The 261,655-nt window shown below is 42.8% G+C and overlaps 10 protein-coding genes across 32 annotated transcripts; 5 read left to right on the top strand and 5 right to left on the bottom strand.

The window, feature by feature from the left end:
- The first annotated feature begins 7,496 nt into the window (after positions 1-7,496).
- Positions 7,497-21,935, top strand: LOC124030015 (peptidyl-prolyl cis-trans isomerase-like 1). Of its 5 annotated transcripts, none has more exons than XM_046341544.1 (5): positions 19,047-19,443; positions 19,578-19,638; positions 19,839-19,993; positions 20,133-20,201; positions 20,303-21,935. In XM_046341544.1, the coding sequence occupies exons 2-5, from the start codon at positions 19,583-19,585 to the stop codon at positions 20,521-20,523; spliced, it is 501 nt and encodes a 166-aa protein (XP_046197500.1). In that variant the 5' UTR covers positions 19,047-19,443; positions 19,578-19,582; the 3' UTR covers positions 20,524-21,935. The 5 variants fall into 5 exon arrangements, with proteins under 5 accessions (XP_046197514.1, XP_046197500.1, XP_046197508.1 ...); XM_046341552.1 differs by having other exon boundaries at positions 19,578-19,648; XM_046341558.1 differs by lacking the exons at positions 19,047-19,443; positions 19,578-19,638 and adding an exon at positions 7,497-7,770.
- A 23,606-nt stretch (positions 21,936-45,541) lies between these two features.
- On the bottom strand, positions 45,542-67,918 carry LOC124029974 (sodium- and chloride-dependent GABA transporter 2-like). Of its 6 annotated transcripts, none has more exons than XM_046341504.1 (14): positions 67,660-67,918; positions 65,830-65,964; positions 57,134-57,274; positions 55,507-55,597; positions 55,142-55,274; positions 54,765-54,899; positions 54,401-54,504; positions 53,788-53,912; positions 53,253-53,365; positions 53,019-53,156; positions 48,117-48,219; positions 46,442-46,542; positions 46,140-46,310; positions 45,542-45,877 (listed from the first exon to the last, which is right to left on the bottom strand). In XM_046341504.1, the coding sequence occupies exons 1-14, from the start codon at positions 67,844-67,846 to the stop codon at positions 45,758-45,760; spliced, it is 1,797 nt and encodes a 598-aa protein (XP_046197460.1). In that variant the 5' UTR covers positions 67,847-67,918; the 3' UTR covers positions 45,542-45,757. The 6 variants fall into 6 exon arrangements, with proteins under 6 accessions (XP_046197460.1, XP_046197466.1, XP_046197488.1 ...); XM_046341510.1 differs by having other exon boundaries at positions 46,140-46,283; XM_046341532.1 differs by lacking the exons at positions 65,830-65,964; positions 67,660-67,918 and adding an exon at positions 58,100-58,358.
- Positions 67,919-87,603: 19,685 nt separating this feature from the next.
- Positions 87,604-129,538, bottom strand: LOC124029948 (sodium- and chloride-dependent GABA transporter 2-like). 3 transcript variants are annotated; one of them, XM_046341487.1, is made up of 16 exons: positions 129,433-129,529; positions 129,219-129,322; positions 128,433-128,629; positions 124,158-124,292; positions 120,545-120,685; positions 109,088-109,175; positions 108,040-108,172; positions 101,209-101,343; positions 100,847-100,950; positions 100,073-100,197; positions 99,733-99,845; positions 99,347-99,484; positions 98,812-98,914; positions 89,444-89,544; positions 89,084-89,254; positions 87,604-88,731 (listed from the first exon to the last, which is right to left on the bottom strand). In XM_046341487.1, exons 2-16 carry the CDS (start codon positions 129,308-129,310, stop codon positions 88,585-88,587), a joined length of 1,923 nt encoding a protein of 640 aa, XP_046197443.1. In that variant the 5' UTR covers positions 129,311-129,322; positions 129,433-129,529; the 3' UTR covers positions 87,604-88,584. The 3 variants fall into 3 exon arrangements, with proteins under 3 accessions (XP_046197443.1, XP_046197445.1, XP_046197451.1); XM_046341489.1 differs by lacking the exon at positions 124,158-124,292 and having other exon boundaries at positions 129,433-129,538; XM_046341495.1 differs by lacking the exons at positions 129,219-129,322; positions 129,433-129,529 and adding an exon at positions 128,785-128,979.
- A 7,119-nt stretch (positions 129,539-136,657) lies between these two features.
- On the bottom strand, positions 136,658-186,000 carry LOC124029929 (fibroblast growth factor receptor substrate 2-like). 2 transcript variants are annotated; one of them, XM_046341482.1, is made up of 7 exons: positions 185,787-186,000; positions 184,487-184,611; positions 182,993-183,080; positions 176,178-176,364; positions 174,793-174,954; positions 142,645-142,769; positions 136,658-142,458 (listed from the first exon to the last, which is right to left on the bottom strand). In XM_046341482.1, the coding sequence occupies exons 3-7, from the start codon at positions 183,056-183,058 to the stop codon at positions 141,085-141,087; spliced, it is 1,914 nt and encodes a 637-aa protein (XP_046197438.1). In that variant the 5' UTR covers positions 183,059-183,080; positions 184,487-184,611; positions 185,787-186,000; the 3' UTR covers positions 136,658-141,084. The 2 variants fall into 2 exon arrangements, with proteins under 2 accessions (XP_046197438.1, XP_046197432.1); XM_046341476.1 differs by lacking the exons at positions 182,993-183,080; positions 184,487-184,611; positions 185,787-186,000 and having other exon boundaries at positions 176,178-176,596.
- Positions 186,001-192,812: 6,812 nt separating this feature from the next.
- LOC124016654 (translocator protein-like) lies at positions 192,813-198,969 on the top strand. The gene is made up of 4 exons (XM_046332197.1): positions 192,813-192,828; positions 197,266-197,443; positions 198,424-198,562; positions 198,790-198,969. The coding sequence occupies exons 1-4, from the start codon at positions 192,813-192,815 to the stop codon at positions 198,967-198,969; spliced, it is 513 nt and encodes a 170-aa protein (XP_046188153.1).
- Positions 198,970-201,737: 2,768 nt separating this feature from the next.
- LOC124029901 (ubiquinol-cytochrome-c reductase complex assembly factor 2-like) lies at positions 201,738-211,715 on the bottom strand. 2 transcript variants are annotated; one of them, XM_046341459.1, is made up of 4 exons: positions 211,334-211,704; positions 210,741-210,815; positions 206,872-206,941; positions 201,738-201,969 (listed from the first exon to the last, which is right to left on the bottom strand). In XM_046341459.1, the coding sequence occupies exons 1-4, from the start codon at positions 211,469-211,471 to the stop codon at positions 201,860-201,862; spliced, it is 393 nt and encodes a 130-aa protein (XP_046197415.1). In that variant the 5' UTR covers positions 211,472-211,704; the 3' UTR covers positions 201,738-201,859. The 2 variants fall into 2 exon arrangements, with proteins under 2 accessions (XP_046197415.1, XP_046197419.1); XM_046341463.1 differs by lacking the exon at positions 210,741-210,815 and having other exon boundaries at positions 211,334-211,715.
- Positions 211,571-212,935, top strand: LOC124029919 (mitochondrial import receptor subunit TOM6 homolog). Its single transcript, XM_046341470.1, has 3 exons — positions 211,571-211,914; positions 212,291-212,415; positions 212,578-212,935. The coding sequence occupies exons 1-2, from the start codon at positions 211,811-211,813 to the stop codon at positions 212,385-212,387; spliced, it is 201 nt and encodes a 66-aa protein (XP_046197426.1). The 5' UTR covers positions 211,571-211,810; the 3' UTR covers positions 212,388-212,415; positions 212,578-212,935.
- A 1,421-nt stretch (positions 212,936-214,356) lies between these two features.
- Positions 214,357-216,614, top strand: lg03h1orf74 (linkage group 03 C1orf74 homolog). Of its 2 annotated transcripts, none has more exons than XM_046341449.1 (2): positions 214,357-214,460; positions 214,769-216,614. In XM_046341449.1, exon 2 carries the CDS (start codon positions 214,778-214,780, stop codon positions 215,582-215,584), a length of 807 nt encoding a protein of 268 aa, XP_046197405.1. In that variant the 5' UTR covers positions 214,357-214,460; positions 214,769-214,777; the 3' UTR covers positions 215,585-216,614. The 2 variants fall into 2 exon arrangements, with proteins under 2 accessions (XP_046197405.1, XP_046197401.1); XM_046341445.1 differs by having other exon boundaries at positions 214,447-214,456.
- A 5,733-nt stretch (positions 216,615-222,347) lies between these two features.
- sfi1 (SFI1 centrin binding protein) lies at positions 222,348-239,110 on the bottom strand. 6 transcript variants are annotated; one of them, XM_046341437.1, is made up of 30 exons: positions 238,807-239,110; positions 238,646-238,691; positions 237,736-237,807; positions 237,251-237,361; positions 234,152-234,246; positions 233,898-234,015; positions 233,576-233,678; positions 232,615-232,771; positions 232,207-232,368; positions 231,994-232,064; positions 231,584-231,676; positions 231,348-231,445; positions 231,138-231,204; positions 230,924-231,054; positions 228,055-228,136; positions 227,760-227,938; positions 227,183-227,258; positions 226,989-227,084; positions 226,711-226,787; positions 226,496-226,598; positions 226,290-226,386; positions 225,977-226,137; positions 225,794-225,868; positions 225,437-225,511; positions 224,846-225,022; positions 224,511-224,737; positions 223,994-224,294; positions 223,702-223,907; positions 223,524-223,626; positions 222,348-222,929 (listed from the first exon to the last, which is right to left on the bottom strand). In XM_046341437.1, the coding sequence occupies exons 3-30, from the start codon at positions 237,774-237,776 to the stop codon at positions 222,744-222,746; spliced, it is 3,468 nt and encodes a 1,155-aa protein (XP_046197393.1). In that variant the 5' UTR covers positions 237,777-237,807; positions 238,646-238,691; positions 238,807-239,110; the 3' UTR covers positions 222,348-222,743. The 6 variants fall into 6 exon arrangements, with proteins under 6 accessions (XP_046197393.1, XP_046197370.1, XP_046197389.1 ...); XM_046341414.1 differs by having other exon boundaries at positions 238,646-239,110; XM_046341433.1 differs by having other exon boundaries at positions 223,702-223,829; positions 238,646-239,110.
- Positions 239,111-242,289: 3,179 nt separating this feature from the next.
- Positions 242,290-261,099, top strand: LOC124029805 (eukaryotic translation initiation factor 4E transporter-like). 4 transcript variants are annotated; one of them, XM_046341394.1, is made up of 19 exons: positions 242,290-242,725; positions 243,705-243,856; positions 243,945-244,018; positions 244,141-244,268; positions 244,488-244,753; positions 245,018-245,210; positions 245,519-245,682; positions 246,280-246,418; positions 246,787-246,966; positions 247,169-247,500; positions 249,173-249,253; positions 249,419-249,620; positions 249,793-249,899; positions 257,596-257,735; positions 257,878-257,986; positions 258,297-258,423; positions 258,693-259,034; positions 259,510-259,686; positions 259,896-261,099. In XM_046341394.1, exons 2-19 carry the CDS (start codon positions 243,764-243,766, stop codon positions 260,123-260,125), a joined length of 3,084 nt encoding a protein of 1,027 aa, XP_046197350.1. In that variant the 5' UTR covers positions 242,290-242,725; positions 243,705-243,763; the 3' UTR covers positions 260,126-261,099. The 4 variants fall into 4 exon arrangements, with proteins under 4 accessions (XP_046197350.1, XP_046197343.1, XP_046197363.1 ...); XM_046341387.1 differs by having other exon boundaries at positions 242,291-242,725; positions 245,516-245,682; XM_046341407.1 differs by having other exon boundaries at positions 242,292-242,725; positions 257,905-257,986.
- The last annotated feature ends 556 nt before the right edge of the window (positions 261,100-261,655 follow it).

Here is a 261,655-nt window from a genome sequence, read left to right as displayed (position 1 = left end):
TCAGCTCACCTGTCGCGTTTTCCTCTTGCATCTTTTCCCGTATCTTCGCCACCAGTCCGCTCCTGTGTCCACACATCGCAGGTGCTCCGTCGGTTGTCAAACCCACGAGTTTTTCCCAAGGCAGCTCCATCTCATTTACACATCTTGACACCTCTTCATACAAATCATGCCCCGTAGTTGTGCCATGCATAGGACGTAAAGCCAAAAACTCCTCTGTCACGCTTAGGCTGGAGTCCACTCCGCGGATGAAAATTGACAACTGGGCAATGTCAGAAATGTCGGTGCTCTCATCCACAGCCAAGGAATATGCAATGAAATCTTTTCCCTTTTTCACAAGCTGCTCTTTTAGATTGATGGACAACTGGTCTACTCTCTCGGCAATGGTGTTTCTGCTCAGACTCACATTTAAAAAGAGTTGCCTTTTTTCTGGGCAAACTTCGTCACAAACTTTAAACATGCAGTTTTTGATGAAATCCCTCCGATTTAGCGATCTCTTCTGCCAAAATAAAACTGGCCTTGACAGCAGCCTGGCCTTGTGATTGGGCTTTTTTGAACAGAGCCTGTCGAGGTTTGAGGCCTCGTTTTAATTCCTCTGCCTTTTGTAGCCTTTGTTCCATGTCCATATTCTTGTTTTTGTCCGCGTGTTTCGTTTCATAATGTCGTCTCAGATTATACTCTTTCAGTACCGCCACACTTTCTCCACACAGAAGACACACAGGTTTTCCAGCTACCTCCGTGAACAAATACTCCGACTCCCACCTTGTTTGAAACCCCCCGGTTCTCAGTGTCCACCTTCCGTTTTGCCATTTTTGATGGGTATCTGAAAGTTAATTTTACTGTGATGCTGACAACTGCTGTGCCAATAAATATTGAAATGAAGCAGCCTACTGCTCGGTGAGTCACCGTTGCATTGTGGGAAATGTAGTATTGGTGCGTGTAAAAGATCTGCGGGCTGCCGGCTTGCTGCGGTCTGCGGGCCGGTTCTAATAATAAATCAAGATCATCCCAGGGGCCGTAAAAAACCTTCTCACACATCCGGCCCGCGGGCCTTGACTCTGACATATGTGCTCTAGAGCCTTAAAATGTTAATCAGCATGTTTATTTCAGTGTATCAGTCATTTGAGGTATCAATGTTTTTCACATACCATCTAACCTTAAGTCAAGCCAATGAAGGCATGAACACCACCCCAAATGGCCTTGCTATATCAGAGGCCCTTTGTTGACTGCTGAATACAAATCTACTAGGTCCAGTAGAACCTACTGCTATTTCAGTCAGTGGTGGTTAAAAATGACTTTCACTGCATGAAGAGTCCTTTTCCTAAAAGTGTCCTTTCTGGTTGTGAGCTTAGTGTTGCTAGCTGTAGGTTATTAGCTACTGTCCATCTCATGAATTACATTGCACTGTACTAGACCGAAGCAGTGGTAAGGCATCTGTCAAGGCTAGAAGAACTACTGAATGTCAGACGACGTATTGACAGTCAAAACCCAATATGTATAATACTGAATGTTGTAGGTCCTCTATTCTTGTCATTGACATTGGATACATTTTTTCAAAAGATACCGACAGGGATTTCAAGTCATCCAATTGACATGAGATCCCCTATTAATCCTGTCAATGGAACATCCCTTTAACTTGGTGCAAATAGTCTCGTACATGGGTTGAGAATGCAAACTAGTAATTTACTGTATCTTGTATCAAGTATATTGACTAAATGTTGGGTCTCCAAAGTGGTTAGCTACCTTTAGAATTCTAGTCAAACTTGAATTGAAATGTTGTAGTAACTTTCAAACTTTGCACAGATGACACAGGAGTGGCTAGACTAGCTAGCGGAAACGCAGGGGAACTTAGTTGAAAAGTTACAGAACAAGGGTTAGTTATAAATTAACAAAAGTATGTGGACACCCCTAAAAAAAAGTGGATCCGGCTATTGCAACCACACCCATTTCTGATGGGTGTATAAATTAGACCACACAGCCATAGACAAACATTAGCTGTGGAATGGCCTTACTGAAGAGCTCAGTGACTTAACGTGACAGTCATACGATGCCACCTTTCCAACAAGTCAGGTTGTAAAATTTCTTCCCTGGTCAACTGTAGGTGCTGTTATTGTGAAGTGGAAACTTATAGGAGCAACAACAGCTCAGACGCAAAGTGGTAGGCCACACAAGCTCAAGTGCTCAAGTGCGTAGCGAGTGAAAATCTGTCCTCTGTTGCAACACTCACTACCAAGTTCCAAACTGCCTCTGGAAGCAACATCAGAACAAAAACAGTTCAGGAGCTTCATGAAATGAGTTTCCATGGCCAAGCAGCCGCACACAACGCTAAGATCACCATGCGCAATGCCAAGCATTGGCTGGAGTAGCGTAAAGCTCGCCGCCATTGGACTCTGGAGCAGTGGAAACGCGTTCCCTGGAGTGATGAATCATGCTTCACCAACTGGCAGTCCGACAGATGAATCTTGGTTTGGCGGATGTCGGGAGAACGGTACCTGCCCAAATGTATAGTACCAACTAAAGTTTGGTGGTGGAGGAATAATGATCTGAGGCCGTTTCATGGTTCAGGCACCTCAGTTCTAGTGAAGGGAAATCTTAAAAAGGTACAGCATCCAATTACTTTCTAGACGATTCGGTGCTTCAAACTTTGTGGAAACAACTTTTTCAGCGTGACAATTCCCCAGTGCACAAAGCAAGGTCCATACAGAAATGCTTTGTTGAGATAGGTGTAAGAACTTGACTGGCCTGCCCAGAGCCCTGACCTCAACCCCCTCGGGATGAATTGGAACACCAACTGCTAGCCAGGCCTAATCGCCCAACATAAGCGCCTGTCCTAATGCTCGTGACTGAGTGGAAGCAAATCCCACAATGTTCCAAAAGACCAACTCAATATTAATGCCCACAATTTTGGAATGAGATGTTCAACAAGCAGATGTCCACATACTTTTAGTTCTCTTTGGAAAGGTCGAAGAACAACTCAAAGCGCTGTCTTCAAAACCTGAAAACACACCTTGCGCTTCAGTTGTGAAAAGCACCTGCAGATCCAGGCTTTAATTTTGTCATAACAATGGTAATTTTCTTACATAACATATACATGTTGTTAGTCACTTACCTTTGAATTAAACTAGATGTCAAGGTGAGAGGAAGGGCAGTCTTTCCTGGGTAATACCGGCAAGTTGTACGTTAAGTTGGTGGAGTGGAGAAAAATACTTCCACTCTGTCTTTTTCTGTGTTTTGCTCTTATTCTTCTCTGGAATCATCAACCAGAGCTCTCCACCCCGCCCTCTATAGTTTAGGAGTAGGGCCTACATGTCATGGGTTTGTGCTTTGATGCACTGAGAGTAAACTCATAAATAAAATGAAACTAGTAAATAGATACTGTATCTGGGCTGACATAACATGTCATCTTCAGTACAGATAGTTATTTGGCCTATACCCCAGTATACTTTGAGCCTTTGCCTCCATTAAATTGAGCACAAAGTCAGATTGCCAGTATTCCAATTCTCCCACAGGACAACTACATCTGCTAATCTCCCTGTTCCCCCAAACCCTTTTACTCACTCCATCTTCTTGAAACCCACATCTCCCCCTTTCTTTTTTCTGACAATGTGTAACCTTTGTGATTTTACTCTCATACCCTCAATCTTCCTCTCTCCATTCTAGAGAAAATCTTCTACTATAATATGAAATGTATAGGCAAACAATCTTTAAGAAATAGAAACAATATTGAAAGAAAATGGAGGAAAGAAAGCTACTGTTCCCCACCCAACTCCAGAAACCTAATGAGATTTGTTTTTCCTCCCCAATGTAATCCCATAAAATTAGTACTAGGCCCTCTATCAGTGGAGGCTGTGGGAGGAGCTATAGGAGGATGGGCTCATTTTAATGGCTGGAATGGAATTAACGGAACGGAGTCCAACATGTGGTTTACACATGTTTGATGTGTTACCGTTCCACTAATTCCATTCCAGCCATTACAATAAGCCTGTCCTCCTATATCTCCTCCCACCAGCCTCCTGTGATCTATATGTGTAACCCCTGGTGGTATGCAGGCCTACTGTATGTTGCTCAATACATCGTTAACTCTGGTTGCTGTGTGAGTGTATACTGTACGTGTGTGTACGTGTAAATTTTTCACGCAGGCTCCCTGCCTGTGGCCCAATATCTTACAGCTGGCAGGCACAGCATTCTGTTTACTCTATACTGTAATCTGTGACTTTTATTTATTTATTTATTTATTTTTATTTCACCTTTATTTAACCAGGTAGGTTGAGAACAAGTTCTCATTTACAATTGCGACCTGGCCAAGATAAAGCAAAGCAGTTCGACAGATATAACGACACAGAGTTACACATGGAGTAAAACAAACATACAGTCAATAATACAGTATAAACAAGTCTATATACAATGTGAGCAAATGAGGTGAGATAAGGGAGGTAAAGGCAAAAAAGGCCATGGTGGCAAAGTAAATACAATATAGCAAGTAAAACACTGGAATGGTAGTTTTGCAATGGAAGAATGTGCAAAGTAGAAATAAAAATAATGGGGTGCAAAGGAGCAAAATAAATAAATAAATGAAATACAGTTGGGAAAGAGGTAGTTGATTGGGCTAAATTATAGGTGGGCTATGTACAGGTGCAGTAATCTGTGAGCTGCTCTGACAGTTGGTGCTTAAAGCTAGTGAGGGAGATAAGTGTTTCCAGTTTCAGAGATTTTTGTAGTTCGTTCCAGTCATTGGCAGCAGAGAACTGGAAGGAGAGGCGGCCAAAGAAAGAATTGGTTTTGGGGGTGACTAGAGAGATATACCTGCTGGAGCGTGTGCTACAGGTGGGAGATGCTATGGTGACCAGCGAGCTGAGATAAGGGGGGACTTTACCTAGCAGGGTCTTGTAGATGACATGGAGCCAGTGGGTTTGGCGACGAGTATGAAGCGAGGGCCAGCCAACGAGAGCGTACAGGTCGCAATGGTGGGTAGTATATGGGGCTTTGGTGACAAAACGGATTGCACTGTGATAGACTGCATCCAATTTTTTTATGAGCTGAACAGCACCAGGAAGTTGTATATGGTCTTGCCAGTCAACATGGCTTTTTACTACATCCACTTTTATGCAATATCTTATAGTTTATCAAAGACTAAATGTGTTGTTGGTCAAATGTAAATGGACTAAAATACTTTGTATTTGTCTGTATGAGAATGATGAAACCACATCACATCAGGGATAAACGTACAGTACCTTCAGGGCGGTGTGTTTGCGTGCCTTGGTACCCATGGTAACGCCATTGTAACAGGATTCCCTGAGCTGAGCTCACCATCCCCACAGGGTCTGTCTGTTCCCCCTTTCCCCCTCTGTCTGTCTGTGTACCAGTAGCTGCATCATACCCACAACCCCTACTCCACCTGTAGCTGGAACATGACATCTGCCTCTGGGTGTTGTTCTTTATGTAGCCTATTGTGTATGAATGCAGATAGGTACCTGAATATCTGAGTGAGGTTACAGGATTGACAATGTTTGACAAGTAGTTTGTGGTTTAACCACTGTGCAATCAATGCAAGGCAGATGTCCTGAGTAGGAAGTTGAATCAGCCAGTTAATTGGCTTGTTTGGTTGCTGCTTTGCTTCCCAGATTCACCTGGTCCCATGGGGTTCTAGTCATTTGAACCCCCTGTACTGCCCCACCTGGTGCACAAACACCTGGGGCCCAATTACCTGAGAATGCAAGTCAGAGCACAGCCTTGTTGCTGGGGTGCATGTGTCCTCTGAGGATTACCCCATGCCCACTCACACCAATTGGAAGATTTCACAGTCTTTGTCCGCTATTATACAATGGACTGGAGTTCAATATTAGATCTAATTAAATATTTGAATATACAGTATATTGATTGAATAGTTAATCCCCCCCCCAAAAAACTGTGATATTAGTTACTAGTTTAATGGCTGGTTCTGTATTGCATATTCATGGTTTTAGGTGAGGTGAGATTAGCTGTGTGTCATAGAACGTGATCAACTGATTTTCATTTGCGTTGGTAAATGCTATCCCTTGACTTTGGCACCCTGTAAAAACACTTTAAATTGACAAAAACATGACAAATAATACATGTTCTGTTTCATTGAACTGTTATTTAATAAGAAAACATATGTAAGTCCTTTACGCTACAGAACATATATTTGTATGTATTGTCAAAACTCCTGGGTGCTAGCAAATTGGCTTGTCTCATTGGTGATGTGCAGATGTCAGAGGAGGCTGGTTAGAGGAGCTATAGGAGGACAGGCTTATGTTAAGGCTTGAATGGAATCAATAGAACCAAGTCAAATGCGTTTTTTCCATGTGTTTGATGTGTTCGGTACCGTTCCATTACAATAAGCCTGTCCTCCTATAGCTCATCTCACCAGCCTCCTCTGGTAGAGGTGTAGTGACATGTTTTGGTGATTTAGAGATATCTATCTATTATTTTGAATACTAGACAGTAAACACAACTATTTAATAAAACAAAAAAATGCATACTAGTATAATGTGTGACCCTCAGTTTTATGTCATTGGTGTTACAGCCTTGATTACAAAGATATACAATGACCTTGAGCATAATTTCAAGTGGCAAAATGTTATCGGGGGAGGAATCTATTTTAAACAAAATGATTCTCTAATAACACCCTTTTAGTATGTCCTATATTATTAGTTGATTTAGAATGGGAAGATGTACCCAAATACATTTAAATTAAATAAAAACTAGAAAACGTAAATCATTGTTTTCCCCAAAATGCCATGCCCAAATGCCACCATAATTCAAGAACGCCCCATAAACTTCCAGCTGGGGTTAAAGGTGTGTACTTAAAAGTAAAGCTGGCCTGGCGGTCATTTCAGGACCACCATGTCTATTACTTCATGGGCATTTGTCAGTTTCACCTGCAGTATTTACAGCAGTGTTCATATACCCCTTTTCCTGGGGTGCAGGCTTTTGTTTCAGCCCAGTACTAGTTCAGCACACCTGAGTTTAACAAATCAACTAATCATCAAGCCCTTGATCAGTTGAGTGAGGTACTGTATGTTAGTACAGCCTTAGCAAATATGTACAGTTACTGCTTTTGAGAATATGTATAGTTTAGAGAGATGCATGTATAGTAGACTGACCAAGAATGTACTTTTACTTCAAGCTTTTACTAATACTTATACCTTTTACTGTGTTACACTCCATTAGGAGTTACATTATTATGTTATTTTGTATATCAATGCACTTTGTTAATTCATTTTACTCTTTAACACAAGCTCAGGTCAGGGGGGAAAGGTGTGTTTCAGACAAGGAAGAGAAGCCCTGCCGGGGTAGGGCGTGGTTCTCGACTGCAAAGCTGATGTCATACATGCACGAAAACACATACCCTAGTGAACTCTCGGTAGGCTGGACCGACGAATCACAGCAAAGGAGATGCACGCACCTGCTAGGTGCTTGGTGAAAGGTGATTGGTTACACCACAGAGAGACATTGGGGTAGGGCTGGTAGGTGTACATGTAAACCAAAACCTTTACAAACTCAGACTCTTCACATTAAGAGCTTGTTCAGGTAACATCACCACTACTCCGGAGTCCCTCAACAATGGACATCACCTCTACCTCTGGTGTCTGCCTTTCTGCCTTCCTTTGACATACTGATTAACTGATCTCCTGAATCTCGGAGGCCTCTCTGCCTTTTGAATCTGACCCAGGCATGCAAGAAATCATTCGTCCTTCAGCAAGAGGAGGAAAGAGGGAAGAGGAAGAAAAGCCTCTCTAGCAACAAGACCCGGTAACACAATAGTATCTCTTGTTATGGCTTCTGGCTCTCTGGCTACTACAAGGAAGGATAGGGTAACTTGTAATTATAAAACCAAAGTTTTTAAACAGTACTATCTTTGTACTGAGTTTTCTTAATTACTATAACCCGGTTTTTACACAAGGGACTTTTTGAAATACTTTATAAAATCACTATCACAGAATATTATTTTAATGGCAGTATGCTGATATTTTCCTGTTTTACTTCAGTATTTATCTGTAATATGATTTTTCAAATGAAAAATAAGTCAAGATTTGAAGGGTGTTTGACAGAGATGGCAACAGATAAGAGACACCTGTCATCACTGAGGAAAGCCTCTCTCCAGAGCTTGTGCTCTTAACAGAGGAGAATGGTGGTACAAAACAGGAAAAAATCTATCCTTTGACTAGACAAACCAGTTAGGGCACATAGGTCTAAACAGAAAGAGTCTTGTCAAAAGTTTCTAAATTCTACTATGTGCAGGATAAGCAAAGTATGCTGGTCTCGTGGATGAATTGACTTTATGTTGTTGTTGATATGCTGTAAGGAGACAGTTTCTCTATTCAATTATTTTGTATTCTACACAGACAATTGTTAGGCTCCAGATTTAAAGGGGGGGAAAGGTGGAGAGTGAAAGGGCCTCTTCTTTTCAGTATAATAGATGTAACTGGCATGCTTGTCTTCTCTAATAATAACTTCAAAAGGGTCTAGTCAGGCTTGTTCTTACTTGTTTTTAACTGGTATGATTAGAGATGAGACTAAATAAGAGTTTTCCCCCTCCTCATGCAAGTTCTGTAAGTCCATAGACGTACATTAAGTTGCGTAGTTATTGGCCTAAACTAAAGTAAGAATTCGCTGCTCAATCCGAATCTCTGGTTTTATAATTGTTGGTTTATAAAGAACAGTTGCAGTCTTGCCTTGTTTGTGCTATTCCATTACTTGCATAGGCCAGCAGTTACTTACTTAAATGTAAGCAACAATGGATAATGGATACAATAGGAAAATGCAGTAAAACTGTAGCTGATGCTACTGTATACACAACTCACACCAGTTATCTACAGGTGGTGATAATGTCATTTTCTCAAGAGGTCATTGTTGCTAGGGCTTTTTAGAATGTCTTCCTGCGAGAATAATATGGGGAGTTGTCTTTTTCTTCTACAAATCCCATCTTTTATAACATTATCTGCTCTTCTTGCTCAGTTTGCGGTGCTTGCAGTATTATTACTAAACTTGGACTTGAATTAATCAGTAACCCAATGGTGGCCAAATAATTGAATGGCCAAATAATTGATACATTTTGTGATGTGGCAATGTGCCTCGCCTCAAATATATGTGTTGAAAGTGTATACAAGTTTAATGGCCTTCACAGGTGAGAGGTCAGGTAGTGGATTGCATGGATTGGTTTTGTGTGGTTAAGACCATGCAGCCATTTTGTCTGAATGACTAAGCAACTGGTTGAGTCCTTTGTTTAATTTCTGTTTGTTCACGCATGCTACGCGCTTAGGGTTGGCGGTGACCATGCAGATGCTGAATTACCCATTTGCCTTTAAAGCAAAGTAGATTTTTGCATCTATATGCATACAACTGGACATGATGTAAAGTCATTACTATACTTGTGTCACTTGAAATGTATCAATATACTATAACTGCAATTTAGAGTTTAATTAGATTATTCAAGAAAACAGGTCTTTATTGTTCAAAGGTCATGTAAAACCTATTGTAAAGGTTTACTCCGGAGTATTGAAAACATCATGTTTCATAAAAGGAGAATAAAATGTCACATCTTCCTTAGCCCCAAAAATGGATTAGAGACTAGACTAGGGATGAGCATCAGATTATTATCTGATAGATGCCAAATATATAGATTTCTTGTATATCAATTGCTTCCTTATTTAACTGTTCTTTCAGCCTTCTAAAATATAATTTCTCTCTTTTCTCTCCCTCTCTCCTTTTCTCCCTTGGAGGGCCTCTAGTGCTGTTCTGTCTACTGAAATGCTGCCTGGCTGAAGACTAGGAGGGAGCAGGGCATGTCTGTGGGTTTTGCCTTTCATGGGGTCTTGAATGACCAGAGAGAGACTGGATGTGGCTCTCTCTCGGGCTCCAGGGGGAAATTTGAGATATTTCCCCTCTCTTTTCTCCCTCTACAACTCCTCACTTTTTTCTTTTTACATTTTTCCTTTACTGCTCTATTCACAATGGTAAGATTACAGGTGTTGCTGTTTGATTTCCTTCTCAGTCCCCTCCCTTTTTAACCTCCTACATACTCCCCCTCCCTCTTTTGTCCCACATTTTTACCTTCGCCCACCGCCATACAACCTTTCCCGCTCTCGCAACCCACTAATCCCATGACATTTGCATCAAGTAATGTTTGATTTGCTTGTTTCAGAGAAAAACCTTTTCTTTAAGTTTGTTCTGACAACAATGGAGGCTATATATTTTGAACATGAAGAAAGAATTCAAACAGGATTTTACTTGTAGCCTACAATGAATTAAATCAAATCTCTACTACTGAAAGTAATGTGGATACTTTACATAAAAGGACTAATGTAATCAGACAATATGTATTTGGTGAAATAACACAAGACCAATTTTGAAATGCTGCAATGGTGCAGGAACAGTGTGAATTGTGCACAGTGCATACAGTTTGTACGTAGGATGTTATTTAACGTATAATGTTTTCCGAGAAGTGTCATTGAGGGCATTCAATGTTGGTGGCAGTTTGCCAATGTGGCAATGATAAGGTGATCTTGAGGCATATTAGTCAAGACATGGGACTAATCATCTTCTGAAATTCCTGCCATTGTGGTACTCTAGAATACTACATTACCTGTGTAATACAGTAGCGTTTTGTTACAGCTGCGGCCTGACTTTGCGAGGGCCCAGTGGCCTACCATACCTTGTTTTAGCTAACAGCGCAGGTGCATAACTTCAAGGAATCTTTGTAAAACCACAGCCTCTTAAATTATAGTTTATGTTCTTGGATCATAAAAAAGCCCAGTTGTGATGTGTTTGGATAATTATTAACAATGACTTAGCCTACTGATGTGGTTGCAAAATTATATAATAAAAACATCAAAGAAATCCGACAGGGTTTGATAAACACAGCAGTGCTTTTCTGGATCCACCTGTATGGTAGCTTCCTCTATTTACACTGTCCGCATCTGTGCTGCTCTTGTAAATGAAATATTGATATTTGGATGGCCATCTCCATCTTACGAGGTAGTTTTGGATGTTATAACTCCCTCTAATACTGCCTGGTAATGATGATGATGACCCTCTGCAGGCATCATAGACAAAAACACATAACACAGAAACACAATCCCACGTAGCACTGTATGTTCTTAGCCCTTGATACTGGGTAGTAATATCTTATGAGTTTCTGATAGGTTTGAATAGTATTCTAAGGGTTGTGTAGACGTAGATATGCTCTGAGGTTGGATATAGTTAGTTATGTGCTTTTGGTGACCTTCCCTTTCTTTGGCTTCCAAAGCACGTCTTACCTGACAGTGCTGGGCTGTACACAGGTGTTCTAACACTGTCTGGTAATGATGTCCCCTGAAAGCCCCTCAAACAACCACACCATCTCAACAACCAATATAGGTGCAATGGCACTGTCGCATACCTGAAGCAGGATGTGTTCACAGTTAAATAGTTTTTTACTGTTTGGAAATTGTTTTCAGTCAACTCTATGTTTTAGAGAGAGACCCTCTATGTCTGTTGGCATTGCAAATTTCTCAGGTGTAGACCCGAAGTCACGTGAACTCCAGTTCAAAGTTCAGAACATGGAAAGATGGAGACTGTAGTAGGGTAGTCTTTTTTAAAGGACTACATATGTGAATAAGACGATGATGGAACAACTGGCTGAAGGAAGCATCCAGCACAGGTGACACCAGACTTTAAAGGCTGACAGAGATAGTCCCATAGGAAAAGAGGATGAGGTAAAAGTCCTAAACGTCGTCTGTGGTGAGCACCTTCCGCCTAACCCCCCATTTGTGAAAAGTAGTTCCTCCCTGCCTCCTGCCCTTTGTGTAGATTTTCCACCCCACCCAGTAGTTAAAGAATACCAGTGAAATGACTGTTGCAGTAAGAGCCACTTCCTCTTCCCCTCCCCCAGTCAGAGCTGAATCTGGGCCTTTGTTGGCTCGTGATTGGTCCAGCGGCCCTACTGTACCTGCGTGGCATATTGTGCAGCTGACACCTGAGATCTGTGTGAGAAAAATAAACACAACTACCTCTATGGCTCTCCTGCTCTCACTTTCTCTTTATTTCTCTCTCTCTCCTCTTCTCCAGTGAAATCCGGTGGCATTAGCTGAATCTGATTATTGCATTTAAACTAAAATGAGAGGTTGATTCACTATCGTTGAAGTTGTTTTTTTCATTACTCTCAACCAGTTATAACTATCAACCTATTGCCCTATTCCACACCATTATGATTGTCAAGGTAAAACAAAGGTATACAAAGAAACGGAGTTCTCTAACTGTGTGTTCTGTAACAAGAGGTTGGCTGTACAATTGAGTGGAAAGCGGACACAAAAGCATTAAGTGATGGAGGTGTTTGTCAAGGGTTGTTCATCTGAGTTCTGGTTTAACAACACACAATAATTTAATCACAGCTTTGTGTACTCATTCTGAACTCTGAAATTGTAATGTCATCATTTATTTGCATGTCCCGTTAAAGATCAAATAATTGAAAGATTGTGTAATATTGCCTTATGACAAAGAATCTGCTCCAGTTATAAATGTCTTACTATAATTGTAGAAATTACCATTACCTCCAATACATTTTTTAAAACTTTTCACCACTGGTGTGTTGCTATTAGCTATTCCAATTCTCCAACTTATTTCTGTCTTCTTTCTTCACAGCTTGTCTGTCAACAAGCTGCTGTAGCTACAAAGACCCTGGCTCCTTTCCTCTGATGCTCCTACCTAGACCTTATAATTGTTGTCTTACCAGACAAGTTTAGATCTAGCTACTCTGTCTAATACTGTCTGGTAATGCCGTCCATTACAAGGTATCTCATCGCTCTTCTTCTGTCAGTTTCTTGGAAAATCTGTACAAATCAACTGGTATCCGGTCATGTGATGTCTTTTTCCCTCAATGGCTTTTTCCATAACTGGCATGTAAGGTTTAATTGCAGGTCAAATAAAAATTGTCTTGAATTATGTCATTGTATGCAATATCCCTAGTCAAAAACATCCTGTAGGACCCCCCCCCCAAAAAAAATAATAATATCCAATTAGAATCCCAAAGAAAATTCAATAAGATTTTGGAAGCTTTCCTATAGGATAGGATTTTATCCCATGGGATAGTACCGAGTACCTAGGACAGAATCCTACAGGAGTCCAATAGGACTGGTTCCAAAATCTGATAGGATTTTCTTTTGGCTTCTATTATTGACTAGGGTAACTTGTTATTTTATAGTTGTTGTTTTTTCCAGGACAGATGTAAGTACAGATATGGAGACAGATATAGAGAAGGGTAAAGTGGATAGTCGGATAGTCAGATAGTCGGCCGAGCCAGGGCTCGAATCCCCATCTAGGAGGAGGCATATGTGGTCCGGATTTGGGAGTTTAGACCGCTACACCAGACTCCAGCACACTGATAAGATTTTTCTGTTAGATTCTTGTATATAAAATCCTATTCAATAGAGTCCAAAAGGACTGGTTCCAAAATCTGACAGGATTTTCATATTCATAATTAGATCCTTGTATTGGAATCCTATCGGATGAAACACTATACGCTATAGTTAACTTGGCTGCTTAACACATGGAGCACCCGTGAACAGTGGACACGTAAACTATAATAACATCATAAGCAACCAATATTGAACTGCCTCCTTTTCCACTTGAGATGCCGACCCTATAGTGGGGAACCGCCGGCAATGTCAAGATAGGGGAAATGGGGAGGGAGCACCTTCTAAGGATGGAGGGAGGGTAGGGGTGACAGCTCTGGGGGGGAAGGAGGCAGGGGAGGAGTTACAATCCTGGTAGGGAGGGAGGGAGGGAGGGAGGGAGGGAGGGAGGGAGGGAGGGAGGGAGGGAGGGAGGGAGGGAGGGAGGGAGGGAGGGAGGGAGGGAGGGAGGGAGGGAGGGAGGGAGGGAGGGAGGGAGGGGGGGTAGGTACAATCCTGAATGGAAGGAGTTTGGCGGGTGTCATTATCTTTAGGTTTTTATTTTCCTCTCCCTATCCCAACAGAAAGAGGGTAAACGGAACATTCTCTATTTGGAAGCATAGCTGACTATTATACTGTATATTAAATTAAGAATGTTCATATCTTTTACTGTGTTACTGTCCCTAAAAATGTATTTTCATTTTACTTTTTTTGCATATATGCAATGTAAATATGCTGTACATTCTAAGGGGAAAATCCCCCAAAATCTTGTGTTATTGTAAAATTATATTTAGTATTGTATATAATGTTGTAATGTCTTCTAATTCAAAAGACAATAAGTTGCATGAATAAGAATCAAATCAAATAACTCAAGTGAGTGTTTTGTTGAAAAATGTGTACTGTACTGGTGGTCAAACTTCATTGTGGTGGTGAATAAAACCTGTTGTTTCCAATGAAATCAAATATTGTAATTAATGTTGTTGTATTGTACTGGAACAAATGACAACAAACTTTAATATAATGGGTTCAATTAAGAAAAGTTCTGATTTAAGACGTATCAAAATCCTATAGGATCCAATAGGATTCCAGTAGGATTCTGATAGAGCTGACACAACATCCTATAGTGTTGTGAAAATCTTATAGGATTTTATTGGAAAAATCACTAATTTTGTAAGATTTTTTGACTAGGGATGCCTTGAATAGTTATTTGTCTTACAGTGTTTTGTTGATTATGTTAATGGTCTTCAACACAGTATTTTTGTGTGTTTTTCGTTATCATATGAATCATTATAAATTGCATACAGTGTAGTTTTGTACAACTATTAAAATTCAAAATCACTATATTAACATGCAAACATATTTCTTACAGTGAAATCGATAAATTCAATCATTACTCACTTTAAAGGTCAATTGCAGCTGTTTTTTAAAATATCTATATCAAATCATTTCTGGCTAACAATTAAGTACCTTAATGTGATTGTTTTCAATTAAAATTGTAAAAAAATAAACAAACATTGCTCCTTAGCAAAGAGTAATTACTCAAGCAAGAATTTTGCTTGGACTATCTGGGAGTGGTGAGGGGAAAACTGAGAACTAGCTGTTATTGGCACAGAGATTTGGAACTCTCTTTCTTATTGATTTATTGACTAATTTAAACCCTGGTGATGTCACCGGGAGGCCAAAACTCCCTCCCCACCAAAACAGACAAAAATTGCAGGTGGTCTTTTCTAATAGCTCTTACACTAAAAGGGCATTATCATAATTTTCACAATTTCCCAGTATTATTCTAACCTGTGGAAATATACACTTGGTGGACAGTTAATTAGGTACACTCATCTAGTACCGGGTCGGACCCCCCTGGTCAGCAACAATGTTCAGATACGCTTTGGCATTCAAACGTGTCTCAATTGGTATCAAGTGACCAATTGGCGACAGCGTAGCCTAGTGGTTAGAAGGTTGGACTCGCAGATGTTATTGTAAGTGTAGCGAAATGCTTGTGCTTCTAGTTATGACAGTGCAGTAATATCTAACAGTAATATAACAATTCCACAACAACTATCTAATACACACAAATCTAAATGATGGAATAATAATATATACATATAAATATATGGATGAGCGATGACCGAGCCGCATAGGCAAGATGCAATAGATGGTATAAAAACAGTATATACAGTGAGGGAAAAAAGTATTTGATCCCCTGCTGATTTTGTACGTATCCACTGACAAAGAAATGATCAGTCTATAATTTGAATGGTAGGTTTATTTGAACAGTGAGAGACAGAATAACAACAACAAAAATCCAGAAAAAAAACGCATGTTAAAAATGTTATAAATTGATTTGCATTTTAATGAGTGAAATAAGTATTTGACCCCTCTGCAAAACATGACTTAGTACTTGGTGGCAAAACACTTGTTGGCAATCACAGAGGTCAGACGTTTCTTGTAGTTGGCCACGAGGTTTGCACACAATGGAGGCATTTTATCCAACTCCTCTTTGCAGATCTTCTCCAAGTCATTAAGGTTTTGTGGCTGACGTTTGGCAACTCGAACCTTCAGCTCCCGCCACAGATTTTCTATGGGATTAAGGTCTGGAGACTGGCTAGGCCTCTCCAGGACCTTAATGTGCTTCTTCTTGAGCCACTCCTTTGTTGCCTTGGCCGTGTGTTTTGGGTCATTGTCATGCTGGAATACCCATCCACGACCCATTTCCAATGCCCTGGCTGAGGGAAGGAGGTTCTCACCCAAGATTTGACGGTACATGGCCCCGTCCAATGTCCCCTTGATGTGGTGCAGTTGTCCTGTCCCCTTAGCAGAAAAACACCCCCAAAGCATAATGTTTCCACCTCCATGTTTGACGGTGGGGATGGTGTTCTTGGGGTCAAAGGCAGCATTCCTCCTCCTTCAAACATGGCGAGTTGATGCCAAAGAGCTCCATTTTGGTCTCATCTGACCACAACACTTTCACACAGTTGTCCTCTGAATTCAGATGTTCATTGGCAAACTTCAGACGGGCATGTACAGTGGGGGGAACAAGTATTTGATACACTGCCGATTTTGCAGGTTTTCCTACTTACAAAGCATGTAGAGGTCTGTAATTTTTTATCATAGGTACACTTCAACTGTGAGAGACGGAGTCTAAAACAAAAATCCAGAAAATAACATTATATGATTTTTAAGTAATTAATTTGCATTTTATTGCATGACACCTACCAACCAGTAAGAATTCCGGCTCTCACAGACCTGTTAGTTCTTCTTTAAGAAGCCCTCCTGTTCTTCACTCATTACCTGTATTAACTGCAGATCTTGTGAGATCTTGCATGGAGCCCCAGGCCGAGGCAGATTGACAGTTCTTTTGTGTTTCTACCATTTGCTAATAATCGTACCAACTGTTATCACCTTCTCAGCAAGCTGCTTGGCGATGGTCTTGTAGCCAATTCCAGCCTTGTGTAGGTCTACAATCTTGTCCCTGACATCCTTGGAGAGCTCTTTGGTCTTGGCCATGGTCGAGAGTTTGAAATCTGATTGATTGATTGCTTCTGTGGACAGGTGTCTTTTATATAGGTAACAAACTGAGATTAGGAGCACTCCCTTTAAGAGTGTGCTCCTAATCTCAGGTCGTTACCTGTATAAAATACACCTGGGAGCCAGAAATCTTTCTGATTGAGAAGGGGTCAAATACTTATTTCCCTCATTACAATACAAATCAATTTATAATGTTTTTGACGTGCGTTTTTCTGTTTTTTTTTGTTGTTATTCTGTCTCTCACTGTTCAAATAAACCTACCATTAAAATTATAGACAGATCATTTCTTTGTCAGTGGGCAAACGTACAAAATCAGCAAATACTTTTTTCCCTCACTGTACATATGAGATGAGTAATGCAAGATATGTAAACATTATTAAAGTGACTAGTGATACATTTATTAAAGTGGGTAGTGATTTCAAGTCTGTATATAGGCAGCAGCTTCTCTGTGCTAGTGATGGCTGTTAAACAGTCCGATGACCTTGAGATAGAAGCTGTTTTTCACTCTCTGGGTCTCAGCTTTGATGCACCTGTTCTGACCTTGCGTTCTGGATGGTAGCGGGGTGAACAAGAAGCAGCTCGGGTGGTTGTTGTCCTTGATTTTTTTGGCCTTCCTGTGACATCGGGTGCTGTAGGTGTCCTGGAGGGCAGGTAGTTTGCCCTCGGTGATGCGTTGTGCAGACCGCACCACCCTTTGGCAGTAATGGGCGGTGAGTTTTCCGTACCAGGCTGTGATAAAGCCCGACCAGATGCTCTCAATTGTGCATCTGTAAACGTTTGTCAGGGTTTTAGGTGACAAGCCAAATTTCTTCAGCCTCCTGAGGTTGAAGAGGCGCTGTTGTGCATTTTTCACCACACTGTATGTGTGTGCGGACCATTTCAGTTTGTCCGTGATGTGTACACCCAGGAACTTAAAACTTTCCACCTTCTCCACTGCTGTCCACCGATGTGGATAGGGGAGTGCTCCCTCTGCTGTTTCCTGAAGTTTACGATCATCTCCTTTTTTTGGGGACGTTGATTGATAGGTTGTTTTCCTGACACCACACTCCGGGTGTCCTCACCTCCTCCCTGTAGGCTGTCTCATCGTTGTTGGTAATCAAGCCCACGACTGTTGTGTCGTCTGTTAACTTGATGTTTGAGTTGGAGACGTGCATGGCCACGCAGTCATGGGTGAACAGGGAGTACAGGAGAACGCTGAGCACGCACCCTTGTGGGGCCCCAGTGTTGAGGATCAGTGAGGTGGAGATCTTGTTTCCTACTTTCACCACCTGGTTTGGCAGCCCGTCAGGATGTCCAGGATCCAATTGCACAGGGCAGGGTCGAGACCCAGGGGCTCAAGCTTAATGATGAGCTTGGAGGGTACTATGGTGTTAAATGCTGAGCTGTAGTCAATGAACAGCATTCTTACATAGGTATTCCTCTTGTCCAGATGAGATAGGAAAGTGTGCAGTGTGATGGTGATTGCATTGTCTGTGGACCTATTGGGGCGGTATGCAAATTGAAGTTGGTCTAGGGTGGCAGGTAAGGTGGAGGGGATATCATAGTGATTGCAGTGGAGCGGTTCCTGGGGCCGAAAGATTACATGCAATATTACATGCAATATTAGCACAAGTCCCTCCCACTTAGATCCTAGAGCCTGAGAAGGGAGATATGGAGAACTGCTTTGCTTTATCTTGGCCAGGTCTCAGTTGTAAATGAGAACTTGTTCTCAACTGGCCTACCTGGATAAATAAAGTGAAATAAAAATACAATTTAAAAAAAGAAGGGGCCTCCCAGGTGACGCAGTGGTCTAGGGAACTGCATTGCAGTACTAGCTGTGCCACCAGAGACTCTGGGTTCGCAGCTGGCTGCGACTGGGAGGTCCGTGGGGTGACGCACAATTGGCCTAGCGTCATCCGGGTTAGGGAGGGTTTGGCCGGTAGGGATATCTTTGTCTCATCGCGCACTAGCAACTCCTGTGGCGGGCCAGGCGCAGTGCACACCAACCAAGGTCGCCAGGTGCACAGTGTTTCCTCTGACACATTGGTGCAGCTGGCTTCCGGGTTGGATGCGCACTGTGTTAAGAAGCAGTGTGGCTTGGTTGGGTTGTGTTTCGGAGGATGCATGACTTTTGACCTTCATCTCTCCCAAGCCCGTACGGGAGTTGTAGCGATGAGACAAGATAGTAACTACTAATAATTCGATACTACGAAATTGGGGAGAAAAAGGGGGTAAAATTCACAAACAAACATATTTTTTTTTAAAGAAGGAAGAAGTTTTTTGTCAATGTACTATTTTTTATTAGGGTGTATTAAGTATTAAGTTAGTTTCAATATTACGTATTAATTAATTAATATATTTTATTTTGGTTTCAAACCGTCCAGTTGGTGGCGGCAATACACCTTTTTGAATGTAGTCCGCCATAAAACCCACAGAAGAAGAAGAAAGCGAAAACGGAAAAAACCGAAAACGACAAAGAAGAAGAAGAAAACGAAGAAGAAGAAAACGAAGAAGAAGAAAACGAAGAAGGAAAGTAAATAACAATGTGCAGGTTTGTAATTTCCTGCACATGCGGAGGTTACTTCTGCTTTCTACCACAGTAGCCGCAATACAGTTTTCATTGATACATCGCAAAATATTTGGCTACTTTGCAGATTCAGTACATTTATTTATACATTTGTTTAGTCATCATGTCGGGAATACCACCAGATACCTGGCAGCCACCCACAGTGAGCCTGGAGACAACGTAAGCACCGGTAGCTAACTAGCTAACGTTAGCTATTGTTTTGAATGAATGAGCAACTAGCTTGGAGTTATTCAAATGCTTGCTATTCAATTACGTTTAACCAATACCAAATGCTATGTATTGCTGTCCATTGGTTAATTTAATATCACATGGAAAAGGAATGCTCTTAGCTTAATTTCGTGTCCGCGCTTATGTTCCAGAATGGGTACAATTGTAGTGGAACTGTACTGGAGACATGCTCCCAAAACGTGCAAAAACTTTGCTGAGTTGGCCAGGAGAGGTTACTACAACAACACCAAGTTTCATCGAATTATCAAGGACTTCATGGTGCAGGGAGGAGACCCCACAGGAACAGGTGAGACAGATAAACACAAATACAGATGGTTGGGAAATTCTTTAGAATGTTTTGTTAAATATTGTTCCACTACCAGGGGGGTGTTCAGCAGGACACAACGTTTTGAAATGTTCAGATATAAATGTTATGTTGCTTATAGGTCGTGGTGGTGCCTCCATATTTGGCAAACAGTTTGAAGATGAACTAAACCCTGACTTGAAATTCACAGGTAACTATACAATTTATAAACAGGAGAAAACATGTCATAGTAACAAAACGTTGTATTTTTATGTCTCTACTGCTTTCTTATGGCGCCATCTCCCTCCCTAGGTGCAGGGATCTTAGCAATGGCCAATGCAGGACCAGACACCAACGGAAGCCAGTTCTTCCTGACCCTGGGGCCTACTCAGTGGTTGGATGGAAAGCACAGTATCTTTGGGAGGGTGTGTCAAGGTATATCAGTTGTCAACCGCGTCGGCATGGTTGAGACGAACTCACAAGACCGACCTGCCGATGACATAAAAATCCTCAGGACAACTGTACCCAACTGATACTCATTCATACAACCAGCAACTACTTTCTTGTACAGTCATTTTGTCATGATTTATGCCTTGGATTAATTTTGTTATTCTCAAATCAATAATGTAGCCTAACCATTGTGGACATTATCACTAAAATGATTGAGTGACATGGTAGAAATGACACACTTGAGAATATGCCTGATGTTTATCTAATGATTGCAGATAAATCTCAACCTGAAACTTGAACAGACTACCACTGGGGGGAGACAAACAACAGAACATACAGTAATGTTGGTCTTTTTCATAAGACATGATATTTATAAAAAAATATTTAAAAAGCCTACGCTGTTGTGGACACAATGTTTTTGTTATAATGTTTGGTAATCTCCCTATAGTTTGAGGCGAACTTGATTAACCCTAACACCTACTCTTAGCAGGTGCCGGGAAGTCATAAACCCTGCCAATTTCTCACCTTAGAATGTGATTTTAAACCTAACCTTAACCATACTGCTAACCTTATGCCTAACCTTAACCTTATGTTGTAGCCAGTTAGCTTGGCTGCTAGCGGGGTCACCGTAAGTAGTGATACCTACTGAAAACAACTTTTTGTTCATGGCACAGAATTTTCATTTAACTGTTGTCTTCCATTAGAACTTTTCCTTTAGAACTTTTTATTCTTCGTTTACAGGTTGGCTTGTTAAATTGTTGCTTGGTGAGTGTGAGCAGTTCCTCTTGTACTGTTGAGGTCTCTTTGCTTGATGTAGGCTTCCAAGCCTCCTAGCTGTGGTTGGTTGCTTTCTTTTCAAACCTGGCAGCCATTTGACCAGTTAGGCCATGGTAAGACTCCCAGATGTGTTCTGGTAGTGCACACACAAACTTGATGGCAGCTCCACTGAGACAAAAATGCAGCCTGTCTACTTTGTCTGCCTCAGTCGACCACACCTTGGCCAGCCTCTCAAATGGAAGGATAAAGGAGTTCAAGCCTGCCACATCGTATGTGGCAAGCTTTGCCTGAGGTGCTGTCTCAATGGTGAGCTTCTGGCAGCAGGACTGTAAGGGGCTGTGCTTGATCCATTAGGGTGGTGAGTAGCTGTGAGGCCATCGGTCTGCCAATTGTTCACATGATTTGGGATGGAACGGGGGTTGGCGTATTAAGCCATTGCTTTTGGCAGAGAGTAGCCATTTCCAGCGGCGATGAATGGTGGGCAATGTTGCTGATGCGTGACTGTGGCTGATTATGTTTGTACATGGACGTGGACCAGCCAGACTAGACATCTGCCTGGTAACCCTGGTGTCCTGTATAGCCTGGGTCCAGAGAGTTCACCGGTGGGCATATGGGTCCTAAGTAGATGTCGACCAATTAATCGGAATGGCCGATTTTAATTAGGGCCGATTTCAAGTTGTCATAACAATCTGTTATTAAATGTTATTTTGGACACCGATTTGACTTCTTTTTTTTGCACTTTTTATTTAACTAGGAAAGTTAGTTAAGAACACATTCTTATTTTCAATGACGGCCTAACTGCCTCGTTCAGGGGCAGAATGACAGATTTTTACCTTGTCAGCTCGGGGGATTCAATCTTGCAACCTTACAGTTAACTAGTGCAACGCTCTAACCACCTGATTACATTGCACTCCACAAGGAGCCTGCCTGTTACGTGAATGCAGTAGAAGCCAAGGTAAGTTGCTAGCTAGCATTAAACTTATCTTATAAAAAACAATTATTCATAATCACTAGCTAACTACACATGGTTGATATTACTAGTTTATCTAGCTTGTCCTGCGTTGCATATAATCAACGCGGTGCATATCGTTGCTCCAATGTGTACCTAACCATAGGCATTGATGCTTTTCTTGAAATCAATACACAGAAGGCATTGATGCTTTTCTTGAAATCAATACACAGAAGTATATATTTCTAAACCTGCATATTTAGCTAAAATAAATCCAGGTCAGCAGACAATATTAACCAGGTGAAATTGTCATTTCTCTTGCATTCATTGCACGCAGAGTCAGTGTATATGCAACAGTTTGGGCCGCCTAATTTGCCAGAATTTTACGTAATTATGACATAACATTGAAGGTTGTGAAATGTAACAAGATTATTTAGACTTATGGATTCCACCCGTTAGATAAAATACGGAACGGTTCCATATTCCGTATTTCACTGAAAGAATAAACGTCTTGTTTTCGAGATGATAGTTTCTGGATTCGACCATATTAATGACCTAAGGCTAGTATTTCTGTGTGTTATTATGGTATAACTAAGTCTATGATTTGATAGAGCAGTCTGACTGAGCGATGGTAGGCACCAGTAGGCTCGTAAGCATTAATTCAAAACGCACTTTTGTGCGTTTTGCCAGCAGCTCTGCTGTTTAAGACTTCTAACCTATCAACTCCTGAGATTAGGCTGATGTAACTGATGTGAAATGGCTAGCTAGTTAGCGGGTGCGCGCTAATAGCGTTTCAAACGTCACTCGCTCTGAGACTTGGAATAGTTATTCCCCTTGCTCTGCGAGGATGGCTGTTGTCGTTGTGTTCCCGATTCGAGCCCAGGTAGGAGCGAGGAGAGGGACGGAAGCTATACTGTTACACTAGCAATACTAAAGTGCCTATAAGAACATCCAATAGTCAAAGGTTAATGAAATACAAATGGTATAGAGAGAAATAGTCCTATAATTCCTATAATAACTAAAACCTAAAACTTCTTACCTGGGAATATTGAAGACTCATGTTAAAAGGAACCACCAGCTTTCATATGTTCTCATGTTCGGAGCAAGGAACTTAAACGTTCGCTTTCTTACATGGCACATATTGCACTTTTACTTTCTTCTCCAATACTTTGTTTTTGCATTATTTAAACAAAATTGAACATGTTTCATTATTTATTTGAGGCTAAATTGAATTTTTTTGGTCCTTCAATAATCGGTATCGGCGTTGAAAAATCATAATCGGTTGACCTCTAGTCCTAAGCCATTGTATTGTTCTATGGACGAATGTGATGTAACTACCATCACATTGGACCAGTGTGATGGTAGCGTGGCGTCGAGGAGCTGAATCCATGTTGACGGGGGGGCAATGCAAATAGTCTGGGTTGCCATTTCATTAGGTGTTCAGGAGTCTTATGGCTTAGGGGGTAGAAGCTATTTAAAAGCCTCTTGGACCTAGACTTTCCGCTCCGGTACCGCTTGCCGTGCAGTAGCAGAGAGAACAGTCTATGACTAGGGTGGCTGGAGTCTTTGACAATTTGTAGGACCTTCCTCTGACACCGCCTGGTATAGAGGTCCTGGATGGCAGGAAGCTTGGCCCTAGTGATATTGGCCCTTGCTTGGCCCTTGCTTCTCACCAACTGCACCATGCAGCCATCACCTTAATTGTGGGATGCACTATTTGTCAACCTATCATTAGGGTGACTGAAACAGGAACCAACTTTTCTCCAATTCTAAAGCTACAGGGGATACAAATTAAAATTCATATTTAAAACCTCTCGCTAATCAATGAATTGTACACGTTACGTTTCCAGTGTGTGATATGGGGGCACAAAAAGGCTTATTTCGACATTTTATACAAACAAACTTGTATTAACAATAGCAGCTATGTTGACACTGACATGTTGATCTTGCTGTGGGAAAACCACTACAGTGTCTGACTTTCGGCTGTTGCAGATGCACCTCCCCAAACATTTACTCGCAGACTTTTGTCGTGCTATCCAGGATCCTTGGGATGTCCCTACCCTAAATCTTGCCTAACCTTAACCCCTTACCTTAACCATTTTACATTTAAACTTCATCTCCTTTGATTGGGAAGCATTACCTTAACCATTTAAAATGTCAACTTTAATGGGGTAGGAAAGTCCCAAGGATACCAGGTAGCACGGACACGCAGAGAACCCTCCTGGTGCAAAACATTTACTTCCTGATTTCATCAGTGACGTATGGAACCTTGCTATTGGGGATCCTTAAGGTGTCCCTACCCCACTGAAGTAAAAATGGTTAAGGTAATGCTTCCCATCTGAAAGAGTTTGCATATATAACTATTTGTGGTCTTTGGCAAGGGTTATTTCGGCTGTTTGTGTGCACTTTTTGTTTCTTCTTGAGGCAAGATGAAGTTCAGTAGCCAAGGTCTATGCCCCTTTCCCAATGATTGGTCAACAGTAGGGATTCCTCAATGAAGTGTTTGTTGTAAGTGGCCAGGGTTCTGGGATAAAAGCATGGTTTCGACTGCTCCTACAGTTTTGCTTCGAAACTGCAGTTTAACTGATGCCTGGCACATTAAGACAATTTCCATATTTGAAAATTCCAAAAAATAGATTTGTCATTACCTTTGTGAACTAAACATCCATTGAATTATTCAAATAATTGTTGCTGAGGCTTTTTTTTCTTCCATCACTCACAGCCGACGATATTGGGCTTGTTTGAATGGTAAGGCTGAAGCAACCGACTGCAGACGAATGTCGAGTTGTGAAGTCGGGGAGGTGCATCTCCACAGCCAAAAGTTGGACACCGATGTGGTTTTCCAACAGAAAGGCTCAGTGCAACATAAGTGTTGCCATTGTTTATAAACCTTTTTTTGTGTTTACTTTTACCCCTTCTCCCCAATGTTGTGGTATCCAATTGGTAGTTAGTCTTGTCTTGTCGCTGCAACTCCAGAACGGACTCGGGAGAGGCGAAGGTTGAGAGCCGTGCGTCCTCCGAAACACAACCCAGCCAAGCCGCATTGCTTCTTGACACAATGCCCGCTTAACCCGGAAGCCAGCCGCACCAATGTGTCGGAGGAAACACTGTACACCTGGCGACCGTGTCAGCCCGGGCCGCCACAGGAGTCGTAGAGCTCGATGGGACAAGAACATCCCTGCTGGCAAAACCCTCCCCTAACCCGGACGATGCTGGGCCAGTTGTGCACAACCCCATGGGTCTCCCGTCAGAGTCTGAACTCGAACCAGGATCTCTAGTGGCACTGCGCTACTCAGGAGGCCAAAACCATTTTATTTTTAAGATTGAAATAAACATGTCTCCAACCCACATATCAAACACTCACAAACTGTAAATATACTGTATGTTTATACATTGTACTATCAATTGGGGAGAGCGAGCCTCAAATATCACATTAATTTGTGCATATCCACTGTATACATCTGAATCACGGCAAAGTTGCTTCCTGTTTCAGTCATGACTTTGGTCCCATTTCTGTGTCAAACAAAAACACAAATGATTGGTTGACAAATGGTGCCTCTCAAAATGCAGGTGAAGGTCATGACCTTTGACCACATGGTTGTTGTAAAGTTCATGCAGTCAAGATGTAGGTGTGTGTCGGATGATATTTATACCCAGAATCCAACACATTTCGCAAGGTGGTGACCGACTATGGTATCCGACTTTACAAAAGTGATCCTCTCGAACGCTCCCATTAACATTTCATATTCATCCAATGGGTGCGTTTGAGTGGTAATTCGAAAGTAGCTGATTGTAGACCGAAGTCGGGAGGTACATATGCACCAACAGCAAGTCACACGACTTCTGTTGTTTCTAGGATACGCAACAATGGCAGACATGGCATTCGCCTTGGTTATTGCCGATGAAGTGGATGATATCAAAATTCCACTTCTACACAAAGCTGAACATGATCAACATGATCCAAGGAATTAATATCCTGATAAGGAAATTAGATTCCAGGCCAAACTCTTTCCAACAGTCACAAGGCTTGTTTTGTATTTGTTGCTGGTTTTGACCAAATATAACCAGGTAGTGAACGTGTAGGCTCCTAGAATGAGAACATATGTGTTTTTGCAGCATATGGCATATGCCTGTTTGCCATTAATTCATGTCCTCATTATTATTTGTGATTGCAACATGGATTTGTAACAGATGTGATTAAATGGAGTCCACAAATATTCTTACTGTATGGTAATTGATTGCATTTTGTCCGCATCACTCCACATTACTACAGCCTGCAGTGTATTTCTTGAAACTTTGTTACATTTGTCAGTAAGCATGTAAATAACAGAATTTGATTCGATCACAAGAAGGACAAAACACTCACTGTACAGAAAAGGATTAGACTATACATGTACATCAGTTCACATAAGTTACTGTGTAAACAGTATGCCAAGCAGTCATGCACTTGGTATTGACCCCCCGACTGGTGTTGTGGGTACTTGTTCATTAAGGGACGGTTTCCTGGACACAGATTAAGCCTCTAAAAGTGCCAGTGTAGAAATCCCCTACAATATGTATTAAATTGTATTCACACTTAAGACAATCAACCAATTTGAATTTGTTTGGTGATAATATTACAGACAAGACAAATTGTAGGCTATATGGGACATAAAATTACAGTAACATCTAGATCAGCAGGAGGCAACCCTGTTCTAGGAGTGCCTCAGGTACTGCAGGATTTTGTTTCACCTCGGCACCACACCTGACCAACTGAGCTAATTGATCAGTTCAGTGATCGCCTAAATTCAACACACCTGGTCTTCCAGGCCAGTTAAATAAAAAACATGAAATACCTGCGGTACTCCGGGACCAGGGTTGCCTACACCTGATCTAGATAAATACATTAGCTATATTATTGCACATAGGATATTTCATTTATTTATGTTAGAAATCTGGATCACATATGTAAATTACATTGTAAGGATTTAAGGATAAAAATGCATTAAGCTCTAAATCACATGTCAAACTCATTCCATAGAGGGCCGAGTGTCTGCGGGTTTTCACTCTACCCTTGATGAATTAAGGTCACTAATTAGTAAGGAACTCCTCTCACCTGGTTGTCTAGGTCTTAATTGAAAGGAAAAACCTGCAGACACTCCATCCTCTGTGGAATGAGTTTGACACTTCTGCTCTAAATAGTCAACCGCCCAATACAGTAAACATGCATCGATAATAACCAGTGATAGGTAGCGACATCAACCATTTAGTGCCTTTTGCCTAGTTAAATAAAGGTAAAAAATAAATAAAACATTTGCTTCCCAAAAAACTGAAGAAGGTTGTCTTGCACAATGCTTTGGATCTGACTTCAAGTTGCAGTTGGTAAGGAGCAACTGCAGAAATGTCCAGTCGACTGAAGTCGAAAGTTCATGACCTTCATCACATGGTTGTTGTAAATGGCATGCAAGTCGACAACTTTTATACCCATAATACAACACACTTTTAAAAGGCGACCCGAAAGATGGCTGCCAGTGTGGCCATGAGGTGGGGGTAAGATGGAAAGAAAAGAGAAAAGTGGAACAAGTAAATATGGAATGGGGGAATGCACAAGCCTTCTGGAAGATCTATTGAAGGAGAAGATGAGGGACAGGAAAAAAAGGAGAAAAGTGGAACATGTTTTGAGTGAATATGGAATGGTGGATTACACAGAATTTGTGGAAGAACTACAGAAGGTAACTGAACGTGGTGACAGTGAGGATGAAATATCTGCAGTGGCAGGTGTGGTGAAGACTGCCGAGTTTGAGCCTCGTCCCGATGGTGATGAAGAGGATTTTGGCCCAGTGGGAGTGGCGTTTTTGGAGAGAATGGATCCTTTCCTTTTGGCTGATCCATATATGGTGTCAGGTTGGGTAGAGAAGAGGTTTGAAGTGCAATTGTGTAGGTTTTATGCGATTCTGCCACATCTCATGACTGGGGGCAAGAACTATGACTTGCTTTCCTCTCTGGAGCTGGGCACCATTTGAAAGGAGTGATAACTGGAGTGGCGTTAAGTGTTGAGGATCAACTGAAGTTGAAGATTCCAGGTGTCTGTGACGTCCCGCCGTTTGGAACGACGCAGACCCGTTGGAGAGTGTGGTGAAACAGAGAAGACTGTCTGTACTACTGAGTTTTGATGCTAAAGTGATAAAGTCAAGTTAGGATGTGTCATTTATCCTGTGACAGCTTTTGTCCCGAATCAATAAAAATGTTTTAGGTGTCAAGCTTATGGTCATGTGGCTGCAGTGTGTTGGAGGGAGATTCCTAGATGTGAGAAGTGTGCAGGAGGACATGAGACAAAGCAATATCTTGTATCGGTGGGATAAGTTGTGTGTGTGTCTGTAAACTGTAAACCCATGGTGCTGGAGATCAGAGGTGTTCGGTGAGAGAAAGGCAGGTTGAGGTTGCCAGGATCAGAATAGTGCAGAAGGTGTCGTATGCTGAGGCAGTGAAGAGAACAGTAGAAGAAGATGGGCCCAGGGTGAGGGATCCTAAGACATCCTTTGGTAAGGTTGTTTTTTTGGAGTTCATGGCCATGGTTGTCAATTGTAACGCAGGAATGGAACGTACAGTAAATCAAAGAGAATAGATGTTGTGGTGGCAGCTGCAGAGAAGTACTTGGGTGTGCGAGATTTTACTGCAGAATAGTTATAAGATGTTTTGAATGATAGTGTCCCATCCTCAAAGGCTGCTGGCCTGGAGTATGGTCAGATAGGGCCAAAGTAGTGGAATAGTGGTGAGGTTTTAAAGTCTATTGATGAACTTGTGGGTCAATCTAAGGAACATAATACAAAAATCCATCAGGTTAAACTAGAGATGGGCTGCGTCTCCATCCACCGCATCCGCCTATGTCGGCCTTCCGCATCTGCGGCGGAAGGTGGCCGAGCTACAGCGGTTTGTCAGACCATGAGACATCCTGAAAACCGGTCTTCTCATGAAAACGTCTGTAGCGTCTGAACGATTTGGCCTATAAACTAATTTCACCACTCTCACGAAGACAATGGTGTTCTCTGGGACTTATCTGAAGGTAACCCATACAAATGAATGGAAGTACTTTTGTGCCAACAAAAATAAGGGGTTAAATGTGTCCAAATAAACAAATATTTCCTGAGCTATTTCCTTATATCTCCTAGATATAGGTCAGACACTTCAAAACACACATTCCTCGATTCTCCAGACCTTTGCCTCAGTCCCAATCTGTTTGCACTATCATGCCAGCTCCTTGTCACTGAGTGACAAGGAGCTGGCATGATGGTACAAACAGACTGGGACTGAGGCAAAGGTCTGGAGAAGCGAGGATTGTGTGTGAGAATGTTTGTCTTTGCATGTTGTGGCTAGAACAGAACAGTGGAACATATATCTTTTCTTCTATGTCATACCATCTTGCCCCTCAGGGAAAATATTTCAGGTAAGGTAAATAATGTCTACTCCCCAACAGTCACAGCACTGATTTATTTGACTAAACTAACCTCTATTATGTTAGAGAAGACGTGAGAAAAGATTAAAAGGCATGTATCTTACATCATCGTCAGGATGTAAAGAATTAAGATATGACCATCTTAACATTTTTCTCAAAAGGGGGTCGGATCAAATAGGATTACACATTTAATTTTCCATGGTGTGTGTGTGTGTGTGTGTGTGTGTGTGTGTGTGTGTGTGTGTGTGTGTGTGTGTGTGTGTGTGTGTGTGTGTGTGTGTGTGTGTGTGTGTGTGTGTGTGTGTGTGTGTGTGTGTGTGTGTGTGTGTGTGTGTGTGTGTGTGTGTGTGTCTGTGTGTGTGTGTGTGTGTGTGTGCATCAAAGTTATTATAGTAAACGAAAACTGAAACTAAAATAAAAACTTAAATTAGAAAAACTATTTAGTAGCCTGAAATAAAAATTGAAAACATTTGCAAAAACTAAAACTGTACTGAAACTATTATTTTACTGCAAAACGAACTAAAATAAAATAAAAACAATCATACTATTAAAAAAAATGTTTTAACTTCTAATGGTTTCAAGCTTTTTATTCTATTGGGGTTTTCAAGCTTCTGAATCTGGTGGGTAAATGCTGCCAGTTGATGCCGGTGTTTGAAATGGGTAAATAGGCCTCGTTTGTGCATCAGGGAAGCATTCCAAGGGCAATCACCAAGCGTGACAGGGCCAAGCTAGAGCAGCTTGTGAAGTCACAGGAGCCATTTGCGATCCACACCGACCTACTTTAAACTGATAGCCAGTCGCTGTCTGATGTGGTGCCGTGCTTTCTCAACCTTTAGGCATACTTGCAGTCAATTACTGTTGCCAAATAGTTGGCACAGGTCCTCCACAAGTCACTGCATGAGTGCTTTGCATGCATACTGAATCCTCTGGAAGTCAACTTTGATCCAATCCCTCCAGCAACTTGCCAGATGGCACTTCGCTCAACAGAGATGGAGCCACTGATGAGGGAAGCGTCTTTTGAAGAGTCTTTTGTACTTCAACAAATTAGAGAGTACAGTCTTGCAGGACCCCAGGAAGATACTAGCACAATGAATCCAGCAAGCATCTCAAACATAGTGCTTCAGAAATATAGCTTCCTCACATAGAAAATTGTGTCTGAGGTCACTGTCCAGCCAGAGGGTCAACCTGGCAGGGCGTTAAAATGCTCTATGTGAGCTGCAGAAATACGTTCAAGAGGTCAAATGGGGCATGTTTACAGAGTCACCTCTTCAGTTTTGGCTGGCAAGGAGCTGGCAAGCTGGTTGGCTGTAAACTAAGATATTTGTTGTATTTTATGTTTTTGATGTTGTTGCAGATGTTTTTATTAACCCTATTTGAAGGGGGTTAGTCAGGGAATATTCAGAGGTGGAAACTTTCCATGGGAATTAACAGGAATATATGCAAATGAATATTACTACCATTTAAAAGTAGATGTTTTTTGCATTGGATAAATTTACCATATCATATGGAGACAGAAACAGAAACCTTTTACCTGATCATAAGTAGACATAATTGTAAATGATTAAATCCTTCAAATAGAAAAAAATAACAATTTAGTTACGAATCAAACTTTAAATTAGTTAACTCTTCATATGGGATGATTTCACAGAACAACAAAAGACAAGGAATATTGAATGATCTCCAATGATCCATCGCATCTCCCAAAAGCTTTTTCAACATACATCTGTAAAATTATAGTCTAGAAACTAAAGCTTTGGTTGTCTGCCTTCCAGGCTTCTACCTGGACCCCCTCAATGTCCGCCAATTTTTCAACCCTTGTAATGGTCAACCTGTTGCATGCTATGGTGTACGTGTGTGTTCCCAAACCAGGACCAGTTGCACTCTGAGGCGGCTGATGTTGGTGGGATTTGGAGGATGATGGAGGCAACAGAGGAAAGAGCCTCAGATTCACAAAGTCCCTTCAACCAGGTGGCTGATGAGATATGTCGGCACGACTGCCATATTGCATCTCCATTCCAAAGCCCTTGCTTGGAAGTGAACTTTGCCAGACTGCCAAGAACCTTTCCCTCATCCAGGCCAAGGTGGCGAGACACAGTAGTGATGACACCATAGGCCCTGTTGATCTCTGCACCAGACGGGATGCTCTTGCCAGCATACTTGGGGTCCCACATGTATGCTGCGGCGTGTATGGGCTTCAGGCAGAAGTCTTCACACTTTTTGATGTATTTCAGACCAGTAGTTCTCTCTGCTTGGAGCAACAGTGAAGTGGGCAGGGCAGTACCGATTTATTCTCTTACAGAGTCTGAACATCAGCAGAGTCTGCAGAGTCTGAACATCATGGCATTGTCTCCCTCAATCCGTGCAATGGCTACGACTATAGGTTTCAGGAGTTTCAGGCTGCTTCCCACTCTTTCTCCCAAAATGGGAGGGTAGGTAGCCTAGTGGTTAGAGTGTTGAACTTGTAACCAAATGGTTGCAAGATTGAATCCCCGAGCTGACAAGGTAAAAATCTGTCGTTCTGCCCCATCATTGTAAATAAGAATTTGTTCTTAACTGACTTGCCTAGTTAAATAAAGGTAAAGAAAAAAATATCTATATATCTATATATATAGAGAGAGAGATAATCCAGGAGGATCCGCTTGATAGGGCTGTCCATATCGGCAGACTGTGATATGGCCCTTTCTTGGAGAGACTCCTTCCCCTCCAAGAGACCGTCAAACATGATGACAACACCACCCTGACGGGTGTTGCTGGGCAGCTTCAATGTGGTGCTCTTGTTCTTCTCACTTTGCTTGGTGAGGTAGATTGCAGCTATAACTTGATGACCCTTCACATACCTAACCATTTCCTTGGCTCTCTTGTAGAGTGTATCCATTGTTTTCAGTGCCATGATGTCCTTGAGGAGCAGATTCAATACATGAGCAGCACAGCCAATGGGTGTGATGTGAGGGTAGGACTCCTCCACTTTAGACCAAGCAGCCTTCATGTTCGCAGCATTGTCTGTCACCAGTGCAAATACGTTCTGTGGTCCAAGGTCATTGATGACTGCCTTCAGCTCATCTGCAATGTAGAGACTGGTGTGTCTGTTGTCCCTTGTGTCTGTGCTCTTGTAGAATACTGGTTTAGGGGTGACGATGATGTAGTTAATTATTCCTTGCCCACGAACATTCGAACACCCATCAGAGATGATTGCAATACAGTCTGCTGTCTCTATGATTTGCTTGACCTTCACTTGAACTCTGTTGAACTCTGCATCCAGCAAATGAGTAGACAAAGCATCTCTGGTTGGAGGGGTGTATGCTGGGCGAAGAACATTCTGAAATCTCTTCCAATACACATTGCCTGTGAGCATCAGAGATGAACCTGTTGCATACACAGCTCGAGCAAGACATTCATCAGCATTTCTCTGACTACGTTCCTCCATTGAGTCAAAAAAAACGTTGCAATTGATAAGGTGTCTGATTCTTCATTTTCACCTCGAATAGAAGTAGAGGGACTTTTGTCATAGGTTGCTTGTTGTGAGTGCTGAGGGAGCATGTAGTCCTTGGCTCAGACAGTGCAGTAGTGTGGGCTCAATAGCATCTCATTAGTGTGCAAGATCTTGAGAATCAGCTGTACATGTGATGGACGAATACACGGTGCATGCAGAGGGTTGCAATTCCATTGAATTGGGGATAGTTTAACCAAAATATGCCACAAGACCTGCCTTATGTGCATCCCACAAAAAAGGTTCACTGTTATAAGCTAACTTTTTTGATGAATTTAAGCAAAAGTCCCAAAACTTCCCATGGAAAATGTATAGAAAAATTCAGGAAATTCACTGGAAAGTTTCCAACCCTTTGTAACCCTGGTCAGGGATACATGTGTAATATTACGTGTGCCATGACTTCATTTGTTGTATTTTCTTTCTGTCAGATAAATGGAAAGGAACTTGATTCTTCCTACATCTACCACTGACATTTAAAAAAGCATTGGATTAGTGTAAACATGGGTAAGAGTTTTTTATAAATAGTATATTTATTGCACCAGTCTAGGCACTTATTCTTTAATCCAAGTCACATTAGGATTGATTTATAAATTAAACCTAACCAAACCTATTGGCCAAATGTCTGTGTTAGCATGGGCAGTGCCATTGAGGACTTTTGCCATTTTGATTTAGTCAACTTGGTTGTTTTGCACTCTTCGCGACTGTTGATGTGTGTGGACCATGATAATTCCTTAGTGATATGGACACAGAGGAACTTGAAACTCTTGACCTGTTCCACAACAACCCTGTCGATGTGGATGGGGACGTGCTTAGCCCTCTGTTTCCAATAGTCCACGATCAGCTCCTTTGTCTTGCTGACGTTGAGGTAGAGGCTGTTGTCCTGGCACTACACTGCCAGGTCTCTGACCTCCTACCTGTAGGCTGTCTCATCGTCGTCAGTGATCGGCCTACCATCGTCACTAACTTAATGATGTTGTTGGAGTCGTGCGTAGCCACACAGTTGTGGGTGAACATGGAGTACAGGAGGGGACGAAGCACGAACCCCTGAGGGGCCCATGTGTTGAGGGTCAGCGTTGCGGATGTGTTGTTGCCTACCCCCACCCCCTGGAAGTGGCCCGTCAGTAAGTCAAGAACACCTAGCTTCACCGTCTAAGTTAACTAGCTAGTTAACTAGCAGGCTAGACTGTTGGTTTATAAAAGCCAAAGAAAGCTTAACTCGGTTTTATGAACTCCTCATGCATTTAAATGGATAGACAAATAGACTGCTAATTTAGCCCTGTAGCCAGGCTAATGTTACTAGCTAAATAACAGGTATTGTATACATGTTAAACTTGCCCAAGACAGTCTACAGAATTTTCAATTTAAACAAATTCAGCCAATTTATTCATTACTAAATGTACTGTAGCTAACATTTGATGGTTAATCCAGAGATTCTTAACTTTGCCTTGATTCGGCAGTCTCATCCAAATCACCATGGCCCTGATGAGTGACGTGAAGCTTGAGACAGGCATTTGTAGTTCCGTATGATAGCCACATTAGCAGCTAATTAGCATTTCATTTGGGGGAATAAATACTGGCGAATATATTGATTAAAGTCACATTGTCTGAGAGAGATTTAGACAGTTATCAAAATTTCACACCAGGGTAACCCTACACGAAACATTAATGTAAAAAATAATGAAAAAATAATGAAAAATTAATGATGTAATAATGATTGGAACCATTTCCATGCTTGACCGCTAGGTATTATGACTATAGCCAATTTTCACTTTGTGACTGTGGTAACTAGTGGAAACTGTTAGCATGATCACAACTTCAACTACTACTCACCGGCTCCCGCTGTTCATTGCATAGCATGGCAAAGTGCCAAACTTGCATGCCAATTTGGCAAAGGGCCAAATTCACAGAACTGTTTTGTAACATCTAAAAGGTTGCTGACACAACCTTTGAAATCTGCCAATTGAGGAGGATTTTATGGATCCTATATTTCTCCATAGTCTCGTGTTCCAACCTGGACTCGTAAATCCGGAACATTCCAAGTAGTATGATATGTTACGTTTTGTATGGCATGTATTAATTTGTGGATTTCCATCATCCATTTCGCATGATATGTTACAAATTACAAGTCATCCAATATGTTACGAATTTGCTAAATGTTTGATATGTTACAAATTCCAATTTGTTGTGACTAACGTTAGCTAGGGGGCTAACATTAGCTAGGCTAGGAGTTAAGGTTAGAGTTAGGTTACAGGGTTAAGGGAAGGGTCAGCCAACAAGCCAAGTAGTTGCAACGTAGCTAGAAAGTAGTAAGTAGTTGCAAGTTGTTAATTAGCTAAAATTGTCCGTGATGAGATTGGAACATGCAACCTTTGGGTTGCTAGACGTTCGTGTTTTTGCCTTATGTAACCTTCTGTCTTACGTAACCATACCAAATGTAATATATCATACTAATTTGAGTGTCCAGTATTTACGTTTACTGTGTTACGCTTAGTCTAGGAGAGCAGGCTGCATTTTCACAACTTGGTTAAACACATTATTTTCAACTATCATTTTTAGCATCCAATTTGTAACCAAATTTGAATCAGTTACAATAAGGAAGTAATATCCAAGAAAAGATCACTGCCATATCTGTAACATTGTAAGTAATCATGATGAATCTGAAGAAGAGTTTCTCTGTGAGCAAGCAAATATTTAAATAACTGAATTAAGTGTTGACAGGCTTTGGGACAGAGTAGAAAGAAGAAGTTGGAAGTTATTTTTTACATCCTTCAGTCGATTTTACATGACTTAATCAGGCCAGGAAATTAAACATAACTGCTTTCACAAAAAACATCACTTAACATTTTCATGGGGCTGTACTACACAGATTCAACATTAAACACAAATCCATGTCTCAGTCAAATAACCGTCATATCCTTCCATATTTGTGGCCCCTCACGGTTTTCCCTGACAATACTGTTTTCTGTAACCTTAGCTGTTCTCCCTGACATTAGCTGTTCTCTGAGAGATATAGCAGTGCAGCACTGTTTACACCAAACTCACTCAGCTGAGAAAAGTGTTGTCTTCATCTTTCCAGTTGACCCAACTAATTTTTTTTGTTTAAATCCACCAGACCAGAAAATATAAAGCATTTCCCTTTGTCCTCAAGCAGAGGGCTGGATCAAATCAAATCAAATCAAATTTTATTTGTCACATACACATGGTTAGCAGATGTTAATGCGAGTGTAGCGAAATGCTTGTGCTTCTAGTTCCGACAATGCAGTGATAACCAACAAGTAATCTAACTAACAATTCCAAAACTACTGTCTTATACACAGTGTAAGGGGATAAGGAACATGTACATAAGGATATATGAATGAGTGATGGTACAGAGCAGCATACAGTAGATGGTATCGAGTACAGTATATACATATGAGATGAGTGTGTAGACAAAGTAAACAAAGTGGCATAGTTAAAGTGGCTAGTGATACATGTGTTACATAAGGATGCAGTCGATGATGTAGAGTACAGTATATACATATGCATATGAGATGAATAATGTAGGGTAAGTAACATTATATAAGGTAGCATTGTTTAAAGTGGCTAGTGATATATTTACATCATTTCCCATCAATTCCCATTATTAAAATGGCTGGAGTTGGGTCAGTGTCAATGACAGTGTGTTGGCAGCAGCCACTCAGTGTTAGTGGTGGCTGTTTAACAGTCTGATGGCCTTGAGATAGAAGCTGTTTTTCAGTCTCTCGGTCCCAGCTTTGATGCACCTGTACTGACCTCGCCTTCTGGATGATAGCGGGGTGAACAGGCAGTGGTTCGGGTGGTTGATGTCCTTGATGATCTTTATGGCCTTCCTGTAACAACGGGTGGTGTAGGTGTCCTGGAGGGCAGGTAGTTTGCCCCCGGTGATGCGTTGTGCAGTCCTCACTACCCTCTGGAGAGCCTTACGGTTGAGGGCGGAGCAGTTGCCGTACCAGGCGGTGATACAGCCCGCCAGGATGCTCTCGATTGTGCATCTGTAGAAGTTTGTGAGTGCTTTTGGTGACAAGCCGAATTTCTTCAGCCTCCTGAGGTTGAATAGGCGCTGCTGCGCCTTCTTCACGACGCTGTCAGTGTGAGTGGACCAATTCAGTTTGTCTGTGATGTGTATGCCGAGGAACTTAAAACTAGCTACCCTCTCCACTACTGTTCCATCGATGTGGATAGGGGGTGTTCCCTCTGCTGTTTCCTGAAGTCCACAATCATCTCCTTAGTTTTGTTGACGTTGAGTGTGAGGTTATTTTCCTGACACCACACTCTGAGGGCCCTCACCTCCTCCCTGTAGGCCGTCTCGTCGTTGTTGGTAATCAAGCCTACCACTGTTGTGTCGTCCGCAAACTTGATGATTGAGTTGGAGGCGTGCGTGGCCACGCAGTCGTGGGTGAACAGGGAGTACAGGAGAGGGCTCAGAACGCACCCTTGTGGGGCCCCCGTGTTGAGGATCAGCGGGGAGGAGATGTTGTTGCCTACCCTCACCACCTGGGGGCGGCCCGTCAGGAAGTCCAGTACCCAGTTGCACAGGGCGGGGTCGAGACCCAGGGTCTCGAGCTTGATGACGAGCTTGGAGGGTACTATGGTGTTGAATGCCGAGCTGTAGTCGATGAACAGCATTCTCACATAGGTATTCCTCTTGTCCAGGTGGGTTAGGGCAGTGTGCAGTGTGGTTGAGATTGCATCGTCTGTGGACCTATTTGGGCGGTAAGCAAATTGGAGTGGGTCTAGGGTGTCAGGTAGGGTGGAGGTGATATGGTCCTTGACTAGTCTCTCAAAGCACTTCATGATGACGGAAGTGAGTGCTACGGGGCGGTAGTCGTTTAGCTCAGTTACCTTAGCTTTCTTGGGAACAGGAACAATGGTGGCCCTCTTGAAGCATGTGGGAACAGCAGACTGGTATAGGGATTGATTGAATATGTCCGTAAACACACCGGCCAGCTGGTCTGCGCATGCTCTGAGGGCGCGGCTGGGGATGCCGTCTGGGCCTGCAGCCTTGCGAGGGTTAACACGTTTAAATGTCTTACTCACCTCAGCTGCAGTGAAGGAGAGACCGCATGTTTCCGTTGCAGGCCGTGTCAGTGGCACTGTATTGTCCTCAAAGCGGGCAAAAAGTTATTTAATCTGCCTGGGAGCAAGACATCCTGGTCCGTGACTGGGCTGGATTTCATCTTGTAGTCCGTGATTGACTGTAGACCCTGCCACATGCCTCTTGTGTCTGAGCCATTGAATTGAGATTCCACTTTGTCTCTGTACTGACGCTTAGCTTGTTTAATAGCCTTACGGAGGGAATAGCTGCACTGTTTGTATTCAGTCATGTTGCCAGACACCTTGCCCTGATTAAAAGCAGTGGTTCGCGCTTTCAGTTTCACGCGAATGCTGCCATCAATCCACGGTTTCTGGTTAGGGAATGTTTTTATCGTTGCTATGGGAACGACATCTTCGACGCACGTTCTAATGAACTCGCACACCGAATCAGCGTATTCGTCAATATTCCCATCTGACGCAATACGAAACATGTCCCAGTCCACGTGATGGAAGCAGTCTTGGAGTGTAGAGTCAGCTTGGTCTGACCAGCGTTGGACAGACCTCAGCGTGGGAGCCTCTTGTTTTAATTTCTGCCTGTAGGCAGGGATCAGCAAAATGGAGTCGTGGTCAGCTTTCCCGAAAGGGGGGCGGGGCAGGGCCTTATATGCGTCGCGGAAGTTAGAGTAACAATGATCCAAGGTTTTACCACCCCTGGTTGCGCAATCGATATGCTGATAAAATTTAGGGAGTCTTGTTTTCAGATTGGCTTTGTTAAAATCCCCAGCTACAATGATCTTGCCGATCAAGGTTGGGGTATGACAGCCTACCCAGGCCAAACCCTAATGACGCAGGGCCAATTGTGTGCCACCTTATGGGAATCCCAATCACGGACGGTTGTGATACAGCCTGGAATCAAACCAGGGTCTGTAGTGATGCCTCTAGCACTGAAATACAGTGCCTTAGACCGCTGCGCCACTCGGGAGCCCAAAATTCAGGAAGCAAACTGAAATTAAAAAGCTTAAAAGAAGAAGCTATGTATGTTAAACGTTTTTACATTTTTGGATTCTCAATTCAAGTCACATCATGAATTGAGAGTCTTCAATTTGAATTGACCCCAACCCTGGTCTGTGTCACATATTGTGGGCTATATGATACATAGGCCTATATACCACCAGTAAGGAGTAACGATGAACAGTATTTTGTTTTAAAGTGTTTTATTACATAAAGGTTAATGCAAATCATAAAAAGAGTATTAGTTAAAATAGTACATTTCCACATTGATAGTAGATACGACATACACTGAGTGTACAAAACATTAGGAACACCTGCTCTTTCCATGCAGACTGACCAGGTGAATCCAGGCCAGTGATGTCACCTGTTAAATTGACTTCAATCAGTGTAGATGAAGGGGAAGAGACAGATTAAAGAAGGATTTTTATGCCTTGAGACAATTGAGACATGGATTGTAGGTGTGCCATTCAGATGGTGAATTGAATGAAATACGAAGTATCAAATCAAGCTATTTATACAGCACATTTCAGACATAGAACGCAAAGTGCTTCACAGGACAAAAATTCAAACTATGAAAATAAAAACTTAAATATTTAGTACACAAACATGAGGATAAAAAAAAATAAGAAAAATAAAAACTGAATGACTTAAAAGACATTTACATTTAAGTCATTTAGCAGACGCTCTTATCCAGAGCGACTTACAAATTGGTGCATTCACCTTATGACATCCAGTGGAACAGTCACTTTACAATAGTGCATCTAAATCTTAAAGGGGGGGAGAAGGATTACTTATCCTATCCTAGGTATTCCTTAAAGAGGTGGGGTTTCAGGTGTCTCCGGAAGGTGGTGATTGACTCCGCTGTCCTGGCGTCGTGAGGGAGTTTGTTCCACCATTGGGGGGCCAGAGCAGCGAACAGTTTTGACTGGGCTGAGCGGGAACTGTACTTCCTCAGTGGTAGGGAGGCGAGCAGGCCAGAGGTGGATGAACGCAGTGCCCTTGTTTGGGTTTAGGGCCTGATCAGAGCCTGGAGGTACTGAGGTGCCGTTCCCCTCACAGCTCCGTAGGCAAGCACCATGGTCTTGTAGCGGATGCGAGCTTCAACTGGAAGCCAGTGGAGAGAGCGGAGGAGCGGGGTGACGTGAGAGAACTTGGGAAGGTTGAACACCAGACGGGCTGCGGCGTTCTGGATGAGTTGTAGGGGTTTAGTGGCACAGGCAGGGAGCCCAGCCAACAGCGAGTTGCAGTAATCCAGACGGGAGATGACAAGTGCCTGGATTAGGACCTGCGCCGCTTCCTGTGTGAGACAGGGTCGTACTCTGCGGATGTTGTAGAGCATGAACCTACAGGAACGGGCCACCGCCTTGATGTCAGTTGAGAACGACAGGGTGTTGTCCAGGATCACGCCAAGGTTCTTAGCGCTCTGGGAGGAGGACACAATGGAGTTGTCAACCGTGATGGCGAGATCATGGAACGGGCAGTCCTTCCCCGGGAGGAAGAGCAGCTCCGTCTTGCCGAGGTTCAGCTTGAGGTGGTGATCCGTCATCCACACTGATATGTCTGCCAGACATGCAGAGATGCGATTCGCCACCTGGTCATCAGAAGGGGGAAAGGAGAAGATTAATTGTGTGTCGTCTGCATAACAATGATAGGAGAGACCATGTGAGGTTATGACAGAGCCAAGTGACTTGGTGTATAGCGAGAATAGGAGAGGGCCTAGAACAGAGCCCTGGGGGACACCAGTGGTGAGAGCGCGTGGTGAGGAGACAGATTCTCGCCACGCCACCTGGTAGGAGCAACCTGTCAGGTAGGACGCAATCCAAGCGTGGGCCGCGCCGGAGATGCCCAACTCGGAGAGGGTGGAGAGATCTGATGGTTCACAGTATCGAAGGCAGCCGATAGGTCTAGAAGGATGAGAGCAGAGGAGAGAGAGTTAGCTTTAGCAGTGCGGAGCGCCTCCGTGATACAGAGAAGAGCAGTCTCAGTTGAATGACTAGATAGCGGGAGAGCTGGCCAAGGACGGCACGTTCAAGAGTTTTGGAGAGAAAAGAAAGAAGGGATACTGGTCTGTAGGTGTTGACATCGGAGGGATCGAGTGTAGGTTTTTTCAGAAGGGGTGCAACTCTCGCTCTCTTGAAGACGGAAGGGACGTAGCCAGCGGTCAGGGATGAGTTGATGAGCGAGGTGAGGTAAGGGAGAAGGTCTCCGGAGATGGTCTGGAGAAGAGAGGAGGGGATAGGGTCAAGCAGGCAGGTTGTTGGGCGGCCGGCCGTCACAAGACGCGAGATTTCATCTGGAGAGAGAGGGGAGAAAGAGGTCAGAGCATAGTGTAGGGCAGTGTGAGCAGAACCAGCGGTGTCGTTTGACTTAGCAAACGAGGATCGAATGTCGTCGACCTTCTTTTCAAAATGGTTGACGAAGTCATCTGCAGAGAGGGAGGAGGGGGAGGAGGATTCAGGAGGGAGGAGAAGGTGGCAAAGAGCTTCCTAGGGTTAGAGGCGGATGCTTGGAACTTAGAGTGGTAGAAAGTGGCTTTAGCAGCAGAGACAGAGGAGGAAAATGTAGAGAGGAGGGAGTGAAAGGATGCCAGGTCCGCAGGGAGGCGAGTTTTCCTCCATTTCCGCTCGGCTGCCCGGAGCCCTGTTCTGTGAGCTCGCAATGAGTCGTCGAGCCACGGAGCGGGAGGGGAGGACCGAGCCGGCCTGGAGGATAGGGGACATAGAGAGTCAAAGGATGCAGAAAGGGAGGAGAGGAGGGTCGAGGAGGCAGAATCAGGAGATAGGTTGGAGAAGGTTTGAGCAGAGGGAAGAGATGATAGGATGGAAGAGGAGAGAGTAGCGGGGGAGAGAGAGCGAAGGTTGGGACAGCGCGATACCATCCGAGTAGGGGCAGTGTGGGAGGTGTTGGATGAGAGCGAGAGGGAAAAGGATACAAGGTAGTGGTCGGAGACTTGGAGGGGAGTTGCAATGAGGTTAGTGGAAGAACAGCATCTAGTAAAGATGAGGTCGAGCGTATTGCCTGCCTTGTGAGTAGAGGGGGAAGGTGAGAAGGTGAGGTCAAAAGAGGAGAGGAGTGGAAAGAAGGAGGCAGAGAGGAATGAGTCAAAGGTAGACGTGGGGAGGTTAAAGTCGCCCAGAACTGTGAGAGGTGAGCCGTCCTCAGGAAAGGAGCTTATCAAGGCATCAAGCTCATTGATGAACTCTCCGAGGGAACCTGGAGGGCGATAAATGATAAGGATGTTAAGCTTGTAAGGGCTGGTAACTGTGACAGCATGGAATTCAAAGGAGGCGATAGACAGATGGGTAAGGGGAGAAAGAGAGAATGACCACTTTCTGGGTGGAGAGCATACAGTCTGCCAGAGAACCTAAGGAAAAGCAAAGCTAAAATGATGTGTTTAAAGATCTCTTTTAAATATGTCCACAGTTTTGGCGCCCCTCAGGTTCTCTGGCAGACTGTATGCTCTCCACCCAGTCTTGGTCAGTACCCGTGCTGCAGCGTTCTGTATGTTCCACAGTTGACCAATGGCTTTCTTGGGTAGACCAGACAGAGGAGCATTACAGTATTCAAGCCTGCTTGTAATAAAAGCATGGATGAGTCTCTCTGTATCAGCCTGAAATAGAAAAAGCCACACTGTGGCAATGTTCCTCAGGTGGTAAAAAGTGATTTGTCACATTTCTAATGACTGGAAATTGAGTTCAGAATCTAAAACGACACCTTCGTTTTTCATCTGGTGTTTTGTCTTTATTGCCCGTGAATTCAAATGTGAGGTCAGATTCTCTCTCTGTGCTTTGGCTCCAACAATAAGTACCTCGGTCTTGTATTGATTTAGCTGGAGGAAGTTGTGAGCCATCCAAGTATTTAAATCACTAATACAGTCTAATAATTTATCCGTGGAGCTAAAATCCTCCAGGTGACACAGGAATATAAAGTTGTGTATCGTCTGTGTAGTAATTCGAATCAATGCTGTGCTTTCTGATACCGCTGGAAAGGGTTAACATATATAAACTGAACAGTACCAGACCGAAAATCGAAGATTGTGGAATGCCACATGTAATATATATTTGCTCTGAGTTATGGTCACCAAGGGTGACAAAAAAATAAATAGGTCCTAAACCAATTTAGAAATGGACTGGAGAGGCCAACCCACCTCGCCTGTCTGTCCAGGACATCAGGATGGACAACAGTGTCGAATGCAGCTCTTAAATCCAAGAGTACAAGGACAGTGAGCTGTTTGGCATCCGTGTTGGCTCTAAGCTCATTTACCACTTTAACTAAGGCGGTGCGGTCTCTGTGCTGTGGTGGGCATGAAAACCAGATTGGAGTTTTTCAAAAATACTGTTGGCACTTTAAAAAAATAATTTAGCTGTTTGAAAACCCATTTCTCCTGAATTTTAGATTGGAGATTGGCTGATAATTGTTAAGAGCTGACGATTCTAGATTACTTTCCTCCTTCAGAAGGGGTTTCACCATAACAGTTTTTAGTGTATTAGGGAAAGTGCCTGTGAACATGTTAATCACTTGATTAACAATAGCTTGCACTTCTTCAGATATGTAATTAAAAACTGTTTTGAAGGTGGTGGGGATAGGATTGAGAAGGCAGGTAGAAGGCTTAAATTGTGATATCACTTTCTTGAGCATGTCAGTGTCAACCAGAGAAAATACATACGTAGTGCCTTTGCATGGTAGGCCTGAGCACATACACTTCTCATCAGGTCTTGCTTGACTGATACCCAGCCTAATGTTTTCTCTCTGAAATATGCCACAAACTCATCACATTTAGATGTGGAGTTCACATAGATTTGCGGGTATGGTAGTAGGTGCCAGGCACACAGGTTTGAGTGTGTCAAGAACTGCAACGCTGCTGGGTTTTTCACACTCAGCAGTTTTCCTTGTGTATCAAGAATGGTAAACCATACAAAGGACATCCAGCCAACTTAACAACTGTAGGAAGCATTGGAGTCAACATGGGCCAGCATTCCTGTGGAACGCTTTCAACACCTTGTAAAGTCCACGCCCCAAAAGCTTGCACCTGTTCTTAGGGCAAAAGGGGTGCAACTCAATATTAGGAAGGTGTTCCTAATGTTTTGTACACTGTATATACACAATGTCCAAGGTGTACTTGTTGACTTTCTAAAAAATACATACAAATCTTCCACAGCAGAGTATTTTATCGCGAGACCAACAGTTTACCAAGATAGGTTGTGTCTACACTTGACTTCTATCAGAATACGAAGATAGCATTGAAAAGATGGGTTTAGACGCACAAAAGTCGCTTTGTGGTCTGATTGTGTTCAGATGTGTCTGACCACTTTAGGTGGTCAGGGATGCATTGTCTACGGATTTCTCCTCAGTCTAGACACAATAAGGCTACCGAAAGCACATACAGTGGGCAGCGTCATCAGCACTCCTCCCACAAGTCTCCATAAAACTTGCGTTTTGGGAGAGGCACCTTTTCATTATAACGTTGGAGGAAATAAGTTCCTAGAATGAGGAACGTGTTTGCTGGACTCATAAATGGTAGCCAGCTAGCTAATATTTAGAAATCCTTGTTTTATGTTAGGCTAGTGTTATGCTAACCTGTTTTCAATCCCTTTAGCGTTGCTTGCTAGCTACAGAGGTTAGCTGGCTAGTTAGCTACTGCCATCAGTGGTTATTCTTGACATATTTAGCCTATTCCACCATTTGTAGAATGCATACTGGCATTTGAATACAGCGTGGGAAAAGGGAATCTGGACACGGTAGACAACTAAAATGTAGGTGTATGTAGCTGCATGAACTGTCAAGTCTAGACACGGCCATAAAGACATCAGAAATGGCTTTGGAGTTTACCAGTAGACTGCAATGCATTATCTTTTCGTGACCTTGTGCACAGGGGTTTATTACACTAGTTTATAATTCGATCCGAGGCTGGTCATTTTGGTTCTTCAAATAAGAATAGTTAATTACAAAGAGTTCATTAAACGTGTACATGACACTGCAACAAAATTTACCCATGGGGACAATAAAGTCATTAAAGTACAGGGTGTAATGTTCATTTCCCCGGTAAAATAAAAAGGTAAACGTCAATGTCTTGGATTGATTACCTATTGTATACAGAGTGTATACATACAGATTAAGCCTAGACTTGGACTAAAAAGCATGCTCAATGAAGATTCACCATTGAAAGTGCTTTTTAGCATAGGATGAGGCTTAGTCTGGGAAACTGGTCAAAAATGTTTAGGTGTTCTAGGTATATCTTATTTATGAATGGTCTACAACTAATTATTTGAATCATATAAGAAACATATTTTGCTATGATTTTACACATTATGCTACAAACGTTCAGTTAATACAAAATACAAAAATATGAACTATACTGCAATCCAAACACAATACCAATACCTCAAGCACAACTCTGACCAGCTTCAACTGTATTAAACCCACAAAAACCAAAACTCTTACTAAAAAAGTTACAAAAATAGAGTATAATAGAATATAAAGGGATGGTTTCCCAGACACAGATTAAGCCTACACCTGGACTAAAAAGCATGGTAAATAATATTTGGTCCAGGACTAGGCTTAATCTCGGTCTGGGAAACCAGCCCGAAAAGTAATAGCAGAACAGTCAGTCTATAGATTATTGTTGTAGGTCTTCTCATCTTCAGTAACACGGTCCAGAGCATAGAGACCTGCCATCTCCTTCTTCATCATAGGAAGGTCATCTGCTGGCCGACAGACTGTCTGGAGGCGCTGGGGAAGCAAAGAGGTCTCAATATAAGTATAATCAATTTGCTGCAAAGTTATTCTTCAAAATCTCAGAATAGCTCAGAAACTGTATGCTAGAGTTAAAAGGCCCAAATGAAAGGTCCCAGCATTTCTGACCAGATTTATTTTATTTTATTTAGCCTTTTTAATTTAAAAACTTGTTTGTACCTCAATTTAACTTACTTGATGCAATCATTCATACTTTTAAATGTCCAAGGAAAACGTTCCATCATATAATGCCACTGACCTGCCAGAAAGTCCCTTTGGCCTGGTACAGTTTGTAGACCATGGTGATGGGGATGAGAGAGAGGGAGGACATAGCCAGGATCCAGCCGAGCCCATAGGCCCACCACGGGTACACATAGGTGTTGTTGAACTTCAGAGGGCTGTACTTCAGCAGCGAGAATACAAAGGTTACCTTGAAGAGATTTTTTTTTTTACAGCAATGTTGTTTCATTATTTCTTGACACTATTTAAATGGACAGCACAAAATATTGGATGCATAACTGTTGTTAAAGAATGATAAAAATGCACTGGTCTTAAACTCACGGTGCCAATAGTTGGAGTAATGTAGAGCCAACAGTACTTCAGCAGGGAGGAGGGCCTGTAGCCAATCATATCCTCAATGTTGTCACAGAAGCGTTCAGCACCTCGGACAGAGACAGTTATGTGACAAAATACTCATGAACAGTCCCTTTAAGGATTTTCAATTACTTTGTATCACTTTTTGCCCATTACAATAACATCACATTGATCAGAAATACAGTGTAGACATTAATGTTGTAAATGACTATTGTAGCTGGAAACGGCAGATTTTTATGGAATATCTACATATGCGTACAGTGGCCCATTATCAGCAACCATCACTCCTGTGTTCCAATGGCACGTTGTGTTAGCTAATCCAAGTTTAGCATTTTAAAAGCCTAATTGATCATTAGAAAGCCCTTTGGCAATTATGTTAGCACAGCTGAAACTGTTGTTATGATTAAAGAAGCAATAAAACTGGCCTTCTTTAGACTAGTTGAGTATCTGGAGCATCACAATTTGTGGGTTCAATTACAGGCTCAAAATGGCCAGAAACAAAGAACTTTCTGCTGAAACTCATCAGTCTTATCTTGCTCTGAGAAATGAAGGCAATTCCATGCTAGAAATTGCCAAGAAACTGAAGATCTCGTACAACGCTGTGTCAGCGCAAACTGTCTCTAACCAGAATAGAAAAGAGTGGGAGGCCCCCGTGCAAAACTGAGCAAGAGGACAAGTACATTAGAGTGTCTAGTTTGAGAAACAGACACCTCACAAGTCCTCAACACATCAGTCTCAATGTCAACAGTGAAGAGGTGACTCCGCGATGCTGGCCTTCTAGGCAGAGTTACAAAGAAAAAGCCATATGTCAGACTGGCCAATAAAAATAAAAGATGGACAAAAAAAACACAAACACTGGACAGAGGAAGATTGGAAAAAAAGTGTTATGGACAGTCGAATCTAAGTTTGAGGTGTTCGGATCACAAAGAAGATTATTCATGAGACGCAGATTTTTTTTTAAAGATGCTGGAGTAGTGCTTGACGCCATCTGTCAAGCATGGTGGAGACAATGTGATGGTCTGGGTGTGCTTTGGTGGTGGTGGTAAAGTGGTAGATTTGTACAGAGTAAAAGGGATCTTGAAAAAGGAGGCTATCACTCCATTTTGCAAAGCCATGCTATAACCTGTGGACGGCGCTTAGTTTGGGGCCAATTTCCTCTTACAACAGAATAATGACCCAAAGCACAGCTCCAAACTATGCACAAACTATTTATGGAAGAAGCAGTCAACTGGTATTCTGTCTATAATGGAGGGGCCAGCATAGTCACCTACTATTGAGCTGTTGTGGGAGCAGCTTGACCATATGGTACGTAAAAAGTGCCCATCAAGCCAATCCAACTTGTGGGAGGTGGTAATCTCTTCAGATTACCTCAACAAATTGACAACTAGAATGCCAAAGATCTGCAAGGCTATAATTGCTGCAAATTGAGGATTTTTTGATGAAAGCAAAGCTTGAAGGACACAATTATTATTTCAATTAAAAATCATTATTTATAACCTTGTCAACACCTTCACTATATTTCCTATTCATTTTGCAATGTTGTATGTTTTCATGGAAAACAAGGACATTTCCAAGTGACGCCAAACTTTTGAACAGTAGTGTATGTTTTCCCATGATTACATAGTGTAATGTCTATTCTTACCATATATCCATCCAATACTGAGTGACTGGCATATGGAGAGGAGCAGCAGAGTGGCACCACTGCACACATAATGATCAAACAGCTGGATGATGTAGAGGCCACCCTGTGAGAAAATACAACTTTAATATAAAGTCAAATCAATGTTTACGAATGTAGTTATTGTAATAACCAACCATAAATGCCTTGGATCAAAGTAGCTGAGTAAACTACACTGCATCCATACAGTGCATTCGGAAAGTATTCAGACCCCTTGACTTTTTCCACATTTTGTTACGTTACAGCTCTATTCTAAAAATTGATTTAAAAAAATGTTACTCAATACTTTGTTGAAGCACCTTTGGCAGCAATTACAGCCTTGAGACTTCTCGGTATGACGCCATAAGCTTGGCATTACAGCTATTTTCAGGTCTCTCCAGAGATGTTCAATCAGGTTCAAATACAGGCACTGGCTGGACCACTTAAGGACATTCAGAGACTTGTCCCAAAGCCACTCCTGCTTGGCAGTGTACTTAGGGTCGTTGTCCTCTTGAAAGGTGAACCCTCGCCCCAATCTGAGGTCCTGAGCACACTGGAGTAGGTTATGATTAAGGATATCTCTGTACTTTGCTCCGTTCATCTTTCCCTCGATCCTGATTAGTCTCCCAGTCCCTGCTGCTGAAAAACATCATGCTGACAGTGCCACCACCATGCTTCGCGGTAGGGATGCTATCAGGTTTCCTCCACACTTGGCATTCAGGCTAAAGAGTTCAACCTTGGTTTCATCAGCCCAAAGAATCTTGTTTCTCATGGTCTGAGAGTCTTTAGGTGCCTTTTGGCAAACTCCAAGCAGGCTGTCATGTGCCTTTTATTGAGGAGTGGCTCTACCATAAAGGCCTGATTGGTGGAGTGCTGCAGAGATGGTTGTCCTTCTGGAAGGTTTCCTCATCTCTACAGGAGGAACTCTGGAGCTCTGTCAGAGTGACCATCGGGTTCTTGGTCACCTCCCTGACCAAGGCCCTTCTCCCCCGATTGCTCAGTTTTCCCAGGCGGCCAGCTCTAGGAAGAGTCTTGGTGGTACTTCTTCCATTTAGGAATGATGGAGGCCATGGTGTTCTTGGGGACCTTCAATGCTACAGACATTTTTTGGTACCCTTCCCCAGATTTGTGCCTCGACACAATCCTTTCTCGGAGTACAGACAATTCCTTGCTCATGGCACTGTCAACTGTGGGACCTTATATAGACAGGTGTGCGCCTTTCCAAATCATGTCCAATCAATTGAATTTACCACAGTTGGCCTCCAATCAAGTTGTAGAAACATCTCAAGGATGATCAATGAAAACAGGATTATTTTAAATTAAATTTTTTATTACACATTTATTTAACCAGGTAGGCTAGTTTAGAACAAGTTCTCATTTACAACTGCGACCTGGTCAAGAAAAAGCAAAGCCGTTCGACACATATAACTACACAGAGTTAAAAATGGAGTAAAACAAACATACAGTCAATAATACAGTAGAAAAATAAGTCTATATACAATGTGAGCAATTGAGGTGAGATAAGGGAGGTAAAGGCAATAAATAGGCCATAGTGGGGAAGTAAATACAATATAGCAAGTAAAACACTGGAATGGTAGATTTGACAGTAAATGAGCGTGCAAAGTAGAAATACTGGGGTGCAAAGTAAATAAATACAGTAGGGGAAGCAGTAGTTGTTTGGGCTATTTATTGATGGGCTATGTACAGGTGCAGTGATCTGTGAGCTGCTTCCAGTTTCAGAGATTTTTGTAGTTCGTTCCAGTCAGTCTTCCAGCAGAGAACTGGAAGGAGAGGCGGCCAAAAGAGGAATTGGCTTTGGGGGTGACAAGTGAGATATACTGTACCAGCTGGAACGCGTGCTACAGGTGGCTGCTGCTATGGTGACGAGCAGGCTGAGATAAGGGGGGATTTTACCTAGCAGGGTCTTGTAGATGACCTGGAGCCAGTGGGTTTGGCGACGAGTATGAAGCAAGGGCCAGCCAACGAGCGTACAGGTCGCAGTGGTGGGTAGTATATGGGGCTTTGGTGACAAAACAGATGGCATTGTGATAAACTGCATCCAATTTGTTGAGTAGGGTGATGGAGGCTATTTTGGAAATGACGTCGCCAAAGTCGAGGATCGGTAAGATGGTCAGTTTTACGAGGGTATGTTTGGCAGCATGAGTGAAGGATGCTTTGTTGCGAAATAGAAAGCCAATTCTAGATGTAACTTTGGATTGGAGATGTTTTATGTGAGTTTGGAAGGAGAGTTTACAGTCTAACCAGACACCTACAGTGCCTTGCGAAAGTATTCGGCCCCCTTGAACTTTGCAACCTTTTGCCACATTTCAGGCTTCAAACATAAAGATATAAAACTGTATTTTTTTGTGAAGAATCAACAAGTGGGACACAATCATGAAGTGGAATGACATTTATTGGATATTTCCAACTTTTTAAACAAATCAAAAACTGAAAAATTGGGCGTGCAAAATTATTCAGCCCCTTTACTTTCAGTGCAGCAAACTCTCTCCAGAAGTTCAGTGAGGATCTCTGAATGATCCAATGTTGACCGAAATGACTAATGATGATAAATACAATCCACCTGTGTGTAATCAAGTCTCCGTATAAATGCACCTGCACTGTGATAGTCTCAGAGGTTCGTTAAAAGCGCAGAGAGCATCATGAAGAACAAGGGACACACCAGGCAGGTCCGAGATACTGTTGTGAAGAAGTTTAAAGCCAGATTTGGATACAAAAAGATTACCCAAGCTTTAAACATCCCAAGGAGCACTGTGCAAGCGATAATATTGAAATGGAAGGAGTATCAGACCACTGCAAATCTACCAAGACCTGGCCATCCCTCTAAACTTTCAGCTCATACAAGGAGAAGACTGATCAGAGATGCAGCCAAGAGGCCCATGATCACTCTGGATGAACTGCAGATATCTACAGCTGAGGTGGGAGACTCTGTCCATAGGACAACAATCAGTCGTATATTGCACAAATCTGGCCTTTATGGAAGAGTGGCAAGAAGAAAGCCATTTCTTAAAGATATCCATAAAAAGTGTTGTTTAAAGTTTGCCACAAGCCACCTGGGAGACACACCAAACATGTGGAAGAAGGTGCTCTGGTCAGATGAAAAAAATTGAACTTTTTGACAACAATGCATAACGTTATGTTTGGCGTAAAAGCACCACAGCTCATCACCCTGAACACACCATCCCCACTGTCAAACATGGTGGTGGCAGCATCATGGTTTGGGCCTGCTTTTCTCCAGCAGGGACAGGGAAGATGGTTAAAATTGATGGGAAGATGGATGGAGCCAAATACAGGACCATTCTGGAAGAAAACCTGATGGAGTCTGCAAAAGACCTGAGACTGGGACGGAGATTTGTCTTCCAACAAGACAATGATCCAAAACATAAAGCAAAATCTACAATGGAATGGTTCAAAAATAAACATATCCAGGTGTTAGAATGGCCAAGTCAAAGTCCAGACCTGAATCCAATCGAGAATCTGTGGAAAGAACTGAAAACTGCTGTTCACGAATGCTCTCCATCCAACCTCACTGAGCTCGAGCTGTTTTGCAAGGAGGAATGGGAAAGAATTTCAGTCTCTCGATGTGCAAAACTGATAGAGACATACCCCAAGCGACTTACAGCTGTAATCGCAGCAAAAGGTGGCGCTACAAAGTATTAACTTAAGGGGGCTGAATAATTTTGCACGCCCAATTTTTCAGTTTTTGATTTGTTAAAAAAGTTTGAAATATCCAATAAATGTCGTTCCACTTCATGATTGTGTCCCACTTGTTGTTGATTCTTCACAAAAAAATACAGTTTTATATCTTTATGTTTGAAGCCTGAAATGTGGCAAAAGGTCACAAAGTTCAAGGAGGCCGAATACTTTCGCAAGGCACTGTAGGTATTTGTAGTTGTCCACATATTCAGAACTGTCCAGAGTAGTGATGCCGGACAGGCTGGCAGGTGCAGGCAGCGATCGGTTGAAGAGCATGCATTTAGTTTTACTTGTATTTACGAGCAGTTGGAGGCCACGGAAGGAGAGTAGTATGGCATTGAAGCTCATCTGGAGGGTTGTTAACACAGTGTCTAAAGAAGGGCCAGAAGTATACAGAATGGTGTCGTCTGCGTAGAGGTGGATCAGAGACTCACCAGCAGCAAGAGCGACATCATTGATGTATACAGGGAAGAGAGTCGACCCAAGAATTGAACCCTGTGGCACCCCCATAGAGACTTCTAGAGGCCCTGACAACAGGCCCTCCGATTTGACACACTGAACTCTGTCGGAGAAGTAGTTGGTGAACCAGGCGAGGCAATCATTTGAGAATCCAAGGCTGTTGAGTCTGCCGATGAGGATGTGGTGATTGAGTCGAAAGCCTTGGCCAGGTCAATGAATACGGTTGCACAGTATTGTTTCTTATCGATGGCGGGTAATATATTGTTTAGAACCTTGAGAGTGGCTGAGGTGCACCCATGACCAGCTCTGAAACCATGGCGGAGAAGGTATGGGATGCACCTGAGCTCAATTTTGAGTCTCATAGCAAAGGGTCTGAATACTTATACCCAGGCCCACCCATGGCTGCTCCCCTGCCTAGTCATGTGAAATCCATAGATAAGGGCCTAATGAATTCATTTAAATTGACAGATTGTCTTCTATGAACTAACTTAGTTAAATCTTTGAAATTGTTGCATGTTGCGTTTATATTTTTGCTCAGTATATTTTATGATTTAGTTTTGAAAAAGTGCTGCTTAGATCCAACCTTTTATTGCCATTCTTTTGAAGTTATTTCACTTACCTCACTATAACACTTTACAATTCATGTTCCTGATATTAAGTTTTCAGTTTTAGAGAACCACCTCTACCTGTGGTCATACAGCAACAACCTCTCACCTCTGTGATCATGATGAGACCGACCAGGTAGCAGCAGCAGCAGATGAGCAGCAGCAGAAGCTCCCTCCGGTAGCCCTTTCTGATGAGGTTGGGATAGAAGTCCGTTACCGAGGTCATAAGGCTCTCAAGGGCGACAAACTGGGGGAAATGAGAGAGAGGGCAAGGTACATAGGAGGGAAAGGTAAAGGGAAGGACACAACAGGGACAGGATACCCAGGTGTGTTGAGCTCTAACCTGGTTATCTACTCCCAACAGGATGATCATGGTGAAGAAGCAGACAGCCCAGAACTGAGGGCAGGGGAGCAGGGACACTGCCTGAGGGTACACTATGAATACCAGGCCAGGACCTTCAGCAGCACAACAATGAAAAAATTACAGAATATTTGTACCCAAATGCAATCTGAGTGAATTAATTTAACGAGACATTTAGTTATGCATGTCAAAAATGTAGATTTCATGAGCTGAGACAGTGCTTCTACCAGACAAGGTATAGATGCAGGCAAAATGAAGTTCAGAAGAAAGGTGAAGTAGGCACAGATCTCACTAACTAAAGCAGATGGGCCAGCTCTCTCTGATGATTAAAGTGCAGGCTGAGGACAGGATAGAAAATCAGATACTGTTTGTCTTGAACATCATTTTTCTATCTTCGCATCTCGCTCTCTCAGCCATCCACAATGCTGAGCAATTATGTTGTCAGACAGTACTTGGGGTGATCAGTAGGATAATAGGGAGTCATAACATTGTAGATTGATGTCCTTTAAAGACTCACCTGACTCAGCAACCACAGAGATGTCCACACCCTGTTCTCCAGCCATATAACCCAGTATGGAGAAAATGGCAAAACCAGACACAAAGCTGGTCCCACTGTTCAACAAGCACAGGTAGAAGGAATCTCTGCAAGGTACAAAACAAGTTTAACGTATAAAGACAGCTTCCTCTTTCACATACACTGTTGGCAAGGGTCTAATAAGATTTAAATACATGTTATTAATGTTCAGGGCGATTGAGGTAATGTGTCATGAATCCTCCTGGCATAGGTGAATAAGCAAACTGTTATTATATGCTCTGAGATCTTGACCTGCAGTGTTTGCCAGATGAAACCCTGAAGGCAGCTTCCTGTTGAAACGTTATTAAGTGATAAAAAGTCATGTGTCAGAGCCATGAGAGTATGTGGTTTTTCTTTTCCATGCATTCTACTTCTCCAGCCTGCACCTCACCTAACCAGATGTGCTTTTTCCTGTCTCCAGACTGACTAACTGAAGAGATCCTGTGACCATAGATCCTCCTGGTACTGCTAAATAAGCAAACTATGTGAGATCTTCAATGTGCCAAATTATTACCTCCAATTTTGAATCAAACCCACACACTAGTTGAAGCCTCACTTGTAGCAGTTGTTGTTGTATTTGTTGTAGCTTCCAAGAGAGGTCAGGTAGCCCAGGCATATGGCGTAAGAATAGAATATCTGGGTTCCTGCATCCATCCAAACCTTATTAACAAACAAACAGACAAAGAAGAGGTAAACTAAAGGCATAAACTGAACATGTTTAAGTAGCACAAGGGAAATGTATATCAGTAAGAAGCGAGACTAAACAAGGATTTAGAGGGCCGGTTTCCTGGACACCAATGAAGCATACTCCTGGACTAAGGATGTTCAATGGAAATACTCAATTTGAAGTGTTTTTTTGTTGTCGTCCAGGACTAGTCTTTATCTGTGTCTGGGAAAATTGTCCATACTACAGATAATACCTGTGGATCAGCTAGGCGTGTGATATTGGGATACAAGTAGTAGAATATGCCATCTTTAGCTTGTGGAAGGGTCACTCCTCGGACAAATAGCACCGCTAGCATTACATAGGGGAAGGTGGCCGTGAAGTAGGCTGCCTATGAATTAGTATTACAGGATTAGTAGAACACAGAAAACACAATATAGCCAAGCATTCCCGGCATCACCATACCAACTATGGGCCCATAATTGCACCAAATAACTTTAAAGCGACATCAAATAGCTGTCCCTCTGTTTATTTTATGTTTGTTTTGTTACCTCTGAATTCAAGATTGATTGAGATTGGATGATGCATAATTATGAAACTACTGTCTTGACTAATATATGAAATCAAAACCACCTTCCCTGTAGACCTAACTCCTTTCCAGATACAGAAGTAGCAGATGGCCCAGGACAGCAGAAGACACAGAGCCAGCTCCCATCTAATGCCTCCCAATGACTCAATTCCATCTGACATTCTCAGCACTCGCCGGCTGTAAGGAGAAATAGTTGACACAGCAATACATTTGATCACCAAAATAAAATATATTGTACGTAAATGTATTGTAGTCTATTGTATGCTTATAAGAATCATTTCATAATTCCAATAGTTCCTATTAAGAAATAGGACAATAGTGTCTGATTCATTTATAAATTGAGGAGTCAAGAATCTAATCACGAATGATGCAGTGGGGTTAAAAACATAGCATTTATAAATAGACTTACTGCCAAAACTCCACAACGGAAGATGACACATTCAGGAGTGGAACAGTCCAATTGGTGCTGGCATTCTTGGTGCCAAATGTCACACAAAAATCTGAAATACATTCAAGTCTAGTTAAAACAGGTTATAAAGTCGACAGCTTCAAGTGGATATGCAACCTAATAGACAGATCCTCTTAATGTAATTGACTCAAAAGCAATATGAACCCTTAAAATGTTAAACACTATTTCTTTCAATCTGAGAAAATGTTTTAAAGAGGTCCGATGACAAGGTAAACACTTTCAAATCAAATCTAAGTTTATTTGTCACACGCCCTGAATACAACAGGTGTAGACCTTACAGTGAAAGGCTTACTTACAGGCTCTAAACAATGGTGCGAAAAAAAGAAAGAAAAAATGTGTGTGTGTGTGTGTGTGTGTGTGTGTGTGTGTGTAGGTAACTAAAGAAATAAAACAAAAAGACATTTGAAAAAAGAGTAGCAAGGCTATATACAGACACCTTTTAGTGAGGCTTATTGAGGTAGTGTGTACGTGTAGGTATCGTTAAAGTGACTATGCATATATGATGAACAGAGAGTAGCGGAAGCGTAAAAAGAGGGGTTGGCGAGACACAATGCAGATAGCCTGGTTAACCAATGTGCGGATGCACTGGTTGGTCAGGTCAATTTGTTTATAATTGACCTTTATTTTACTAGGCAAGTCAGTTAAGAACAAATTCTTATTTACAATGACAGCCTATGAACTGCCTTCAGGGGCAGAACGACAGATTTGTACCTTGTCAGCTCGGGGATTTGAACTTGCAACCTTCCGGTTACTAGTCCAACGCTCTAACCACTAGGCTACCCAGCCGCCATATGTACATGAATGTATAGTTAAAGTGACTATGCATATAAGATAAACAGAGCGTAGCAGCAACGTAAAAGAGGGGTTGAGGGGGGGGGCACACAATGCAAATCGTCCGGGTAACCATTTGGTTACCTGTTCAGGAGTCTTTTTGTGTGTGTGTGTGAGAGAGAGAGGGGGTAGAAGATACCAGACAGCTCTTCTCCCCCATTATTCTCACTGTCTTCAGTATTTGTGCAAACTGTCAGAAGACGTTCACGTGAACACAATGATTGCTCATCATCTCCCCTCACTGAACTACCATGGCTGCAAGCGGTTAGAATTTTTTGTTGTTGATAAGAGTCCAGTTGCTAGATCGAATCCCTGAGCTGACAAGGTAAAACTCTGTCTTTCTGTCCCTGAACAAGGCAGTTCATAGGCCGTCATTGTAAATAAGAATTTGTTCTCAACTGACTTGCCTAGTTAAATAAAGGTTCAATAAAAAAAGAGAAAATAACTAGGCTTCAGAGATAGTTGCTCCTATAAAGATTATCGCAACCCAGCAGCTTCGAATACACCGTTTGATAAAACTGCCACCAAGTCAGGGGATTTGGCCATTTGGGGACCTGTTACATTTGTGTTTTTAATTTCAAGAAATGATTAAATAGATATAGGCCATATAAAGTTGTGTTAAAAATCAGTCAGTGGGGACCCCTCAGCCAGCTGGGGTCTGTTTCAGTTGAAACTTATGCACATAGCAGTCCTCCTCTGCACCCAATTTCAGTCAAGTCAACAATATTGTAAATACCTGTGTTCCAAGCATTGTTGCAGTTAGCCCATGGCAGGTCAGCAGTGAAGGATGAGAACAGGTAGAGGAAAGCCCACACCAGAATCACTATGTAGGTACTACATCCATATATAGTGATCACCTGGGCGGCATAGCCCATTCCTGATGAAGACAAGCAAAACATAGCAAGAAACATGCTCATAAAAAACTAACACGATTTTTCAAATGACCTTCACTGCAGTTGATTCCCAATGACAGCAGCCCAAAGGCCTGTCCGGCACATAATTGAGTCTTGTCACCTTACTGTCCAAATGCATTGTGTGCAGCCGGCAAAACGTTCATATCCGTTGTAGACCGGTTAGCACCTAAAACATCAGGCGGCATAGGCTTCGATTTTCCGTAACTTTATTTCGGACATTCTAACAGGTTATAGTTATACACGTGTCGCGATCAATCAGTTAGCAGGTCGGATATTTCTGAGTTTCCTAGTTCCGACTTGCACTTGAACGCGGCCGTCAGCCAGGGCATTTTCGTCAGTTCGTGCACACATTTTTTTCTCTCGAGGCAAGCCAAAGCGTCGTCACTGGTTACCACAGACGAAGTCTAAACCACGCCCATTTCTAAAATGTATCTTCTTAAAATGTTATTTTAAACCTAACCTTAACCACACTGCTAACCTTATGCCTCACCTTAAATTAAGACCAAAAGGCGACTATTCCCCCAAAACGTGTGGCACCGATGAAGGGGCGTAGCTGAAGTCTACGCCCCTTCGTCGGTGATTGGTCAACAGAAGGGATTATTCAATGAAGTGTTTGTTGTCGTTTAGCGAGAAACGAGAGATACAGTATACTGCACCAAACACCTTAGTTAGATGTCAAATTGCGTGACAAATTGCGTGACTACACAATAAATCTGTCATTCATTTTTACGTTATGTAAAGGTTATACCACAATTGCTGAATAAAACAATATGAAATCACACATTTACCTGTAGAAATACATTTTTTCGCTGTTGATATTGATTTATATAAGCAAATTCATAGTTTCTCATCTTTTGGTTGCTAGACACTTGACCCAGTCGTTAATTCTTTATGATCCATACTAGCCATGCACGATAGCAATGTTCTTATCCCTTGCTTGCTGCTAACTAGCCAACGAGCAGCCAGAATACAGAATGAACTGGTAATTGTCATGTATTGTCTTATATTGTCTTGTCATTTTGCTTTCCCTTCTGTTCGTTTTCCCCCTGCTGGTCTTATTAGGTTCGTTCCCTTTTTTCTCTCTCCCTCCCTCTCTCTCTTCTCTCTATCGTTCCGTTCCTGCTCCCAGCTGTTCCTATTCCCCTACTCAATCATCTAGTCTTTTCACACCTGTTCCTTATCTTGCCCTCTGATTAGAGTCCCTATTTCTCCCCTTGTTTTCCGTTTCTGTCCTGTCGGATCCTTGTCTATTGTTCGCCGTGCTGTGTCTTTGTCTCGCCCTGTCGTGTCTTGTTTCCCTCAGATGCTGCGTGTGAGCAGGTGTCTGAGTCTGCTACGGTCGGTGCCTTCCCGAGGCAACCTACAGTTAATGGTCGAGTCTCCAGTCTGTCCTCGTCACTACGAGTGGAATTAAGTTTTTTATGTTTTGTTTTCTGCTCTGATTGTCCAGGAGTATTGCCTATTTCCTTTACTGGAATAAAGACTCTGTTTTCGCCAAGTCGCTTTTGGGTCCTCATTCACCTGCATAACAGAAGGATCCGACCAAGAATGGACCCAGCGACTATGGATTCTCTCTACTCTACTCTCGAGTTCCAGGGAGCGATGCTCGGCAGACACGAGCAGGAATTGTCTGCTGCTCGGCATGCCGTTGAGACCCTGGCCGCTCAGGTCTCCGACCTCTCAGGACAGTATCAGAGTCTTCGTCTCGTGCCACCAGCTACTTCCGGGTCTTCCGAGCCTCCGGAACCTAGGGTTAATAACCCACCATGTTATTCTGGGCAGCCCACTGAGTGCCGCTCCTTTCTCACCCAGTGTGATATAGTGTTCTCTCTCCAACCCAACACATACTCAAGAGAGAGAGCTCGGATTGCCTACGTCATATCACTCCTTACTGGTCAGGCTCGGCAGTGGGGCACAGCTATCTGGGAGGCAAGCGCTGAGTGTACTAACGATTATCTGAACTTTAAAGAGGAGATGATAAGGGTTTTTGATCGTTCAGTTTTTGGGAAAGAAGCTTCCTGGTCCCTGTCTTCCCTATGTCAAGGTAATCGATCCATAACAGATTACTCTATAGAGTTTCGCACTCTTGCTGCCTCCAGTAACTGGAACGAGCAGGCGTTGCTCGCTCGTTTTCTGGAGGGACTCCACGCTAAGGTTAAGGATGAGATTCTCTCTCGGGAGGTTCCATCCAGCGTGGATTCTTTGATTGAACTCGCTATTCGCATTGAACGACGGGTAGATCTCCGTCACCGAGCTCATAGAAGAGAGCTCGCATTAGCTGTGTCTCCCCTCTCTCCGACACTACCATCTTTCCCCACTGACTCTGGTGTTGAGCCCATGCAGCTGGGGGGTATTCGCATTTCGACTAAGGAGAGGGAACGGAGAATCACCAACCGCCTCTGTCTCTATTGCGGTTCCGCTGGTCATTTTGTCATTTCATGTCCAGTTAAAGGCCAGAGCTCATCAGTAAGCGGAGGGCGACTGATAAGCGCTACTAGACGGTCCTCTCCGTCAAGTACCTGTACTACCTTACCGGTCCATCTACGCTGGACCGGATTGGCAGCTTCCTGCAGTGCATTAATAGACTCTGGGGCGGAGGGTTGTTTTATGGACGAAGCCTGGGCTCGGGAACATGACATTCCTCTCAGACAGTTAGGGGAGCCCACGGTCATGTTCGCCTTGGATGGTAGTCCTCTCCCCAGTATATTATGTGAAACACTACCTTTAACCCTCACTGTATCTGGTAACCATAGTGAGACCATTTCTTTTTTGATTTTTTGTTCACCTTTACACCTGTTGTTTTGGGTCATCCCTGGCTAGTGTGTCACAATCCTTCTTTTGATTGGTCTAGTAATTCTATCCTTTCCTGGAACGTTTCTTGTCATGTGAAGTGTTTAATGTCTGATATTCCTCCTGTTTCTTCTGCTCCCTCTTCACAGGAGGAACCTGGTGATTTGACAGGAGTGCCGGAGGAATATCATGGTCTGCGCACGGTCTTCAGTCGGTCCAGAACCAACTCCCTTCCTCCTCACCGGTCGTATGATTGTTGTTCTGATCTCCTCAAGAAGCGTTTTGCATCCGCTCCTGTCCTTGTTGCACCTGACGTCACTAAACAGTTTATTGTCGAGGTTGACGCGTCGGGGGTGGGCGTGGGAGCCATTCTGTCCCAGCGCTCCGATACTGACGATGGGGTCCATCCTTGCGCGTATTTTTCTCATCGCCTGTCACCGTCGGAACGTAACTATGATGTGGCTAACCGCGAACTGCTCGCCATCCGTTTAGCCCTAGGCAAATGGCGACAGTGGTTGGAGGGGGCGACCGTTCCTTTTGTCGTTTGGACTGACCAAAGGAACCTTGAGTACATCCGTTCTGCCAAACGACTGAATGCGCGTCATGCTCGTTGGGCGTTGTTTTTCGCTCGTTTCGAGTTCGTTATTTCTTATTGCCCGGGTACTAAGAACACCAAGCCTCATGCTTTATCCCGTCTCTTTAGTTCTTCTGTGGCTTCTACCGATCCCGAGGGGATCCTTCCTGTTGGGCGTGTTGTCGGGTTGACTGTCTGGGGAATTGAGAGACAGGTTAAGCAAGCACTCACTCACACTCCGTCGCCGCACGCTTGTCCTAGTAACCTTCTTTTCGTTCCTGTTTCTACTCGTCTGGCTGTTCTTCAGTGGGCGCACTCTGCCAAGTTAGCTGGCCACCCCGGCGTTCGGGGTACGCTTGCTTCTATTCGCCAGCGGTTTTGGTGGCCTACTCTGGAGCGTGACACGCGCCGTTTCGTGGCTGCTTGTTCGGACTGCGCGCAGAATAAGTCTGGTAATTTTTTTTCTGCTTCTGCTCCTGGTCTTGCTGGGTCTCAGTCTGTTCCCCGCCACCGCATCTCTCCTGTTCTTGTTCCTGCCCTTGCTGTGTCTCAGTCTGTCCCTAGTTGTTACTCTCCTGGCCTGTTTGGTCCTGTTTGCTCTAAAGCTTTCAGTTCTCTACCCGTGTCTCATATTTTTTTTTTTTGAGTTGTACCCTAGTTTCCCTTTTTATCGTTTTCCGTTACGGTCCTGAGGAGAGGAGTTGGGTTCTTTCTCGGGACGTGCTGGACCGTTTGTGATCTATGATTTCCTCCGTTGCCGCCAGTGTTCCTCCTCGAGTGCGCCAGGAGGCGCTCGGTGAGTGGGGGGTACTGTCATGTATTGTCTTATATTGTCTTGTCATTTTGCTTTCCCTTCTGTTCGTTTTCCCCCTGCTGGTCTTATTAGGTTCGTTCCCTTTTTTCTCTCTCCCTCCCTCTCTCTCTTCTCTCTATCGTTCCGTTCCTGCTCCCAGCTGTTCCTATTCCCCTACTCAATCATCTAGTCTTTTCACACCTGTTCCTTATCTTGCCCTCTGATTAGAGTCCCTATTTCTCCCCTTGTTTTTCCGTTTCTGTCCTGTCGGATCCTTGTCTATTGTTTGCCGTGCTGTGTCTTTGTCTCGCCCTGTCGTGTCTTGTTTCCCTCAGATGCTGCGTGTGAGCAGGTGTCTGAGTCTGCTACGGTCGGTGCCTTCCCGAGGCAACCTACAGTTAATGGTCGAGTCTCCAGTCTGTCCTCGTCACTACGAGTGGAATTAAGTTTTTTATGTTTTGTTTTCTGCTCTGATTGTCCAGGAGTATTGCCTATTTCCTTTACTGGAATAAAGACTCTGTTTTCGCCAAGTCGCTTTTGGGTCCTCATTCACCTGCATAACAGTAATTGCCGGGTTTGCTTGGCATTGCTAGAAAAGTTGCGTCCTCGTCAGGTCACTCGACACTGTACATTACGACGAAATGGCATTGCATATCAAACACTATGCTAGAAGCTACCAAAATAGTTTTTGTTGCTAGCAAACCTGCCAATATGACAAGCAAATTCAAATATCAGTTGCTGAAAACATCTGGTCAAACTAGAAACGTGGAGTATTTAACAGCATAGCGCCACTTGCATCATGTCTGCAGTGGGGACCAGAGAATTGCATGTTCATCACTCACCATGTTGAGTCATCAGATGGCATCTGAGATGCTCCATAAAAAAATGTCTCTGCAAAAACAATGCCAGCCAAGTTTTTTCCTCATTGGACCTGCGTTTACGATGTATCCAATTTCAGTTTGTGTGGTTGTTGGTTTAGCTTTCTGCAACTTTGTAGCAAGTACCATCTGTGTAACAGTATAACTTTACGTCCGTCCCCTCGCCCATACCCGGGCACGAACCAGGGACCTTCTGCACACATCAACAACAGTCACCCACGAAGCATCGTTACCCACCGCTCCACAAAAGCCGCGGCCCTTGCAGAGCAAGGGGAACTACTACTTCAAGGTCTCAGAGCAAGTGACTTAACCGATTGAAACGCTATTTAGCGCACACCGCTAACTAAGCTAGCCATTTCACATCCGTTACACTCACTCCCCTTTTGACCTTCCTCCGCAGCAACCAGTAATCCGGGTCAACAGCATCAATGTAACAGTATAATTTTAAACCGTCCCCTCGCCCATACCCGGGCGCGAACCAGGGACCCTCTGCACACATCGACATCAGTCACCCTCGAAGCATCGTTACCCATCGCTCCAACAACACCCATGCCAATATATCCTCCAAACACCGGCGTCTCGGACATTATCATTTAATTATACAACGGTGGGTCTAATCCTGAATGCTGATTTGTTAAAATCGCATTCCAGCCTGTGTCTATTCCACAACATACCACTGGCTACATCTATGTCAATATGCCTATTTACTCTGTTCCATCTGACTACGCAATCCACTGTCTCATCAGCCCAGCCACAACCACAGGGCTCTCCAGATGGTGGTGCAGTCTGCCCAATGCCTGCCCTCCCGGACACCTACAGCACCCAATGTCACAAGAAGGCCAAAAAGATCATCAAGGACATCAACCACCCGAGCCACTGCCTGTTTACCCTGCTACTATCCAGAAGGTGAGGTCAGTACAGGTGCAAAAAAACTGGGACCGAGAGACTGAAAAACAGCTTCTATCTCAAGGGCATCATACTGTTAAATAGCCATCACTAGCCGGCTACCACCCGGTTACTCAACCTATGCAGCCTGAATGGAGAATGTTTTAGGTATAAACTGGTCCATTAGGGATACAAAACTATTGCCGGCTACATACAATATATTTGGACGGTAAAATGACACGACTCAATATCGCCATCTGCCGGCCTTTGGGCTTCCATGATAGATTTAGTCAGATTAAGGTTACCACAGGGCCACATTCATTCTGAAAATACTGTATGTCTAAGATCCAAATCAATTTATGTTTCAAGTAGCCCTTCTGAAGACTGTCTGACTGATTTGCATTTTGGAACACATTTTTTATTTGTGTGTGTGTGCTTGCTTCAGCTGTGTGATCATGACATCAATTAATGTGGGACTCAGACTCAGTTGGTAAAAGCATGGCTCTAGTAGCAACACCAGGGTCATGAAAGGTTAATTTCCTGCTGCTAAGATGTATGCTATCTCTGTGCAGTTAGACACTTTAGCTAAAAGGATCAGCTAAATGGCATATATTATTATTAATTTTAAAAAGTGAACATTTAATTCAGACACGGTCTTCAGAAAGGGACGCTGTTGTAATATTAGTTGGATATACACTACCGGTCAAAGGTTTTAGAACACATACCCATTTAAGGGTTTTTCTTTATTTTTACTATTTTCTACATTGTCTAATAATAGTGAAGACATCAAAACTATGAAATAATAGATATGAAATCATTTAGTAACCAAAAAAGTGTTAAACAAATCAAAATATATTTTATATTTGAGATTCTTCAAATAGCCAGCTTCATACACTCTTGGCATTCTTTCAACCAGCTCCCTGAGGTAGTCACCTGGAATGCATTTCAATTAACAGGTGTGCCTTCTTAAAAGTTCATTTGTGGAATTTCTTTCCTTCTTAATGCGTTTGAGCCAATCGGGTTTTGTGTTGTGACAAGATAGGGGTGGTATACAGAAGATAACCCTATTTGGTAAAAGACCAAGTCCATATTATGGCAAGAACAGCTCAAATAACCAAAGAGAAACAACAGTCCAACATTACTTTTACTTTAAGACATGAAGGTCAGTCAATACGGAGAATTTCAAGAACTTTTGAACGTTTCTTCAAGTACAGTCGCAAAAACCATCAAGCGCTATGATGAAACTGGCTCTCAGGACCGCCACAGGAATGGAAGACCCAGAGGTACCTCTGCTGCAGAGGATAAGTTCATTAGAGTTACCAGCCTCAGAAATTGCAGCCCAAATAAATGCTTCACAGAGCTCAAGTAACAGACACATCTCAACATCAACTGTTCAGAGGAGACTGTGTGAATAAGGCCTTCATGGTCAAATTGCTGCAAAGAAACCACTACTAAGAGACTTGCTTGGGCCAGGAAACACGAGCAATGAACATTAGACCGGTGGAAATGTGTCCTTTCATCTGGAGTCCAAATTGGAGATTTTTGGTTCCAACCGCTATATCCTTGAACGGATGATCTCTGCATGTGTATTTCCCTCTGAAAAGCGTGGAGGAGGAGGTGTTGTGGTGTGGGGGTGCTTTGCTGGTGACACTGTCTGTGATTTATTTAGAATTCAAGGCACACTTAACCAGCGATAGCCTATCCCATCTGGTTTGGGCTCAGTGGGACTATCATTTGTTTTTCAACAGGACAATGACCCAACACACCTCCAGGCTGTGTAAGGGCTATTTTACCAAGAAGGTGAGTGATTGAGTGCTGCATCAGATCACCTGGCCGCCACAATCCCCCTACCTCAACCAAATTGAGATGGTTTGGGATGAGTCGGACCGCAGAGTGAAGGAAAAGCAGTTGACAAGTGCTCAGCATATGTGGTAACTCCTTCAAGATTGTTGAAAAAGCATTCCAGGTGAAGCTGGTTGAGAGAATGCCAAGAGTGTGCAAAGCTGTCATCAAGGCAACGGATGGCTATTTGAGGAATCTCACATTTATAATATATTTTCATTTGTTTAACACTTTTTTGGTTACTTCATGATTCCATGTGCTATTTCACAGTTTTGATATCATCACTATTATTCTACAATGTAGAAAATAGTCCAAATAAAGAAAAACCCTTGAATGAGTAGGTGTTTTAAAACTTTTGAACGGTAATAAATGGGGGCCCTATGTAACTGCACAAAAATCTTAATGAATGAAGATCACAAAGCAACTATTTGTTTCGTGTCTCAGCACGAATAAGGAACCACACCTACTCATTCTACTCTAAGTCTCACTCTACTATTCATTGCAAAGTGGTTTATTCTGTTTACTTTATTATGGTTTATACTTTACATAATGATGTGCCATAATCTTTCAACTTTACTGTGCTGTAGCAAGACCATGCAAGACATCTACATTATGAAATGCGGAAAGCACATAAAGGCTCAGGCTCATCCTACGAGAGAATTTGTCACAATGAAAACAATGAAGCCTACCTGGGCTGCAGCAAAGGCATTTGAAAACATAACTTTTAAGTGCACAGAACTATACAGCAATATTCACCCTCAAACAGCGGGCAGATTTTCCTCCAGCAGGTGATGCCCCCCTGGCTGGTGTACTGTCCCAGAGCCGTCTCCAGGATGAACAGAGGGATGCCACAGGTCACCAGGTACAGGATGTACGGGATGAAGAACACACCTACAGTACAGGAAGGAGTCACACATATTAGGACTGCTTTGATGTTAATCTATGTTCAAACTTTAGCCTTCAGTTGACAATATCTTGTGACAGCTGTTTTGGTTCTGGGTGCTGAGATTAAGTTGACACTGACAGTATGCATAAGTCTTTGTATCTTTCATCATTATACATCTGAACAAACCAATGTATTTTCATGCCACTTTAAATTTCAACTTGTCTCATGGATCACACCCTCACAATATACCCAGTTTTAGAAATCAAATTCCTGTTGCCTGCGACAGATGACTTTTCAACCTCCATCACTACTGTGCAAACCAAACACACCCCTGAAAGTGCAGTGTGGACCCCCCCCCCCCCCTCCCCCCAACAAAAAAATAATCTTTAAATTGTTACCACCATGCAAGGTGAATTAATGTATACTTACTTAACTGAAAGGAATGGGAATGCGAAACCAACACAATGACCATGGGGTCAGGCGGTATGAGTTTTCAGGGGGTTCAACTACAGTATTTGGATGCAGCTTTGTTTCTTTGTGTCATTTAAATGAGCTTTATGCTAAACCACAAACCAATCCTTCTCTTTTCTCTTTTTTTGCCTGAACTGACCAGGCAGCAAATCAACCATGCATTTGTAAACAAGAAAGAGAGACTTGGATAAAATAATAGGATAATTTCATCATATGCTCTCACAACCAAACTTTTTATTAAAAGAGAACACATTTGGAAACTTCAATGTAATGTTATTAGGAGTGGAAAGTGTGTTATATAACATTATATTTTCTAGTATCTATTGTAGAATCACATACAAGTTAAGCATGTAGTATACACTGAGTATACAAAACCACTCAGATCTGGTCTTCATGATCCCTCATTCTTCATGATCCCTCATTCTACACACAGGTTTATTTTGTGCCCAATAGAAATTCATGGTAAATAATATATTTGTATAATTTTGGAGGACTTTTTATTGTAAATAAGAATATAACATGTTTCTAAACACTTCTTTCTATATTAACGTGGATACTACCATTATTACAGATGATCCTGAATTAATCATGAATAATGATGAGTGAGAAAGTTACATATGATACAAATATCATACACAAGACATGCTAACCTCTTACCATTACAATAATAAGGGAGGTTAGCACTTTTTGGGGGGCGGCATGATATTTGTGTGTCTGTAACTTTCTCATTAAGCATTATTCACGATCCATTCAGTATTATCCGTAATCATGGTAGTATCCACGTTAATATAGAAGTGTTTAGAAACATGTTATATTCTTATTTACAATAAAAAGTCCTCCAAAATTATACAAATATATTATTTACCATGAATTTCTATTGGGCACAAAATAATCTGAAACAAAGCCAAAACAAATAGCAAATGCATCCAACATGTTTGTAGTCAGCTTGACGTAATCATTGCGTGCTAGGAATATGGGACCAAATACTAAATTTTTGACTACTTTAATACACATGTAAGTAACTTTTGGTCCCCTAAAATGGTGGGACTATGAACAAAAAGTGCTATAATTTCTAAACGGTTTACCCAATATGAATGAAAATACTCTCAAATTAAAGCTGACAGTTTGCACTTAACCTCATTGTCAGAAACAAACCATTGTCCCAATACTTTTGGAGCTCTCTGTATTTAAATTAACCAAAAGACAAAAATAGGACTTTGTTGACTCACCCCCACCGTTCTTGTAACAAAGATAGGGAAATCTCCATATATTTCCAAGTCCAACAATTGCGCCAGCCACAGTTAGAATAAACTCAAATTTGTTCTCCCACTGGCCTCGTTCATTGACCCTCTGTTGGGTAACCTGCATCGGCCCGGGGAGAGTCTCATGCCTGCCTGCCAAGAGAGGTCCTGCCATCCTACAGTGAGTGAGAGAGAGAGGGTCCGAAGGCGAGTACTGCTCGTCGAGTCTGTTGAGTTCCTGCCTGGAGGTCAGTGGTTGGTGCAATTGTCTGCTGCTGCTGGAGCTTTTATGGATAACAGCACTGTCAAGATTCCAGCTGCTTATGCCTGAAGGGGGATGCAAAAACATGAGGGCTGACAAGTCATTAATTTGCTTGCACGGGATCCAGATATTTGAATGAGAGCTGCACTTTTAGTGTCCAAAAGAATGCCTGCAGGACTGTGATCCTCTCAGCTGGGTTGGGAGAGACTGATGTTTCAGCAGACTACACAGAATAACACATTGTACAATTCCAATATAGGGTAACTGACTTTCAATTCTTGTTGAAACAGGTTAATTTCCTAATTTATACAGTTTACAACTCTCAGTGACATTAAAGGAATTACAGATAATACTGATATTTTGTATTACAGTTAGTGACTTTGATCACTCTGTATAGAAGGAATCATTTTAACAGATTCTGGTCTGGTATACATTCAGAAGAGGGTGCTTATATCTTAGCCTTGGACAACCAGACTATAATAACAAGGCATTGGGCTTATCCTACTACTGTACAAAGTCCTGTGCTCTACAGACATCACAATGTATCGTGTAGACATCACAAAGACTATGTGTTCTATATTTATGCACATGCAGACATAATTAGATCTTTGTATAAGGTTCCTCTATCTTCAAAAGGGACACCCCCCCCCACCCCCATGCAATTGTGCATTATCATGCCAATGGCTTCTGGGGTTTGAGTTCATCAAGGGGCTACATCTTGAGGTTCAAGATACCAGCACCATGGGGAGGCCAGCCTGAAATACCATTGGTATTTATATATGTAGGGGTGGGCTGTGAAACTGCAGCTGACCTCAGCTCTGTGAGTAGCAGGCTGGATATTGAGACCACCTAAGGTTCAGACAGAGAAGACAGAGAGGGGTTAGGGCACCAGGCTTAAAGGAGCCTTAACCAGGAGTCTTTGGATTCCTTGTATTACATAGAGTACAGTGTTCTCAGAAATACATTGATACTCTTTCATAGTATGTAGATGAAAAAAACATTGGAACGATGGTGTAACGGCATTCGTCCTCCTGTGACGAGGAGTATGAGAGATCGGACCAATGCGCAGCGTGGTATGTGTTCATGATGTTTATTTACTGAACACTGAAATACAAAATATCAATGTGAAAAAAAAACGAAAACAGTTCCGTCAGGTGCAAAACACACTAAACAGAAAATAATCACCCACAAAACACAGATGGGAAAAGGCTACCTAAGTATGATTCTCAATCAGAGACAACGGACGACACCTGCCTCTGATTGAGAACCATACTGGGCCAAACACATAGAAAAAAGAACATAGACTACCCACCCCAACTCACACCCTGACCAACCTAAAACAAAGACATAACAAATGAACTAAGATCAGAACGTGACAGATGGGTTGAGATGGGTAGAAAATAGTATACTGTCAGTGGCTCTGGATGAAGAGGAAAGACCCCAGCTGGGCCCCGAAGTGAGAGGGCCAGGAGGTATGCGGTCAACAATGCTTGACTCAGGGAGGAGGATGCCCCTGCCATGCATAGTCCCATGGGATGTTGGCTATCAACAACAAGGCAACTCCTATGACTAATTGGGAATGGGACGAAAGCGTAGGATTGATCACCCTGTCGCTGGCCGCCTTTGGGGAGGGTGTATAGTGTGAAAGGCCGAAACACCCTAGGAACCAAAGGTACACTACTGACGATGCGCTCCCCAAATTTCACCACGCTCACTGTTCATTAACTCTTGGAAGTGCTTGCACAAAGGATAGTAACATCTCATCCTGTGTTCTTGGAATCTGAATATCTGGACTTGTCCAGTGACTGCTGAGAAAGATCAGCTGACAACAGGGGGAAGTCCCTGTGGTGGCATGGAGAGACGGCTGACAGGAGGGAATAGACCCCACTGGGACAGTCATGGGGTAGCTTCCCATTTCTGTAGTTTCCCATGCTTCGCAGTATGTTGGAAACACCCGCTTTAGCTACAGAAAGTCAACATACGAGAATACCCCTAGAGCCTGCGAGAGCGGGGGCAGAAGATGACTCATCGGCTGACAACATGGTAACGACTGGAAACGACTATGAGTAATAAGAGCACAGCACAAGAGAACACCACAGCAACTGTCACAAGTTCTGCTGCAACAGTGGGCCACAAACAGATGCAGGTATGTGTCTGTGGTTGGAGGAAAGTTACATCACACCATGGGTTGAGGATCCACCAGGGGAAGAAGGGGTGTTTGGGTAAAGAGAGACAGAGAACTCGCATTGATTACTTTCTGCGAAAGCGATCAAATCAGTCGAATGAAGCACAGCAACTGGACGCAAACCATAGTTTGCAGTGCATCAGTACCACTGTCATGGAGGACGTAAACTCAAGCACCGAAGTAGCAACTGAGGTGGAACCAACAACAGGAGTGGAACTCACCCAGCCTCCCAGACCTGCAGTCGAGAGGAGACTACCAGGGCACAGACCGTATGTGAAGTGGCCTGGCGCCAGTGACAAAAAGTTGTGGGAAACAGTGAATACTGACCGTACCTTGACCCTCGAGAAACTTCGAGGCACAGTGGAGAAGAAGTTGGAGAGGATGGGGGACATCATCTATGAGTACGGGACAGAAAGATTTGGAGTGGAAGAGGCAAAAGGCGGGAGAAAGGTTCCAACCCCACCAGTTTCCAGGAGGCAACAAGAAATCAAGCACCTCGTTCAAGAAAGGCGGCAGCTTAAGAAACAGTGGAAGTAGGCCTCGGAAGTGGAAAAGGAGGGCATAGAGGCACTTCAGGCTGACATCAAAACCCGGTTGGCATCCCTCCATAGAGCAGAGAACCTACGGAAACGCAGAAGGAAAAAAGAACAAACTAGAACTCGATTCTATAAAGATCCCTTCAAGTTCCTTAAAAGTCTCTTCACAAAGGAAAAAAGTGGAGCTCTAAAAACAACAAAGAAAGACCTAGAGGAGCACCTGAGAACAACAAACTTTGACTCAAAGCGACATGAACATCTGGCCATAACATCAGATATCCCACCCATTGAACCCCCGGAACATCATATTGAGACCAGCCCTCCGACATGGAAAGAGTTGGAAAACACAGTTCGACGGGCAAGAACAGCATCAGCCCCGGGGCCAAATGGAGTCCCGTACAAAGTGTATAAGAACACACCAGACGTCCTGAGGTTCCTCTGGAGGCTTATGAGAACAGCTTGGCAGAAGAAGATAATAAAGTGTGGCGTAGGGCAGGCGGGGTCCTGATCCCTAAGGAGAAGGATGCAGTGAACATCAGCCAATTCCGCCCAATCTCCTTAATGAATGTCGAGGGTAAAATCTTCTTTAGGGTCATTGCCCAGAGGATGGCCGAGTACCTGCAAAGGAATGCGTACGTCGATACATCTGTACAGAAGGCAGGAATATCAGGGTTCTCTGGCTGCCTGGAACATTCCAGCATGATCTGGCACCAGATCCAAATGGCCAAGGTGGAGAAAAGGGACCTCCATGTAGTCTTCCTCGACCTCGCCAATGCATTTGGCTCTGTGCCCCAAGATTTTTCTACATACCGGACACCATCACAAACCTGGTGAAGTCGTACTTCCAGGATCTGCAGTTCTGCTTCACCACCTCAGAGTTCACCACCTCATGGCAGTGCCTGAATGTAGGTATAATGGCGGGATGTACCATTTCTCCGTTGGCATTCACAATGGCAATGGAGGTTATCATCAGATCCTCAAAATAGGTTGCTGGTGGACAACGAGTCGACTCTGGTTTCCGCCTCCCTCCACTCAGAGCCTACATGGACGACATTACAACATTGACCACCACTGTCCCATGCACCAGGAGACTGCTCAGAAAACTTGAGGAGAACATCAGCTGGGCCCGTATGAAGATTAAACCATCCAAGTCACGCAGCATCTCGATTGTGAAGGGAGTACTCTCTGACCTAAAATTCTTCATCGGAGATGACCAAATCCCAACAGTGTCTGAGCAGCCGGTAAAAAGCCTTGGATGGTGGTATGATGCAAGCCTGAAGGACAAAGACCAGGTGCAACAGCTGCGCAAAGACATCAGTAGTAGCCTACAGTCCATCGACAACACCCAGCTACCTGGAAAGTTAAAGGCCTGGTGTCTGCAGTTTGGTCTCCTACCCCGGGTGTTGTGGCCCTTAGTACTGTATGAGGTTCCAATCTCAACAGTGGAGAAGATGGAAAGAGGAGTCACAGGCTACTTAAAGAAGTGGCTCGGAGTTCCACGATGCCTTACCACCATAGGCCTCTATGGAGATGGTGCACTCAAGCTGCCCCTCACCAGTCTAACAGAGGAATTCAAGTGTGCAAGAACCAGGCTCCAGATGACACTGAATGAATCTCGAGACCCAGTGGTGAGCAACAACGCGCCGACCTTGGCAAATGGGCGCAAATGGAGGCCAGGAAAAGCAGTCTAGGAGGCAACAGCAGCCCTCAGACATGCTGACATTGTGGGTCATGTTCAGCAAGGGAGAGGAGGCCTTGGGCTAACTAGCCATGCTGCTTGGAGTAAGGCCACTGCACCAGAGCGGCGGAAGATGGTAGTGCAGGAAGTACGCCATCAGGAGGAGGTTGCAAGGTGGGCCAAGGCAGTCCCTCTTTCCAAACAGGGACAGTGGACTCGATGGGACAGTGTGGAGAAGAGGAAGATCAGCTGGAAGGATCTGTGGGCCTAGGAAGCGAGGCGGTTGACCTTTTCCATCAGAGCAACATATGACGTCCTTCCAACACCAGTTAATCTTCACCAATGGTATGGTGAAGATCTGGACTGTGCCCTCTGTTCCATGCCAGCCTACCTCAGGCACATTCTCACAGGGTGTAAAACAAGCCTCACCCAAGGACGCTACACTTGGCGTCACAACCAAGTCCTTAAAAACCTTGCGTCCGCCCTGGAGGACAAGCGAGCTGCCACCAACTCCCTACCACCCACAGCAGCATCACACTCCTTACGGACAAACTTTGTCCGCGAAGGGGCTAAACCACCGAAGAGCGGCTCTACACCATTAGAGCGAGACCAGCTGCGCTTGGCCCGCGACTGGAAAATGCTAGCTGACATTGGCCGGCAACGTGTGTTTCCTCCGGAGATCGCAACCACCACCCTAAGACCTGACATGGTGCTCTGGTCCCGTTCACTCAATAAGGTCTTCATCATTGAGCTCACAGTACCCTGGGAAAACTCAGTAGATGAGGCTTATGAGCGAAAACATCTGCGCTATGCTGATCTAGCTGCCGAAGCACGGCATCATGGCTGGAACACAAAAGTCCGACCAGTGGAGGTGGGCTGCAGAGGTTTTGTGGCAACATCTACAACCAGACTGCTTAGAGACCTGGGAATTAAGGGCCAGAGCCAGCGTTCGGCAATCAAAGCTGTATCAGAGGCGGCAGAAGGCAGCAGTCAGTGGCTCTGGATGAAGAGGAAAGACCCCAGCTGGGCCCCGAAGTGAGAGGGCCAGGAGGTATGCGGCCAACAATGCTTGACTCAGGGAGGAGGATGCCCCTGCCATGCATAGTCCCATGGGATGTTGGCTATCAACAACAAGGCAACTCCTATGACTAATTGGGAATGGGACGCAAGCGTAGGATTGATCACCCTGTCGCTGGCCGCCTTTGGGGAGGGTGTATAGTGTGAAAGGCCGAAACACCCTAGGAACCAAAGGTACACTACTGACGATGCGCTCCCCAAATTTCACCACGCTCACTGTTCATTAACTCTTGGAAGTGCTTGCACAAAGGATAGTAACATCTCATCCTGTGTTCTTGGAATCTGTCAAATACAATTTGGCAGACTAATCTTTTTTTTATTTTATTTTTTACAAATAACCATATAAATACTCAAATAAAAGTAGTTGTTTTGGGCTGTGTATTTGAAAATGCTCAAATACACAGAAAAAATATTTTAAATACTAGATACTCAAGTACACATGTAATTGAACACAAGTCTGCTTGAACCAGGATCTTTATTGTGTGTCTCATGTGCTGTGCCTGTTTCGTGTGCTGTCTGTCTCATTTGTCGTGTTTGTCTCATGTTCTTTGGGTGTGTACAGTATTACTGATGTGCTGAAGGGTCAAGATCACAGACTTTCACCCTCAGAGCAATAAGCTGCACAAGGGAGCCTCAACTAGGGCCCCATTAGTAACTAATGAGCCTGAAGAGAGTGAATGAGCACCCAGTCAATAAAAGTACTTGTCCTCCTTTTCAATTTAGTGTACATGAGTTCTTTCAAACAGGTCAACTGTGGCAAAAGGAACTTGACAGGCTAGACTACGTAAAGTTTAGAATTTGTTGAATTATTCAGTTGTTGAGTAAGCGTCATTGTGATGATGATTATGATAATGGTGGTGATAATGCTTATGATGAATATTATGATAATGATACATGAAATCTGAATGAAAAGATGGGAGATGACATGATCATGAGCAGCAGGTGAATCCATAAGTATGTTTTTTTTTCAGGTCATCTCCTCAAAACAAGGTACAATAATGATCACAGCCCAGTTCTGAAAACCTTATGCTAACATGAACACGGCTTACATTTGTTTGTTTTCTTGGAAAGAGAGCCTTCTACATACTTTATATACAGCTTCAGCAGAAATGCCTAAGAATTCACAAATTCCAGCTAGATGATTTGTGCTTGTTTGTAAATTGTAGTACTTATTCATCAACTGTTTCCTGACTCATGTCTGTCTTCCTCAATATCTGAATGAATCATGTAATGTGACCAGTGTGATCGAAGAGAGCTGCTTGCCTTGATTAATAAGACCTTGAACAGCAGCAGGGTTATACCAGGGTTATACCATATACTATAGACTAAATGGTAACACTTTACTTTGATAGACCCAAATAGATGGTTTGTAGATGTTAATTAGATGTTCAACTATCTGTCATCAAGATTTCCAACTATCCACTTACCCTAACCCTTATCCTAAATGCAACCCGAACCTTAACTCTTACCCTAACCCAGACCTTCTCAAATAGTGGGGCGCGTCCCCCTGTGGGGGCTCGAAGCGATGCCAGGGGGGGAGGGGGCGCGTGTGACCCCATGGAACACGGAGATAATGAGATTAATGTAAGTCTCCCGAAAGCTAAGACGAGGAAATATGACGAAGCGTATGTAGCGCTTGGCTTCACTGTGACTACGGTGGGAGACGAGTAAAGACCGGTATGTTTACTGTGTCTAAAAATGTTGGCAGCTGACAGCATGAAGCCAAATACATTAAGGCGTCACTTAAAGACATTACACCCCAATCACACTGATAAGCCGCTTAAGGTTTTTCAGTGAAAACGTGCCGAATATTGCCAACAATTGTCCCGCTTTGTGAATGCTACTTCAGTAAACCAGCGAGCACTGTTAGCATCATGTAAGGTGGCGTACCAAATTGCTCAGTGCAAAAAACCCCACTCCATAACAGAGGAGCTGATACTGCCTGCAGCATTAGACATGGTCTCTGTCATGCTGTCATGTATTGTCATGTTATGTCTTGTTCCTGTTCTTTCTCTTCACTTCGTTTCCCCCTGCTGGTCGTATTAGGTTACCTTCTCTTCCTTTCCTTCCCCCAGCTGTTCCTCATCTCCTCTAACTACCTTGTTTACCCTCTCCCACCTGTTCCCTTTTTCCCTCTGATTAGGACTCTATTTCTCTCTCTGTTTCTGTTTCTGTCTTTGTCAGATTCTCGTTTGCTTCACCCTTGTCCCGTCCTGTCGTAATCTGCCTCTTCATCAGATGCTACGTGTGATCAGGTACCTCTGTCCTCTACAACCCGCGCCTACCCGGAGAGACCAGCAGTCTGTTGCCGCTAACCCTGCTATTCTCCTCTGCTGCTAGAAGGGGACTCTCCTGTAAAGATCAGAGGACTTTATGATTTATTTTATCGCCCTCTCTGCGGGTTGTCTATTTTGTCAATCGATACATCTGAAGAGGATCTATGTCTTCCCTGTGTTTGGACATTAAAAGACTCTGTTTCTGTTAAACCGCTTTTGGGTCCTCACTCACCTGCATAACACATGCTGGATGATGCAAGTGCTGCAAAAATAAAAACTATCCCTCTGTCCAATGACACTGTCGCCAGACGTATAAATGACATTGCTAACGATCTTAAAGAACAGCTGGTAGATAAACTCGAAGACAAACATTTTGCCTTACAGTTCAATGAAGCAACTGACAGCAACAAAAACTGTTTGTTTATCTCTTATGTACGTTTTGACATGACAAACTCCTTGTGTGAGGATCTACTTTTTTGTAAATATGTCAGAGACAGAGCCACAGCTGAAGAGCTATTCAAAATGCTGGACTGCTTCCTGACTGAGAATGGGCTAAAGTGGGAGAACTGCATTGGTGTTTGCAGTGATGGTGCACAGACCATGGCAGGGATGAGAAAAGGACTTTGGGCACTCATCAAGAAGGCCTCACCTAATGCTGAGTGGACACACTGTGTTATACACAGAGAAGCACAGGCATCAAGTCATCTTTCCTCTGAATGAAGTGAGGTTATGACTGACATTGTAGGTGTAGTCAATTTTATAAAGACCAGACCACTAAAAACAAGAGTCTTCTCTGCTATCTGTGAGGAGATGGGAGCTGAACATCAAGCTGTGATGTTTCACAGTGAAGCAAGGTGGCTGTCACGAGGAAAAGTCTTGTCTCAAGTTTTTGAGCTCAGAGAGCAGATAAGAATGTTTTCGGAGCAGGAGCACAAGATTGACCTCGCAGAACAATGTAGTGATGATAACTTCCTGGCAAAACTGGCCTACCTGAGTGACATATTTGGAAAGCTAAATTAACTAAATCTACAGCTTCAAGGGAAAGATAAACACCTCCCTCAGGTCACAGACAAGATTAGCTCTTTCACTTGAACGCTTGCAATATGGGGCAGGCGACTTGATGAAGGAAATACTGATTCATTCGAGAACCTGCATGAATTTGTTGACATTACTGACTATGATGCCACCTCAGTGATTCCATATATTAAGGAGCATTTTTCATCACTGATGGGATTCTTTAAAAAGTACTTCCCTGAAAACAGCATCAGCTCCAACTGGTTTCAGCTCTGCAGAGGAGGACCAGTTCCCAATATGACTGGGTGAGAGATCCTTTCAATGCACCAGCTCCAACTGGTTTCAGCTCTGCAGAGGAGGACCAGTTCCCAATATGACTGGGTGAGAGATCCTTTCAATGCACCAGCTCCAACTGGTTTCAGCTCTGCAGAGGAGGACCAGTTCCCAATATGACTGGGTGAGAGATCCTTTCAATGCACCAGCTCAAACTGGTTTCAGCTCTGCAGAGGAGGACCAGTTCCCAATATGACTGGGTGAGAGATCCTTTCAATGCACCAGCTCAAACTGGTTTCAGCTCTGCAGAGGAGGACCAGTTCCCAATATGACTGAGTGAGAGATCCTTTCAATGCACCAGCTCCAACTGGTTTCAGCTCTGCAGAGGAGGACCAGTTCCCAATATGACTGGGTGAGAGATCCTTTCAATGCACCAGCTCCAACTGGTTTCAGCTCTGCAGAGGAGGACCAGTTCCCAATATGACTGGGTGAGAGATCCTTTCAATGCACCAGCTCCAACTGGTTTCAGCTCTGCAGAAGAGGACCGGTTCATTGATATGACCTCTGACTCCACATTGAGACTGAGGTTCACATCACAGACAATGAGTGAATTCTGGCTGAGTGTAGAGAGGCAGTATCCACTCTTAGGGCAGTGGGCATTCTTCTTCCTTTTGCAACATCTTATCTTTGTGAGACTGGCTTCTCTGCTGTTGCTGCACTGAAGACCAAGTACAGGTCCCATGTTATGCAGGTGAGTGAGGACCCAAAAGCGACTTAACAGAAGCAGAGTTTATTCAAGTCCAAAACAGAAAACAACAAATCCTGAATCCTTAACAGAAAATGTCCAAACGGGGAATAACAGAAATCCTCTAGTCTGTAGAGGGGAAGGACAGGAGAAGCGGCCACAGACTGCAGGTCGCTTCGGGTAGGCGCAGGCCGTAGCTGACAGAGACACCTGCTCACACGCAGCATCTGATGAAGGCAAAAACACGACAGGACGGAACAAGAACACAGTACAGCAAACAAGGATCCGACAAGGACAGAAGCGGAAACAGAGGGAGAAATAGGGACTCTAATCAGAGGGCAAAATAGGGGACAGGTGTGAAAGAGTAAACGAGGTAGTTAGGAGAATGAGGAACAGCTGGGAGCAGGAACGGAACGATAGAGAGAGAGAGAGAGAGAGAGAGAGAGAGAGAGAGATAGAGAGAGGGAAAGAAGCTAATAAGACCAGCAGGGGGAAACGAATAGAAGAGAAATCACAGGGACAAGACATGACAATCTATGACAAAACATGACAGTACCCCCCCACTCACCGAGCGCCTCCTGGCGCACTCGAGGAGGAACCCTGGCGGCAACGGAGGAAATCATCGATCAACGAACGGTCCAGCACGTCCCGAGATGGAACCCAACTCCTCTCCTCAGGACCGTACCCCTCCCAATCCACTAAGTACTGGTGACCACGTCCCCGAGAACGCATGTCCATGATCTTCCGTACCCTGTAGATAGGTGCGCCCTCGACAAGGACGGGGGGACGAACGGGGGCGCGAAGAAAGGGCTTGACACAGGAGACATGGAAGACTGGGTGGACGCGACGAAGATGTCGCGGAAGAAGAAGTCGCACTGCGACAGGATTAACGACCTGAGAAATACGGAACGGACCAATGAACCGCGGAGTCAACTTGCGAGAAGTTGTCGTAAGGGGAAGGTTACGAGTGGAAAGCCATACTCTCTGACCGCGACAATACCTAGGACTCTTAATCCTACGTTTATTGGCGGCTCTCACAGTCTGCGCCCTATAACGGCAAAGTGCAGACCTGACCCTCCTCCAGGTGCGCTCACAACGTTGGACAAAAGCCTGAGCGGAGGGAACGCTGGACTCGGCGAGCTGGGACGAGAACAGAGGGGGCTGGTACCCAAGGCTACTCTGAAAAGGAGATAGCCGGTTGCAGACGAAGGAAGCGAGTTGTGAGCGTATTCTGCCCAGGGGAGCTGTTCTGCCCAAGACGCAGGGTTTCGAAAAGAAAGACTGCGTAAGATGCGACCAATAGTCTGATTGGCCCGTTCTGCTTGACCGTTAGACTGGGGATGAAAACCGGAAGAGAGACTGACGGAAGCACCAATCAAACGACAAAACTCCCTCCAAAACTGAGACGTGAATTGCGGACCTCTGTCCGAAATGGCGTCTTACGGAAGGCCATGAATTCTGAACACATTCTCAATGATGATTTGTGCCGTCTCTTTAGCGGAAGGAAGCTTAGCGAGGGGAATAAAATGAGCCGCCTTAGAGAACCTATCGACAACCGCTAGAATAACAGTCTTCCCCGCTGACGAAGTCAGACCAGTAATAAAGTCTAAGGCGATGTGAGACCATGGTCGAGAAGGAATGGGAAGCGGTCTGAGACGACCGGCAGGAGGAGAGTTACCTGACTTAGTCTGCGCGCAGTCCGAACAAGCAGCCACGAAACGGCGCGTGTCACGCTCCTGAGTAGGCCACCAAAACCGCTGGCGAATAGAAGCAAGCGTACCCCGAACGCCGGGGTGGCCAGCTAACTTGGCAGAGTGAGCCCACTGAAGAACGGCCAGACGAGTAGAAACAGGAACGAAAAGAAGGTTACTAGGACAAGCGCGCGGTGACGGAGTGTGAGTGAGTGCTTGCTTTACCTGTCTCTCAATTCCCCAGACAGTCAACCCGACAACACGCCCTTCAGGGAGAATCCCCTCGGGGTCGGTAGAGGCTACAGAAGAACTGAAGAGACGGGATAAAGCATCAGGCTTGGTGTTCTTAGTACCCGGACGATAAGAAATCACGAACTCGAAACGAGCGAAAAACAACGCCCAACGAGCCTGACGCGCATTGAGTCGTTTGGCAGAACGGATGTACTCAAGGTTCTTATGGTCAGTCCAAACGACAAAAGGAACGGTCGCCCCCTCCAACCACTGTCGCCATTCGCCTAGGGCTAAGCGGATGGCGAGCAGTTCGCAGTTTCCCACATCATAGTTACGTTCCGACGGCAACAGGCGATGAGAAAAATACGCGCAAGGATGGACCTTATCATCAGAATGGGAGCGCTGGGACAGAATGGCTCCCACGCCCACCTCTGACGCGTCAACCTCGACAATGAATTGTTTAGTGACGTCAGGAGTAACAAGGATAGGAGCGGATGTAAAACGCTTCTTGAGGAGATCAAAAGCTCCCTGGGCGGAACCGGACCACTTAAAGCACGTCTTGACAGAAGTAAGGGCTGTGAGAGGAGCTGCCACTTGACCGAAATTACGAATGAAACGCCGATAGAAATTCGCGAAACCGAGAAAACGCTGCAACTCGACACGTGACTTAGGGACGGGCCAATCGCTGACAGCATGGACCTTAGCGGGATCCATCTGAATGGCTTCAGCGGAAATAACAGAACCGAGAAAAGTGACGGAGGAGACATGAAAAGCGCACTTCTCAGCCTTCACATAAAGACAATTCTCTAAAAGGCGCTGGAGAACACGTCGAACATGCTGAACATGAATCTGGAGTGACGGTGAAAAAATCAGGATATCGTCAAGGTAAAAGAAAACAAAGATGTTCAGCATGTCTCTCAGTACATCATTCACTAATGCCTGAAAGACAGCTGGAGCATTAGCGAGACCGAACGGCAGAACCCGGTATTCAAAATGCCCTAACGGAGTGTTAAACGCCGTTTTCCACTCGTCCCCCTCCCTGATGCGCACGAGATGGTAAGCGTTACGAAGGTCCAACTTAGTAAAGAACCTGGCTCCCTGCAGAATCTCGAAGGCTGACGACATAAGGGGAAGCGGATAACGATTCTTAACCGTTATGTCGTTCAGCCCTCGATAATCCACGCAGGGGCGCAGAGTACCGTCCTTCTTCTTAACAAAAAAAACCCCGCTCCGGCGGGAGAGGAAGAAGGCACAACGGTACCGGCGTCGAGAGAAACAGACAGATAATCTTCGAGAGCCTTACGTTCGGGAGCCGACAGAGAGTATAGTCTACCCCGGGGGTGAGTGGTCCCCAGAAGGAGATCAATACTACAATCATACGACCGGTGAGGAGGAAGGGAGGTGGCTCTGGACCGACTGAAGACCGTGCGCAGATCAGGATATTCCTCCGGCACCCCTGTCAAATCACCAGGTTCCTCCTGTGAAGAGGGGACAGAAGAAACAGGAGGGATAGCAGACATTAAACATTTCACATGACAAGAAACGTTCCAGGATAGGATAGAATTACTAGACCAATTAATAGAAGGATTATGACACACTAGCCAGGGATGACCCAAAACAACAGGTGTAAAAGGTGAACGAAAAATCAAAAACGAAATGGTCTCACTGTGGTTACCAGATACTGTGAGGGTTAAAGGTAGTGTTTCACATATTATACTGGGGAGGGGACTACCATCCAAGGCGAACATGGGCGTGGGCTCCCCTAACTGTCTGAGAGGAATGTCATGTTTCCGAGCCCATGCTTCGTCCATAAAACAGCCCTCAGCCCCAGAGTCTATCAAGGCACTGCAGGAAGCTGCCGAACCGGTCCAGCGTAGATGGACCGACAAGGTAGTACAGGATCTTGATGGAGAGACCTGAGTAGTAGCGCTCACCAGTAGCCCTCCGCTTACTGATGAGCTCTGGCTTTTACTGGACATGAAATGACAAAATGTCCAGCAGAACCGCAATAGAGACAGAGGCGGTTGGTGATTCTCCGTTCCCTCTCCTTAGTCGAGATGCGAATACCTCCCAGCTGCATGGGCTCAACACCTGAGCCAGTGGGAAGAGATGGTTGTGATGCGGAGAGGGGAAACACCGTTAACGCGAGCTCTCTTCCACGAGCTCGGTGACGAAGATCTACCCGTCGTTCTATGCGGATGGCGAGTCCAATCAAAGAATCCACCCTGGAAGGAACCTCCCGGGAGAGAATCTCATCCTTAACCTCAGCGTGGAGTCCCTCCAGAAAACGAGCAAGCAACGCCGGCTCGTTCCAGTCACTGGAGGCAGCAAGAGTGCGAAACTCTATAGAGTAATCCGTTATGGATCGATCACCTTGACATAGGGAAGCCAGGGCCCTGGAAGCCTCCTTCCCAAAAACTGAACGATCAAAAACCCATATCATCTCCTCTTTAAAGTTCTGGTACTCGTTAGTACACTCAGCCCTTGCCTCCCAGATACCGTGCCCCACTCACGAGCCCGTCCAGTAAGGAGAGATATGACGTAGGCGATACGAGCTCTATCCCTAGAGTATGTGTTGGGCTGGATAGAGAACACAATATCACACTGGGTGAGAAAGGAGCGGCATTCAGTGGGCTGCCCAGAGTAACACGGTGGGTTATTAATTCTTGGTTCCGGAGACTCAGAAGACCAGGAAGTAGCTGGTGGCTCGAGACGGAGATTGTGAAACTGTCTTGAGAGATCGGAGACCTGAGCGGCCAGGGTCTCAACGGCATGATGAGCAGCAGACAATTCCTGCTCGTGTCTGCCGAGCATCGCTCCCTGGATCTCGACGGCTGAGTTGCGAGGATCCGTAGTCGCTGGGTCCATTCTTGGTCGGATCCTTCTGTTATGCAGGTGAGTGAGGACCCAAAAGCGACTTAACAGAAGCAGAGTTTATTCAAGTCCAAAACAGAAAACAACAAATCCTGAATCCTTAACAGAAAATGTCCAAACGGGGAATAACAGAAATCCTCTAGTCTGTAGAGGGGAAGGACAGGAGAAGCGGCCACAGACTGCAGGTCGCTTCGGGTAGGCGCAGGCCGTAGCTGACAGAGACACCTGCTCACACGCAGCATCTGATGAAGGCAAAAACACGACAGGACGGAACAAGAACACAGTACGGCAAACAAGGATCCGACAAGGACAGAAGCGGAAACAGAGGGAGAAATAGGGACTCTAATCAGAGGGCAAAATAGGGGACAGGTGTGAAAGAGTAAACGAGGTAGTTAGGAGAATGAGGAACAGCTGGGAGCAGGAACGGAACGATAGAGAGAGAGAGAGAGAGATAGAGAGAGGGAAAGAACCTAATAAGACCAGCAGGGGGAAACGAATAGAAGAGAAAGCACAGGGACAAGACATGACAATCTATGACAAAACATGACATCCCAGCTAAACATTGAGCAGGAGCTGAGAGTTGCAGTATCATGCTTCGAAACCCTGCTTTGAAAAGCTGTGCTCTGCAAAACATGCTCATTGTAGCCATTAATCCTGACTTCCTCATTTTGATTTTTTAAAATCAGCATAAATTGTTTTATTCATTTTTGTTTTATAGGTCAGTGTTTCATATATTGTGCTCCTGAGTTAATGTTGCTGATCAATTTTAATTTATTATTATTTATTGCTTATATTTTATTTTTCAGTATCAAATGGTAACAAAATGTTTACAGTTTAAATAAGGGTTGAATTTTGTTTTACATTTTGGTGCAAATTGGTGCACTTGAAGTCTTTTCTGTTACAGACTAAAAAACAATGTCAATAAAGTTATTCTTTGTTGTAAGTTGATCTATATTTCTTTCTTTCTTTTTTCTTTTTTTCTTTTCTTTAATGTTAATAAGGATACAATGTTATGCAGAGGTGTACTTATAAACAATTTTATAGACAAATGGTACTATTTACAGTCGCGGCGGAGAGTTGGGGGGCGCGAAATGTTTACTTCTTCCTAACAGAAAATAATTGAGAAGCACTGCTCTAACACAAACTGTAACCCAGCTAGTTGTTGTATCAAAAAAGTTGCAGTTAATAGTTTGTTGATAGCTTAAGAATATGTAGACCATCTATAGGGGAGTATCCAAATAAAGAGAAACCGATTTCATAAATTAAGTGCTGTATGTTTATTATTACGAAACCTTGAAGTGTTGAGGTAAATCAAAGGCACTGCAATGGGCAACTGTTGGTTGGTTGGTGGATGGAGTCAATGAATGGTAGTAATGAATGGTATTAGTAATTGCATCCATGTGTTGAAATACTGGCATGTATGTACAGCATGTAAAGCCTGGATGAAGTAAACATGTTTTCCTCCACCTTGAATTTCAATTTACAGAATGATTGAGTCTTTACACTTGAGGAAGGTGGGCTACGCTATGCATTTTCATACTATATGACCTGTTGAACACACACACACACACACACACACACACACACACACACACACACACACACACACACACACACACACACACACACACACACACACACACACACACACACACACACACACACACACACACACACACACACACACACACATATATATATACTCACACACACAAACCTGACAAAGAAGTTTTATAAAAACTAGACCATAATTGATCATCTGATACATTTCAATTTGGCATCAATTTCAAATGTACATTTGATTGAAAATAAAATAATACAAAAAAACATGTATAGTTGTCAAAAGTGACCCATATAAATTAAGTAACACAAATCATTTTGGCCACGTCATTTTTAGGGTTGTGTCACAAGATGACTGGTTGGACCGTGGACCCCTACTATGCAGCCAGCGGCTTATGTTGCATCAAAGTAACTGGGGTTAACAGCACTCTATTTCCTATTTAGTGCACTATTTTTGAGCAAGGCACAGATGGCTCTGGTCAAAAGTAGTGCACGATATAGTGAATAGGTGCCATTTGGGATGAAATCTGGGTATTAAATCCTGGCGACAGCAAGATGAGACGGCATTATGACACTTAGACATCAGAAAAAATACATAAAGACTATTTTCCCATAGTATCATATGTCTGTCATTCCATTAATGTCTTCTTATGATGGTTCTTGGAAATTCTTAGATAATGTTTACTGGACCCACAGGGTACTTGAAGCCTGCCAGACTAAAGTGAATGAAGCAATTGTGTTGCTAAGTCCCTGCTTCCTAACGCTTGGGGGGGACATGGTTGTATTGTATAATCAAATCAAATCAAGCTTTACAGCACATTTCAAACATGCAACACATTGTGATTCATAGAAAAAAAGAATAATAAAAACTGAAATATTTTCTACACAACAAACATGAGAGGATAAAAAACGAAAGAATTAACAATAAAAACTGAACAACTAAAAAGCACCCTAAGGAAAAGCAAACCTAAAAAGGTGTGTTTTAAGAGCAGTGGTAGTACATTGGCTGGATGGCATGCACATAGTTAGTTGTTTTTTACTTAATAATTGGCTGGATTACAGTCATGTATAAATCCTTGCTTCAAATCAATGTCTGTGCTTGTGAATGACATGGTATTAAGGTCCTGTACTGTAAGAGGTGTGAACACACATGACCTTGTGGACTACAGCGGCTGCCTGAAACAATGAATAACACTTCCTCAATGTCCAAATCACTAAAGACTTAAAATGGTCCAAACACGCAGACAGTCGCAAAGAAGGTGCGACAGCGCCTCTTCCCCCTCAGGAGGTTGAAAAAGTTTGGTATTGACCCTCAAATCCTCAAAAGGTTCTACAGCTGTTCCATTGAGAGCATTTTGACTAGCTGCATCACTGACTGGTATGGAAATAGCGCAGACTTCAATCGCATGGCGCTACAGAGGGTGGTGCGGAAAGCCCAGTATATCAATGGGGCCGAGCTCCCTGCCATCCAGGACATCTATATCCGGAAGGCCCAGACAATCGTTGAAGACTCCAACCACCCAAGCCATAGGCTATTTTCTCTGCTTCCGCACGGCAAGCGGTACTGGTGCATCAAGTCTGGCACCAACTGGCTATTGAACAGCCAAGCAATAAGACAGACAAAAAGCTAACAAAATAGCTCCATGGACTATCTGAGTTGACCTTGCATCCTTATTAACCTTTTGATTTTGGTACTGTATGCACACTCACAGGGCCCCACACACACACACACACACACACTGTCTCTGTTCACACTCACAGGGCCCTACACACACACACACACACACTGTCTCTGTTCACACTCACAGGGCCCTACACACACACACACACACACACTGTCTCTGTTCACACTCACAGGGCCCTACACACACACACACACACTGTCTCTGTTCACACTCACAGGGCCCTACACACACACACACACACTGTCTCTGTTCACACTCACAGGGCCCTACACACACACACACACACACACACACTGTCTCTGTTCACACTCACAGGGCCCTACACACACACACACACACACACACACACACACACACACACACACACACACACACACACACACACACACACACACACACACACACACACACACACACACACACACACACACACACACACACACACACACACACACACTGTCTCTGTTCACACTCATAGGGCCCTACACACACACACACACACTGTCTCTGTTCACACTCATAGGGCCCTACACACACACACACACTGTCTCTGTTCACACTCACAGGGCCCTACACACACACACACACTGTCTTTGTTCACACTCACAGGGCCCTACACACACACACACTGTCTCTGTTCACACTCACAGGGCCCTACACACACACACACACACACACACACACACACACACACACCACACACACACACACACACACACACACACACACACACACACACACACACACACACACACACACACACACACACACACACACACACACACACACACACACACACTGTCTCTGTTCACACTCACAGGGCCCTACACACACACACACACACTGTCTCTGTTCACACTCACAGGGCCCTACACACACACACGCACACTGTCTCTGTTCACACTCGCAGGGCCCTACACACACACACACACACACACACACACACACACACACACACACACACACACACACACACACACACACACACACACACACACACACACACACACACACACACACACACACACACACACACACACACACACACACACACACACTGTCTCTGTTCACACTCACAGGGCCCTACACACACACACACACACACTCCATCATCTGCTCACACACACATAATATGCATGTACATTTATACCGACTCTACACACACGCACACCCACTCACATACAAGCTGATGCTACTCTGTTTATTTTATATCCTGATGCCTAGTCACCTTATCCCTATACATATCTACCTCCATCACTCCAGTATCCGTGCACTTTGTAAATATGGTATTGGCACTGACCCTGTATATATGCTTACTTACTTATTGTGTTATTGACATTTCTTGTGGTTTTTTAAATATTGTTTTCTTTTAGTATTACATTGTTTTTGGTTATTGCATTGTTGGATTTTGAGTTTGAAAAAAGGCATTTCACTGTTCTTGTGCATGTGACATTAAAACTTTAAACTTTAACAGATGTGAAAAATGATCAGTATGGCAACCTGAGGGGAAAAACGTATGTGTTTTCTTTTGTATTATATTGGAGATCTCAGGATATTGCATTCATAGACACAACTATTGTTATGCCTCTGGTGTGATAACACACTGAAACAAAGACCTTGAGCCAATACAAAAAAGATTCCCTTGCCTAACATTTGTTCATCCAGAATTGCTCAAATTTGACTCATGTGTGAACATGTTGTGACATACTGTCAGGATGAGTGCAGCCATAAATAATGGAGATGTTATTACTGCACTATACAATTGTAAAAAAGTGTAAAGGCTGATTGTCAATGATGATATCATCAACAATATTTAGAATGGAAATAACTGATTCGAAGGCTAAACCGTTTCAGAAAATAATTTTGTAATGTATCATAAAAGAGTTACAAAAGAGTATTACAAAATACCTTAATCAGATCAGTTTCACGATAATTGTAATTGACAGTTTAACGACATAATTTCGCACCTTTCCACATCATATCATGTCTGTCATTTAATATACTAACTAAATAATTGGGGTGTTATTCAGACAATTATCAATTATCTTTATCTGTCAAATCCAAGGTGCTAATGGTTGGATAATTTATTTGTGTCCTGCAGGGAATTGAACTTCACTTCATTTGCTTCTGGAGTTCCATAAGATGTGGATTTCCATACATAGAGTTCCATGAGGGATGATATGCTGCTTTTATGCCTTTGGTGAATTCCTGCAAAATTACCTCCAGAAGGACTGTCCTGTTAAATACTGACATGACACATCCGAGGAGAGTACTGCCAATGTTTCCTTCAGATGCCCAGAAACAGTCTACTACCTTGGATTCTCAATTCCTGCTGCTTATCCATTTTCTCTCATCAATTTCAGCTTGGTTGCTCAAATCCTGCTATCTTCGTTCCTGCTTAACTTTCAATCAATGCTTGCTGTATGCACATTTAAAACAATTTAGAATAACCTTTAAAATATACCCCATTATTATATCATCACCATCTACATAGTATTCAACTCACATCTTAAAGGTATTTGAAAAGAAGAGTATTTGAAAACTCACAGTGCAAATAACATTTATAAAAGTCCTATCCCAAAAATATGGCTACCATACACCAGTAACGTGGGTCCTATATACAGTATAGGTAGAATAGCTGAGATAAGAAATAAATGACCTCAATACAATATCTGAGATCTGGAGAAAAAAAAATACAAAATGAATACCATTTTTTATTTGCATATATTCCTCAAATATACAATACTTATGTATGGACTGTTTAATTGGGCACTGAAAATATCATATCAAAAGTACTATGTATCATGTTTTCAAATGAGCAAGATGTCATGTGTGCATCTCTAGCTCAACTACACCACTTCCCTTGTACTCAAGATTAAGAATGGAATCTGGGTTCAGAGGGCACTGTTCAGGAGTTTGCTGCTTCTGGTTGAGGGCCTTGTTGGTTTCTGGGCGACATAGCTGTTTTAGGCTCTGTGAAAGCAGGTCGTCGATAAAAACAGAAATCCAATAACATGCATTTCACAGTTCTGATCAAAGAAGAGTAATAAATCCAAACAATCAAAATGACATTTCTGTGTTTTTGCTAAATGTACGTTTTTGGTAAGCCCAAAGTCATTACTGAAGTATAAATCCCTATTTCTATGGTTTGACGTTATTAGGTTGTAATCTTTGTAAATATTTTACCAAGCAATGTATGCCGTGGGCACTTTTGTATTCTCATGAATATTTGTTAGAGGAAATTGTAGTTAAGATGATTAATTATGTATACATTATTGATGTATCTAACCATTGTATCAACTACCACCATTGACAGTAGTCTTACCTGCCAGACTGTCAATTTGGACCGATAGACCTTCCAGATCATCCACAGAGGCACCAGAGCCACACAGGCGAGCCCCAGGAACCACCCCAATGCATATGCCCAGTCAGGGTACAAATAGGTTTTGTTGAACTTTAGGGGCTTATATTGTACCAAGGAAAAGATGAATGTACCCTGAAGAGAAACAAATAATAGCATAGGCATGTCATTCTATCATGAATTGTTAAGGATTTGTATTGTTCTTTAGGCATGTTGCATTAGATAATATCCTTCATATTAAAACCATAATATTACAGTTAATTATTTTAATGTATATATTCCTTGAAGAAGGATTTTTTACAAAACAGTGAGCCAACCACTCACCAAACAGACTGTAGGGGTGACGTAAAGCCAACAGTACTTAATCACTGGCCAGGGACGATACCCAATCATATCTTCTATGTTGTCATAGAGACGATCCACTCCTGTAAATAAAACGTATAACACAGAGTTTGGGTCGACTTCGTTTACACTTCAACAAATTCAGGAAATTCATTCATATGATTTTCAGTGAGTGTCAGTCTGAATTGTTAAATTCTTGCTCTGAATTTGCTCAGAGTGAAGCTTTTAAAGGTTTAACCTGAAACACAAGTATTTTATGACCAATCAAGGGTTCAGCTAGGATGATATTGTTGAAGTCGGAAGTTTACATACACTCAGATTATAGTCATTAAAACTCCACAAATGTATTGTTAACAAACTATAGTTTTGGCAAGTCGGTTAGGACATCTACTTTGTGCATGACACAAGTACATTTTCCAACAATTGTTTACAGACAGATTATTTCACTTGTAATTCACTGTATCACAATTCCAGTGGGTCAGAAGTTTACATACACTAAGCTGACTGTGCCTTTAAACAGTTTGGAAAATTCCAGAAAATTATGTCATGGCTTTAGATGGTTCTGATAGGCTAATTGACATCATTTGGGTCAATTGGAGGTGTACCTGTGGATGTATTTCAAGGCCTACCTTCAAACTCAGTGCCTCTTTGCTTGACATCATTGGAAAATCAAAATAAATCAGCCATGACCTCAGAAAGAAAATGGTAGACCTCCACAAGTCTGGTTTATTCTTGAGAGCAATTTGCAAACGCCTGAAGGTACCAGGTTCATCTGTACAAACAATAGTACGCAAGTATAAACACCATGGGACACTACAGCCGTCATACTGCTCGGGAAGGAGATGCGTTCTCTCTCCTAGAGATGAACGTACTTTGGTGCAAAAAGTGCGAATCAATCCCAGAACAACAGCAAAGGACCTTGTGAAGATGCTGGAGGAAACGGGTACAAAAGTATAAATATCCACAGTAAAACGAGTCCTAAATCAACATAACCTGAAAGGCCGCTCAGCAAGGAAGAAGCCACTGCTCCATAAAAAAGCCAGACTTCGGTTTGCAACTGCACATGGGGACAAAAAATGTACTTTCTGGAGAAATGTCCTCTGGTCTGATGAAACAAAAAAAAAATGTTTGGAGGAAAAAGGGGGAGGCTTGTAAGCTGAAGAACACCATCCTAACCGTGAAGCACGGGGCTGGCAGCATCATGTTGTGGGGGTGTTTTGCTGCAGGAGGGACTGGTATACTTCACAAAATAGATGGCATCATGAGGTAGGAAATGTGGCTATATTGAAGCAACATCTCAAAACATCAGTCAGGAAGTTAAAGATTGGTTGCAAATGGGTCTTCCAAATAGACAATGTGTCATGTTTTGTCTTAGATTGTCTTGTCATTTTGCTTTTCCCTCTGTTCATTTTCCCCCTGCTGGTCTTTTTAGGTTCGTTCCCCTTTTTCTCTCTCCCTTCCTCTCTCTCTTCTCTCTATCGTTCCGTTCCTGCTCCCAGCTGTTCCTATTCCCCTAATCAATCATTTAGTCTTCCCACACCTGTTCCCTATCCTTTTCCCTGATTAGAGTCCCTATTTCTCCCCTTGTTTTCCGTTTCTGCCCTGTCGGATCCTTGTCTATTGTTCACCGTTCTGTGTCTGTGTATCGCCCTGTCGTGTCGTGTTTCCCTCAGATGCTGCGTGGTGAGCAGGTGTCTGAGTCTGCTACGTTCAAGTGCCTTCCCGAGGCAACCTGCAGTTCTTGATCGAGTCTCCAGTCTGTTCTCGTCATTACGAGTGGAATTATGTCTTATGATTGTAGATTTGCTTTACTGGATTAAAGACTCTGTTTTCGCCAAGTCGCTTTTGGGTCCTCATTCATCTGCATGACAGAAGGATCCGACCAAAGAATGGACCCAGCGACTACAGACGCTCGTAACACTGCCGTCGAGATCCAGGGAGCCATGCTCGGCAGACACGAGCAGGAATTGTCTGCTGCTCGCCATGCCATGGAGAACCTGGCCGCTCAGGTTTCCGACCTCTCTGGACAGTTCCAGAGTCTTCGTCTCATGCCACCTGTTACTTCCTGGCCTGCCGAGCCTCCGGAACCTAGGGTTAATAACCCACCTTGCTACTCCGGGCAGCCCATGGAGTGCCGCTCCTTTCTCACCCAGTGTGATATTGTGTTCTCTCTCCAACCCAACACATACTCTAGCGAGAGAGCTCGGGTTGCTTACGTCATTTCACTCCTTACTGGCCGGGCTCGAGAGTGGGGCACAGCTATCTGGGAGGCAAGGGCTGATTGTTCAAACAATTACCAGAACTTTAAAGAGGAGATGATTCGGGTTTTTGACCGTTCAGTTTTTGGTAGGGAGGCTTCTAGGGCCCTGGCTTCCCTATGCCAAGGTGATCGATCCATAACGGATTACTCTATAGAGTTTCGCACTCTTGCTGCCTCTAGTGACTGGAACGAGCCGGCGCTGCTCGCTCGTTTTCTGGAGGGACTCCACGCAGTGGTCAAAGATGAGATTCTCTCTCGGGAGGTTCCTTCCAGTGTGGACTCTTTGATTGCTCTCGCCATCCGCATAGAACGACGGGTAGATCTTCGTCACCAAGCTCGTGGAAGAGAGCTCGCGTCAACGGTGTTTCCCTGCTCCGCATCGCAACCATCTCCGTCCTCTGGCTCAGAGACTGAGCCCATGCAGCTGGGAGGTATTCGCATCTCGACCAAGGAGAGGGAACGGAGGATCACCAACCGCCTGTGCCTCTATTGCGGATTTGATGGACATTTTGTCAATTCATGTCCAGTAAAAGGCCAGAGCTCATCAGTAAGCGGAGGGCTACTGGTGAGCGCTACTACTCAGGTCTCTTCATCTAGATCCTGTACTACTATGTCGGTCCATCTACGCTGGACCGGTTCGGGTGCTACATGCAGTGCCTTGATTGACTCTGGGGCTGAGGGTTGTTTCATGGACGAAGCATGGGCTCGGAAACATGACATTCCTTTCAGACAGTTAGACAAGCCTACGCCCATGTTTGCCTTAGATGGTAGTCATCTTCCCAGTATCAGATTTGAGACACTACCTTTAACTCTCACAGTATCTGGTAACCACAGTGAGACTATTTCTTTTTTGATTTTTCGTTCACCTTTTACACCTGTTGTTTTGGGTCATCCCTGGCTAGTATGTCATAATCCTTCTATTAATTGGTCTAGTAATTCTATCCTATCTGCCATCCCTCCCATTTCTTCTGTCCCCACTTCTCAGGAGGAACCTGGCGATTTGACAGGAGTGCCGGAGGAATATCATGATCTGCGCACGGTCTTCAGTCGGTCCCGAGCCAACTCCCTTCCTCCTCACCGGTCGTATGATTGTAGTATTGATCTCCTTCCGGGGACCACTCCTCCTCGGGGTAGACTATACTCTCTGTCGGCTCCCGAACGTAAGGCTCTCGAGGATTATTTATCTGTGTCTCTTGACGCCGGTACCATAGTACCTTCTTCCTCTCCGGCCGGGGCGGGGTTCTTTTTTGTTAAGAAGAAGGACGGTACTCTGCGCCCCTGCGTGGATTATCGAGGGCTGAATGACATAACGGTTAAGAATCGTTATCCTCTTCCCCTTATGTCATCAGCCTTCGAGATTCTGCAGGGAGCCAGGTGCTTTACTAAGTTGGACCTTCGTAACGCTTACCATCTCGTGCGCATCAGAGAGGGGGACGAGTGGAAAACGGCGTTTAACACTCCGTTAGGGCATTTTGAGTACCGGGTTCTGCCGTTTGGTCTCGCCAATGCGCCAGCTGTTTTTCAGGCATTAGTTAATGATGTTCTGAGAGACATGCTGAACATCTTTGTTTTTGTCTATCTTGACGATATCCTGATTTTTTCACCGTCACTCGAGATTCATGTTCAGCACGTTCGACGTGTTCTACAGCGCCTTTTAGAGAATTGTCTCTACGTGAAGGCTGAGAAGTGCTCTTTTCATGTCTCCTCCGTTACTTTTCTCGGTTCCGTTATTTCCGCTGAAGGCATTCAGATGGATTCCGCTAAGGTCCAAGCTGTCAGTGATTGGCCCGTTCCAAGGTCACGTGTCGAGTTGCAGCGCTTTTTAGGTTTCGCTAATTTCTATCGGCGTTTCATTCGTAATTTCGGTCAAGTTGCTGCCCCTCTCACAGCTCTTACTTCTGTCAAGACGTGTTTTAAGTGGTCCGGTTCCGCCCAGGGAGCTTTTGATCTTCTAAAAGAACGTTTTACGTCCGCTCCTATCCTCGTTACTCCTGACGTCACTAGACAATTCATTGTCGAGGTTGACGCTTCAGAGGTAGGCGTGGGAGCCATTCTATCCCAGCGCTTCCAGTCTGACGATAAGGTTCATCCTTGCGCTTATTTTTCTCATCGCCTGTCGCCATCTGAACGCAACTATGATGTGGGTAACCGCGAACTGCTCGCCATCCGCTTAGCCCTAGGCGAATGGCGACAGTGGTTGGAGGGGGCGACCGTTCCTTTTGTCGTTTGGACAGACCATAAGAACCTTGAGTACATCCGTTCTGCCAAACGACTTAATGCCCGTCAAGCTCGTTGGGCGTTGTTTTTCGCTCGTTTCGAGTTTGTGATTTCTTACCGTCCGGGTAGCAAAAACACCAAGCCTGATGCCTTATCCCGTCTGTTTAGTTCTTCTGTGGCTTCTACTGATCCCGAGGGGATTCTTCCTTATGGGCATGTTGTCGGGTTAACAGTCTGGGGAATTGAAAGACAGGTTAAGCAAGCACTCACGCACACTGCGTCGCCGCGCGCTTGTCCTAGTAACCTCCTTTTCGTTCCTGTTTCCACTCGTCTGGCTGTTCTTCAGTGGGCTCACTCTGCCAAGTTAGCTGGTCATCCCGGTGTTCGAGGCACTCTTGCGTCTATTCGCCAGCGCTTTTGGTGGCCGACTCAGGAGCGTGACACGCGCCGTTTCGTGGCTGCTTGTTCGGACTGCGCGCAGACTAAGTCGGGTAACTCTCCTCCTGCCGGTCGTCTCAGACCGCTCCCCATTCCTTCTCGACCATGGTCTCACATCGCCCTAGACTTCATTACCGGTCTGCCTTTGTCTGCGGGGAAGACTGTGATTCTTACGGTTGTCGATAGGTTCTCTAAGGCGGCACATTTCATTCCCCTCGCTAAACTTCCTTCCGCTAAGGAGACGGCACAAATCATCATCGAGAATGTGTTCAGAATTCATGGCCTCCCGTTAGACGCCGTTTCAGACAGAGGCCCGCAATTCACGTCACAGTTTTGGAGGGAGTTCTGTCGTTTGATTGGTGCGTCCGTCAGTCTCTCTTCCGGGTTTCATCCCCAGTCTAACGGTCAAGCAGAGAGGGCCAATCAGACGATTGGTCGCATACTACGCAGCCTTTCTTTCAGAAACCCTGCGTCTTGGGCAGAACAGCTCCCCTGGGCAGAATACGCTCACAACTCGCTTCCTTCGTCTGCTACCGGGTTATCTCCGTTTCAGAGTAGTCTGGGTTACCAGCCTCCTCTGTTCTCATCCCAGCTTGCCGAGTCCAGCGTTCCCTCTGCTCAAGCGTTTGTCCAACGTTGTGAGCGCACCTGGAGGAGGGTGAGGTCTGCACTTTGCCGTTACAGGGCACAGACTGTGAGAGCCGCCAATAAACGCAGGATTAAGAGTCCAAGGTATTGTTGCGGCCAGAGAGTGTGGCTTTCCACTCGCAACCTTCCTCTTACGACAGCTTCTCGTAAGTTGACTCCGCGGTTCATTGGTCCGTTCCGTGTCTCCCAGGTCGTCAATCCTGTCGCTGTGCGACTGCTTCTTCCGCGACATCTTCGTCGCGTCCATCCTGTCTTCCATGTCTCCTGTGTCAAGCCCTTTCTTCGCACCCCCGTTCGTCTTCCCTCCCCCTCCCGTCCTTGTCGAGAGCGCACCTATTTACAAGGTACGTAGGATCATGGACATGCGTTCTCGGGGACGGGGTCACCAATACTTAGTGGATTGGGAGGGTTACGGTCCTGAGGAGAGGAGTTGGGTTCCGTCTCGGGACGTGCTGGACCGTTCACGTTTATTGATGATTTCCTCCGTTGCCGCCAGGATTCCTCCTCGAGTGCGCCAGGAGGCGCTCGGTGAGTGGGGGGTACTGTCATGTTTTGTCTTAGATTGTCTTGTCATTTTGCTTTTCCCTCTGTTCATTTTCCCCCTGCTGGTCTTTTTAGGTTCGTTCCCCTTTTTCTCTCTCCCTTCCTCTCTCTCTTCTCTCTATCGTTCCGTTCCTGCTCCCAGCTGTTCCTATTCCCCTAATCAATCATTTAGTCTTCCCACACCTGTTCCCTATCCTTTTCCCTGATTAGAGTCCCTATTTCTCCCCTTGTTTTCCGTTTCTGCCCTGTCGGATCCTTGTCTATTGTTCACCGTTCTGTGTCTGTGTATCGCCCTGTCGTGTCGTGTTTCCCTCAGATGCTGCGTGGTGAGCAGGTGTCTGAGTCTGCTACGTTCAAGTGCCTTCCCGAGGCAACCTGCAGTTCTTGATCGAGTCTCCAGTCTGTTCTCGTCATTACGAGTGGAATTATGTCTTATGATTGTAGATTTGCTTTACTGGATTAAAGACTCTGTTTTCGCCAAGTCGCTTTTGGGTCCTCATTCATCTGCATGACACAATGACCCCAAGCATACTTCCAAAGTTGTGGCAAAATGGCTTAAGGACAACAAAGTCAAAGCATTGGAGTGGCCATCACAAAGTCCTGACCCCCATCCTATAGAACATTTGTGAGCAGAACTGAAAAAGCATGTGTGAGCAAGGAGGCCTACAAACCTGAGTTACACCAACTCTGGCCAAAATTCACCCAACTTATTGTGGGAAGCTTGTGGAAGGCTACCTGAAATGTTTGACCCAAGTTAAACTATTTAAAGGCAATGCTACCAAATACTAATTGAGTTTATGTAAACTTCTGACCCACTGGGAATGAAAGAAATAAAAGCTGAAATAAATCATTCTTTCTACTATTACTCCGACATTTCACATTCTTAAAACAAAGTGGTGATATTAACTGACCTAAAACAGGGATTTTTTTACTCTGATTAGATGTCAGGAATTGTGAAAAACTGAGTTTAAATGTATTTGGCTAAGGTGTATGTAAACTTCCGACTTCAACTGTAGGTAAGGACATATCGGGTAGATATATAATGTTCAGTCAAACTAATAGTTGACTTCTCCATAATGAAGTATCATATCAATTATATTCCCATCATGAATCAAAGGTTAAAAAAATATCTAGTCAGCACCCAAGGTGTTATAACACCTTTTGACAGGATTGCAGCAGATCTGACATGACTTTTGACATCATTTCTGGATATGTTCCTACTTGCTGCATCAGGTGTGTCAGGAAAGGCCAGGGGCCATATGTATTAAGATTCTCAGACTAGGAGTGCTGATTTAGGATCCGTTTAGCCTTTTAGATCAAAATGAATATGATTACACGAACAGGGGGGACCTGATCCTAGTGCAGCACTCATACGCTGAGACACTTGATACATACATACGGCCAAGATGTCACCTTTCAGTCCATAGTATTCCTATATGTTTTCCAGTAAGAGGTCAGGAGACTCATCCTCAGGTGTTCCTGTCTCCTTCCCTCTCATTAGAATACTTCTAGGATCTACAGTATTTACCCTAACACGCACCTCATTCCTACAGAAACACTTTGTAGCATCAGCATACCATGTCATTTGGTTAGAACCTTCCTAACAATGTTTGAATCTTTACTACAGTTATCTAATTTACCAGCTATCCATGTGAACAAAGTCTCATAACATGTTGCTTCACTTGATATTAATATTAATTGTATTATATTAGGTGCACACTGGGGGTGGTTTCTTTTTCTGACAGCACAGTTGCCTGCCATCTTTGTAAATGACCCCCAGAGACCTACACGGTCTGGCTGTGAACACACTGAAACACAATACTTCCCTTGCCAGCAGACTGCCTTCAATATTTCAAATTGAGTGAAAGATGAATGTCTGGAGTCAGTTTGAGGGCAATGTTAGTAAATAAATGTTATTTAAATAACACCATTACCTCTCTGAAAGATAAACTTGGATTGAGTATACTAAAACAATGAACAAGATTTTTTCATGACCCACACTCCCAAAGCCCAAGGGAGAGGGGCTATCCATGTTTCACAACCAATGACAGTTTATTTCCATAAAGCAATAAACATGTTTAAAGTTAGTCAAACGGACACAATTTGCAATAGCATGCCATGACTTGCATTGTTATGTTTATCTTAAAAGTAGTATCTTCTAAAAGCGTTCAAGATTACATAATTGAACATCATCACTCTGCACATGAGTGAAATGGACCCTAATGAAACCTTATGTGAAGCCCATGTGGATCTAAAGGTTTTCTTGTGCATTTGCGCTTATTTAGTCTTTCAATGGTTAAGGCTTTTCTGTTTTGCAATCGAAGCCTAAGTAGCTGTGACAGCAGACATCCTTTTTCAAGAGATCGGGATGCCATCAAGCTTATGTCCTCAATGGGGAAAGTCTAAGGAAGTATTATACACAGCTGACAAACGTGATGGACAGAACAAAGGTGTCTAGTCAAAGAGCACATAAAGATTAAACCTAAGGAGAGGCAATGTCTAGAATTTGACTGACTAAGGACTAAGAGGGTGAAATCAAGAGGTCATATAGAAGACCTACTGTATATCCAGTCATTGTTTGAATAGTGTTATTGAATAGGCTTGCGAAAAGTGTACAATTATTTCACAAAAGTCTGAATTAAGCACCTGGGACTTTAAACCACTGAAAACCCACAAAGAACATCAGAGGAACTGCACTTTAGAAGTCCTTATAAGAGATTTAAGAATCAACTTGATTGAATATCTGTTTTGGCTTCTGTGCCTCTTGCTTTAAAAGTACTTAGGCCACTTACTGAGTGATTATTTAGAAAGAATAGTATATCAACTGAGCAAAATGTAAGATAATTTGGCATTTGAAGATTTCAAAGTGATATACAGTATTATTCAAAGACAATGTAGACTGCACTTACACATGTGCTATCATGGGCCAAAATAATATTGCATGACATTTGAGCCGCGTTCCTAGATGCTCAACCTTCTGGTCTGTCTACATGTGACAAAAAATGCAAATGCAAAAATGAGGGAACTTGGAGGCACATGTTTAGATAGACGTATCCACAACATTCTTAATCCAAAATAATTCAAACCCGTCTTAGAAAGTCAAAATATTTCAACATAAATGAATTCCTCTCTAAGGATAAATCATAACCCAAAACAGGAACTGAATGGACGCTTAGGGCGAATAACTAACTCCTGAAGAGACACATTATTTCATTGTTATCACCAGAGAATCTTGAGGACTTACCATAAATCCAACCGATTGCTATTGACTGGCAGACGGAGAGCAGAAGGAGATTGTTACCACTGCACACGTAATGGTCAAAAAGTTGTAGAAAATATAAGCCTCCCTGCAACAGAGAACAAACATGATCGTACAGTGTGAAACTATGACTAATCGTGTAATCAGACGATACACTGGTATCATCTGATCACAAAATGTTAATCAAAGGTACATGATATAGGGTATGTGATTCTCTAGAAAATAGTAACCAATAGTATGTATAGTACCATGAGGACTTTAGATGTTAGCCTTTCTCACAGAGTGTGAGAATAAAATATTAATATGCCCCCAGGAAAGCAGCTTAACACGTTTCAACTTCTGGTAAAGGGGTGGGGGGGCCCTATCAGCGGTCTCACTAGACTGGTATACTAAGACAGTGTTGAGACATTGGCAAGTTCAGGACATAACTTTGTTCCAGTGCTTGACAACTATAGACTAGAAAAACACAGCCAGAATGAAGGGAGAAAAAGAATGAAGACGTGTGTAGTGAGACACTCACCTCTGTGACCAGAAGGAGTCCCAGGAAGAAGCAGACAGAGCAGAGACAAAGCAGCAGCAGCTCTCGACGGTACCCCCTTCGAAACACGGTGGGGAACATGTCTGTCACAGAGGTCATCAGGCACTCCAGACTGACAAACTGTGACCAGGAGCAGAGAGGGGCCAAGTCATTCTCTACTCCTACTCTCAAAGTTGCATGAACAACATTAAGCTCCGTCACATGACTAAAACATCATAACAATACAAATAATTTCCCCATCTGTAATAAATAACAATGAAATCAGACACAAAATAATAAAAAATGATCCTACTAATGTAGCCTCATATGGATAATATTTCAAGAATGATTCATCTAACTTCGATGTGGTTGAACCTTTGTTGTCTCACCTGTGTGTCAGCTCCCAGCAAGATGACCATGACGAAGAAACATATGGACCACAACTGAGGTAAAGGCATCATGGCCACGGCACGAGGATAGGCTATGAAAGCCAGGCCAGGACCTGTAGCAATATGGATACATGCACTTTCTCATTCTCATACAAAATAAATAACCATAAACTCTGGAAGTATTGTTAAGTATAGAAGTTAGTGGTAAACTATGGAAGTTAGTGGTGGCCCCAGATCTGTTTGTGTTGTCTTGCCAACTCCTATGGTCATTGTCACGAGGAATTGGCAAGACAGCACAACGTGATCTGGCACCAGGCAAGGAAGTTAGTAGTACTCTTACCAGATGCTGCAACTTCAGATATGGGCAGCCCCTGTTCATATGACATGAAGCCCAACACAGAGAAGATAGCAAACCCAGCAACGAAGCTTGATCCTCCATTCACCAAACACAGCACAAACGTGTCCCTATAAATGAGGTAAAAGGTAAGAAAAGGTAAGATAAGATCAGCTCAGGTCAAATCTCATGGATTGTGCCTAAGGTCTGAGTAAATTTACTATGTACAAGAATTCAAATAACTACATTTGAGATAAGCTAAACCTTCAGACAATTGACAATAAAGAGGAGAAGGCTTTTAAGTCGCCTCTCTGTCTCACTTGTTTGTGAATCAGGATTAGGAACTTCCTGTGATGAGCCAGACCCCCCCTGAGCCTGAGCCATGGACACTCTGATGTATGAAAAGGCCCTTTAAGGGGTCAGTCAGAATCAATGCTAACAGTGTGTGGCTCCCAGATTCTCAGGCCAAGGACGGCATGGCCTATAGAGACTGTGAGACACTTGAAAGCCATTGCCAGCTACAGCACTACAGTTCCTGAAGTGATCCAAATTATAATATAGAATATACTGTATATATCCAATACCCAAAAGTGTAAAATAATTTGATAATGACAGACATAATTCAAACTGTCAGAGTGGAGCTCAAAAACAATACTTGGACATTTCCAGATCCACTACATCCTAGGCTAGTTAACCTCGCAAATGACACAAAAAAAGGTTAAATAAAAATGATAATAAAATAGACAGCCAGCTGGCAGGGATGAAAATATAAGTATTTACTTATAGCAATCATTGTTATAATGATTGTAGCTGCCCAGTGCAGTCAGACTCCCTTGACAGATACCAAAGGAGAAAAGCACCTGTGCTCCAGCATCCATCCATACCTGCAATGGCACACATACAGTATACATCACTTTGAAGCCTTTTTAAAGGTCGAACATGAGCTGAAAAACATTGAGTAATAAAAACACAGACAATGCATTGTATTTCCTTATCTTCGATGATTTTCTTGATCTACTGTTTTAGCTGCTGCTCTCCAAACATACCTGTGGTGCTACAACAACCACATTGTAATCACCTATTTGTTACGGAATTATGCTATTTGGCACACATGTTAAGGGGCATGACAGCTCATTATTTACCTGTGGGTCGACCAGTCTTGCAGGGTCCGGGTAGAGGTAGAACTTGATCCCATCAATAGCTCCAGGTAACGTGAGTCCCCGAGCCAATAGAACGATCAACATCAGATAGGGAAAGGTAGCTGTGAAATACACCACCTATCAAGAGGAGAGATATTATCTGACAATAAATAACCAAACATATTCACCATGACAGACATTTTAGTCCTTTCAGAAGATGTTTGTATCAAGGGAAAATAACAGTGTACGTATATAACAAGGGGCTTAACGTCAGCCTCAGAAAGAGCTAAATGTATGTTAATAAAGCTAAAGAAGTGCAATAGTGACAATATTACACTGAGTGTACAAAACTTTAGCAACACCTGCTCTTTCCATGACATAGACTGACCAGGTGAATCCAGGTGAAATTTATGATCCATTATTGATGTCACTTGTTAAATCCACTTCAGTCAGTGTAGATGAAGGGCAGGAGACAGGTTAAATAAGTATTTTTAAGCCTTGAGACATTGTTTGTGTATGTGTGCCATTCATAGGGTGAATTAGCAACCAAAAAGTGCCATCGAACGGGGTATAGTAGTAGGTGCCAGGTGCACCGGTTTGAGTGTGTCAAAATCTCACGATACATGGCCCCATTCATTCTTTCCTTTACCCGGATCAGTCGTCCTTCGGTCCACAGGTAGTATAATTTTTCATTACATTTCATTACATTTCATTATAGTACAACGGTTTGATTTGTCTAATCTTAGCAATTTCTTCTTAGCTAGCTACATAGCCGTCTTTGTATCAAAGATAATTGCGTAATTATCGTATTTCGTCGTCCTAACGTAGTCTACACTCCTATCTGCCCAGCAGCTAGCCAGCTAGCAAACGTCCACCGTCTACCGAATAGCAGCACTGTAGAAACTATTACACTCAACTGAATGACTTGATTAGTGTAGAGTTAGCTAGCTACATAGTTGTCTTTGCTGTCTTCGTATCCAAGATAATTGTGTAGTTTAGAGTGTGTAGTCTTAGAGTGATTATCTTAATTTACCGAGGTTAGCTAGCCAGCTATTTGTCGTCCTTAACGTAGGAGACACTGCTAGCTAGCCAACGGCTAGCCAACGTCTACCGAATAGAACTCAACAACCCGGTCGTATTCCGCTTCGCTCCACAGGTAGTATCACATTTTCATTTCATTTCATTACAGTACAATGGTTTGATTTGTTAGCCTACATAGCCGTCTTTGTATCAAAGATAATTGTGTAGTCTAGAGCGATTTTCTAGGTTAGCTAGCCAGCTATTGTCGTTATTTTAACGCAACGTAACGTAATCAACACTGCTAGCTAGCCAGCTAGCCCCCGAATAGCAGCACTGTAGAAACTATTACACTCAACGGAACGACTTGATTAGTGTAGTGTCAACAACGCAGCCACTGCCAGCTAGCCTACAAAGTCAACAACGCAGCCACTGCCAGCTAGCCTACTTCAGCAGTACTGTATCATTTTAATCATTTTAGTCAATAAGATTCTTGCTACGTAAGTTTAACTTTCTGAACATTCGAGACGTGTAGTCCACTTGTCATTCTAATCTCCTTTGCATTAGTGTAGCCTCTTCTGTAGCCTGTCAACTATGTGTCTGTCTATCCCTGTTCTCTCTTCTCTGCACAGACCATACAAACGCTCCACACCGCGTGGCCGCGGCCACCCTAATCTGGTGGTCCCAGCGCGCACGACCCACGTGGAGTTCCAGGTCTCCGGGAGCCTCTGGAACTGCCGATCTGCGGCCAACAAGGCAGAGTTCATCTCAGCCTATGCCTCCCTCCAGTCCCTCGACTTCTTGGCACTGACGGAAACATGGATCACCACAGACAACACTGCTACCCCTACTGCTCTCTCTTCGTCCGCCAACGTGTTCTCGCACACCCCGAGAGCTTCTGGTCAGCGGGGTGGTGGCACCGGGATCCTCATCTCTCCCAAGTGGTCATTCTCTCTTTCTCCCCTTACCCATCTGTCTATCGCCTCCTTTGAATTCCATGCTGTCACAGTTACCAGCCCTTTCAAGCTTAACATCCTTATCATTTATCGCCCTCCAGGTTCCCTCGGAGAGTTCATCAATGAGCTTGATGCCTTGATAAGCTCCTTTCCTGAGGACGGCTCACCTCTCACAGTTCTGGGCGACTTTAACCTCCCCACGTCTACCTTTGACTCATTCCTCTCTGCCTCCTTCTTTCCACTCCTCTCCTCTTTTGACCTCACCCTCTCACTTTCTCCCCCTACTCACAAGGCAGGCAATACGCTCGACCTCATCTTTACTAGATGCTGTTCTTCCACTAACCTCATTGCAACTCCCCTCCAAGTCTCCGACCACTACCTTGTATCCTTTTCCCTCTCGCTCTCATCCAACACTTCCCACACTGCCCCTACTCGGATGGTATCGCGCCGTCCCAATCTCCGCTCTCTCTCCCCCGCTACTCTCTCCTCTTCCATCCTATCATCTCTTCCCTCTGCTCAAACCTTCTCCAACCTATCTCCTGATTCTGCCTCCTCAACCCTCCTCTCCTCCCTTTCTGCATCCTTTGACTCTCTATGTCCCCTATCCTCCAGGACGGCTCGGTCCTCCCCTCCCGCTCCGTGGCTCGACGACTCATTGCGAGCTCACAGAACAGGGCTCCGGGCAGCCGAGCGGAAATGGAGGAAAACTCGCCTCCCTGCGGACCTGGCATCCTTTCACTCCCTCCTCTCTACATTTTCCTCCTCTGTCTCTGCTGCTAAAGCCACTTTCTACCACTCTAAATTCCAAGCATCTGCCTCTAACCCTAGGAAGCTCTTTGCCACCTTCTCCTCCCTCCTGAATCCTCCTCCCCTCCCCCCTCCTCCCTCTCTGCAGATGACTTCGTCAACCATTTTGAAAAGAAGGTCGACGACATCCGATCCTCGTTTGCTAAGTCAAACGACACCGCTGGTTCTGCTCACACTGCCCTACCCTGTGTTCTGACCTCTTTCTCCCCTCTCTCTCCAGATGAAATCTCGCGTCTTGTGACGGCCGGCCGCCCAACAACCTGCCCGCTTGACCCTATGCCCTCCTCTCTTCTCCAGACCATTTCCGGAGACCTTCTCCCTTATCTCACCTCGCTCATCAACTCATCCCTGACCGCTGGCTACGTCCCTTCCATCTTCAAGAGAGCGAGAGTTGCACCCCTTCTGAAAAAAACCTACACTCGATCCCTCCGATGTCAACAACTACAGACCAGTATCCCTTCTTTCTTTTCTCTCCAAAACTCTTGAACGTGCCGTCCTTGGCCAGCTCTCCCGCTATCTCTCTCAGAATGACCTTCTTGATCCAAATCAGTCAGGTTTCAAGACTAGTCATTCAACTGAGACTGCTCTTCTCTGTATCACGGAGGCGCTCCGCACTGCTAAAGCTAACTCTCTCTCCTCTGCTCTCATCCTTCTAGACCTATCGGCTGCCTTCGATACTGTGAACCATCAGATCCTCCTCTCCACCCTCTCCGAGTTGGGCATCTCCGGCGCGGCCCACGCTTGGATTGCGTCCTACCTGACAGGTCGCTCCTACCAGGTGGCGTGGTGAGAATCTGTCTCCTCACCACGCGCTCTCACCACTGGTGTCCCCCGGGGCTCTGTTCTAGGCCCTCTCCTATTCTCGCTATACACCAAGTCACTTGGCTCTGTCATAACCTCACATGGTCTCTCCTATCATTGCTATGCAGACGACACACAATTAATCTTCTCCTTTCCCCCTTCTGATGACCAGGTGGCGAATCGCATCTCTGCATGTCTGGCAGACATATCAGTGTGGATGACGGATCACCACCTCAAGCTGAACCTCGGCAAGACGGAGCTGCTCTTCCTCCCGGGGAAGGACTGCCCGTTCCATGATCTCGCCATCACGGTTGACAACTCCATTGTGTCCTCCTCCCAGAGCGCTAAGAACCTTGGCGTGATACTGGACAACACCCTGTCGTTCTCAACTAACATCAAGGCGGTGGCCCGTTCCTGTAGGTTCATGCTCTACAACATCCGCAGAGTACGACCCTGCCTCACACAGGAAGCGGCGCAGGTCCTAATCCAGGCACTTGTCATCTCCCGTCTGGATTACTGCAACTCGCTGTTGGCTGGGCTCCCTGCCTGTGCCATTAAACCCCTACAACTCATCCAGAACGCCGCAGCCCGTCTGGTGTTCAACCTTCCCAAGTACTCTCACGTCACCCTGCTCCTCCGCTCTCTCCACTGGCTTCCAGTTGAAGCTCGCATCCGCTACAAGACCATGGTGCTTGCCTACGGAGCTGTGAGGGGAACGGCACCTCAGTACCTCCAGGCTCTGATCAGGCCCTACACCCAAACAAGGGCACTGCGTTCATCCACCTCTGGCCTGCTCGCCTCCCTACCACTGAGGAAGTACAGTTCCCGCTCAGCCCAGTCAAAACTGTTCGCTGCTCTGGCCCCCCAATAGTGGAACAAACTCCCTCACGACGCCAGGACAGCGGAGTCAATCACCACCTTCCGGAGACACCTGAAACCCCACCTCTTTAAGGAATACCTAGGATATGATAAAGTAATCCTTCTCACCCCCCCCCCCCTTAAAAGATTTAGATGCACTATTGTAAAGTGGCTGTTCCACTGGATGTCATAAGGTGAATGCACCAATTTGTAAGTCGCTCTGGATAAGAGCGTCTGCTAAATGACTTAAATGTAATGTAAATGTAACTGCAACGCTGCAAGGTTGTTCATGCTCAACAGTTTTCCGTGTGTATCAAGAATGGTCCACCACCCAAAGGACACCCAGCCAACTTGACACAACTGTGGGAAGCATTGAAGTCATGGGCCAGCATCCCTGTGAAACGCTTTCGACACCTTGTAGAGTCCATGCCTGACGAATTGAGGCTGTTCTGAGTGCAAAGGGGGGTGCAACTTTATATTAGGAAGATGTCCCTAATGTTTTGTACACTCAGTGTATAAGCAATAAATTATTCTAAATGTGACACATTTCTAGTTGGAACACTTTGTAAAAAACCACAACATATGGTTCCCTTTGGGAAAATATATCAATGTCCCTGGTGAATTGGCACATAAAGCAAAAATTCAGGTCAGAATGCAACAGTGCTGGGATGTTTGCAGGTATAGGAGAAGCTTAAGAAAGCGTTTGCACAAACTCCAGGTAAGTAGGTTGAATAATTTAAAACCACTTACTTAAACTTATGGGGCAATCTGCAGCTGTTTCATCCATTTTTGGACTTCTGAATTACTTACAGTTGAAGTCGGAAGTTTACATACACCTTAGCCAAATACATTTAAACTCAGTTTCACAATTCCTGACATTTAATCAGAGTAAACATTTCTTGTCTTAGGTCAGTTAGGATCTCCACTTTATTTTAAGAATGTGAAATGTCAGAATAATAGTAGAGAGAATGATTTATTTAAGCTTTTATTGATTTCATCACATTCCCAGTGGGTAGCCTTCCACAAGCTTCCTACAATTAAGTTGGGTGAATTTTGGCCCATTCCTCCTGACAGAGCTGGTGTAACTGAGTCAGGTATGTAGGCGGTCCTTGCTCGCACACACTTTTTCAGTTCTGCCCACACATTTTCCATGGTATTGAGTTCAGTGCTTTGTGATGGCCACTCCAATACCTTGACTTTGTTGTCCTTAAGTCATTTTGCCACAACTTTGGAATTATGCTTGGGGTCATTGTCCATTTGGAAGACCCATTTGTGACCAAGCTTTAACTTCCTGACTGATGTCTTGAGATGTTGCTTCAATATATCCACATCATTTTCCTACCTCATGATGCCATCTATTTTGTGAAGTGCACCAGTCCCTCCTGCAGCAAAGCACCCCCACAACATGATGCTGCCACCTTCAGCTTGCAAGCCTCCCCCTTTCTCCTCCAAACATAACGATGGTCATTAAGGCCAAACAGTTATATTTTGTTTCATCAGACCATTTCTCCAAAAAGCACAATCTTTGTCCCCATGTACAGTTGCAAACTGTAGTCTGGCTTTTTTATACGTAGAATGTATGCACACATGAAACTGATAGTCTGCTAAATGGCATATATTATTATTATTATTATATTATTATGGCGGTTTTGGAGCAGTGGCTTCTTCCTTACTGAGCGGCTTTTCAGATTATGTCGATATAGGACTTGTTTTACTGTGGAAATAGATACTTTTGTACCTGTTTCCTCCAGCATCTTCACAAGGTCCTTTGCTGTTGTTCTGGGATTGATTTGCACTTTTCGCACCAAAGTACGTTCATCTCTGCGAGACAGAACGCGTCTCCTTCCTGAGCGGTATAATGGCTGCGTGGTCCCATGGTGTTTATACTTGTGTACTATTGTTGGTACAGATGCACAAGGTACCATAAGACATTTGGAAATTGCTCCCAAGGATGAACCAGACTTGTGGAGGTCTACAATTGTTTTCTGAAGTCTTGGCTGATTTCTTTTGATTTCCCCATGAAGTCAAGCAAAGAGGCACTGAGTTTGAAGGTAGGCCTTGAAATACATCCACAGGTACACTTAGATTGTATACAGGTGGACTTTATTTAAATAATTATGAGAAGGTAATTGGTTGCACCAGATCTTATTTAGGGGCTTCATAGCAAAGGGGGTGAATACATATGCACGCCCCACTTTTCCGTTTTAAAATCTTTTGAATTTTTTTAAACAAGTAATTATTTTCATTTCACTTCACCAATTTGGACTATTTTGTGTATGTCCATTACATGAAATCCAAATAAAAATCCATTTCAATTACAGGTTGTAATGCAACACAATAGGAAAGACCTCAAGGGGGATTCATACTTTTGCAAGGCACTGTTGGCCTACTGTACCTTCCCAGTAGACTTCACTCCTTTCCAGACACAGAAGTAGCAGAGGATCCAGGCCAGCAGTAGACACAGAGCCAGCTCCCACCGCAGTCTACCAATCTGTTCTATCCCTGTTGAGATGCTCAACACCCTGCGCCTGGAAACAGCACAGACACATGTGATTCTTAATCTCACTGAGTTCACATAAACTTAATAAAAATACTACGTATCAAAAATGTAACCCTGACTAATGTATATTTTGCTGCCTTCAAAAGGTTGTAATTGTGTTGGTATAGGCCCGGCCTAGACCAATTTCTGTCTTGTTGTGGATTAATAAAGTGTTCTAAGGATGAATTAAATCATTTGGATATGGAGCTAACTATCTCTCCAAAGTGGTCTGAACCAAACACTAATCCCTGAGAACAGACGTCACAAACAGGGTTGGGTTGGAAACACTGCCTTCCCTTAACACTATTTTACAGACAGACATCTTGAGATGTTTTAGATATCATATTGAAAAGACAGAATAATGAAGAAACTGCAGTTGTGCAATTCCTAAAAATGTTCTGCCAGACACTAACTGTATGATAACTTCTGTACTTTTCAAGACTCATCTTCAATCAGCAGCTGCAGAAACTCCCAAAGTCAATACAGCTGTAAGGATGAAGTCCTATTGATTTGCCCTGATAAAGTATTATTTTGAACAAATACAAAACAGTATTTTAAACTGCTATGAGACTTCTGTGCTTTTAGGTTTAATTAGTTTAAAAGGATGTGTGTTGACATGATAGTTGGCAACAAGAGAGAAATAGCAACCATATAAATCTATGGTGTATACACAGACCTTTGTTGAGATATTTCATTAAAGATTACATGGAAAACACATAATAATAACTTGTGAATTACTTGATCATGAGAAAAAGTGATTATGAAAACATTGGCACATGACTACACTTGATTATTATAAGAATCACAGTAGAGTGTACAGTAGCTATAATAATCCATGTGGAGAGAGTAGTGTAGAAATAAAATCACTTAGAATATTACAATAAGTACTGTACATGACACTTACTCCCAGAACTCTGTCGCAGGTGAAGTTGCATTCACAGGGACTGTCCAGTTAGCTGACAGATTCCTCTTGTCAAATTCTACACAAGATTCTATGGGAGAAATACTTTTCATTAAAAATAAGACGAGTTTAATAGTTCAAGTAATATGTGTATACAGAATGTTTATTGTTCTTGCAAAGGCTGGAGATTATAATTTTGTTTTGTCAATAGACACCCCATTGTTTTAACCCAGGCATACAAAACATAATATAGACTGGAAATGAAAACCTAAGTTTAGATATTGAGGCAAAACAATGTCTAATGCAGAGACAGCATGAGCAGCTCAGTGGGAGCTCAAACTAGGCTTCAAAATACATCAGAACATATTGCGCCCTTTGAGAACTTGGAGAAACATTTAAGATTACAGTGGTAGTCTATATTATCACACACGTCCTGTAATGCGATCTAGCGGACTCAGTGGATCAGGGTAACATCATAAACAACAAACTTCCTCCCCTACCCTTTTGTATCTGATACTTACTCCTTACAAGTGAAGTGGTAAAACAAGCTAATAGTGACACTAACCTAATAAAATCAAAACAAGCCCCACTTGGTCTGTACTGGAACTAGATAGTGTTACGTGAAGTGGAAGTGGGAAATCCAAGACTCAGAAAAGGAGACTGGGATGAAGTAACCAAGGTATTTATTGACAGGGGAGATGGAGTGCAGGTCAGGGGAAGCTCAGGCGGGTTTCTGGAAACCAGGTGCGGAGGCTGAGGCAGGAGCGAGGGGGGTTGAGACAGGGTAAGCAGGTCCGGAGGGGAATCCAAGGGAGTAGTAGAGTGGGGAATCTAGGACAGATTAGATGTGGGACTGGAGACAGGGACCAGAGTCAAAGCGGGAAGAACTATACATAGACATAGACTAGACATAGACTGACTGAGCAGAGGATTACGATCTGGCAGCATGGAAGTGGCAGGGCTGAGTTTTTGTAGAGGTCTTGATTATGGAACAGGTTGCAGCTGGTGGGGATCTGCTCTGACTCCAGCACACCTGTCTCCGCCCACACAATCACACACACAGAGCGAGGGAGAGAGTACTGGTGGCGGCAGGTCAAGGAGACACAGGATGAGTGGTAGAGGGTATTGCAGGAGCAGATGTGACAGTACCAGCCCCTCTAAGACTGGAGCAGACAGGTTTAATCAGGGATGCATGGAAGGTAGGATGGACCTGCTGTATTCAACTCTCTAGAGACAGCAGGAGCGGTAGAGATACTCTGAATGATCGGCTATGAAAAGCCAACTGACATTTACTCCTGAGGTGCTGACCTGTTGCACCCTCGATAACCACTGTGATTATTGTTATTTGACCCTGCTGGTCATCTAGGAACATTTGAACATCTTGGCCATGTTCTGTTATAATCTCAACCCGACACAGTCAGAAGAGGACTGGCCACCCCTCATAGCCTGGTTCCTCTCTAGGTTTCTTCCTGGCATGTCTAAGGAGTTTTTCCTAGCCACTGTGCTTTTACAGCTGCATTACTTACTGTTTGGGGTTTTAGGCTGGGTTTCTGTACAGCACTTTGTCACCAAAAATACTAAAACTTTTACAGATGCACAATCGAGAGCATCCTGTCAGGCTGTATCACCGCCTGGTACGGCAACTGCTCCGCCCACAACCGTAAGGCTCTCCAGAGGGTAGTGAGGTCTGCACAACACATCACCGGGGGCAAACTACCTGCCCTCCAGGACACCTACACCACCCGATGTCACAGGAAGGCCATAAAGATCATCAAGGACAACAACCACCCGAGCCACTGCCTGCTCACCCCGCTATCATCCAGAAGGCGAGGTCAGTACAGGTGCATCAAAGCAGGGACCGAGAGACTGAAAAACAGCTTCTATCTCAAGGCCATCAGACTGTTAAACAGCCACCACTAACATTGAGTAGCTGCTGCCAACATACTGACTCAACTCCAGCCACTTTAAAATAATGTAAAAATGTATCACTAGCCACTTTAAATAATCTCACTTAATATAATGTTTACATACCCTACATTACTCATCTCATATGTATATACTGTACTCTAAACCATCTACTGCATCTTGCCATCTTTATGTAATACATGTATCACTAGCCACTTTAAACAATGCCACTTCTATGTTTACAAACCCTACATTACTCAACTCATATGTATATACTGTACTCTATACCATCTACTGCATCTTGCATATGCCGTTCTGTACCATCACTCATTCATATATTTTTATGTACATATTCTTCATCCCTTTACACTTGTGTGTATAAGGTAGTTGTTGTGGAATTGTTAGGTTAGATTACTCATTGGTTATTACTGCATTGTCAGAACTGGAAGCACAAGCATTTCGCTACACTCGCATTATCATCTGCTAACCATGTGTATGTGACAAATAAAATTTGATATGATTTGAAGGTGCTTCAACAAAGTACTGAGTAAAGGGTCTGAATACTATGTAAATGGGATATTCCTGTGTTTTATTTGTAATACATTTGCAAAAATGTATAAAAACCTGTTTTTGCTTTGTCATTATGGGGTATTGTGTGTAGATTGAAAAAGACTATTTAATCCATTTTAGAATAAGGCTGTAAGGTAACAAAATGTGGAAAAAGTCAAGGGGTCTGAACACTTGAGTGAGGACCTAAGTGTGTAGGAAAGGGCCTACAGGAAAGGGTAGAAATGTATGTCTTCATTGAGTTCTGGATATGTGAAGCTTTTGAGGGTATGGATCCAGTATGAAGTAGTTGTCAATGAATAAACAGGCTGTCATTCACCCCAACTAATTCAGGTTGAGTTGAATACCAATGTAGCTATTTTTATGTTTTACTGGAGTTTACATTTGAAGGTCTGGTACCAGCAAAACCGCTTCAATGTGAAGGCCTATAGATCCTGTGTGGCTCAGTTGGTAGAGCGTGGTGCTTGAATGGCAACGTTGTGGGTTCGATTCCTACGGGGGAACCAGTATGAAAAAATAGGAACTCACTACTGCAAATCGCTCTGGAAAGGATTGTCTGCTAAATGACCCCAAAAATACCTGTTCCTCTACTAGTGCGCCACACATAAACTACATTTACATTTAAGTCATTTAGCAGACGCTCTTATCCAGAGCGACTTACAAATTGGTGCATTCACCTTATGACATCCAGTGGAACAGTCACTTTACAATAGTGCATCTAAATCTTAAAGGGGGGGGGGGGGGGGGGTGAGAGGGATTACTTATCCTATCCTAGGTATTCCTTAAAGAGGTGGGGTTTCAGGTGTCTCCGGAAGGTGGTGATTGACTCCGCTGTCCTGGCGTCGTGAGGGAGTTTGTTCCACCATTGGGGGGGCCAGAGCAGCGAACAGTTTTGACTGGGCTGAGCGGGAGCTGTACTTCCTCAGTGGTAGGGAGGCGAGCAGGCCAGAGGTGGATGAACGCAGTGCCCTTGTTTGGGTGTAGGGCCTGATCAGAGCCTGGAGGTACTGAGGTGCCGTTCCCCTCACAGCTCCGTAGGCAAGCACCATGGTCTTGTAGCGGATGCGAGCTTCAACTGGAAGCCAGTGGAGAGAACGGAGGAGCGGGGTGACCTAAGTCCACCTTTCTACCCATTAATACAAACTACATTGAACACCTTCACTAAAAGGTGTCTTATGAGGTAGAAAATTTAATGAACAGAAGACACGCCAGCACAACTTGAACCCCCACAAAAAATCTGAAGAGCTCAAAGGGCTATCGGCAAATGATGATGTCGTCATAAAAAGTGCAGACAAGGTAGATGTGGTGTGCATGGGACAAATACATAGAAGAGGCTATGCACCAACTAAAGAACACTGAGTACTATTCTATGCCACCATCAAATCTACTGGAGAACATGAAAAGGGAACTCACTGGGCTATTAACTGTGGCCAAAAATGAAAGTTGGATTTCCAAAAGAGAACATGACTACTTACTGTGCCCCCATCCAATGTTTTCCAAACATTTATTAATTCAAATCCACAAGGCATACCATTATCAGTGGATAGTGACTCTATAACAGAATCAACATCCAAATGTGCGGATTTCTTAATAAAAACCCTTTGTTGCAGGATTACCTTCCTACATCCATGACAGTCTTTATGCAGCAACATAGTCCATGATGAAGGCATTTAGGCTTTATAATGAGTCAAGACCTGGTGACCTGATGCCCCCTAGTGACTTTATTGTGCAACTCACTGTGGACCCTAAATAACAATGTCTTCCTGTTCCAGGACCAACTGTAAAGACAGGATAAGGGGATAGCTTTGGGAGCTTGCTTCGTACTAAATAATGATAACTTGTTTTTAGGACTATGGGAGGACTGGCTTATATACTTTGCCACCAATACCTTTCAAGACAAGATTGTCTGGTGGGGCCGGTACATTGATGAAGTGATTCTGTCTTCTCTGACTCTGAACAGAAACTGTTGGATTTCCATGCATAAAATAACTGAACCAATGAAAACCTGAAGCTGAGCTTGGAGTGTGATCAAACCAAGATCAACTTTCTTGACTGAAAAATCGCAAAGGACGACCAAAGCAACTTACACACTTCTATCTACAGAAAAAGCATGGATCGGAACACCATACTGCATGAAGACAGTTTCCACCCCCTGTGGCTTTTCAACAACATTCCATTTGGACAATTTCAGCGACTTAGACGCGTACAGTATGTGACATGCAGCAACGCTTTAAGCAGAGAGGGTACCAGCCTCAGGTGCTTACACAAGCTCATAACAGAGCCCTGTCACTTGATAGAAATTAGCTGCTTTGTCACAAATGTAAACGAGAACAGGCTCAAAAGCCCTATATTGTTACACGTTACAGTATGGAAGCAGTCCAAATCAGACAAATCATCAAAAGTAATTGAGACATCATCCGTAGTGACCCCACATTATGTGAAATGTTAACTGAACCTCCTGGGCTCAGTTTCAGACTAGCCCCCACAATAAATTACAAACTAGTAAGGAGCTACCTACGTACTGGATGCACACCTTCAAAGGCCTCACCTATCCAGGATTTCCTTGTCACAGACTGACCAGGTGAATCCAGGTGAAAGCTATGATCCCTTATTGATGCCACTGGTTAAACCCACTTTAATCATTTTAGATGAAGAAAAGGAGACAGGTTAAAGAAGGATTTGAGACATGGATTGTGTGTGTGTGCCATTCAGAAGGTGAATGGGCAAGACAAAATATTTATTAGCCTTTGACCGGGGTATGGTAGTAGTTTTCAGGTGCAACGGTTTGAGTGTGTCAAGAACTGCAACGTTGCTAGGTTTTTCATGCTCAACAGTTCCCTGTGTATATCAAGAATGGTCCACCACCAAAAGAACATCCATCCATGGGCCAGCATCACTGTGGAATGCTTTCGACACCATGCCCCAACGCAATATTAGGATGGTATTCCTCCCCTTTTTTTCTCTGTGTTACTGACTCGTTAATTGTTTACTCCATGTGTAACTGTGTTGTCTGTTCACACTGCTATGCTTTATCTTGGCCAGGTCACAGTTGCAAATGAGAACCTGTTCTCAACTAGCCTACCTGGTTAAATAAAGGTGAAAAAAAAAAAATATATATATATATATATATTTAGTACACTCAGTGTAGATTTCTCCCCTTTTCTGTAGGCCTTTTTATTTTACCTTTATGGTATTGCTCTCTGATTCAGAGGAGTTGCGGAAGACACATTTCAGTTGCACAACTGACTAGATATCCCCCTTTGCCTTTATTAACTGTTATGAAATACACTACATGACCAAAAGCATGTGGACACCTACTCGTCAAACATCTCATTCCAAAATCATCGGCAATAATATGGAGTTGGTCGCTCCTTTGCTAGGGAAGGCTGGGAAGGCTTTCCACTAGATGTTGGAACATTGCTGCGGAAATCGACTCTGCCACACAAGCATGCTTTTGCGGCACAGTCGATAGCACGCCGGACCTCAGGCTCGAAGGTCGAGGGTTCGAGACATGCTCCCTGCTGTTTCATACACATTTTTGATAAGAGTATTATTAAAATGATACTATTATCAAAAGTTTGTATCTTTAATTTACAGTATTGCGCGAGGACGCACTCTTTGAAAGGAGGGAGTAGTGTAACGACCCTGGGTTTATACTGTTTTAACCATGTTATGAGGCTATACAGTATTTGTTTACATTTACAATGTTTACAAACATTGGAGTAAAATAAGCTTATATTTTTGGTTCTCATGGAGTGTGACAGTTTAACTAAACTAAAAACAAAAAGCAAAAAACTTTATTATTATTATTTATTATTATTATTAAAAAAAGGACTGACCATCCATGTGATGAAAATGACAGTCTATACAGTGTTGTTTACAAGGAGTAAAACAAGCTTATATTTGGGGTTCTATTAGAAAGAAAATTTTAATCTCGTGATGGATATATAAGTTATATTCTTCAAGAATCAATGAGTATTTATTATACATTTAAAAGTGTATTTTTCATCTTGAGAAGGTAGAGGAATTTAGCGAAATAAGGTACAGTAGCTTTATTCACATCAGGGGAATATTGTTAAACAAGGTAGCTATAATCACAACAGGGAAATTTAACAAAACAAGGTAGCTTTATTCACATCAGGGGAATTTAGCAAAACAAGGTAGCTTTATTCACATCAAGGGAATTTATCTGATTACGGAGCAACTCTACACGATTCAAGGTTGCTGCGTTCACGTCAGGGGAACATAGCAGGTGTGAAACTTAAGTGCACCTCCCTATAATTCAAGGTTGCTGCGTTCACGTCAGGGGAACATAGCAGGTGTGAAACTTAAGTGCACCTCCCTATAATTCAAGGTTTCTGCGTTCACGTCAGGGGAACATAGCAGGGGTGAAACTTAAGTGCACCTCCCTATAATTCAAGGTTGCTGCGTTCACGTCAGGGGAACATAGCAGGGGTGAAACTTAAGTACACCTCCCTATAATTCAAGGTTGCTGCGTTCACGTCAGGGGAACATAGCAGGGGTGAAACTTAAGTGCACCTCCCTATAATTCAAGGTTGCTGCGTTCACGTCAGGGGAACATAGCAGGTGTGAAACTTAAGTGCACCTCCCTATAATCCAAGGTTGCTGCGTTCACGTCAGGGGAACATAGCAGGTGTGAAACTTAAGTGCACCTCCCTATAATTCAAGGTTGCTGCGTTCACGTCAGGGGAACATAGCAGGTGTGAAACTTAAGTGCACCTCCCTATAATTCAAGGATGCTGCGTTCACGTCAGGGGAACATAGCAGGGGTGAAACTTAAGTGCACCTCCCTATAATTCAAGGTTGCTGCGTTCACGTCAGGGGAACATAGCAGGTGTGAAACTTAAGTGCACCTCCCTATAATTCAAGGTTTCTGCGTTCACGTCAGGGGAACATAGCAGGGGTGAAACTTAAGTGCACCTCCCTATAATTCAAGGTTGCTGCGTTCACGTCAGGGGAACATAGCAGGGGTGAAACTTAAGTACACCTCCCTATAATTCAAGGTTGCTGCGTTCACATCAGGGGAACATAGCAGGGGTGAAACTTAAGTGCACCTCCCTATAATTCAAGGTTGCTGCGTTCACGTCAGGGGAACATAGCAGGTGTGAAACTTAAGTGCACCTCCCTATAATCCAAGGTTGCTGCGTTCACGTCAGGGGAACATAGCAGGTGTGAAACTTAAGTGCACCTCCCTATAATTCAAGGTTGCTGCGTTCACGTCAGGGGAACATAGCAGGTGTGAAACTTAAGTGCACCTCCCTATAATTCAAGGATGCTGCGTTCACGTCAGGGGAACATAGCAGGGGTGAAACTTAAGTGCACCTCCCTATAATTCAAGGTTGCTGCGTTCACGTCAGGGGAACATAGCAGGGGTGAAACTTAAGTGCACCTCCCTATAATTCAAGGTTGCTGCGTTCACGTCAGGGGAACATAGCAGGGGTGAAACTTAAGTGCACCTCCCTATAATTCAAGGTTGCTGCGTTCACGTCAGTGGAACATAGCAGGGGTGAAACTTAAGTGCACCTCCCTATAATTCAAGGTTGCTGCGTTCATGTCAGGGGAACATAGCAGGGGTGAAACTTAAGTGCACCTCCCTATAATTCAAGGTTGCTGCGTTCACGTCAGGGGAACATAGCAGGGGTGAAACTTAAGTGCACCTCCCTATAATTCAAGGTTGCTGCGTTCACGTCAAGGGAACATAGCAGGGGTGAAACTTAAGTGCACCTCCCTATAATTCAAGGTTGCTGCGTTCAAGTCAGGGGAACATAGCAGGGGTGAAACTTAAGTGCACCTCCCTATAATTCAAGGTTGCTGCGTTCACGTCAGGGGAACATAGCAGGGGTGAAACCTTGGTGTTACTCCATACGATATGACATGTGGCTCTGTTCATGTCAGGGGAATGGAGCAGGAGTTAATGACTTTGTTGAAACTCCACATGACATGATTATTGTATTTCCATTTTGTTTTTGTGTGTGGTGTACTTGCATTCAGTAGCATCTATGAATCACATGATTATGCATAGTATTGACGTAAAACAGAAGAACTAAGGATACCAATGTGAGATTCTCTCTGGTGTTTACAGAACAACAAGTGCTGTGAGATTAGGATATCAGGATTCAAGGATGCTGTGAGATTAGGATATCAGGACATGCTTAGACAAAGCAATTATAATAGTAGAATGAAGGATAGCAATACATAAGAAAATGAATGGCTGCAGCATTGCTGTTATAATGAGAACATGATGTATGGAATGCTAAACATAAATTTAGGAAAGTGTGTATTCCTATTTTAAATGTATGTAGTTCTATCCTTGTGCTGTACTTATATTTTCATATTAATATCATATTTATACTGTTCCTCAAAAGTGACTACACCTCATCAATTTATAACTATTTTTACCAGAAAGGTGAGATTTTAACCTTTCTTGTAGTGTGCAGCATTACTTGTTTATGGTCCCCGTGATGAATAATTACTTTCGGGGATTACGTGGATTAGATTACATGTAGTTACATTTAACAGGTTTTAAAGTCAATCCCTGCTACAACTAGGTTCTGAAGTTTTACCTTTTTACCATCAAGGAAAAACTCTGGGCCCAAGGGGAATAAAACTTTGCCCCCACTTCTGGGACCTGTGGCCACCTCTGCTCAAAAATATAAATACCAAATTATTTACCCTCCAGAATATGTCTCCCCACCAAGTTGAGTTGATAACCCATAGCATTCAAAGTCAAGAGTAAAAAGTTCATTATGGCAGCGGCAGCCATATCGGCGGCCATCTTAGTTCACACCAGTATGTCAGATTAACTCAATCGCCAATTTCTCAGCCTCTCAATATCAGAGAAACACAAAACTTTGAATGAATAACAGACAAAGGTTTATGACAAGTTTTTGTGATTGATATTGATAAAAAAATTACTTAAAACATGAAAAGCATACATCACATTTGACTATAAAGGTGTGAAAAGGTTAATAAAATAAAAATGTGTTACTGCTTGACAGACAGTCTCTTCACAATCATTACCAATTTGGAGTTGGCACTTTTAAGTATATAAACATGTTGCCACTTTTAAGGCTCGGACACACCAATAGCTTTCGCCAACCGATAGTACTTAGCACCTCTGAACAGAGTGCCGGATGTAATTTGCAAAGTGAATGCAAACCGGTTCCTCATATAGAATCGTACAAAAATGTTGGCAGCCAGACATCCATCAGCAGGTGATGTGTGTTGTCCTTTAGGGTTAATTGTTATTTCCTATGTAATCAACTTATTTGCTGTGTATTAATGTTATTAACTATTAATACATGTTTTATTAACTGTTACATGTTATTACTTGTGTTATCACCTGTTATTACCTATCATTGCTTGTGTAATTGATATATTGTATATGTCAATATGCATATAATTGTAACTGCTATTGCCCATGTTACAAACTGCTATTACCTGTGTTATTGACTGTTATTACCCATGTTACTGTTATTACCTGTGTTATTGACTGTTATTATCCATGTTGCTGTTATTACCTGTGTTATTGACTGTTATTACCCATGTTACTGTTATTAATATAATAATAATAATAATAATATATGCCATTTAGCAGACGCTTTTATCCAAAGCGACTTACAGTCATGTGTGCATACATTCTACGTATGGGTGGTCCCGGGGATCGAACCCACTACCCTGGCATTACAAGCGCCATGCTCTACCAACTGAGCTACAGAAGGACCATTACCTGTGTTATTGACTGTTATTATCCATGTTGCCGTTATTACCTGTGTTATTGACTGTTATTATCCATGTTGCCGTTATTACCTGTGTTATTGACTGTTATTATCCATGTTACTGTTATTACCTGTGTTATTGACTGTTATTACCCATGTTGCTGTTATTACCTGTGTTATTGACTGTTATTATCCATGTTACTGTTATTACCTGTGTTATTGACTGTTAGTATATATGTTGCTGTTATTACCTGTGTTATTGACTGTTATTACCCATGTTACTGTTATTACCTGTGTTATTGACTGTTATTACCCATGTTGCTGTTATTACCTGTGTTATTGACTGTTATTATCCATGTTACTGTTATTACCTGTGTTATTGATTGTTATTATCCATGTTGCCGTTATTACCTGTGTTATTGACTGTTATTATCCATGTTACTGTTATTACCTGTGTTATTGACTGTTATTACCCATGTTGCCGTTATTACCTGTTATTGACTGTTATTACCCATGTTGCTGTTATTACCTGTGTTATTGACTGTTATTACCCATGTTGCTGTTATTACCTGTGTTATTGACTGTTATTACCCATGTTGCTGTTATTACCTATGTTATTGACTGTTATTACCCATGTTGCTGTTATTACCTGTGTTATTGACTGTTATTACCCATGTTGCTGTTATTACCTGTGTTATTGACTGTTATTACCCATGTTACTGTTATTACCTGTGTTATTGACTGTTATTACCCATGTTGCTGTTATTACCTGTGTTATTGACTGTTATTACCCATGTTGCTGTTATTACCTGTGTTATTGACTGTTATTACCCATGTTGCTGTTATTACCTGTGTTATTGACTGTTATTACCCATGTTGCTGTTATTACCTGTGTTATTGACTGTTATTATCCATGTTACTGTTATTACCTGTGTTATTGACTGTTATTACCCATGTTGCTGTTATTACCTGTGTTATTGACTGTTATTACCCACGTTGCTGTTATTACCTGTGTTATTGACTGTTATTACCCATGTTGCTGTTATTACCTATGTTATTGACTGTTATTACCCATGTTGCTGTTATTACCTGTGTTATTGACTGTTATTACCCATGTTGCTGTTATTACCTATGTTATTGACTGTTATTACCCATGTTGCTGTCATTACCTGTGTTATTGACTGTTATTATCCATGTTACTGTTATTACCTGTGTTATTGACTGTTATTACCCATGTTGCTGTTATTACCTGTATTCCAGGGGTTTCTGCAGCTGGCCCATGGCACCTCGGCACTGAAGGAGGAGAACAAGTAGAAGAAGGCCCAGGCCTGGATGATGATGTATGACACTGCAGCATATGCAATGACCACCTGGGTGGCATAACCAATCCCTGGGGATAAACAAAACTCATGTAAATCTAAGTGCACTTAAATATACATGTAAATGTACACAGTTTCCTGTTTGCAGGTTTTGTGTTTTCCATCCTGATGAGGTTGGCTTTGAGGGGATGTTGTTACGGCCGTGTATATCCCCCCTCAAGCCGATACCACGACGGCCCTCAAGGAACTTCACTGGACTTTATCCAAACTGGAAACAATATATCCTCAAGTTGCAATTATTGTAGCTGGGGATTTTAACAAAGCAAAGTTGAGGGAAAGGCTGCCTAAATTCAATCAACATATCGACTGTAGTACTCGCGCTGCTAAATCACTAGACCACTGTTACACCAACTTCCGGGATGCATACAAGGCCCTCTCCCGCCCTCCATTTGGCAAATCTGACCCCGACTCCATTTTGCTCCACCTTTGCTATAGGCAGAAACTCAAACAGGAAGTACATGTGCTAAGGACTATTCAACGCTGGTCTGACCAACCGAAATCCACGCTTCAAGATGGTTTTGGACTGGTATATGTTCCGGGTAGCTTCTGAGAATAATATTGACAAATATACTGAAACGGTGACTGAGTTTATCAGGAAGTGTATAGAAGATGTTGTACCCACTGTGACTATTAAAATCTACCCTAATCAGAAACCGTGGATAGATGGCAGCACTCGCGCTAAACTGAAAGTGCGAACCACCACATTTAACCATGGCAAGGTGACTGGGAATACGGCAGAATAGAAACAGAGTAGTTATTCCCTCCGCAAGGCATTCAAACAGTTAAAATGTCAGTATAGAGACAAAGTGGAGTCTCAAGTCAATGGCTCAGACACAAGACATATGTGACAGGGTCTACAGACAATCACAGACTATAAAAGGAAAAACAGCCACGTCGCGGATACTGACATCTTGCTTCCGGACAAGCTAAACACCTTCTTTGCCCACTTTGAGGATAACACAGAGCCACTGACGCGGCGCACTACCAAGGACTGCGGGCTCTCCTTCTCCGTGGCCGACGTGCTGCCCAGATGGCATCCCTAGCCGCGTCCTCAAAGCATGCGCAAACCAGCTGGCTGGTGTGTTTATGGACATATTCAATCTCTCCCTATCCCAGTCTGCTGTCCCCACATGCTTCAAGATGGCCACCACTGTTCCTGTACCCAAGAAAGCAAAGGTAACTGAACTAAATTAACTATCTAACACTTCTGTCATCATGAAGTGCTTTGAGAGACTAGTCAAGGATCATATCACCTCTACCTTACCTGTCACCCTAGACCAACTTCAATTTGCTTACCGTTCCAATAGTTCCACAGACGATGCAATCGACATCACACTGCACACTGCCCTGTCCCATCTGGACAAGAGGAATACCTATGTAAGAATGCTGTTCATTGACTATAGCTCAGCATTCATCGACATAGTACCCTCCAAGCTCATCATTATGCTTGAGGCCCTGTGTCTGAACCACACCCTATGGCAGGGTAGCCTAGTGGTTAGAGCATTGGACTAGTAACCGAAAGGTTGCAAGTTCAAATCCCCGAGCTGACAAGGTACAAATCTGTCGTTCTGCCCTTGAACAGGCAGTTAACCCACTGTTCCTAGGCTGTCATTGAAAATAAGAATTTGTTCTTAACTGACTTGCCTAGTAAAATAAAGGTTAAAAAAATATATATATTTGGTCCTGGACTTGCTGACGGGCCGCCCCTGATCAGCCCCCTCCTGTACTCCCTGTTCACTCATGATTGCGTGGCCAAGCACGCCGCCAACTCAATCATCAAGTTTGCAGATGACACAACAGTAGTAGGGTTGACTACCAACAACAACAAGACAGCCTACAGGGAGGAATTGAGGGCTCTGTGGTGCAAGGAAAATAACATTTTTTTAAATATAGGTTTCAAAATTATTGGAGGTGCCAATAATTTTGGAGGTGACTGTATGTACAGTGGGGCAAAAACTTATTTAGTCAGCCACCAATTGTGCAAGTTCTCCCACTTAAAAAGATGAGAGGCCTGTAATTTTCATCATAGGTACACTTCAACTATGACAAAATGAGAAAAAAAATCCAGAAAATCACATTGTAAGATTTTTGTATGAATGTATTTGCAAATTATGATGGAAAATAAGTATTTGGTCAATAACAAAAGTTTCTCAATACTTTGTTATATACCCTTTGTTGGCAATGACAGAGGTCAAACATTTTCTGTAAGTCTTCACAAGGTTTTCACACACTGTTGCTGGTATTTTGGCCCATTCGTCCATGCAGAGCTCCTCTAGAGCAGTGATGTTTTGGGGCTGTTGCTGGGCAACACGGACTTTCAACTCCCTCCAAAGATTTTCTATGGGGTTGAGATCTGGAGACTGGCTAGGCCACTCCAGGACCTTGAAATGCTTCTTACGAAGCCACTCTTTCGTTGCCCGGGTGGTGTGTTTGGGATCATTGTCATGCTTAAAGACCCAGCCACGTTTCATCTTCAATGCCCTTGCTGATGGTAGGCTTTGTTACTTTGGTCCCAGCTCACTGCAGGTCATTCACTAGGTCCCCCCGTGTGGTTCTGGGATTTTTACTCACTGTTCGTGTGATCATTTTGACCCCACGGGGTGAGATCTTGCGTAGAGCCCCAGATCGAGGGAGATTATCAGTGGTCTTATATGTCTTCCATTTCCTAATAATTTGCTCCCACAGTTGATTTCTTCAAACCAAGCTGCTTACCTATTGCAGATTCAGTCTTCCCAGCCTGGTGCAGGTCTACAATTTTGTTTCTGGTGTCCTATGACAGGTCTTTGGTCTTGGCCATAGTGGAGTTTGGAGTGTGACTGTTTGAGGTTCTGGACAGGTGTATTTTATACTGATAACAAGTTCAAACAGGTGCCATTAATACAGGTAACAAGTGGAGGACAGAGGAGCCTCTTAAAGAAAAGGTTACAGGTCTGTTAGAGCCAGAAATCTTGCTTGTTTGTAGGTGACCAAATACTTATTTTCCACCATAATTTGCAAATAAATTCATAAAAATGTGATTTTCAGGAATTTTTTTCTCATTTGTCTGTCATAGTTGAAGTGTAACTATGATGAAAATTACAGGCCTCTCGTCTTTTTAAGTGGGAGAACTTGCACAATTGGTGGCTGACTAAATACGTTTTTGCCCCACTGTATTGTATGGAATATTTCCCTTTGGCATCACCTGCTATTTACAAAACAAAATCCATCAGCACAGTACATACTGTACTATGAGGGTCCCTAAACTAAAATGTTCTTGCAGCTGTAAATATCCTACCATTATTCCTCTCTCTATCTCACACACACACACACACACACACACACACACACACACACACACACACACACACACACACACACACACACACACACACACACACACACACACACACACACACACACACACACACACACACACACACACACACACACACACACACACACACACACACATTCTATATGAAATTCTATTATTGCAGTAGTAACCTTCAAAGAGAGGGCAGAAGTGTCTCCAGCAGGTGATGCAGCCCTGCGAGGTGTACTGTCCCATGGCTGTCTCCAGGAGGAACATGGGGATCCCACAGGAGAGCAGGAACAGAACATAGGGAATCAGGAATGCACCTATGAGGAAGGTTACAAAGTGTTGTTATGCCTAACTTGATCCACATGCCGAGTGGAGGATGCCCTTCATGCCAACCTCATAAAATGTTAATCACATGGTCTAGACCAGCAGTTCCCAAACTGTGGGGCCTAGGGGGCGCATTTTTTTTTTAAGGAACTCAGTCTGGCTTTCAACTTACTCCTGAAAGATGTAATAGTAGAATGCACAAGGCGCAATTTCAAATTTGAGTAGTGTATAATTAGTTTTCCTATTTATAACTTTTTAGAAATCTAGATTAACTAGCCCATGTCAGCTAAGGTCTTTTAGCTAGGTTTTTTAGCCCATTGATGTTCTTGTAATGTTTGAGTCACTCAAATATCACACAAACACACATAAGACAATGCAAAATGTGAACAATTGCAGGAAATTTGCTTTGATAAACTCTGACCCCCTCTGGTGGCATTTGTTAAATGACACATAATATTGAATAATACCCTCATAAAGTACATTTCAGTCTCCAACTATAAGTCCTACAAACACATGCTTACTACAGTTAAAAAGGTAAGAACTGTGGGATTCAGATGAAGGTGGGGAGGTTCCCGAAAAGAGATTTGAGCGGTTTGTTATGAGATAAAATATGTCACCAATTACTGTTCCAAAGGGAATGTCTTTTTTGTTGTTGTTGGAAAATGACATTTCAAATCTTTTACCTAATGGTGGCGCTGTAAACACGGACAAATTTCCGTTGGAACACAGCCATTTTAAAACCAATCCAATCCAATTTTATTGGTCACATACCAGTGTTTAGCAGATATTATTAGCGAAATGCTTCTGCTCTAGCTCCGACAGTGCAGTAATATCTAACAAGTAATTGAACAAAAAAACAACATATACCCAATACACACAATAAGTAAAGCAATGGAATTAAGAATATATAAATATATGGACAAGCAATGTCAGAGCGGCATAGACTAAGATACAGTAGAATAGTATAGAATAAAGTATATACATATGAGATGAGTAATGCAATATTATTATTATTATTAGATTAAACATTATTAAAGTGACATTAAGCTGTTTTTCAGTCTCTTAGTCCCAGCTTTGACGCACCTGTACTGACCTCGCCTTCTGGATGATAACTCAGTGAACAGGCAGTGGCTCGGGTGGTTGTTGTCCTTAATTAACTTTTTGGCCTTCCTGTGACATTGGGTGCTGGCTGTAGGTGTCCTGCAGGGCAGGTAGTTTGCACCCGTTGATGCGTTGGGCAGACCGCATCACCCTCTGGAGAGTCCTGCGGTTGCGGGCAGTGCAGTTGCCGTATACAGCCCGACAGGATGCTCTCAATTGTGTATCTGTAAAAGTTTGTGAGGGTTTTAGGTGACAAGCCACATTTCTTCAGCCTCCTGTGGTTGCAGAAGTGCTGTTTGCGCAGAGATTGAATATGTCCATAAACACACCAGCCAGCTGGTTTGCGCATGCCATCTGGGCCGCAGCCTTGCGAGGGTTAACATGTTTAAATGTCTTACTCATGTTGGCCATGGAGAAGGAGATCCCAGAGTCCTTGTTTAGCGGGCTGCGTCAGTGACTCTGTGTTATCCTCAAAGTGGGCAAAGAAGGTGTTTAGCTTGTCCGGAAGCAAGACGTCGGTGTCCGCGACGTGGCTGGTTTTCCTTTTGTAGTCCGTGATTGTCTGTAGACCCTGTCACATACGTCTCGTGTCTGAGCGTGTGACTTGAGACTCCAATTTGTCTCTATAATGACGTTTTGAATGTTTGATTTCCTTGCGGAGGAAATAACTACTCTGTTTTTATTCTGCCATATTCCCAGTCACCTTGCCATGGTTAAATGCGGTGGTTCGCACTTTCATCCTGAAAGTTGGAGTAACAGTGGTCGAGTGATTTAGTAGCGTGAGTACTACAATCAATATGTTGATTGAATTTAGGCAGCCTTTTACTCAAATTTGCTTTGTTAAAATCCCCAGCTAAAATAAATGCAACTTCAGGATATATTGTTTCCAGTTTGCATAAAGTCCAGTGAAGTTCCTTGAGGGCCGTCGTGGTATCGGCTAGAGGGGGGATATACACAGCCATGACTATTACCGAAGAAAATTATCTTGGGAGATAATACGGTCGGCATTTGATTGTGAGATATTCTAGGTGAACAAAAGGACTTGAGTTCCTGTATGTTATCACAATTACACCATGAGTCGTTAATCACGAAACACCCCTGCCCTTCTTCTTCCCGGAGAGATATTTATTCCTGTCGGCGCGATGAACTGAGAATCCAGATGGCTAGACCGATTCAGACAGTATATCCCGAGAGAGCCATGTTTCCGTGAAACAGAGTACAGTATGTTACAATCCCTGATGTCTCTCTGGAAAGCAACCCTTGACCTGAGCTCGTCAATTTTATTATCCATGAACATGTTATTTATGAACATTAGCAAGTAATATACTTGGCAGCGGTGGGTGGTGTGCGCGCCTCCTAAATCGGACTAGAAGACCACTCCAATTACTGGCGTTGATTTGGGTCGGCCTCTGGAATCAGTTCAATTGCCCTGGGTGATACGAACAAAGGATCCGCTTTGAGAAAGTCGTATTCCTGGTCGTAATGTTGGTAGTTACCGCCGCCGCTCTGATATCCAATAGGATATTTTAAACATGCAGGGCTTATGCAATGTGCCATACCTTCATTTTTTTGTCTACATATCAGGAGAAAGCTGAAGTCTCTACCTACCCACTGATATAAATATATGCTGGGTCCGACGGGAATAATCTGGTGGGAAGTGAGCTGGCAACCAGAGGGTTGCTGGTATCAATTCCTTCATGCCATTGTCTGCCGTTGTGCCCTTGAGCTATGCACCCCACACAATTTTCAGAGGGGTTGGGTTAAAAGCGGAAATTAGTAAAGACCTTGTGTGCAATAAAGTGATCTTCATACTTGTTTTCCCTTTTACTGTTCACACCCCACACCTATTTAATGCATTCAATGTAGGTATCGGTATCAAACATTTCCTATCAAGCCATACCAGAGGAGATCAAATGTTGCTTCAATTTCACAAGCTATATAAATTTTACAAGCTCAGGTAACACAAGGTACCCTTAATCCTTAACCTACAATTTCCTTGCCCCCATGGAAATCGAATTAACATAATACAAAAATCCCTATAAAATCCGTCAGTTCAAGCTAGAGATATCTGTTTTTTTTCTCGCATGGGCTGCGTCTCAATCCACATCCACAGATATCATCCTTCCAGTGAAAAAGTAGCAGGACTGGAGCAGTGTTTGAGACTTCCCCGAAAATTGGTATTTTCACAAAAACATTTAAAGATGAGACTCTCACAAACTTGATGGTTTTCTCCATTTTGCTCTAGGACGCCCACAAGCCACAAGATTTGTCTGAAGGTCCCTGGTACCAGTTTTAAACATTTATGGAATTATATATGGAGATATTGTAGTTTAGTGCCTAAAATAAGGAGATAAATACATGTAAAAAACAATTCTAATAGTTTCCTGGTCTTTCTTATATCTCTCAGATATAAGACAGACACTTCAGAACAAACTTCCTTTAGATTTTTGGGGGGGATATCTGTTGTTCCATGTCGTGAATCCGTTATTCAATGTGTTTCTTTTGGCTAATAGCAGTAATGGCAAATTCAATGTTTCCTCCACTAATTTTTGTACATCATTTTTATACTTTAAGGGGTCTTAAAATTCCAAATCAAATAGCTAAATGATCTTTAGTATGACCATCTTAAAACAATTCCATATGTTAGATCAGAACCCCCGTCCCCCGGCTTAGACAGGGCTTAGACGCTATAGGGTTAAAGGGTTTCCAAGACATTTAATCATTACTTAAATAATATGTAGTTTATAAACAGTTTATAACTCCCTTAAAAGGTACCTTAATGTAAAGTGTCACCAACTACCCCCACTAAGATCACAATGAAACCTGTGGGGAAAGACAGTACAGTACCGTACAACCATATCAAGTCAAATATGAATTAAGATAAAAATAAATAATAAGAATAGCAAGGTTATTCTTTCCCATGGTGTTGACATGGCAATCAAGTTCACTTAGTCCATGACCCTAGTGTAAATGCAGTAGCAGTGTTCAGACAAAGTGTGCAGTTGTCTCGAGCGTGCGGTAGCGTCCCTTACCTCCTCCATTTTTGTAACACAGATATGGGAACCTCCACAAGTTCCCCAGCCCCACCAAGGTGCCTGCCACGGCCAAGAGGAACTCTAGCTTGTTGGCCCACTGGCCACGGTCTAGCAGCAACTGGCTCTTCTTTTGGCCCTTCACCAGACTGATGTCCTGGGCAGGCAGGTTATGACTGTGATCCTTTGGGAAATTTCTAGTCATGGTCACCAGCACACAGCAGTCTTTGGGTTAATAAAATTATACCGAAACCTTGTTTATTTAGGTGTTTGTTAAAAATCATAAAGACAAGAACCAAATTTGATAAATGTTCTCATTGCTTAATTTCCAATTAAATAGCCTATTACTCACTCTGTACGTTCTGAACCTAATCACTCACTCTGTACTTTCTGAACCTAGTGAACCACAACACCCCACCTCTTTAAAGTGATTTGGTGCCAATAGGCGTTCCGTCATCTGCAAGGAGTTGGGCATAGATAATGCTGTATCTTCAGGTTGCGCACAGAGATACCTTTGTCCCGTGGTATTCTCACAAGTGTCTGAGGAAGTTCTAATTTTGCATCCATTGTTCTCCCAGTGTGTAACAGCCTAAAACTACTCAGCTGATCCTTACTTGGCACCAGTACTAAGCTTCATTAATTTGCCCATGTAGGATTACCAACAGTGGACTTTTTTCTCACTTTCAGGTTTAAATGTATGGTTATATAGCACAATTAACTGACAATACTAAACCATTTGGATACTGTAGAGTGAAATATGCAGAACAAACATAATAACGTACTTACCCCTCCATTACCATTGCCTCCTCCCCCATCCTCGCAGTGGTCTGGGTCTGTGCTGTAACGGCAGACTGATCAGTATTCCCCTCAGACAGCATGCTCCTAAGCTGCTGCATACCCAGAACAAAGCAGAGATGTCATGAGTAGCCTAGACAACAAACTAGTCAAACAATTCATTTTTAGTAACTACCCTTCACAACTTTCATCATAATCTTCATACATTGCCTTGAGAATAGGGTGATGGAGGAGGCTGAAAAAAGTATAGCACAAATGAACGGATAGCCAGTCAGGCCTGTTGTATGAGCTTGTTATTGTGGTAAGAGCTGCTACAGAGGAAAACAACACAGAATAATTTCCTGGGAGTACTTTTCCACTGGGACCGAGCTGTTGGGGTCATTGAGATTGGCAAAGTCGCTAACAACTAAACCAGATAAGCTGAGCTGTCTCTGGTATGTCAGAGCTGGTCATTAGGCTTTGGTTATTTGGTAATCGGGAAATGCTGATCATGGACCACTTATTATGTTGTTATTTAAACATATTTAGTCAACAATCCCTTCTCTCCCTATTATATCTTTGTAAAACAAGAAACTTATCTGTGTTTTATTAAGATGTACAGTATACATAACACATTTTAATTGAATACATTACTGCAGTTTTTGTTCGTGTCAAGGTACAATTTTTTTCAAGTAGCGGTTCTCAGTTGCCAAAATTATTTTGAAATGCCATTCATTCACAGAAAATTATGGTGCAGGTGTAAACTTTTGACTATGTTGCTGAGTTGGCCTGGTTAAGTATCCACCATAGTTGCTGGAACCAGTCTGAACAGAACAATGTGAAAAGAAAATATATGAGCCAGCATAGTACAGTTTGGGTTGGCCCTATAGTGTGAATCAGACATACATGTACTGTATGTTCACCAGCTTGTGTCATCAACATTTAACCCACTGGTTTGGAAACAAACTGGATGGACTTCTCAGATGCTACCCAACCCTGGGATTAACACAGCAGAGAACTATTAAAGCTAAACATTACATATCATACATAACGTAGTTCAAAGGTGCACTCTAAACACATAAAAGGTTCCTGGAGTATCCTTCCGGGGTTGTTCAGATTGAAACTGTGGGGAAACCCCAATAAGTTCTTAGAATAACCCTTTTTAAGAACTCATTTTAATGGTTTCTTTTGGGGTTCATTTTTTAACTACCCCCTCCCCTAATATTTGTATTATTAATAATATGCATAAAAATAACAACAATAACATAATATTATAGGTGTCAGTGTTTATTATGATTTAAGAGGCAAAGCACAATTAAAAAATGTAAATATGAGGTCAACTCCCAGCAGAGCCCCAAGTATAATGGGTATATCTTCTGGCGTGTTGATGTTCTCCGTATCCATAGCCAGAATGATTTTGCAGTGCATGGTGATCCAACAGGTTTCCTGTTATATTCATCAGAGGTGGAGGGAGAGTGAAGTCTGTGAATCCCCAAAAAATGTATTATACAGATGATTGCCATGCACACAACAGTATTCATATAGTTGAAGTCAGAAGTTTACATAGTTAGGTTGGAGTCATTAAAACACGTTTTTCAAACACTCCACAAATTTCTTGATAACAAACTATAGTTTTGGCAAGTCGTTTAGGACATCTACTGTGTGCATGACACAAGTCATCTTTCCAACAATTGTTTACAGACAGATTATTTCACTTATAATTCACTGTTTCACAATTCCAGTGGGTCAGAAGTTTACATACACCAAGTCGACTGTGCCTTTAAACTGCTTGGAAAATTCCAGAAAATGTCATGGCTTTAGAAGCTTCTGATAGGCTAATTGACATAATTTGAGTAAATTAGAAGTGTACCTGTGGATGTATTTCAAGGCCTACCTTCAAACTCAGTGCCTCTTTGCTTAACATCATGGGAAAATCAAAAGAAATCAGTCAAGACCTCAGAAAAAAAATGGTATACCTCCACAAGTCTGGTTCATCCTTGGGAGCAATTTCCAAACGCCTGAAGGTACCACGTTCATCTGTACAAACAATAGTACACAAGTATAAACCCCATGGGACCACGCAGCTGTCATACCGCTCAGGAAGGAGACGCGGTCTGTCTCCTAGAGATGAATGTACTTCAGTGTGAAAAGTGCAAATCAATCCCAGAACAACAGCAAAGGACCTTGTGAAGATGCTGGAAGAAACAGGTACAAAAGTACATATATCCACAGTATAATGAGTCCTATATCAACATAACCTTAAAGGCCGCTCAGCAAGGAAGAAGCCACTGCTCCAAAACCGCCATAAAAAAGCCAGACTATGGTTCGCAACTGCACATGGGAAATAAGATCATACTTTTTGGAGAAATGTCCTCTGGTCTGATGAAACAAAAACAGAACTGTTTGGCCATAATGACCATCATTATGTTTGGAGGAAAAAGGGGATGCTTGCAAGCCGAAGAACACCATCCCAACCGTGAAGCACAGGGGTGGCAGCATCATGTTGTGTGGGTGTTTTGCTGCAGGAGGGACTGGTGCCCTTCACAAAATAGATGGCATCATGAGAATGGAAAATTATGTGGATATATTGAAGCAACATCTCAAGACATCAATCAGGAAGTTAAAGCTTGATCGCAAATGGGTCTTCCAAATGGACAATGATCCCAAGCATACTTCCAAAGTTATGGCAAAATGGCTTAAGGTCAACAAAGTCAAGCTATTGGAGTGGCCATCACAAGGCCCTGACCTCAATCCTATAGAAAATGTGTGGGCAGAACTGAAAAAGTGTGTGCGAGCAAGGAGGCCTACAAACCTGTCTCAGTTACACCAGCTCTGTCAGGAGGAATGGGCCAAAATTCACCCAACTTATTGTGAGAAGCTTGTGGAAGGCTACCCGAAATATTTGACCCAAATTAAACAATACAAAGGCAATGCTACCAAATACTGAGTGTGTATGTAAACTGACGCACTGAGGATTGTGATGAAAGAAATAAAAGTTTAAATATATCACTCTATACTATTATTCTGACATTTCATATTCTTAAAATAAAGTGGTGATCCTAATTTACATAAAATAGGGATTTTTTTTTACTAGGAATAAATGCCAGGAATTGTGAAAAACTGAGTTTAAATGTACTTGGCTAAGGTGTATGTAAACTTCCAACTTCAACTGTACCTTGGTCTTTGTGGTAAATGTGAATGAAAAAAAAAAACAGTTTTCACACCCATACCTTGTCCATAATGTAGAGACCTATGGGATATTCATTGAAGAGGTAAGGGAGGAGGATGGTAAATGTGCTCTGCATAACATACCAAAACCAATAGACATACCTTTGCATGCCTCCTCATCTGTACACCTACAGACCCACAAACAAAAGTGAGCATATCAGGTCACCTGCACCCAATACAGCTAGACTTCAAAATATTCTTATAGCCTACATATTCTTAGCTCTTTGATTGATATCCATTGAATTGTGGTGTCCATTTTTTAGAATGATATGCACAAATATGAAAAGATATATGGTATCATCATAAAACAATATCCATTTATATAATACAAAGTACAAACCTTACCTTAAATTGAGGAGATCTTAACATTTTTCAATGAAGTGCCTGCACCTGCTGTCCTTTCAAATTAAAATCCAAATGTTTCAGTTGGGCAGTTAGGTTCCTGCAAAAACACCCAACTTCGATGAACCCCACCTCCTATGGGGTACTTGGAATAAACTTTTGGGGGCAATTTTCAGTGCCAAGAACCCTAAAGTTCTTTGAAGAACTTTGAGGCTCTTAGAAGAACCCTTGTTGAACCCCTAATTATTAGAGTGTACAAGCAGGTGGTATCCAAGCCTTACACATAACAGTGGACACTACATCACCGCACTCCATCTCTTGCTCTTGGTCCTCATCTTTGTAGGTCACATTGATTTAGCACCTGTGTGTTTTATCAGTTTCTTTATGAAAATATTTAGCGAATTGCATGACAGTAGCTAAAGCAAGGGGCTATTAGCAACACACAAGTAGACTGCAAATTGGGCGGCAGGTAGCCTAGTGGTTAGAGCGTTGGACTAGTAACGGTTGCAAGATCGAATCCCCAAGCCGACAAGGTAAAAATCTCTCGTTCTGCCCCTGAACAAGGCAGTTAACCCACTGTTCCTAGGTCGTCATTGGAAATAAGAATTTGTTCTTAACTGACTTAACTAGTTAAATAAAGATAAAATTAATAAAAAATGCTGAGGCAGGCATGCCCTGAGCTCCTGAAGTGAGCGGGCGAGAAGGCCGACAATCTAGCCTTTTGGAATCTTGCTCCACGTTCCATTCAAATTGGGCACACTCCGCTCATATACTCTGATCAGGGACTGGTAAGCTACTTTTACAATCTTTCCTCCTTGGGGGTCTGCTTCAAAATAGCACTGTAGAAGTGACCAAACTAGTGTCACCTCAAGAACACTGGCCTATAGGATGTCAATGCTCAATAACATTCACAATGTTAGCTTCTGTTACACAGGATGGGTTCTTCTGTTAACACTACAAACATGAACTATGGATCCTAAGATCAGCTGCAACCTTTCCTCTAGCATCTTATATTACTTACACCAAAGGGAATAAAAACAATAAAAGCTCTTCTTTATTTGTGAGATTCCTCTTTTTGATACAATGGATCATTAGCCATGAAACAAGACAGACATATCAACACAGCAAGACAACTATATAAAGCATATTTACAGCTGGATCAAAATCTCTAGTACTTACAAGACCATGCTCTATGTACAAAAAAATGATAAAATGTGTTACACAGGCAGACACCAAGTGCATGCTCAAAGTAAGGTAGTAAACAATATTTCACAAGATTATTATGAAGTAATATTCCATTGAAATGTAAATACTACAATCTTACTGAGGGCAATTTTAACAGGTACAGGCAGCTATTGATCATTTCTTCCAATGGAATGATTCAGTGTAAAAAAATATGTTATGTTATTTTGATGACTATGTTCTTTACAGTTTAATTTTAATGTTGACATTACATTTAGTCACATACATATTTTTCGTACAAGTCACACTCTTCAATGGTTTATATACCATAATTATCACCAAATGGCATGTATTCACCATTATGGCATTCATGAAAAGAGTTGAATTGACCAAATGGCATGCCTGTTTAGTTTTGTATTGGGACAGGGACAGGACGGGTACAGATAACATCCTGTATTATACAGGTCATCTGCTCTCAGAGTGATGGTATATGCCATTTTTTATTCCCCAAATATAATGAGATGCTATGAGTTTCATCTTTCCACATTTCAACAGATGTAGCAAAAATAGCTTAGTTACAGTAGCTCCAATGAAGACAAGAGAAGACCTTCACTGCATCATACCCATATATATTATGTACATACCGAGAGACACATACTTACAAGAAATGCAAATATATACGAAGAAGAAACTCGCATAGCAAATTTTTAAGTTGAGAAAACTTTTGAACACTCACTTTTCTGTTTTCAGCAAGGATAGAAACATTAAGCATAGTTTCCCTTCATCTATACAGAGTCTCTCTTTGCTTATTACATTCATACCGCAGGTAAAACCAAGACCAGAGGGTGTCTCTCAAGGAGAGTCCTATAGAGTTCCTGGTGAGTCTCTGCAAGGTGTGTCCCTGACCTTTGGTCAAAGTCATAGTACTCAAGGACATTTGGCACTCAGTCAATATTAGTGTACATCACAGTCAATTAGTTTGGCCCACCCAAAATGTCTATCAACCAATCAGCACAAATTCCATTTCATACATATTATTATCACCATTAACATACAGGTTCAACAGGTTTCCATTGATCTGGTCTTATTGGAATAGAAGAGTGTTAGCTTAGCATGTGACTGGATGAAAATAACGGACTCCTGTCAATATCATCGTCACCCACCAGTGGATATCACACATGCATTCAATAGTAAATAAATAAATAAACAAAACAAAAACATTTAGAAAATACAGTACCAAGTCACTGTAACATTTCTTGGATTTGGGGCTACTTTGTTAGTACCTTGGTAACATTATGGCACTAAGTGCAGTATGGACTAAGAGTGGCATTTCGAGGGGCTGTCGAAGGAAAATGACTTATTTTCCCATAATCCCCATCATTGTGGCAAGAAACACCACTTGATGGCGATCTGCCCATCAGGCAGTTGTAATGAATTTACAGAAAAGAGGGCAAAAACCTGTTGTTTGAATTAAATTATGGTAAAACTTTATTTTAAGATACACATATTAGCCACTAAGTTGTAGTTTATACGTGTGTATATCAGAGGAGGCTGGTGGAAGGAGCTATAGAAGGATGGGCTCATTGCAATGGCTGAAATGGAATCAATGGAATGGAGTCAGTCATGTGGTTTCCATGTTTGATACGTTCCATTAATTCCATTCCAGTCATTACAATGAGCCCGTCCTCCTCCCACCAGGCTCCTCTGGTGTATATGCTGTACATAGCTCATAAAGGTCTTTATGTGTTACTGGCCAGTAGTGCTGAGCGATTAGTGCTTTTTGAGGTCGGTTTGGTTTCGGTTTGAGAAAATAATCACGGTTTTCGATTAAAAAAAAACATTAATGTGGGTTGAATGCTGTAAAAACACAGAAAACAACAATTGATGGTAGTGACTGCCTATTACTATCACTTATTAAGCTGTGGTCTGTCATTGTCATTGAAAGCAAGTCTAAGAAGCAGTAAATCGGTTTTATGTTAACTATTTTTATTCAAATCATTCTTAAATTTAGTTATGCGTCTTTTACTTTCGGTTTTGTACACCAGCTTCAAACAGCTGAAAATACAATATTTTTGTTTTTGGAAAATATATTTCACAGCGATTTATACATAAACTGAAATTAGGAAAACTATTAGAATATTAGCAACCAGGAAATGCCAGTGCAATTTCTGCATAGTGCATCTTTAAATAACATATTTTGGTAGAGTATATTCCATATTTGTTTTTAGTACGATGACTTTATTATTTATTATTCAAACCCAAATGATGGTAGTGACTTCCCATGACTATTTACCACTTTTCAATGCACCATCCTTAATCAGATATTTCAGTAGTGTATATTTAAGCAATAAATATAGTGGGTGTGGTATATGGCCAATATACCATGGCTACGGGCTGTTCTTAAGCGCGTCGCAACGTGGAGTGCCTGGACACAGCCATTAGCCGTGGTATATTGGCCATATATCACAAACCCCCAAGGTGCCTTATTGCTATTATAAACTGTTACCAACGGAATTAGAGCAGTAAAAATAAGTGTTTTGTCATACCCGTGGTATACCATGGCTGTCAGCCAATCAGCATTCAGGGCTCAAACCACCCAGTTTATCATTTTTTATGATTTATTATTTAATCCCAAATCGTCATCACATTAGCAGCCACAGCCAGCCAGCCAGCCAGCCAGCCAGCCAGCCAGCCAGCCAGCCAGCCAGCCAGCCAGCCATCTATCCATCTATCTCTGTGCTCCCCAAAGAGTCATCTTATTTAGGCTAGCAGCCTAGTAGTTCTTCAAAGTAGATAAGGCACACTTTTAAGACTGATGAATAACAACTATCAATTGATTCGATTAATTGTCGGTCGGGTAGATACCTAAACAACTGTTCCCTCATTCGTGAAGCGTTCTATGAACTTCTGTCTTTCTCTTCCTTCTAATTCTGCCGGTCCCACAGGCTTGAACCAATGTGAACAGGCCGTTGAAGGCGCAAAGGATTCTGGTCATTGTAGTTATTTACCCCCTCCCTGCAACGTCCCACAGTTCATACTTGATCTCTGAAGACAAACCCCAAGTTGAGCCAGAGATCAATACGTAATGAAGTCTCCGCACTAACAATGGGTGTCGTTGTCCCAAAACCCGTAAGGCAGGCGACAAGCTTAAGTCCTAAATAAGGCCATAGAAAGGAATTGGGCTTATGTTGGACATATTTTGGCGACAGTGAAACCTCTCGCTTTGGCATCTTTCTCTGGTAAGAGCAAGAAAAAATATTTACAAAATGGAATTAAAATAATTGAGCCTATGTTGTTAATTAAAAACTTAACATAAACCCGAAATGTCGACTAATCGCTTAGCACTACTGGCCAATCCTTAATCTTTTCTCTCATTTTGAAGGTACATCAATGTGACAACATTGATATAACAAGATACAGTATGACTTTAGTGTAGGGTACACTTCCACATCTTAAGGTACTATTCCTGTGTACCAAATTGATAACAATGACTGACTAATGAATGGGCCTAGATCAACAGTCAAATACAGTACACAGATATCTTGGCCATACGCCTCCTGATACCTAACCTGGCCCCTTAAAAGGGTTCAACATTCAAGAGCCACCACACACATCTAGCAGAAAGCTTGGCAACAGTCCCTTATGGCACAGTTAAGTCAGGTGTAAAATAAGCGCACATCTGCTGTATATAAGACAATCAAGAAAACAGAAACATGCATTTTTCCACATTCTAATTTAAGCATGTATACAATAAAGCTGTATTATTATCAACAGGGGGCCTGACAGAGGAAGGTCTTAGTTACAATGTCGATTCACATAAAAATAGGGATCAAGTACAACAGACCTGCAGATCCATCAACAACACACCTCAAACCTCACACACATTGGACTGAATAAACCTCATCTCAATCAATACAACTCTATTAAACCATTATTGCGAAATGTAAACACCCTTTAAAATGTACCATGAAAAGATGTGTACAAATGGATATATCCCTGTCTGAAAAATGCCCACAGTGAGTCGACCTACATATCTTTTTCCATCAGATGAAATACAGTTATGTGGATTATAGTTGCTAGGCCTGTGCTGCACCTTCAGCCACTTTACTACAGATTAGACAGCCAGATCGTAATGAAAACAAGGTTTGGTAGGATGATTATCACACCAATGAGGAGAAATAAGAAATGGAAATGAGAAATGACAACTTCCTTGAATTAAAAACACGTTTCTTTCCATACCAGTAGCCCATATGCAGTGATCTTGAGTGAAGAATAAGATAATGGTATTTCCACATACTAAACAATATGGTGTACAATCCTCCACAGCCACTACCGCCCGACCTCTTCTTACGGTCTGAACTTCTGTGACAAATACCGTCTCAATATGTTTATAGCAGCATAAAACCAGCAGAGTTGTGATGACTGGATAGATCCAACCAATCCTTTGTCTCACTCTAATATGGCTGTCGATGTATAACCTAGCCTATGAGGTGAAATGTGTCTTTCTTGCCCAGTTAAGAATCAGCTAGAGAGATTCATAAGGAGGAGTACACAGGGTTAACAATTTAAACCCTGTGGCCATAGCTATCAAGAATCACAGAGTAGGAACGCTGCGTTTTAGATCACAACGAATACGGTTACATTGACAGGGGAGACCTGATCCTAGAACAGCACTCCTACTCTTGATACATACACCCAGAGCCAGTTTATTAGGTACACCACACCGTTCACGAAAATGGTTCGCTCCTACAGACAGTGAGTCACGTGGCCGTGGCTTGCTATATAAGGCAGGCAGACAGACAGGCATCTAGTTACTGTTCAATTGAATGTTAGAATTGGGCAAAACGAGTGACCTAAGCAACTTTCAGCGTGATATGATCGAAACGGCCGGCCTCCTGGGCTTTTCATGCACGACAGTGTCTAAGGTTTATCGAGAATGGTGCGAAAAACAAAAAACATCTATAGTCAGTGGCAGTCCTGTGGGTGAAAACAGCTCGTTGATGAGAGGTTAAAGGAGAATGGCAAGAGTCGTGCAAGCTAACAGGCGGAGCCACAAATAGGCAAATAACAGGGCAGTACAACAGTGGTGTTCAGAACGGCATCTCGGAACGCACAACTCATCGGCCCTTGTCACGGATGAGCCATTGCAGCAGACGACCAAACCGGGTTCCATCCCTATCAGCTAAAAACAAGAAGAAAAAACAAGAAGAAGCGTCCCCGGTGGGCACACTGGAAAATTGAGGAGGTATTATATATTTTATTTTTTTACGCCTGATCCCACAAATCCCGGTTCCTTTTGCGTCATGCAAAATCCCTTGATACCAATTGAGCAACGTTTCCATTCCCAGAAGAATTCAGGCTGTTCTGGAGGCAAAGGGGGTTCAAGCCCGGTACTAGATAGATGTACCTAATAAACTGGCCCTTGAACTCCAACTTTTCTTTTGTTTTTGACATTTAGGCTAACTCCTTCTTGCCTCTTAGCCCTCAAGTTTTCTTCTACAAATCCTAATGGAACATTGATTTGATTCATAATGTTCATACAGGTAACAGTAAAGATTTGGCACTTCAATATGTTAATACAGTCTTCTTCAGAATGTATTGTTATTAATTACAGGCATAACAATGGTATTACAATGGTGTCACAGACAGTCTGCTGATGACTGGTGATACTTTGGTCTCCAAATCACCAACTGACTGGATTATGAAAAACTGGTCGTCACATTTTTTTGCAAAACAATCACAATATAGATATCTCGATGAATAAATAAATAAAATAATATCCCCAGTCAAATGTTCACTGATAGACTTTCCATAAATAGCTAACATTACACATAGTGATATATTCCCCTCAGACCCTCAGTTACCAATCTGATACTTAATAAAATAGTAAACAAGAAGACCTATTTTTTATGTGAGGTTATTATCAAGCCATTACCAAATTCTGCTCTGAAAAATTCCAGTTGCTATTGGTCTCTATAATGTTGCAAAAACCACAACATTCATACATAGTTTGGGCATGTGTGATGACATCGCCATCTCTAAGGAGTTTGTCAAAGCACAACCTTACTGTTACTCCAGAGCAGAGGGATTCTGAACTGTGGGGACATCAGTGGCCAGTGTCTGACCCCGAAGGTAAAAAGTGCAAAGGTAAGCATAGTTTAGAAATTAGATATGGATTCCTTATTCAAGTGGGAATGATATGTGGTCAGAGGTCAATTCAATAATCTGTGTGTAGGGGGGCAGTAGAGGATGCAGAACGTCTATCAACACACTATCATTATATGAAGGACAACTATTATTTCCATTTTAAATACAATTTCAACGTGAAAAATGTATATTTAATCTTGAGGAGAGAGAAAATTGATACATAAAAAAAAAAAATCTGCTGTGAGGTCTTTTTTAGACTCAAAATATAATACTCGATAGGATGTACGATTTTACAATTCCAAAGGATTATGTGCAAACTGTACTGATCTGTACTAATTCCTGAAGGCAGATAGTTATAAATATATATCATCATCTGTCCTTTCTATCAGTCACTGGGCCAAAAGAAGTGCTTGTGAGGTGAAGAACGCACATTATTAGAATACAATTGAGGGAATAATAAACTATTTTTCATATCAGAAAATGTTCTGTCAATTTAACAATGTGGACTAGTAAACCTGTACTCGATAGTAGTCCATGTTCGTAAACAGGGACGTAAAATAAATAAAACAACAACACTGAATGATAATGGAATGAGGACCAAAAAACAATGGCAGCTAAAGGCTTTAACTATAAACCCAGCAGATCACGACCAAGGTTTCTGCTGCTAACTCAGACAGCATCTCATCACAGTCAGAAAGTGACCCATAATAATATTGCAACTTCAAACCAATCTCGCTCCATCAAGTGGAATATGTACGGATAGGTTTCAATTCGTTTTCTAATTAGGTACCTGTATATGATCCAACTGGTCAGGTCAGGACAGAACAGGACAGAAAAGGACAGAAAAGACAGTCGGATGGCTGGATGATAGTGAGGGGTTCAGTGTGCTGCTGAGTTACTTATACCAGTCTGTCCAACCAAGCCTGTTTCTCTCTCTTCTCCCTCCCTTCATTTTTCTGTCTCCTCCTCCTCACTGCGTCTACAGAGGCAGGTCTGTGCTGTTGTGGCGAGTCTTTCTCGATGTCCCATCGTCCCGGGGGAGGGCTTTCTGCAAGTTGGACATGGCTGCTGTCTTCTTCAGGTCGATCACAGCGTAGAACTCACTGCGCCGTGGGGCCTGCTGGGGGCCACATTTGAGGGGTGGCAGGCGCTGGTGCTGTGGCTGGTGCTGAGATTGGGCTTCCCCTCCACCCCCACCGAGGGCCTGGCATGGCAGTTCTGCATTGAGGTCCACCTGGATATAGTTGAGCTGCCTCGATGGGGTCATATGACCGTGTTCACAGCCCTCTCCCCGACCAAACCCTCCTCCCGGCCGCCTACGGAAATCAAAGCTGAATATTCGTCCGCCACGGTCCAACTGGGGGTGGCAGGTCTGGAGGTGAGGGGGGCAGGCATGTCGCAGCCGGCTGGGCTGGACGTGCTCTGTGTTGACATAGTTCTGCAGGGCGTCACGGTGGATCCCCCCCCTCCCCAGCCCGTCCTGGTGGTACCCGTTGGGTGTCCCAGGACCCTCTGAAAACTCGTACTCGTCAAAATCCTCTTCCTCTTCGTCGTACTCCTCCTCATCCTGTTCCTCGTCATCCTCATCCTGCTCCTCGTCTCTATGCAGGGCGCGGTACTCCCACACCGGTGGCAGCGACGGCAGGTTCTCGTAGTTGAGCAGAGCTGTCCGCCGGTGACCTCCGCCCATCCCTACGCCCCGCTCACAGGGGTACCCCTGAGGTGGCAGAGAGGATGGGCCGTGGGGGTGCGGTTGGAGGGGGTGTGGGTGTGATTGTGCGTGACTGTCTCCGGTGGTGCTACTGCTGCTGCTGGAGCCCACAGACTGGGACACGCTGCTGGGGCTGAGTCTCATCCGGCGCCCCCCTCTCAGGCCGTTGATGTTCTCATAGGTGAGCTGGCTGCCCTGGCAGCCCTCCTGGTGCTCATTGCCAGGGTGCCGGTGCATCACATGGTGATAGTGAGGGTGGTGGTAGGAGTGGGAGTTGCACAAGTGCAGAGGAGGCTCATCCCCCTCTGCCTCTGAGCCTGTGGTGCCCTCTACAGGCAGCATGAGATGGGGATTGTGGCCCCCGTGCCTCTCCCTCTCTAGCAGGTGGCGCTGTGCAGGGGTGGGTCCCAGCATGAATTTGACCTCCTGAGAGGAGGGCTGGAGAAATACCTGGGGTTCCTTGCGTTGTTCCTCCAGTGGGCAGCAGTGCATGCTGGCCTTCCCACCTCCTTGGCCCCCGACAGGGATGGCTCCTCGGGTTGACTCATTGAAGGAGGTGGGCCGCACCTCAGGTAGAGAGTGTACACAGTGTCGACTGGAGAGTTCCCCATCCACAGTAACAGTATTCATATAGGTGTGAACCTGCAGAGATGGGGAGAGAGAAAGAGAGCGAGAAAGAGAAAGATAAAGAGCGAGAGCAAGATTAGCAAGGACTCAGAGAGGATATTACACACATTGCGAGGTGAGGAGTAACCAGCGGTTACAGTGCAGCGCGGTTCGTCACGAGAATGTGAAAACTACAATGGAGCGGTGAGGGGTCAATCTTACCTGGTCATCCAGGCCCATGAGGCTGTGGCCATGGGGATCGTCAGTTAGAGAGGGCTGGGAGGATTCAGCTCTCATGGGATACCCCGGATACCCATTGGGAAAACCCTGGACGGGGAATGATGGAGCTGGAGACAATACAAACTGTGTTGAATGGGAGTCTGGGTAAATGAGGTTAGATGTTTTTATGTCTGCAAATCTAATGGTGTGTGTGTGTGGTGTATTGCATAGACTGCTTAGTAATGAAGTCTTTGTTTTACCCCCAAGTCATTGTGTTTTCTACCCTTCCACCTCTCTCACTCCATACCCTTCCACCTCCCTCCATCCATCCATACCCTCCCTCCCTCCCTCCATAACCTTCCACCTCCCTCCCTCTCTCCCCTTCCATCTACCTCCCTCTCTCTTCCTGGGCTTAAACCACCTGACCAAGTTGTAAAGCAATGGGACTCCCTAAATCTTTCTCAGATTATTACCAATCCCACAAGGCATGACTCCAAACACCCAGAAAGGCTAATGACCGTAGTGTTCACTGTTTCACAGCCTGTGTTTGTAATGGCTGCTCAGAGCAGAATTACTCCACCTCAAGAATTCCATTTGGCGAAAGGCTCGACACATGTATAGGCTGATTGGCTCTCATTCAGGCAAATGAGAAATAAGTGCATTCAGGCAATCCGGAAGGCCAAAGTTAGTTACTTTAACTTCTCTAGGGTAGGGGGCAGCATTTGGAATGTTGGATGAAAAGCGTGCCCAAATTAAACTGCCTGCTACTCAGCCATAACAGCTAAAATATGCATATAGGTAGATTCAGATAGAAAACACTCTGAAGTTTATAAAACTGTTTGAATGATGTCTGTGAGGATAACAGAACTCACGTGGTCCTTCTGTAGCTCAGTTGGTAGAGCATGGCGCTTGTAACGCCAGGGTAGTGGGTTCGATCCCCGGGACCACCCATACGTAGAATGTATGCACACATGACTGTAAGTCGCTTTGGATAAAAGCGTCTGCTAAATGGCATATATTATTATTATTATTATTATTATTATATTATTATATTATTATATTATTATTATTATTATATATATGGCAGGTAAACACCTGAGAAAAATCCAACCAGGAAGTGGGAAATCTGAGGTTTGTAGTTTTTCAACTCTTGGCCTATCGAATACAGTGTCTATGGGGTCATATTGAACTTCCTAAGGCTTCCACTAGATGTCAACAGTCTTTAGAACCTTGTTTGATGTGTCTACTGTGAAGTGGGGGCGAATGAGAGCTAAATGAGTCAGAGGTCTGCCAGGGAGCCCCGAGCTGGCCACGCTCATTCATGTGATAGTTAGCTTGCATTCCATGGCAATTCTACAGACAAAGGAATTTTCCAGTTAGAACATTATTGAAGATTTATGTTAAAAACATCCTAAAGACTGATTCTATACTTCGTTTGACATGTTTCTACGGACTGTAACGGAACTTTTTGACTTTTCGTCTGCACCTAGTGATCGCACGTCATGAATTTGGATTTGTGAACTCAAGGCGCGGACAACAATGAGGTATTTGGACATAACTGATGGACTTTATCGAACTAAACAAACATTTATTTTGGAACTGGGATTCCTGGGTGTGGATTCTGATGAAGATCATCAAAGGTAAGTGAATATTTATAATGCTATTTCTGACTTGTGTTGACTCCAAAATAGCGGATATCTGTTTGGCTTGATTTGTTGTCTGAGCACTGTACTCAGATTATTGCATGGTTTGCTTTTTCCGTAAAGTTTTTTCAAATCTGACACAGCGGTTGCATTAAACTTCTTAGGGCTGCAATCCCGTTAATGGGATCGATATGACAACAGCCAGTGAAAGTGCAGGGCGACAAAGTTCAAAACAACAGAAATCTCAAAATTAAAATTCCTCAAACATACATGTATCTTATACTATTTGAAAGGTAATTTTGTTGTTAATCCCACCACGGTGTCCGATTTCAAATAGACTTTACAGCGAAAGCACCACAAACGATTATGTTAGGTCACCACCAACTAAACAGAAAAATTCAGCCATTTTTCCAGCCAAAGAGAGGAGTCACAAAAAGCACAAATAGAGATAAAATTAATCACTAACCTTTGATGATCTTCATCAGATGACACTCATAGGACTTCATGTTACACAATACATGTATGTTTTGTTTGATAAAGTTCATATTTGTAATGAAGTTCGTCTGCTGTTTGAAGAGAGTCAGACCGAAATGCAGCGTGTAGGTTACTCATGACTTTTAATGAAGAAAATAGCGGTACATGAAATAACTGAAAATACGAAAACAACAAACGAGTGAAACTAATTACAGCCTATCTGGTGACTAACACAAAGACAGGTACAATCACCCACGAAATACAACGCGCACTCAGGCTGCCTAAATACGGTTCCCAATCCGAGACAACGAGAATCAGCTGACTCCAATTAGGAATCGCATCAGGCAGCCAAGCCTAACTAGACACACCCCTAATATACACACTCCCAATTAATACAACTCCAATACGAAATACAACATATAAACCCATGTCACACCCTGGCCTACCCAAACATATAACAAAACACAAGATACAATGACCAAGGCGTGACAATATTTATATAAAAAAATCTCAGTATACATTGGCGCGTTACGTTCACTAGTTCCAAAAACATCCGGTGAAATTGCATAGCCACATCATTCTACAGAAATACTCATTATAAATGTTGATAAATACAATTGTTAGATATGAAAATATAGATATACCTCTCCTTAATGCAACCGATGTGTCAGATTTTTAAAAACTTTACGGAAAAAGCAAACCATGCAATAATCTGAGACGGCGCTCAGAAAATAAATAAAAATATCCGCCATGTTGGAGTCAACAGAAATCAGAAATCACATTATAAATATTCCCTTACATTTGACAATCTTCATCAGAATGCACTGCCAGGAATCCTAGTTCCACAATGAATGCTTGATTTGTTCAATAATGTCCATTATTTATGTCCAAGTAGCTACTTTTGTTAGTGCGTTTAGTACACAAATCCAAACGCTCGTGGAGGTCCATCCGAACGTCGGACGAAAACTTAAAAAAGTTATATTACTGGTCGAAGAAACTTGTCAAACTAAGTATAGAATCAATCTTTAGGATGTTGTTATCATTAATCTTCAATAAAGTTCCAACTGGAGAATTCATGTCTGTAGAGAAGCCATGGAACGCAGGTCGCTATCATGTGAAATGCGCGTGACCAGGACCTGGCTCTCTGCCAGACCACTGACTCAAAGAGCTCCCATCCGGCTCCACAACACAGTAGAAGCCTAATTTAAGTTTCTAAAGACGGTTGACATCTAGTGGAAGCCATAGGAAGTGCAACTTTATCCATATCCCACTGTGTATTCATAAGAAGTTTTAAGGAGAAGTGGATCTAAAATTCCATGCTTAACAGTTGTATCTTTTAGCAATGTTTATTATGAGTATTTCTGTAAATTGATGTGGCTCTCTGCAAAATCACCGGATGTTTTGGAACTACTGAACATAACGCCAATGTAAACTCAGATTTTTGGATATAAATAGGAACTTTACAGAACAAAACATACATGTAATGTGTAACATGAAGTCCTATGAGTGTCATCTGATGAAGATCATCAAAGGTTAGTGATTCATTTTATCTCTCTTTCTGCTTCTGGAGTGGCCGAAGGCACTATATCGCAGTGCTAGAGGCGTCACTACAGATCCGGGTTTGACCCATGAGACGGCACACAATTGGCCAAGCGTTGTCCGGGTTAGGAGAGGGCTTGGCCGGCTGGAATATCCTTGTCCCATCGCACTCTGGTGACTCCTTGTGGAGGCCGGGCGCATGCACGCCAACTTTGCCAGCTGTACGGTGTTTCCGCCAACACATTGGTGAGGCTGGCTTCTGGGTTAAGTGAGTAGTGTGTCAAGGAGTGCAGCTTGGCGAGGTCGTGTTTCGGAGGACGCATGGCTCTCGACCTTCGCCTCTCCCAAGTCCGTACGGGAGTTGCAGCGATGGGACAAGACTGTAACTACCAATTGGATATCACAAAATATATAAGGGGTAAAAAGAACCCCCCAGAAAAAAAAATACTGGACAGTTTTATCTCCATCTCTTCATTCGAAGACTCAATCATGTACACTCTTACTGACAGTTGTGGCTGCTTCACGTGACATAGTGTTGTCTCTAATTTCTTGCCTCTATGCTGTTGTCTGTGCCCAATAATGTTTGTACCATGTTTTGTGCTGCTACCATGTGCTGCTGCCATGTTGTGTTGTCATGTGTTGCTGCCATGCTATGTGTTGTCTTAGGTCTCTCTTTATGTAGTGTTGTGGTGTCTCTTGTTATGATGTGTGTTATGTCCTATATTTTTATTTTTAATCCCAGCCCCGTCCCTGCAGGATGCCTTTTGGTAGGCCGTCATTGTAAATAATGATTAGTTCTTAACTGACTTGCCTAGTTAAATAAAGGTTAAACAATTAAAACAATTATACCCACAATATTAGATGCTATTACCAAGTAAAGTTTGATTTTGGAAGATGCTAACCCACTTAGCTAACTAGCTACTATTAGCAAACCCAAATGCACAACTGCAAAGCAAAGCATTTAGGACATTTTAGTCAGTTCACTTAATAGTTATAATATATCCAGCTGGAAAACACTTAGTTGTGAATTCCATACTTCAACTACACTGAGAATACCAAAAGGTTAGGAACACCTTGAATGGCACACAATCCATGTCTCAGGGCTTAAAAAAATATTTGTTAACCTATCTCACCTTCATCTACACTAATTGAAGTTGATTTAACAAGTGACATCAATAAGGGATCATAGCTTTCACATGGATTCATCTGGTAAGTGGAAAGAGCAGATGTGCTTAATATATTGTACACTCAGTGTAGATCACCTGACGTGTGCTGCACAACAGCATGTGACAAGGCTTCGTTCTCTCATAATTTTGTGCTTGTAAACGAACACCACGTGACTGGGGACTATCGGTAGCTTTATAATAAAAAATGATGTGAAATGAAGAACACGATCTTCTTCATCTCCTAACGTATTGCACAAGTTAATTGCAGGTATTTACCTAAATAGTAGCTACAAATATGATAATTTATTAAAAAACTTCAAAGAAATAGTTTCAATGGTAATGAAGCTATTGAAAAACCATCCCGTGGCTATATCCAAATATCCCGGCATACGGTACATGGTATACCGCCCGGGCCTACTCCCTACCCTTCCATTTCTTTCCATCTCCCTCACTCCCTAACCTTCCACCTGCCTTCCTCCTTACCCTTCCACCTCCCTTCTTCCCTACTCTTCCACCTCCCTCCCTGCCTCCAACAGGTTGGAGCTTGAAACTGGGTTTGATGAAAGGGTTTACAGTAAGACGTGGTAGACCTGTAGGCCCGATTACCGACGGCGATGAGACAACCTACAGGGAGGAGGTCAGAGACTTGACAGTGTGGTGCCATGACAAAACCTCTCCCTTAATGTCAGGGGAAAAAACATCCTCATCCACATCGACGGGGCTGTAGTGGAGCAGATCAAGAGCTTTAAGTTCCTTGGCGTCCGCATCAATAAGGACGTAACATGATTCACACACACAGACACAAAGTCGAGGAAAAGGCACGACACCCCCTCTTCCCCCTCAGGAGGCTGAAAAGATTTGTCATGGGACATTGGATCCTCAAAAAGTTATACAGCTGCACCGTCGAGAGCCTCTTGACTGGTATGGCAAATGCACCACCCTTGACCTCCAAGCGCTAAAGAGGGTGGAGCGAACAGTACATCACTAGGGCCGACCTCACTGCCATCCAGGATTTCTATATCAGGCAGTGTCAATCTGCACACAATACCCCATAATGATAAAGCAAAAACAGGTTTTAAAAATTGTCCTGGGCGTTCTGGAGCAGGTTTTCATCAAGGATCTTTCTGTACGTTACTCCGTTCATCTTTCCCTCAATCCTGACTAGTCTCCCAGTGCCTGCCTCTGAAAAACATCCCCACAGCATGATGATAGCACCACCATGTTATTTCTTACATTGGTACCCCAGGTAATCTTAGGTTTCATTACATACAGTCAGGAAGAACTACTGAATATAAGAGCAACGTCAACTCACCATCAGTACGACCAGGAATATGACTTTCCCGAAGCGGATCCTGTGTTCTGCCTTTCACCCAGGACAACGGAATGGATCCCAGCCTGCGACCCAAAACAAAGACGTCGTAAAAGAGGGAAACGTAGCGGTCTTCTGGTCAGGCTCCGGAAATGGGCACATCGCGCACCACTCCCTAGCATACTACTCGCCAATGTCCAGTCTCTTGACAACAAGGTTGATGAAATCCGAGCAAGGGTATCATTCCAGAGGGACATCAGAGACTGTAAGGTTCTTTGCTTCACGGAAACATGACTCACTCGAGAGACGCTAACGGAATCGGTGCAGCCAGCTGGTTTCTTCACGCATCGCAGCGACAGAAACAAACATCTTTCTGGTAAAAAGAAGGGCGGGCCGTATGCCTTATGATTAACGAGACGTGGTGTGATCACAACAACATACAGGAACTCAAGTCCTTCTGTTCATCTGACTTATTCCACATAAATAAAATGTCGTCCGCATTATCTACCAAGGGAATTCTCTTCGATTATAATCACAGCCGTGTATATTCCCCCCCAAGCAGACACATCGATGGCCCTGAGCTAACTTTATTTGACTCTTTGCAAACTGGAAACCACATATCCTGAGGCTGCATTCATTGTAGCTGGGGATTTTAACAAGGCTAATCTGAAAACAAGACTCCCTAAATTGTATCAACATATCAATTGCGCAACCAGGGCTGGTAAAACCTCGGATCATTGCCCATCTAACTTCTGCGACGCATATAAGGCCCTCCCCCGCCCTCCTTTCGGAAAAGCTGACCACTACTCCATTTTGTTGCTCCCTGCCTACAGACAGATACTAAAACAAGAAGCTCCTGCGCTCAGGTCTGTTCAACGCTGGTCTGACCAATCTGATTCTACACTTCAAGACTGCTTCGATCACGCGGACTGGGATATGTTCCGCATTGCGTCAAACAACTACATTGACGAATACGCTGATTCGGTGAGCAAGTTCATTAGAAAGTGCATTGATGATGTCGTTCCCATAGCAACGATTACAACATTCCCAAACCAGAAACCGTGGATTGATGGCAGCATTCGTGTGAAACTGAAAGCGCGAACCACTGCTTTTAACCAGGGAAAGGTGACCGGAAACATGACCGAATACAAACAGTGTTGCTATTACCTCCGCAAGGCAATCAAACAAGCTAAGCTTCAGTAGAGACAAAGTAGAGACAATTCAACGGCTCAGACACAAGAGGTATGTGGCAGGTTCTACAGTCAATCACGGATTACAAAAAGAAAACCATCCCCGTCACGGACCAGGATGTCTTGCTCCCAGGCAGACTAAATAACTTTTTTGGCCGCTTTGAGGACAATACAGTGCCACTGACACGGCCCGCAACCAAAACCTGCGGACTCTCCTTCATTGCAGCCGACGTGAGGAAAACATTTAAACGTGTTAACCCTCGCAAGGCTGCCGGCCCAGACGGCATCCCCAGCCGCGTCCTCAGGGCATGCGAAGACCAGCTGCCTGGTGTGTTTACGGACATATTCAATCAATCCTTATTCCAGTCTGCTGTTCCCACATGCTTCAAGAGGGCAAACATTGTCCCTGTTCCCAAGAAAGCTAAGGTAACTGAGCTTAACGACTACCGCCCGGTAGCACTCACTTCCGTCATCATGAAGTGCTTTGAGAGACTAGTCAAGGATCATATCACCTCCACCCTACCTGACACCCTAGACCCACTCCAATTTGCTTACCGCCCAAATAGGTCCACAGACGATGCAATCTCAACCACACTGCACACTGCCCGAACCCATCTGAGGAATACCTATGTGAGAATGCTGTTCATCGACTACAGCTCAGCATTTAACACCATAGTACCCTCCAAACTCGTCATCAAGCTCACCCCGCCCTGTGCAACTGGGTACTGGACTTCCTGACGGGCCACCCCCAGGTGGTGAGGGTAGGTAACAACACCTCCACCCCGCTTATCCTCAACACTGGGGCCCCACAAGGGTGCGTTCTGAGCCCTCTCCTGTACTCCCTGTTCACCCACGACCGCGTGGCCATGCACGCCTCCAACTCAATCATCAAGTTTGCGGACGACACAACAGTGGTAGGCTTGATTACCAACAAAAACGAGACAGCCTACTGGGAGGAGGTGAGGGCCCTCGGAGTGTGGTTTCAGGAAAATAACCTCACATTCAACGTCAACATAACAAAGGAGATGATTGTGGACTTCAGGAAACAGCAGAGGGAGCAACCCCCTATCCACATAGATGGGACAGTAGTGGAGAGGGTAGTAAGTTTTAAGTTCCGCGGCGTACACATCACGGACAAACCGAATTGGTCCACCAACACAGACAGCGTCGTGAAGAAGGTCCAGCAGCACCTCTTCAACCTCAGGAGGCTGAAGAAATTCGGCTTGTCACCAAAAGCACTCACAAACTTCTACAGATGCAAAATCGAGAGCATCCTGTCGGGCTGTATCACCGCCTGGTACGGCAACTGCTCCGCCCACAACCGTAAGGCTCTCCAGAGGGTAGTGAGGTCTGCACAACGCATCACCGGGGGCAAACTACCTGCCCTCCAAGACACCTACACCATCCGATGTCACAGGAAGGCCATAAAGATCATCAAGGACAACAACCACCCGAGCCACTGCCTGTTCACCCCACTATCATCCAGAAGGCGAGGTCAGTACAGGTGCATCAAAGCAGGGACCGTGAGACTGAAAAACAGCTTCTATCTCAAGGCAGCTTCTATCTCAAGGCCATCAGACTGTTAAACAACCACCACTAACATTGAGTGGCTGCTGCCAGGTGAACGCACCAATTTGTAAGTCGCTCTGGATAAGAGCGTCTGCTAAATGACTTAAATGTAAATGTAAATGCTGCCAACACACTGACTCAACTCCAGCCACTTTAAAAATGGGAATTGATGGGAAATTATGTAAAATATATCACTAGCCACTTTAAACAATGCTACTTAATATAATGTTTACATACCCTACATTACTCCTCTCTTATGTATATCTATATCATCTACTGCATCTTTATGTAATACATGTATCACTAGCCACTTTAAACTATGCCACTTTGTTTACATACCCTACATTACTCATCTCATATGTCTATACTGTACTCGATGCCATCTACTGCATCTTACCTATGCCCTTCTGTAACATCACTCATTCATATATCTTTATGTACATATTCTTTATCCCTTTACACTTGTGTGTGTATAAGGTAGTAGTTTTGGAATTGTTAGGTTAGATTACCCGTTGGTTAATACTGCATTGTCGAAACTAGAAGCACAAGCATTTCGCTACACTCGCATTAACATCTGCAAACCATGTGTATGTGACAAATACATTTGATTTGAACTTGCAAAAGCACATTTTATTGATGAATCAATATTAATAATGATGATAAATCCAACCTTCACCGTAAGGATGGTGCCAGGTTTCCCCCATACGTGACGCTTGGCATTCAGGCCAAAGAGTTCAATATTGGTTTCATCAGACCAGAGAATCTTGTTTCTCATGATCTGAGAGTCCTTTACGTGCCTTTCGTCAAACTCCAAGCGGGCTGTCATGTGCCTTTTACAGAGGAGTGGCTTCCATATGGCTACTCTATCATAAAGGCCTGATTGGTAGAGTGCTGCAGAGATGGTTGTCCTTCTGGAAGGTTCTCCCATCTTCAGAGAGGAACTCCGGAGCTCTGTCAGTGACCATCGGGTTCTTGGTCACCTCCGTGAACAAGACCCTTGTCCCCTGATTTCTCAGTTTGGACGGGCGGCAAGCTCTAGGAGAGTGTTGGTGGTTCCAAACTTCTTCCATTTAAGAATGATGGAGGCCACTGTGTTATTGGGGACCTACAATGCTGCAGAATTGTTTTGGTACCCTTCCCCAGATCTGTGCCTCAACATCCTGTCTCAGAGCTCTACGGACAATTCCATCGACCTCATGGCTTGATTTTTGTTCTGACATACACTGTCAAATGTGGGACCTTATATAGACAGGAGTGTGCCTTTCCAAATCATGTCCAATCAATTGAATTTACCAAAGGTGGACTCCAGTCAAGTTGTAGACACAGCTCAAGTATGATCAATGGAAACAGGACGCACCTGAGCTCAATTTCGAGTCTCATAGCAAAGGCTGAATACCTACGTAAATAAGGTATTTCAGTTTTGTTTTTTAAGTACATTTTCACACAGAAAAATTAACCCCGTTTTCGCTTTGTCATTAAATACTTTCCGAATGCACTGTACACACACACACACACACACACACACACACACACACACACACACACACACACACACACACACACACACACACACACACACACACACACACACACACACACACACACACACACACACACACACACACACACACAGCACAAACCCACATACATACACACATGTATACCGACACAAATTGACACAGAATTATTGATCTGTTTGAATTGAATTGATTCCCAATTAGAGGCAGCTGGTAATCGTTGCCTCAAATTGGGGATCATATTTAGGAAGCCCTTTCTCCCACCTGCTTTGTGGGATATTGTTTTGAGTGAGTGCATGTAGCACTACGTTTGTTCACGGTCGGTGTTAGTTTATTGATTTGTTTAGAAGATTCACTTAAATAAATTATGTGGAACTCAAATGACACTGCGCCTTGGCCCGTCTTTCCTCACGATTGTGACAGAATATCCCACCAACGCAGGACCAAGCAGCATGTTATGGAGGTTAAGGAGTTTTGGACATGGGAGGAAATCATGTCCAGATGTGAGACCCTTCCTTGGAAGGAGACACCAAGGAAGGTGGAAGGGCAGCGACGACGTCGGGGACCATGGCCTCAGAAACCCCAAGATTGTTTTTTTTCATCTGCACCGGTGCCCAGTCCAGGCACGGTGTCCAGTCCCGCTCCCGGGCAGGAGCCTTCCTCTGCACCAGTGCCCAGTCCAGCTCCAAGGCCGGAGCCTTCCTCGGCGCCGGTGCCCAGTCCAGGCACGGTGTCCTGGAGCCTTCCTCTGCACCGGTGCCCAGTCCAGCTCCAAGGCCTGAGCCTTCCTCTGCGCCGGGGCCAGTCCAGGCACGGCGTCCAACCCAGCTCCATGGCCAGATCTGTGGTCAGGGCGGGGGCTACGACCCGCACCGGAGCCACCACCGACACTAGTCACTCCACCACCCTCCCCATTTGGTTTCAGGTTTTGAGTCCTCACCTTTGGGGGGGCTGCGCCTTGGTCCGTCTTTCCTTACGATCGCGACAGGTGTCTATTTCACAAGTTACCACCAACTAAATCTATGATGCTGAAATGCCTATTTACTCTGTTCCATCTGACTGCGCAATCCACTGTCTCATCAACCCTGCCAGAAAATGTATAAATTTGATCTCCACTATAAAAAGCATCTAGACTTTATCTCCCATTTCTTTTGGACTAACATTTGGTTTTCAACAGCGAGAGAATTGTATAAACCTTGCTGTCTGTCTCTCTGACCTTTTCAATATTGAATTGCGATCTCCACCGTTCAATATAAAGTGAATGTGTCTGAATGAGACAGACAGCACATTGAGCTGGTTGTCATAGCCACATACAAAACTTTTAAAAATTTCACTGGCTAAATTGATACTTTGTTGTGAAATCAACTGAATTAATGGTTAAGGGCTTGTAAGTAAGCATTTCACTAAGGTCTACACCTGTTGTATTCGGCGCAAGCGACAAATAAAATTAGAGGGAGAGGTTGTTGTTTATATTTGATTTGAGCTATCTCCGCTGTGGTGGATAACCAGAAGCCATGGATTACAGGCAACATCTGCACTGAGCTAAAGGCTAGAGCTGCCAATTCAAGGAGCGGGACTCTAACCTGGAAGCTTATAAGAAATCCTGCTATGCCCTCCGGCAAACCATCCAACAGGCAAAGTGTCAATACAGGACTAAGATCGAATTGTACTACACCGGCTCCGACGCTCGTCAGATGGGGCAGGGCTTGCAAACTATTACAGACTACAAAGGGAAGTACAGCAGAGAGTTGCCCAGTGACACAAGCCCACCAGATGAGCTAAACTATTTCTATGCTCGCTTCGAGGCAAATAACACTGAAACATGCATGAGAGCACCAGCTGTTCCAGACGACTGTGTGATCACGCTCTCCACAGCCGATGTGAGTAAGACCTTTAAACAGGTTAACATTCACAAGGCCGTAGGGCCAGACGGATTACCAGGACGTGTACTGTGAGCATGCGCTGACCAACTGGTAAATGTCTTCACTAACATTTCAACCTCTCCCTGTCCGGGTCTGAAATACCAACAGGTTTTAAGCAGACCACCATAGTCCCTGTGCCCAAGAACACTAAGGTAACCTGCCAAAATGACTACCGACCCGTAGCACTCACGTCTGTAGCCATGAAGTGCTATGAAAGGCTGGTCATTGCTCACACCAACACCATTATCCCAGAAACCCTAGACCCACTCCAATTTGCACACCGCCCAAACAGATCCAGAGATGATGCAATCTCTATTGCACTCCACACTGCCCTTTCCCACCTGGATAAAAGGAACACCTATGTAAGAATACTATTCATTGACTACAGCTCAGCGTCCAACACCATAGTGCCCTCAAAGCTCATCAATAAGCCAAGGACCCTGGGACTAAACACCTCCCTCTACAACTGGATCCTGGACTTCTTGACGGGCCATCCAAGGTGGTAAGGGTAGATAATAACACATCCGCCTTGCTGATCCTCAACACAGGGCCCCCCCAGGGGTGCGTGCTCAGTCCCTTCCTGTACTCCCTGTTCCCTCATGACTGCACGACCAGACATGACTCCAACACCATCATTAAGTTTGCTGATGACACAACAATGGTAGGCCTGATCGCCGACAACGACGAGACAGCCTATAGGGAGGTCATCAGAGACCTGGCCGTATGGTGCCAGGACAACAACCTTTCCCTCAATGGGATCAAGACAAAGGAGATGATTGTGGACTACAGGAAAAGAAGGACCGAGCACGCCCTCATTCTCATTGACGGGGCTGTAGTGGAGCAGATTGAGAGGTTCAAGTTCCTTGGTGTTTACATCACCAACAAACTAACATGGTCCAAGCACACAAAGACAGTCGTGAAGAGGGCACAACAAAACGTATGTCCTCAGATCTTCAAAAAGTTATACAGCTGCACCATCAAGAGCATCCTGACTGGTTGCATCAGTGCCTGGTATGGCAACTGCTCGGCCTATGACCGCAAGGCACTACAGAGGGTAGTGTGTACGGCCCAGTACATCACTGGGGTCAAGCTGTACTCTCTACTACCGCACGGCAAGCGGTACCGGAGCGTCCAAGCCTAGGTCCAAGAGGCTTCTTAACAGCTTCTACCCCCAAACCATAAGACTCCTAAACATCTAATCAAATGCCTACCCAGACTATTTGCATTGCCCAGCCCACCCCACCCCCTCTTTTACACCGCTGCTACTCTCTGTTATTATCTATGAATTGTCACTTTAATAACTCTACCTACATGTACATATTACCTCAATTACCTCGACTAACCGGTGCCCCCGCACCTTGACTCTGTACCAGTACCCCCTGTATATAGTCTCGCTATTGTTATTTTACTGCTGCTCTTTAACTACTAGTTACTTTTATTTCTTATTCATATTTTTTAAACTGTTGGTTAGGGGGTTGTAAGTAAGCATTTGTAAGGTTGTTGTTACCTGTTGTATTCAGTGCATGTGACTAATAAAATTGTATTTTTAACATTGTATGGTTTCATTTATTAAAATCAGCTCAAAGGAATGTCATGGATTGTCTTTCTTTTGTCTGAACGTTGTCCTGACAAGAGAGCACATTTTCTCTGCCAGGCAAAACCGTGCATCATTAACTCATTGTTATGGATTTATCCAATTAAATCCAACTAGGAAACAGCTACTTCGCTGTTATTCTGGTTGCACTTTTTGACGTAACTGTAAGTTAGCCGTATTGGCTAGCTAGCAAGCAAGAGATAAGAACGTTGCCAGCCAGTATTTCAATGGAACATCTAGAACGAACGACTGGGTCGCGTCCATAGATTCAGAACAAAAAGACTGAACGACTCTAGCAACCCTAGATTTGAGATGGGACTATATCTTGTGGAAGGATGAAACAGTATGAATAAATTCATCAAAACAACAATTTTAATGAATATGTTGGTAACCCATTGTATAAAAGTGATAATGCCCTCGAAGCCGGTGTTTGGAAAGGGATAGCTAGTCAGTTGAACAACTGAATGCATTCAACTTAAATGTGTCTTCCGCATTTAACCCAACTCCCTCTAAATCAGAGCATATATTGGCATGGCTTGCCGGCCCTCGTCGAACACCAATATCCTCCAAACAGCGGCTTCGAGGGCATCATAACTTAATTATGCCTACACCCTTAAAAAATGACCCACGGGCTTAGTAAATATTGCAAAAGAAAATCAATGATTTTTACTTAAAATAATGTTTTTTTGGTTTTACTTATATTTTAGAATATAATACTTAATGCATATGTGTTGAAAAAGAACGAATATTTCTAAGTAACAACCAACAACTTAAAAATATGATATTCAAAGTATATCATATATTATGTTGGACTCACAAGCTAAATCTAGTTCCGAATGTCAATCGTGCTTGGAACATTTCAACTGACTTTGTCTTGATCTTTCCCCTCTGGAATGGCCATGCGGCAGGTAAGGACCAAATTATAACTTGGAATGTAGTTTGGATCTCTCGACACATATTTTCGACTGAATTTCGAAAATATTTGTGGTAAAGATAAGGTAGAGTTAGATAATATTCTTCAAGTGGGGGCGGCAGGGTAGCCTAGTGGTTAGAGCGTTGGACTAGTAACCGAAAGGTTGCAAGTTTGAATCCCCGAGCTGACAAGATACAAATCTGTCGTTCTGCCCCTGAACAGGCAGTTAACCCACTGTTCCTAGGCCGTCATTGAAAATAATAATTAGTTCTTAAATGACTTGCCTAGTAAAATAAAGGTAAGCCTTTAGCTAGCTATATTGCCAGAGCATATTATATTTGCACATTGATAAGCTAGCTAGTTAATGGCCGTGATGTCTGTATAGTTAGCTATTGGTGGGCATGCTACTAGCGAACGTAAACTCACTCACTTTTGCACATTGCCTTGGTCCGTACAATTGACCTTATTTTAGCGCCCCAAAAACATAATACTGCCAGATCAGCTGTAATATCAATACCATTGTAAAGCACACTTTCTCACCATTCCAACAAAATAAATGACATGACCTAAACGCTGCCAGTTTCTGCATGATTCAAGAAGGCAATGAGCCCCGTTAGGTTTTTAAATGTTGGGGAAGCTAAACTAAAGCGTGATAGTGAGAAGGAGAGATGTTGTGTGGGGGGGAAAAAATAGCTCGATCTGTCCAACCTATCACCTTATCGCCTCTAAAATGTAAATAAAACACTATAAAGAGTTTATATAATGTGTGGTTACCTATTTGAAGGTTTGTGTCGAATTTGAATCGGGTTTTTAGGACGGTGCTAATGTGATCTTCAGAAGTAAATAGTTTTTTTGAGTCATCATCGCTTGCAGTGACGACGCAAAATATGACCCCGGTCACTGTCCATTTCTTGTTTTTAAACGATGAGAGAAGTGCTACACCTGGTGGAGAGAGATTTCAAGACAGAAATAGTAGCTTTATGCGTGCTGTACGTTATGGCATGACACGTCATGATGTAACGGAGGGTCCGTTTTTTCAACTTTTCTCCAATACTTGTCATGTTTTGTCATATATTGTCTTGTCATTATGCTTTCCCTTCTGTTCGTTTCCCCCTGCTGGTCTTATTAGGTTCGTTCCCTTTTTCTATCCCTCTCTCTCCCCCTCCCTCTCTCTCCTCTCTCTATCGTTCCGTTCCTGCTCCCAGCTGTTCCTCATTCTCCTAACTCACTCATTTAGTCTTTTCACACCTGTTCCCTATTTTGTCTTCTGATTAGAGTCCCTATTTCTCCCCTTGTTTTCCACTTCTGTCCTTGTCGGATCCTTGTATGATGTTCGCCGTGCTGTGTCTTTGTCTCGCCCTGTCGTGTCTTGTTTCCCTCAGATGCTGCGTGTGAGCAGGTGTCTGAGTCTGCTACGGTCGGTGCCTTCCCGAGGCAACCTACAGTTAATGGTCGAGTCTCCAGTCTGTCCTCGTCACTACGAGTGGAATTAAGTTTTTTATGTTTTGTTTTCTGCTCTGATTGTCCAGGAGTATTGCTTATATCCTTTACTGGAATAAAGACTCTGTTTTTGCCAAGTCGCTTTTGGGTCCTCATTCACCGGCATAACAATACTATAGAGCCATTACCATGTCGATCAAGGCTTGAATAGAAACGTAGTTCATACCCCAGATTTTGAAGTCAACACAGTCGCTACAGTCCCATTAGTTTTCTTTGCAGCCTCATTTGAATATCGCGGTTGCGCACATTTGTACGGAATGGGGTGAGTTTTCATGAGTAAGTTAGCAGTGCATTTAATCACCTTCGCGCTGTTTCTAACATTTGTCATTTTTGTGTACGTTTTATATTAACCGAAATAGCTTTGTAACATATTACCTACCTAGCTTTCCAAAAAAATGCATCGTCAGCAAACATGACAGTGGAACTGAACACATGTGCCCCTGCAATTTAAGGTTTGCATGCTAGGCAAGCTAGCCAGGCAGAGACATGAACGAACAATACGTAGCTAGCTATCTATCTACACCTAGCTATCTATCTACATCTAGCTATCTAGCTCCACCTAGCTATCTAGCTACACCTAGCTATCTAGCTACACCTAGCTATGCCTGTCCTTGCAGAAACCTTGTTGTTCATGTATTCACAACATGTTCAAAGCAACACTGCAAACGTTGACCTTGTGCACTAGTTATCTAGTCTAATCTAACAGCCAAACTAGCTAAATGAAATAACTGGGCTGGCTAGTAAGCAGCTCTTCCAAGTCAGCTAGGATTGCGATGTTTCTGCTAGCTATCTAAAGCTGAAGTCAAGTTTTATTTTCCTGACATTGTCATAGATTTTAATACAACTCCTCTTCTTTAGGTAATGTTATAGGTATTCAGACGTTCCTGAGTACTGGACAGACACTATTTTCCAGAATACATTGACAAGGTATGTAAATATATTAAAATGTCTGTGTGTTTTGATTGTAGCTCACATGAGGGCTTGAAGGGCCCTATGATTTCCACAATGCGGAAAACTCAGACGGGGCCCAGAAATGTAAACAGAATACACGTCACCCCTCGGACAGGATACGCAGGATATTTGTATTACAGTAACCCAACATTAGTGTGAATAATAGGTATTAGATATATACTGTATTTTTAAAATCAACCAAATGGATTGAACAAGTTGGTCAACAAAAAGTTAACGGAATTTCTGAAAATAAAACAGCAAAAGTATTTTATAGGGCCCTATTAGTGTTTTACACAATGCGTTGTAACCCAGGCAGGTATTGACAATGTGTGTCTTCCTTATTTTAGAATGATTGTCACGCCCTGACCTTAGAGATCCTTATTATTCTCTATGTTTGGTTCGGTCAGGGTGTGACTCGGATGGGAAATTATATGTCTTCTGTTTCTTTGTTTTTGGCCGAGTGTGGTTCCCAATCAGAGGCAGCTGTCTATCGTTGTCTCTGATTGGAGATCATACTTAGGCAGCCCTTTTCCCACCATTAGGTTGTGGGATCTTGTTTTCTGTTTAGTTACTGTAGCCTGACAGAACTGTACAACTTTGTTATTTTGTTTGGCGTCATCAATAAAGTTACCATGTAATGCCTACCACGCTGCGCCTTGGTCTCCTTCTACCAACGAGAGCCATTACAATGATATAGCATATGGGATGTGTAAGTAATGTTTTAAGCTTATATATACACACAAATAATTGACTTCACCTTAATTCCATAGGGATCAGGTGGTGCATGCAATGTTAGATCTGCAGTTTTGCTGCATTCAAACAAACATAACTTTTGAAGCACTATAGACTGAGACATGGACATAATCAACCACTGCCCTGCCTCTACCCAGACTGCATCTGTCCTTCAAAACATGGGGTTCCCTTAAGGTACATTTGTCGAGGCAACTGACAAGTCAGTAAGGCCAGGAGAGCTCTTTTCTTTTAAATGTGAAATTTGCAGAGCTTGCCGTTTCTCAACAGAAAAATATTATTTTTAACACATTGGAAACCATCTAAAGAAACATGAAACTGTCCTCTGTGTATTTGACACGTGTGGATTTAGAACAAATGTATATGGTACCTTTGCATCTCATAGGAGTCTTTAGAACTGGAGTTGTACAAAAACATATTGACCATTCAAATACACAAGTCCACGAAGAGCAGGAAACTTTAGAAGAACCAGAATTACAAAATGACATTGAGCAAAAAATTGGTCACCTTTTGCTCAAATTGGAAAGTATTTACAATGTGCCAAACAAGTGTATCAATGAGGTAGTAGAGGAACTGCATTTCATATCGTGCTCTGCGTCAGGTCCTGTCATAAAATACATAGTTAATTCCTGTTTAAGGAAACATGGTTGTGTTATTGACAATTACACAATCTCAGATTTGGTTCAAGATGTCTGTGAAACAAATCCCATGAGTACAGTTTAGGGCCGGATGGACCCCTCGCCACACCGTACAAGAGGAAGCAGTTTTTTAAGAAAAATGTTTCTGTGGTGGAGCCGGCAGAATACATACTTGATGCAAAGAAAGGAAGAAGCTTTCAGTATGTTCCTACATTCAGGAGAAAGCTTTAAAAAGTAGGCCTACGAGTTTCTCGATACGAGTCTTTTTATGATGGCACACATTTCAAAGAAAATGACTGTATATCAGGAGATGAATTAACCCCATCTTTACTTCACTATGTTGATGACTTTGAAGTGTGCAATCCCCTTGGAACATCCCCAAAAAGCACAAAATCACAGGAGTCTATTGGGTGTTGGCAAATGTCCTATTTCAGTTTAGGTTTAGTTTAGGTCTACACTCAAGTATATTTACTTGTTCTCTGCAAGGCTGTTAATGTTAAACATATGGATATGGGAAGGTGCTAGACACTTTTAAAAGATCTTGCACAATTGGAGGAGGAAGGACATTTGATTCCTGTGCTCAGAAACACTGAAGGGCACTGTTTGTGTGGCAGCAGATAATCTTGGAGCCCACTCTATTGGTGGATTTGTATAAATTTTTAGTGCAATGCATGTCTGCAGGTTCTGTTAGGCTGAGTTATCTGAGATCCAGGTAAAATAAGAGAGAACTGGGGCATTCTAACCAAGAACAAAGCAGCAACATTCTGAACAAATACAGACAGTTTTAGAAAATCCCACCTTAATACATTGCTATGGTGTGAAAAAGCAGTGTGCTTTAACTGAAAAACGTAAACATTTTGACGTGCTGTCTGGCTATCCACCAGATGTGCTACATTACTTTTTTGAGGGAATCCTGGAACTGGCATTGTGCTTAAAGGTTTTAATCAAGAATAAATATTTGACTCTGTTGGAACACAACAATCTTATTACACAGATCCCCCATAAGTGGAGTGATAATACTGACTGCCCACAATTAATTCCTCTTGACTTGATGAATCCAAGGAAAATAAGTATGGGAGGAAATGCTCATGAAAACTGGTGCCTACTGCGTCTGCTTCCATTCATTATCGGAACTAAAATACCTGTAGGTGAACTATCATGGGAAATTCTTATGGACATCAAATATATTGTTGAACTTGTGGTTTCGCCAATTCACACAGAAGAATCAATTTGGTACCTTGACAACAAGATATCCGAGCACAGGCATAGATTCTTAGAGGTTTTTCCTCAGGATAGTCTTATCCCGAAACATCATTTAATTGAACACTACCCGCAGCTTTTTGGACTATGCACTTTGAAGCTAAACACAGCTTTTTTAAGCGGATTGTTCGACAGACCAACAGTTTTCAAAACATTTTGCTTTCTCTTGCAGTGAAGCATCAACTAATTGCTTGCGTACCATCTGCATGGCACCAATGTTGTCAAGCCTTCCCTATCTGCCACAAAGCTGTCCACTGTTGCTTTAGAAGTGTTAAAGGATGACAAAGGAAGCAGTACAATGTTCTTTTCCAGATGAGACTTTTGTTCAGATGGCAAACACACTTTCCTGCAATGGTACCGACTACTCGGTTGGAATGATCTTAACCTACGGATCCACTTGAGGTCTACCAGACTTTGTTGAAATACTTCTAATGATCGTTGTTCATGGTGAATTTGCTTTTATTGCCAAGTGTCAGAATGCTTGGTATAATGAGCACCGTAGGGGGTTTGAGCTGGAATCCACACAGAAGTTTAAGGTCATTGAGTAAAAGGAAGAGACATTTCAGCTTAAAAAATAATTTGTTCTACAGTACATGGACAGTGCATTTGGAGACCTGTTATTTTCTTTGCTTGATACTTTGCTTGATACTGAAGACCTAAAGGATGAAGACACCATCAAAGTGGTTGACCTTGACGGCCCACCTCTTATTACTTTAAATGTACAAGAACTCAATAACAGCTCCACAGAGACATCGGATGAGAGGGGCTCCCTTGGATCACGTTGTCATGTTTTGTCATTTATTATCTTGTCTTGTCCCTGTGCTTCCCATTCTATTTGTTTCCCTCTGCTGGTCTTATTAGGTTCTTTCCCTCTTTCTATCCCTCTCTCACTCTCTCGCTCTCTCTTCTCTCTATCGTTCCGTTCCTGCTCCCAGCTGTTCCTATTCCCCTAATCAATCATTTAGTCTTCCCACACCTGTTCCCGATCCTTTCCCCTGATTAGAGTCCCTATTTCTTCCTTTGTGTTCCGTTCCTGTCCTGTCGGTTCCTTGTCTAGAATTCACCGTGCTGTGTTTGTGTATCGCCCTGTCGTGTCGTGTTTTCCTCAGATGCTGCGTGGTGAGCAGGTGTCTGAGTCTGTCTGGTTCAAGTGCCTTCCCGAGGCAACCTGCTGTTCACCTGCTGTTCAAGATCGAGTCTCCAGTTTGTCCTCGTCATTTCGAGTGAAAGTTGTGTTTTTTGTTTGTATTTACTTTACTGGATTAAAGACTCTGTTTTCGCCAAGTCGCTTTTGGGTCCTCTTTCACCTGCATGACAGAAGGAACCGACCAAGGAATGGACCCAGCGACTTCAGACGCTCGTTACACTGCCGTCGAGATCCAAGGAGCCATGCTCGGCAGACACGAGCAGGAATTGTCTGCTGCTCGCCATGCCGTGGAGAACCTGGCCGCTCAGGTTTCCGACCTCTCTGGACAGTTCCAGAGTCTACGTCTCGTGCCACCTGTTACTTCCTGGCCTGCCGAGCCTCCAGAACCTAGGGTTAAGAACCCACCTTGCTACTCCGGGCAGCCCACTGAGTGCCGCTCCTTTCTCACGCAGTGTGAGATTGTGTTCTCTCTCCAACCCAACACATACTCTAGAGAGAGAGCTCGGGTTGCTTACGTCATTTCACTCCTTACTGGCCGGGCTCGAGAATGGGGCACAGCTATCTGGGAGGCAAGGGCTGATTGCTCTAACAGGTTCCAGAACTTTAAAGAGGAGATGATTCGGGTTTTTGACCGTTCAGTTTTTGGTAGGGAGGCTTCTAGGGCCCTGGCTTCCTTATGCCAAGGTGAACGGTCCATAACGGATTATTCTATTGAGTTTCGCACTCTTGCTGCCTCTAGTGAGTGGAACGAGCCGGCGCTGCTCGCTCGTTTTCTGGAGGGACTCCACGCAGTGGTTAAGGATGAGATTCTCTCCCGGGAGGTTCCTTCAGATGTGGACTCTTTGATTGCTCTCGCCATCCGCATAGAACGACGGGTAGATCTTCGTCACCGGGCTCGTGGAAGAGAGCTCGCATCAACGGTGTTTCCCTGCTCCGCATCGCAACCATCTCCCTCCTCTGGCTCAGAGTCTGAGCCCATGCAGCTGGGAGGGATTCGCATCTCGACTAAGGAGAGGGAACGGAGGATCACCAACCGCCTGTGCCTCTATTGCGGAGTTGCTGGACATTTTGTTAATTCATGTCCAGTAAAAGCCAGAGCTCATCTGTAAGCGGAGGGCTACAGGTGAGCGCAACTACTCAAGTCTCTCCATCAAGATCCTGTACTACTTTGTCGGTCCATCTACGCTGGACCGGTTCGGGTGCTACATGTAGTGCCTTGATAGACTCTGGGGCTGAGGGTTGTTTCATGGACGAAGCATGGGTTCGGAAACATGACATTCCTTTCAGAGAGTTAGAGAAGCCTACGCCCATGTTCGCCTTAGATGGTAGTCATCTTCCCAGTATCAGATTTGAGACACTACCTTTAACCCTCACAGTATCTGGTAACCACAGTGAGACTATTTCTTTTTTGATTTTTCGTTCACCGTTTACACCTGTTGTTTTGGGTCATCCCTGGCTAGTATGTCATAATCCTTCTATTAATTGGTCTAGTAATTCTATCCTATCCTGGAACGTTTCTTGTCATGTGAAGTGTTTAATGTCTGCCATCCCTCCCGTTTCTTCTGTCCCTACTTCTCAGGAGGAACCTGGCGATTTGACAGGAGTGCCGGAGGAATATCATGATCTGCGCACGGTCTTCAGTCGGTCCCGAGCCAACTCCCTTCCTCCTCACCGGTCGTATGATTGTAGTATTGATCTCCTTCCGGGGACCACTCCTCCTCGGGGTAGACTATACTCTCTGTCGGCTCCCGAACGTAAGGCTCTCGAGGATTATTTGTCTGTGTCTCTTGACGCCGGTACCATAGTGCCTTCTTCCTCTCCGGCCGGGGCGGGGTTCTTTTTGTTAAGAAGAAGGACGGTACTCTGCGCCCCTGCGTGGATTATCGAGGGCTGAATGACATAACGGTTAAGAATCGTTATCCGCTTCCCCTTATGTCATCAGCCTTCGAGATTCTGCAGGGAGCCAGGTGCTTTACTAAGTTGGACCTTCGTAACGCTTACCATCTCGTGCGCATCAGAGAGGGGGACGAGTGGAAAACGGCGTTTAACACTCCGTTAGGGCATTTTGAGTACCGGGTTCTGCCGTTTGGTCTCGCCAATGCGCCAGCTGTTTTTCAGGCATTAGTTAATGATGTTCTGAGAGACATGCTGAACATCTTTGTTTTTGTCTATCTTGACGATATCCTGATTTTTTCTCCGTCACTCGAGATTCATGTTCAGCACGTTCGACGTGTTCTACAGCGCCTTTTAGAGAATTGTCTCTACGTAAAGTCTGAGAAGTGCTCTTTTCATGTCTCCTCCGTTACTTTTCTCGGTTCCGTTATTTCCGCTGAAGGCATTCAGATGGATTCCGCTAAGGTCCAAGCTGTCAGTGATTGGCCCGTTCCAAGGTCACGTGTCGAGTTGCAGCGCTTTTTAGGTTTCGCTAATTTCTATCGGCGTTTCATTCGTAATTTCGGTCAAGTTGCTGCCCCTCTCACAGCTCTTACTTCTGTCAAGACGTGTTTTAAGTGGTCCGGTTCCGCCCAGGGAGCTTTTGATCTTCTAAAAGAACGTTTTACGTCCGCTCCTATCCTCGTTACTCCTGACGTCACTAGACAATTCATTGTCGAGGTTGACGCTTCAGAGGTAGGCGTGGGAGCCATTCTATCCCAGCGCTTCCAGTCTGACGATAAGGTTCATCCTTGCGCTTATTTTTCTCATCGCCTGTCGCCATCTGAGCGCAACTATGATGTGGGTAACCGTGAACTGCTCGCCATCCGCTTAGCCCTAGGCGAATGGCGACAGTGGTTGGAGGGGGCGACCGTTCCTTTTGTCGTTTGGACAGACCATAAGAACCTTGAGTACATCCGTTCTGCCAAACGACTTAATGCCCGTCAAGCTCGTTGGGCGTTGTTTTTCGCTCGTTTCGAGTTTGTGATTTCTTACCGTCCGGGTAGCAAGAACACCAAGCCTGATGCCTTATCCCGTCTGTTTAGTTCTTCTGTGGCTTCTACTGATCCCGAGGGGATTTTTCCTTATGGGCGTGTTGTCGGGTTAACAGTCTGGGGAATTGAAAGACAGGTTAAGCAAGCACTCACGCACACTGCGTCGCCGCGCGCTTGTCCTAGTAACCTCCTTTTCGTTCCTGTTTCCACTCGTCTGGCTGTTCTTCAGTGGGCTCACTCTGCCAAGTTAGCTGGTCATCCCGGTGTTCGAGGCACTCTTGCGTCTATTCGCCAGCGCTTTTGGTGGCCGACTCAGGAGCGTGACACGCGCCGTTTCGTGGCTGCTTGTTCGGACTGCGCGCAGACTAAGTCGGGTAACTCTCCTCCTGCCGGTCGTCTCAGACCGCTCCCCATTCCTTCTCGACCATGGTCTCACATCGCCCTAGACTTCATTACCGGTCTGCCTTTGTCTGCGGGGAAGACTGTGATTCTTACGGTTGTCGATAGGTTCTCTAAGGCGGCACATTTCATTCCCTCGCTAAACTTCCTTCCGCTAAGGAGACGGCACAAATCATTATCGAGAATGTATTCAGAATTCATGGCCTCCCGTTAGACGCCGTTTCAGACAGAGGCCCGCAATTCACGTCACAGTTTTGGAGGGAGTTCTGTCGTTTGATTGGTGCGTCCGTCAGTCTCTCTTCCGGGTTTCATCCCCAGTCTAACGGTCAAGCAGAGAGGGCCAATCAGACGATTGGTCGCATACTACGCAGCCTTTCTTTCAGAAACCCTGCGTCTTGGGCAGAACAGCTCCCTGGGCAGAATACGCTCACAATTCGCTTCCTTCGTCTGCTACCGGGTTATCTCCGTTTCAGAGTAGTCTGGGTTACCAGCCTCCTCTGTTCTCATCCCAGCTTGCCGAGTCCAGCGTTCCCTCCGCTCAAGCGTTTGTCCAACGTTGTGAGCGCACCTGGAGGAGGGTGAGGTCTGCACTTTGCCGTTACAGGGCACAGACTGTGAGAGCCGCCAATAAACGCAGGATTAAGAGTCCAAGGTATTGTTGCGGCCAGAGAGTGTGGCTTTCCACTCGCAACCTTCCTCTTACGACAGCTTCTCGTAAGTTGACTCCGCGGTTCATTGGTCCGTTCCGTGTCTCCCAGGTCGTCAATCCTGTCGCTGTGCGACTGCTTCTTCCGCGACATCTTCGTCGCGTCCATCCTGTCTTCCATGTCTCCTGTGTCAAGCCCTTTCTTCGCACCCCGTTCGTCTTCCCTCCCCCCTCCCGTCCTTGTCGAGAGCGCACCTATTTACAAGGTACATAAGATCATGGACATGCGTTCTCGGGGACGGGGTCACCAATACTTAGTGGATTGGGAGGGTTACGGTCCTGAGGAGAGGAGTTGGGTTCCGTCTCGGGACGTGCTGGACCGTTCACTCATTGATGATTTCCTCCGTTGCCGCCAGGATTCCTCCTCGAGTGCGCCAGGAGGCGCTCGGTGAGTGGGGGTACTGTCATGTTTTGTCATTTATTATCTTGTCTTGTCCCTGTGCTTCCCATTCTATTCGTTTCCCTCTGCTGGTCTTATTAGGTTCTTTCCCTCTTTCTATCCCTCTCTCACTCTCTCGCTCTCTCTTCTCTCTATCGTTCCGTTCCTGCTCCCAGCTGTTCCTATTCCCCTAATCAATCATTTAGTCTTCCCACACCTGTTCCCGATCCTTTCCCCTGATTAGAGTCCCTATTTCTTCCTTTGTGTTCCGTTCCTGTCCTGTCGGTTCCTTGTCTAGAATTCACCGTGCTGTGTTTGTGTATCGCCCTGTCGTGTCGTGTTTTCCTCAGATGCTGCGTGGTGAGCAGGTGTCTGAGTCTGTCTGGTTCAAGTGCCTTCCCGAGGCAACCTGCTGTTCACCTGCTGTTCAAGATCGAGTCTCCAGTTTGTCCTCGTCATTTCGAGTGAAAGTTGTGTTTTTTGTTTGTATTTACTTTACTGGATTAAAGACTCTGTTTTCGCCAAGTCGCTTTTGGGTCCTCTTTCACCTGCATGACACACGTGATACTGTGATATTGTCCTTTCCAGAAAGTACCTCTTCCCAACACTTCAGTCCGTGGTCATTTGAGTTCGAAATTCCTCACTTTTTTTATGATACAGAGCTCATTATTGAGGCAGCTAATGAAGCACACATGAAGGATGGAACAGTACTCCACAATCTTTCTGTGAAATCAGACATCCTGGAAAAACTATCTGAAAGGCTGTAAACTGGAAGATCCTATCTGTCAAGAAACAAATTCGGCAGGTTGCAGAAGCTTTGGTAAAAAATGACCCATGTCTTAAAGAGCATGGGTCCTTCTCAGGCCTGTACAGATGGCAAGCCAGCCTGAAGTATAAGATGGGCAATTACAGATCGAAACTGAGAGGAATTGTTTGCCCAGAACTGGAAGTGAACTCTGTCAAGAGAAAATCACCAGAGGACAGGCTCGTTGCCAAGAACATTAAAAAACCTAAGAAGGCTGAGGTAAATTACCTCCCACCCCACCCTGCTGGAAAAACAGATGAAACTCTGGAGAGGGAGAGAGTGGAGCTACTGGGAGAAGTACAAATACGTGACAACCACAACATTGTGAAGCTTCTCATATCAAAGACAAGATGTCGTTCAGGCCCTTCCTGTGAAGGATGGGATCTGCATCGAAGGAGCAGGAGTCCTGGCTGGTATTCCCAGTGTTACACAGTCATGTACGTTGCTTATGGGCCTCATCTATGGCTTAAATCTAAGTTACCCCAAAGAACTGAAATATACCTTTTGAGGTGTTCTAAAAAAGTATTCTTGAAACTTCATGATCTCCCCATGGGTCCAAGCTCTTAAGATGAAGTTACTTGTTTTCAGAGATGTCTAAAGATATCTATGATAACTCCCAAAGGGCAACTCACAAACGGTGGTCTAAACCCTACTCAGTAAGTTGAAAAGCTAGTTGCTAGGTGGTATAGGGGCTACAGTTTACATTATGCTCTTTGTCGGGTGAAGTCATAAGAGACATTGTCAATTCCTGTTTAAAAAAACAGCTTTATTTTAAAACATACTCCTTATGCACTATATTTTTGGCAAGTCGGTTAGGGCATCTAATTTGTGCATGACACAAGTAATTTTCCCCAAAAAATGTATAGACAGATTATTTCACTTATAATTCACTGTATCACAATTCCAGTGGGTCAGAGGTCTACATACACTAAGTTGACTGTGCATTTAAACAGCTTGAAAAATTACAGAAAATGATGTCATGGCTTTAGAAGCTTCTGATAGGCTAATTGACATCATTTGAGTTAATTGGAGATGTACCTGTGGATGTATTTCAAGGCCTACCTTCAAACTCAGTGCCTCTTTGCTGGACATCATGGGAAAATCAAAAGAAATCAGCCAAGACCTCAGAAAACAATTGTAGACCTCCACAAGTCTGGTTCATACTTCTGAGCAATTTCCAAACACAGGAAGGTACCACGTTCATCTGTACAAACAATAGTACGCAAGTACAAAACACCATGGGACCACACGGCCGTCATACCGCTCAGGAAGGAGACGCGTTGTGTCAATCCCAGAACAACAACAAAGGACTTTGTGAAGATGCTGGAGGAAACAGGTACAAAATGATCTATATCCACAGTAAAACTATTTCTATGTCGATATAACCTGAAAGGCCGCTCAGCAAGGAAGAAGCCACTGCTCCAAAACCGCCATAAAAAAGCCAGACTACGGTTTGCAACTGCATATGGGGACAAAGATAGTACTTTTTGGAGAAATGTCCTCTGGTCTGATGAAACAGAAATCTAACTGTTTGGCCATAATGACAATTGTTATGTTTGGAGGAAAAAGGGGGATGCTTGCAAGCCGAAGAACACCATCCCAACCGTGAAGCACAGAGGTGGCACCGTCAGGTTGTGGTGGTGCACTTCACAAAATAGATGGCATCATGAGAATGGAAAATTACGTGGATATATTGAAGCAACATCTCAAGACATCAATCAGGAAGTTAAGCAAATGGGTCTTCCAAATGGACAATGACCCCAAGCATACTTCCAAAGTTGTGGCAAAATGGCTTAAGGACAACAATATCAAGGTATTGGAGTGGCCATCACAAAGCCCTGACCTCAATCCTATAGAATATTTGTGTGCAGAACTGAAAAAGCGTGTGCGAGCAAGGAGGCATACAAACCTGACTCAGTTACACCAGCTCTGTCAGGAGAAATGGGCCAAAATTCATCCAACTTATTGTTGGAAGCTTGTGGAAGGCTATCCAAAACGTTTGACCCAAGTTAAACAATTTAAAGGCCATTGGCTTTACCTTGCCTACCAAATACTAATTAAGTTTATATAAACTTCTGACCCACTGGGAATGTGATGAAAGAAATAAAAGCTTAAATAAATCATTCCCTCTACTATTATTCTGACATCTCACATTCTTAAAATAAAGTGGTGAACCTGACTGACCTAAGACAGGGAATTTTTACTAGGATTAAATGTCAGGAATTGTGAAAGCCAAGTACATTTAAACTCAGGTTAAGGTGTATGTAAACTTCCGACTTCAACTGTATATATTTTTACCTCCATTTAACTAGTCAAGTCAAACCCTCCCCTAACACGGACGACGCTGGGCCAATTGCCCTATGGTACTCCCAATCACGGCCGGTTGTGATACAACCCAGTATTGAACCCGGGTCTATAGTGACGCCTCTAGCACTGTGATGCAGTGCCTTAGACTGCTGTGCCACTTAAATGCTGCAGAACTGTTATGGTACCCTTCCCCAGATCTGTGCTTTGACATAATCTTGTCTTTGAGCTCTACACACAATTCATTCGACCTCATGGCTTGGTTTTCACTCTGACATGCACTATCAAATCAAATTGTTCTTGTCACATGTTCCGAATACAACAGCTTCCAAATACAACCTTACCGTGAAATGCTTACTTACAAACCCTTAACCAACAATGCAGTTCAAGAAAGAGTTAGTTTATTTAAGAAAAGATTTACTAAAGTAAAAATAGTCAAATAAATAAAACAAAAATAACAAGGCTACATAAAAGGGGTACCAGTCCCGAGTCAATTTGCAGGGTTACAGGTTAGTCAAGTTATTTTGTACATGCAGGCAGGGGTAAAGTGACTATGCATAGATAAAAAAACAGCGAGTAGCAGCAGTGTAAAAACAAAGTGAGGGGGGATGTCTCAATGTAAATAGTCCAGGTGGCCATTTTATTAATTGTTCAGCAGTCTTATGGCTGTTAAGGAGCCTTTTGTTCCTAGACTTGGCGCTCCGGTACTGCTTGCAGTGCGGTAGCAGAGAGAACAGTCTATGACGGGTGACTGGAGTCTGACAACTGTGGGACAATCCAAATCATGTCCAATCAATTGAATTTACCACAGGTGGACTCCAATCAAGTTGTAGAAACAGCAAAAGGATGATCAATGGAAACAGGATGCACCTGAGCTCAATTTTGAGTCTCATATTAAAGGGTCTGTATACTTATTTAAACAAGGTATGTTTTTATTTTTTTTATACATTTGCAAAAATATTGAAAAAACTGTTTCAGTTTCGTCATCATGGGGTATTGTGTGTAAATTGGTAAGGAAAAGGGTTTAGATTTTAGATTAAAAATATATATATATTTTAGAATAAAGCAGTAATGTAACAAAATGTGGAAAAATTGAAGGGATCTGAATCCATCCCGACTTCACCATACATATCTACCTCGTACCCCTGCACACTGATCTGATACTGGTACTCCTTGTATGGGGCGGCAGGGTAACCTAGTGGTTAGAGCAGTGATTCTTAACCTTGCTGGAGGTACTGAACCCCACCAGTTTCATATGCGCATTCACCGAACCCTTCTTAATTGGAAAAATAAAATATGATTTTTTCAAATTCAAAACATAGGTATATATTTTACTGGTGCACAAAATGAACCGTGCATCAACATCACTGCGTTCAAAGAACAAAATCATCAAAATATGATTTTCAAACAAAAACATAATAATGAATATTTACTGCAAATCAGTGTGACTTCTGAAGTTGCCTTTCAGAGACCAGTTCAGAAATGTGCAGCTTCACCTTGGCAAGTGCCACTCATGTAATTTTCGCAACAAAGTCTGTTCCTTTTCTTAGTTTTTATGTCCAGCATCCTCAAAGGATTGCTCGCAAAGATATGTTGTAACAAACGATATGAAAATCTCCAGAGCTTTCTTAGCAATAACAGGGTACGTTACTATTTGTTGACACCAAAACGTTGAAAGCCTTGTTGTTCTGAAGAGTTGCTGTTGAACCTGGCTCTGCTGAATTTCAATGATTTCATCGACGTATTCATCATTGACATCTGTTGTCTCAACACTAAACGTGAATGGCTGTCTCACTCATGCTGGATATGACTCTCTTGTAGGGAAGTATCCGTCGAGACTTTGCAAGCTCATCGAAGTGCGTGGCAATTGCTTGCTTCAGTTCCGCGGGTACAGAAATGTCTCCGATTCCAGATACATCTTCGATCTTACTTACACAGTCGTCCAGCAGGGGGAAGTTTGCGAAGTTATTGTTCTCTGTTCGTCGTTTCCATAACGGTAGCTTTTTTTGAAAAGCCTTGCATCTTTTGATTGAGATGATTGAGAGCTGCGAAGATATCAGCCATGTACGCTAAAATGAGAATGACCTCAGAATTTTTGAAGTAATCTGCATGACAATGTTGGTGTTATTGCAAAAACAGGGCTAATTCCACACGCATGGCAAAAACACGATTCAGCACCTGTCCCCGGGATAACCACCGAACGTTAGAATGGTACAGAAGTACCTCGAATTCAGAGCCCATTTCTTTACACAGCTCACTGACGATGCGGTGCCTCAGAGCACTAGTTGGCGCACAGTTCACGCATTCCACTACAATTTTTAATACTTCAGCCAGTTTTGGAGGCAAGGTTTTTGTTGCCAACGCATGCCTGTGCAGAATACAATGCGTAAAAATGATGTGTGGTGCATCGGCTTTCACTAGCGCACCAAAACCGGACTTTCCTCCCAGCATGACTGGAGCTCCGTCCGAACAAACTGCAGAAACCATATCCCACGAAAGATTGTTGTCTTTGAAGAAGTCATCCACAAGTTTCTTCACATCGGCTGCCTTAGTTGTTGTTGTAAGATGCTTACAAAATAAAAAAATATTCCTTTATCACATCGTCTTTCACATAGCTTGCTGTATTTGTGCGCTGGCTTAGATTGGAAATGTCTGTGGTCTCGTCGAGTTGAAGGCTGAATTTTGCTGGGCTTGAAATCAGATCTGCAACTACTTGAGCCAAGATGTAAAGACATCTTGTCCTCTATTCTGTCGCTGATGGTGTCATTTGAAAGAGGAATTTGGGATAACTTAACTTCAGCCTCTTTTCCCAGCATGATATTTGCCATCTTCAACACAGCTAGTTTTATGAGTGTTTCATCAATGGTGTGTGTGGTTTGCCCTGCTTTGCGATCAGGTAAGCAACTTTGTACGATGCTGTGAGGATTGGTTTGTTGATGGGTACAAAGCCGAGAACAGGCAGAGTAGCCTTTTCATCGAATTCAGCGAGCGTTGCGTTCTTGTATTTTCCATCTCCATGTAGCTTAAGAAGTATTCTCTTAGTTTTGCCGGTGCTAGACTAGAATTGCTCAACTTGGCATTGCAAATCATGCAGTTAGGATGCTGACTCCCATCACGTTCCGTTATACATGTGAATCCATTTTGTACATATTCGTCCGACTACTTTCTTTTTTTGCTAGACATAGTAAGTATGAAGGGATTCAAATATTAAGAAAGAAATCACAAGACGTACCATCACGACAGTCACAAGTCGACTACTGTGCGCACCAAATTCCCTGCTGCACAGATAGGCCAAGCGATGTAGCGTGATCACCTGCAGCCAATGATGGCCAAGCGGGGCGTGTCATCACAAATCATATGAGTCGGATGTGTGTCTTGACCTCCGCCGAACCCCTTTTGACACCAGATCCCTGATATCTGGAATTATTACTCTACTTTTCGCCCAACTCTTTTCAAACACATATTCTCAGCTATTGCTCCACATCTGTCCTGTATTACTGTGAAATTACATTTTAAATTGTGTGTGTTTGTATCTGTGTTTGTGCTTACTGTTGGGTGTCTGTGGTGTTCGAGGCATGTCTATCTCTCGTGCGTGTCCACTGCCGGTCATGATCATAGGCTCCTCCACCACATTGATACTGTTGCACTGCATCAGCTCCTGGAGGAGGTTGAAAATCTCCTCCGCACGAGAACATTTAAATGCAAAGATCCCTGCACAACCACAAGAGAAAACACACATACAGTTGAAGTCAGAAGTTTACATACACCTTAGCCAACTACATTTAAACTAAGTTTTTCACAATTCCTGACATTTCATCCTAGTAACAATTCCCTGTCTTAGGTCAGTTAGGATCACCACTTTATTTTAAGAATGTGAGATGTCAGAATAAAAGTAGAGGGAATGATTTATTTCAGCTTTTATTTCTTTCATCACATTCCCAGTGGGTCAGAAGTTTACATACACTCAATTAGTATTTGGTAGCATTGCCTTTAAATTGTTCAACTTGGGTCAAACATATCAGGTAGCCTTCCACAAGCTTCCCACAATAAGTTGGGTGAACTTTGGCCCATTCCTCCTGACAGAGCTGGTGTAACTGAGTCAGGTTTGTAGGCCTCCTTCCTTTCACACACTTTTTCAGTTCTGCTCACAAATTTTCTATAGAATTGAGGTCAGGGCTTTGTGATGGCCACTGCAATACTTTGACTTTGTTTTCCTTAAGCCATTTTGCCACAACTTTGGAAGTAAGCTTGTCCCCATGTGCAGTTGTAAACCGTAGTCTGGCTTTTTTATGGTGGTTCTGGAGCAATGGCTTCTTCCTTTCTGAGTGGCCTTTCAGGTTGTCAACATAGGACTCGTTTTTACTGTGGATATATATATACTTTTGTACCTGTTTCCTACAATTGACTCAAATGATGTCAATTAGCCTATCAGAAGCTTCTAAAGCCATGATATAATTTTCTGGAATTTTCCAAGCTGTTTAAATGCAGTCAACTTAGTGTATGTAAACTTCGGACCCACTGGAATTGTCATACAGTGAAATAATCTGTCTGTAAACAATTGTTGGAAAAATTACTTGTGTCAGGCACAAATTAGATGTCCTAACCGACTTGCCAAAACTATAGTTTGTTAACAAGAAATTTGTGGAGTTGTTGAAAACGAGTTTTAATGACTCCAACCTAAGTGTATGTAAACGTCTGACTTCAACATTCAATATATATATATATATATATATAATCTTAAACTAATCTAAAGCTGTTGTTTGAAAGCAAAGATTCCTGACCAAAAATAAATTCTCATTCCAATTGTGGTTCATTTTCATACAAAGTAGAACAGAAACGTTGCCCTTATTCAGCACTGTATGTACACACATCTCATAGGGCAACATTTTGTAATACCTATGAACTATGTGCTAGGCCAGTTGGTTCAGACTCACCCTGTCCAGTCTGACAGCGCCGGCCACTCTCGAATGAGAAGAGGTTGGAGTCGTAGCCATAGCGCCGCAGACATAGGTAGGGCCACCGGATGGCGTCCCTCTTGCGTGTGTGCAGGATGAGCTCGGTCTGGGTGAGCTCCATGGTCCCAGAACCCAACTCATTCCCCTCATCATCCACATTGGTCACCTGCCATGGGAAAATACCAATAAGTAAGGTACCCGTTTGTGGTCCCACTTCAAACAAGCTACAATTTATAAAGGATTTATAAAGCATACATATAGTCTCCATAAGCACGACATAGATCAGTGGTCACCAACCGGTCGATCTTCAAGGCATTCCTAGTCGATCACCAAACATTTCTGTAGAAAAGCCAACGAATGCATAAAGGTTTGCTCTCCTGTTTTTGGTGTTGCGCTGTTGGCGGTACAGTGTCTTGCAAAAGTATTCATCGCGCTTGGCGTTTTCCTATTTTGTTGCATTACAACCTGTAATTTAAACGGACATACACAAAATAGTCCAAATTGATGAGGTGAAATGAATTATTATTATTTTTTTATTCTACAAAATAAAGAACTGAAAAGTGGTGTGTGCATATACAGTGCCTTGCGAAAGTATTCGGCCCCCTTGAACTTTGCGACCTTTTGCCACATTTCAGGCTTCAAACATAAAGATATAAAACTGTATTTTTTTTGAAGAATCAACAACAAGTGGGACACAATCATGAAGTGGAACGACATTTATTGGGTATTTCAAACTTTTTAACAAATCAAAAACTGAAAAATTGGGCGTGCAAAATTATTCAGCCCCCTTAAGTTAATACCTTGTAGCGCCACCTTTTGCTGCGATTACAGCTGTAAGTCGCTTGGGGTATGTCTCTATCAGTTTTGCACATCGAGAGACTGACATTTTTTCCCATTCCTCCTTGCAAAACAGCTCGAGCTCAGTGAGGTTGGATGGAGAGCATTTGTGAACAGCAGTTTTCAGTTCTTTCCACAGATTCTCGATTGGATTCAGGTCTAGACTTTGACTTGGCCATTCTAACACCTGGATATGTTTATTTTTGAACCATGCCATTGTATATTTTGCTTTATGTTTTGGATCATTGTCTTGTTGGAAGACAAATCTCCGTCCCAGTCTCAGGTCTTTTGCAGACTCCATCAGGTTTTCTTCCAGAATGGTCCTGTATTTAGCTCCATCCATCTTCCCATCAATTTTAACCATCTTCCCTGTCCCTGCTGAAGAAAAGCAGGCCCAAACCATGATGCTGCCACCACCATGTTTGACAGTGGGGATGGTGTGTTCAGGGTGATGAGCTGTGTTGCTTTTACGCCAAACATAACGTTTTGCATTGTTGCCAAAAAGTTCCATTTTGGTTTCATCTGACCAGAGCACCTTCTTCCGCATGTTTGGTGTGTCTCCCAGGTGGCTTGTGGCAAACTTTAAACGACACTTGTTATGGATATCTTTAAGAAATGGCTTTCTTCTTGCCACTCTTCCATAAAGGCCAGATTTGTGCAATATATGACTGATTGTTGTCCTATGGACAGAGTCTCCCACCTCAGCTGTAGATCTCTGCAGTTCATCCAGAGTGATCATGGGCCTCTTGGCTGCATCTCTGATCAGTCTTCTCCTTGTATGAGCTCAAAGTTTAGAGGGACGGCCAGGTCTTGGTAGATTTGCAGTGGTCTGATACTCCTTCCATTTCAATATTATCGCTTGCACAGTGCTCCTTGGGATGTTTAAAGCTTGGGAAATATTTTTGTATCCAAATCCGGCTTTAAACTTCTTCACAACAGTATCTCGGACCTGCCTGGTGTGTTCCTTGTTCTTCATGATGCTCTCTGCGCTTTGAACGGACCTCTGAGACTATCACGGTGCAGGTGCATTTATACGGGGACTTGATTACACACAGGTGGATTGTATTTATCATCATTAGTCATTTCGGTCAACATTGGATCATTCAGAGATCCTCACTGAACTTCTGGAGAGAGTTTGCTGCACTGAAAGTAAAGGGGCTGAATAATTTTGCACGCCCAATTTTTCCATTTTTGATTTGTTAAAAAAGTTTGAAATATCCAATAAATGTCGTTCCACTTCATGATTGTGTCCCACTTGTTGATTCTTCACAAAAAAATACAGTTTTATATCTTTATGTTTGAAGCCTGAAATGTGGCAAAAGGTTGCGAAGTTCAAGGGGGCCGAATACTTTCGCAAGGCACTTTATATTCACACCCTTTGCTATGAAGCCCCTAAATAAGATCTGGTGCAACCAATTACCTTCAGAAGTCACATAATTAGTTAGATTGCACACAGTTGGACTTTATTTAAGTGTCACATGATCTGTCAAATGATCTCAGTATATATACACACCTATTCTGAAAAGTCCCAGAGTCTGCAACACCACTAAGCAAGGGGCACCATGAAGACCAAGAAGCTCTCCAAACAGGTCAGGGACAAAATTGTGGAGAAGTACAGATCAGGGTTGGGTTATAAAAAAATACCAGAAACTTTGAATATCCCACGGAGCACCATTAAATCCATTATTAAAAAATGGAAAGAATATGGCACCACAATAAACCTGCCAAGACAGGGCTGCCCACCAAAACTCACAGACCAGGCAAGGATGGCATTCATCAGAGAGGCAACAAAGAGACCAAAGATAACCCTAAAAGAGCTGCAAAGCTCCACTGCGGAGATTGGAGTATCTGTCCATAGGACCACTTTAAGCCGTAAACTACACAGAGCTGGGCTTTATGGAAGAGTGGCTTGAAAAAAAGCCATTGCTGAAAGAAAAGAATAAGCAAACACATTTGGTGTTCGCCAAAAGGCATGTGGGAGACTCCCCAAACATATGGAAGAAGCTACTCTGGTCAGATGAGATTGAAATTGAGCTTTTTGGCCATCAAGGAAAACGCTATGTCTGGTGCAAACCCAACACCTCGTATCACCCCGAAGGCACCATCCCCACAGTGAAGCATGTTGGTGGCAGCATCATGATGTGGGGTTGTTTTTCATTGGCAGAGACTGGGAAACTGGTCAGAATTGAAGGAATGATGGATGGCACTAAATACAGGGAAATTCTTTGGGAAACCTGTTTCAGTCTTCCAGAGATTTGAGACTTGGACAGAGGTTCGCCTTCCAGCAGGACAATGACCCTAAGCATAATGCTAAAGCAACGCGCAAGTGGATTAAGGGGAAACATTAAAATGTCTTGGAATGGCCTAGTCAAAGCCCAGACCTCAATCCAACTGAGAATCTGTGGTATGACTTAAAGATTGCTGTACACCAACGGAACCCATCCAACTTGAAGGAGCTGGAACAGTTTTGCCTTGAAGAATGGGCAACAATCCCAGTGGCTAGATGTGCCAAAAAATATTTTGTATTTTCACAGTGGTAGGCATGTTGTATAAATTAAATGATAGAAACCCCCCAAAAAATCTATCAATTTGAATTCCAGTTGTAAGGCAACAAAATAGGAAAAAATGCCAAGGGGTTGAATACTTTCGCAAGCCACTGTAGGTGCGCTTGATTCAGAAGCCCTGCACACCAGGAAGGCAAAGTGTTCCCCTTTTGAACCAATTCATTTGTGTGAAAAGACAGCAAATTTTGGCAATAGCCTACGTGACATTTCATTACTTCTAAAACCATGACCAGAGAGAGACTGTCAAAGAGCTACTGTTTTAATGAGTGAGTTCATGTCTAAGTTTTTATTCAGCACTGTCAACACTGTTTTTATTCAACACTATAACAAAACATAAAATGCAGTTCTCTCTACTTACATTTGCACTGCAATAAATGATAAGCCAAGTGTATAGATAGCCATGTGTTTTTATTATTATTAGCAGACATTGGTTCTATTTTAATATGAAGGAATGTTTCACTTTCTCTGGTCATAGGAACAACATGAATTTGTGCCTGAGGCAGATGCGGTGCGACTCGAGTTTCGCCATCAGGTGGAAGATGGTGTCCACTCTCTCTGGTCAGTATCACTGGGAAAATTAACTTTTTATTTTTTATTTAACTAGGAAATTTGGTTAAGAACAAATTCTTATTTACAATGACGGCCCACCAGGGAACAGTGGCCGTCATTGTAAATAAGAATTTGTTCATAACTGACTTGCCAAGTTAAATAAAATAAATAAATGTAATTCCTCAGGAAGGGGCAGATCAGATTTTTACCTTGTCAGCTCGGGGATTCAATCCAGCAACCTTTCGGTTACTGGCCCAACGCTCTAGCCACTAGGCTACCTGCCGCCCCAGGAAAGGAAGGAAAGAGCATGGACAGTGAAAGGCAGACCCTCTGCTGCGCTCTCACTCCCTCCGCTGAGACTAAAGCCGCGTTCAAAATAACTGGGAACTCGGAAATCTCTGACTTCCGACTTCAATGCATTCAAGACAACTGGAAACTTTGGGAAAAAAAGAGATCCGACTGTGAAAAAAAGTTTTGAACAGTCATCCAACTGCGAATTCCAAGTCGGAATGTGGCATCTTTCTTGAGCTCCAACGTTCCGACTTGAAGATCCCTGACGTCATGATTTGACCTCACCCCCCCCCCCCAGTGTTCCCAGTTGTCTTTAAAGCACCATGTCCATCAGATGCAGGTACCATCAGTCCAGTCAAATAAAAAAGCTAACTTTTTGCAAATTATTTCAATTTATGCTCAGCTGTGCCTCGCAAGTGCTACACCAACTGATCTATTTTGTTATAAAGCTCAAGTTTTCAAATGTAATATGGTCTGAGAAAAACAATATTGGCAGGGCAGGCATATACAGTATATATTGAATATGCTGTGATAATGTATGAGGCCTAGTGCACAAACGTCATTCCTACAGAACTATTTCTATTAGGTTAATGTTACATTTTTAAGTAATCTTTCCTTCTTTAAAAAAAATCTGAGCGTTAGATCTCGGCTTGCTTTTTGACTGCTAAAGTGATCTCGACTCAGAAAAGGTTGCTGACCACTGACATAGATGCAGAGCATAAAATTAAGACCGATTATTGTATTTGGAAGTACATTGTCTATAATGCAGTCACTATATGTAAACAAAAGGTAAACAGGGCATAGTACAGTATATTTCACTGCACCTATCCAGTATTTGAAAAGATATACAATGGGGAGAACAAGTATTTGATACACTGCCGATTTTGCAGGTTTTCCTACTTACAAAGCATGTAGAGGTCTGTAATGTTTTATCATAGGTACACTTCAACTGTGAGAGGCGGAATCTAAAACAAAAATACAGAAAATCACATTGTATGATCTTTATGTAATTAATTTGCATTTTATTGCATGACATAAGTATTTGACACATCAGAAAAGCAGAACTTAATATTTGGTACAGAAACCTTTGTTTGCAATTACAGAGATCATACGTTTCCTGTAGTTCTTTGCAGCAGGGATTTTGGCCCACTCCTCCATACAGACCTTCTCCAGATCCTTCAGGTTTCGGGGCTGTCGCTGGGCAATACGGACTTTCAGCTCCCTCCAAAGATGTTCTATTGGGTTCAGGTCTGGAGACTGGCTAGGCCACTCCAGGACCTTGAGATGCTTCTTACGGAGCCACTCCTTAGTTGCCCTGGCTGTGTGTTTCGGGTTGTTGTCATGCTGGAAGACCCAGACACGACCCATCTTCAATGCTCTTACTGAGGGAAGGAGGTTGTTGGCCAAGATCTCACGATACATGGCCCCATCCATCCTCCCGTCAATACGGTGCAGTCGTCCTGTCCCCTTTGCAGAAAAGCATCCCCAAAGAATTGTTTCCACCTCCATGCTTCACGGTTGGGATGGTGTTCTTGGGGTTGTACTCATCCTTCTTCTTCCTCCAAACGCGGCGAGTGGAGTTTAGACCACATGCACTGGCTTGAGCAGGGGGACCTTGAGTGCGCTGCAGGATTTTAATCCATGACGGCGTAGTGTGTTAATAATGGTTTTCTTTGAGACTGTAGTCCCAGCTCTCTTCAGGTCATTGACCAGGTCCTGCCATGTAGTTCTGGGCTGATCCCCCACCTTCCTCATAATCATTGATGCCCCATGAGGTGAGATCTTGCATGGAGCCCCAGACCGAGGGTGATTGACCGTCATCTTGAACTTCTTCCATTTTCGAATAATTACGCCAACAGTTGTTGCCTTCTCACCAAGCTGCTTGCCTATTGTCCTGTAGCCCATCACAGCCTTGTGCAAGTCTACAATTTTATCCCTGATGCCCTTACACAGCTCTCTGGTCTTGGCCATTGTGGAGAGGTTGGAGTCTGTTTGATTGAGTGTGTGGACAGGTGTCTTTTATACAGGTAACGAGTTCAAACAGATGCAGTTAATACAGGTAATGAGTGGAGAACAGGAGGGCTTCTTAAAGAAAAACTAACAGGTCTGTGAGAGACGGAATTCTTACTGGTTGGTAGGTGATCAAATACGTATGTCATGCAATAAAATGCAAATTAATTACTTAAAAATCATACAATGTGATTTTCTGGATTTTTGTTTTAGATTCCGTCTCTCACAGTTGAAGTGTACCTATGGTAAAAAAAAGACAGACCCCTACATGCTTTGTAAGTAGGAAACACTGCCGATTTTGCAGGTTATCAAATACTTGTTCTCCGCACTGTATATACATATTTTTTATAGATATTAGGCATCAATTGATAGCTGGATAGCTGACTATCCACTGTTATATCCAAGCCATAACAGCCAGGTGTATAGAACAAAAGCACAACAGCAAAGAACAGCTCATCATAACAATAAAAAAAACCATAGACTAGGTATCTGATCAAATCAAATACACCACACACTAGGGCAGCCAAGGGTTTAGAAAGGAACCTTGAATTTAGTGAGATGGTTGTCTTGTATGGGGTCTCTGTATAGACAGCTCCAGCAGCTCCCCATTGCTCAGCAGGACAGCTGAAACCTACAGTACAGTGAAAAATATAAGATAGATGTTATTCCATGAACACACACACACTGTAGAGGAGTGGGACCAAAGACCTATGAACGATTTCATTAGAACATTTTGATACAAGGAAAATCAAATCAAAGTTTATTTGTCACGTGCGCCGTAGACCTTACAGTGAAATGCTTACTTACAGGCTCTAACCAATAGTGCAAAAAAAGGTATTAGGTGAAAAATAGGTAAGTAAAGAAATAAAAATATAATAGTAAAAAATAACCGTAGGAAGGCTATATACAGTAGCGAGGCTATAAAATAGCGAGGCTACATACAGACACCGGTTAGTCAGGCTGATTTGAGGTAGTATGTACATGTAGATATGGTTAAAGTGACTATGCATATATGATGAACAGGGAATAGCAGTAGCGTAAAAGTGGGGTTGGCGGGTGGCGGGTGGCGGGACACAATGCAGATAGCCCGGTTAGCCAATGTGCGGGAGCACTGGTTGGTCGGACCAACTGAGGTAATATGTACATGAATGTATAGTTAAAGTGACTATATACAGAGAGTAGCAGCAGCGTAAAAGAGGGGTTGAGGGGGGGGGGACACAATGCAAATAGTCCGGGTAGCCATTTGATTACCTGTTCAGGAATAGGCTTTGTCGTGCCCTCTTTACGACTGTCTTGGTATGTTTGGACCATTCTAGTTTGTTGGTGATGTGGACACCAAGGAACTTGAAGCTCTCAACCTGCTTCACTACAGCCCCGTCGATGAGAATGGGGACGTGCTCGGTCCTCCTTTTCCTGTAGTCCACAATAATATCCTTAGTCTTGGTTACGTTGAGGGATAGGTTGTTATTCTGGCACCACCCGGCCAGGTCTCTGACTTCCTCCCTATAGGCTGTCTCGTCATTGTCGGCGATCAGGCCTACCACTGTTGTGTCGTCTGCAAACTTAATGATGGTTTTGGAGTCGTGCCTGGCCATGCAGTCGTGGGTGAACAGGGAGTACAGGAGGAGTCTGAGCACGCACCCCTGGGGGGCTCCAGTGTTGAGGATCAGCGTGGCAGATGTGTTGCTACCTACCCTCACCACCTGGGGGCGGCCCGTCAGGATGTCCAGGATCCAGTTGCAGAGGGAGATGTTTAGTCCCAGGATCGTTAGTTTAGTGATGAGCTTTGAGGGCACTATGGTGTTGAACGTTGACCTGTAGTCAATGAATAGCATTCTCACATAGGTGTTCCTTTTGTCCAGGTGAGAAAGGGCAGTGTGGAGTGCAATAGAGATTTCATCGTCTGTGGATCTGTTTGGGCGGTATGCAAATTGGAGTGGGTCTAGGGTTTCTGGTGTAATGGTGTTGAAAAGGGACATTTGTCTGTCTGTCTAATGATCACTGTCTATTAAACACACACACACACAGTATTCCTACCCAGTCCAGGCCATCAGTGGGAGTGATCCCAGCGTCAATCCCAAAGTCCTCTGCTGGGTGTCATGGTGGAGAGAGAGCTCGTAGGTTGGATGGACATCAGCAACAGGAGCATTATTTTCTCCCTCCTGTAAGAGAACATTTTGAGAAAAAATGGAAAGGTTTACTAAAGGGCCTGTACTCATAAAGTGTCTCAGAGTAGGAGTGCTGATCGAGGATCAGGTAAACCTCCAGTCAATAATAAAATTATCCTAGATCAGCACTCCTACTTTATGAATACGGACCCAGGTTTACAATTTATTGTTTCTACCCCCAGTGTTTTTTGTTGTTGTTAAGTAAAACAACTAAATTAGCAACCAAACTCTGAGTATGAAGTAGACTAGGCCTAACTCATCACTAGTATAACACGGATAAATGAAAACAAAAAAACTCCAAGATACAACCTTAGAAGTGTGGGTGATGAATCCAAGGTGTTTAGTGTAGTCTGGTGCCACCCTTGGGCCCAGACATAAATAACAGCATGTGAGCTGGCCCAGATATGAGTATTTCCACTACTATGATACATTATTTATTTTAATTGATGGTCAGCATGCATTTGTGTTGCATTTGCTGCATTACCATGTTTATTAGGCCTACCATGTTATAACTTCAATAACGGACTATTGAGACAAACAGACTAACATGTTTGAATGCAATTCCCCCAATCAAACTGCACTGTAAATAGACACACCAGCTGTCTTACCTGCCCATAATAAGAGACAAATAGCCTATAATAATGCTTTGATCATTCATACACGGGAATTTTGTGAGGGTTAGCCTATACAAAATGAATACAAAATATTACTAATGTAATCATTTGTGGTGTTTCTAATTTCAGATAGCTAAGCAGCCTATATCACCATACTGACTATGTGATCCCGATGTGATATCCTGAGTTATTAAACGGGATGAAAATGTAATTATGTTTCAAAAGAGATACTATAGATAGCGATTCCCAGGTCCCTTAATAATGAGTTCCTTTCGCCAGCTAAACACTAAGACAACGCAACGCATGGGGAACTCTAAAAAATTAAATAAAAAACAATGAATCGACGTCGCCATACAAACGCAGCGTTTATAAATGTGCAGCGCAGCAGCCGAGCAGGTATAACTGTAGAGGAACACAGACAGCTTTTTTGTATGAAACACTGCACAACGACATTGTTTAGCCTATCTGTGAAAATGGGAGGGGACACATGGGAGAAAGCCATATCGCAGATAACAGGTTTACTAAAGGAAACATACAGCAGCGGTTGCTACTCACATGTTTGGCAAGGATTGTTATGCGAGACGAGAATGATCAAGACTGCAAATTGTTGACAGAGCTGGTCAGATACGCGTCGGTTTCTGATGCTAGTATTGTATATGACACTTGTTAAATAAGAAAGGAAAATACATTATCTGAAAATAAAGCAATAAACTGTTGTTTATATTTTATTTACGCCCCCCCTGCTGCAGCACGGGCCTCTCTTTGACATTTCCCGACCACCCGGGTGAGAGTTCACAATCAGACAACGAGGTTTTGTGGAGCGACAAGAAGGTAAAGAAAGCTGGAGGACTGAATGTGACGCAAAGGTGTGAATATGGTTTGCTATAGGACGATGTGGTTTTCCTTTAAAATTATTCATAAATATTATCCTGCCAACCACTATATGAAGAAGTTTAAGGAAAACATCAACTCAAATTGCTCCTTTTGTAATGACCACCCAGAAACAGTTGTGCATCTTTTTTGGCATTGTATGCATGTAAGAAAACTGTGGCAAGACATCAGTAGGTTTATAATTGAACACATTTATGAAGATTTTACACTATTGTGGAGAGATGTACTGTTTGGATTCTTTACATACAATAGAAATAAGCGGAATCATTTTTATGTAATTAATTTCATTATTCTTTTGGCCAAATTTCATATACACAAATGTAAATTTACAAACAGAAAACCACATTTTCGTATCCTACAAAAAGAAATTGAACTGTATTTTAAGACGGTTAAATGCTCTACTAACAAAAAAAGCTGTTAGAATTGTAAGTATATGCATGTCCCTTAAGGTCCTTGTGTAATTGTAATGTGATATTGTACCCCCTAGCTCGATTGTCCATTGTTTTTAATCTATGTATGCTTGTGTTCCCTCATGTGCTTTATGTATTGATTTGTTGTTAATAAAAATATATAATAAAAAAAATAAAAAATAAAAATTAAAAAATTTAAAAAATTTAAAAAAGGACGATGTGGTAGGTGCGAGGCCCGTGTGCAGCCCCGACAATAATAGTCACAGTAGGCAAATTGGCGTTTAAAAGACATCTAAAATACGGATTTTATCCAGACGTTGAAGTTAGTTTCAATTTAGGTTCTGAATAAAAGGTGAAAATACGTATTTTCCAGACTTTGAAATCAGGTTCATTTTCAGTTCTGAATGAGAGTTGAAATATGTAATTTATAGACATCTATGTTTGGGCCAAATCAAGGCTGGTCCAGACTGGACAACATCTGAACAAAACATAGACATCTATGATTGGTTCAGATTTGGACCGGACTGGACCAAAAACCAACGTCCATGGACGTGGAAGTCAAGGCCAGAGTTATAGCCTAAAGCAGGGATGGGCAACTCCAGTCCACAGGTCTGGAAAAGTGTCACTTTTCCCCCATCCCAAGTCAACACAATACATAAATTAAGCTAATTCTAAACTGAAGATTATGATTAGTTGATTATTGGAGTCACATGTGTTAGCTGGGACTGGGGTAAAAGTGTTACACCATCCAGGCCCCAGAGAACTGGAGTTGCCCATCCCTGGTCTACAGTGTTGCCTAAAATTTTATTTTAGGAATCCCGAATCTACACTACCGGTCAAAAGTTTTAGAACACCTACACATTCAAGGGTTTTTCTTTATTTTTATAAAATTCTACATTGTAGAATAATAGTGAAGACATCAAAACTATGAAATAACACCATGTAGTAATCGTGTATCATGTAGTAATCATGTAGTAATCAAAAATGTGTTAAACAAATAAAAAAATATTTTATATTTGAGATTCTAGAAATAGCCACCCTTTGCCTTGATGACAGTTTTGCACACCCTTGGCATTCTCTCCTCCAGCTTCACATGGAATGCTTTTCCAACAGTCTTGAAGGAGTTCCCACATATGCTGAGCACTTGTTGGCTACTTTTCCTTCACTCTGCGGTTCGACTCATCCCATCCTATCTCAATTTGGTTAAGGTAGGGGGATTGTGGAGGCAAGGTCATCTGATGCAGAACTCCATCACTCTCCTTCTTGGTAAAATAGCCCTTACACAGCCTGGAGGTGTGTTGGGTCATTGTCCTGTTGAAAAACAAATGATAGTCACACTGAGCCCAAACCAGATGGGATAGGGTATCGCTGGTTAAGTGTGCCTTGAATTCTAAATAAATCACAGACAGTGTCACCATCAAAGCACCATAACACCACCTCCTCCATACTTTACGGTGGGAAATAGATATGGGTTTGGGTTCGATCCCCGGGACCACCCATACGTAGAATGTATGCACACATGACTGTAAGTCGCTTTGGATAAAAGCGTCTGCTAAATGGCATATATTATTATTATTATATTATTAGATATGCAGAGATCATCCATTCACCCACACCACGTCTCACAAAGACAAGGCCGTTGGAACCAAAAATCTCCAATTTGGACTCCAGAACAAAGGACACATTTCCACCGGTCTAATTTGTTTCTTAGCCCAAGCAAGTCTCTTCTTCTTAACCTCTCTGCGCACCGAACCCGTTAGCGGGATGAAATTCGACAACATACGGTGATCGCTACATAAATAGTCATATCAAACATTCATGAAAATACAAGTGTCTCACATGTTTCGAATGCCTAGAATCTTGCTAATCCAACTGCGTTGTCAGATTTAAAAAAGGATTTAATGGGAGGCAGTGTAGCCTAGTGGTTAGAGCGTTGGGCTAGTAACCGGAAGGTTGCAAGTTCAAATCCCCGAGCTGACAAGGTACAAATATGTCGTTCTGCCCCCGAACAGGCAGTTAACCCACTGTTCCTAGGCCGTCATTGAAAATAAGAATTTGTTCTTAACTGACTTGGCTGGTTAAATAAAGGTAAGAAAATAAAATAAAAATTTTAAAAATGTGATTATCTGAGGATAGAGCCCCATAAAAAAACAACTATTTCAAGCAGCACAGGCATAACAAAATCACAAACTGCAATAAAATAAATGATGATCTTCCTTTGATGATCTTCCTCTGTTTTCAATCCCAATGGTCATTGTTACACAATGAATGGTCTTTTGTTTGATGAAATCCATTTTTATAGCCGAACACGAAACATTTTGTGAACCGCTTGTGACGTGAATTCCGTCTCATTCCATTTTCGACGACACATTAGATGAAAATACACACACTAAACGTGACTTTTCCAGTCATGTTTGGTTTCATTGCAATCAACTGGTTTGTTTGTAACACAACCAAACCTGATGGGTCATTTCACGGAACGTATTGACTGAAAGAAACTGATTTGAAGACAACAAGTAATGACATCATTGTGCACCAATGATATGACCACTGTTTCGTTGATTGACTGTATTTTAACCCAATGACCACTGATCGTCTTGAAATCTAGCTGGGTAGATAGCCAATGAGCTGAGGTAAACGGCAATATGTAATGTTTAGGTGTTGGAAGACCAACCCATGTAGTAAACTCCGGTGTAAAGAGGGTCATTCGCCATTGAAGTTTCATACCGGAAGGAGCACAGCATTGTTTTGGTAAAGCGCATCTTCAGCTGTTTATATATCAATCGGTATGGCGACTAAGTCAGGGAAAGCTAAATCTAAGTTTAGATATACAGATGTACACACAATTTTAGAATAAATTAATCGGGAAAGTGTGACAGAGATTGTTGGAGGACGATTCATTTAGCGATTCCCAAATGGAGGAATATTTTTTGAACGGAGAGGACATTGTTTTGGACGGGTAAGTTTTTCTCATGCCAATGCCGTTGTTTGAAATGAATAATATAAAATATTATTTGTGAAATGAAATAGCCTATTTGAGGCTGTTGAGGGGAGGGCAGGCCCACAACAATGGCCAAAGTGAAATGGAGACAGTAGATACAGCTGGTCTGTTGTAATATAATAAAGACAGTAGATCTAGCTGAAATGTCATAATATAAAATAGACAGTAGATCTAGCTGGTCTGTCATAATATAAATGAGACAGTAGATCTAGCAGGTCTATAATAATATATTCAACCTTATGTTCCCTGTACTCTATATATATCTGTTTATTATACCTGTTGATACAGGGCTCATATGTGAAACTATTCTAACTGAACATTTTCTTTCACAGTGACACTGACTCCAAATGGGAGCCCCCAGTGCCAAGGTGTCCATCCCCCACTGAAGCTGGTTCATCCAGCTCCTGCCACAAGTGGTGTTCATCTGCCCACATTTATTTCTGCAGGCATGGATATGCCTCAGGGCCAAAAGGGCACAGCATGGAGCTGTGTTCTTTGCAAAATGAAGTCCACCATCACCGGCACCACATGCTTGGTGACCCTCTGCTTTACAGCAGAAAGAGACTGCTATGGCACCTGGCATCAGCAGCACAATATTGTGTACCTTCTTCCACATGTTTGGTGTGTCTCCCAGGTGGCTTGTGGCAAACTTTAAATGCCACTTTTTATGGATATCTTTAAGAAATGGCTTTCTTCTTGCCACTCTTCCATAAAGGCCAGATTTGTGCAATATTACGACTGATTGTTGTCCTATGGACAGAGTCTCCCACCTCAGCTGTAGATCTCTGCAGTTCATCCAGAGTGATCATGGGCCTCTTGGCTGCATCTCTGATCAGTCTTCTCCTTGTATGAGCTGAAATGTTTAGAGGGACGGCCAGTTCTTGGTAGATTTGCAGTGGTCTGATACTCCTTCCATTTCAATATTATCGCTTGCACAGTGCTCCTTGGGATGTTTAAAGCTTGGGAAATCTTTTTGTATCCAAATCCGGCTTTAAACTTCTTCACAACAGTATCTCGGACCTGCCTGGTGTGTTCCTTGTTCTTCATGATGCTCTCTGCGCTTTTAACGGACCTCTGAGACTATCACAGTGCAGGTGCATTTATACGGAGACTTGATTACACACAGGTGGATTGTATTTATCATCATTAGTCATTTCGGTCAACATTGGATCATTCAGAGATCCTCACTGAACTTCTGGAGAGAGTTTGCTGCACTGAAAGTAAAGGGGCTGAATAATTTTGCACGCCCAATTTTTCCATTTTTGATTTGTTAAAAAAGTTGGAAATATCCAATAAATGTTGTTGATTCTTCACAAAAAAATACAGTTTTATATCTTTATGTTTGAAGCCTGAAATGTGGCAAAAGGTCGCAAAGTTCAAGGGGGCCGAATACTTTCGCAAGGCACTGTATGTTGTTTGTCATGTAGCCTGAAGGGGGTGTATCTTGGCTATAAAAGACCTTTGTACTTTTGTCTCGAGGCTCTCAACAAATCATCTGAGGGTGATTCGTCGACCAGCTATTATTAACGTAGAGCACTCAATTGATTCACTTTAAATGTGTGTGTTGTATTGATCTGCTCCCTTATTAATTTGTGAATAAAGATTTAGTTTAAGAATAACTCTGACTTGTGTGATAAGTTTGTCACTCCTCATTTGATAGTAAAGAAATTACCCACCACATTTGGCGATGAGGATGGGATGTGAATCTTCACTTGGTGACCGCTCCTGACGACCTGGGTAAATCGTGCACGAGGGATCCCCCAAACCTGGGATCTCAGGGAGACCACACTTCGGGAATGGAGCAGATGGACCCACCTTTGATCTGAGAGGCAGAGAGCCAAGTGGATACCACATCCCGAACTTAGTTTTAAAAAAGAAAGAGGTGAGCGAAACACGCAAAGTGAAGTTTTTATTATTTTAAATGTGCTAGCCATGTATGCCCTGGGTTCGGTCATTTAGGGTTAAACATCTAGAATCTGTGTGAACTAAATGAAAACTAGAATCTGTGTGAACTAGTTAAGGCCATTTATGATATAGTATAAGATAGTAAGGTGCACTTGTAATTGTTTTAAACCTGTACCCCATTTTAGAAGTATTGAAAGATGTAAATGTATGAGTTGCATTATCCTAGGAACTAACCATTAGAAAATATTCCTGCAGGTCAAAAAACAATTCATTGATGAGGTATGTTTGGGAATACCATTGTGTGACTGTGATATGAGAGTTGTGTGAATGTGGAAATGAGTCTTAATCAGATTGATTGAAATTTGGATAATAAGCCTTGATATAATATTATCTTGGGGTTCCGTTCCTTCACTGCCCATCATTGAATATCATAGGGTGATATTGAGAGCGGGATGATATTTTAGAAAGCAGTGTCTATAGGTCTATAGTCTATAGTTCCTGAGAGGCTTGATTTTGCCGTGGTTTCTGGGAGGTTAGAGAACCTGAGGATACCATGACGGGCTGGTCATTGTCCAGGAAACAAAAGTAAAAAATCTTTGGTTACACTGGGAGTATGTTTGGAGTGGAGAGTCCTTGAAAACGCAAATGGAATGGTTGATGTGAGTACCTAAGAATTTCCTATATTTTATATGGATTCTGTGAAGATATGAAAATGTGATGAATTCTATGTATGTGTGAATAATCATTTACTAGAGATTTCATAAAGTCATACGAGGAATATAATGAGATGCAACTTAAACAACCCATACATAGACATACGTAGGTTTTGAGTTGGTCTCTTTAATTGATCATTTGATAAAGATGAGGTTTAAGCATTATTAAACTGTCTACAAAGTCTGGGGAATTGTCTTAGAAACTGTTTGGAGTGTGTCCACTTTTGGTTAATTTACCTTAACGATGTAACTATAAAACGCTTATTGGATTTTCTTTCCCCCGGGTACAAGATTTTAAATAAAACTGCCCTTAAAACCTTTTGTGACTAGGGGGCAGTATTTTTATTTTTGGAAAAATAACATTCCCGTAGTAAACAGGATATTTTGTCAGGACACGATGCTAGAATATGCATATAATTGACAGCTTAGGATAGAAAACACTCTAAAGTTTCCAAAACTGTACAAATACTGTCTGTGAGTATAACAGAACTGATATTGCAGGCGAAAGCCTGAGAAAAATCCAATCCGAAAGTGACTCGTCTTTTGAAAGCTCTGCGTTCCAATGCGTCCCTATTGAGCAGTGAATGGGCTATCAACCAGATTACTTTTTCTATGTATTCCCCAAAGTGTCTACAGCATTGTGACGTAGTTTTCCGCATTTATGTTGAAGAATACCCGTAAGCGGGTATTGGTACCCGTAATACCCGTAAGAGGGTACTTGGTCTCTACACAAAGATAACTGTTTTTACAGCAGATACTGCCAATGTTGAATGTTTCTCATTTTAAACTAGGGAAATATACCCTTAATCTTAGACTTGGGCCCACACAGCTATTCCACTGAATAGCAGGCTAATGATTGCTTTGAAATGCTTACAGTTAGCCACTGATACAAAAAGAGAACTGTTTTTACAGCAGATACTGTCTGCTGTGAATTATAAGTATCTTTCATACTAGTCTTAACCTTGTGACCCATTCCATACATATGTTGTTTGTCATGTAGTCTGAAGGGGGTGTATCTTGGCTATAAAAGACCTTTTGTACTTTTGTCTCGAGGCTCTCAACAAATCATCTGAGGGTGATTCGTCGACCAGCTATCATTAACGTAGAGCACTCAATGGATTCACTTTAAATGTGTGTGTTGTATTGATCTGCTCCCTTATTAATTTGTGAATAAAGATTTAAGAATAACTCTGACTTGTGTGATATGTCATGCAATAAAATGCAAATTCATTACTTAAAAATCATACAATGTTATTTTCTGGATTTTTGTTTTAGATTCCGTCACTCACAGTTGAAGTGTACCTATGATAAAAATTACAGACCTCTACATGCTTTGTAAGTAGGAAAGCCTGCAAAATCGGGCAGTGTATCAAATACTTGTTCTCCCCACTGTAGATACTCTACTGGTGCCAAAATATGACTGTAGGGTGTCAGCAAATATAATTCAAAGTTTACACTCCTCATCTATGGCAAAGATACTTATACGTTTCCCCTTTCATCTGTGTCTGGTGTTACCTAGTTACTGGCTAGCTAGGTCTTCAGCTTGGGGGGGGGGGTGTTCAAAACTCTGATGCAGTTGTCATGTCAACACATCTGTCAGTGCTGCTGTGAACCGCATCACAAGAGACATGCCAAACGGGAGATGTATACTTCATTGATGCAATTTCAAAGATTGAGTTTGATTTGCTTGGGATGATTTTGCTTGAGATGATTTTACTGCAACACTGTTTTCTGCATCTAAGTTTCCTGACATGGGCTTTTCAAAGAGCTGTCAGTCAAGGCGAGCTCATGAATATGAGCTCCCTGCCCACTCAGCCTGTCTTTTCAAACTTCCTGGTAGTAAACCATGAGAGAAGAAGTACTTTAAAAAAAATACGCATGTAAAAGTACAGGTACTCTGAATTATATTTTAAGACTGTTGAATAGTTCATTGTCTCTAAATACACTGTATCAGCCAGACCAACTTTAATGTCTTCACCCAGCTCTCCTACAAAATATGAAGAACATATTGGTCTTGTGTGTCAGTGGATTTATCTGATATTATGGAGATGCTTTGTTTTTTTTTTAGCAGACTGCACCTCCGTTCTTTACATGTGTTAATGAATGTGTGCATTTTGGGATATTGGCACTTACAAAAGCCATATCCTTAGCATTTACGTTTTACATGCATTTCTACAGCGAATGGAAATGGCTACTTTGTTCGGAAAAAGGTTACATTTTCTGACAGAAAAAATGTATATTATTCCCATATGATGTTGACAAGACAATGAATAAGTACAATATTTTTGTTGATATGGCCTGAAGATAAAAATATATATTTGAAGTCATTCCACATGGTTGGACTAATTGGATTATTACATTAGATCAGGTGTCAAACATATGGCAGGGGATGAAATCAATATACTTTAAAATGACTAAAACCAAATCGAAACGGTATAAAAATGATAAGACCTATATTCATACAGTTTGACTGTCCAGCTCGCTAATAATCTTGATGAATAGACGCAAGGAAATACAACCAAATGTCAATGTAGTGCTTGAATGCGACCTCAGGGGCCAAATTTGGACACCCAGCATTTAGATCAAGCACTGTTGACACAAACTGTTCACAACCCTCTTGTTGGTGGAGAGAATTTTGAGGTTTAAAGCTTATTTCCAGCAATTCTATACATTTTGTCATGGGGGTACAAAGAACATTTACAGTTTTAAAGCACATGTTTTAATGTGTATTCATGTGATATTTGCGTAACAACATTTTTTTCTTCTAATATGGGCTAGCTGATCTGGACATTTCTGACAAGTTATAAATCACTCTTTATGTTATGCAATGACTAACATGACAAGAGGAAATGATGCACTACCCAATTACGAAATTGCACCTTGTGGGAGCTGGGGACCTGCTGACCGCACGCCCCACAGTTTGGGAACCACTGCGTTAGATGATCATAGTATGCACTCATGACAATTAATTCACGTGGTGTGAGAAGGTGCTTTTTCGGCCTCTCTAGGTCGGAGGATTGAAATGCGGGGTAGAAAAAAAACGACTAAAACACCTGGCCCTACATTAACAAGTAGTTTAACAAGTAGTTTATAAATTATACATGCAGGCCTATAGGCTACAAGTAATTATTTCATCTTGTTAATTTATAATACCATTTAAAGTTCAGCTGTTTGGCAGGTTAGAAGTATTGTAGGCTAATTTTGAATGGGAAATTTCACCATTTTTCAATGTCACATTCATGATCTTCAGCACTACCCCAACATCAACATACACTAAAAGTATGTGGACAGGACAACCCTTCAAATTAGATCCGGCATTTTCAACCACACCCGTTGCTGACAAGTGTACAAAATCGAGCATACAGCCATGCAATCTCCATAGACAAACATTGGCAGTAGAATGGCCCGTACTGAAGAGATCCGTGACTTTCAACGTGGCACCATTATAGGATGCCACCTTTCCAAAAAGTCAGATTGTGCCCTGCTAGAGCTGCCCCCGTCAACTGTAAGTGCTGTTATATGGAAATGGAAACGTTCATGGTTTCCATGGCCAAGCAGGCACACACAAGCCTAAGATCACCATGGGAAATGTCAAGCGTTGGCTGGAGTGGTGTTAAGCTTGCCGCCATTGAACTCTGAAAACGCGTTCTCTAGAGTGATGAATCACGCTTCACCATCTGGCAGTTCGACGGACGAATCTGGGTTTGACTGATGCCAAGAGAACGCTACCTGCCTGCCAGAAGGCATATTGCCAACTGTAAAGTTTGGTGGATGAGGAATAATGGTCTGGGTCTGTTTTTCATGGTTCGGGTTAGGCCCCTTAGTTCCAGTGAAGGGAAATCTTAATGCTACAGCATAAAACAACATTCTAGGTGATTCTGTGCTTCCAACTTTGTGGCAACAGTTTAGGGAAGGCCTTTTCCTGTTTCAGCATGACAATGACAATGCACAAAGCAAGATCCATACAGAAATGGTTTGTCGAGATCGGTGTGGAAGAATTTGACTGGCCTGCACAGAGCCCTGACCTCAACCCCATCAAACACCTTTGGGATTAATTAGAACGCCGATTGCAAGCCAGGCCTAATCACCTGGCAACACAACATGGCAGCAGCACAACATGGTAGCATTACAAAACATGGTACAAACATTATTGGGCACAGACAACAGCACAAAGGGCAAGAAGGTCGACAACAAAACATAAGGCAAAGCAGTCACAACTGTCAGTATGAGTGTCCATGATTGAGTCTTTGAATGAAGAAATGTAGATAAAACTGTCCAGTTTGTTTGTTGCAGCTCGTTCCAGTCGCTAGCTGCAGCGAACTGAAAAGACGAGCGACCCAGGGATGTGTGTCCTTTGGGGACCTTTAACAGAATGTGACTGGCAGAACGGGGAGGATGAGGGTTGCAGTAGATATCTCAGATAGGGGGGGAGTGATCCCTAAGCATCAACCAGTGGGTCTTGCGACGGGTATACAGAGATTACCAGTTTACAGAGTAGTAAGCAAGTCCCCACAGCAATGTTCTAACATCTAGTGGAAAGCCTTCCCGAGAAGAGTATAGACTGTTTTAGCAACAAAGGGGGGACCAACTCCATACTAATGCCCATGATTTTGGAATGAGATGTTAGACGAGCAGGTGTCCACATACTTTTCACCATGTAGAGTATGTGAAATGGCATCAAACCAATTATGAAGTTTAACAATATTGAAGTTTCCCTTGAAGTTGCAATAATAGACATCAAATTATAGCCTAATTTTGCAAGTCTAGTACATTTTACAGAATAATAATTAGCAGGTTTAACCAGTATATAATTAAGCAATAAGGCCGAGGGGATATGGCTGTTCATAACATGACGCAACGCGGACTGCCTGGATAAAGCCCTTAGCCGTAATATATTGGCCATATACCACAAACCCCTGAGGTGCCTTTTGCTATGAACTATTCAACAATTGCTATTATAAACTGGTTACCAATGTAATTACAGAAGTAAAAATGTTTTGTCATACCCGCGGTGTACGGTCTGATATACCATGGCTGTCAGCCAATCAAAATTCAGGGTTAGAACCACCCAGTTTAAAATGAACTAATCATTAACAGCTCCCTCGCTTCTCCAGACATTTCGTGGCTGCCAATGCTTTGCTTGACTGCCCTTCCTCATCTAGGAGGGCTCTATGGAGGTTACATCACACGCAAGCAGGTGAATTCTTGGTACCCCACTATCAACAAGCCGCCATGGCATCCACCCAATTCTGCGTTGCCTATAGTGTGGACTACCCTCTACACAGGCATAGAGTGAGTGTCAGACAACATACTCTGCTAGGTAGAAAACAATCACCGAAGCCCCTTCTATGTTATCACATTATAATTACTGTAAGTCAACCAATATGGTTATGTAAATCTACACTGATCTATACTGAACAAAAATATAAACGCAACAATTTCAACAACTTTACTGAGTTACAGTTCAAATCAGGAAATCAGTCAATTGAAATAAATTCATTAGGCTCTAATCTATGGATTTCACATGATTGGGCAGGGGCACACCCACTGGGGAGCCAGGCCCAACCAATCAGAATTAGTTTTTCCTCACATTTTTTTTTATTACAGACAGAAATACTCCTGAGTTACATCAGCTGTCCTGGTGCCTGGTCTCAGACGATCCCGCAGGTAAAGAAGCCGGATGTGGAGGTCCTAGGCTGGCATGGTAACATCTGGTCTGCGGTTGTGAGGCTGGTTGGACTTACTGCCAAATTCTCTAAAACGATATGGTAGAGAAATTAACATTCAATTCTCTGGCAACAGCTCTGGTGGACATTCCTGCAGTCAGCATGCCAATTGCACACTCCCTCAAAACTTGAGACATCTGTGGCATTGTGTTTTGACAAAACTGCACATTTTAGAGTGGCCTTTTATTGTCCCCAGTACAAGTTGCACCTGTGTAATGATCATGCTGTTTAATCAGCTTCTTGATATGCCACACTTCTCAGGTGGATGGATTATATTGACAAAGGAGAAATGCTCACTAATAGGGATGTAAACAAATGTGTGCACAAAATGAGAAACAAGATTTTTGTGCATATGGAACATTTTTGGATTCTTTCAGCTCATGAAACATGGGACCAATACTTTACTTGTTGCATTTATTTTTGTTCAGTATAGATTCTAGAAAATATATTTTGTTTCCCAACTGAATCTGTTGGAAATTGTTTTATTAAACGGATCATGAAATATGGAACTGACTTGCATCCTATTGTTGATGATCACCCTGATAGGTATGGCTCCTACCTGGTGTGGAAGGAGTGTGGGGGGTTCACTGAGGATGCTGTGGCACCTTTGGGACTCTACGCGTTGCAGCTGGCTCTCAAATGGGCCTGGACTCCCATCTTCTTTGGTGCACACAAGTTGAAAATGGTGATAAGATAATGCAAAGGTTGTGGACTCATGGCTTCAGGTTTTGGTGTAATGGGGAGTTGATGAATAAAAACAAAAAAAGAGCAGTACACTCAATGAGAATTTTCTCTGAATATAATTTTTCCAATAGGTGATCCATAGACACAGTCCATTGTAAAAACCACCTCCATTCTGCTACAGTGAGTGTGACATGACATATGAGCCATTTTGTGTTGTCTCTCCCCCAGGCCCTCATCAAGATAGTGATGCTGACTGGTGCTGTTGGAGCCACTATGGCACCCTGGTATCCGGTCAATCACACTACCAGCCTGCTCCTGACACCCTACCTGGCATGGCTGTGCTTGGCCACCTCCCTCAACTACTGCATCTGGAGAGAGAACCCAGATGAGGATGGAAAGGAGGAGTAGGCAACACTGTGCCATACTTGGTTTCTCCCAGGTTCTGAAAGATCTTTATTCCTGTTGAAATAACTGTCAGTTGATAATAATAATAATATATGCCATTTAGCAGACGCTTTTATCCAAAGCGACTTACAGTCATGTGTGCATACATTCTACGTATGGGTGGTCCCGGGGATCGAACCCACTACCCTGGCGTTTCAAGCGCCATGCTCTACCAACTGAGCTACAGAAGGATATTGGCACCAAAATGTGGTCTTACTGGTTGCATTTATATTAAAATATTTTTTGCACTAAACCACATTTTCAAAAAATGGCTATACTATGTGTTGTGCCTACAATTGTATGAGGCAACAATGCTCAACATCAGTAATATGATCTTAATTCATTACATTGTAGAATGTTATTGATAATAAAACAATTGTTTAGAAATTGCCATATTACCCCAGAAACATCTACCATCATTCCTATACGGTCAAACTCTTTATATTGCATAGCCTTTGTATTGACAGCTCCAAGGTCTAAACAATTACTCCATTCGTATGCTACTGCGTTGTTTTTTTACAGAAATTTTTATCTCATAAACTAATCTCTATTGAAGAAATTGGTGCTTAGTTTTTGCAAGATTTCAGAAACCCCATCTTTACTCTTAAATGTATTCCAATATTTCTGTCGAAGCTTACCATGGCTTTGCAGAGAACTGATTTATTGTGCCAACTCTTATTACAAGGAAAGTACATGCCAGCAAAACCTTAAGTACATCAGATTTGAATTCGAATTGACTGTTGTTAAAACTATATTTTTTACTTGTCCTGAAGATGAATGCTTGAATTTATGAGATGTCCGCTACACCGCAAACACTGATTTCTATGATTGAACTTATGCTCTCTTTGCACTGGTTTGTTTACTTTGCTTTCTTCCAATGAACATATTTACATTAACCCATGTCTGATTTTATAATATGCACTACTTGTAACTCATATCACCTTAAACTCAACCTAGACGTTAATCTACCCAATGCTAGGGCATTTGAGCAACGTCTGTTATATGGAAGATTGCCTGCTCCATGGAAAAGGCTGTGTTTGAATAGCATTTAAAAGCCCAAAGCAGTCAGTGACTTTCCTGTGTCTATTTATACATATTCTCAGAGGTTGGAATAATACTGTGGATTTGTTCAAATGAGGCCAATAAGAAAAGAGTTCCAACCGCTCTGCCAAGAACAGGTTTCCCTTTCACCCCTCAGACCACTCGGAGAGCAAAAGCATCCTGCTTGAGAAATTTTTCTTTCACCATTTTAATTGAAAACCATCCCAGTAAGGTACCTTACTGTAACCCAGAAATTATTTGATATTGAAATAAAAACTGTTGCATTAAACCTTTTAAAGGAGCAAACTAAAAAAAGATTTGGCATGGGTCCTGAGATCCTCAAAAGGTTCTAGAGCTGCAACATCGAGAGCATCCTGACTGGTTGCATCACTGCCCAGTACGGCAATTGCTCGGCCACTGACCGCTAGACACGACAGAGGGTAGTGCGTATGGACCAGTACATCACTGGGGCTAAGCTGCCTGCCATCCAGGACCTCTACACCAGGTGGTGTCAGAGGAAGGCCCTAAAAATTGTCAAAGACCCCAGCCACCCCAGTCACAGTGGTCCTGTGTAGCTCAGTTGGTAGAGCATGGCGCTTGTAACGCCAGGGTAGTGGGTTCGATCCCCGGGACCACCCATATGTAGAATGTATGCACACATGACTGTAAGTCGCTTTGGATAAAAGCGTCTGCTAAATGGCATATATTATATTATTATTATTAATATATTATCATAGACGGTTCTCTCTACTACCGCATGGCAAGCGGTACCGGAGTGCGAAGTCTAGGACAAAAAGGCTTCTCAACAGTTTTTAACCCGAAGCCATAAGACTCTTGAACAGGTAATCAAATGGCTACCCGGACTATTGGTTTTGTGTGCCCCCCACCCCTCTTTTTACACTGCTGCTACTCTCTTTTCATCATATATGCATAGTCACTAACTATACATTCATGTACATACTACCTCAATTGGGCCGACCAACTAGTGCTCCCGCACATTGACTTACCAGGCTATCTGTATTGTGTCCCACCCACCACCCGCCACCCCCTTTTACGCTACTGCTACTCTCTGTTCATCATATATGCATATTCACTTTAAACATATCTACATGTACATACTAACTCAAATCAGCCTGACTAACCGGTGTCTGTATGTAGCCTTGCTACTTTTATAGCCTCGCTACTGTATATAGCCTGTCTTTTTACTGTTGTTTTTTTATTTCTTTACCCACCTATTGTTCACCTAATACCTTTTTTGCACTATTGGTTAGAGCCTGTAAGTAAGCATTTCACTGTAAGATCTACACCTGTTCTATTCAGCGCACATGACAAATAAACTGATTTGATCAGTTGCTACATCCATTTTGACTTATAAATTGATATTGGATCTTGAAGAATATAACTTTGAAATGCCTCATGACCTTGGTTCACCTGTTGTACCCTACCAGAACCTAAAATATGAGCTTGTCTTACTCAATTTTTGTAAACAAACACTATACAGCCTCAAAACAAGGTTAACTATAAGTTTGATATCATGAATGGTCAGTCCTTGCATCCATAGTTCTGTCTATGAATTTGAGAATAGTTACAGTTCTGCAGCCCCATCCCTCAGCTTTTTACTGGAACAGGGGAGTCCGCTTTATTTTTTCTACTGCTGATTGCCACTTTAAAAACATTTCAGTCAGACTTTCTGTGCTCAGTAATTTATTCTGTATGTTACAATGGCCCTGCTAAAATGACAAGATCAAACATTATTCTTATTTATTTGGTTACATCTAAAGTGGCTGAAGGGGAAAGAAAACATACAGAAGTGCTACTTGTTCTCAGGAGCCTTCTCAGGGGTGAAATCTTGTTTGGTGGAGAATCGCTCCGTGAGAGTTTTCCACAAGCCCTTCTTCTTCTCATCCATCTGCTGCATGTTACCTGAGGTGGAAGAGATGAGGGGTTAGAGACATCAGAACCAACCATGCATGTTCAGAACAACACCCTGTGGAGTTCCTTTAGCCTGGGTGCCAGCCTCCTGCTGAAAGAGTGCAGGTGTCTAGACTGCAAAAGGGCCTCCAGGCTAGAGTGCCAGTCTGTTTCTCCTCTTGTAGAAAAAAGCTTCTCTGAACATGTTGGTATCCTCAAAGTCCACTAGATGGTGGTATGAGTCAGATTAACACTTCAGGTGTCTAAGACTGACAGAAGCAGACATGAAACATTAATACACTATATACACACAAAAGTATGTGGACACCCCTTCAAATTAGTGGATTCAGCTATTTGAGCCACATCCGTTGCTGACAGGTGTTTAAAATTGAGCACACAGCCATACAATCTCCATAGACAAACATTGGCAGTAGAATGGCCTTACTGAAGAGCTTAGTGACATTCAACGTGGCACCGTCATAGGATGCCACCTTTCAAACAAGTCAGTATGTAAAATGTCTGCCCTGCTAGAGCTGCCCTGGTCAACTGTAAGTGTGGTTATTGTGAAGTAGAAACGTCTAGGAGTAACAACGGCTCAGGCACAAAGTGGTAGGCCACACAAGCTCACCGATCGGGACAGCAGAGTGCTGAAGCATGTAGTGAAGAGTGTAGTCCCTGGTTGCAGCACTCACTACCGAGTTGCCCCTGCAAGCAACATCAGCACAAGAACTGTTCGTCTGGAGCTTCATGAAATGGGTTTCCATGGCCGAACTGCAGCATACAAGCCTAAGATCACCATGCAAACGTCGACTGGAGTGGTATAAAGCTCACCGCCATTGGACTCTGGAGAGGTGAAAACGTGTTCTCTGGAGTGATTAATCACGCTTCACCATCTGGCAGTCCGACAGACTAATCTGGGTTTGGCGGATGCCAGGAGAGCACTACATGCCCCAATGCATAGTGCCAAATGTAAACTTTGGTGGAGGAGGAACAATGGTCTGGGGCTGTATTTCAAGTTTCGGGCTAGGCCCCTTAGTTCCAGTGAAGGGAAATCTTAATGCTACAGCATACAATCACATTCTAGACAACTCTGTGCTTCCAACTTTGTGGCAACAGTTTGGAGAATGCCCTTTCCCGTTTCAGCATGATAATGCCCCCATGCACAAAGCGAGGTTCATAAAGAAATGGTTTATCAAATAAAATGTTATATGTCACATACACATGGTTAGCAGATGTTAATGCAAGCGTAGCAAAATGCTTGTGCTTCTAGTTCCGACAGTGCAGTGATATTTAACAAGTAATCTAACAATTCCTCAACAGGTACCTAATACACACAAATCTAAAGGGGTGAATGAGAACATGTACATATAAGTATATGGATGAGTGATGGCCGAGCGGCATAGGCAAGGTGCAGTAGATTGTATAAAATACAGTATATACTCTCCACCCTCTGGAGAGCCTTGTTGTTGTGCAATGTGACAGCAGTACCAGGCTGTGTTCAGCTTCCTGAGGTTGATCAACACACTGTCTGTGTGGGTGGACCATTTCAGTTTGTCTGTGATGTGTATGCCCTGGAACTTAACATCTTCCACCTTCTCCACTGCTGTCCCTTCGAGATCGGTGTGGAAGAAAAACTGGCCTGACCTCAACCCTTATCGAACACTTTTGGGATGAATTGGAACACCGACTGCGAGCCAGGACTAATCGTCCAACATCAGCGCCCGATCTCACTAATGCTTTTCTGGCTGAACCAAAGCAATTCCCTGCAGTGATGTTCCAACATCTAGTGGAAAGCCTTCCCAGAAAAGTGGAGGCTGTTATAGCAGCAAAGTGGGACCAATTCCATATTAATGCCCATGATTTCTGAATGAGATGTTCGACAACCATGTGTTCACATACTTTGTCATGTAGTAGAAGATCTGGTATTATTGAAGAGAGATAGGGAAGTATGTATGTCCTGAAATGTAATAGCATTTTGATTTGGGTTGGTTAATTTATTGCAACAAAAATAGACCAATTATGTTATATTCATTTAGCTCAGGGATGGGCAATGACGGGGGCATCAAAATCTGAACTCGTCATGAGAGGCTGCAGTGGCTTGCGGGTCTAATTATCCATACCCACACATGCAGTCACAGCTGGCCCTAGCATCACTTTAGCGGCCCCCCTCTTCACAGTGGGGGTATTTTTTCAATAGTTCATTTCCTGCAATTCTACTTTTGCCATAGGGTGGAGAATTTGTCTGCAGTTTTGAATATGATATCTGAGTGAGAGTGACTAACAAAATCAACGCCCTGGTCGGTAATTTGATCATGACTAATACAACTTTAGATTGCTGGCTAGACTAACTTACCAATCTTAAAAATGTTAGCTAATTGAGTGAGTCAGAAACCACGATTCCATCCACAGTTTTTATGCAAGTAAAGTCATACCATATAAAGTCAAATAATGACAGAAGGGATGGAAACAGGAATCAATCAGATAGATCATTTGTTCGTTCAACATGGCGGGATCTTTTTGTGTAGGTAAAATTAATTATGTGAGAAATGGCAGTGGAAACGGCTTCATGCGCAAATATTTATATACAGTGGCTTGCGAAAGTATTCACCCTCTTTGCATTTTTCCTATTTAGTTGCCTTACAACCTGGAATTAAAATTGATTTTGGGGGGGATTGTATCATTTGATTTACACAACATGCCTACCACTTTGAAGATACAAAATATTTTTTTATTGTGAAACAAACAAGAAATAAGACAAAAAAAATCAAAACTTGAGCATGCATAAATATTCACTCCCCCAAAGTCAATATTTGTAGAGCCACCTTTTGCAGCAATTACAGCTGAAAGTTTCTTGGAGTATGTTTCCATAAGCTTGGCACATCTAGTCACTGGGATTTTTGCCCATTCTTCAAGGCAAAACTGCTCCAGCTCCTTCTAGTCAGATGGGTTCTGCTGGTGTACAGCAATTTTTAAGCAATACTACAGATTCTCAATTGGATTGATGTCTGGGCTTTGACTAGGCCATTCCAAGACATTTAAATGTTTCCCCTTAAACCACTCGAGTGTTGCTTTAGCAGTATGCTTAGGGTCATTGTCCTGCTGGAAGGTGAATCTCCGTCCCAGTCTCAAATCTCTGGAAGACTGAAACAGGTTTCCCTCAAGAATTTCCCTGTATTTAGCGCCATCCATCATTCCTTCAATTCTGACCAGTTTCCTAGTCCCTGCCGATGAAAAACATCCCTACATCATGATACTGCCACCACCATGCTTCACTGTGGGGATGGTGTTCTCAGGGTGATGAGAGGTGTTGGGTTTGCACCAGACATAGCATTTTCCTTGATGGCCAAAAAGCTCAATTTCAGTCTCATCTGACCAGAGTAGCTTCTTCCAGATGTTTGGGGAGTCTCCCACATACACCAAACGTGTTTGCTTATTTTTCTCATCAAGCAATGGATTTTTTTCTGGCCACTCTCCCATAAAGCCTAGCTCTGTGGAGTGTATGGCTTAAAGTGGTCCTATGGACAGATACTCCAATCTCCACTGTGGAGCTTTGCAGCTCCTTCAGGGTTATCTTTGGTCTCTTTGTTGCCTCTCTGATTAATGCCTCCTTGCCTGGTCCGTGAGTTTTGGTGGGTGGCCCTCTCCTGGCAGGTTTGTTGTGATGCCATATTCTTTCCATTTTTTAATAATGGATTTAATGGTGCTCCATGGGATATTCAAAGTTTCTGGTATTTTTTTTATAACCCAACCCTGATCTGTACTTCTCCACACCTTTGTCCCTGACCTGTTTGGAGAGCTCCTTGGTGCCACTTGGTGTTTGCTTAGTGGTGTTGCAGACTCTGGGGCCTTTCAGAACAAGTGTATATATACACCGAGATGACGTGACAGATCATGTGACACTTAAATAAAGTCCACCTGTGTGAAATCGAACTAATTATGTGACTTCTGACGGTAATTGGTTGCACCAGATCTTATTTAGAGGCTTCATAGCAAAGGGTGTGAATACATATGCATACACCACTTTTCCATTTTTAATATTTTTGAAACAAGTTTTTTTTTCCATTTCACTTCACCAATTTAAACTATTTTGTGTATGTCCATTATATTAAATCCAAATAAAAAATAATAATTTAAATTACAGGTTGTAATGCAACAAAATAGGAAAAACACAGAGGTGATGAATACTTTTGCAAGGCACTGGAATAACCATCATATAGAAGTAAACATGTTGCCCCTCCCACTACGACTCGGGAAACCTTGTAGTTTATCAGGCTACAGATTAAATCACTTATGATGAACTTCACTGGGTGGTGAAAGTGCACGATGATCTTGATGCTTTTTTCCAACAAATATCGAGGGTCTGATTCTGGTGACAATTGATGCTTGACTGCCATTTGAAAAATATATATATATTCTTGCTCATTCATAATAACCTCATTATGTAGACTACCCTACAGGCACTGTATCTGCAAGCTGATGGCTAGTGCACATGTGCTGTGACCAGAGTTGGCACATTTGCTACTACAGACAGTTTGTGACAAAACTGTCAGTAGAGTTGAAAATGTGATGGAAACACATTGAACTTTAGATTATGGTTCAGTACATGAAAACTTAAGCGAAAAAGTAGTTTGTGTACATAACATCATCAGGGACTGATTTGGACGTGCAAGAGGTCGGTTTGGTGGAAAGACCACTGGTGGAAAAATGTGAACATTCTAAAATCTGAATAAAGAAAATATGCGCATGAAAATCTGTCGCCAATTGGATGGAATCCTAGCAAGTGACTGACATAAGAGAAACTGCTTGTGAATTGATCTGCGGGCCTACAAAAGCGCAGGCCACCAGTTGCCCATCCCTAATGTATCTGTATGCATAAATAATGAATGTGATGTACTTGGGACTATGTGTCCATACCTGTTGCTAATAGCATTCTACATTCTTCCACTGTGACACCTGTAAAACTGGTATCTCTTGTGCGGGGGAACTGTGAACAGATATTACAGGTGTTAGAGGCAACGATAACCCTCATTGACACACAACTTCATCAATTGGCTTTCTCCCAGATCTTTCATAGCTGCTGCAACAAGCAAATGCACGTGTAATGAACAGACATCACTCTGTGTATGATCATTGCTGTGGACTATAGCTCTTGAAAACCCTTCTCCATATGTAGGGTTTTCAGCCATTACATTCCCCCACATTTGGCTCTGTTAAACTACAATTCCCACGTTCTGTTTAACGTTTAGAAACATCAATAATCATCGCTTTCTAAATGGTTTTCGAAAAGTGCTGATATGCCTCTTATCGTACGTCAGCGAGAAAGAATCTTTCAAAACAAATTAAAATATATTTACTCTAGCTGTTTTGCAAAGATCCATACATGTTGTGCTCCAGTTGATGAACTTCCTCTCCAGTTAGCTTACACATAGGTGTTCAGAGCACACTAGATAGCTAATTAGCACAGGTGGCAGCCTATGTCTTTACTCTGTCTATATGAAATATATGTTCCCATAGTAGGGTGCTGCAGCACCCCCTGAAAAATATGAATTTAAAAATATATTTATAAAATTAAAAAGTATTGCACTGGGCCTTTACTAGTATTAGCGGACCGATATAAAACATCTGTAGCGCAGGCTAAAAAATGTTTTCCGCATCTCCACTTTGGCCGATAAGGTAGTTGTATAGAACAGTATCTTGCAGGATTCAATAGTTAGAATTGTAAGTGTTGTAAGTGTTGTTGCTCTGACCCTTTCTCTGCGATTTTGGATACCATTAGAATGACAAAGAACAAACCCCTGTCCTCAAACATTTATATCAAAAGGTGTTATGGGCAAAGACACAAATCACCCCATCAAATTAAATTTTTGTCTTGATCAAATAACAAAGAAAACAACCACTTTTTATGCAGTAATTTACCATCCTTACAAACCACAATGTAAATGTACATTACTGTATTGTACATAGGTTGGTCATCTAGGTTTGTACCTATAGACTTGCCATCACCATGAAGAAAAACAATGCACAATACAGTAATTCAGTACATTGAGATGTCAAGTGGTCTGTGATGAGGCTCAGTTGGTAGAGCATGGCGCTTACAATGCTAGGATTGTGGGTTCGATTGCCAGAATGAAAACGTATGAACATGTATGCACTCACTACTAGAGGTTGACCGATTAATCGAAATGGCAGATTAATTAGGGCCGATTTCAAGTTTTCATAACAATCGGTAATCGGTATTTTTGGACACTGATTTGGATGATTTTTTTTTTTTACACCTTTATTTAACTAGGCAAGTCAGTTAAGAACACATTCTTATTTTCAATGACACCCTAGGAGCGGTGGGTTAACTGCCTTGTTCAGGGGCAGAACGACAGATTTTTACCTTGTCCGCTCTGGGATTCAATCTTGCAACTTTACAGTTAACTAGTCCAACACTAACTAACCGCCTCTCATTGCACTCCACGAGGAGCCTGCCTGTTACGCGAATGCAGTAAGAAGCCAAGGTAGGCGCACTGGTTAAGGGCGCTGTACTGCAGCGCCAGCTGTGCCATCAGAGTCCCTGGGTTCGCGCCCAGGCTCTGTCGTAACCGGCCGCGACCGGGAGGTCCGCGGTGCGACGCACAATTGGCCTAGCATCATCCGGGTTAGGGAGGGCTTGGTCGGTAGGGATGTCCTTGTCTCATCGCGCACCAGCGACTCCTGTGGCGGGCCGGGCACAGTGCGCGCTAACCAAGGTTGCCAGGTGCACGTTGTACCCTCCGATACATTGGTGCGGCTGGCTTCCGGGTTGGATGCGCGCTGTGTTAAGAAGCAGTACGGCTGGTTGGGTTGTGTTTCGGAGGACGCATGACTTTCAACCTTCATCTCTCACGAGCCCGTACGGGAGTTGTAGCGATGAGACAAGATAGTAGCTACTACAACAATTGGATAGCACGAAAATTGGGGAGAAAAAGGGGTCAAATTAAAATAAAAAAATAAAAAAGAAGCCAAGTTGCTAGCTAGCATTAAACTTATCGTATAAAAAACAATCAATCATAATCACTAGCTAACTACAAAAGGTTGATGATATTACTAGTTTATCTAGCATGTCCTGCATTGCATATAATCGATGCATTCGCAAAAAAAAGGACTGTCGTTGCTCCAACGTGTACCTAACCATAAACATTAATGCCTTTCTTAAAATCAATACACATAAGTATATATTTTAAAACCTGCATATTTAGCTAAAAGAAATCCAGGTTAGCAGGCAATATTAACCAGGTGAAATTGTGTCACTTCTCTTGCGTTCATTGCACGCAGAGTCGGGGTATATGCAACAGTTTGGGCCGCCTGGCTTGTTGCGAACTAATTTGCCAGAATTTTACATAATTATGACATAACATTGAAGGTTGTACAATGTAACAGCAATATTTAGACTTGGGGATGCCACCCGTTAGATAAAATACCGAACGGTTCCGTATTTCACTGAAATAATAAACGTTTTGTTTTCGAAATGATAGTTTCCGGATTCAACCATATTAATGACCAAAGGCTCGTATTTCTGTGCGTTATGTTATAATTAAGTCTATGATTTGATATTTGATAGGGCAGTCTGAGTGAGTGATGGTAGGCAGTTGCATGCTCGTAAGCATTCATTCAAACAGCACTTTTGTGGGTTTTGCCAGCAGCTCTTCGCAATGCTTCAAGCATTGAGCTGTTTATGACTTCAAACCTATCAACTCCTGAGATTAGGCTGGTGTTACCGATGTGAAATGGCTAGCTAGTTAGCGGGGTGCGCGCTAATAGCGTTTCAAACGTCACTCGCTCTGAGACTTGGAGTAGTTGTTCCCCTTGCACTGCAAGGGCCGCGGATTTTGTGGAGCGATGGGTAACGATGCTTCGAGGGTGGCTGTCGTCGATGTGTTGCTGGTTCAAGCCCATTTAGGGACGAAGAGAGGGATGGAAGCTATACTGTTACATTGGCAATACTAAAGTGCCTATAAGAACATCCAATAGTCAAAGGTATATGAAATACAAATGGTATAAAGAGAAATAGTCCTATAAATACTATATTAACTACAACCTGCGAATATTACCTTGGAATTTTGAAGTCTCATGTTAAAAGGAACCACCAGCTTTCATATGTTCTGAGCAAGGAACTTAAACATTAGCTTTTTTACATGGCACATATTGCACTTTTACTTTCTTCTCCAACACTTTGTTTTTGCATTATTTAAACCAAATGTAACATGTTTCATGATTTATTTGAGGCTAAATGGATTTTTATTGATGTATCATATTAAGTTAAAATATTCAGTATTGTTGTAATTGTCATTATTACAAATAAAAATAAAATAAACATTTATTTTTATTTAAAAATTGGCCGGTTAATTGTTATCGTTTTTTGGGGGTCCTCCAATAATCAGTATCGGTGTTGAAAAATCATAATCGACCAACCTCTACTCACTACTGTAAAATGCTCTGGAAAAGAGTGTCTACTAAAATGGAAGAAATTAATAGACCCTTTTAGTTCACATAGAAATTTACTAAATATTTCAAGAAACTGGAAAACATATGAAGGAAGTACTTTTATATTCCACAAATACTTTGAGTTTAACGGTTTTGTAAAGAATTATCAGACTGAAGTTACACATTCTGATCAACACTCAAATACATTTAGTTAAAAATAAATTGCACTGGGCCTTTACTAGTCCTGTATTAGCGGACCGATATAGACTTCTTCAGCTCGAGCAAATGGTTATTTTAATTTGGGGGGGGGGGGTGCAGTATAAGTGAATACTTACTCTTTCTCGGTATACATTAGTGTTGATTCGGGCCAAGCTGTCATATATTTGATCACACTTCTCTGGATCAGAGAGCTGTCAAGAAAAATCTGATCAGTTCATAGGGGGTTCATACAATATAATCTAGAAACTATCCACATACAGATACTGTTATATGGGATTGTTTTTACGATTCAGAGGCTTAATCTGTAAAATGTCCTGCAATTTCAAAATAAGTGTTTTTGCAAAGGAGCAATGCATGGTTTCAAAATACGTCTAAACCCATCATGTTGATCATAGGTTAGGCTGCCTTTCATCCTCAGTCGTCAATTTACCAAACAGTAGCGGGGGTTATGGTTTTCAAATTAATTGCCTGTTTTTGTAAGTGAACCACCCCCCTTTGGTGCTGCCCTAACTGCATGATTGTCGTGTCTCACCACAACTCAATTACCTCTCTTGACTATAGCGCTACACTTTGATTTACATTGCTAAACATGTTTGTTTTGCATGCAACTGAAAGGTCGATATGGACGGGTGCCCCATCATCCTAGCTAAATATAGCTAGCCACATTGGTTGACGTTCTCGTGCGACATTGTAAGTGGATTAACTCTACCTGTGTGTTTTCACCTTCACGAAAGGCATGGGTTACTCTCTGCCGTAGAAACGTTCCTAAATCACGGCCTTTCTTTGATTCGTCCCGTGGCCATTCTTCGCAGAGTTTCAAGAACCGACGGTACCGTGCTACAGACATGTTCTGTTATGCAACGCTAAAAACAACACGAATAGATAAAGATATAAATGAGCAACCTGAGTGTGGTCACTATCGGAGACCGTAGTTTTTTTTAGGCCTGTTGTTGCTATCTCACATCCTTGGGGCGTTCTTAACCCCAACCCTAAACATAATTTATCCTTCCCTAACCTTTGCCCTTAACAATTTGAAATGTCGACTTCAATGGGATAGGGACGTCCCAACGATCCACAATAGCATGGACTCTGGTGTATTTCGGTGATGGTGTTACATGTCAATTCTTCCCCAAATTGGAAAACTATAATTTAGCATCAAGGCAAGCGCTCACATTAAACATTTAAGATGAGCGCAGCTGGGAAAAAGGCTATCGGGGCACCGGGTTATGGTGTCGTGGAATGGATCAGTACCGCATGTCGATTTGCTACAGATAGAAATGATTTCAGAAGGTATGGGCCAGATGGCTAAACATTCCTATTTCAAATGTAACGTGTTTCACGTATAATGTTAGCTAGCTAGCCAACTAGCTAACTTCTTTGCCATACATGCGCATGCTTTGCCCTTGGATATACCGGTATCAACAGCCCTGAGCTAATTGCTCAGCGGTCTGTTGCTAGCATAACATTATCTAGAAATTAGGGGGGTTTTGTGATTTAAAAACAACCCCCCCCACACACACACACACACACACACACACACACAACTGAACTGTCATTGAGTCAACTTGTAACTCAATTAATGAATATGTCCAGTGGATTATTCAATAACGATCCAATAATTGTACATAATGATATGAATTCGTTGTTAATCGATCTGTTTCTGTAGGAACCTTCTGGTCAACTTGGGACTCTTTGCAGCTGGAGTTTGGGTTGCCAGGAATCTCTCAGATTTTGACCTGATGTCCCCTCAACCAATCATCTAGTGCAAGAACAGGATGGATATCGTGAGAGGTACAGGGCAGGCCATTAACCTCACATCAGAATTCATGTTTGAATGCTATTGGTATTACTGTGTAAATTACTTGTATTATTTCTGTCAAATGTTTAATATTGGTTGTTGCCAGTTGAATGTGGAATTAACAGAATAATCCATTTCTCATATTTTATTTTCAGGTGTCTCAGACCAAAATGTCAGTCATAAGGGACAAGATCTTGGGCTTGTTTGACATTGCAGGTGACTGCCGACTGACTGATCTGCAAAGGACTTTGCATCATAAATAACATCTTGTTATTTTCTTTGTAGGTCAGTCAGGTCAATTGACCTATTATTCATTAGGGTTTTGATCCTCTCGAACGTGGCCATTTACTTTATATTTACTGTGTTGGCACAAAATCATTGTTTGTTGGTGATAGTCTGGAAACTGGTGTGCCTGCCTGCTTAATACATTATTAAAACTGTATGACATTGCTTTCAGTATCTCAACCTTTTATGTAATTGTTAACTTAATGCAATAAATAACCATGTAAATAAGTGCTTTGACATTATTTGTATCTTTAAAAGTGCTAGAGAGAATTTAAACTGAGCTAGGTATGAATTAAATCAATAATATTGAAATTCTAAAAGAATGAAACAGTCAGGACACGCCCACTCAACCACAGTCAAGCAAATGGTGTGTGCCATGCTCCAGCTGCTGGTATCAACCAATGATCTATATAAGAACTTCGGCAAGACGGAGCTGCTCTTCCTCCCGGGGAAGGACTGCCCGTTCCATGATCTCGCCATCACGGTTGACAACTCCATTGTGTCCTCCTCCCAGAGCGCTAAGAACCTTGGCGTGATCCTGGACAACACCCTGTCGTTCTCAACTAACATCAAGGCGGTGGCCCGTTCCTGTAGGTTCATGCTCTACAACATCCGCAGAGTACGACCCTGCCTCACACAGGAAGCGGCGCAGGTCCTAATCCAGGCACTTGTCATCTCCCGTCTGGATTATAATAATATAATAATAATATATGCCATTTAGCAGACGCTTTTATCCAAAGCGACTTACAGTCATGTGATGTGTGCATACATTACTGCAACTTGCTGTTGGCTGGGCTCCCTGCCTGTGCCATTAAACCCCTACAACTCATCCAGAACGCCGCAGCCCGTCTGGTGTTCAACCTTCCCAAGTACTCTCACGTCACCCCGCTCCTCCACTCTCTCCACTGGCTTCCAGTTGAAGCTCGCATCCGCTACAAGACCATGGTGCTTGCCTACGGAGCTGTGAGGGGAACGGCACCTCAGTACCTCCAGGCTCTGATCAGGCCCTACACCCAAACAAGGGCACTGCGTTCATCCACCTCTGGCCTGCTCGCCTCCCTACCACTGAGGAAGTACAGTTCCCGCTCAGCCCAGTCAAAACTGTTCGCTGCTCTGGCTCCCCAATGGTGGAACAAACTCCCTCACGACGCCAGGACAGCGGAGTCAATCACCACCTTCCGGAGACACCTGAAACCCCACCTCTTTAAGGAATACCTAGGATAGGATAAAGTAATCCTTCTCACCCCCCCTTAAAATATTTAGATGCACTATTGTAAAGTGGCTGTTCCACTGGATGTCATAAGGTGAATGCACCAATTTGTAAGTCGCTCTGGATAAGAGCGTCTGCTAAATGACTTAAATGTAAATGTAAATGGGATGTAGGTTAGAGGAAGTTGTGTAGAGTAGACTACGGTTTAGGCACACAGGTTTGAATGTCACGTTGTGGATGATAGGTCTGTGTGATGAGTGAGTGTTTTAGTGGAGGAAACAGTGAACAGTATGATGCAGATAGGGAGAGATTGTGTCAAAGGATTAGAGAGGCTGGTTGGTGTTTGGGTGGTGTAGTGGGGGAAGGGAAGTGGTGTCTAGGGCTTTATTTCACTTTCTTACTGGAACATGAATAATTAAAATAATTTAATGTCGGTAAACCATGACTGGCCTTACACTCCAGTACAGTAGGTGGCGGGGTATGCACCTTAAAAGTTGGATGCGATCCGCCAACCCAAACCCGAAGCAGCAGAAGAAGAAGTAAGTAACGTTATGCTTTAAAGGTGCCGGTAGATCGATGAATATATTAACTTTAGGATCAATGAGCTGTAGACTACTAATTCATTTGTCAAAGTAAATTATATGTGGGAAGTAACTGGAAGGCATGAGCGTGGATCCAGTTCAGCCATGCATTTCTAGGCTAACTATCATGCTAGCTGGCTACTGTAGTTCCTCTGGCATACTTGTTTTAGGTGCAAAACTCGTACTAATGCACAGTATTCTGATAGTTTTGGTCAGCATGGAGTTTCATACATCAACATGTAATTTTGCCACATGTTGAAATTCCCCTAGGAGCAGTCCATGGCTTCTTCAGACGTCTTTGTTGCTGCTGCTCGCAAATGTCTACGAGTTGGAAAGAAACGCTTCTCTGCCACTGTGAGTCTGAACCTGGCTACTCAGGTCCTGGCTGTGGACTTGGGCCTGAAGCCCGCTCTGCTATATGACAGTAATACAGCATCTGCAGAGCAGGTCCAACAGTATTTAAACTCTCTGCAGGCTGCACAACTTGTGTCTAAATCTCTCCAGACAGTGGTCATCAGTGATAATTCCTTGATTGTGAACCCATCCCTAACTATAGCAAACTTGGAGGCACTTCTCTTGAGGAGGACTGTGACTGTGGTGGATGTATGTCACTCATTGGAGCAGCCTGCCATCACTGAGCTACAGTGGGGAGCCATCCGGGACATGATTCATGCTTTACTTGCTCATATTAGACAGTTTGGGCAACATTCTGCGATGAGAAATGTCCCTCACCGAATTGAAAAGAGACATTGTGAGGCATGGAATCTGTGTACTCTATTTGGGATTCTATTGGGCTACCCCTCCACATACTGGTTTGACCAGAGCAGGAGCTTTGAGAACTGCCTAGCTATGTCTCCGCTGGTGGTGACCAAGGCTGTGGCATCTTGGCAGGGTGGTGGTTCTGGAGTTGAGGGTCACAGGTGTTGCCTGTATTCCTTCAGCACCCCAGAGATGTTGCAGGCAGAGATTCTGTCAGTGATGGCTAGCTGGACTACACAGCTTCAGGAACGATTTCAGCAACAGACGATCTTCTCTGACCTCAGTGTAACAAGATCAACTGTCACCTTACCTTCTGTGGCTCTATGATTATAATGGCACTTTGTGGATGGATATTGTATGAAAAATGTGACGGTATTTGTATTTTGGATATTGTCTGTAAAACAATTGATAAGCAAACATTGAAGCAGTTGTTCATGTTTACAAACTGATTTACATAATCAATTTGGAAACACAATTTATTTAAAACATAAATGCATTTGTGAGGGAAGTTTACACCAATGACTACATCAAACTTGTTGGATGCGTTGCATTTTGTTTTGGTTGTGTTTCAGATTGATTTGCCCAATAGGAACTGAATGGTGAATAATTAATATTGTTTCATTTTGGGGTCACTTATTGTAAATAGAATGTATGTTTCAGAACACTCCTACATGAGTGTATGCTACCATGATTAGGAGTAATCATGAATAAATTGTAAATGATGAGTGAGAGATTAAGAGGCACAAAGATCATGATCATCTTTATTCCTGATTTTGGGGGAATTTCATTTTTTATTAAACTAGGCAAGTCAGTTAAGAACAAATTCTTATTTACAATGATGGCCTACCCCGGCCAAACCCTAACCCGGACGACACTGGGCAAATTGTGCACTGCCCTATGGGACTCCAAATCACGGCCGGTTGTGATACAGCCTGGAATCGAACCAGGGTCTGTAGTGACACCTCTAGCACTGAGATGCAGTGCCTTGGACCACTGTGCCAATCAGGAGCCTAAAATAGTATAATATGATCATCATTATTCATGATTATCTGTAATCATGGTAGAATCCACATTAGTGTTCAGAAACATTCTATTATTTTTTACCATAAGTGACTACACATTATTCGCCATTCACTTCATTTTGGGCAAAACAATCTGACACACAACCAAAACAAACTGTATATGCATCCAACAAGTTTGTAGAGTCACAAGCTTGATGTAGTCATTGTGTGCTAGGAATATGGGACCAAGTACTTATTACTTTTTCAAATGGGTGGACTAGATGCATAAAATGTCTTCATTTCTAAACAATAACACATTTATGAAAATACCCTCAAATTAAAAGCGACATTCTATACTGTCGGCTCATATGAAACATTTGATCTCATATCCAAAATTCTGGAGTGTTTATACTGGTGAGTTTTTTATTTTATTTGTGCTGTTTGGGGGCACAATTATTTTCTGGAAGCAAGCCGAAGTTCTGTGCTGAAGTCTTACGCCCCTTCATCGGTGATTGGTCAACAGTAAGGATTCTTCACTCTTTGTTGTCATTCAAAACAATGCAACTCGTTTTCATGCACATTGAATAATACTGCACCTGACATGTAATTAGTTCATGTAAAATTGTGTCTAATCTCTTTGGCAAAAACGTAAAAATGAATGAAAGATTTCTTGACTTATAGGTTAATTCTGACTTTTGAAGAAGTGTATACTGGCTACGTCTCAAAATGTACAATGAGTACTTTTGCCGCTTTTATTTCTCTTTTTCAAGCAGTCTTAAGGAAGTACGTGAGCGCACTCGTTCGGGTAGCCAAGTCTGGCTAGGCGCCAGCCGAACTGGAGTATGCTGACAACTTAAGTGGAAAGTAGAATAATAACCATTCACTTCTATGGATGATTGTTACTTCCATCAATATGGCGGGTGCTAACTTCAGAATAGCACCCTGTCAGCCATAAAGCATATCCTCCATTACTAGTAGGGTTTCCCATAGAAACAAGTTTCCATCTCTCCAGCCCAACATCCTGAGGCTGATTGCATTGCTGCCTGGATGACCAAGAGGTAGAGCCCATTGAGTAGTTCAGTTGTCAGTGTCTATGGATTAGAGACTGGAGTCCTAGTAAGGCCATCTGCCTGTCTCTGGTCAGTGGGGCTGAATGACTGTCAGTACCTCCCAACAATGAGCACGGAACTCTGCCAGGTGGTCGGCCCTGGTAGGCCCGTTGTTCAAGATGGCCATTGGGATTTTCTGGTCAGCTGCTGCCAGTAGGAATCTGTACCCGGAATACACCTAGAAAAAAAACAAGGATTTGTGCCAAGTAGAGCTGACGAGACTAGGCACTGCATATATACTCTGCGTGCTGCATAGGTCGCCTGTCTGTGCGAGCATAGAGACCCACCCCATCTGAGCGGTAGTCTGGGATGCCATACTCTGTGGAGAGCCCAGCTCCAGTGATGACGAAGATGCACAAAAAAAGAAGGCACAGCTCCAGTGATGCACGAAAAAAGAAGGCCTCTAGCCGCTCCAGGGCGTGGGCAATGATGGTGCTGCTGGCGGGCACGAAGCTCTGGATAAGCGCGGGAACAGATGTTGCCCGCCTCCCAGGGGCCGCACCACTCAGTGTCCGGGGTCTCCTCATCAACTGCATCTGCATTGAGTACATAGTAAGATTTATGGTTTTTGAGTGTTGTTGTTTTCAGATACACCTTTCAAAAAAAGGAACCTGTTGGGATCAAAGTGTTTCAGTGGGAATGTCTAAAGAGCAAATGCCACTCAGACCAGATGAGATTGTCAATTAAGGAACACATGACGGGCGTAATGATACCTCATCACAAGTTTGTTACATCTCTCATTCTAAATACAATATTATTAGGGTCACCAAGCGATAATTATAAAGCCAAGGAATTTAGGAGTTATCTGACTCAGTAATTGTTCATTTTGTCTATTACAGTATTCGACTGTAAACATACAAAACGCTTTAGTCAAGACTGATGTTTTGTTTACGAAATCTGGCTTATTGAACTCGTCATCAGCTGGAAACCCCTTCAATTTGTTGATTTTTTTGACAAGGTTAATTGGAGGGAAACCGATAACAACCGCAACAGGCATAAAGTACACATTGAAAGGAGCTAATACAATTCAGTGTCATGTAACATACCTTATAATGAAACGAGGTACAGCATAGCTTTCATTTCAGTAACATGGAGTGAATCCTTACCACCGCTACACTTGGCTATCAGCGAAGCCTTGAATGGCAGCGAAACAGTTAATTCGGCCACATTTATGCCTTAAAAAAGATATGGCTGACTTGCTTAATTTCTACTGACAATTGAGATGTACAAACTATGGCATAAGGGGACAACGAGCAGATAAGAGGCAATCTGTCATTTCGATTAAGACAATGAGCGAGCTAGGACAGACATAATCAATAACCTATTTGTTTTGCACTTTGGAAATGTACAGCGATAGTTTTCAGCACATGGGCCGTTCTTACAGTGTACTCCCTGTACACCAAGTCAGAACCGTAGGATAAATAAAGGGGGCATATAAGCAGACAATGAAATCTCTTACAATATTAGGCTATTGGTTACATGTTGCACCACCAAGTCAGGACAGTAGGCTAAGTTATGAGGGGGAAAGGGACCAAATTATTAGGGTGAGGCATATGAGCTGCTAACAGCTTACTACACAACATACACTTAGTATTATTTTCTTAGCTACATTATACATATCTCCCGTTAATGTTGATCCATGGAGGCAAAAAGGACAATGTCGGAGTTTAATTCAATAAGAGAAAAGCTGCGAAATGGAGAGTTTAAAATAAAGAGAATGGAGGGCCAGAAAAATAATGTTTGGGAAAGATTCGGTGAAGTGGTAAAAGAAGATGATAGCAGTGCCAGTGTGATATAGGAATTTCTAAATTCCTTATTGTTTTACAGCCAAAACCAAATTCGCACTCGTTTCTAATTCATTCATGAGGTGTAAGTTCATTAATTATGTATGAAGTAGATCGAGACCAGTCTTAAAAGTCAGGTAAGAGCGTTTCATTCCAGAGAGTACTAAATGCTTACACACATTTCCACAGGTTATAAACTGAAAATGACGTCAGCGTTTTCCAAACGTTCCATTTCACAAGCAGAGGGCCCTCGCGTCATCAGCACGAAGTCAAGGCCAGTCAGCATAAATCAACATTCTCGACAATCTGGAGATGGCCCGTTCCCACCACCTGGAGATTTGTACAACTGAATGAACTAAGGAACAGACCTTCATTGTTACTAAACTCCTGACTACATTATATACAATTGGGAAAGGGAGCAAGAGAGAATTCACATGTACAGTACATTATAACATTTGGACTAGTCAGTTCTGATTGGAATGTATACATAAGTCATTTCAACCATAATTTCCTCTATCACAGTGTTGTGCCGAAATGCTTCCCCCCTGACAGAATCCCCCCCCCCCTAGTGAAGGGTCGTTCGCGAACGAGTCGGCTCAAAAATTGAGATGAAAAATCTAAATATTTAAATTAATAGAATTAACTAATTCAAAGAACAAAAAAAAGAAAGAAAATAATATAGGCCTAAATGCTCAAGCACACACACATTCGTTTTGACTGCTCAGACGAACAGCCTCACCTGTTGTTCCTGTCAGACATGCAGTGTCAACCAATGAACCAAAGATTCGTGAGGGAGGGCCGCGCCAACACTCAGCAGCTGAGGAAGGACGGCTGTGAAAACAACAGCTGGAAAATGAGTCGGAAGCACAGTAGCATTTGGATGCATTTGAATGATGTAGACAATGTTAGAGTACAGTGTAGAATTTGCCAAAACAAAATCTCATATAAAGCCGGTTCTATGCACAACCTACACCGGCATATGCGAACTGTGTACCCAACTGTGAAGCTAACTGTAGCGGAGCTACGGGAAACTTGTGGGCCTGCTAGTGATAGTGGTGGAGTCAGCACCTCTACACATAGAGATGTATCCACTCAGTCAAGTATGCCTACTCCACGACCCACAGCAATGCAATGTTCTATGGACCAGTTCATGCCAAACAAGGCCAAATTGATATTGCATTGGCTAAAATGATTGCCACCGATTTCCAGCCATTTTCGATTGTGGAGGACAGAGGTTTTAAAAATTATAGTAATAGTCTAAATACAATGTACACAATTCCAAGCAGGAAAACCCTTTCAAAATCACGTATTCCACAACTGTACGAGAGCACACAGGCTTCAGTGCGGGAAAGAGTCCAAAAAGCTACTGCAGTTTGCCTTACTACTGTCGGTTACATGTCACTTCATTGAAGATTTTTTGTCTAGCTGTCTTCTGGACTGCTTTGAGTTCAGCGACAGACACACCTCAAAGAAATTGACAGAGGAACTGTTGAGAGTGGCCAGAGAATGGCAAGTAGATGAAAAAGTGGTCTGTTGTGTTGGCGACAATGATTATCTGGATTTTTGTTTTAGATTCCGTCTCTCACAGTTGAAGTGTACCTATGATAAAACATTACAGACCTCTACATGCTTTGTAAGTAGGAAAACCTGCAAAATCAGCAGTGTATAAGAGCGTCTGCTAAATGACTTAAATGTAAATGTAAATGTATCAAATACTTGTTCTCCCCACTGTACATCAATAAGTGTAATTTTTTTTACGGCATACTGTGAAAAACTCTTGGCTGCTGGCTCTGTCACTTTCAGACATGCACAGAGCAGACTGCAAGGGAAAAGTAGCTTTTGACTTGAACCACAGGGGTTCTCTGTAAAGAGAGAGTAATCTAAAAGGCAGAGAACTCAAACAATACAGTGTTGAAAAGTTTAGAGAGGAAGTTGATCAAATTGATTGGTCACCTGTGCATAGTGTATGGGTAGACAGTGCCTTGGAAGCCTTTAAATGTAGATTCCTTGATGTGGTGAATGTGATGGCTACCATTAGATGGGTCAGGGTAAAGCAGAGATCAAGCCCTTGGTTTAATCATGCAACACAGTCTCACAATCAATTCATGCATATATGTACAAAATGCATTTCAGCAAATTTCGTGCGTTTTTGTGCGTTTTTCTGGCTTAATTCGTGCGAAAAGACACATTTAACCAGTAGGCTACACACAAGCCTTTTAGACAAGGGGAAAACTGAGGATGGATCAACATTGTAGTTACTCTGTAATACTAACCTAATTGATAGTGAAAAGGAAGTTTGAACAGAATAAAAAATATTCCAAAACATGCATCCTGTTTGCATCAAGGCACTAAAGTAATACTACAAAAAATGTGAAAAAACAATTCACTATTTGTCCTGAATACAAAGTGTTATGTTTAAGTCTATGCTAGGTAAAGCTCCGCCTTACCTCAGCTCACTGGTCACAATAACAACACTCACCCGTAGCACGTGCTCCTGCAGGTATATCTCACTGGTCATCCCCAAAGCCAACTCCTCCTTTGGCCACCTCTTTCCTTCCAGTTCTCTGCTGCCAATGACTGGAACGAATTGCAAAAATCGCTGAAGCTGGAGATTTATATTTGCCTCACTAACTTTAAACATTAGCTATCTAAGCAGCTAACCAATCGCTGCAGCTGTACATAGCCCATCTGTAAAAAGCCCACCCAATCTTCCTACCTCATCCCATACTGATTTTATTTATTTTTCTGCTCTTTTGCACACCAGTATTTCTACTTGCACATCTGCTCATCTATCACTCCAGTGTTAATTTGCTAAATTGTTATTACTTCGCTACTATGTCCTATTTATTGCCTTACCACCTCACGCCATTTGCACACACTGTGTATACACTTTCTTTTGTTTCTATTGTGTTATTGACTGTACACTTTTTCATTTCACGTGCAACTCTGTTGTTGTTTGTGTCGCACTGCTTTGCTTTATCTTGGCCAGGTTGCAGTTGTAAATGAGAACTTGTTCTCAACTAGCTTACCTGGTTAAATAAAGGTGAAAGAAAATGTTAAAAATCAATGGAAGATGTTGCCCAATCCAGGTGTGGAAAGCTCTTAGAGACGTACCCAGAAAGACTCACAGCTGTAATCGCTGCAAAAATCCCACTTTGTAACGCAACAAAATGTGGAAAAAGTCAAGGGGTGTGAATACTTTCTGAAGGAAGTATTTTATTAAATCATGTAAAAACACACTAACATATGATGTAATTTACAGTATACAGTAAAATAAAGGCCATTACAACATAGTCAAGTCAAACAAATCTTACACAGCTGTCTTGCCATGCCATTCTTTCTGTTTTAGTCAAACCGATTTTCTCCAAGATTAGGATAATAAATTCAAAAGCTACAATTGAAGAATTTCCATAAATCTTAAATCTATTTAGAATAATTCTGTTCTTATGGTTTTATACTATAAAAACAACCAGTAGAGAATGACATGTCAAAAATATGGACAGGTATAGTCTCATCAGAAGTCCTTGTGCTCCTTTATATAGGTCTATGGTTCTCCTGACCCATGGCACTGGGACGGCCCTGGTCCTGCCACCTAGTGTGGAGTGATGAGCAGTAGCTCTGGAGGCCTACTGAGAATGGCCTGTTCCAGACCCTGTCCTGTGGCTGTGCTGCTTTGGAGGAGAACACTCTCTATCCTGTGGATCCTGGCAGCGTGGAGGATCATCACAGGCTTCTGCTCTGCCAGCTCAGCTGACAGTCTGCCAATACGCTCCTCCAGCTATAAATGACAACACAAAGAGCATGAAATTAAACTGGAATGACTACAAAATAACAGGAAAAATTGTTGCATGATATAGCATGGTTATTATGTGCTTGACCTGTTGTAACTTTTGAATGTTCTTGTTTTCATAGCTGAAGATTTATGGGTCAAATGAAATGATACCTCCAGAGGAATGTGTGCTAAATCAAAGCCATCCATTTAGTTATTCATCAAAAAGTGGATAGGAAACATGTTAATAAAATATTGCTTCTTGTTTTCTTCAAGGACTGGTGAACAGCCAGTAAAATGACAATTATTTTTGTTAATAAATCCTTATTTGCTCTGCCATTGTGGCCTGGTCATCACTAGTTACCACAGCCACAAAGTAATGAATCCAGCCTATTTCTAAAATGTATCTTCTTAAAATGTGATTTTAAACCTAACTTTAATACCACTGCTAACCATATGACTTAAGAGCAAAAAGCTTTTTTTTTTAAATTAATTTTTACAATATAGCCCATTTTGATATTGTGGCTGTGGTAACTAGTGGAAACCTTGTGGCCCTTGCATATACTGTACCAATGACCTCAGCGTCTTCCCTTCAAGTCTTACCTGCTCCAACTCTTTGCGGATAGTGTTACTCTCCTCAGTTTCTCCCTCACTTCCACTCGTCTGCAGCCAGCTTCTCAACACTTCTTCAAGTCTTCGCCACGCCCTACACACATAAATCCATCAGAATGTATAAATGAGATCTATCAGAAATGTTAATCACAGAGCTGGGAGTCCTTACTGAAGTAGCTTGCGGTCCTGTTGGAAGCGCTGCATGTCCAGACGAATGTTGAGCAGCTCTCTGGTCCAGGCTAAAGTGGGATCCACATTCTCCTCCTCAGTTAACACATCTTCTCCATCAGACTCTGGCTGTTGATGGAGGGTGGAGAACTCATTGGGGGGCAGTAGTGAGGAGTCACTTTCCCATGAGCCACTAGGCTGCCTCACCTAAAAACAGATATTCTATAAAGAAATCTCATTGAAAACACACAGTAAAATGACTTTACATGTGTTTTTGGAATACAGTAACTTACCTTAGTTTGAGTGTGCGTGGCCATGAATGAGGAAGGGGGCAGGAGTAAGTCCTGGCCTAGTGATCCATGATGTGGGGCCATTGGGAGACTGAGATGGGGAGCTGGGTGTGCGCGTATGGGAGAGATGGGGAGGGAGGCTGTAGTGGGGTAAAGGTTCGCTGTCCCTGGGACCTTGGTTTGATGTGGAAGAGGACTGGGTTTTTTATGTAGAGGAGCTGTAGGTGGGAGCAGCTCTTTGACCGGGGAGTCAAGCAGATCTCTAGGCCGCCGTGGCTGCAGTCTAGAAGCACGCACCGCCACCCTGCACACAGTTATAGAGCTGCTGTAAGACTGAGCATAAGAATTAGAGACATAGTTTCCCAGGCACACATTAAGCCTTGTTCTGGACAAAAGAAGTGATTCGTATGGAGATTCTCCATTGAGCATTCTTTTTAGTCCAGGACTCTTAATTGGTATCTGGAAAACCCTCCCATAATGTTCAGGGCCTGATGTTTGCATAGTAACTGTGCCCACTTACAGGTGGTTGAGGATGCCGTCTCCTGCTCTCTGCTCCACTATGCCACTCTGGGTCTGTGTACGGCTGTGGGTGCGGCACTCTGGGTCAGGGCTGGGTAAACAGAAGGTCACACTCTTGGGGGGCACTGCTATCGCTCTAGGCGGTCTCGCCCTGTGTGGTCCACTCAGGGCCCGCTGTTTCCACTTCATGGCACAACGCAGCACCACCCTCTGGAGACGCCGCAAGCTCTGTAGATCACAGACAAGACGGGCTTGATCCAGTGCCACACACAGACATTCAGGCAGGCAGGCAGAAATACTATCAGATAATCAAACACAGCAAGTGCTCACACACACCTGCTCCTGGCTGTGCAGTGCTATGTTGGTGCTGAAGCTGCCCATGTGAGCGGCGTGTGTGAGGACGTGGGCCACTCCTTCCCTCAGCAGCTGATCTCTATAGAACTGGGCAGCCTGGGCCAGCCTTTCCTGCTTTCTGTCCTGCTCTGTGACCCACAGTCTCCAGGCCTCCAGCACCTAGATCAGAACACACCAAGGGATCAGACGTCTCATTCAGTATGTCTGATGATTCTTCACTCTTCTATATGTTTCCACTATTCATTATTATTCATTATGTCTATAGAGTCTACTGTATGTTTTCACTTCAATTTCCTTTATTCTAGCTGTGGCCTGGATATCATCAATGAGGACTTTACACGCGTCAGCCTGGTCACAGATCTGATTGTGCGGTCTTGCTAACTCCAATGGTCATTGGCAAGACAGCACAAAAAGATCGGACCCAGGCTATACATCAACAGGGTCAACAGTAGTCATGCAGGAGACAGAATTCCTCCACTACAGACAAACAGAGAGAGAGAGGGATAATATATCCTGTTTTTTAAGTTGGGCTGAAGGCCAGCTGCCAGTGAAGGATTTGTGTCCAGGTATTACCTTGGCCTGCAGACTGAGGGACCAATGCCAGAGGGCCAGTTCTGTCTGCTCAGCCTCTGTCCTTCTGTGCTGCAGCTGTGCAGGCCAGGACCAGAGGAGAACAGCACACTTAGATAACAGCCAGGAGTTCACCAAGACAATCAGAGGCTTACAGACCTACCATTGAATGTTTATATAATATAATAATCTGGCCTTTCTTTAAGACAGTAAACATCAGAAAATACTTTTTTTCAATTCCATCAATGTATTTAAAAGTGACTTTAACAAAAGTTCATGCAAATCTTGTCAAGGAAGCCTTTAATATTTGAAATAAGCATGTTAAAACAGGAATTCATGTTAAAACAGCAATAAGTTCACCACAATTTTCCAGTGTGCAAAGAAGAGCTGGCATGTTTTCTGTCTCAGCAGCAAGTAGCCTCTCCCTTTCATCACCTAGAGAAGGACCACATAAACAACACAATACTAACACAAACTGGATCAAAATGTATCAAATAGCACACTGCAGACCCAAACACAGGACCAAATGCAGTATCCATCTACCTTGTAGCTCTGCTGATGCTGCTGGTACATAGTCCATGATCTGAATGTTCTGCAGAGAAGAAAGTGGTGGTGGAGCCTTATGGCTTTCTCCATGCCTATACTGTCCTCCACAACCTCTCTGCTTCGCTCCCTCCATCTCCTGAAAGTCACCTCCTGCCTCACTGAGACATAAAAAATTATGGCAATAGACTTCACATGTCAACGGACACAATGTGCCGGGAGAGTGATCTAACAGAAAATAGCATTAAATAAGGAACAATTTGTCTCCATCTGCTTCACTAAGAATTGGAGCCATAGCAAAGTATTTCTCTACCTTTATCCATGTGAGTCTGAGCCTTGCTCACTGCCTCTCTCTGCTGGTGACGGTTTGACACTGCACAAGATGTGGCTTTCCTCCATCCCAACAGCATCTGTAGGAAAATAAATTAGGCACATTTGTGGGTGAGCAGTAGTTATAGCCACGGAATCAGTCTTGGTAACATATGAAGCTGTAGATAGATCTTACAGCAGCTCCAATACCTTAACCTGAACGCAGTGCTGGTAGTGGTTCTCTGCTCTCTTCTCTCTGCTGCTGGCTGCTGCCAACAGGGCTACATTCTCCTTCCACACACGCAGAATCCTCCTGGGAACACATAATACAAGTGTCAGTTAGAAATATTGCAAAATCAAAATGACAAGTAAGAAATTGTGGATAAAGAGGTATAGATAGAGACTGACTCAATTTAGGTTGATACCTGAGGAAGTGTTTCTGATGTTGACTGTAGCGCTCCTCTACATGCTCATAGACCTGTTGTCTTCGGAGGTGATGCTCCTACGGATGATAGGCAAAGAGATTACAGCACGTACCACAGGACACACACAAACTAACAAAGCAGAGCCCATTCCGTGTGCACCAAGCAGGTCAGAAGATGCATGATGACCAAATTAAATGTTGCTGTGCCAGTTTACAAAGCACACCAATATAAGTGTAGACTTGTGTCATTTATTACAGTTAATGTGAGGTCTGTTGTACCTTCCAGGCCTGTAAAGTGTGTTTGAGAAGTCTGTGTTCATAGTAACTGTCCATCTGATCCAGCCTGCTGTTCTTCTCTGTTCTGTGCTGGACATACTGACACATCAGACAGAGACAATGTGGGATAATTACTCTGGACAAACCAAACATTACAGCATGGCTAATGGTAGATTATGTATGGCAAAATACTGTACCTCACTCCAGCCACTCAGGGCGCGTCTCACACAACGCACATCACTATGTCGACCTGCCTGCTCCTCTCGTTTTCGCCTTATGAGATGCAAACGAAAAAACACAAATATACAAACCAAACACACATATACATGAAGGATTAAGGCAAAATCTCAAAGGGTATTCAATTGTCAATCAAATCCAGTTAAGAATAATCTCCTGTTAAGAATCTGTAATAGTTAGGACTGAAAACATCCTATATCATGTATGTCGGAGTACCTTTAATTGTGTATATCAAACGATATTTCTGTCATGTAATTCTGTGTATAAAAGTACCATGCATGTAAAATATATGAATAATGTACATGTAAAAAAAAATGCTGTAAAAAAAAAGACCTTTGTCCTCCGGAGAGGGGGGTGGGGGATGGGCCCAGAAAAAAATAAGAAAAAATAAGAATAACCTCACACCTGTCTACTTCTTTCTGAACAGGTTGGTCCCAAACAGTCAGCATCAGGTCATTAAAGTAAAATACAATAAAAGTTGTAAGATATCATCGTGATCCTCACTGATATTTCAGTGAACCGCCAGTGGTATAGTACCTGTCCCGGATCACAGTGACATTGTCCCTCCACTGGCTGAGTGTGTTGTGGACTAGAGTACGGCGGTACAGTGTGTCAGAAGCTCTCTGCTTCTCCCTCTCCTGCTGTTGTTGCCTCGCCCTCCGCTGCCAGTGGTCCCAGGCTCTCATCAAACACGACCTCTCCTCATGCAGCAAGGCCTAAAGGGCAAGACAGGTGGGCCCTCTTCGGTTATTTGTCTGTACCATGACTGTGTGTTGTATGTATATCTTTGAGTGGTATTTTTGTGTGCGTGTATTGTGACTGTGTATTTTACCACCCTCTCAGCCAGTCTCTGCTCCTTCCTCTCCTCTGAACGTCCCCACCAGGTATAGAAGGCCCAAGTGTACTGATGCTGCCTACAGAGGGTTAGAGGGGGTCACACACTAACACAAACGTCATCCTCACAAGGATAACTGTATGTTGTTCATAATTATAAACTGGGTGGTTCGAGCCCTGAACGCTGATTGGCTGACAGACCGTATACCATGGGTATGACAAAACATTTATTTTTACTGCTCTAATTACATTGGTAACCAGTTTATAATAGCTATAAGGCACCTTGGGGGTGTGGTACTCCAGGCACTCCGCTTTGCATCGTGCATTAGGACAGCCCTTACCCGTGGTATATTGGCCATATACCACACCCCCTCGGGCCTTATTGCTTAAATGTAGCAGGGACCTTAGTCACATTAGGGAAATTCAGACCTGAGTTACACTTAATTCTCTCTACAAGTATTCTGACCTTAGAAAGCGCTGTCCATTTATATTTGTTAGGCTTTGAAACAACATCCCCCACAAACATGTTTTACAAAAAATAAACTTCTTTCTTCAATTTGATCATCACAGTGAGGTGAGTTTTAAAAGTACTATAGGCCTACTGTTCTGATGTGTTTGATATGATTTCCAAAGGCATTGATGTCAGAGTGGTTAGAGGGACAATAGAGCCATGAGTACCAGTCCATTAGGACCTGATGGAGGGACAATAGAGCCCTGAGTACCAGTCCATTAGGACCTGATAGAGGGACAATAGAGCCCTGAGTATCAGGCCATTAGGACCTGTTGGAGCGATAATAGAACCCTGAGTAGCAGGCCATTAGAACCTGATGGAGGGACAATAGAGCCCTGAGTACCAGGCCATTAGGACCTGATGGAGGGACAATAGAGCCCTGAGTACCAGGCCATTAGGACCTGATGGAGGGACAATAGAGCCCTGAGTACCAGGCCATTAGGACCTGATGACGGGACAATAGAGCCCTGAGTACCAGGCAATTAGGACCTTGTGGTAGTTAGCAAGTTGGGTACTACCAAAGCATGTCCAGAGTGCATTAAAGGAGATTACCGTGACACAGTGGTCACATGGAATTTTACTGCGGCCATGACTCATGACTGCCTGTGTGGTGGTAATATGGTCACCGCAACAGCCCTAGGTCGAGCGAACCTGTTGGTTCCAAGTGGAGAAACATCTAGGCCTACATTCCTTTGTCAGATAGAAATAACAGAATTCTCCATGCACTGTAATTTATGAATTAATTAAAGCTATTGATACGTAGGTGCCCATAGAATATGTATGCCTATTTTCACAATTCTATATGTATTGTGATTTGATACTGCGATTTTATTGCGAGTTGACGCTCCAAACATATTGCTCTGTATGTTTCTGCAGAGGCACAAGAGAGAACATAAAATGAGTTATCATCAGTCATGGGAATAAAGGTGCTGAAAACATGTTGGCTCAATATTTAAAAAGAAGATGGAGAACAAGCTATAGGATGGAAAACACCAGAGTTTTAGAGCTGGTACAGCTGATTAGTGCTAGCTACAGCAACCACCAACAAAATATATGAATATATATCAAGATATATAACTGTTTAAATGTTTTCCCCCATCACTATTGATAAGAGCTAGATAAATGAGTAATATGTTTGGGAAGGGGATTGTACATACAAATAGCAATTGTTTGAGGATTTTCCCTTCTGATAGCTGGAGACTAATGTGAAACCAATCATGGAAGCAAACTGAGAAGTATAATAACATGACAGGAATTTCTGCCCCTTTCCCACAGTGAAGTATAAAATTCTGTGACTTTATGCACAATTTCAATAGTATGGCCTAAGCATTGCACAATGACAGTCGCACTCTCTAATGTTTTAATTATATGCCCCAACTTTCTATTTCCTACTGTTCTATCATGTTAAATATTAGCCACTATCAGTATCGACCGTCAGTTGGCCACACATATTCAACTGCCGATTTACTGTTAGTTCCCTTCAGTTGGTACAGTTCGTATCATTACATTTCATGACATTGTTTCATTTACCTTATTTGCTTCCTCTGTAAACACTGCCACGTCCGTGTGGTTGTTGCTGACGAACACTAATAATAGTTGATCATATTTAAAGTTTAAAAAATGTTGGCTAATTAAATCATTATGGAGCACAGACCAAGCCATAACAGTTTGAACCTGACGCATGGTGCAATGCTTGGCCGTGTCATCACACAGTTCCATGGTCAGCGCGGGCAACAGGCCAGTGTATACTACTACTGTACACTGTTCTCCCTATTATAATTCTATGTACATTCATCTTCCAACATTACCATGGGTTGAAGAACTGAATGTGGCATTTTTTTCTTTCGTGCCTGAAGGCTCTCGAAACCCTATTTCTCCATTAAGTAGCCTAGGGCCCATAAAAAAAAAAACCTCCTTAATCATACATATTGTGTTCTAAAACTAAGATAAATATGCACATGTTCTTATAACTATCTTTCATTGATCTCCAATCTGAACACATCCTAATGTTGTGCCAATCAAATTCAAATGAAAGTTACCAGTATAAAAAGGGATTGCTTTAGAGAAATGAACAGAAAAAAACAATTGAAGAAACACTCCCTAATCAAATTGGTATGCCACCCAGTGTGAGTTTTCTAGGGTTGATTTAAATGTATTCAATGTGTGCAAGAGAGCAACACCCACAAACCTTGTTACACATGTGCTTAAGTATGAATACCAAAATGCGTAAAAAGGCATACATTTCCTAAGTCTAAATCGTCCACAAAGCATCTTATAGTAGTAGTGCTGATCTAGGATCAGACAAGTGACACATTATCCTAGATCACCACTAGGTCAGAAACAGGATGGAACTTACTTATTATGGAGTTGTGCAATCTCTGTCCTCTCCCTATGCTGTCTCCTCTGGCAGGTAAACTCAACCCATGAGTCAAGACACTGTGGAAAGATGTGGTCAGCAAACCAGGCCTCAGCACGACGCTCCAGCCCCTAAAACCACACACAGTCCACACAATGCCAATGAGTGGAATGTAAGAGTGTGTGTGTGTGCACATGTGTACGGGTGAGTGTACCTGCATGTGTCTGTGTTCAACAAGCTGCTCTCTCCAGTGGCACAAGCAATTGCTCTGCAGTGAAGTGCTGTCAAAAGATGGCATTAATGAGATCAGAAAAACATGTATCATAGAAATAGCATTACTAATATGAGAAAGTGTATCATCAATTCATAAATGTGTGTATATGCATGTCTGTGTGTATATGTGTATGTGTGTTTGTGTGTGTACCTGTGGTGGGTCAGTGCCATCTGCATCTGCATCTGAAGTCCCTGATCTTCAGCTTCCTCAAGACGTTGCTGCCAGAGTCTCCAATATCTGCATGTTACCTACAGAAAACACACGCAGAAATGTTGTTTGAAAATCATGAATTGGGTGTCATACTTACTCTGTACTGTTAGAACAATTGTAATGATACTAATGCTGGGTGGCTTCATGGATATTAGCTAAAGTATAATAATAGTTACAGTATGATGATAATGCTGGACAGCGATGTTCTTGTTGAGACGATAAGTTTTGCTCCGAGTGACATTGAGGTTCAGACTTCTCAATCCAGTGTCCTGTAGTAGACAGAACAAGTTGAAGTGAGAGAATTAAGGAATACTCTATGGTAGTGGTTCCCAACTCCAGTTCTCAAGTACCCCCAACAGTACATATTTTTATTGTAGCCCTGGATATGCACATCTGATTCAACTTGTCAACTAATCATCAAGCCCTCAATGAGTTGAATGAGGTGTGTTTGTTCAGGGCTACAATGAAACTGTGTACTGTTGGGAGTACTGGAGGACCAGGGTTGGGAAACACTGCTTTATGGTACAGTAACCAGTCTCTATGGATGTCCATAAACATTCATCAGATCAGTGCTCCTCCATCTTACCAGTAGATGGCGGTGTCGGTGTTGACTTGCAGCCTGGTCTCTTTCAGACTCCTGCATGCACATCCTCCTGTCTGCACAGGAGCTCAGGAAATGGTCAAATAAATTCAGAGAAGTATGATGTTGCAGTAGATGAGAAAAGTCGAGAATTGCCTTATGCTGTTCTTGTAGTAGTGTGTGACTCCACACCAGGCCCTGGTGTGTGTAGTAGGATACAGTGTCTCCAGTGCTCCAGTGCCCTGCGCTGTGTGCTGCGTTGTGCCAGTCTATAAGAAGCCTGCCCTCTGTCCACCTCTCTCTGTCTGCTCTGTAGTCCACTTTTCCACACAAACCAATACCTCCTGACCAACTGGAGTTGCCAGGCTCGCACCGCAACATCTGAAACACAGGAGGTAAACAATTATATAAGAAGGATAATGACAACAGAAGTAGTGTTTTTCACTGGAAGTTCTAGAGGATTTGAGAGTTTGGTGTTTGTTTTTGAGACCATCTAAAATTATCAAAATTTGTCAATATACAGTATGTTTCTGAAAAAATGTGAGTTTAATCCTAGACCAAAATGTCCAATGATTGTGACAGAAGACCAACAGTACATATGATAAATAGATTAACAGAAGATGGGACCTTGTGGTTTCCTCTTAGTTTGGCGGAGGTGAACATAGCTGATCCAGCCACAGAGAGCCTTTCTTTGCATCCCATGTATGTAGTGCAGTGAAGCCTTGGACTCCCTCTCTCTCCAACTACAGGCGAGCATGTACACTTCTCTCCACTGAAGCCATGCCTAAGACACAACAAACATACATGTTCAAGTCCTTAAGTCTGTTGATGCACTCATGCGTCAATCTAAGTAATTTAATTGACAAAATCCCCATCAAAATCTGTCAGTTTAAACTAGAGATGTACGTTTTTTTGCATGGGCTGCATCTCAATCCTCAAGGCCTCTGTCGGCCTTCCGCATCTGTGTTGGAAGGTGGCCGAGCTACAGCGGTGTTTGTCAGACCATGAGAGATCCTGAAAATCGGTCTTCTCATGAAAATAGTTTGGCCAAGAAACTAATTGGACCACTCTATGGTATGCAGAGACTAACGATGGCGTTCTCCATTTTGCTCTACGACCTCCACGTGACTTGTCTGAAGGTAACCCATACAAATGAATGGAAGTATGGAGATTTGAGTTTTGTGCCAACAAAAATAAAGGGTTAAATATGTGTCAAAAAAAAAATATTGCCTTAGCTTTCTTATATCGCCTAGATATAGGATGGACACTTCAAAACCTTGTTTCTTATTATTTAATTTTTGACTGTCTTTGCCATTTATGAATGTGTTATTCAATGGGTTTCTATGGGCTATAGTTCTAAAGGCCAAATTTGATATTTTATCAAATAATTTAACATGTTCTTTTGATACCTAAAGGGGTCCTAAAATTCCAAATTAAATAGCTAAATGATCTATGGTATGACCATCTTAAAACAACCCCCCCCACCCCTGGCTTAGATGTTAGTCCAATAAAATGTAACATTTTAATTCACCAACACCTAGGGAATGGTACGGATATGTGTGGGATGTACAAGATGTGCTCTACTCACTCTGCCCTGTAGCGTCAGAGCCCAGTGCTGCAGTGCTTGGTCCTCCATAACACAGGCATCATATCTCCTCTGCAGCCCAGTCTGCCACACAGTCCACATCCAACTGTATTGGGGGAAATACACATCAGCATTAACACAGGTTGCCCCCTCCCCTTTCACTTACATTTAATCAAATGGTCAATCATATATAAATCAGTCACGCAATGACGGTGTATGCCGGAAGTTTGCTAACCTCCGAGTGACTTAGTCAGTGTATTGTTCCTGATTCAAAGTCATCCAAAATAAATAAACAAAACAGCATTTATCAGTCATAATGCCTCACCGTAGAGCTGTGAGTTTCCGGAACTGAAGAGCAGATTCTTGCATCCTGTGTTTCATCCTCCTCATCTCGATGTACACTTCCCAGCTGTCCCAGGCCACACGCTGACACCACCTCTCAGCTGGCATACAGGAGAAACTCTAATTACTGCTGTGACTCCTAACATGCCCTGCCAGCCACTACTGCTGGGGTCCATCATTTTCCAGAGGGAGACATTCACCTAGATTAATACTGAAACCACAAAAGCCAGTCCATACCAAAACATGTTGCTTTTTGGAATATCCTCCTCTCCTCCTTCTGTAAAGACACAAACCTCTGCCAGCCATGGAACACCTGGTTATACAGATAATATCTACAACACAGGAAAGACAGCATCATCAGTTTCCACATTGGCCAAACTATTGTTGGCTGCCATACAGCACCTTTGGAAAGTAGTCATACCCCTTGACTAGGGAGGTTGCAGTCCCACACAGGCAGTCATGACCTCAGTAAAATTCCATGTGACTATTGAGTCAAGGTAAGCTCCTTTTATGTACTCTGGACTTGCTTTGGTACTACCCAACTTGCTAACGACCATCAGGTCCTATTAGCCTGGTACTCAGGGCTCTATTGTCCCTCTTAACATTGATGCAAATTAAATCAAAAATCACATCAAACTTCTCATCAAAACGGTAGACCTATCATACATTTAAAACTCACCTCACTATGATGATCAATTTGAAGAAAGAAATTCAACTACAGGTTGAAACAATGTAAAACATGGTTGTTTTGGATGTTGTTTCAAAGCCTAACAAAAAGAAATGGACAGCGCTTTCTAAGGTAATGATTAATTCAAAACACCCATAGGCATATCAGAGCTTTTGCATATGCATAGGCTTATGTGCCTGACAAAAAATGGAATAAAAATTATGATTGTTCCATTATACAATACATAGCCTACCACATATTACACATGGCAGAAAAACAAAACAAAACTGATTTAAGATGTCTTTGGTACATAATTGGTCTAGCCTTTGAGTGTGGACTATATTATTATGCATACTGGATGGACTGGTTACCTTATGCTACGCTCCAACATTTCAATGACCCAACAGAGTCTGGGAGAGAACGTATAGCCCTAGGCGATGCTGTTGGGTCATTGATTGTGCAGGGCGACTTACAGTTAGCCTATAATTAGTGAAATTGTATTTTGAATAGCCTAGTAACAGGGATTTTATTATATTTTCATAATTCATTGGGTGACACATTACCTTTAGCTATACAGAATATAGAATCCACTCTCCTTTATTATTTTCTCGAGCGTACAGACAGGATGTCAACAGTTTAGTGAAATATGTTTTGTTGCAAAAACATGTTACTAATGATGTTCCCAAACAGATTTAATTTGGTTTCCCAAATTAAGCACTGAGTAGCTGCAGGAACAAGGTTGAAGAGCCCATGGCAAACAGAGTTTGGGCGGAGTATCACCTGTCAGGCAGCGAGAGCATGCTCCTCAAACAGTGGTTGATACATGGAGTGAAAGAAGTGTTCTTATATTTCTCAGCTGCTCATATTAAGCACATGCTCCCGCTATTAAACCGAAGTAGTCTACAAAACGGACAGGTGGGAAAGCGCGCGGCTTCCATTCGCTATTCGAGTGCAATTAAATTATATGTATTTTTCCCCCCTGCCCCTTTGATAATGGGCAATTCTAAATCAGAACAAATTTCATGACTGCCACAGCCCTACCCTTTTCCACATTGTGTCGTGTTAGAGCCTGAATTCAAATGGATTAAAAAAACTCACCCATACACACACAATTCCCCATAATGACCAAGTGAAAACATGTTTATAGAAATGTTTGCTAATTTATTGAAAATTAAATACAGAAATGTCTCATTTACATAAGTATTCACAACCCTTTTCTATGACATGCCAAATTGAGCTCAGTGCATCCAATTTCCTTTGATCATCCTTGAGATATACGGGTGAAGGAGTCAACCTGTGGCAAATTCAATTGTTTGGACATGATTTTGAAAGAAACACACATGTACTATATAAGGTACCACAGTTGTCAGAACAGAAACTAAGTCCAAGGAACTGTCCATAGATCTCCGAGAAAGAATTGTGATGAGGCATATCTGGTGACGGGTATAAAACATTTTGAGTGTTGAAAGTTTACAATCGCACAGTGGTTTCCATCGTTAGGGAATTTTAAAAATATGGAACTACCTAGACTCTGCCTAGAGCTGGCTGTAAAACCAAACTGAGCAACCGGGCAAGAAGGACCTTGGACAGTGAGGTGACTAAGAACCCAATGACATAACTACAGAGTTCCTTGGCTGAGATGGGAGAACCTGCTAGAAGGACACCAGCCTCTACAGCACTTCACCAATCTGGGATTTATGGGAGCGTGGCCAGACGGGAGCCACTCCTGAGGAAAAGGGAAGGGCTTGCACGCCTGTAGTTTGCAAAAAGGCACGTGAAAGACTCAGATCATAAGGCAAAATATTCTGTGGTCTGATGAGACAAAAATGGAACTATTTGGCCTGAATGCAAAGTGCTATGTCTGGAGAAAACCAGGCACAGCCCATCACCCGTCTAACATCATTCCTACTGTTAAGCATGGTGGTGGCAGCATCATACTATTGGGATACTTTTCAGTGGCAGGGACTGTGAGACTAAAGATAGAGGAAACAATGAATTCCAAATACAGGCACATCGTTGATGAGAAACTGCTGAAGAGTACAAATGACCTTAGACTGGGGTAAAGATTTACATTTCAACAGGACAATGACCCCAAGCATGCAGCCAAAGCAATGCTGGAATGGCTTCACAACCAGAATGTTAAAGTCCTTGAGTGGCCCAGAATTGAATTGCATTGAAAATCTGTGGAAAGACATGACGATTGCTGTTCACCGCCGCACTCCATCTACCTTAACAGAACATGAGAATCTGCAAGGAAGACTGGGATAAAATCCCCAAATCCAGATGTGCAAAGCTGATACATACCCAAGACGACTCAAAGCTGTAATCACTGCCAAAGGTGATTCTACACAGTATTGACTCGTGGTGTGAATATTTATGTAAATGAGTTCAGTATTTAATTTTCAAAAAAAATTCTAAAAGCATATTTTTAAGGTTGTCATTATGAGGTATTGTGTGTAGATGTGTGAGAATTGTTTTTTTTATCCATTTTGAATTCTGTCTAGCACAACAAAATGTGGAATAACTCAAGGGGTATGAATACCTTCCGAACACACGGTACATCCCAGCAGGCAAAGCTGGTTGCAATGACGTCATTAAGTCCGTAAGTACTGATGGGCATGTATCGTCAGCCCACAACTGAGCAGCAGCGGTTAGAGACAGACACTGACCTGTAATGGCACTCTGCCCTCACTGTGAGGCTCCACTCCCTCCTGGCTGTCCACCACTCATCCTTCCAGCCCCCCTGAGCCCGCTGTAGCACCACTCTGCGATGGTGAGACCTAGATATTGGAGAAGGTAATAATCTTCCAGTTAGAGAACTCAGGCTACACACAGTGGATATATTCACAGCATCAGTGCTTGACTTGGGCAGGAGGTCACCAGAGCGGAGTACCAACACCTTAAATGTTCTACTGCTTAAGATCCTCTTCCTCTTATAGAATATTAGCTTAAAATTATTTTGCCGCTCCTGCACCTAATTGTAAACAGTACATCCACCCAAAATGAGTACCAACAACTATTTCAGTCCAAGTCAAGTACTGCATAGCATCAAGAGCTTTACCAAAGTTATTTTCCCACTATCTGACATTGTAATCCATTAAATTCAAGCAGTGATGTAATCTGGCTATTCCTCCACAGGACTGAGAAAGTGCACCTGGCTTTGTAAGGATGAACACGTCCAAAGGTCTTCTGCATCCATAGTTTGAGAAACTTCCGTGCAAGGTGCCTAGAAGACAAGAGTTTAATCTCAGGGATGGACAACTCGAGTCATGGAAGGGCGTTGTGTGTGCAGGCTTTTATTCCAGCCCAGCACTAAACATACCTTAAATATACTTTACAAAAATATAAACTTACGGTGCAAAAATGTAAACGATTTTAGTGAGTTACAGTTCATAAAAGAAAATCAGTAAATTTAAATGAATTCATTAGGCCCTAATTTATGGATCTCACATTTACGGGCAGGGGCGCAACCATTGATGGGCCTGGGCGGGCATAGGCCCACCCACTTGGGCAGGTGACTGGTCTCAGACAATCCTGCAGGTGAAGACACCGGATATGGAGGTCCTGAGCTGGTGTGGTTACACATGGTCTGCGATTGTGAGGCCGGTTGTTCATGCAGTCAACATGCCAATTGCATGCTCCCTCAAAACATCTGTGGCATTGTGTTGTGTAACAAAACTGCACATTTTAGAGTGGCGTTTTATTGTCTCCAACACAAGGTGTCTAATGATCATGCCATTTTAACAGCTTCCTGTGAGGTGGATGGATTATCTTGGCAAAGGAAAAATATTCACTAACAGGGATGTAAACAAACTTGTGCACAACATTTTTGAGAAATAAGCTTTTTGTGTGTATGAAAAATTTCTGGAAACTTATTTCAGCTCATGAAACATGGGGCCAACCCTTTACATTTTGCGTTTATATTTTTGTTCAGTAAAGTATAATCAGGTGTGTTAGTGCTGGGATTAAACAAAAGTCAACACAGACTAACGTTACAGCCTTCAAGTTCAAGTCATGGTAGATTGAATCTGGCCAGTTGGTTTATTTGAGGGGCTACTTCTCACCTTATTCTCAACTCCTTGAGTCTTCCACCTCGGTTCCAGGTGTATCCTACTTTATAACAAGATATAACATTGCGTGAAGTAATTTTTGCACCAGTTATATTTGACTTTTGGGTTCCTCTACCTCTAGAAGTCATTGCCACAACAGCTGTTGAGTTAATCACCTGAGAAAGCTAGCTACTACCACTGACCGCCAATCAGAAGATTGAAAACTTCTTCAACTTCGTTAGCTGAACACACTGGCATTGCCGAACAAAAATCCCCCGAGCTTTCTCTTCATTATGAATAACGTACCATGAATGACTTTTCTTCATTCCCTAACCAGTTTCAAGTCGACAACGCAAATTGAACCGTTACAACCGCCATAGAAAACGCAAACAGTGTTTTGTTCAGTGAGGTATATGGTTTTGTTTGTTAAATCCAACTGTCGCGCATACATTTTACCGCCGTGAATAGGAAGAAAATACCTAAGTACTTCCGGGTAACGGATCTGTTGAAATCGTGCAGAATAGCAGTCGCGTCATCTATACGTAGTAAATTAATAATTAGGTCGAAAATTATTTAACTTTTGCAAAATTATAGTTATCATACAAAGAATAATGACAAGTATTTCTATAAGACATTATGTTGTTTTTTAATGGTAAACTCTGTTTATTGTGTGCGTAGTCCTATCATTTATTGCACCGTACACAATTTTCTGTATGTTGTATCGCGGTAAAAGGCAGGCCCACAACAAATCAACAAATCAATACAGGAAGTACATGTGGGAACACTAGTATATATAAATAATATACAATGGACAATTGGGATAGTGGGTAAAATATCACATTACACAATGACCTTAAGGGACATACATACACTCATTATTCTAACAGCTTTATTGTAAGGTAAGAAAATGTGTTTTTTTGTTTGTAAATTTACATTTGTGACTATGAAATTTGCCCAAAATTTACTCAGGAGCACTTGAAGCTTCCAAATCCAAATATTTATGCCCAGAGGAGCGTCACTGCGCATGTTGCACCCCTTAGAATTTAGCTTCTCACCTAATCACCTGCTAATAGTAGAAATGTGGCATTCCATTATAAGGCAAGCCAAGAGTACAAGTATGGTATGGAATGGTGTTTTATTTTACACTGGAAATGAACAGAGTAGGCGAAAAATAGTTAATTTATTCCTTTGTAATTAAGATATAGTCCTGAATTAGTCAGTCAGCAGACAGTTAAAGTTACAATACAAAAGTTCAGACTGGACTCTAGTTTTATGGACACAATCAATATTTTTTCCTGCACAGTGCTATATTGTACCATATAGTCTCCATGGATATAGGATCCAGGGTTACCATGCAAACTTTTTGTATTTGTGTTTTTATAATTTTTTTGCAAATGTATTAAAAATTAAAAAAACAGATATACCTTATTTATATAAGTGTTCAGACCCTTTGCTACGAGACTCGAAATTGACCTCAGGTGCATCTTGTTTCCATTGATCGTCCTTGAGATGTTTCTACAACTTGATTAAAGTCCACCTGTGGTAAATTAAATTAATTGGACATGATTTTGAACCACACACACCTGTCTATATAAGGTCCTACAGTTGACAGTGCATGTCAGAGCAAAAACCATGTCATGAGGTCCAAGGAATTGTCCTTAGAGCGCCGAGACAGGATTGTGTCGAGGCACATATCTGGGAAAGGGTACCAAAAATTGTCTGCAGCATTGAAAGTCCCCAAGAACACAGTGGTCTCCATCATTCTTATATTGAAGAAGTTTGAAACCAAGGCCCTTCTTGAGGGAGAAGGGCCTTGGTCAGGGAGGAGACCAAGAACCCGATGGTGAATCGTGCACATCATGCTTTGGGAATGTTTTCTCAGGGACTGAGAGACTAGTTAGGGTTGAGGGAAAGATGAATGGATCAAAGTACAGAGAGATCCTTGAAGAAGACCAGCTCCAGAGCACTCAGGACCTCAGACTGGGGTGAAGGTTCACCTTCCAACAGGACAATGATCCTACGCACATAGCCAAGACAACACAAGAGTGGCTTCGGGACAAGTCTCTGAATGTCCCGCAGTGGCCCAGCCAGAGCCCGGACTTGAACCCGATCAAACATCTCTGGAGAGACTTGAAAAAATGTACAGCGACGCTCCCCATCCAACCTGACAGAGTTTGAGAGGATCTGCAGAGAAGAATGGGAGAAACTCCCCAAATACAGGGGTGCCAAGCTTGTAGTGTCATACCCAAAAATAGTAGAGGCTGTAATCACTGTCAAATGTGCTTCAACAAAGTACTGAATAAAGGGTCGACATACTTATGTAAATGTGATATTTCAGTTGTACATTTTTTATGCATTTGCAAAAATGTTTTTTTTTTTTACGTTTTTGCTTTGTCATTATGGGTTATTGTGTGTAGATTGATGGAGGGGAAACAATTTAATCCATTTAGAGTAAGGCTGTAACTAACAAAATGTGGAAAAAGTGAAGAGCTCTGAATGCACTGTATAACCAATATGAAAAACACTATTGAATTAAGCTGATTGGCCAATTTAAGTGCCGCAAAATGAGAAGCGACACTCATTGGGGTGAATACCTAGGATAGGATAAAGTAATCCTTCTCAACCCCCCCCTTAAAAGATTTAGATGCACTATTGTAAAGTGGCTGCTCCACTGGATGTCATAAGGTGAACGCACCAATTTGTAAATCGCTCTGGATAAGAGCGTCTGCTAAATGACTTAAATGTAAATGTTAAATGTAAACTGTGGATTTGGAAACTCGAAATGCTCCTGAGTGGAATGGATACCCCGCCCCCCTTTACTGCGACACGACGTTCAGGCAATTATGTCTGTCCAATTGAAAGAACATACTGCATTCAAGCTAATTTACCCTTTTTTGATTTTGTTAAAATTCTAAGTCTGCTAACATTTCCTAATAACATTTGACCATTTCTATTATTATTTACCATATTCATTGCGAGACTTTTGTTTTGAAGGGAACTCGCCGAGGTCAGGGCCTTTGTTCTTGCTTATTCTTACTGTTTTCTCAGAGGTGTATATTTTGCAATTGCACCACGCACACTATTTGATCAGTTGAGAGGCTCATTGTCCGTCCAATCATTAAGTTTCTTCTTCCTTAGAGGTGAAGTTGAAACCAGCGGGTTGAGCGAGTTTTACAGACATCATGTTGAAGTAGGCCAGCTTTGTGCGATCAAGTTAATTTATTTTTAACAGAACGTTTGGTGTTTCTGTCATACCCTTTAAAACAAATAAAGATTCTGATCTTTATGGTGGCACCCGTGTTATTAAGTGACCGCGTGCTGTTTTACAAACTTACTCTGTGTGCAAACCAACAGACCACATACACAAAACACGTACATTTCAGTTAAGGGTGCTTTAAAGCACAGATAATCTTGCCTTAACATGACAGGGCACTGGTATAATTTACTAAGAAATAAAAATGTGGATGTGTTGAGTACCCTTTGGTTGAACAGGCCTACATGTCAAATTAGCAATCAAGGAAAGGGCTAGTTGTTTTTTTTTTAAGCATTGAAAGTGAAAATTATCAGCATTCATCGCTCTGCTATGGAATGATAACAATTAGCTGACCATACAGAAAGCCTGATATGAAATGACTCACTCATAAAAGACAAGCAGCCGTTTATATTTTATCTAAATACATATATTATTTTCATAGTCAAAAGAGACATTGTCAAATACAGTAATGGTTTTAATAAATTATTGATTATATTTCGAAATAGTTCAGCAAGGCATTAGTGATGGGCACTATATAATCAAGCCTACGAAGAACTCGTTCCAAACTAAGTGGTGATGAACGCAAATTCGCTGCTGCGACGAAACATATACCGAAGACAAGTCTACTTCGACAATATAACACGCCAGTATACTTTTGGATTTGTGTTCGTAGAAATGTCACGGGCGTTGGCTCTTTGTTGAAAAAACGACCCTAGTTAATTGTAAGAAAAACGTGCACTTATTGGAAGGGTTTATCCCCAGCTAGCTAGCTGGCTAACTAGCCGTAGAGCTAGGTTAGCTAGCTAACATCTTTTGGCTTCATACGTTTTCTGAACAGAATTGTAAGTGATTGGGTACCTTTTTACATATACGTATCTGCAACTTTAAGAGTGATTTATGTTGGTGGGTTTGTTAACGTTACTTGACTGCTAGGCATTTATTCATTGAATTTGTGGCTAACGCGTTAGTTGGGTAACTTGGCTATCAAATTATCCCACAACAAGTCGGCGTTCAGGCTAGCTTGCTCAACTAAACAAAGTTTTGGCCTCTAAGTATGCTAACTAGTTGGCCAACTACATAACGTTAGTTAACTACCAAGTAAACCAAACACGACGCCAATGGTCGTAACTTCAAACTAGATAGGTAGTTAGCTAATTGTTAGCCATTCATTGAATATTTGACGCCGGCTGGCTTAGTATCAGCGTATTCATGTCATTTGCCAGTACACCTTTCAATTAGCTAGCTAACGGTAGTTCCACATTTTAGTGAGTCAGCTTGACCCTTAGTAATTTAGATGGATACTTCCAGTTGCTTGACTGCGTGTCAGCATTAAATTATTTAGCTTGCTAACTAATGATCGCCAATTTCCTAGCATGCGAACGTTAGTTGGCTACCTAATTGCCATCATTAGCTGACTTGGTAACGTTAATCGTCACTTCGCTATGCCGCTCAGGTATGGATGGCTGACTTGTTGCCAGACCAGTTTAGTTTTTCAATTTCGTCTTGTCTGCTTTTAACTCCAGGCCACGTCGGAGACCTCGCGTTAATGTGCTAAGAAAGGCTATGTATTTCTCGAATGTAGCTAGTGGTGATATAGGCTTGATCTTTGCGTGTTGATATTGACTATTTTCTTGTAATTACTACGCAACCTACTATTAAAATAATGCCAGAATGATGTTTGAATATCCAGTCTTTATTCAGACTTTTCAGTGTCTTCCTCACCAATATAGAATTCACTTTCAGGGTTATGAATGTTTTACTTTTGGTAGATATAGTAGGCCTGTATGGGTTATTTCATAACAGTATGTCATTCTTTAACAGGTATACTACTAAGATCTTAAAACAGAAGTTATATATTTGTTTGGCCACCTGACGGAGTCATGGAAAGGGATGCTTGTGTAGAGGTGCAGGAGAATGGTGACATCGAGGTGGTCAAGGAATCAACTGGACCATCCCCTTACAGATATACCAAGGTATTTTGGCGATGCATGGCTAATATAAATAGATGGCTGCGCACTCGCAGCACAACTTTGTGGGTTAACATAATTTGTCTTCTGACAGGAGGAGCTTTTGGAGATAAAATATTTCCCAATCTCTAATGAAAGGCCAGATTGTCTTTTGGAAAAATTTGACAGGTGAGTGTTTTTAGATTGGGTCAAATTAGTACAAAGTGTGACAAACACTTGTAGTTCTATGCTAACTCTTGAGTTGTTCCCTCTGATTTAACTGTTGTTTTTTTGGGGTGGGGGGTGTCCAGTGATGGTGTGTGGGACCCTGAGAAGTGGCATGCTTCGCTGTACCCCACCTCGGAGTGCAGCTCTCCTGTGGATGGATATAAGAAGGACTTTGTGGATGATAGGATCCCTCTGAAACGTAGAATTGCAGGTAAATGAGTAATGTAGTATCATTTTCATAGCTGATATTCAAATGACTGGCATACACATTTAAAACATACTCTATGAGGTTGAGGGCTTTTGAGCTCAAATTTCTACAGCTGTCCTTAGACACGCCACCTTGTTTACTCTTCTATTCTTTGTAGAATAAGCTATGACTCATTAGTGTGAATGTTGAATGCTAACTGTTTTTTTGTGACACTGTTCTCAGATCCCCGTGAGCGACTAAAGGAGGATGACCTGGATGTGGTGCTCAGCCCACAGCGTCGTAGCTTCGGAGGGGGGTGTGTTGGCAATGCTTTGCCTGCACCCACCCGGCGCCCTGTCAGCCCCCTGGAGAATAAGGAGAATGAGAGTCTCCGGTTGGGTGTGGCGCGGCGCATCGGCAGTGGGCGCATCATGGCGGCCCGAGGGTTCGAAAGGGAGAGGGAACCCCGCGTGGAGAAGGAGCGAGACTTCAAGGATAAGAGGTTCAGGGTTAGTGTCTGTCTGCTGCTTCCTGAGCTGCATTCAATTCAAACAGAATGGCCCTAAAGGGACAAATAGTTATCTTTATGTACCTACACACAAAATGGCTATTTCTTGTGCCTCAATGGGAGGCCTACTTCCTGCAGTAATAAATCTAAATGACAATTGTCAGGAGCTGTGTACACATTCCACTCTTTGCTCTCTTTAAATATTTCCCATGGTATTTAGCAGCCTGTTAGATTTGGCATATACCAGTTCTTCCTTTTCCTGCAGCGTGACTTTGGGGACAAGCGTGTGTTCAGTGAGAGGAGAAGGAATGACCTGGAGGAAGAGCCGGAGTGGTTCTCAGGGGGCCCGACCAGCCAATCAGAGACCATTGAACTCATTGGCTTTGATGACAAGATCCTGGAGGAGGACAAGCGCAGACCCAAACGCTCCAGGAAGAGGACAGACTCTGTGAGAGAAGGCAAGTCATGCTGCATCATATCACCATTGGAGATCATGGGAATTGGTGTCCCCCAAAAAGGTTGTCTGGTGGCTGGGTCCAATCTGGTGTGCGGGTGGTTTGAGTAAAAAATAACTCCATATACTTTAAAATGAGTACCGGGGGGTGGTGGTATCTGATGCAACGTCAAGATTCAATATTGTAGCTTCCATCAATGTAATTGTCTAACTTCAGTAGCCATTCAGCGATCAGTTTATCTTCAACCAGCAAGCTACCCCGATGGTTTGTTATGTGTTTATTCATTGTCATGTTTGCATTGTGTTCAGCAGTGGAATGTAACGGTGGGTTAGCAGAGGAGCATGTAGTGAGAGATTCTCACTCTACAGCAGACCAGGAGGTCCCTCACCCAGAGGTCCTACCAGAGCAGACATCAGGAGACTTTGACTTCAATGAGTTTTTCAACCTGGAGAAGACCATGCCAGGACTGGCCTCTGTAAGTCCTGGGCAGCACTGCATGTTTACGGTGTGTGTTTGGGGGCTATAAGGTGTGCACTGTGTTATAAATCAACTTTAAATATACCATGCATTGGTCTGTAGTTGGCTACACATGGTCTTCTCATACACTGGAGGTTAGTTTCATGGTGTTATCACTTGGGACTTTTCTTTGTCTATTTGGATGAATGATGGTGATATTGTCACCCTGTCAAGGACATTGTACTTTCTAAAATATTTTCTTGCTGTATTATGATTTAAAAAATTGCAGTGAAAGGTTGTAAGGGACCCAACTGGTTTCTCCTCCAGTGTGGTGGGTTTGTTAGTGTTCAGTCTATGCCCATTGTGTTCCAGTTTATTACGTCACTTTTTAGAATACCTTGCAAATTATTAGCAAAGGGAGATAATTTCCCTATTTTATAGACATGGGATAGGGAAATAAAGCGCAGATTCAATGAATGAAGGGTACACTACTGACAAAAAGCCTGATTGTGCACATGGACAGAGCCCTAAATATAAGTGTCACACCCACCCTTTAGCAGTCTGCCACTCTGGACTACCAACTTGCCTCTGACCGGCCTCTGTCCCTATGTTGCAGATGATAGAGGATGTTCTGGGTGAGGGCCCTGTGTCGGCCAGCCGTTTCAGCCGGTGGTTCTCCAGTAACCTGAGTCCTTCAGGCAGCCGCTCCTCCAGCCTGCGCTCCACCCCCCACGAGGAGCTGGAGAGACTGGCCGGTAAGGAAGGGGCACACTTCTCGCATGGTCCCAGATCTGTTTGCTGTCTTGCCAACTCCTGTGGTCATTAGCATGACAATGACATAGGAGTTGGCAAGACTGCATAAACTGATCTGGGACCAGGCTAGAATTCATCCCCGGGGAGGTGGGACTTCATTCCCTCCTTAGTTATGCCTTCTGTTTCATTTATTATAGAAGCATAATTGAATAACATGAAATACAATGCTTTTTTACATTGAGGACTAACACATTTGTTATGGCCACAGATTAAGCCTAATCCTGAAATAAACACAAACTTAATTTGTCTAGGCAACTGCACCCTATTGTCTAAATTTGGGAAATGATTGGTTTACCCCTCCCTCCCTCAGGGCTGGACCCCCGCTGTACGTCCCCTAGCCAGGGGGGCCCTGTCCCCTACTTCACCCCCATCCAGGCAGTGGAGTGTAGGGATAAGGTGGACATCCTGGAGCTGTTACACAAGGCCAAGATAGACTTGAAACCCCTCCTCTCCAGCCTCAATGTTAACAAGCAACGGCTACAGCAGAGCAGTGAGTTATCCTTTACATAACCAGTACCTAAATTCCACCATGTCAACTACATCAGCTGCAAGACTACTACAAAATTTGTCTTGTATAAAAATGGTTAGGTCTTGTGGCTAGTTCAGCATTTAAGACTAGATTCATGGTTCGTAGGTTTTGGTGCATTGGTATGATGTGCATGTTTACATTGCCCTTCTGCCTTGTCCCCCAGCTCACTCGGGTGTAGTTCTCTCTTTGGAGGAGGTAGAGGGGGGCCTGAAGGAGCTGAAAGTGGGCTCGGAACTTCACCACCAAATGCCACGAAAGGCCCACCAGCATCAGCAGCAGGGAAGCATAGGTGGCGGAGGCAGCACCAGCAGTGGCACACCCTTCATGGCTGAGCACCTGGAGCGGGCTCTAACAGGCAGTGTAGGCCCCAATGCAGCGTCCCCGTGTTCACGGGCCAGAGACCCTGACATGTCCGCCTTTAACAAGTTGGTCAGCAGCATGAAGGCAAGTGGAACACTGCCCAGCCACCCCAAAGAGAACCAAGTGAACAGCAACGTAAGTGTGCCGCTCTCGGCTAATCTTTAAAAAGCACTGATTGTCCTGTTGGTATGCTTCCAGCTGGGTGTTTAAGCCCTAACTGCTTTGAGCTGCTTCGGGTAACCTAGAGTCTGGTAAACTGACCCACGTATGTTTTGCTGTGAGTGTGGCAAATGATGCATGAAAGCTAACATCCTAACCATTAAATCAAAACACCGAAGTCAGTACATCTGGGAAAGTGATGGGTATACAATTGTAAAGGAAAGTTCGAAGACTTCCTCTTTCGAGGGGTGTTCTGGATTCACCTGAATCTCGATGCAGTAACATGACAATCAAAGGATTGCATACAGATTTTCTTTACATTAACCCTTAACATTATACTTCATATCAAATTCTACTGGATTATCACTGTCCTGTTAGTTTTGTACCCTGGTGAATGTCTGTCACTTTGATCTATGGACATGGCGGTATATCTACATTCAGGACTTTCATTGCCTCTGGCTGAGACATATTTTGCTCTTCTCCATCCCAATGGGAAAATGTTCAGTTATAATCTTACCCGGCACAGCCAGAAGAGGACTGGCCACCCCACATAGCCCGGTTCCTTTAAAGGGAGTTTTTTAAACCGTGCTTTTACACCTGCATTGTTTGCTGTTTGGGGTTTTAGGCTGGGTTTCTACAGCACTTTGAGATATCAGCTTCGAAGGGCTATATAAATAAATTTGATTTGATTTGATGGCGGTATATCTACATTCAGGACTTTCATTGCCTCTGGCTGGCTCTTCTCCATCAATGGGAATTTTAAAAATTCATTCAACAGGCTTAAAATGGTTCTAGGTTTCAAGTGAAAATTAAACTTAGATTAGAGGTAGGATTTAATTTCAAATGTATATCTTAGATTGGAGATTATTTCTCAACTGCCACTTGAGGTGGTTTAACTGATCAAATGGCAGCATATCTACTGTGGAGAGACTAAAACGAGTTCCTCAGAGAATAGACTGTTAAATCCCGTTGCGTTTTAGGATAATTAACTCATTATTCAGTGGGCTATTTACATGCCCATTTTGTACACTTGGGTTTTATGATATTCCCAGCCTTGGTACGAATCGTGTTGTGCCAACACTTCCTTTGGCTGCCTTTCCTTCAAGTTCTCTGATGCAATTACAAAGGAATTGCAAAAATCACTGAAGCTGGAGACTGATATCTCCCTCTAACTTTAAGCATCAGCTGTCAGAGCAGCTTAGATCACTGTACCTGTACACAGCCAATCTGTAAATTGCACACCTGACTACCTCATCCCCATATTACTTACGCTCTTGCTCTTTTGCACCCCAGTATCTACTTGCACATCTATCACTCCAGTATTAATGCTATATTGTAGTTATTTTTGCCTCTTGGGCCTACTTCTTGCCTACCTCTCCTCTTCTACATTTGCACACAATGTACATAGAATAATCTATTTTATTTTCTTTTGTGTTATTGACTGTTTGTAACTCTGTTTTTGTTGTTTTGCTTTATCTTGGCCAGGTCAGTTGTAAATGACAACTTGTGCTGAACTGGCCTACCTGGTTAAATAAAGGTCAAATAAATCAAATCAAAATGTATGCATCAGAAAATTCCCAGTGGGATGGATTAAGTGTCCACTACCAAGACGGCTGTCTGATTGCACCACCTTCCACCCCATTTACAGCTCAATCAGCCCTCGAACCCTGCTGTAGTGCCCCTGCCTGAAGCCACAGTGCCTACCCAACAGCACAAGAACATATTCCAGGTGTGTGTGGTTTGGGACTAGCTTGAATGTGGGATTTTGATAGTAAGATGTAGCATGAAAGGATAGCATTATTTTGTTTGTTTAGGAATGGCGGACTCTCTGATTAGTGCTTATTTTATGAAGTCTGTGTTGGTCCCATCTGAAATGTGTGTAAAACTGTTACAGGAGCTTCTGGGTGCACAGGGACCTCCCTGTAGAGGCTCCCCTTCACTCCTCCACAGCCTGCTGGGCAGCCCCAATGCCCCTCCACACCCTGGCTCTGGTCCTCAACACAGCCTGCTACAGCACAGGGGGCCCTCTCCTCCACTCTTCACACAGAGGGCTCCCTCTCCTGACTACTTCCATGGACGCATGCATCCTCCCGCCGGTAGAGATTACTCTTTGGAAGCTAAGACTAGGTTGTGTTCATTAGGGTATACCGTAGAAAACAAATGTTCAGAGTCTCTACCCTGCCCCTGTTTCAGGGCAATTTTCTTCCATTTGGTGCCTAATAACTACAGTGTAATTGAGTGACTGGTTTTGTCTTGTGACCTTTTCAGGTTACCCTGTTGGTCCACAGCCCATGATTGAGGAGCAGTTCCCAGAGATCCATAGATCCTTCAGCCCTGGTCCTGGACATGGACCCACCCTACAACAGCAACAACAGGTCAGAGATACTCTTGTCTATCAAATTGCCCAATGATGGGTCGGGCCAGGACGATACCAGTATCTCAACTCATTAGTATCAAACTGCTTTAACTTCTTTAGGAAAACAACCCTAATATTTGTATCACATTATAATCCATTTTATTTTCAAAGCTATAGGACACTATTTTACATACAACAGGTTTTAAAGGGCCTAAAGTCTGCTTTGTGTTTTCCTTTTTGTCATGGAAAAATTGTGATACTGGTATCATCCCGGCCCTAATTTTGGGACAGTAACACTTTTCTGAAGTAGGGCTGGGCGACATATCAAATTTGTTTTAGTGAAAAATTCCAAATGCCTGTATCGCAAGAATCAAGGTTTTTATGAACATTTATGTCCACTTGTTCTCATGGCTTGTCTCCTTGTGTACTGTGTCCCTTTCCACACATGCACTAAGCCCCTCTCTGCCACTCACAACAGATATTAAAGATTACTACTTCCTCACTAACAACAAGTAGTTTCAACTTGCAATTTGAGGTTTGGTCAAACAGACTTGTTCATATAGACACCGAAACAACATTGAGCCATTTATTTGACTGTAATCTATATTTTTGTCTCAACTGAGAGCATACCCTACTAAAACTGGAGTATTAATGAAAAGGGTTTCTAGAAAATTAATGCTCTGTTTCTAGGGCTGTAACTATTCACCGCTACGCATCGGTTCCCTATTCCAATGTTTAAGATTGGACTGCATCGGTGCGCATACTCCAAACTGATCTAAATGTAGCAAGCATCGATGAGAAAATCTGTTCAAACATTGGGAATCGCCAATTCACTTTTTTTTTTTAAACGTTGCTCAAATTACTTTCTTCTATCTGAAAGTGATAGTGTTGTGGCTAGATTAGGGGCCTACAGTACAGACAATCCTCCAGCTCATGAGCTCCGGCAGCAGATTTTTATTTAGAATAGAAAATGAATGTGTTTATGGAACATCTTAGTATATCGAAACCTATCACTTCGATTTGTTCTCGAATCTCACTGAATCCTTTCAGACTAAAATGTACCGTTCCTGTATCGGAGCCCTTGTATCTAGAGCAGCGGAGGCTGGTGGGTGGAGTTGTAGGAGGATGAGCTCTTTGTAATAAATGGAATCAAATGTGGCTTCTGTATGTTTGACAAAGTTCCATTAGAATGAGCCTGTCCTCCTATATCTCCTCCCACCAGCCTTTCCTGCTCTAGATGCATATTGAATAGTCTTAAAATGGAAAGATTCACATCCCTATCAGTTTTACTCGAGCAGCATTTTCCACGTACTGTTACGTGCTAGCTGTAGTCTGTTTTTATAAATGTGCATTGAGTAGGGCTGGTGACGGTATTATCGGCAGTAATGAGTCAGGACCGCAGTAAAATTATACGTGACCAATGAGTCACAGTAATCTCTTATGCACTCTGGACATTGGTAGTTCCCAACACGCTAATGACCATTAGGTCGCTAATGGCCTGCTACTCGGTGCTGTATAGACCATCTGACTTAAATACAATTGAAAATTGCATGAAACCCTTATCAAAGCAATATGTATGTTTAGAACGCCCCTCATTGTGATCAATTTGAACAAAGAAATTTAACAGCAGGTTGAAACTGGAAAACATGGTCGTTGGGGATGATTTGAAGCCTAACAATACAAAATGGACCGTTCGTTATATGATTCATTCTAAACAACCATAAGCATACTAGTTTATGCACATGCATAGGCCTGTGAGCCCAAGCCCCTCCAAAAAGACTGAATTAAAGTGATTGTGCCATTATACAATACATAGCCTACCGCATATTACGCATGGCAAAAAAACATAAAATGTATTTTAAGATTTCATTGTTACATTGGTCTAGCATATCCTAATTTGTTCAATATGCGTTTTTGCCTTTGACTGCTTACCTAATGCTACGCTCTGAACTTTCTATCCATGAGTCTAGAAGAGTACTTCTAGGCGTAGGCGATGCGTTTGGTTCATTGCTTGTTCAGGGCAGCTAAGCCTACAATTAGAGTGAATTTATACTCTCATAATTAATAGGCTGATTAACTTTTGCTATAGAATATTTAACAACCGTGCCTTTTAGGGATGCATGATATATCTGAATTGGCCGATATTGGCTAAAAATGCTGGCCTCAGCCCGATGTCTAGTTTAACGCCGTCGTAAAAACTGATGTCAAAGCTGCCGTGCGTACCTACAGTGGAAGTCGGACGTTTACATAGACCTTAGCCAAATGCATTTCAACTCAGTTTTCACAATTCCTGACATTTAATCCTAGTAAAAATTCCCTGTCTTTGGTCAGTTAGGATCAAGACTTTATTTTAAGAATGTGAAATGTCAGAATAATAGGAGAAAATGATTTCTTTCTTTAATCACATTCCCAGTGAGTAAGAAGTTTACATACACTCAATTGGTACTTGGTAGCATTGCCTTTTTTAAATGGTTTAATTTGGGTCAAATGTTTTGGGTAGCCTTCCACAAGCTTCCCACAAACAGTTGGGTGACTTTTGGCCCATTCCTCCTGACAGAGCTGGTGTAACTGAGTCTGGTTTGTAGGCCTCCTTGATCGCACACGCTTTTTCATTTCTGCCCACACGTTTTCTATGGGATTGACATCGGGGCTTTGATTGCACAACTTTGGAAGTATGCTTGGGGTCATTGTCCATTTGGAAGACACACTTCCTGACTGATGTCTTGATGTTGCTTCAATATATCCACATTTTCCATCATGATGCCATCTATTTTGTGAAGTGCACCACTCCCCCCTGCAGCAGAGCACTCCTACAACATGATTCTGCCACCCCCGTGCTTCACGTTTGGGATTGTGTTCGACTTGCAAACCTCCCTTTTTCCACCAAACATAATGATGGTCATTCTGGCCAAACAGTTCTATTTTTGTTTCATCAGACCAGTATGATATTTGTCCCCATGTGCAGTTGCAAACCGTAGTCTGGCTTTTCTATGAAGGTTTTGGAGCAGTGGCTTCTTCCTTGCTGTGCAGACTTTCAGGTTATGTCGAAATGGGACTCGTTTTACTGTGGATAGATACTTTAGTAACCATTTTCCTCCATCTTCACAAGGTCTTTTGTTGATTTGCACTTTGCACCAAAGTACTTTAATCTCTAGGAAACAGAAGTCTCCTTCCTGCGCGGTATGACTGCTCTGTGGTGTTTATACTTGCGTACTATTGTTTGTACAGATGAACGTGGACCTTCAGGCGTTTGGAAATTGCTCCCAAGAATGAACTAGACTTCTTTCTCTTTTTTTTAGGTCTTGGCTGATTTCTTTTGATTTTTTTTCCCATGATGTCAAGCAAACAGACACTGAGTTTGAAGTTAGGCCTTGAAATACATCCACAGGTACACCTCCAATTGACTCGAATGATGTCAATTAGCCTATCAGAAGCTTCTAAAGCATGACATAATTTTCTGGAATTTTACAAACTGTTTAAAGGCACAGTCGACTTAGTGTATGTAAACTTCTGATCCACTGGAATTGATACAGTGAAATAATCTAAACAATTGTTGGAAAAATGACTTGTCATGCACCAAGTACATGTCCTAACCGACTTGCCAAAACAGTGGTTGAAAAACGAGTTTCAATGACAAATTTCGGTTGAATGTGAACTGCCGACTTCAACTGTATATAACGTAGGTAGATGACAATGACGGCACAAATAGAGCAATACATGTGCAACACAGCATTCCTAACCTCGCCCACAATGTCTGCTGTGTGGATCGAGTGATCATTTGAAGGAGTAAGAGCATTTCAGTGAGATGGCGAAATCCATTAATGCAGAGATAATGGAGTTCCTTGACAAGCAAAACCGCCTGTCGTGGTTGACGTTCGCTTTCGTTGACTGGTAGCGCACCGGTACACACTACCAAGTAGATGCTATTTTTCAGATGTTGCCCTACCGGAGATGCATAGTATTGTTGAAACGCACATCCATGAGCTACTTGCTATGGGCGTCGCTGCTATTAGCTTCACGACTGACATTCGGACAAGCGATGTCTGCCCCATGAGCATGCCGAGTCTGACAGCACAGTGGGTCGACAAGGATTTGGTAGTGAAGAAAGCCGTATTGCTTTCTCAAGAATGTGCTGGTTCTCTTGCTGCTGAGGATGTTTGAAACATGAACGCGCTCCATTCAAACAATTGACTCAGGAAATTAACAAAACTGCGTCTGCTGCAGACGTCATGGCATTAACGCTGGCTCAACAACCTGACAGTCTGTTGGAATAACTTGGAAAGGTTCTCTACCAGAGTTCTCGCTGAGCTGCTACTGTGTCGCCACCATGCTCAACGCTAGGTACAAGAACCACTACTTCGATGCAGACACAGGGTTTACATGAGAAATTAGATGCAGGTGGAAATGGTCAGTGCGCACAGAGGGAGAGGCCACGGATAGACTGAGCTGAAACTTCACTGCTTGATATGTATGATGAAATCCTGGTTGAGACTGAACAAATGATCAATGAAACAGTAAGTGAAATGTTTTACTGGTAATGGGGACATGAGTAAATGCTTACAAAATAGCTCTTTGGTGTGTCAACTATTTAACTGTACTAAAATGCTTAAGGCTGCTATATATATATATATATATTTTTTTTGGCAAGGAATATTGCTTGCGGTCAAATTTCATATCGGTGCATCTCCATCTTTCTTTCCTTCCTCCAGCACGCAGAGAGGGGGCCTGTCAACAGTTTAATGAAATGTTTTGTCGTGAGAACCATGTTACTATCAATGTTCGCAAAACAGATTTCACATGGTTTCCCAAATTAAGCACTGGGTAAATGCAGGAACCAGGTTGGAGAGCCAATGGCATGCAGAATATCACCTGTAGCGCAGCGAGAGGCTGCATGCACCTCAAACGGTTGATGCTGTGGAGTGAAATAACCAGAGTAGCCTGAAACTAACCCGCAGGAAAGCGGCTTCCATTTATTATTGGAGTTTTTCCCTATTCCTTCCCACTTTATAATGGGCCATTTTAAATCTAAAGTTATTTTACATTTTAGTAAATACAAGATTAACATTTAGAATGGTGAAAATGTTTACTTGATGAAAAAGCTGTGCAGTCTGAGGCAAAGAACTGAGTGTAAGCTTTTTTTGGTACTTTCTCAAATCTATAGCCTATCATGCAGCCTAAAGATTTTCTTATACATTCTAAGTATTGTGTTTTAATTTCTATGTCACAACTAAAGTAGACAACTAACTCTAAATCTAGCTTATAGGCCCTGTTTCAGATTACTTTTACACTCAACCTAGCCACTTCATATGCACACTTATTTTATTCGGGTAGGTTGAATTACATTTTCCTTTGTATTAAATAATTGCATGAGAGTTGTGTGTATCTTGTCTGCTAAATGAACAAACCTATGGCATATAACATTCTATTCTTCTGAAATGAATGTTCTTGTTTCTTTAGACATGCCTAAAATAAATAATGGATTTATTGACGGTGTATATTAAATTGATTTTTTTTTTTTAAAGTAATATTCCCAAGGCGCGCATCAGGGCTTCTATGCATGGCAGCCTGCAGATGCTAAGTGTGTTAATTAATTGTCAATTTCGGTGAGACGGGCAGTCTTGTATGACAATACCCGGCTGACAATTTCATGACCGCCCTAGCAATGGGCATAAAAATTACCATTTGTATAAGGAATTGCCAACTCATTTTGAGAAACAAGCATATTTTCCAGGTAGGTTACATGATTTCAATATCTAAAAGTGGACAGGCTAGCATGCTGCTCAGTTGGAAACGTACAGGACACTTTAAACTGTACTACCTAGGGATGTTAACTGTTGGTTGCTGAAAATTGTGCAACAGTGTTAGTGTTCAGACCCCTTGATTTTTCCACCTTTTGTTACATCCTTATTCTAAAATGGATTAAATTATTTTTGTCAACAATCTACACGCAATACCCCATAATAACAGAGCAAAAACATTAATTTGTTTGCGTATTAAACTCGTAATTGCGCTCCGGTGAGTCCTGTTTCCATTGAACATCCTTGCTGTTTCTACAACTTTAATTGGCATCCACCTGTGGTAAATTCAATTGATTGAACATGATTTGGAAAAGGCACATGTCTATATACGGTCCCACAGTTGACAGTGCATGTCGGAGCAAAAACCAAGTCATGAAGTCGCAGGAATTCTGTTGCTCTGACAGATTATGTTGAGGCCCAGATCTGGGGAATGGTACCAAAACATTTCTGCAGCATTGAAGGTCCCCAAGAACACAGTGGCCTCCATAATTCTTAAATAGAAGTTTAGATCCTCCTAGAGCTGGCTGCCTGGCCAAACTGAGCAATCGGGGGCGAAGGGCCTTGGTCAGGGAGGTGACCAAGAACCTGATGGTCAAACTGACAGTGCTCCAGAGTTCTTCTGTGACGATGGGAGAACCTTCCAGAAGGACAACCGTCTCTGCAGCACTCCACCAATCAGGCCTTTATGGTGGTGTTGCCAGACAGAGTCCAGTCCTCAGAAGGCACATGATAGCCTGCATAGACTCTCAGATCATAATCAAGATTTTCAGGTCTGATGAAACTAAGATTGAACTCTTTTGCCTGAATGCCAAGTGTCCTGTCTCGAGGAAACCTGACACCATCCCTATGGTGAAGCGTGGTGGCAGCATCATGCTGTGGGTATGTTTTTCAGTGGCAGGCACTGGGAGAAGTTGCTTCGTGGCAGTTTGGAGCTCTTTAGTGAGCATTGCAGCCAAGGACAGACAACTTTTACGCGCTTCAGCACTCTGTGGTCCCGTTCTGTGAGACGTTATTGCTCCTAGATATTTCTACTTCACGATAACACAGTTGACCGGGGCAGCTTGAGCAGGCCTGAAATTTGACGAACTGACTAGTTGGAAAGGTGGTATCCTATGATGGCCACTTTGACAGTCAATAAGCTCTTCAGTAAGGCTGTTCTACTGCCAGTGTTTGTCTATGGAGATTGCATGGCTGTGCTCAATTTTATTTATATATATATATTTTTTTTTTACACCCAACAGTGAGTGTGGCTGAAATAGCTGAATCCACTCATTTGAAGGGGTGTCCACTTATGTACGTAATTGGATTTAAATGTGTGGTTCTCCTACTACGACTCGGAAAAACATGGAGTTTATTAGGCTACAGATTTAAATGTTATGATGAACCTCACAAGTTGGTGAAAGTGCACAGTGAATGATGATCCTTCCCGATAAGTATTGATGGTCTTATTCTGGTGACATGATTGATCCTTGGCTGCCGTTTAGGCAAATGATTGCACCTATCCATAAACTCATGTAGGCTAGTCTACCTGCACTAGATCTGCAAGCTGTTGGGTGGCGTGTACATGCCAAGACCAGAGTGGGCACATTTGCTATTTTAACGCAACATTTTTTTGTGCCCACTATCGAGTTGAAAATGCAATGGAAACATATTGAACTTACATGAAGTGTTAATTAAGTACCTTTTGGGGGGGGGGGGGGGGCACTGTCATCAAGCATTGCTTTTCATCCACAAGTCAGTATGGTGGAACCACTGGTGGGGAAAAATATTTGTTTTATTTTACAGATTTCAGAATTTTAATATCTGTCGCAAATTGTATGGAAACCTAGCTATTGTCAATGAAGGTATGCCAACTGCAACCTTTTTAGATGAGTGTAAAAACTGGTGGTAGATGAATGCTTTCTTCTCTGGCTCCAGATGAGGGCGCTGTCAATGGCTGTTGACCAGGCTGACCGTCAGGCCCTGATCATCCAGCAAGACCTGGCTCTCCATGCCCACCACGCCTTCCAGACAGGTTACAACAAACTGCCTCCAAACAAGGCCTACCAACACAACAGGTGACTTTCACTTGTAGCTTTTAAGCAGGGATTGAATTATACAATGACTTGGTGCCCAACATTCATCTTTTGTAATTATGGGGGGCCCTTGATTTTTTTATAGGGGTTTCGATCCCTCCTGTAATTCCGAACTTGGTTTCAGGTATCAATTGTGTACTGTGTTCTCCAGACAAACCAGGATGAACCGATCCCCTGGTCCAGGCCCTCATCCTGCAGGCAGAAACTCCCCTAGCAACACTGTCACCAGCATGGTATGTTGAAAGGTTGTCGATCATATTCATTAGGCACAAAACAGACTGGTAGGAGGCTACCTCTGTGCTAATGAATGTGACCCTGTTCAATCACTCCGCTGAATCAAACCAGATAGTGGTTTCAGGAAATAAGTGCTTTTTTGTTGAACTGTCCAACTCTTCTTATGCACAGTATATTAAATATATAATTTGAAATGTTGTAACTACAACTCAATTTTTGACCAACTGTCTGGTTTGTTTTGTTACCTTTTTTTTAATGCCCTCATATAACTCAAAGTAATGTAACTACTGGTTCTTGTCTGCTGTACAGCTTTCGCCATCTTTCGTGCCCACGTCTGTGATCCGTAAGATGTACGAGACAAAAGAGAAGAGTCGAGATGAGCCAGGTAGTCGTCTAGACAGCAAGGAGGGTCACTCCCAAGGCCACTCTCAAGAGGGTATGTTCACATACTGCTGTTTCATGTATGTATTTAAAATGTTTTGTCAATTTAGGTTTGCATGTCCGTTATGACATTGTTTGGAGAAGGCGTTCTTGGTTAACTAGTCTGGTGTATTTTGGGCTTATAAGTTTTGCACAATAAATCAAATTAAAAAACACGTGGTAGTGAACTAGGCCTCTAGTCAGGTGGATGAATGCCCTTGTCGCCGCACTTAACTTGTCTGTTCCTGTCTTGTCAAATGTAGTGTTTGTGTTCCTGTGTTACAGACAGTAGCTCTCCCAGCTCCTTCCTGGATGGGATGAATGGTAGTGGTTCTCAGTCTGGAGGGGTAAAGGCCTGCTCCACCCCCCTGTCCTCCCACTCCCAGGCTCGCCAGCACGCCCAGGAGCGTCCTAGGCCAGGCTCCGCTGGGCACCACACCCCTACCCTGGTGTCCCCCAGGTCTGTCTCTCCCTTCCCCCGTCCAATCTACCCAGTACCGCTGCTATCCCATGGACATGTGCCCATGGTGCGCCCTGCTCTGCCCCAGCTCCACCCCAGCGTGCTGCAGAGGATGCTGGCCCAGGGCATCCAGCCACAGCAGCTTGGCCCGGCTCTGATGCAGGCAGGTTAGTACAAGTCCACTCTTGATTACTTTGTATTTGTTTCAAACTGATCTACAAATCACAGTTCACAAAATAACTAGTTATTTTGTGATCAAGATTAGTAATTCTGTGCCTCGTTTGGGCAAACACGCTAATTGCCTTTGTTAAGCCAGGGGTTCTCGGTGTGGTCCTACCGGGGTTCTGTGGACAGATCTCCAATACAATTTTTAAAGTGTATTTTATTAAAATTGTATGAATAAATTATTAAACAAATTGGCTAAGGGATCTGAGAAATAAATTGAGGGGGTAATACAATTTCAGATGAATAATCTATATTTAATGTTCTTAACCCTAGGCAACATGGGTCTGGGAAGGTCACTTATTGGTATCCACAGTACTCAAGCAATTATACATTTTTCAACCTATTACTACTTGTACTCTGAAGTGGATGGAAATGACTGATTGCTGAGGTGCTCATTGAAATCTTTCTTCATCTTAGGCATATTTCCACAACATGTTGACCTCTCACAGCTTCAGGGGTTGCCCTCTACCCTACTCGGACAACCCCTCTACCCCCTAGGAGCAACGGGACATCCCCTCTTACTTCCCAGAGCCAGCAATCCCATGCAGCTAGCACTCATGCAGCAGCAACTCCAGCAGCAACAACAGAGACCGAGTGAGTGGCGTTTTCAGTTCAGTCTGTCATTGTTATTATTCAACAAGTTCAACAACCCTATCTTTAACCTATTTTGCATATGTTATACTAATGTTCATGCACAGTCTAAAAAATGCAGGGAGATGAGGGTACTTAATGGATCTAGCTTTATGACATGGGTTTGCCAATGTTCCTCATGGCATTCACTGACAAATTTCATTTTCTCTCAGTGCATCCAACAGTCCCAGGCCACCAGTCACAGAACCACGGCCCTCATCGGACAAACCACTCCCAGCAACGTGTGGGTAGCCCTCCTGGTGTGGGGGGAGCTGGCCTGGCCAAGTGGTTTGGCTCAGATGTGCTGCAGCAGTCCCTTCCTTCCATGCCTGCTAAAGTCATAAGTGTAGACGAACTCGAGTTTGGGCCCTCAGGCGTTTCATACAACCAGAATTCTGGATAAAGCAAGACTTAAATTTCCCCCTCCCTTCACCTCCCTGTTAGTGAAAATGTAGTCTTCAATTTCTAAGACTAACAGATCCTGGAGAATGAACAATACGTGTCCATGTTTTGTCTTAAACCTTGAAGTCACTGGTAGAGTATCGAGGCCTAAACTCAAAGAAAGGGAAGGATGAGTTGTGGAAGATTTCTTTTCTGCAGCTTATTTGTTTTTGGGCATTTTTTGCAATAAAGATGAAGTAACATGAGCCCAAAATTGTACAGACTGTGGGAATAGATATTATTCTTCCTGTACATATTTCTTTTCTTGTTAAGGGGAAGGTTGTATCCTTCTGTTTTTAAGTGAAAACTGCCAGTCAGATGGAGTAGCTACCAAGCGAAGCAAGGATTGTCATGTCCTGGTAGTTTTATTTCTCCCACCTTCCCCATGGATTTGAACTGCACTGAGAAAGGGGCTAATGCAAGTTCAATACCCATGTTTGATTGTGGAGTTGATCTTGAGTGTTCCCTTCAAAAGATGTCCTCCCTATGGCTGGGTCAGTCGGTGTCCTGCCTGCCCTCTGTCTGGAGAGGTGGCTGGTGCTTACAGGAAGCCCCCAGGGGGAGCAGCAAGTGCTGGTTGTGCCTTTCGCTCACTGATTCTCAGTTCTTCTTTCTGTGATTCCTTGCATCCTATCCATTTGCTCGTCTAAGATCCCTCCCCTCTGAAATTATTCTCCAATGTGTTTTGAAAAGGTGGAGGATCTAAGGAAAGATGTCTAAAAAAGCCCCCAGCCTTTTTTTTTTTTTTACTGCAACCCTCTTGACCCACCCCCCATTCCTTCAGTCACTGGAAAAGAAGCACTGCTCTGAATCATGATATATATTATTTTATTTTTTTTTTCTTTGGGGTTGGTAAGGATTCAGTTTATGGTAATGTGCTATTAAGTTAAAAGCACAAATAGAATGAATAATGTTCAATAAAGAATTCATAACTTGCTTTGTTTATTTGTAAGAATTGAACTAAGAGTGACTACTTAAAACATGTGCCTTTTGAAAATGGAAGATATTGTGCTGCGTATTTGGAATAATGAGTTGCAAAGACTGGGTATCTTGGCGGGTCCGCTTTAACAATTCAGGCACAACTAAAAGACTGGTATTTTCCCCAGTCTTAATGAATGTCCTTCATGGTTTGTTTACATTTTTGTATTTTGGGCTGACGATGAACATGGATTTTTAGATCTTACCAAATTGGCTTTCGGTCTCTGCATGTCTGGCAGACATATCAGTGTGGATGACGGATCACCACCTCAAGCTGAACCTCGGCAAGACGGAGCTGCTCTTCCTCCCGGGGAAGGACTGCCCGTTCCATGATCTCGCCATCACGGTTGACAACTCCATTGTGTCCTCCCAGAGCGCTAAGAACCTTGGCGTGATCCTGGACAACACCCTGTCGTTCTCAACCAACATCAAGGCGGTGGCCCATTCCTGTAGGTTCATGCTCTACAACATCCGCAGAGTACGACCCTGCCTCACACAGGAAGCGGCGCAGGTC

Source organism: Oncorhynchus gorbuscha, linkage group LG03 (assembly GCF_021184085.1).
Source record: "Oncorhynchus gorbuscha isolate QuinsamMale2020 ecotype Even-year linkage group LG03, OgorEven_v1.0, whole genome shotgun sequence".
NCBI lineage: Eukaryota > Metazoa > Chordata > Actinopteri > Salmoniformes > Salmonidae > Oncorhynchus > Oncorhynchus gorbuscha.
This window is presented reverse-complemented; position numbering and strand designations above follow the sequence as displayed.

What these genes read in the sequence shown, in the direction of transcription:
- LOC124030015 (XM_046341544.1), top strand. Translation starts at nt 19,583, where the DNA reads ATGTCGGGAATACCACCAGATACCTGGCAGCCACCCACAGTGAGCCTG. An exon ending in ACAGTGAGCCTGGAGACAAC is followed by an intron (nt 19,639 to 19,838) that starts GTAAGCACCGGT and finishes CTTATGTTCCAG; the next exon opens with AATGGGTACAATTGTAGTGG. An exon ending in CCCTGACTTGAAATTCACAG is followed by an intron (nt 20,202 to 20,302) that starts GTAACTATACAA and finishes CTCCCTCCCTAG; the next exon opens with GTGCAGGGATCTTAGCAATG.
- LOC124029974 (XM_046341504.1), bottom strand. Translation starts at nt 67,846, where the DNA reads ATGGCAGGACCTCTCTTGGCAGGCAGGCATGAGACTCTCCCCGGGCCG. An exon ending in TTACTCCAACTATTGGCACC is followed by an intron (nt 46,311 to 46,441) that starts GTGAGTTTAAGA and finishes AATCTCTTCAAG; the next exon opens with GTAACCTTTGTATTCTCGCT. An exon ending in CCAAAGGGACTTTCTGGCAG is followed by an intron (nt 45,878 to 46,139) that starts GTCAGTGGCATT and finishes TTGCTTCCCCAG; the next exon opens with CGCCTCCAGACAGTCTGTCG.
- LOC124029948 (XM_046341487.1), bottom strand. Translation starts at nt 129,310, where the DNA reads ATGCTGTCTGAGGGGAATACTGATCAGTCTGCCGTTACAGCACAGACC. An exon ending in TATAACAATGATTGCTATAA is followed by an intron (nt 100,198 to 100,846) that starts GTAAATACTTAT and finishes CCTCATTTATAG; the next exon opens with GGACACGTTTGTGCTGTGTT. An exon ending in GACTCCTTCTGGTCACAGAG is followed by an intron (nt 98,915 to 99,346) that starts GTGAGTGTCTCA and finishes TCTCTGTTGCAG; the next exon opens with GGAGGCTTATATTTTCTACA.
- LOC124029929 (XM_046341476.1), bottom strand. Translation starts at nt 176,466, where the DNA reads ATGGAGACTATATGTATGCTTTATAAATCCTTTATAAATTGTAGCTTG. An exon ending in GCGCTGTCAGACTGGACAGG is followed by an intron (nt 174,955 to 176,177) that starts GTGAGTCTGAAC and finishes GTGGTTGTGCAG; the next exon opens with GGATCTTTGCATTTAAATGT. An exon ending in TCATGGGCCTGGATGACCAG is followed by an intron (nt 142,459 to 142,644) that starts GTAAGATTGACC and finishes CCATCTCTGCAG; the next exon opens with GTTCACACCTATATGAATAC.
- LOC124016654 (XM_046332197.1), top strand. An exon ending in ACCCTCTACACAGGCATAGA is followed by an intron (nt 197,444 to 198,423) that starts GTGAGTGTCAGA and finishes TCACCCTGATAG; the next exon opens with GTATGGCTCCTACCTGGTGT. An exon ending in GTGCACACAAGTTGAAAATG is followed by an intron (nt 198,563 to 198,789) that starts GTGATAAGATAA and finishes TCTCTCCCCCAG; the next exon opens with GCCCTCATCAAGATAGTGAT.
- LOC124029901 (XM_046341459.1), bottom strand. Translation starts at nt 211,471, where the DNA reads ATGTCTGTAGCACGGTACCGTCGGTTCTTGAAACTCTGCGAAGAATGG. An exon ending in GTGAAGGTGAAAACACACAG is followed by an intron (nt 210,816 to 211,333) that starts GTAGAGTTAATC and finishes TTTTCTTGACAG; the next exon opens with CTCTCTGATCCAGAGAAGTG. An exon ending in CTAATGTATACCGAGAAAGA is followed by an intron (nt 206,942 to 210,740) that starts GTAAGTATTCAC and finishes ATCTGTTCACAG; the next exon opens with TTCCCCCGCACAAGAGATAC.
- LOC124029919 (XM_046341470.1), top strand. Translation starts at nt 211,811, where the DNA reads ATGAGCGCAGCTGGGAAAAAGGCTATCGGGGCACCGGGTTATGGTGTC. An exon ending in GATAGAAATGATTTCAGAAG is followed by an intron (nt 211,915 to 212,290) that starts GTATGGGCCAGA and finishes CTGTTTCTGTAG; the next exon opens with GAACCTTCTGGTCAACTTGG.
- lg03h1orf74 (XM_046341449.1), top strand. Translation starts at nt 214,778, where the DNA reads ATGGCTTCTTCAGACGTCTTTGTTGCTGCTGCTCGCAAATGTCTACGA.
- sfi1 (XM_046341414.1), bottom strand. Translation starts at nt 238,779, where the DNA reads ATGACTTCTAGAGGTAGAGGAACCCAAAAGTCAAATATAACTGGTGCA. An exon ending in AGCACTGCGTTCAGGTTAAG is followed by an intron (nt 226,387 to 226,495) that starts GTATTGGAGCTG and finishes ATTTTCCTACAG; the next exon opens with ATGCTGTTGGGATGGAGGAA. An exon ending in CCCTCAGTCTGCAGGCCAAG is followed by an intron (nt 225,023 to 225,436) that starts GTAATACCTGGA and finishes GTTCTGATCTAG; the next exon opens with GTGCTGGAGGCCTGGAGACT.
- LOC124029805 (XM_046341387.1), top strand. Translation starts at nt 243,764, where the DNA reads ATGGAAAGGGATGCTTGTGTAGAGGTGCAGGAGAATGGTGACATCGAG. An exon ending in TCAAGGATAAGAGGTTCAGG is followed by an intron (nt 244,754 to 245,017) that starts GTTAGTGTCTGT and finishes CTTTTCCTGCAG; the next exon opens with CGTGACTTTGGGGACAAGCG. An exon ending in GCAACGGCTACAGCAGAGCA is followed by an intron (nt 246,967 to 247,168) that starts GTGAGTTATCCT and finishes CTTGTCCCCCAG; the next exon opens with CTCACTCGGGTGTAGTTCTC.